The sequence below is a fragment of the Periophthalmus magnuspinnatus genome, chromosome 9 (assembly GCF_009829125.3).
Source record: "Periophthalmus magnuspinnatus isolate fPerMag1 chromosome 9, fPerMag1.2.pri, whole genome shotgun sequence".
NCBI classification, from domain to species: domain Eukaryota; kingdom Metazoa; phylum Chordata; class Actinopteri; order Gobiiformes; family Gobiidae; genus Periophthalmus; species Periophthalmus magnuspinnatus.
In genome coordinates, this window is record NC_047134.1 from 19,000,303 (window position 1) to 19,288,660 (window position 288,358).

General features: G+C 39.3%; 5 protein-coding genes across 8 annotated transcripts in view; all 5 read left to right on the forward strand.

The window, feature by feature from the left end:
* The first annotated feature begins 38,808 nt into the window (after positions 1 to 38,808).
* sema4c (sema domain, immunoglobulin domain (Ig), transmembrane domain (TM) and short cytoplasmic domain, (semaphorin) 4C) lies at positions 38,809 to 195,749 on the forward strand. Its single transcript, XM_033972330.2, has 17 exons — positions 38,809 to 39,272; positions 92,317 to 92,452; positions 119,839 to 120,035; positions 148,823 to 148,977; positions 157,426 to 157,488; positions 161,182 to 161,280; positions 161,998 to 162,094; positions 163,595 to 163,714; positions 169,111 to 169,262; positions 173,628 to 173,803; positions 177,096 to 177,240; positions 179,952 to 180,165; positions 185,990 to 186,105; positions 187,678 to 187,835; positions 188,669 to 188,760; positions 189,705 to 191,984; positions 194,490 to 195,749. The coding sequence occupies exons 3-16, from the start codon at positions 119,912 to 119,914 to the stop codon at positions 190,601 to 190,603; spliced, it is 2,610 nt and encodes an 869-aa protein (XP_033828221.1). The 5' UTR covers positions 38,809 to 39,272; positions 92,317 to 92,452; positions 119,839 to 119,911; the 3' UTR covers positions 190,604 to 191,984; positions 194,490 to 195,749.
* Positions 195,750 to 197,319: 1,570 nt separating this feature from the next.
* cdca2 (cell division cycle associated 2) lies at positions 197,320 to 209,239 on the forward strand. Of its 2 annotated transcripts, none has more exons than XM_055224154.1 (15): positions 197,320 to 197,666; positions 198,104 to 198,275; positions 198,360 to 198,496; positions 200,347 to 200,488; positions 201,293 to 201,447; positions 201,674 to 201,826; positions 202,310 to 202,439; positions 202,738 to 203,072; positions 203,153 to 203,201; positions 203,294 to 203,365; positions 203,843 to 203,997; positions 204,170 to 204,223; positions 204,456 to 204,527; positions 205,883 to 206,036; positions 206,739 to 209,239. In XM_055224154.1, the coding sequence occupies exons 2-15, from the start codon at positions 198,104 to 198,106 to the stop codon at positions 207,614 to 207,616; spliced, it is 2,658 nt and encodes an 885-aa protein (XP_055080129.1). In that variant the 5' UTR covers positions 197,320 to 197,666; the 3' UTR covers positions 207,617 to 209,239. The 2 variants fall into 2 exon arrangements, with proteins under 2 accessions (XP_055080129.1, XP_055080128.1); XM_055224153.1 differs by having other exon boundaries at positions 197,357 to 197,666; positions 202,735 to 203,072; positions 206,739 to 208,985.
* A 25,988-nt stretch (positions 209,240 to 235,227) lies between these two features.
* Positions 235,228 to 265,501, forward strand: kat6a (K(lysine) acetyltransferase 6A). 2 transcript variants are annotated; one of them, XM_033972715.2, is made up of 17 exons: positions 235,228 to 235,367; positions 236,730 to 238,075; positions 252,653 to 252,761; positions 253,198 to 253,313; positions 253,636 to 253,717; positions 253,866 to 253,974; positions 254,724 to 255,040; positions 256,079 to 256,191; positions 256,692 to 256,807; positions 257,014 to 257,155; positions 257,911 to 258,072; positions 258,229 to 258,322; positions 258,397 to 258,628; positions 258,790 to 258,982; positions 259,066 to 259,755; positions 259,839 to 260,100; positions 260,179 to 265,501. In XM_033972715.2, the coding sequence occupies exons 2-17, from the start codon at positions 237,419 to 237,421 to the stop codon at positions 263,397 to 263,399; spliced, it is 6,615 nt and encodes a 2,204-aa protein (XP_033828606.1). In that variant the 5' UTR covers positions 235,228 to 235,367; positions 236,730 to 237,418; the 3' UTR covers positions 263,400 to 265,501. The 2 variants fall into 2 exon arrangements, with proteins under 2 accessions (XP_033828606.1, XP_033828607.1); XM_033972716.2 differs by having other exon boundaries at positions 254,724 to 254,998.
* Positions 265,502 to 266,204: 703 nt separating this feature from the next.
* Positions 266,205 to 272,204, forward strand: ap3m2 (adaptor related protein complex 3 subunit mu 2). Its single transcript, XM_033972718.2, has 9 exons — positions 266,205 to 266,313; positions 267,686 to 267,969; positions 268,244 to 268,415; positions 268,659 to 268,796; positions 268,881 to 268,966; positions 269,104 to 269,237; positions 269,652 to 269,859; positions 270,087 to 270,231; positions 270,854 to 272,204. Exons 2-9 carry the CDS (start codon positions 267,697 to 267,699, stop codon positions 270,952 to 270,954), a joined length of 1,257 nt encoding a protein of 418 aa, XP_033828609.1. The 5' UTR covers positions 266,205 to 266,313; positions 267,686 to 267,696; the 3' UTR covers positions 270,955 to 272,204.
* Positions 272,205 to 275,674: 3,470 nt separating this feature from the next.
* tet3 (tet methylcytosine dioxygenase 3) overlaps positions 275,675 to 288,358 on the forward strand; it is a 43,041-nt gene continuing 30,357 nt past the window's right edge. Inside the window, exons 1-2 of one of the 2 annotated variants that reach the window (XM_055224152.1) lie at positions 275,675 to 275,851; positions 284,649 to 284,708. The gene's annotated coding sequence lies outside the window, so the exon portion shown is untranslated. Of the gene's footprint in view, positions 275,852 to 283,844; positions 284,101 to 284,648; positions 284,709 to 288,358 lie in introns of those variants that run through there. The other variant, XM_055224151.1, reaches the window with a different exon arrangement.

The window sequence follows — 288,358 nt, forward strand, 5'->3', positions numbered from 1 at the left end:
CTTGGCTTCACCGTGACTCCGGCAGGACACGAGGACAGACCGGTGTCTGCTGTGTCTGAAAATGTTGGCAGCGAACAGTATGAAGCCAAATAAGTTAAGGCGCCACCTCATTACACCTCAGTCACGCTGATAAGACGCTGGAGTTTTTTCAGGGTAAACGTGCCAGATATTGCCAACAATCATCCCGCTTTGTAAATGTCACTTAAAGCAGCAGCACTGAGCATCATATAAGCTGGCGTACCAAATTGCTAAATTACTTGTTTTAATTTGATATTTATTTAATTTTAATGTATTATTTTGATATTTATTTAATTTTAATTTATTCATTTGATGTTTATTTAATTTTTTTATTTGATATTTAATTAAATTTCATTATATCATTTCATTTATTTTATTTTTTTTGGGGGGGGGGGCGAATTTTTTTCTTCTTTTATGGGGGGGCATGATAGAAAATAATTGAGAAGCACTGGTGTATTAGAAGTGGATCTCTCCTTCACTGTGGTTCTCCTCGAGGTTTCTCTTTTTCCCACTGGGTTTTTTGAGTTTTTCCTTGCTGAAAAGGGGGGTCTAAGTACAGGGGGCGCTCTGGGACAGTTATTCATTTGCTTGTTTTCTGTTGATTAATTTCTCTGTCTGTTTCTCTTTCATTGTTGAGTTTCTAACGTTCTGTCAGTTAAATTAACTCAAATGTTCTTGTTGGGCTTTACAAAAAATAAACTGAATTGAACTGAAGGTTTACCTTGCATCTGGGGACACTGTTAGGTCACATTTATGAAATTCAAATAAAATCTAAATTGTAAATGCAGTTTCTTTAACTTTATAGGCCAAAGCAATATCCCTAAACACCAGGCTGTCCATTCATAAAATTTACAAAGTTCACTTGAGGAACGCTGCGTCTCAAACTATCACTCTCTTACTCTCTCCGTGCTGTAACGCCACATCCACAGCAGCAGCAGAACTACCAGCCTCCTCACCCTCTCCATCTCCATCCCCCTTGCTTCACTCGTGTCTCTACCAGCTAAACATTTATTTTGTATTAACATTTCCTCTCATTTGTTTTCTTGTCCTCTTTCCTCGAGTCACTTTTTCTTTGTAAAACTTGCAGCTTCATAATTACCAAAGTGCTGGCGATTTTCTTTTAAACCGTTTTATGTCACTTTGGAGACAAGAAGAGCTGCTCAGAGTTATGTAATGTAATGATGTTTTTCAGCTCTTGACAGTTAGTTCAGGACGACCTTGTTGCAACTGTATGTGTCACATTGCTTACCACGCTCCAGTCAGCAGTGTGTTCACATGCTCCGCAGTACAACAAGTCCTCTATCTATCCCGCTGCCGTCGTCTCCGGTCGGACAGGGGGGTAACGTGGGAATAGAACCTCGGGCCTGGACCAAGAAGTACTCGTGAATAGTTAAAAGCGCTGTACCTGATATTTACTTTTTTTAAATACATCAGAACTTCATTTTAAACAGTTTGCAGTGGTAGTTATTCTTCACTTTCCTAGCGCATTTAGAGACCAGAGCGGAGTTTCGATGTTACAGCTTGCGAACAACTAGCATGCTAACGATGGACCAGCATGTATTTCAATCAAGCTTGGGCGAAAATTCCGGTTTTGCAAAGATTTCTTGTAAGATACTAGTGTAATTAACCATGTGTGTGTAACCATGACTGCATACAACACAATGTTAGCCCGTTTTTACTGTTAGCATCACATTAGCAGTAGCAGCAAAACTGAAAATAAGTTGACAATATGTGAATATATATAAGCCAATATGTTTCATTATGGATTAGATCTGTGGAGAAATGGGAGGTTTGGTCAGATTAAAGATGCTTTTAAGGTATTTTTGCGTAAAAGTGAAGAGTTTTTGTGTAATCCCTCAGTCATCCAGGTCTAATCTATAGCAAAAGAATAAAAATATATATCTGTCAACTGGACAAAATGTTGTAGGATTAAAGATGTTTCAAACAAAACAATAAAACAATAGGAGAAGCCAGGATGGTGTGAAACCACTCATTAGGGGCTTGAAAGACTCTGCTAAGTAGGACTCAGGCACAGTGCACGCTTAGAGTAGCACAATAAACCTAGCCTACGAACAGAAACTGTACACAATAGGCGGTTTTGAGTTTCAGTGTAGGTCGCTCTTCCCTTCAGACAGATATAAGACAGTGTCCACCAATAATCTGACCAGAACTGAAGAAACGACTTGGATGAGCAGTGAAACGTCTTCACTCCTAAAACGTTTTGTCCTTTTGCTATAAAACTGAAGCTGAAAAACTTGAAATTAGATGCTAAGTAAAAGTCCAGTTGGTAATAAGCCAGTCCTCCTATTCTCTTTCCTAAATGTTGTTGGTCCCAATAACTGTTACCTGTGTTCTCCATAGATACTCCACTCGTGATATTGGATTTTATATGAGTTGCTTTCATTGTAATATTTGAACAGAATTTTGGACTATCTCACATATTCTGAGTATTATTTGTTTCATTTTCACATTGCTGATCCTCGTGATCCCCTTCTCCTCTCCACCTGATCCCTCCACAGTCTGCTCAGAGAATGCACGGGCTCAGAAAACCACTGTCCTTCTCAGTCTCCGCACATGTGCTTCAATACAGCGTGTGTGAGTAAACTGGGGACACGTGGAGCCGTTATGTCATAGCCCTCCTGTGTCCCATGGTGGATGATATTATGTTTTTATGTTATTATGTTATGAGCGGAAATACACTTTCACTGCTGTACTGTCGAGTCACATGTGTAGGTTTTAGTTTGAGTGTTGTCACGATACTGAAATTTCAACTTTATGAAACTTTATTTTGATACGAAGGAAAATGCTCAATGCCAATTTTGATACTACAATGATAGTAAAAACGTTTCAACACAATATAATATTAGTTTGTATAATATTACCATGTTGCATTTTACTAGTTCTGAAAATGTCCTATTTTGTCCTGTTTATGTGATTTTCTTTCAGTACTGATACTTTGACTTAGTATGTAGCTGCAGTACTACTACTGTATTATCTTTGTATTGTATGTGAGTGATGTTTGAGCAGCTTCCTCTGTTCCAAAGCAATTTCTCCTATCGGGGACTAATAAAATAAACTGACTAATATTTCAGTAGTTTTAGAGACTGGGGCAGTAAATGGGTGGTTTTAATGCCGCAGTATTTAGCCTTAATGATTAGTATTATGTGTAAAGGATATGTTTGTGTATAGAATTATTTAACTGGACAAGGTATTAGCAGCTTTTGTTTTGCTCAATTGTGTAATGTGTAATGTATATGTCAAATGCTGACTTGTTTTGCGTATGTCGTACTGGGGGAGTAGTTTGGACCAACTGCATGTGTGGACATTACAGGGCGTTCACATTTGCAGTATTGCCTAATTTTCACATCATAATTAGCACTAAACCTGAAACTTAACCTGGACTAGACCAGAACTAGAGCTAGGCCAAGGCTTGATTACATTAGATTCACTAAAGTAACCTTTTTACTACACTAAATAAGATTAACTTGACTAGATTAGTCTGTTCATGAAACAGTTGTCTCCATTGTGTTCTGTCCTGGTGAGTAGAATTATGAGGCTATAGTGTTTCAGGTGAGTGACAAGAACGCCATTTATCAGCTGAAATAGTTTATGTTTTTGTATTACAACAGATACAGGCACAACAGGCACATATATGGACCTTAGGGTGTGTTCACATTAGCACATTTTTCACATCATAATTTGCACTAAACCAGGACTAAATCTGAAACTTAACCTGGATTAGACCAGAACTAAACGAGGACTAGAACAAAGCCAACCTAAAACCACATCCAGACTAAAAATAATTGAATTTAACTTTGATGAGCAGTTCACTTTGGCTTCAACAGGCAATTTTCCACTAAAGCGACCTTTTGATGTATTTATTCTTGACAAATGAAGAGAAGCAACAAAAAAAAAAAAAAAAAAAAATGAGTATGATGACAGATTTCTATCATATTTTCGTAATTGTTTCATACTTTACCTTTTCATTTATGCCAATCTCTTCACACTAAACCCACATGCATATCTGAATTAGCAGTAATGCGATGCAAAAATATAATTTAAACAATTTCAGCCGACACAATCGATGCAACTGTTTGAACTCCAAGTGAAAAGTAACATGAACCGTCTAATCTATAATGTCAAGTCAATCTGATTTGGTGTAGTTTCCCCTCTGGCTGTTCTGTTTCAGTATCAGGCTGTGTTTAAAAACCTCAGCAGCACAAAGGAGTCATCACGTGGAGAGGGGGGGTCCGGTCACAGGATCCACCCAAGGGAGAGGCCCGCGGCAAAGGGGGGCGTGAGCTTCGTACCAGGAAGTGTGTGGATGGACCGGTTAAAGCTAAAAGACGCTCTGGTGATGCAAAATTATTAATCTTACTACGCACTACATAACTTTTCTGGTGGAGGGTCATAGAAATGCATTTGTACACGATGCTATTAAACTCTTCTACCTCCATGGAGACGAATAGCTGATAGGGTTAAGTTACAGGTCAGATCTGTGGAAAGGTGACCCTGCTCCAACTTGAATGCATGTTTTGTTTTTGTTTTTTTAATCTATTCTTTTTAGCAAACTGTTGTAATTTAAGAAGTGCAATAAGATAAGCAATAACATCTTCATTGGCGACAAGCAGGTGGCAGACCGTCACCAGGAAAGTTACATAGTGTGTCTTTAAAAAGCTGGAGCCAAAATGTGTAGATGATTAAAGATGTAATTTTGAGATCTTTTGTGAATAGGGCCTCTGTTTGACTCTCTTTGCTCTGAAATGTTTAGTCTAAATTATAATATATTTTTGGTATATATATATATTATAAAAAATACTTTATTGGATATTTTTGTTCTACTATGGAATGAAAAACTAATCACATATGTCTTTCTCCCTTAAATGCACACTCTGACTAGGGTAGAATAAAGTGTGTCAGTGTGTTCCTGCCCCCTCCCCCCTTTGACTCTGCCTCTCGCTGCCAGCCTAAACACATCTGTCCTGGGCTACTACACTACCTCCCCCGCCCCCTTACACCCACTACCCCCCCACCTCTTCCTCTCCCCACGCCTCTCCACCCCCTCCCCCCCTCCCCGACGGCCCACATCTGGAGCTGCCAGCGCTGCCACGTTCACCTCCGACTAAAACCAAGAGTCGAAAATGACAAAAATACACGTCTAAACATGATTCTAAAGATGATTTGACACTGGTGACTGCGTATAAATCTGAGTCCTGATGAAGGTTTAGTAAAGTGCATTTTAACACATTTCAACTTAGTAGGATTATTGGTTATGGTTAAAAGTGGTGTTAAATTATTATTATTATAAGTTTGTATTATGGTGGTAGTATTAGTAGTTGTAGTTGTTGTTATTGAAGTAGTAGTAGTAGTTGTTGTAGTTGTAGTTGTAGTTGTTGTAGTTGTAGTAGTAGCAGTAGTAGTTGTTGTTGTAGTTGAAATAGTAGTTGTAGTTGAAGTGGTAGTTGTAGTTGTTGAAGTAGAAGTTGTTGTAGTTTTTGTTGGAGTTGAAGTAGTAGTAGTTGTAGTTGTTGAAGTAGTAGTTGTAGTTGTTGAAGTAGAAGTTGTTGTAGTTGAAGCAGTTGTTGTTTTTGAAGTAGTAATTGTTATTGTAGTTGAAGTAGTAGTTGTTGTTGTAGTTGAAGTAGTAATTGTTGTTGTAGTTGTTGTAGTTGAAGTAGCAGTAATAGTAGTGGAAGTAGAAGTATTAGTGGTTGTGGCGTTATAGGAGTAGTAGTAATAAAAACACTACTAGTAGTAGTAGTATAGTAACAGCAGCAGCAGTACTAGTAGTAAAAGTTTTAATAGAAGGAGTAGCAGTAGTGATCGTATTGTAGAATACTTCAACACTTTGAAAAAAAACTTTGGTTTCAAATTCTAAACATATATTATTTTATTTTCTCATAAATATTTGATTTTACCTGTATTATTAAACAAAAAAAACTACAATATCAACTCAAATATAATAATCTAACGAGACACGTGAACACTCATTCAGAAACACACTTTACCAAACGTGGAGCCAATGTAAGTCTATATATTTTATGATACAATAACTTTTCTCACTGTGCTGCTTCAGATTCTCCGGTTTCCACTCCTCACCGAGCAGAGGAAGTGGACCAGTATCACATATATACTATAACGTTATATATACTCCAAAACGTATGTATATCGTGTGAAAGTTCGACACAGCGGGCTTTTATGAGTAGCAGTTCATTCTCTGCTATTGCCCCATAAAGTATACTTCCCATCGTAAATATCACAAAGTTCAGTAGACCTTTTCAAAACAACTGAGGTGGACTGAACCTGGGCCTGTCTCTAAATATAATGGAGCTCTATGAAGGATATGAATACCTGAATAGCTCATATTATTATAGCAGACCTCAGCGGGTCATTGTTGGGCAGCGGCTCTACTCCGAGCTCCTCTTTGAAACTATTACACAGAACTAAACAAGGACTTGACCCCGACTAAACCAGAACTAGAACAGGACCAAACCAAGTCTGCATCGGGACTGAACTAGGACTAAACCAGGACTAAACCAGGACTAGTGTGAGTTATGTATGTAATAGCTCGTATCCATGTTTATCTATCGCCATGGAGACGAGCAGGTGGCATAACCAAGCGTTACAGGACAAATCTATGAAGAGAAGATCTATGTGTTTACAGCATCTTTTATGTTCTACAGACATTTTTATTTTATTTTATTTTATGAAACTGAATAAATACAAAACAAATAAATGCCATACTGCGGAACATCCCAGCCAAAGCCTTAGAATATCTGTTGTTATGGACCTTTGAACAGAGGTTGTGTGGTGACTGCATCCATGTTAGTAGTATAATAAAAACGTACCATATTTTCAGGAGTGTTTGTTGCACAGGAGTATAAGTCGCACCGGAGCAAGTATAAGTCGCACAGGAGTATAAGTTGCACCTGAGTATAAATCGCACCGGAGTAAGTATAAGTTGCACTACAGTTTAAGTCGCACTGGAGTATGTAAGTCACACAGGAGTAAGTATAAATTGCACCGGAGTATAAGTCGCACCTGAGTAAAAGTGGCACCTGAGTAAAAGTCACACAGGAGTGTAAGTCGCACCTGAGTATATAAGTTGCACCGGAGTATAAGTCGCACAGAAGTGTAAATCGCGCCAGAGCATACGTCACACTGGAGTATACACCGCACCAGCCAAAAAATGCATAATAATGATGAAAAAAAAAAATATTTCACATATAAATCGCACCCCCGGCCAAACTATGAAAAAAGTGCGACATATAGTCTGGAAAATGCAGTAATATAATGTAGCATATATCGATTTACAGATGACCTCCTCTGAACCCTTTTTTCTACTTTGGAACAGTCCCGGACAAACAAGGGATTACACAGACACATAGTTTCAAGTGTGTTTCTGATTAAATCAAACCCGGCCTGAATACTACACAGAGACACAGTGATACCTGATGAGAAGTCTAAGACACACAGTCACAGTCAGTATTTACAAGGTATCCCGGTTGCCTCGTCTGACTCTGTGCCCGCATGTGGTGGATAATGAGTGGAGTCTGCTACTGCCCCTCCCCCCATGCCCCCCCCCCCCCCCCCCCCCCCCCCCCCCCCCCTCTCTCTCTTCTGGTCTTATAGTGTGCGGGTTTGTTCGGGCTGGTTCGTGTTTTCTTTGTGTGGCTGGCTGGCTCTGGACTATCACATTACTGCACACATGCTGACGCTGCAGCCCCCACCCGTCCCAAACACAGATCCCAGGTCTGCTCCGGGTGCGCCACTGTGGACTCATCACTGTGGACTCGCCACTGTGGACTCGCCACTGTGGACTCGCCACTGTGGACTCGCCACTGTGGACTCGCCACTGTGGACTCGCCACTGTGGACTCGCCACTGTGGACTCGCACTTACAAACTCCATTCAAAATAATACTACTTACAACCTGAGGTAACTTTGGCTACTGGCAGTTATTTATGTAGTTGGATGTAGTGGGAAGATCTAGTATGAAGTAGTACAGGTAGTGGTAGTAATTAGTAGACGTAGTAGCAAAGTTACTAGTTGTTGAAGTAGTTGTTGTTTAAGTAGTATCAGTAGTAGTAGTAGTAGGAAGAAGTAGGAAGTAGTAGAAGTAGGACTATAAGTAGTAGGAAGTAGTACAGGTAGTGGTATCAGTAGATGTAGTAGTAGAGTTACTAGTTGTTGAAGTATAGTAGTTGTTGTTGTTTAACTAGTAGTAGTAATAACAAAAAGAAGTAAGAAGTAATAGAGGTAGCAGTACTAGAAGTATTTGTGTTAATTAGTTGTTAGGAAGAGTAGTTACTAGTTGTAGTAGTTAGTATGCGAAAGTTGTAGTTGTTGAAGTAGTAGTGGTAATAGTAGAAGTAGGAATAGAAGTAGTAGGAAGTAGTATAGGTAGTAGTAGTAGTAGTAGTAACTAGTTGATGTAGTAGAGTTACTAGTTGTTGAAGTAGTTAGTAGAGGTTATTGTTTAAGTAGAAGTAGTTGTAGTAGTAGTAACAGTTGTAGTAGTGGTAGTAGCAGGAGAAACAAGAAGTAGGAAGTAGTAGATATTGCAGTAGTAGAAGTATTAGAATCATTTAGTATTAAGTTGTAGAAGTAGTAATAAATTGTCAGGGATAGTAGTAACTAGTTGTAATAGTTAGTATGCATTAGTTATAGTTGTTTAAGTAGTAGTGGTAGTAGTAGAAGTAGGAATTGAAGTAGTAGGAAGTAGTAGAGGTAGTAGTTAGTAGAAATGGGTAGTAGTAGTAGTAGTAACTAGTAAAAAATTTTAGTAGTAAATAGTAGAAGTGGTAACGCGTTGTGAGTAGAAGCATTTCAAAGCAGCTGCAGTACTAGTAGTATGCACTTACACTTACACTTACATTTATACATCTTCTCGTTTGTGCCTCCCAACACTGAACTAAAACACATAACCGTCTGAATTACAGTACAACGCTACGTGGTACTTTCCTTTTCCCGTCTTCCTTAAAGTTAAAGCCTAAAGTTGTAGCGGAGGAGGTAAGCCCACCCACCACCACAATCATCAGACTTGAGGATTCATTTGTGCAGAATTAGTCAGAGACGGGCCGGGTGCAGACCAGCAGCAGTAGCACGAGACGTGGTTCGCCTGGAGGACATTTTCCCTCAACTTTGATTTTTATCAGAGAGAAAGGAAATGAAGTTCTGCCCCAATCTTTGAGGATAAGTGCAGAGTAGAGCAGTGAGGTCATGCTAAAGGAGAGGGCACGCAGCAGGTAACTTAAATACAGGACTGGCATTCAAGAGGTTTCTGTTTGGCTTATTTCAAATAGATAAGCTCTATTGAGGTAAAATTGAGTTTTTCTTGTTCTGAGTGATACTGCTGAGAATAATTTTGCGGCATGTAGTACAGATGATAGTGTACTTTCTATCAAAACACAATCAGAATATGAAGGCAACAGTAGCTCAGTTAGTAGTGTCCAATGATCCGAATGTGGGTGGTTTGAATCCCGCTCTCGACATAAACATCATTGGTTGAGTGTTCAGATCCACAGTTCCAGCTCCCACAGGTGAATGCTGATGTCGTGTCCTTGGGCAAGACACTTAACCCACCTCAGATACCAGTGTGTGAATGGGTGAGTGGTTCCTTGACGTAGCTCCCACTGGGCACTGCACTTTTCTAACGCAGTGAACTTGTTGTTTTATGAATATTGTGATTTAAAATGTGCAAATTGTAACATAATGATCCACGGATGTCATATATTACAGCTGTAGACCAGACTCACGCGAGCACAGTAGGTCTACTTTAAGTACGTGTTTGATTTTATTTGAGTAATTCTTTCGTCTATGTGTAGAAATTCATGCATCCAAATATTTGAAGTAGTCCAAGTATTCCACGCCACAGCACTGGGAAAAGTTGGGGAAAGCCTAGAATATGTCTAATGTTCCTCGAGTCTGTTCTCTTACTTCAATTAATCCTTGGAAATTCTTTGATGTCATGCGGTGAAATTGTTGGAGAGGATAAAGAATGAATTTATTGAAAAGTTGTCAGAGCTTTTATGTTAATTTAATAAAAGGGGCTGATATTAAAAGCAGTGTTTCTCTGTCTGGGTGAAATGGGACTGAATTTATGACAGGCAGCTTCTCTGCAATTCAATTCTTCTCTGTGTGAAACTGCTCTGTAATGGTTTCTATATTTGACCTTTGGCTTCTAAGACCTGCGACATACTTTTTACTAAATTTATTCAGTTATAAGTCTGTATCGTTTTGGAAAATATCTTTTGAACAGTTCCTTAATGTAAACCATTGGAACTGGATCTAATTTTTAAAAGAACCAAATCTTTTTCTGTTTAATTTCTATGCATTTTTATCCCGATTAATGCAGAATCAACACAAGAATCAGAGGAGAGCAACATTAGTGAGAGTTTTATTCACAGTTTTATTCACAAAAACATCATGATTTTAAACAAATCTTAGCCTTGATCGTTTCTGTCTGTGATTAGTTTGTACATAAAATGAGTTTTCACATTGGCTTTTGTCATAAAAATAAACAGTATAAGAGCCAGTCCTTTGAACAGCTCTTTAAAATGAACATCCACAAGATTCGGATCCCATAAAAGAGCCGAAAGTCCCATCACTGGTGCTTTGTTCTTAAATAGACATTTGATGATCTTTGTGATATGTGAACCACAACTAGAACTTGACACAATAATAAGATCAGATTTTTTGTGTGTTTTAACATAAGTTTTGTCATAATACAACAGCAATAGACTCGATACTCGACACCACAATAATCAGTGGTGGAAGAAGTACTCAGTTTTGTTACTGAAGTAAAAGTACAGATACTAGAGTAAAGCAATACTCAAGTAAAAGCAAAAGTATCACATGAAAAAATTTACTTAAGTAAAAGTATTAAAGTACATGTTTCAAAAAGTCCTTAAAGAGCAAAAAGTTAAAGTATTTTGTGCTTATAAAGTTTCAAACGTGATGACTCCGATGAAGATTTGTGCTGAATTTTGTTCAGTACAAGCAACTGAATCGATTCTTTTTTCTTTTTTTCTTTTTTTTTGTAGTTGATTTTATTTATATATTTTTGTTTGCACAAACTATGAACATGTTAAAAAATAAACCCTCAGCCTTTTCAGCAGGTCTCACACAATAATGAAAAATACTTTTCAGTCCTGTTCAAAAATGTAGTGGAGTAGAAAGTACAGACAGCTGCTCTCTAGTGTAGTGAAGTAAAGGTCAAAGGTATCCACTTAAAAATGTACTCAGGTATACTACAGATACCTAAACTTTGTACTAGTTCTGATACAGCACAAGATCATTCTAAAGTTTTCAGGAAAGGTTCATTTCTGTCCTGTGAATGTGTCTTTTTTAGTATCATATCATACTGTCTCAAATGAGTGTCCGGTTTTGATACTAGTTTTAGTGTTGATTAGATTTTCGATACTTTTGATCATTAAAATCACCTCCCCTACCTGTCTGAATCCGGAGCTGGGCGGAGTTCCTACTCCTCCCGTGCGCACCTGGAGCGCATTAGCGCAATCACCACCACCAGCTGTCGAGTATATGAGGGCTCGGCAGAAGACACTTGGAGCCAGACCATCCGCGTGTAAACATTCCTGCTCCCTCGCTCGTTCCTGCTCCTGACCCTCCGCTCCAGCTCCGGTACAGTCCACCCCTCGTCTTCGCCTCCTGTCCTGTCTTGGTCTGCGGCCTGCTTCCCGTCTCCTGCCCTGGCTCTCGCTCTCTGGATTACTCCTGCTCGGCCCTCCCTGGTCTCGTCTCCGGTCCTGTCTTGCTCCGGCCCTGGCTGTCTGGGTGGTGTCTGCTCTGGACTACCCCCGCTTGGCTTCCTCTGTTCCCGTGTCCGATCCTGTCCTCGTCTGGTCCTGGTTTTCCCAGTTCCTGCTCACCACTCCGCACGCCTGGTTTACCTCCCGTGTGTTTGGTGAACTATTGACTCTTATTATTCCACAAACTGTTAATAAACACTGTAAAAATGCCCCGAGTCTGCATTCCTTGGTCCGCTCCTGTACCTCCCGTTACGACAGAGTGACTTCCACAGAGGAATAGAGGGAAGATCATCAGCCACTTTACCATAAGACTCTTTCTAGCTGTCATAAAGAATAACTGAACAACTTTGTACCAGTGAAGCAGCAGTACGTCCAACTACAAAACTACGACAAAATGTTTGGATATGAGCACATTCCCATAAGCAATGGTGTCTCGTGCCCACATGAGTTTTACACTTAAGGCAATTTGGTGATGTACCCACATTGTACTTACTATAAATATTTGGAGAAATATATACATTATGCAAAATATTGTACTGCAGTTCCTTAAACCTATTACAAATGGAGATTTTAGATGGTAAGGTCAGGATTTTGTCCCATTCATGTAAACCTATTTCACATTTAAGCAGAACTCTCCAAGATTTTCTTAACTATGCCAATTTGTCCAGACTGAGACAAATAAAACTCAGATATAAAATGTTTGTGCTCTTTATTATTAGTGAAAAATCTCCAAATGGTACAGCTCTGGTGTACACTTAAGAGATTTAGCTTCAGCTGCACATAATGCCTTCATTGTAAATATTTATAGAAATCCTTGTTTGGAAAAGAACATTGGGACTTCAGAGATTCAATTTAAAACAATTTTTGTCTTGCCATTTTTGCATAATTCCCTCATCAAAACCTGCACAGATGTGAACAACCAGAAACCAGTTTTGTGTACATGTAACATAGCCAATGGTATAATTAGATTTGAGAATTTGCAGGTACAGCCTCTTTTCAGTAGTAACTCCAAAAGTAATAGTACATGTATTGAAACTGTGGAAGTCATTATACATCATATCTGTATCAGTAATTGTAGTCATAGTATCAGTGGTAAATGACTAACTAATATCAGTGGTTTTTGAGTAAATAAAACACTAGGAGTTTTTAAAGTTTTCTGCAATAACGGCTCCAAACAGAAAGAATAAAAGAGTGTTTATTTTTCCTGCCGGCAGTGAAGGCCTCATTGATATTTTTTGGATATGTTACCCTTTTGAATTCTCCGAGACAGTTTTGACCTGGTCTTTTTCTCCTGTAATCGCTCTAGTCCTCCCCCTCTCGCCTCACTGTGGATCTGGGGTGCAGCTTGTAAAGTCAGCAGCCATAAGTTTGTGTTATAAAAATAATCCAGGCTTTTATTGGGATTGCCGTGGGTGGGAGAGAGACTTTGGGGGGAGCGCACTAGGGTTAAGTGGTTATGCAGTGACAATTCAGCTCCTTTCATTGAAAAACAGCAGAGTAGTACAGTAGAGTATTTGTCAGTTTTGGGCTTGGATTTGAAAAGTGGTTCTACAAGTGCTTTATGAACAATGGGTTTATGTCAAGGCTAATGAAGTTATAATGAATTTATAAAGCTACATGAACACATAATTAGAACTTATTTAAACAAGCTGTATTTGTTTTAGATTTGTTACCAAAAAACTTGCAGAATGCTTTAGAGTTGAAGGCTGTCCTATCGTGCAAAATTGACTTTTCAGAGCTTTTTACCATGTTATAGTTGATTCCTTCTTGTTTAGTCTCTCGAAGTTGCATACGGAGTGATTCATGCATGTTTGAGCGATCTCTAATCACTTATTTTCAAGACGCCATATTGCTGATCAATCTCTGTTTTCACCACTACCGGTATACACGCACTACTTTGTCCTTCGTTCTCCAATTTAATTTCCTTAATGAGTGATACATGCAGGATTCGGCGGCACGAATGGTACGAATGAAAAAAAAAATCTGCTACTCGCTAACATGATGTGCTGTTATCCATTGGAGCGGCCGACAGCTACACGGCTTTTTGTTGTGATGACGTTTAGGACAACGCCAGGTCCCACACGGCAGTTTTCTAACGCAAAAACCAGCGCTCTTGTTTCTTTTATTAAGTCATTTAGATCAATATTGCAATTTAAAATGTGCAAATTATAACATAACGGTCCTCGAGTGTCATAGATTGTTAGAACTATATAGCAGATTCACATTTTCATCATCAAATTCACTGTTCTACACCACACTGTAATACGATCTGTGATATGATCTAGTTTGGTATTGGTTTATGCTTTAGTCCTGAGTCTGTTTGTACAGGTTCACCCCAGATTTAGTCCTGGTTAAATTATGGTTAAATCCGTTTAGCCCTGGTTTAGTAGTTATTCTGCCTTGTCCTAGTTGCCTTAGTTTAGCCCTGGTTTATTTCTGGTTTAGTCCTGGTTTAGTCTTAAAGTAGTCCTTCTTTAACCCTGGTTTAGTCCTGGTTTAGCCCTGATTTAGCCCTGATTTAAGAAGCAGCAGTCATGGACAGAGAGAGGGGACAATTTTTCCAATAGAAAGTGAATCGGAGCCAGAGTTGAAGGGGCAGGAAGTGCGTCCATGCTCACTTCCTATTAGGGATGCGACAGTTATCGGGTTAGCTATGTCTATTTATATATATATACAGTCTATGGTCCTTCTTTGGGATCTGGATTACCTTTCGATTTAACCCCAGTGTAGTTTTTAGTTGTGATTTGCCATATACTTGTCCTATTCTGGTTTAGTCCTGGCTTTGCCCTGGTTTACCTTTATAATAAGCATCTGGCGTATATTAACAGCCTATAGACCTGCGCTGCATTTTAAACAATGCTCTTTCAGTGTGAGCCCGTGTAGGAGCAGTCTGCTAACCGTACCAGGACAGTCCATTACACAGCAGGACACGGCCTCTCTACATCCAGGAAGTACTACATCCCATAATGACCGCAGGGATTGGTTAAACAGCAAAACACCCATAAATACCCCTCTTTGTTTTATGCTTCTCTTTAGTCAAATTTAGAAACACATTTTTGGAGAAGCCTTCGGAGAAACCTGGCATGGACCAAATGTGTTTTCTGTATAAACCTGTTAGTCTGGTGTAGCATGCAGTAGTGGTATTTCACAAATATATTCCCATTAAAACTTAACGTAATAGTTTGGCCGGGGGTGCGGCTTATACTCAGATGCGATTTAAAAGTGAAATACATGTTTTTTTCTTTATTATTATGCATTTTTTGGCTACTTATACTCTGATATGACTTATACCCCAGTGCGACTTATACTCCAAAAATACAATACATTATTTATAGCTTTGATGAAGAATGAAGTAATGAACTAGTAGTTTATTAAAAATATTCAGGCTTAAGAAGTACTTAATTAAGCGCTTAAGAGTTGTTAAGTATTTCTTGCATGCTAATTAAGTTATAGTATATACTTTCCCCTTTACTATAGACCAAAGCACAACATGATTTAACTGTAACGTTTTATTTATTTTACTTTTAAGCCTGTGCGCGGATAATAATGATCGATCGCTGTCTCTTCTTTGTTGCACAGTCTGTATACTTGGAATATTTTGCAACTCTCCTCCAGTCTATGTTTAAGCACAAATGTTGATTTATATAAGCTCCAAACATAATATTTGTGCAAAGTGAGACGAGAAATTATTGTTTTTGGAAGATTTTGTGGTTTCCAGTTTATACAGCAGTACAGGTAGTGGTTATAAGATTACAAGCTCGACAGTGATTTGGAAATAAGCGTAATTCCTAAATCTGCTACTACCTTTTGATTTCTACATTATTTTCCATTTGATTGTTTACAGTTTTACGTAACGTTTTGTCTACATTTATCGGGGCTTGGGATTGTTGATGAAAACATACACAGATACTCCCAAACTGCAATGAGTACTGTGAATCATTATGTTATAATTTGCACATTTTAAATCGCAATATTCATCTAAAACTACTTAATAAAAGAAACAAGTCCTCTGCGTTAGAAAACTGCAGTGCCCAATGGGAGCTGACGTCACCGTAAACGTCGTAGCACAAAGAGTCGGCACATATTACATTAGCGAGCAGCGGGTTTTTAAAATTTGTACCAAAATGACATTGCCAAATCCTGCACGTATCACCAATTAAGAAAATAAAATTGGAAAAGTAAGTACAGAGCATTGGGCGTATGCAAGTTACGGTGAAAACGAGGATTGATTGGCGATATGGCGTCTTGAAAATAAACCATTAGCAGTGCAACAGGTGTCACAATATTGGGGTACTTTGGGCAAAGAAATGGGGAAAATATTTGGGTACACACTACCAAGAACATGCATAACGATGTGTTTTGGGCTAACCACTGATGCACACATCCCAAAAAAGGACAATTATTTAATCAAGACGTTATTGGCAGCATCAAAAAAGCCATTACACGAAAAATGGCCATTACACGAAAAATGGCCCCCCCCTACGTTGGGCAACTGGAAGGATAGTGTGGAAGACATTCGAGTTATGGAGAGACTTACACATATTCTAAGGTTACAAAAAGAAAAATATCAAGAACACTGGGAAAAATGGATATTGTATTTAAATGACAGCTGACTGATTGTTCACTGTTATATTGTTATATTTTATTGTTAAAAAAAAAGAAAATAATCCATTAAAGATTGCTCAAAAATGCACAAATCACTCCAGAAACGACTTTGGATGAGTAAATGTTGATGGAAAGTAATATGCTGTAATATACTTTAAAATGAATTCATTAAACTGAAATTGTGATAAAAAAAAATGTCACAACATAATCAAAAGTTTTGATTGAATTATTTAGAAGCAAAATTGAAATATGATAAGGTGTTGGTGTTGGTGTTGGTGCGTATAAAAAGTGTTGTATGCACCTAAATTATTTATTTCAGAACGCTGCTCACATACTGGAGGATTAATGTGTCAGAACATATTATGAATCTATCCATGACGTGACATCGCTAGTTTGGATGATAAAACTTTCAAAAATTCCAAACTGTTGAGTCCGACTCAGTAACTCCGGCTTCTGATCATATTGAAAGGTCATTGGATGTAAATGCCTCCGGCCTCCTTCTTGGAAATTCTTTGGATGGCACAGTCACATGGAGGCTCGGGCACCGCACACGCCACTCTGCGCTCCAAGGACAAAGAAACTGATAGATTAGAAAAGGCCGCGTTTGGTCATTTGTCTTTTGTTTTTCTATCAGCCGCCCTGCGCTGTTGCCACGACGCTGGGAACAACATTATAAAGCATGAGAGATTGCCTGGCTTATGGGCATTTAGAGAAAGTGTAAGTATTCTCTGTGTTTTTCACGCCTGGGTGACTTGCCCTTTCGGGGATAGCGGAGATGTGAGTGAATGGCACGAGCGGATGAGGAGGGAGAGGAACAGGAGGGGGAACGGCGGGACCTTCTTCATAGCGAGAAGGTCCCAGGTTCGATTCCCAGGTCACCCGAAGCCTTCTCCACATGTCTGGATAGGTTTCCCCTCAACCCAAAACATCCAAAATCCTCAAATTCAGGGAAGAATTTCTGGTAAAATACGTGTAGCTTAACTTTAGGAAGAGGAAGAGGCAAATGAGGAGGAGCTTGTGGGATAGGGGCAGAACAGAGCACTTAATCGAATGTCCCTCCAGAGAGAGAGAGAGTCTGTCCAATCATTGTCCAGATGATTCAAAGGGCAGTAGGGTCAGGGCCGGAAATGAGTGCAGTGGGATGAGAAGGAAGAAGTAGTCAGAGTATGGGCTCTTTTACTGCTAGGTTACCACAATATCAGCGTTCACCCAAGTTAAATATATGATAGATAGATAGATAGATAGATAGATAGATAGATAGATAGATAGATAGATAGATAGATAGATAGATAGATAGATAGATAATACTTTATTGTCAGATCAGAGATCTGAAATTTGTCACAACCTTTTTTACATTTAGTTTGTGTAAATTTCCATGGAAACAAGCTGGAAGAGGTGCTCCTGCAGGCCAAATAAGAGTAAAAGGTTTGTGGAGATGCAAGCCCGCTCACAGAAGGATGCATTTTTTCAGTGCAATAAATAGATCATCTGCTTTGGACTGATATAAAATTATTCAGACGAAAATTTGAAATATCTAAATGGGGTAAACAGCATTTTTTTGTGTAAAAAATGTACAAAATCTCTCCTATTTTTAACTATTTTGCTTTGATTGGAACATGTTTTTGTCAGACAGCCTTCACAGACTAGTGGGCAGGTGGTAACAAACTGATTAATAATCCTTGGAGCTGAAAGCCAAACCATATAAGGAAACATAATGGACATGTGTGCCAAAAATGGTGTGTTTTCCTGCTGGTCTAACCCCTCTTTTACCCTTCACAAAGCTTTCACATTGTAGAAGTTCACCCTGACTTGTTGGCTTCTCTGAAATAAATATATAAGTTGTTTGAGGTGGCTGTTTTGACGTGAGTGTTTTTGTGTTTTTACAACATGGCGGTGTGTCCTGTCACTCTGATTTACCCCGAGAGCCGGCAGTGCCACTTCTGACTATAAATAAGGTTTCGTTTCTCTGCTTTGTGTCAAGGAGACATCCAACTGAATTTAGTGCAATTAGTACAATGATTTTGAGACTCCCCATTTGGAGTTTCAGACGTGCTCAAATGCTCTGAGTATTATTGCAAGGTTTGTCTTTTTGGGTATAAATGTTTTGTGCACATATGTAACTTTACTAATATCTTTTGGTTTGACTGAAATGTTCCACAGAGCGGCACTAAACTGTCTTGCTTTTATTCAGTCATAGCTGATTTTATTGCTAAAAACTGCCATATAAAGCGAGGTATACAGACCAGGAAAGAGCCCCTTTTCATCACATTTCGGTAAATGGTCACATTTTGTATAACGCTTTTCCACTTTCATGGCACTCAAAGCACTTTACATCAAGAAACCAACCATTCAATCACACATTCATACAGCAGTGTACACAGATACCAACCTGTGGCTCAGTGGACAAACACTCTACCAACTGAGCTACTACAACCCACTGTTGTAAAAATATATTAAAAAAGCCAACTTAGGATTTCTTAAATGTATTTAGACAGTATTTCACATTGACACAACCATTCATAATTTCAGAATTGACCATTTCCTCCATTCCTGGGGCGATGAGCGAGGAGAGACATTCTGCAAACTTATAAAGGCTAGGATCGCACTCGCAACTCTGAGGCAGGCTGTAGTGGATCTGCTTATGCCCTACCGCTCTACCATTAAGCCACACATCTTGCTAATACGATTAAAACATTCAGACAGTTATTTGGTCAATTTAAAATCACTTTAAGATCCATTCCACTCGGACGTTGGCTGGACTGTAATAAATGCATGTGTCTCTGGACTATGGCTTGTTTAGCGTGTGCCGCTCTCCCCCTGTGTCTCCTAATACAATCATCCTTCAATCAGTGTTCAACGCCCCAAACCTAATCACAGGCCCAGGATCCACTCTCCATCTGCTTTAATCCAATTCTGGAGCGGTCCCTGTGCCTGTCACACTGCCGCCCCTGCCCGCAATAACAACCACACAGCCAAGAGATCATTTTACAGGACTATGCTGCTAAAAGGCAGAGGCAAGCCTGGATGGGGGAAGTTAAGTCTGATTGTTTGTGTGTTTAGTGAAGTGTTTATTATTTTTAGTTTTTTTCAAAGTACTGGGTGTCTGCATTAGTTGACAGTGACAGTGAGCAACTACTACTGTTCAAGTTATGGCTAATTTGAGTGCTTCTGTTCCTTTTTGAGTAGAATTTCTGGGTTATTGTGCATAGATTCTGGGTGAGCAGTGTTAGTAGTAGTAGTATGTAGTAGTAGTAGTAGTAGCAGTAAAAGGCAATTGGTCAACTTTTTATATAGCACTTTACAGTTGTCCCTCACTATGTCGCTTTTCACCTTTTGCAGCCTCACTTTTTCGTGGATTTTTTGTGTGCAATTTTACATGCTTTTTTTAACAGCATAGGAACGTGCATTGTGTTCTGATTGGCTAAGGACCTGTAGACCATTGTCCATCAATCTCCTCCGTGCTGTGTCTCCTGTACAGTACAAAATTTGTTCAGCCAAATTTACATAAATGTTGGATCACAGTGTGACTCTGAAGTGCTGTATGTTTGCAAGTTTTCTCCCCGACAAAACCCACAATGTCGATGAAACGTTCTGCACTGACAAAGGCACCTACGAAGGTGTGAATTTTGAGAGTGTTTAAACGAGAGAGAAATGTGAGAAAATGTTAATGCCTGTGTGAGAAAAGTGTATAAAGTGTGTGGTGAGGGGTTTTACATCTGCAAAACATATAGAATAACTGTAAAAAATAAAGCTGACTACTTCGCAGACTTTGCCTATTGCGGGTTATTTTTAGAACATAACCCCGGAGATAAACAAGGGACCACATTCATACACCACTGTACACAGACACTGGGGGCGAGGTTGGTTAAGTGTCTTGCCCAAGGACACAACGATGAGTATTAATCTGTGGGAAGTAGAAAGTAGAATCACATCTACTGACTGCTCAACCAATGATGTTTATATTGAAAGTGGGATTTTAACTGCCAAACTTTGGATCAGTGAACAAACAACTGAGGTACTGTCACCCTACTTGTAGAAATAGTAGTAACAGTAGTAGTAGTAGGTGGTAGGTGCTGTTGTGATCAAGACGTTTGGTGGTTCAATTCCTACTCCTTCCCAGATCATTTTCATCATTATGGCCATTGATATTCCTAGAAAAACTATGACTATACAATACTGCTTCAGCTGAGTACATTTAAGTTCAGTTTTAATCCACTCATTTTCAGTTTGGCTCTACTCCTGCTAATGCTATCTAAATCTCCTAGACGACAACTGGAGATTTACTGCTGCTGCTAAACTATTACCACACTTACAAGCCATATCCGAACAACTCCTTACAGAAAACCAGAACACAATTTAAACATCATTAGACCAGTTTGAGCTAAAAAAAACAAAAACAAAAAACAAATGAAAACAAAACAAAACTGCAGCTCCACAATAATAAGTACATAACATATTCCCCATGCGTTTCACTCAGGTGTTTAAAGTCCAACTGCACACTGCTCTGAATCCATCATTAGACAGTCAAATGCACAGACACACACACTCTCTCTGTTCAACATTCATATCAGGCTCTGAGAGAAGTGGAGGTAGATTTGATGTTTTTATTGCCCAGCCATGTACTAACAGGTTATACTCAAAACGCACAGGAGAGCTACTATGTGACGGCCACACTCAGCTCCAAAACGATGCATTAATGTGACTGCATGGTTTTATTTATTTATTTAGTATAGTTATTTTGTCAAACTGGATCAAAATGAGACCGCTGTGTACTGTGATGGCCTCTTAAAGGTCCCGTATTACGCAAAATTGACTCTTGTGGGGTTTAAGCTGAGATATAATGCTGTTACCTTCTCAAAAACATACCCGGAGTTGTGTTTTGTTTCATTCACACATGTTTGAATAATCCGGAATTATTAGTCTGTACATCTCCAAACCTCAAAATGCTCTGTTCCACCTTGTGATGTCATGAAGAGGTAGTTTTCAAGTTAACAGCTGTGTTTTATCTTTATTTCAGTAAAAATTTGTAGTCCAAGGGCTGAAATTATCCAAATGATTCTAGTGAAGGTGTACGGAGTTTAAAAACACAGTGGGGCACTTCTTGTATTACCACATGATGACATCACAAGGTGGAACGGAGTGTTTTCGGCTTGAGAGAAGAACTAAACAACTACTCGGTTTGTGGTGAATATTTAGGAAGCGAGAAAGTTAGGAAAGTGAGTATGAATTTTGGAGTACTGCAAGCGGTATAAGATTATTTTTCACATTTTTCGACAGTGAAAGTATGAATATTTGAAAACCCTTTGTTTAGGTCGAAAGTTTAAGATTCAAGACATACTTTTCTGCTCCTATAGGGACGTTTCTCGTGCATTTGATCTGTCCTTCTTCGCTGGCGGTGTCATTGGTCAGGAGCAGTGGGCCCATCTCCAGATCGTGAGCCAGGTTTGGTCAGGACCTCGCTGGAGGATTAGCCTATTTTGCATGTTTTAGCTATTTAGATTGAGACCGCTCTGGAACAACTACAAGAGTGGCAGTTTTAAAGATTCTTTGAGCCAGCCATCTAACAATCGCATTTAGCTAGCCAGCATAGTGGTGCAGTGTTTCAGGCGGTCGCCTCACAACAGATTGGTTTTAGGTTCGTTTCCCTGTCCAGACGAGACCAATCTGTTCCTCGTTATCGTTGTCCGCAATGTTTCCCCAATCTTTTCCCTCTACACATAAGTACAATGATTATTTTTCTTGGTCTGGATGTCAACTTCAAGGACAACATCTTAACGTGTTGCCAAAAATATTCATCTATTAATTAGTGCCAATTAATAGACAGGTTTTTTTATGCACTTTACCGATCAGTGGTCAATGTTTTCCAGCTAATGTGCTTCAGACATAGCCACTCTTTTACAAATCTATATTCATTGTTGCACTTTCGTAGCTTCTAAGAGCAACTCAACCCAAACCTAATCGTATGTCTTCTTACAAAATGTTGTATAGGTGTAATTAAGCCCAAGTTGCGAGAGCCCTTCATTTGCATCCGGGATTTATCAAGCCGACTTTGCAGCAAAAAGAAGGACGGACTCAGGGGGGACCAGTGGACTAGCTGGTGTTTATTATGGTAAGCCGGCGAGGGACCGAGGGTGCAGCCCAAGATGGAGAGGATATAGGAGATATGGGGCTCCCAGGGGCCCCAAACCCCTCCCCCCTGTGTGATTCTTTCCCTCTGAGCTGACAAGAGGCACGTTCTCTCACATGCGCTGGAAACAATAACATACTCAACTGTATTGGCTTGTACTGAACTGTAAATGTTAAACAAATTCTTTTATTACACATCAGGACATGTGTTTGTTTTGAAAAGTAAAACATGTATATGCAATACTCCTCCTACTCCTATGACTTCAAATACTATTCATTTTTAGGGTTACTACAGTGCAACTATTATAACATTATTCATGGGTTTCAGCTTCCTGTTTATAGGTGCCATTCTGAGACTTTAGCACAGTTTAAAAGAGATATACTGTGTTTGTAGGGTAAAAAAGTTGAGAAAAAAGTACAAAAATACAGGAAGTAGTACTGAGTTGTAAAAAGCTGAATACTTCTACCTATGTCATCAACATTTACAATCTCATTCAAAATAGGGGGACAATTTATGCACAACGAACACAGTTTATGAACAGAATTATTTAACTAAATATTGGTGTCATATCATATACACACAACCTTTGGCCTTTACATTGTTGTTGCTAGGTAACAGTTATAGAATTACCTCTACATATGTCACATCTGCTGCCCGTGTCCAACCAGGAAGTGAAATTATGAAACTTTACCAAATTTCCCAAACTGTGAAAAACTAGCCAAGATTTTTAGCAAAGTCTTAAATATAATAACATTTAATAAGTTTTGGTTGGGTGTCTAATCCAGAATGATATCTCTCTGTATTTTTTTAGAGATTGATATCAGTCTGGTCACTGTCTTGGTTGCATCTCAAACTCGTTCAAACGTGGTAGCGCAATCAGATTGTGTTTTTTTCAATAACACGTGAAAAGAAGGAGCTCATTGGTCACAAATGATTTACAAATAAAATGACATTTATCTCACCTCAGATTAACAGTTCTGAGTTCAGTGCTTTGTTCACTGATTCTGCAGAAATCCTCGATGTTTTCAGCCCCCTGTTATATTTTTTTCTGATATGGATGGACCTTACATGTCCCTGATTGTCCCATCTCCAGATCGTGAGCCAGGTTTGGTCAGGATCTCGCTGGAGGATTAGCCTATTTTGCATGTTTTAGCTATTTAGATTGAGACCGCTCTGGAACAACTACAAGAGTGGCAGTTTTAAAGATTCTTTGAGCCAGCCGTCTAATGTTTCCCCGATATTTTTCCCGCTACATGTAAGTACAATGAACTTGATATTTTTTCCTTGCGTGTCTCTGATTGGCTAATCCACCTGTCAATCACGTCTATTTGAAAACAGGGAGTTCGCCGATGACCAGACTCTCATCTTTGTAAAGTATTGAAGTATTGACGTGTGTATTCTTGATCCCAGGCGAAAGTTTTAGTGAAACGTGTTGTCTAACCTTTAAGTAATCCTGTATTACTGCAGGGGTTATTATTCTTTCCTTTACATCCTACACGTTGTACAGTCGCCTACGTTGCACTTGACTTTGCCTGGTATGTGTCGCATTGTAGGGAACTTAATACACATTCATCTTCATACTGTGGGAGGGTAAATTAGCATGCTGTTATCCCATCAGGAGACCCAGAAGTCCAGGGAGGCAATCCATCTACCGATCCAAATTAGCAGCACTGATTTATAGGCTCTGGGACACAGCCAAATGAAGTGAACCAAACTTGGGGCTTAACCAGGGTTTATCTCCGTCATCCAGCTGATCTATCGCACATCTCCCACAAAATGAACTTCTTTATTTGGCTGATCACGGCTACCAAAGGCCTCCCGTTCCAACAGACAATAATATTTCCACAACATCCTTGCATTCAAGTCCGATTAAAATGAAATAATGCTCCTAATGTGATAATGAAAAGCAATTCATATGCAATTATGTGTTTTGTCTCTCCTCAAAAATGCTCTCAGTTGTCATGTCTTATCTAATTTTAATGAATACACCAGCTGAATGAGATTATATCGCGCTAAATTGCTCTTTCCGACACCTAACGCAGAAAAAAAGGCGCCGAACTACTCATGGAAGGCATTAAGACGGTAGATTGATATTAAGCAGTGGGCGATCATGAAGGCTGTGAGGCGTTCAGGGTCGCTCTGTGGAGATGGAGAAAGTAGATTTCTTCACTTGGTTCCACAAATGTTTACCCATGAAATTGCAATGGGATGGAAAGTGACAGATCAGCACCGTCGAGAAAGCTGTTTCTGTCAGGGAGCTAACGTTGTGAAAAGACCTTTAGATTGATGATGACAGCTCTCAAAGAACTATCGTGGGCACTGAAATCCATCATTACAATACATTCCTCTTTATAAAACGTGATGGACTGGTGTCAGTTTTCAATTAAATGTGTAGTGTTGGGTGTATTCAAGAAGTGTCTATGCAGTTACTTCTTCAGTTCTACTTCGATTCTAGGGCTGGGTGGCTGGATTGGCTTCTGTACTTTTTAGATTGACAAATACTATAACATACTGCAGCTAAATGTAATCCTAACCCTGTAGTAGCAGTAGTAGTAGTGGTAGTAGTAGAGTCAGTACGGGCATCAGTCATAATTATTGATGACTCGCAGTGGAAACAATACATTTGCTAGTTGGGTTGTCAGTCAAATGTATCAAAAATCTGGTACTGCAACTAAAACCAGCATCAAAATAGACACTCATTTGAGCAACTATTGATACTAAAAGAGTCACATTCGCACATTAGCTTTAGAATGATCTTTAGCTGTATCATAACAAGTATAAGAGCATTATGGGACATACCTAGCTAGACGACTGAGGGATTATAAAGGCGTAGGAGCCATATGGGTGTTTTTGGTTGCTATGGCAATGCGTGAGGGGCGTGGTTCACGTGGTCAAGGTGATGTGCCGGTAGGCACAGAGTTTCCTGCTTGTTGGCAGTTGGAGAAGAGAGACGCCGGGTAGCTGTATTTTTCTTCGACCGCTTCATTTATTTATTTTTTGTGTAGGCCAACATTTTAACATCCGTGTACGTGTAACCTGTGTACCTGTGTACTTCTTACAAACGGCAGCGCGTCAGACCAAGGTACAGGACCAAGGACTCCTCTCTAAGCGACAAAGGCTCAAGGTCGCTACACATAGGTATAAAGTCATATAATGGTAATATAAAAAAGGTACTAGTATTTAATGTCGAAAAAGTCATTCTATTGTTTAAATAAAGACTGTATTTTCTTATCATTCCTTATCAGTTTGAAAGGTTAGTATCGTGACAAAACTACTGCGTGGAGTTTGCAGGTTTTGTAACAATCCAATCGCAGCTTCGAATGTGTATTACGTGTCTCTCAAATGCAGATATCTCTACCTTCTTTTACCTCTGATTTATAAAGTTTACTGCTTTGCCGAAAATCCACAGTTTCTCAGTCATCTACATTATTTTTAACTTTCTTTTTTCTCATAAGATGCCATGTTTGTTTTGAAACTGATCAGGCATTTCTTTGCGTCTGTCAATCACTCCCTGATGTATTACGACAACTAATACTTTGCACTTTTTAATTACAACAACTCAGTTTCTAACCAGAGAAAAAGACAAACATACGTGCATTTTGTTGGCTTTAATTAGCATCAAATGAATAGGTCCCTGATATCATTTATTTTTATATGCATTTCACAGGTCTAACTCCCACCTGTGACACTTCTAAAGCTGTGAATTCACCCAAGCTACGAAAAACATCGCCAAGAAACATAGATAACGTGGGGTGAATGAGGTAATCGCTTTGAAAACTTTCCTGCCATTTTCAAAATAACAAATCCCCAATAAACTAAACTCAAAAAGTGAAGCGAAAAGCGCAAAGCATCATGGGATATGGCCTGTGAACTTCCTCGTAATGAGACTTTGGTCCATTTCTCACCAGCTAAAGCACTTTATTCCACAAGTGTGTTATTTAGCACTTGTGGAATTAGCAGCAGTCTATGGGGAATTTCTTTAGTAGAATGGAATAAATGTGTGTTAAAGTGCATAGGATAGGCTGGATAGTACTTCTGGTAGTTTTTTTATCTTAGTTTTACATGAGTTAGGTGTCATTTAGTGGGAAAATGCACTTACTTTTATGTATGTCATATCTGCTGCCTGTACAACAAGGAAGCAAAATTAAACAAAAAACTTCCCAAAATATTAAAAAGTAAATCGTGAATATAATATCTGTTAATGTTTTAGTGAACTTAATAGTTTAACCTGCTTTATATGCATATCTGCTCACTCAAAGCCAGGTCATGGAGGCACTTTCCGAGCAGAGACGCCTCAACTTCCCGCTCCCTACGCACTTCCTCCAGCGTCACCGGGGGCACTGAGGCGTTCCCGGGACAAACAGAACCCTTCCAGCGTGTCCTCCCCAGGGCCTTTTCCCCGATGGGACATGCCTGGAACACCTCCTCAGGGAAAACCAGCAGAAAACATTTTGTGGGAGAGGAAAGCTACTTGAAAATAGAGATACATTTTAACATACTTGAAACTTAGGTCTTTTGGAGATTTTCATTTTATATATAACATTGTTCCTTCAAAAACAGACTAGTTGTAGCTCAGAAATCATCACCAGACGTGTCAAATTGTGTTCACGCTAAAGACATGACTCTATTAGTAAAGCGATACAAATGGAGATGTATTTTTTGAAATGTGTTTTCCAACTGCAGACACTATTTTAAGTTAGAATATGTAAAATACTATTGCCAAGGTGAAACCGCATGAATTCAGACATTCACTTTAGGCTGTGCGCTTCCATGTGGCACAAATACCACAGAAGTATTTATCACTAGACCAGATATATGTAAACCAGGACTCAAATCAAGAGGGGGTATTACATTTCTTTTGGGGTATTATCTGCTAGCACATTACATATTTCGATCACAGTGTTAACTTTTATTGTTTTGAAAATGCTATATTTGCTGAAAATGATGCAGTTTTGTTTTGGACACTTCTTCCGTTGCTCTCTTTGCTAAGTCACTCCCCTTCCGAGCGCTTTCACATGACAATCAGCTTGCTTTTTACTAATGAAAGTACAGCATATCACATCACGTCTGTAAAGTCATATTGTTTTGTATCCTGCTTTTGTATATTTATGGAAAATTGCCGCGTGGGAGCATGGGCGACGTAGACTTGTGTGAGTTTTGGACAGAATCGTACTGCTAACCATAAGGAGGGTTTGAATAAGCCCCGGGAGACATCGTAAGATTACTCAAACATGCATGAATAACATATAAAACCTCTTCAGGCATGTTTTTGACAAGGGAATAGCTAAACCACAGCTATGCAAGATAACGTGACATAATAAACATGATTTTATTTTAGGCCTAACCCAGAAATAGAATGGCGGACGGGACCCAAAATGTATTATCTGTTTAATCAATCTCTGTTAATTTTGCTAAAGTAATTCAAATATGTTAAACAAACTATAATGCAACGCTCTTTTTTTGTATTCTTCAATACTGAGATAGAGAATATTAAACTGTACACTTGATTTGAATCCAAAACAATTTAGCTTTCTAGGTTTAATTCTAGCTCGCTAATCGATATCAGTGAGATCCTCTGATCCGTGGTGGGAGGGAGCAGATGACCTGAATTGTCCGAGATAATCCCTCATCGGTTTGACTGTAGCAGAGCTGTGGAGGTAGACATCTGGGATTACACCATGTCCTGCCTCTAAACAACATGTCTGCTGCTTCAATGTACACTTCTGATCGCACTGTTGTTCAGCATGGGACACCTGCTGCAGTCTATTGGATTATTTCTGTTCTCCCTGAGCTCTTCCCAACTTCCCCGAAACAAAATGGCCTCCAGCAATATATAACTTTTCACAACCAGCTACTTTCTGGCCTGGAGTTTACATCGCATTTCAAGTTTGCTTGGTTTCTAGCTTGAATACTGATACATTTGCTGTTATGTATTGCCATGAGCAGATATTGATACCTCGAAGATGATGTCATCAACATTCCCTCGGGGGGTAAAGCTAACACGAAGCTCTGCTCTGTCTGAAGCTCTGTTACCCCGGGCTCAGGCTGCCGGCAGAGGTGCCACGGTGATCCGGATTAATTCCGTTGGGAGCCTATTTTTGTTGGATGCCAGAGCCCACTGCAAACCCTTTGCCTTAATAAATAAATAGTTATCACATGAACACGTGGTCTCATGCGTTCAGCTTCAAAGGCTGTGACCACAACAGCGCAGCAGAGCTTTGGTTCTCGTGTGAGTGTCACACCGCAACAAAACCGCTCTGACACTGGAGACGCAGCTGGACCGGGTGCAGTGCAGTCTGGTCCAACTGGTGAGCATAATTTATCTACCATTATCCAACAGTGTTTCAGTTCCTCACTCTCATTTTTATTGTTGAAGATGAAACACCTAAACAAAATCATGAACCCTCATTGATCACAGGCTTCTGAAAATGTGTTGTTTAGATACTACATGTGATTTATGTGGAGTAAATATTCGGCACAAACGTGAGTGAGTGCAGTGATATAGTTGTGATATGGCACTTTTTCATCAAACTAAAAGCAGAGTTTAGTTTTTATTATAAAGGAAATGTAGGCAATAAACATCACTATACACCTCTTAGTGAAAAGTGTTCCGTTTGGTTTACATTTTAAACTGGGTGGCTTTTCTATGACAGTCTCAACATTTTGCAACCTAAGCTTGAAACTGTTTCCAGCTCTGATCATTTGAAGGTCTTCCCCTGCACTTCACAGTGTCCACTTACCCGTCCACTGTCTATGGCTGTTTTGTTTTTCAAACCTCACAACCAATACCATAAGCCAACTTACGTTTGCACAAACTCACAAACTTTATAATCTACAACTGATCTACTGAACCCTCTCCAAAGAAAACGCAAATTTGCATCTTTTTATCTTTTCACATTAACTCCGATATAAGGTGGGAAAAAAACGTGGCAGCATAGTGTCGTAATTACTGTGCATCCTTGTTATTGTTTATCAGATGCGGTGAAAAATGTAGGGTGCACGGTGCAAGCTGCTGACTTGCTATCAGCCGCTATCTGTCTGTGCTATTAGGCTGTAATTTATGCCCTCGCACTCTCAAGGCCGTATGCTAGCTGTGTGCACTAAGTTTCTCCTTTCAGCTTGTTGACGCCTGTGCATTGACTGATAAACACCGCGCGGGCAAATGAAGTGCTCCTTCACGCCCTCCGCAGGTGGTTGAACAAAAAAAAATCATACAAGAGGAATGAGAGGGCGCTCATTGGACCAGAGGAGGTGTGAATTAAACTCAGCAGCAGCAACAGCGCAGCATGCGGCTCCAGGCTCACGACGATCCTTCACGTGATTGGTACTTGAGTTGAAACGCACTACAACTTTAAAGTGACACTAAAAGGATTAAAAGTAGCGCTGACAAGAATCAAAGTATAGGTTATGTTTGTGTGACTTCAGAACATTTTAGAATCACTATAGTTTACGACTGATAGTTCTATTTAGGCTTTTTGATTGTCAGAATGCAGATATTTACACCTGATTTATGGTTAATGTGGGACTAAACGCCTAAACCCCAACCCAAAACTAGCTTTTAAATAAAATGCTAAACTGGGCAGTACCTGGAGGACTAAATAAAAGAGTGAGACAGGAGGAGGGGGTGGGGCCTAGGTATAAGGAGCAGTGTGATTGGTCTAAAAGGTATTCGCACTTCAAACTCCCCCCTTGCAGCTTACAGAATACCTGGCTATAATCAGGGTAGAGCAGGGGTCTCAAGCTCACGGCCCTGGGACCAACTGCGGCCCGCAAGAGGATATTTTCTGGCCCGCAGGACAATATTTAGTTTAATGTTAGTGTGGCATTACCATGTTGTGTGTAGAAGGTTCTGCCAAATCAGTAAACCCCAAACACACGTGTCACTCGCGCTGTGTACTCCCGTCACAAAAGATTCAACAAATAACGATGTGTATCCATAAAATCCACAAGAATTGGCATATTTCCTCAAATATGTTGAAAACAGCGATGACGTTTGAGAAGATTTTAACAAAGCTTTTTTTGTGGAATACCTGATAAGCCTCACCGAGACTCTGCCTCCTGCGGCCCCAAGCTAATTTGAGTTTAAGACCCGTGGGGTAGAGGCACGTGTTGTTATCAAATACCTGAAATCGGCCACTGCCAGGACACGCCAATTTTGATTTTTGATGTCAAAGCTGTGAATATACCTAGTTTGAACTGAAATTGCCGAGAAAAAACAAAAAACAAAACATGATATACAGTGGTTCCTCACTATATCACTGTGCATCTTTCATGGTCTTGCTGTTTTGCTGATTTTTTTAGTGCAATTTAGCTTTTTTTTTTACCGTATATGAACGTGCATTGTGTTCAGCGTCCTGATTGGCTGAGGGACTGCTGTGTCGTGTCTCCTGTATTTATTATTACAAATTTACATAAATGTTCAATCGCAGTGTGACTCTGAAATGCTGTATGTTTGCAAGTTTTCTACCCGACAAAACCCACAATGTCGATGAAACGTTCTGCACCGACAGATTTCAGAAACGCTTTGGACTTAAGTGTTTCTCTGCACAGATACCACTGGAGCAGAGGCACGTGAACAACACATTTAAAGCGATCATCGAGGAAGAGGGATATAATATACGAAGGTTTGATCTTTGAGAGTGTTTAAACAAGAGACAAGTGTGAAAAAATATTAATTCCTGTCTGAGAAAAGTGTATAAAGTGTGTGGTGAGGGGTTTTACAGCCTTAAAACTTATAAAACTTATATCATAATTGTAAAAATAAAGCTGAGTACTTCGCGGATTTCACCTATTGCAGGTTATTTTTAGAACGTAACCTCCACGATAAATGAGGACCGCTGTACACAGGATTATTTTTGACTAATAACAGTAAAATTCAACAATAGTAAAATGCTCCATATAGTTATAAAGGCCCCTGCCCCACAATTTGAAATGACAACATCATTATCATCAAGTCAAGTTCGTTTTGTGAACGCAGCCGACTGGACTAACCAAGGTACATTAGAGCTGAACTGTTTCCTTCAGAAGCAACGTACAGTCATCAGTATGCACATCATCCGCACCCTTGCACACTCATGTCCGCACACCTGAGCACGTGTTTAGCATATCTGCATAGCGTTAATGTTTTCCTAACCAGCAAAGCAGCAATACATTAAATGAGTTAATACTGACCACTCTTTTTCACAGTGATTGGAATTTCAACCTAATTGCCTCATTATAAAGAACACAGAGGCTGCATTTGGTATTAAAACCTGCGTCGTTTGTTTGTAATGTTCTATTTAGTACTTCACATTATGTGTAATACAACTAGAGGCTATTTCTGCTTTCATTTTCAGCTATTTTCAGTCAGGCCTTACTTGCTATAGAACGCACTGGGCGAGAAGCTCATGATGACAATAACAATAAACCCATCAAGCTGATCTTTTATAAGTGTTGTTATTGTACTGTAATGTAGCTAGTTCATTACAAAAAATTTAAACTTAAACCAAACAGGTACAAATGACAAACTCACAAGAAGTTGCAAATGTTTATTAATTAATTGAAATGGTGCCTTGCAGTTAAAGTGGCCTGTAATAAAAGAAGTTTGTATTTTTCTGCCATCTTAGGTTTCCCCAGGGAGCAGACAACTGTGCGCTGAGGAGGAGGGGTGTTTAAATAGTTTAGCTTTTGGAGTCTAGTTTGTTTTCTACATTTAACACTGCTAAATTAACGTAGAGATCTATTTTTGTGATGTAATTGACTGAATAAAGTATAACACTGTTTTAGCCAAGGATAACTTTTAAAAATATATTTATACTTGCTGGTACTTTACCTGTGCTGGAGTGTGGGGGGAGTCAGTTTAGGGAGGTGCTCTATAAAAGGAGCCATCCTCAAGAGCTGTGTGTACAGACTGTTACTGCCATGCTGTTTTTACATTTGTTGGTAATAAATGCACTCGGGTCTGCACCGGACAAATCGCCTCAGCTTTGCTCTGTTCCTCGTTGAAACTGCTAACGTTGCTATCAGACTACTACAGGTGCTAAAGTTTTGCAAGCAATTTTGATACTAAGGAAAAATGTCAGTACTTGATGCAGATTTCTATACCACAATAAAATAATTTAATTAAACTAAAAGAGTTATTTAAAAATGAATTTTCAAAAATCATTTTAGTTACTTCAGTGCTACCCTGTGGTCTTATGCTGCGTTCATGTCGTATGGAGAAGTTGATCCTTTCCACTTGAGGTAATTACAACTGTGTTTTGTAGAAGTACTTTTGTGGTTGTAGTAAAATGAAACATGGGAAAACACACTTTATCTACACAATTATACATACGCATACTTAGCAACCAGGTCTAAAGTGGACATATCTAGGAAATCCTTTCACCACAAAGTTCATATAGTTTGAATCGTGCTTAGTTCAACAGTTTGTGAAGTTGTTGTAGTCAGACATGTATTTGTGTGTAATACCTTGTTCATAGGCAAGACAATTCATCTATGACATTGAGAAGACAGTGGGATAAAATGGCTGCCCTCTCTTCGTCCCTTTGCACCGGGGCCTACAGTAATAACCACTGCTATGACTCACTATCCTCGCTAGCGCCTTTGTGTGAATAGAAAAGTTCTATAAAATACTTTTCTATGTGGTTTCAACTCATGATCTGATTGGCAAGTTTATAAGAAAAATAAATGATTGCGGTGCCAGGACAGAAGCTGCTTTGTGGACAATGTGAACATTTCAACCAAAGATCTGACCCAAATCTCAATGTTTTTGCAGGGCTCGGGGCTGTGAGGCTGCTGGGGCTTATGGGAAATTGAGTAAACTTTGAGGGAACATATAAAGTTGTCCGCTTTGGTGAAACACTATTTGTGCTGAGTGGCTGGTGAATGTGCGGCACTTATAACAATAACAAACCGTGCAGAGGTCAGTGGAGTTTCACACATGAACGCCTTTGCACATCTGAAGTCTATTCTACACAACCTTGAAGCGAGTAATCCCTTTAAATTAATTTTCATCTAAGCGTTTACATTTTGAAGTGTTATCCACGTACATTTTCTGGGTAGGAAGGTCAGTACCTATTTGATTCTTATTTAACTTTGTGGAGGACTGCAGTGGTGTGGCTCTATTCATCACTGTAAATGTAGTGGTAAAAGTTGTATTTTAGCAGCTAGAATGTATGATAAAAAGTAGATTTAGTTACCTTGTCAGTACTCAAAAGTACTCCAAAGTGTTCATGTCGATGTAATGTAACGTTTGGTGCTGTCTTGTTTCCATGGAGATGTTATTGCCTTCACGGTATGGCATTAAAGAAGACATATTGTGCTTGAGTCTGCTAAATAGTTATGATCTATAACACAAGGGGTCGTTATGTTATAATTTGGACGTTTCAAATCACAATATTGATCCAAAATGACGTAATAAAATCTGCCTTCTGCGTTAGAAAACTGCGATGCCCAATGAGAGCTGACGTAGCTGTAAATGTCATCCGTGTAGCTGTCGCCGCTCCTAAGAATAGCCGCACATCACACTAGCAAGATTTTTTCAATTGTGGAAAAAAAATGCACAAATGTGTATCACTGATTGAGAAAATTAAAAAAAAAATGAAGTACAGAACGGTGTCGGTGAAAACGGGGGATTGACATGCATGAATCACACTAAATGCAACTAAACAGTCAATTTTGAACAATAGATCTGCTTTAAATATGTCTATCTCCATAGAGACAAGTAGTTGATGTCATCAGGACAAGTTACAGGTCACATCTGTGGAGAGGTGAACCCAGTCACAATAAGAATGTATAGTTTTTAGTGTTTTTTCTGTTAGTGTTATACCTGTATAGATGCAAGGTATATGTTTAATGCCATACTGTGGAACATTCCAGGCACAGTGATAACATCTATAGAGACAAGAGGTGGCGGACCCCCAACTAAAAAGTAACATAGTGCACAATTAGTTTACAATTATGACAATTTATTTAACCTTTTCCACTGTAATTGGTGGATGACTGTGATCTGGAGATGGCTGGGTATAATGCTATATTGTGGAACATTCTTGCCAAACCAGAAATTTTCCACCAGAAAAGTTACAGAGTGCAAGTTTAACCAGCAACTTTTATCAGTTTTATCACATCCCAAGCAGCGGGGAGGAGGCGGGGGGTCTCACGAGGTCAATATCTATTTGATTTTTTTTAAATTCCTGGAGCGCTACATCAGTCATACTAAAGTTGCATATCTTTAAGTGACTTTGCTGAGTTCCCTGGATGTGGCCCAGGGCTGTGCTATTTCTGAGCTCCTTATATCTCCCTGTGTAATGAGTCCAAGTGAAAATGAGTGTCCCACATCCAAACTCATTATCTCCCAAAGCAAACAGACTCACGCCCGCCGCTGTCTCTCAACCTGGTGTTCGTGTCAGATTATAATCTTATGGAGTCAACCTTGTTTATTTGATTAATCTGACTGCATGTCTTATGTGGGGATTTGGGACAAGATGCAAATTAGGGCAATGCATATAATTTAGTATGAGCGTGACCTCCGTTATGGAAATGAGAGTAAATGAGCCTGCTGTAGCATTGTACCTGCTTAACACAAGATTTTGCATTTGTTTTGTGGCATTTTGTCTGCGTAATCCCTTAGTCCTCAAGGTAAGACGCATTATAGAAGGCTGAATTCTGACAAAGTTGTTTGGAGTTTGAACTGGTCCATAGAAATATCCTGAGGTAACGGACAGGATATATTTGTTTCTATGTATTTAGCTCCAGAGAGATTTAATGCCGTCCCAAAAATGGTCACATTTAGCGATTTTCTACCTTCGAGACACTCATAGCGCTTTACATCAAGGAACCACTCACCCATTCGCACACACGTTCATACGCCAGTGTACACAGACACTGGGGACGGGGTGAGTCTCACAATATTCATCTGTGAGAGCTGGATTCACACCACCAACCTCTGACCTCTCCCTCAACAACGTTTTTATGCAACACAGCTACTGCCTTAAACTGCAGAATCGAAGAAGCAACTTGAATAAGCACTGAAATTTATTAAAAACACACAACTTTTGTCCAGTTCCTTCTTTTTGCTTTTTGTAATTTAAAAACTATTGCGCCTCAAGTATCAGTTTTGCAATTCCCATTCATATTTAGTGCATGCTGTCGTTATATGTTTGGAAAAAAGGGGAAAAAAGCATCATATCCATATCATCACTTGCCCCAGTTCTTGTGTGAGTCATTTGTCAAGATGAACTTAAATAAAAAGCAAATTAAAAAAATAGATTTTAGTAGCAGACATGTAAGACAAATTTTAATTTTAATTGAATTTTTTCCTGCTTCAACAACTTTTCAATCATTTGCCAGTTCAGATTTCGGACACGGCTCGTTTGGGCTTGAACACGGAGTTGGAAAAAAAAGAGAGTGAGTTTCTATTGCAGCGGAAAGAGAAATTGTAGATGCAGGTTCCTCCATTGGGAAAGCGCCTCTGTCATACTCAGCGCATTGATCGGTGCAAGGGTTAAAAGCCCCCCTGGTAAGCCCCGCTAGACACAAACCCACTACAACCTGCAGGACAATACAAATTATTTCAGTCCCCTGCTGCCATTGTTTTCCTGCAATCCATCTAGATTATAACTGGAATATTGACTGTCTAATCTGTGCCGTTAATCTTCGGATCATAATCCTGGGTGTATTTCATGTTTGGATCTGCAATTATTAATGCTTTGTGCACTCGACTCAATTCCCAAACCCTATTCATGTTTTTCTTTTGTTTTCAAGAAGCAACGAATCAAAACAATGACTAGAAACAAAACAGTTGGTAAAAAGATTTCTCAGAAGAGTCTCACCTCAATAGAGTTTTTTATTATTCACGCAGCCTTTTGCTTTGGAGTATCTCGGTGAGGAGTGTGAGTAATTCTATTGGTGTATAAATGTCATATTGATCTGGGAGGTAGTGTGACTCTCTTCTGTGCTCTATGCTGTACAAAACATCAAAAGACACACTTCATTTTCTATTGCGAAACGACACTGAAGGGCTCTCAGGGACACATGTAGAGGTGACATCTTAAAGGTTCTATGTTGCACAAAATTGACTCTTGTGAGGTTTTAGGTTTCTTGTGTTATAATGCTGTTATGGCCTTAAAAATGCACACGGAGTTGTCTTTTATTTCATTCACACATGTCTTTCACACAACCCGTTACTATTAGTCTGTCTATGTCTCCAAAGTTCAAAATTTGCTATTTGAGATAAGAATTCAGCCTAAAGACACGGGATTTGTGTGTTAAACATGTGAATGAAACAAAACACAACTCCAGGTCTGTTTGTGATGAGGAAACAACATTATAACATAAATCAGAAAATAATGTAATATGGGCCCTTTAACAAGATCATAAGAAAGTGATTGTCAGCTTTGTAAATGTACATCATTATAAGTGTTTGAAAGTGCACTAACTGTTATCTACTTTTCTCTGTTTTTGCTTTTGCTAGAATGTTCCACAGTATGGCATTAAACGTATCTGTCTTACAGGTGCCTCTCCACAGATCTGATATGTAACTTGACCTGGCTGCGGCGCCTCTTGTCTCCATAAAGTGCCATGTTGGCAGATTCTCCACCCGTTAAAAATGCATGAACTCCTGTTAGGTTTACATAAAGTATATAAAGTATAAACTACATAAAGTACATAAAGTACTGTGCTGGTTTTCTTACCCTGAAGAGCCATATACTTTGGCATAAACATTTTTTTTGTCAGATAAATGCAATGTAAATGGGTTATGCAAATTAAAGTACCCATTATGTGACTGTATGGATACAGAAAAAAACAGAACTCATCACTGTGACCCAGAGCCAACTCTGTATCCTGAGTACGACAGTAGCCCTCCACCTCTGTCACTGATTTTATGAACTGCAATTTAGTTGATTAAATCAGTAACCATTTGTAGAGCTGTTATTACAGTGCACATGGGCCAGTTTCTTCTGAGGGGCAAACTGACTCATCTTAAGATTTTCCTCAGGATTTGATCATGAATAAATTTTTTTTAAATAATATTTATAATTATATTAATACATTTTAAGAATTCAATATTAAATAAGTAAAACATTTTTAGGTTTAATTTGATTTTACTACTTTAAGTTGCCTAAGTGGTGCCCGCTCAAGGGTCCACCAAATGAGGAGGTGAAGGTAAAGCAGATCCCCCCTGAACAATGCTTCCTTTAAGCTGTGGGCCACCCTGCTGCACATGATGTGCTCATTTGGCTGTGCGCTCCCATAAAAGAGCTCCGGTGTACTGGGTCAGACACCAGGTTGAGAGGCACTATGCCCCAGACTTGGAGAGGGATCTGGCTGCAGACCTCCGCCAAGAGGACCCACCAGCAGACCTCCGCCAAGAGGACCCACCAGCAGACCTCCACCAGGAGGTCCCTCACATGACAGACCTCCATCCACAGGTCCCTATGAGTAAACAAACAGCAGCCACGCCAAAAGACCACCAAAGTCCACTGTTTCCTGGCTGCTGTCATCAATGTAACGTTACAAAAGTTGACACTGTTTTACTCTACAGACAAACCCAGACTCTTTTCTTAACCTTAATCATTATAGATTTGTGCCTGATCTTAACCAGACACAGAGCCTATGGCAACACATTCACAGACAAAATACCTCTAATATGCCAACGCTATTGAAGCCCTTGTATATGTCAGCCTATGTTGACAGTTTAATATCTGTTGTTTGTTTGTGACAGAATGTTTTAAACGGTTAATTAACCAACACAAGCAAAATAGAGCAGAGACAACATGAAGCGAGTTCACTTCAAACTAGAAATGAAATCTATTGGTGATGAAATGCCTTTGAAGTGCTTTGCTTTAAACAATTGGAAATGAGCTTTATCAGTTGTAATAACCTTTAATATACAATAAACTAAGGCAACAACTGACAGAATGATTAATTAAGTTGTTTCTAAAGGCAACTGTAAAATGGACACGTGGATGGAGGTGGAGGTGCATCCTGGTGGAGGTCTGTGGGGTAGTGTCCTCTGGGTGGAGGTCTGCAGCCGGACTCTTGCAAACTTCCCCAACACAATGAACGTCTCTTAATCAAGCGGTGTAATAGCTGCTAGGGGCCCCTGGACTCAGCCGGGGCCCTTGTTCTCAGAGGCTAATGGGCGGAGACCTGCTTTTTGAAATCCTCGCGGGTCCCTGCTGCGGTGCGTGCTGCAGAAGTGGGCTGGGGGCGCGCGCACGCACACATCATTTCCAGTGGAGATTGGCACAGAGACGCAGCGCCACGACCCCACTGCGATGCGAAAAGCCCCGTCTGTCCAACACTAGTGCTCAGAAACTTCCGCGCGGAGAGACATAGCGCGAGTAGACGCATGTAGCCCGTCCCACAGATAGCGGATTAAATTCACGCTTTTCTTTTCTTTTTTTCCCTTCTCCCTCCTCCTCTTCTTCGTGCTGGTTTCGTGTTACAAAGCCTTGGGAGGGAGTTGCGCGGAGAGCCAGTCCCTGTGTGTAGTAAGTGAATGACATGATCATATGGCTCGCATCGCCTCGGAGTCTGAAAATACGAAAAGGAAGACACGAGGAGGGGAAGCTTGGGACTAGTTTGTTTTGAGACGCGCTGCTGCTGACGATGTGGAATTATTTCTGAGTCTTATTTCTCAAACAAAAGCCCAGATAGCGGAGCGAGAGGAGGACGGGCAGTGGATCTTTCAACCAAAGAGAGGAACAAGGAGACGAGAAACGCGCAGGACGCATTGCCTTCAATCATCACCACCATCTGCGTGATAACAAGGTAAGTTTGTGCTCGTTATGTGTTGTACCGCTCTGTTGACCAAGGCACAGCTCACAGGGAGACAGCCTCATCCTGCGTCCGGTACGGGGTCTACCTCTCCAACTGTTGCCACGATAAAGCTCAGTATTTTACAGCTTTGCGCATCTCTTTTGGGCTCATTTACGCTCGCTTTTACGCACGTTATTCGGGTGTCGTGGCTTTTGGATCCAAAGCTGCATGTGGTGCAACTTTCGCGCAGTGTAAACACAAGCGCACTGCGGGCTGGAAGAGACTCAACTGAGACTAGTGCGTTTGAGAATCACTGCTGTTTCCTGTAATCACTGGCTGTGTACAAAGCTCCGGATTTCAACACAAAACTGCACGTTTATGGAGTCCTCTGCGATGGCACTGAATGGGTAGGAATCAGGCTTTTTTGTTGTTGTTAAACTACTCCCCAAATCTGTAGGGTTAATCTTCTGTCTAAGGTGGCAAAATACAGCCGGTTCAATCACGTGTTGGTTAAGTATTTTGACTCTAAACAATGCTGAAGTACTGGCTACTTTTTAGGATGTACTTCAGTGAGTATTTCCATTCACTGCGCGCAAAATGACAACAATGAACTTGCAGAAGTAGTGGAACTGAGTCAGGCGTCCTCTATTGTCAGTGCGTAAAAGATCAGCAACACAGGCACGTTTAAACCTCTGAAACCTACTCCTACTATAGTCCTACTGTGGTATTTTTGACTCAAATGTAGACTAATCTTCGTATATCATATTAGAAGTGTTGAAATTGGTTTAGTTTGAAGAGTTTAGTGAAAATTGTGATACAGTTTAAGAAGGATAGGCCTAAATAAACTGAAATAAGGTTAATTCAATGACCAAACAAACCTACTTTGCCACACTCCCATTGAAAACCAACACTATTGTTTAAGGACTACCTCAAACTGCTACTTTATGATACAATTTAAGAAGGATTAATCTGGTGTATGACTTATTCCTAGCCCTAAATAAACCGAAATAAGATGAATTCAATGCCCAAACAAACCTACTTTGCCACACACCCATTGAAAACCACCACTATCTCTAGGACTACCTTAAACTGCTATTTTAAAATCCGTCTTTCGCCTCTCGACTTTTTGGCCCATAATGAAGTAAGTATTAGCCTCAGTTGAGTGATTATTATAATTACTAGCTGGGAGGGGAAGTGGGTTCGCTGGACACTGAATAGAGCTTGTTTAAAAAGGTAGCTATAGCTTCAAATGACTCAAAAGCTCTGTGTGTGTGTGTTTTTTCTTGTTTCATTTTACAAGCCCAATGGTGCCAGAGCCAGTTAACAATCAGACGGTGCAGGGGGCTGTGGAAAAAACTCTAAATTGTGGCGACAGGGGTGTTAGTGGGAGAAGTTAGTGGAGTTATTGGCGTGTGGGAGGGAGGGACAGTGCAGTATTGTGCCGAAGGATGTGTTCTCCTCTGAGGGATTTGTCTCATATATAAAGTTTTTCATGAGACTGGCGAGCTGTTAGGTGCATGTCGAGGTGTGTTAGTGTCACCGGGGTGATTAATGGGAGTAATATAGACCGTAAAACCCATGGGGGAGTCTAATGAAAAGAAGTTATTTTCAATTTCTGCCATAGAGTTCTATCGTAAAGCTTTGAATTTTGAGTTATGCATTTATAAGTTATTGTTTCATCTAAATATCTTATATTAAACTTGTCTGTGTCGGCTATCCTGCAACTGTCCCGGGTTGATATTACCTTAGTCTCATAGTGCTTCAGGTAGCTACAATCCTGAAAGAGAGAAAAAAAATGCCCTAATTTATTAATAATTCGACTGTTATTTCAAGGATAACTTGAAAATGTAGCTGGTGGAACAAAGTACATGTGGGAAATCTTTTCATAATGCAAATTTTACCACAATTTAGGCTTTTGAGCATCGCCGGGACTGACCAATAGGAGCAGTGGGCGACATATCAGTGCATTAATACTGAATCACTAAATAAATACCACTCCAGATTGGTAGATTTTGCATTAATTCTCCATCAATTCTTATGTTCAATCAACTTTTTTTTTACATTTAGTCACATTTTCTGAGCTCAAATTAATGTATTATACCTCTCTTCATTTGCTGACTCAGGTTTAGACACCTTAACACCGTTTAAAAGAGTCTAAATCCCACTACATCCATGAAGACATACAGGAGTCTCACTCTGGACACTTGGTACATAGACACTAATAGACTAGAGGCCGTGTCCCAGATGTTAATGTCTTCATTCAGAGTGCCACGGGACGCCTTCCTTTTGTGCCACACACAATAGAGTCCACATCCTGACAAGCTCCGTCCGGCCCCCCCCCCCCCTCGTACAATTAAACCTACACACTGTCCCGTTACAGACAGACCAGCCCCTGTCTAATACTGGGAGGTTGCACAATCAAGGGATGAGGAGAAGTTATTGTTGAGGCAGTTTTACAAGCAGAAATGAAGTAGTGATTGTAATATCTGTGATTTATTGCTGAAAAAGTTATGTCTAAGAATGATCAGTCAACAATGGGATATTGTCTCTGTAAATAAAAACTGTGTAAAAACTGTGAGTGAGATATATTTAACTGAATTAGGACTGCTTGAGGGAAATATCTAATTGTGACAAGCATTGAGAATAGATTTGCGGTTTATGTTTCTGTTTAATGTTCATATTTTAAACAAATCCAGAACAAAAAGACAGAAATAGGAACTGACAAAGTAATACAAGAATCACATTTCAGAACATGTTACAAATCTGAACTACAGGGTTAGCAGCTTTTATACAGGATAAGGCTGGATATTTTGTTGTTTATAGAAGAAATTATGGTACATAAAAAAATTGTGTCTATTTAAATTGTGATTTTGATTCGATTCCAGTTTATCTATCACCCTAAACTGAAAACATCAATGCACTTTACATTACAAAAAATCTGCTGTAATCTGTGTGCATTAAGTTCTTCAGTGTTTCATACAGAAATAGAGATTGTGTGCGTGCTGATTCATGCAACTGTGTCGACTCTGTAAAATGTTGCTAATGTGAACCACTGTTGGAAAATCATTCATCATAAAATCATTTTTCTTTTCACACTACACACATTGCTGTAAATGAAAAAGTTCAGAAACACAAGAACCACAGTTATGACAACCTGTTAATTAAACGGTGTGGAACTTGTTTGAATGATTTGCATAGTTTACACCATAGTCAACATTTAATTTGTTAGTGCACAATATAGAATGATAATATATGTACGGTGCTGGCAAGGCTGGGTCCATGTTTTTAGCTGAAATCTATGTACACATGGCACGTTATTCACAAAAAGGGGGGACAAAGTTAAATGTTTGACCTCATCTCAGTAGCAGAGGTTTGTAGACTGTTGACTTCAATCATTTATTTTATTTTTAGGCAACATTTTAACTACACTTTTAATAGCTTTAATACAGCCTGAGCAAAATACTTCATCATGAACAAGTATTCTCTCTCTTTTTTTTTTTTTAAGAATGATTCAGGCTTTGTAACTACTTAATTAATACTCCAGCTCCCTACCTTAGACTTAGAGAGCCTGAATCTTAATAAATTTTCTAATCTGTGTTATAATGTTGTTTCCTCATCAAAGACATACGTGGAGTTGTGTTTTGTTTCACACATGTTCCGTCACAAGGTGGAACACTCTGTCATGTGGTAATACAGGAAGTGCTCCACTGTGTTTTTAAACCTTCACAAGAATAATTTGGATGATTTCAGCCTTGGAGTTGCCTATTTTTAATGAACTAAAGGTAAAATGTAGTTGTTAACTTGTAATCTACTGACATCACAAGGTGGAACAGAGCATTTTGAGCTTCGGAGATGTAGACAGACTAATAATAAAATCTTACTAAAACATGTGGAAATGAAACAAAATGCAACTCCAGGTACGTTTTTGAGGAGGTAGCAACGTTCCAACATATGTTAAAGCTCCCAAGAGTCAGGTTTACGTAATATAGGACCTTTAAGGCTAAATAAAGTGTAGTTATTATGAAGTTTCAATGGTACCGTGATGAGCAGGAGGGGCGGCATTTTGCATATGGCCACCAAAACTTCTGCAACGCCCCTGTCCATAAGCCCTATCTCCTCCCATGTTTCCCTATAACCACCTATGTGTTATAAGTGCTCGCTAACATTACATCACAGCGCTGCAGCCTCTCCAGATGTGCGCCTGTGTTTGTGTTTGTTTGTCGCTCTTGTGTCACATGCTCCACATCAATGCAACAGCTCCTCTCTCATGTTCTAAAGCCCTATCCTCGTCTAACTCCCATGATAACCAGATGATTTGCGCTTACGTAACCGCCCGCATTTCAAAACAAGGAAGCACGCGGGACCTCGAAAGGGGGGAGACTTTGGATCTGAATATATATTTAATGGTGGTATACACTGGAATTGATGTGCCAATGTCCCACCGGATTGTGCGCGCGAGGCATTTTTCAACAACAACAACAACAATAAGAGCCTTTTCATCGCAGTGAGCAACAATTTCATTCATGCTCCATCATGCTTTCTTGTTCGTTTAAAAAAAAAAAAAAATCCCATTCAGAAGCAGATTGACTTTTGTTTCTTTTTTTTGTTTGTTTTTTTGAAATGCTCTATGTGCTGCCTCGCCTCCCGCTGAGTGCCCTGACAAATTTTGCGTACGTGTGCAGACTACAGTGGCGTGTATTTTCCTATATAAAAGCTCAATATTGTAAACAAGTCTACAAGGTATTTGTAATTCAAGTACCTTAAGCTAAAACTGATATAAACGCTAAACTTGTTGTCATCGTTGTCAGTCTTTACCAGATCTAAACGAGGACGGAACCAGGTCTAGAGTGAGAACAATTGGTTTATGTGTTCAGTGCTAAAATAGGGAAACTTAACTCAGAGTAGGACAAAATGGATGTAGTTAGACCTACTATATCGAGTTATTGTTTGATGTACTGAGGCAAAACAGTAGCTCAGTTAGTAGAGTGTTTGTCCACTTATCTGAAGGTTGGTGGCTCGAATCCAGTTTACTGCTTGAGCGCTCAGAACCATTGACCCACAGGTTGGTGATGTGAGTTCAACTCCCACAGATGAATGCTGTCATTGTGTCCTTGGGTAAGACACTTAACCCACCTCGCCCCCTTTGTCTGTGTACACTGCTGTATGAATAGGTTAGTGGTTCCGTGATGTGAAGAGCTTTGAGTGGCTAGAAAGTGGAAAAGTGCTGTATATGTCGTATGGAGCAATGATGTTTTAGGATCAATGTTTATCGTGGGGTCAATAAGACTTGAGCTGTAGAGAGTTGAACAGATAACTTAATAATGATAAGGTTTTTAACCATATTATACATTTAAAAAGGTTCTTCAACAGTATATCATAGTTCCAAATGTGTTATCATGACAGGAATAGGTGTAGTGTCTTGCCCAAGGATACAACCTTACAACAAAGTACTGCCAAAAGTAATTAAGCTAGAGGTAGGAGCTATAGAGAAGAATTGATAATATATTGTTCTGGAGATATGCAAAAATAGAAGATAAAGTTTATTATTATTAAAAATTACCAGAAAAAATGTGATAAAAAATTAACATAACATAACAATATTACCCTAATAAACAAGGATATTAAGTTATATTTTTACCTCAACCAAAACATTTATCGACACATTTTAACACATTGTTAAAATATTGTTTGAAAATCCTCTTAATTTTTGTCACTAAGTCCTATCGCACATCCCTACTCGCAACTAAAACCACATCAGCACTGCCAAAGTCTATACAAAGCCTTGACCAGCAGCTGCGCGCTAACCATAGATTGAGAACCGCTGGAGTGTAGACTGGGGGTTCAGGGCAGGTCAGACGCACTGACTTTAGACTATTCACAGATGGGACAGCGTGTGTGTTTTAGGATGAATGTGTGTGTGTGTGTGTGTGTGCTGGAGGGGAACAGCAGGAGGCAGCGCTTGGATGGACCGCCCCATGTTTGGAGAGGAGAGAGGAAGAGGAGAGGGGCTTGTTTACAGAACATCAGGCTGAATGGGTCAAAGTGATATGAAACAGCTGTGCCACGGACGGGACAAAGCTGTGGACAGGGTCGTGGTAATGTGAATGGTGGTAGAAATGACACAGCAATGTCATAGGAAAGATTAATACTGAAGGTGTGCGCAGTAGATCAAGTTATTATAGTTCAGTTTAAGATGGTTTAGTCCAGGTTTAGACTGTAGACTGTTGAGTTTATATTTTTGGTAGAATTGTGTTTAAATCTACAGTATGTTTCTGAAATTGGCATGTCATCTGCATCATTCCATGGAAACACAACGTTAAAACCATAAATCACAACATTCCCCATGGAGGTAGAGACGTTTTATGCCACACTATGGAAGATTATAGTCAAAGAAACAACATTTCCATGGAAACAAGCAGGATGAGACGTTTTTCAAGCCAAGTAAGAATCAAGTTTGTGGAGATGCAACCCCACTCAGGTTTTTCAGCAGTTTTTGAGTTGAATAAACACACCCAAATAGAAAAAAACCCAAAAACATCAATTTTTCATCATCAATATTTTAGCAAAAAAGTTACATAACGTAGCTTTAAACTACTTATGATGAAATAATTTCCCTTGATTATCGTTATAGTTTGTCTACATTTTCACTTTCCTTCACACACCCCATCAAAATCTGGACGCAACTGCCTGAACTGAACCTGGACTAAACCGGGATTAAACCAGGACCAAGAAATGGATCAAATCAAGTCTACATCAGGCTTAAACCAGAATCAAATGAAAAAGAAACTGACTACATGTTATACGATATCAGTTAGACCTGCTTATTCCTTCTACAATGCCATTTCAAGTTTAGTTCTGATCTTGTCTAGATCTTGTGAGTTAAAAGTTCAGTTTCCGAATGTTTTAAACTCTACGCATCATAGTGATATCTACGACTTGGAAGTGTGTTTTAATCCAATCCAATCCAACTTTATTTATAAAGCACTTTTAAAACAACACAGTCGACCAAAGTGCTGTACACAGGTTAAAACACAAAAAACATGAGACGAAATAACATTAAAAACAGAACATGATAAATGTCAACTCTTTACACTGAGTTAAAAGCCAAGCTGAAAAAATGAGTTTTAAGAAGAGATTTAAAAACAGGAAGTGAGTCGGCCATTCTAACATTCAGCGGAAGTGCATTCCAGAGTTTAGGAACAACCACTGAAAAAGCCCGATCACCCTTAAGTTTCCTTTTTGGCTTAGGGACCACAAGGAGAACCTGACCTGCAGACCTGAGAGAGCGGGAGGGTGTGTAAGGCACCAGCAGCTCAGACAGATACTGTGCGGCCAGGCCATGCAGACAATTAAAAACAAATAAAATAATCTTAAAATCAATGCGAAACTGAACAGGTAGCCAATGGAGAGATTTCAGAATGGGAGTTATGTGGTCAAATTTCCGAGAACCAGTTAAAAGGCGAGCAGCAGCATTCTGGACTAGCTGAAGACGGGAAAGCAGGGTTTTGTTGAGACCTGAGTATAAGGCGTTGACTGCTTCAGAGGCACATAAATTTGGCAGTCATCTGCATAAAAATGGAAAGACACCTTGTATTTACGTAAGATGGACCCAAGAGGCAGCAGGTAGAGGGAAAATAACAAAGGTCCAAGGACTGACCCTTGAGGAACTCCACATGTCAATGGAGCAGGAGACGACACGGCAACCCCAACTTGAACTGAAAAACTTCGGTTGGACAAGTAAGATCTAAACCAGGACAGAGCCAAGCCCCTAATGCCCACCCAGATTTCCAAGCGTGACAGGAGAATCTGATGGTCGACTGTATCAAATGCTGCAGTAACGTCCAATAACAGCAGAGCAATGGTGTCTCCAGAGTCTGAGGCCAGAAGAATGTCATTAAAGACTCTCAGCAGGGCCGTCTCTGTACTATGGCCTTTTTTGAAACCAGACTGGAAAATTTCAGAGATTGAATTTTCACTTAAGAAAGAGCTCAGCTGCAAGTAAACAGTTTTCTCAAGTAATTTTGATATCAGAGGCAGCCTAGAAATTGGCCTGTAGTTTGAGAGCTCAGTGTAATCCAGGCCAGGTTTCTTTATCAATGGCTGAACAACTGCATGTTTAAGACTGGAAGGTGCAAGTCCATTGAGAAGGCAAGCATTAATAATATCAAGGACATAAGGGGCCAGTGTGGGGAACACTTCTTTAAAAAGCCGATGGGTAATAATATCGGTGGGCGAGCCAGTAGGTTTGACCAAACACCTTTTCTATAAATGATAAAGTAACAGGCTCAAACTCATGAAGGACAGCAGTACAGTTTACAGCTATATCAGGCTCATTTAGAGGAGGACTAATAAGGGCCCTGGTAGTCTGCACCTTATTAATAAAAAATCGTAAAAACTCCTCACACAATTTTGCTGGGTCATCAGAACTGGGTTGTGGGACAGTGAGAATTGATTTAGCAGTTTTAAAAAGCTCACGGGGGTTGTGGCTGTTAGAATCAATTATATCTGAAAAATACTTGGTCCTAGCTGATTTCACTATTTTTTGATACCGATGCCAACTGTCCCTCAACATCTGAAAGGAAACTTGAAGCTTATCCCCTTTCCACCTCCTCTCCGCCCTCCTGCACTCACGCCTGGCGGCATGCGTAACGTCAATCAACCAGGGCTCTGATTTAGGTTTAGACAACCTGGATTTTATAGGGGCAACAGAATCTAACGCAGCTTTACACGCAGAGGTAAATACATCACACAGTACATCCACAGATGGATCATTACTTGTGAAATCATTTACATTCAAAGCAAAAGAGAAATGCACAGCAGTAGATGAATTAATCACGCGGCCACTGCGCACAGGGCCACATGGTTTGCCCACAGTGCAAGACAGAGGGACCTCAAACAGACCAGGTAAATGATCAGAGAAAGATGCCTCACAAATCTCAACATTGGCAATAGTAAAACCATAGGTTAAAACAAGATCGAGAGTGTGCCCGAGCTTGTGCGTGGGGCCGGTTACACACTGAACAAAATTAAAAGAGTTGAAAAGTCTTGAAAAGTCTTTTGTCAGTGGCTTTTCAGGACAACAAATGTGAATGTTTATGTCCCCACAGTGGGCACGAGCTCCTTACACTTAAAAGTATTCTTAAAAATAATTGCCAGACCCCCTCCACGGCCTGTTATCCTAGGGGAATTAAAATACGAACAATCCGGAGGCAATAGTTCACAAATGGCACTCGACTCACCCACAGTCATCCATGTTTCTGTTATGCACAAGAAGTCCAGTCCGCGCGACTCAAATAAATCCTTAAGTATAAAAGTTTTGTTGCTAGAGTGGCAGCCCGAGCTAGCAGCCAGAGATTGTGCTGATTCACTCCGCGCAAGCTGAGCTGAGGTGAGGAGCCGGGACACGGAGGGAGCGAAGCCCATCACCGATGCCAACCAAAGGCACCAAATGGGGGCCGATCGGGTCCAAAGAATGCCACGAAAAGGAGCGGTGATAATCCGAGAATATCCCCGGAGATGTCCGTGCAGAAAGTGCCAGCCAAGCCTTCAGCTTCACCAACCTGCCACTGCGCTTTCCCCGGCGTCTGCAGGGCGCTCTGCGCGCGGGTGGAGCTGGCACACGGCGAAGGTAAACAGGTATCCCCGACAGGAGTGGAGGGCAGAATGTTCCTTGTCCATCACGCTCAAAGTCCACCAAATTAGCAAATTTGGGTCAGAGATCCAGAAGTGTTTGACGATTATACACCAGCAGAGATTTGACATTTATCACGACAATTGACAGAACCATCAAAAACACAAGCAGAGTACGCAGAGGCAAACGGCAGGCCACACACACTGGCGCCATCTCGGTGTGTCTTCTTTACATTTCTTTAAGTTGAAGACAGACAGAAATGTAAAGAAGTTTCCTAAATCTGGACCTGTCTCGTCAGCAGTGAATAACCAAACAGATCCCGGAGACAAGCGTGAGTCGCAGTGATCCATTGGTGTCAGGTTTTAGACATCACTCAACATGTGCCACTCAAACGCTGTACCCGCTGTCAAACAAGCCTGCAGCTTTTCAAACGTGTTTTTGTTTAGTCCATGAAAAATACATTGGAGGCCAGGGTAACAGTATTTTGGGAATTATAGGGGGGATTATTGGGAAGAACTGGACAAAAGTTTTAGAATAAATACGTTTTGCTGCTCATCCAAGCTTCTTCTTCTTCAGTTCCGGTCAGATTGCTGGTGGACAGTGCAAACCATCCACTGCAGCACAAATTCAGAGTTATTCGAACATTACAACACAGGGCTCAAGTGGTTTGTACAAGCACAGAGGGAAAAGGGAAAGAGGAACAACATGTGGAGAAAGCCCTCTCTGCTCTGTGGTTTTCTAAAGTTGGCCTTCGATAGATCTAAGAGAGCTTAAAAACAGGCCAACGGAGAGTCAGAACCAAGGAGAAAAGGTGTAACTGTTCCCTACACAGCTGGCGTGTCGGAAAAGGTTCAGAGGGTTTTCAGACAGCATGAAATCCCGGTCTATTTCAAACTTACTTAAAGACGGAAACTGGTTCACCCTAGGGACAAAACCTCGAGCCACAAACAAATCAATGTGTTCTACTCCATTCAGTGTAGTAAAGACTGGAGTGACCTTTACATTAGAAACTAAACAGTCACTCCATAAGAGAACAAGCACCGTCGCAAGAGCAGCTCAGGGCCCCAATCTGCTATTCATCTCCATCTCTAAACCACAAACCACTCCCTTGAGGTACAGAGGTTAGCCAAAGAAACTAAATGGTTTGAGAAGGGAGTTTAAGAAGCCATTTTTGCTAAGAAAGAAAATCCATCTTTGAACAGAAATGGGGGCCTTAGACGTCATTTATCTCCTACTTATAACTTCATCCAACTCAAAATAAAGAAAAGAATAGGGATAGCCAGTATGCTAATAGGTGTGTGAGCATTCTTTAGAGGCCTGAATGATGCAAAATATGACTCAGACACAGGTCACACTTAGCGTAATTCAATGGACCTAGCCTACAAACAGAAACTGTGAACAAACAAGTGTGTTAGTTTCAATGTAGTTAACTTCTCGCCTGGATTTAAACATTGTCAGAGTAGAGGCCTGTGTCACATCTTCAGGTCTGAAAACTGAAATGCTGATTCCCTGTTTCCAGTCTGACCCTGGGCACCAGCAGGAGGCCGGTCCCTGAAGTCCTCAGAGTGTGAGATGGTTCATATGGCACTAATATGTCAGAGATGTCCTTTGGTGTTGGTCCATGGAGAGACTTATACACAAGCAGAGCTGCTTTAAAGTCTATTCTCTGAGCCACAGGAGCCAGTGCAGAGACCTGAGCACAGGACTTATGTGCTCGTACTTCCTGGTTCTAGTCAGGACCCGGGCAGCAGTGTTCTGGATGTACTGCAGCTGTCTTGATGCACATTTGGAGAGGCCAATGAGCAGGTCGTTACAGGAGTCTAACCCACTGGAGACAAATGCATAGATAAGTCTCTCCAAGTCTGGTTTTGACAGTATACCTTTGATTTTTGCAATGTTTTTAAATGGTAAAAAGCTGCAGATGTTATGTGGAACTGAAGAAGCAGCTTGGATGAGCGGTGAAACATCTTCACTCGAAAACCTCTGTCCAGTTGACAGAATTGAATTTTTCATTTGCTATGGATCATATCCGGATGGCTGAGGGATTACAGAGATATTTTGGGAATTAGTTGCTTGACTACGCTCAAAACAACTTTAACAACAATTAATGTAGAACAATTTTTTGTTGTTTCGCAAGTTAATGATTAGACCTTTCAGCAAACTTCAACACACCGTTTAATGAAGTTCTAATGAAAATAAATAACATTTAATCAAGTCACGATTTGAAATTAATTGAAAATCTAGTTATTTAGTTAGTTGCCATTTAATTATCACGTTGCCAAAATATTAAATAAATGTTTTATTGTTTTAAATTTTGTTTTATCTTTTTCTAATAAAAAACTAGATTGGTTTCAACCAGGAGAAACTGCTTAAGAGGGAATATTAAATGAAACAATAATTAAACAAACTGTATAGTAAAATGAGAGATTAATGAATTTTCTCTGACACTGATTGTTTAGAAACTTGCGCAACCAGTAGCCGATAAGCTCTGTCTATATTTTTGAGTCGATATATAGGGCAGATGTTGATCATTTCTACCCAAATTATATGATTTGAAATGGGAACAAACTTATAAACTACCTTATTTCATTGCAAACCCATCAGAGAGTGGTGTAGTCACATTTTGAGCAGTGCCCTCTTTGAATTAAAGTGTTCAAATTAAGCTAAAGGTCAGGTCGTCCACCAAAAGAACATACCGGCCCATGTTGAAGATTTAAAGCCGATAGCCAATATGCTAAAAAGTGCAACTATCAGACCATTATACGGGCTAACCGCATTCATATTTTTTACACTATTTTTTCCATTTTTAAGGCCCACTGTCACATATCTATCTACACGAGGCTGCAATGTAAAATCCCTTTTGCCCACTTTCTATTTCACCATAAATATGCAGAGTCTCTTGACATCCAAACTGTCATTACCAGTATGAGGGTGAATGTGCTGTAGTGAGAAGGAGCGCTCCCTCTCCTCCTCGTTTCTGGGGCCTGTTGACAAGTAGCCGTCAGCCCGTGGGATATAGATCCAGTGGCTGTTGGCAGAGGCTGTGATTGCAGTTGTCCTGCGACCAAGAAGCTTTAGCTGGAGTGGAGCGCAGCCCTCCCTTTGAGCGCATCCTCACTGCTCCTCTACCTCTCTCCCTCTCTCTCCCCTGTCTGCCCTGCTCGCCCAGCTCCACTCTATTCAAGTAGCATAATGATGTCGTTTTTGCATTGGCACTTAGCACTCATATTACTCAGGTTTAATTGAACAGACAAGTGGATATTTAGTCCATTGTAAATATTTTTTTTAATTTATGAGCAAACTGTAGGGGGGGCAAATGTGTTTATTGTGACAAAATACTGTTTAATATGTTGCTTTGAAGATATATATATAAGTTTATTGCTTTGTGTACAAGATTCTAACGGGCGACACCACAACTTTCAAGTCAGATCTGAGGGTGCCTATAGCCCACTTGCAGTAATAGGGATTTCAAGTAGTTTTTTAAGGTATTTTTGAGGAATAAATACACCTGTAAACGAATAAATGTAAGATAAGTGTGTTTATTACCATACAGGGCAACATTTTAAGCAAAGGAATAACATCTCCATGGAGGCAAAACCCTACCAATGGTCTTCAAAAATAAATGAAAAGAGCAGAAACCTGTTGTGTAGTATATATGATCCAGTTTTTATTTAAAAAATGATTCAACTAATGATTAGATCAATATTGCCCACCCTTAGTATCAAGTGGGAAGTAGCGTTATCCTGTGGGAGCTTGGGATAAAAGATGCAGCCTCCTCAAAGTGCAACCTCATCCATCACTCCAGATCAATCCAGCTTAATTTAAAGTATTGGCTTTATTTTAAACATGCCAACATGCATCACGATACAGAGCAGAGCAGTAATAAATATTTGTCACACTTCACAAAAAATGCAGGCTCTGTTCTTGGGGATGGTTAGAACGAAAAATAAACCCAAGGAGAAAGAGAAGCACTTTTCCAGTAAACGTTTTCCGCCAACTGTTGGAAAATTCGATGGGGCACACGCGGCTGGTCCTGGAGCAGTTATCATGGAGCCAATATAGTTGGCCACACCAGCTCCTTCACACTCGGGGCACCATTTTGGAAGTTTAGGATTATCAAATGTTTGCAGCCTGACCTGTAATTCCCCACTGCTTCTGCAGATCAGAGCGATTTTAGAAAGTGCCAGAACACATCTAAGTCCATTTTAAAGTTTATTCATGATTTAGATAGTTTACCGGTAAGTTGTATGTTTAATCTTGGTTAAATCCTTGTTTAGGTCAATTTAATGCCATTATTTGAAGCAGGTTTTGTTCTGGTCTTTATTATATCCAGATTGGTCCTGTTGAATTACCTGCTATTGTTCCCTGTAGTCCCACTCCTGTTTTAGACTGGGCTAGCCCTGGTTTATCAAATGTTTTCATGCTGACCTGTTATTTCCTCTAGTTGCCTTTTGCTGATCAATGTGATTTTAAAAAGTGTCAGAACGAAGCAGCCAGAAGCGCCCAAGCGTAATTACTGTCGGCAGAAACAAATGAATAAACAGATGGAGACTAATCCATAGCTCTCACTGTTATATAAAGGGTTTTGAGCTTTTCTCTGCACCAAATCAGTCTGGCCATTCACTCAAAGTTACCGAGGGGCGCTGAATTGTTTTGGAGCTGTGCCTTTTGCAAAATTTATGAGTGTCCAAACTTGACCTTCTTGTTTTTTTCCCCCAAATTCTCACTATTGGCCATCTGCTACCCACTCACCCCAACTGGCCCATGTGACTAGCAATCGATGAGCTAGAGAAGTGTCCGTGGAGTTAGAAAGGTTAAATGGGTATTTTGCTAACAAGAGGTGGCGATTTATGACTTAGAATTATTAAGGCTAACGGCCACTTTATTTAATCTTGCACAGCAAGATGGATTGTTGCAATATTTGTGATTTCACAAACTCACAAGAATCTAGGCAAGCACCCGCTGTAAGGTAAATTGGGTGGGCGGACCAATCACAGAGCAGCAGTGAGTTTTGTGTGGAAGCTCCAGTGAACCAAAACAAACATGGCAGCGCTGATAGACGTACTTCAGCCGATTTTAGCCTCAATACAGACTGTTTAGTTTGTGAAAAACGTACAGAAGGTGAGCACTTTGTGCATTTGTGGACAGGGAAGATGTCTGTGCTTTTCTCTCAACTGTAACCAAAGTTTCTTTTTCAGCCTGTTCTGCTGTAACGCTTCAACCAATCAGATTCAAATAAATGTCATGATGTTCAGCGCTTTCAGCAAGAGGCATCCCAGAATGATAATGTGTAGGACTCAATTTGAGTCGTGAGTCAGGTTGGTTCTCTGCATTTGACCCATCCTTGCACTGTATGGAACCTATTAGAAACAGTGTTATATTCAATTATTTGTGGACACATTTTAAACATAGTTGTAGAAACTGTTTTAAATACTATTGTAGAGTATTTGTTTCTAGGGCCACACCATTTTGGAAAAAAGGATAAAACAGATTTAAAAAAAAATCACCTGTATTTTAGAATGTGTTTGTGGAGGTCCGAACTACGAAAATATCATGTTGTTTGCAAAGAACATTCTAATAACCAAATTATTATAGCCTTTACAATTAGATGATTGCAACAATTCAAATTGTGATTTTGGTTCTGTTGCAACAAACTCTTCAGCCTTATTTCTTTGAATATTAAGCTGTTAAGGTCTGAGGTGATATTCTGCATAAACTCGACTCTTGATCTTGCTGACATTTTGTTGAAATGGTGTACTTGAAAGTTCAGTCTCATAAATAAAACATGTGACTCATGTTGTATGTACTTTCTATACTTCTCAGTATAGAAGTATTCACTGCAGCATCCTTGATATCCCTTATGGAACTTCTTTGCTTGGAAATAATTGAAGAATGTAGCCTATAAAACGTTGCATGTTCTGGTATTTAAATCTGTGCTCTCCAGTATATTTTAGCCTAGTAATCTTCCTCCCTCTATCATCTTTCTGACTGAAAACCTAAGAGAGAAAGATGGAGAGATGTTCATTGTAGGCTATTTGATACTTATCCTGTAATTTCCGCCCTGACAAGCAGCTGGACTCATTTTTCCTTGTTCGCCAGTTTCCTGGGTCTTTGAGTATGAGCGCTGGTTGGAGCTGTATGGGGGATAGATGGTATTCTGAGCCAAAAGCCTTGACATGGAGCCAAGTGTGTTTGGGGGCCACACTGTAGGTATTTAGCATGTTGTTGGAGGCCCCTGGCTGCCTGTTAGCACTCATGTTTGTTAGCTCAGCAGATGTTTTGTGGTCCGCTCTGTGTTGTGTAGCGTGCACCTCTAAATGCTTTTGTTACTGCCGGCTTGGTGACACGTCAAAGCTGTTCGGGCCAGGTCTGCAGAGGTTTCCATTGTTTGCTGTAGCTGGCGGTGTGTGAGATGTGAAAAGCCATGCGTATTCAGCTAGTGCATATTCAGCCACAATCACTTTGGCTTGTGTGAATGTGAGAGCGATAACAGAGCAACAGTGCCCTGCTCCTGGACTCTGCGTGGGGGTACAATCCGAGCCCTTCGCCACCTCATCCGGTGCTAACCAGAGCATGCTAGTTTGTTTTTATGACAGCCTTTTTGGGCATTGTTCTGGTCCACTGGAGCTCGACCTCCCTACCGTGGGACTGGCCGTTAGCGGGCAGGAAGTGCCGGGAGTGCGCAGCTTGAACACACATATACAGTACAGCACACACCGCTCCTCCCTCCCCTCCATCAGCTCTTACTCACACAAACTTTGGGAGGACAATAAAAAAAGTTGCCCTGTGGCACATTGGTTTGCGAGGTGCAGCGGATCCAGGAAGGAGCTAAACTGGACTAATGGCCCCTGTACTGGATGGGCCAGGCTTATCGGCACTGGGGCCCCACACAGCCTGCCCTGACTGAGAGCCTGTTTGTAATGCTGCCCATTTCCTGCTGTTTGTTTTGCATTAACACAGCCGGTAAGAAAATCAAAGCTAGCTATTAGCTCCTGTTAAAGGAAAATACAGATGTTTACACAAGGTGGCACATCTAATTGGAATTGTACCTCCAGCGTACTGGTCTTTCCCACAAAATCCCAGATAAAAGATTGTATTTAGTTCTGTAATACACTATAACATAAAAATCAATGATACACTCAATCTCCCTCTTACAAATAAGTTAGTATTTAATTCAAATTTAATACCACAGGGCACTTTTGGCAACTGAGATGATTAACAAAATTAGACTCTTTGAACAACACATGCAGGATATTTCCACAAATTGACCAAATCAGCAGGATTTATACAAAATAATTTCAAAAGTTAAGAGGTGAAACCCTGTAGCTTGGCCCCATACCAAGTCAGCCGATTCCTCTGTTGTGAAGACTCCAGCGTGAGTTGACACGTTTTGTCTGCAGCCAAAGAGGAACTGCTCTAGCGCTCACAAATGCACCAGAACCTGTCAGCACTGTGCCAGGTCGCATAAAAAGATTTGTTAAACAGGGCCCTTTCTGCCTTAAATGAAAGCCAAACACAAACGGAGCCCACGTAGCTTAAACCTGCTGTTGTTGTCAGTGCCACCTCGCCTCCTACTTCTCTTGCTTTGCATATTACCCGCTGAAGATGAAATGAGCTCCCGGGGATAAGAGCAACTTGTATAATAATGAATGTAGATGAGATTTCAGACAAAAGGTGGGATACGTGTTATGTGGTGCTAGACGGCGGCTGAACGGTAGACTTACATAGGATTAAATGTGGCCTTGACCTTTATGTTGTCGTTCACTGGCTCGGCATGTGTTGTTTTATGATAAAGACAATCGTAGAGGTTTGGAGTAACCTTTAGGGTGTAAGGAGTTGTGTAAAGGAAGATTAGATTGCATTACTAAGTTTGGATCCACCTTTAGAATCCACATGCAAGTTTATTCTTAATTTTGTCTATTTGGGATAATGATCTAACCCTTTTTATTCAGGCTTGGGACTTAGCTAAATGACTAATGTGTGATATTGTGGCGCAGTGGCTGATTTACTCGTGCTCTTGCCTCCGTCAAAAGCTTTCGAGACAGTTCTGATAAAGTACTGCATACCTTACCTGTCCTTACTTTACTATTACTATATATTGCATGACCTCATTATTGGTTAAAATGATTTGTGAGTTGTTGTTTTTTTTGGGTTTTTTTTTACCAAGAAATGGGTCTCACTGGCCTGCAAAGCTTTACTTTCTGCTAGCACTCTGTATGTACTCTATGCTGCAGTGCTCTTAGACCTTCTTGTGGGTTTTTGCTGACCCAGATATGCCAGCTCCAAATTTAACTGCGCGGTTGTCTTGTTATGAAGTTAATACATCATCCACAGGTACCCCGTATAACCTCAATGCAAAACCCTTACTGTAATGCTCCATGACACGCCTATTAGCAGCTCATTGTTGATGCTAGCTGGTGGTGCTGGTGGTGTGCGGGCTCGGGACTAAATGGTTTGGCCCTTATCTGGCCCCCGTCCTGCTGCAGACTGACCTATAACCCCCAGCCCGTCTGTCCCGCCCCTCCCCCACCCCCTACCACTCTTCTCCAGCCCAGCACGCTCCGATGTTTGAACAGCCGGCCCGGACATGAAGGTGGGGGGGAGGCACGAGATGCTTCATGGGATAAGGCCAAAGCGATACCACAGAGGCCAGATGAAGGCAGGGGTAGAAGATAGATAGGAGGTTGCCAGGTTGGGAGGACAAGAAAACGAAACACAGGATGGTTGTTTATGGGATGCCAGGTTTGGTCCACACTTCACAGCGAGGGCCAGAGATAGTGGAAACGAGGGAAGACGCCAGGGTGCCCAGGCAAGAACACTGAGAAACCAAGATAAGAGCCAAAGCAGCAGTCAACAATTACACCATCAATTTTCGACGGGCCCGCTCTGCTTTTTAAAATCGTTCTCACCGCGCCGGATTGAATATAGCGAGTCTTTTGTCTGAAAACTGTATAGCTTAGTAATTGAAGTCTTACGGTTGGCTATACTTTGAATGATTTCAGGTCAAACAAGGTAAAGAAAAGCGTTCAACTATAGTACAACAATAGAAACCTGAGACTCCTTGACAAGCAAACATTCAGCGCTCAGGTTAACAGCGATGTAACTGTTTTTTTTTTTGTTCTTTCCCAGTGTAAATATAGTTTAAAAGCAGCTCAAATGGTCAAACTATGTGCTATTTGCATCTAAGTATACAACAGTATTATCATATGCAAACGCAGAAGTAAGATTAGTGCGCTGTTAGCATGCTAGTTGACAATTTGAACACTCAAATTCTGCTTTTGTCTCTGAAAGTTGTAGAACATGCTTTTATACTACATTAAATTGCGGTGAAGAATTAATATGCTACGAATGTGTTAAGAAAGTGAGGAATGAGATTGGATCATTAAGAGCGAAATTAATTAGCCTAGTCCTGTTTTTGACCTTTTTAAGACTGTAAAAATGGCAAACAGCACCTTAAATAATAAAAAAAAAACAGTGTATGTCAAGTAAATAAATAGTTTTGCCTGTTTCTTGTCCAAACTTTTCTTACAATGTCCAAATACTAAGGATTTGTTTGGTGTATAGAGTAAAAACTGAACCGCCAATTTTGCCCACGTTTGTCCTTTCAAAGTGACATTTTTCTTTCAGCTTGTTTTTTAGATGTTGCTGTGTGCCGAGCAGCAGAAGAATACACCATGTCACTGGCATTTAGGTTTTTTGATTTACCAGGACAAATACTGGCCTGTAACCCTTGGCAACACACATAGACCTGTAATGCATTGTTATAGTTACCACATATTTTTGCAGCTTTATCACCGGACCCAGCTGTTGGACATTACTTGTTTGGTTTAATGGTTTTATCTGTTTAATTAAAATGAACTAGAATGCTTCGTGAGATCCATTACGTTGAATTTAATGAGTACACTACATATCTAAATCAAAATCGTTGGTGCTATTGTGCAAAATCAACTTTTCGGAGCTCTTAATGATGTTATAGTTGTTTCCCTTCACCATTTACTCACCTGAAGTCGTATTTGGAGCAATGTGCATGTTTGAGCAATGTGTAATCGCTTATTTTCAAGATGTCATATTGTCGATCGAACCCCGTTTTCGCCGACACCGACATACACCCTCTGCTTTGTGCTTACTTCGCTCTCCAGTTTTATTTTCTTAATTATTTTCTCGGTGATACGTTTTTGGTACAACTGGGGAAAAGAATCTGCACTTCACTAGCCTGATATGGCCCAATTATAATGTAACGATCCGCGGGTGTCATAGATTATAAAAATCATAACTGTATAGCAGACACAAGCGCAGTAGGTCGTTTTTAACAAGTCATTATTAGTAAATGTATTTAATCGAAAATATCTTGGTATATTTTATTTCACGGCTAAAGCATGTGTAATCTTTGTGTACATAAATCTGAAAGGGCATCTGCCATAACACTCGACTAAATATTCAGGGACACTTAAGAGCAACTCATACACTATATATACACTTGCACCACATGGAACCATTTATCCCTGTTATTTTTTCATACCTTTTTTGGGGAAATCTGTTAAGGAACACCACTACGGCGAGAAAAGAAAGGCAAACTAAGTCTTTATTATGATTTTTTTTTGCCTGAGGTTAGAACAGCCTTGGTGCGGAATCACATGAACTCCTTATGCCTCAACGCATTAAAAATAAATCAATAAAAAACTAAAAAAACAGACTTAATGGAAATATACAGGGGGGAGACAGGAGGGTGCCAATGTTCCCCACCAAGACTATTACACAACGGGCTTTCTGTCCACACCACTGCTGAGAGAGCTTTTTCTCCTGATGTTTGGACAGATCAGCAGGACGCTCCATAGACAAATGTAAAGACTGCTAGATAGATGGAAACATTTCTTAAAGGGGCAGTACCCATTTTTTCTCGCAGTAAAGTCACTTTGCTTTGCCCTAGTAAACATATATTGTAAAAGCAACCTTGGAATAAAAACGAGACCGCGTATGTGCTGTCTGCAACTAACTATAAAATGTTTTTTCTTATCGTCCACAAAGTAGGAAGTAAAGCTAGTGCGCTGTTAGCATACTAGTTGTGGTTAGCATTACTGTGACAACAAAACTCTCTCTGTTTTAGTTATTATTTATGCTCAAAAATACATAAAAAACATTCTTACTCTGCAGAATTAGTTTGGCCTGGTTTCTTGTTTCCATGGAGATAAGTTAAATACTGTGAAGCATTCTCGGCAAAGCATTAAAATGTACCAGAAAAGTTACAAAGTGCACCTTTAACAACTGATAAGAATGAATATAGAGATAACTTTAATCGTTAATCGTGTATCATTGGAACTGACAAAAAATACGCCTGATTCGTAAAATCTGGTCACAGTATATGATCAAGGGCAAAATTGGGTCCCTTAAGTTGAGACTACTTGGTAAGATGGATTGGAGGAAGTAGAAAAACAAAGTTGTGTGTGTGGGCCGAAGTCTTAAATCAAGTTGCCTTTTTAAAATTCATTGGCGGTCGTCCACTCCCCAGTCCATCCTGGCTCTTATATCTCTCTCTAGCCCAACAGCTCTGATTTGTGTAGCAGGATTAAATTCCTCAAATTTGTCTTTCACTCCCACTGGGACACGGCCGTGCTTTTTAATTAATTGATTTTGAAATGAAGTTAGCGGCTGCGCTGGGTGTGTGAGCGGGGATCCTCGGAGGGTAGAGCAGGGGTGGGGCATTGTGTTCCTCTGTCTATTGTTCAATATCTTCAATGTGCTGATGATAAGTCTGATTCATGCTTTATTTTCATTAGGTCAGGGCCATTCGGAGATGAAAACTGAGAAAACCTGATAGATTTACAAACAAAAATTTTAAAAAATCATTTGAACATAGTCATTGCCAACTGACCCAAGTACAAAATTCACTTGGAGCGTGCACGGTACTTCAGCCAGACTTGCAAATAAGACTGAATACTTATAGAACTAATAAATATTTGGATTTTTTGTTAGTAGCAGGACTTAAATAAAAGTATACAACAACAGTTTGGCATTTGAACAATTATAAACACTCCACTCTCTCCTATAGTTGATAGAAAACCTACAATCTTAGTATTTGGATGGCAAACAATATTTTCTGCACTACTGAATTTTGAATTATTTAGCAGGACCCACCTTTTCATTGATCTTTCTCTATCCTGCAATCAAACCGACAACCTCCTCCCTGAAAAGTTCACTCTACCCACTCCTTTCTGACTGATACTTCGGTTACCATTGAGTTTTGAATTATTTTGTATGCTGTTTTCAAACTTTCTGATTGACTGGAAACAAAATCCCTATTATTTTTTTTTTTTCTTCTCAAATTTCCTGTCATCACACCTCCTCTCGCGCACCTGTTTTGTCAATTGCACTTCCTTGCTTTTTTTCACACTGGACACCTCTGAACAATCAATCTCTCTTTGTAAGCTGAATGCGCCATTGTGTTCTTTGGATGCACAATTTTCCCCTTTTCTTTTCTTTTTTATTTTTTTTTCTTTTTTCCAGGTGCACAGTCCTGTGTTTTTGTTAGTTTGGAAGAGACCCCATATTGTTAAATGCCTTATACACTGAGGCTGAACGAATTGTGAAAGTATCTAATTGCGATTTTCGATTTGATAACGATTAATTCATTGTGCACCTCGTGAAAACCGCTCCTGCATAAATCCGCATTTGCATCATGATTCACCGAGCTGCTGGTGGTAAGCTGGCACTGTTTTGTATTTAATTATTTATATATGTGGGGGCTTTTGTGCGTCATATTTTTGGTGTTGGTGGTGGGTCTGCTTGTGCGTACAGCCGGGCCCATGCTGTCTGTTGAAAATTCTTGTCTTTGTGTCTGGATAGCTGTTGCTTTGTGTCTGGGAGGGGGAGTGCTAACTTCCCTCACAGCGCTTGTGATCTCAGCGTGTTTACGAGAAGCTATTGACTGGACTAAATGCGTCTTTGGTAAATTGAATAAATATAACATTAATGTATGCGCGTTACAAGTTATACCTGAATAACAAACAACAAAACAACTTTGTACTCGCTCGCCTCTGGCCTTTTAATTAGTGCTGTAGTAAAAATATTGGTAACATTTCAGTTTTACTCTGCAGCCGACATATTTATGTACAATTCAGTACACGGAGAAGTAACAACCTGTAGTAACTTGTAACGCAAAACCTTTAACCATAACCTATAAATACAATAACGAGTTGTTTCACAGTACCTAACGACGTACTACATGATACTTATGCGTTTTATCATTTGCACAGGAAAAGAAAGTGACTGAAATATATAGTAATTGATCAAAATGATAGGATTTGCAGGAGGTTGAAGCCCATCCAGGCAATAATGGCCTCACAGTTGTCGAAGGCACAGCCATAAAAGACTCTTGTCACAGTCGTGTTTGATTGGCCAACCTCAGCTGTGAGCCCTGCCCGCTAATTACTCTGCTATGAACTTGAAATACGTTTATGTGACTATTCTTACAGATGGTGTGATATGGATTTTTTGAGGTGATGACAATAAATACAGGTCGATAACGAAGCACATTTAAGGCATAGCTCACAAATTCACTTTTCAGTTTCATAAAAATAATAGCAAAAATGTAGCTGGGGCATACGGAGCGATTTGTTGCGCGATTGTGTAAACATACGGTCATATTTTAGCCTAATTGCTTCTATTTCCATTTTCGCTCATTAGTCTGTTCGAAAAAGACAAATCTGATGAGGACCAACTGTGAATGACACATGGGGACGCAGACTGGAGCAGCTTAGAAAAAGTATTCTTCAATATTGGACCAATACAGATATTACGAAAGCGATATCACTGATACCGATATGTATCACCCATTCGTACCTATGTATTATCTGCAGTTTATTACAGCTTCATCCCAAACTGATTAGCATTTTACGAGTGCGGGCTTGAAGAGAACTCCTGCAGAATACAATTAGTCGTGTTTTCAATGTGTTTGTGAGGAGTTATTGACTTGTCTAAAAGCTTTGTGTCTGCCTTTCCTTTGTCCAATTATTAATATCTGCATCTGCGTGAATGACAGACCAGGCTCCCGATGGACTTTATTAAACCCAGTTAGCAGACGAGGATCTCTGCTCGGAGATTAAGACGTGCGGTTTAGAAAGGCATCGGTGGTTTGGGAGACACAATTATCGCGAGTGTGTGGAGAAGAATCAGTTGCGCAAAATCAACAGACAAAGAACATGTGACCTGAAGCCGTTTGACACATTCAGAAACACTTCCTCCTCACATGTCCTCTCCGCACTCATTTGTGTATGTCTAACCACTTTGTTACTACTTCTAGAGATACAATACCACTCTTTATTTGATATGAGACGATATTGAAATTTTGTGTCACTGCCAAACTGTATTGCGAGTAGCTTTTTCTGCAAGGTCTGCGATATTTTCTTCCTGAATATCTTCTTTTATCAAGGTTTTGTAGCCGTTTTTTGAGGTTTATATGCGCAAAAACCCATTCCCCCTTTCCATCGTGCTCTATGCATGGTCAAATCTTTAAACATGAATATCTCAGGAGTACCCAGAATGCACCTTATCATGCAAAGTGGAAGGATTATCTTTGTTGGTGATTATCACGATCATCAAATATGCCATGAGCGATTATTAGCATCTTCCATCTCTAGATACAACCTCCTGTTTCTTTCTTTTTCCTTATAAAATGCATCAAAGTTAATCAGCGACCTCCCAGAAAGTGATGCATTGGCGCATTGATTTAGTATGTTTTATGTTGGATGCCTTTCCCATATGTAAAATAAAAATCAATAGTCCAAATCAATGTTTCGGTCATTGAAGCGGTGTTGCTATGCATGCTAAAAGCTCCTGCGATAAATGTATGCAGATTACTATAGAAACAGTTCATATGGAGCCGTGCACTTTCATTGTTTGGCAGATGGTAAAATAGATCATTTAAATCTATGGATGCGTTTTAAAGGCGAAGTGGGTCACAGGAAAATCACACATCTACATCTGACGAGGTCAGTGTCAATCAAACTTGCCTATGTGCAGTAACCATGGAAACCTAGTGCAGCACTCAGGTTTAATGTAACATCCATCCTCAAATAGACCTAGATGAATTAAATTAAGCCAAATTAAGTTGTTCGATTGCCCTGAAATTATTGTTGAGCGAAGCTGGTTTTGCAGGTAATGAGTCTAAGATTTACTTTGGTGCATTATTGCTGAGGGAGTTGATCCACGGCGCTTTTTGTTTGCTTTTTAAAACAATTTGGCTAATTTTTATTCTTAAAAGTCACTGCGTGCTTGCGACAGAGATAGTGTTTTTTTCCAATAACATTCAATTTTAGTTTAATTAATAGCATCCATCCTGATCCCTGAAATTAAAGATGCATTATACCACTTCTCTGGTGGATCTTACGGCACTTGCATCTCAATAGCGATGTTATTAGTTTACCTGGAATGTTCCACAGTGCAACATTATGCTTATCCATCATGCTACATTCAATTACAAGTTTTATTGCTTTTAAAATACCTTGAAAAACACTCATTATTATTATTGTGAATGGGGCTGCCTGTCCAAAGATCTGATGTATTTTCCCAACTGGCGCCTGTTTGTCTCTATGGAGATAGATACGTTTAAAGCCATATTGTGGTCCATTCCAGGCAAAGCAATAACATCTCTGTGGAAACAAGCAAGCAACTTTAAATGCTGGGTAGCCTATAACATATAAAAGTCAACCAGGACCAGCCAAAATATCTAACTTTTGCCTCATAAATCTCCCATTCTGTTCCCCATAACCCGTTCCAGATCACACAGGGCATGGAAAATATTAAAACATTCACTAAAAGATTTATTTATATCTCCTCTCTGTGTTCTTACCTGGATTATAGCACCCAGCTTGACACAGCTTTCAACACCTCCGGCCCCTTAGGATCGGAGGCGCTGTTCCGACACAATGAAGACGTCTCAGAGAGCGCGTGAGAAGCCCTGCGGCGCTAGCAGCAGTTAGCGCCTGTGCTGCTACTGGGAATGCTAGGCAATCTTTAAAGTTAGAGAAGAGGCGATAGTGTGAATTTTGCTCTTGAATGCATAGTCCTTTTTTCTACACTAAACTAGTTTTACCCCTGATACTGATAACATGGCCTAGTCAGTCAATTTATTTATCAGATGTGCTCAATGGTAAATGAAAAAAGATGGTCTAACAAAGAAGGGCGGAATTTGTGAATGGGTGGAAAAGTCGGAATAGAAAACACTGTAAGTAACAATTAATAATAATGCGATTTTAGACTTTTTCTTTTAGTCTTGAGGGCAATGCCAGAGCTAAATTGTGCAGTATTAATAACCAGAACGCCACTTAAATAAAACGTAAGTATATATTGTAATTTAAGTCCATGTCCACGGTCACTGTCAGCGGATTTGCACTCTTTTTTTCATAGGGGTCACACAGCAGGTGCTTATTATTTGGCACCAAGTTCTGTAAGATTTAAACAGCAGTTTGCTGTTTGATGTACTGTGAAAAGTTACTGAAGTGTACAGTGGTAGGCTTATATTATAGTTGAAAGAGATAAATGTAGTCTTTTAAAACAGGGAGGTCTGGGGGATCACTCCCAGGAGATTTTTATTAAAATAGGCCGTATTTCTTGGATTTTGGTGCATTTTATCCGGCTGTCAACTTGACTGGCTCCTCTCTTATTATACTCCTGAAGTTTAGTTCAGATCAGCAAATGTGACTGAACCAGCACCAGCCAAATACAAAAACTTGATCCCTTTTACAGTTTATGGCCATTTTATTTTATTTTATCAACTGCTCAATTCTCTCAAAAATCAGCACTGCCCAAATTAACCAAATTTGCAGCACAGCCAGTCATAGTTATTCACAAACAAATCGGTTTATGAGCATGAGCTGGGCATGCATGGACAATCTTGCACGTGGATTCAATTCATTTCAATTCAATTCAATTTTGTACAGCCCAAAATCACAACAGCAGTCGCCTCTTAGGGCTTAACAGGATCATTGATTTAACCAACAGAAAGTTAGAAAATCCAACAGTGAAACAGCCAAGCAGATTAACCAGCATTCATAACGTAATAGATGGAGAGAAGAGGAGGTTATCAGCATCACTGAAGCTTTTATTTCATGTGGATAAGTTTCATAATCGTGGAGAAATGTACCTTTAAAGTTTACAGAGCCCTGATTCATTACAGAAAGCAGAGCCTATATGTGCACACTGACGTGATCCTTGGAGACGTGTGCAATGTTCGTGCTATTAATTAGATCAGATGTTTAACTCAGAAACACTCAGAAAAGGGCTGTTTACTTTCCACAACTTAGGTGTTATTAAGAAAGAAGCATGAGCCGTGACGGGAGAGGCAGAGGAGAGCTGATCCTGTGAGCAGAGCCACATGAGCGGAGCAGAGAACCACAGAGAAAGGGGAGGGCTGTACTGGGAGACGCCGCACACACCAGAGGATCGGGAGGAGAGAAGGAGGCGTTGGACGTTTGGAGTACTAAGAAATCATTTTAAGTGAATAAAACAGCACATCATGTGTATGAGAGAGCACTATCCTCTCATTAGTGCGCTCATTTTTAATCGATGTATGAAAAGAAAACTGGCTCTCCACTCGGTTGGATATATCAAAATGTTGAATCAAGAAAAAGCATAGTCTAAAATAATATAAAAAACTGAGAAATGAAATTGACTGGAATAGGAATAGGAAGTGTAGTATTGGCTAAAGTGCAGAGGCTGAGTTCGCAGTTGTGGTCGTCAGCACCCCTCCTCTGAGCTCCGTGACCACAGGCCTCCTCTGCACTTCATTTATTGTCAGTTTTTATTTGATTTCTTTTGGCTGCTGTCATTTCTCCCCTCCCCGCTCACCGCCTCAGACGCCCTGCCGCTTTTGTTTTTCCATTGCAGCTACAAAAATGGCCGACATCCTTCTTCCCTAACCTTGATTTTAAAGGGGCAGGGCTGTAGCTTTGTGCGTCTAAGCTTTGTGCATTAATTACATGTTTTCAAAATGTGCCTCTTTGGTCTCAGGTCGTGTTGTGCCACAATATTTAATAATGGCTGATTGAAGCGGTGTTGAATGGCATGCATTGTGTTGTATCAAAAGAGTGGAGAACTTGTTTTGGAAAAGCAGAGATCGCAGGACTGTTGACTATTGTGCTGTTTGTGTTAAATATAATTGTATCTGAATTGTGAAATGTGTTCAGTGTTGGTTCGGGTATTAATGTACTGAAAATTGACTTGACTAAAATTCGCCAGCTAGGAAGACATTTTTGTTTCTGTCTTTTAATTTATATTGTCAATATATAATAAAGTTTTAAAAAAGGTCTTGATCTGTACCTGAGCATAAGAAACTGCTATTATTTTGTCTTGAAATTTACATTGTACCAGTGGTGAAAGTACAAGTAGTAAAGTAGAATTTTTAGGTATCTGTACTTTGTTTATCTACATTTTACAGTGGGTAGTTTTTACTTTTACTTCACCATATTCGAGAGCAGGTATCTGTACTTTCTACTCCACTTCATTTTTTAACTGGACTGAAAAGTAAAAAGTACTTTTCAGATGATTTGAGGATTTATTTTTACAATTTTCGTGGTAAAATCCTGACTAAAGTTCATCAGGATGTTGTTTTTTCACCTCATTCATATGTTTTTATACCACTAACCGACTGACAATTTGAAATCTATTCTTTTCTGTCTGCATTGTCTTTCTTTAAATGGAAGCAATCACAGGAGAGAAAAATCCTAAAATAACTTTAATTGCTTATCATTTAGCTCAACAGGCAGTTAAACCGTCTTACTTAGAGGTAGTTGTCTAAAAATACTGTGAAAGGTAGAGGTAATTTACCAGTTCAGGCAATAAAATCCAATTCAAAAAAACAGCGCGAGAAATAATCTGTGATAAAGGTCAATGGGAGTCTTGCATAGATGGGTCCACTCCTGTTACTTGTCAGTTCATTTGTTTAAACATGTCATTTAGTACTTGCATGTTGCTTGGTTTTCTCTATGCTCTTGACCCTATGTTGTCTTTTTCAACCACTTTTTCAGTCGTGCATTCTCCGGCCCTGCAGCTAAATGTGCACTATGTAACTTTTCTGGTTGAGTATGAGCAGAGTATGCCACGTGCTTGTATCATAGCCCAAAATAGTCCACATTTTGACATTAAACATAACTATATTGCATTTATTCAGTTATAGATGTTTGCATTGCTCAAAAACACATGCATTCTTACTCTGAGTGTAGTCATCTCTCCATAGATCTGACCTGTAACTAGGTTTATCCTGCAGAACACTCAAGGCAAAGAAGTAACATCTCCAAGCAGATGGAGATGTTTTTCAGCCAGAATAGTTACACCGTGCACCTTTAAATTGGTTGATACTTTTTATTTATAACCCCCAATTTCTGAATGGTTGAAAAGTTGAAAAAATCTGCATATTTAGGAGGTCTATAGATGTTTATGTCTCATTTGGAATCGCATATAGCATCGGAGTTTATAGAGTGTCTCTCTGGGGTGTAATGCAGGTGAAGTAATGATGTTTTTCTCTGTAGCTTCTGGCATTTGGCCTGTAAAACTGCCCCGGAGCATCTGCTAACCAGCCTGAAAAATCAAGTTTGTATGCTCCTTATGAGAGCAAGCCCATCACATGACAGAGCAGATGACCTGACCATGCTTCTCCTTTTGTGTTTAAGATGAACACAGTTTTTGCCAATGGTATTTCTAGTCTTTTATAATGTAGTTAAGTGCATTTTTATTGTGGAAAACATGCCAACTTTGCTTATTTATTTGTATTTATCGATTTTATTAGTTTATTTGACAGGGACAATGTGCAAAAACATTAAAGATGTTTTACACCAGATTAAAGCTGAAGCTAGTTTCCATCTGTAGTCCCTGAGCAGGTGAGAAATACAATATAAAATGTAAGCAATATAATCAATACACACTCACACACTACAAATGACCAATTATTACGCAATAAAATTTTACAATAAAATCTCACTAAGCGTATATCAAACCAATTGCCATTCTTAATGCTGACACTGCTGATTCTCTAATAATAATTTTGTAACATTAAATAAAAAGTTTTTCATGTCAGACTTTGTTGCAGTTTGTTCCATTTTTTGATGCTTTGAAAGAAAAAGCTGTCTGTGTGAAGACCGAGCTCCGTTTAGGTAATCTACAGTCATTGTGACTTGTGGACCTGGAGTCCCTGGCTGTTTGTTCAGAGCAGAGCTGCACACATTTTTTCATTGGAAGAGGCGCTGTGTTATTTAAGATTTTAAAAATGAATCGCACATTTGAATAGGTAATTAAAGGCAAGGCAAGGCAAGGCAAGTTTATTTGTATAGCACAATTCGTACACAAAGTAATTCAAAGTGCTTTACAGAATAAGAAAGACATTAAAATCACACAAATCAAAACATAAATAATCACAAATAATCATAAAATTAACATTAAAAGAGAAGAGTGCAGAATAAAAACCTTTCAGTCGTATTAAAAGTCAAAGTTTAGCATGTTATGTTGTGCAAATATTGGACAATGATGATATTGCAGTGGCTTTTTGTCCAGTATCTTAACTGTTTGATTATATAAGGACTTTAAAGGTTTTGTTGTTGTCTCACATGCTTGAGACCAACAAGATGTACAATAATTAATATGTGAAATAATCATTGCATCTAGATACACTTTTGCAGCATCAGTGGTAAATTTGTTTCGAATGTTTCTAAACACAGACAGACTATATTTTAAAGTATTAGAAACTTTAGAACATGCTTTTTAAAACAAAAAAATTGGATCCAGAACAACTCCTAAATATGTGAATTCCTCTACTGTTTTGATCTGGCTCTTATTTATGTATATACATGGAAAGGAAGACTTCTATTTTTAGCAAACTACATTGCCACCGTTTTGTTTGTGTTCAAAGTGAGAGAAGCAGACTGTAGCAGATTGTAACACCAGTTAGTTTTTTTCCCACACTGTACTCCCATGTACATAAATAGCGGTATCGTCTGCATACATTTGTATGTCCATATCACCACATACTGAAGGGAGATCGTTTATATAAATTGTAAAAAGCAATGGCCCAAAGACAGAGCCTTGTGGGACACCCATATCATTGTCCTGATGTTGATAGCTTTGAGTTGATGCATACACGGTGGACATGGTTTTTAAGATATGATTCTATCCACTGCACTAGATGGTGTTTATTTTTTATCAAATGAATATGAAAACTTAGTCATGTCATAGTTTTGGTTTGCAATAGATTTGTGCTAAAAAAAACTAAAAATGTAATAAAAATATATGGTTACTTTGATAATTGTCCTAAATGTTTGTCTTATATTAGTGAATGTGGCATGCAACCAGAAATAAACAAATATTCTAGTGTTGTTGCGATGTTATCCTTTGCTATATATATTCATATTTTCTCATTTCGTACAGCTGTCAATCACAAGACTTAAGCCCCGCCCACTGCCCCCTCCTCCTTTCAGTTCTTCCTTTCGGTATGATACACTTCCAAACCAATTCCCAAAATATATGCTGTTGTCTATAAACTTGAGTACCTGCCAGTCCAGAGCTAGAAGCACCTTATTAAAATGACACCCACCCGAAAACCAATTCAGCGCAATCCAATTAGACTTCAAATCACTCATCCCAAAACGATCACTCTATCACTGCTCATAAATCACGGTATAACTGATTTACCTCCATCGAGCGGTCGAGCCGTGTAAAAGGCGTTTTAACAGGTAGCATTACTTCTTAACGCGGTCTGCGCCTGTCCATTATAGCACCATTGATTCCAGTTTCCTTCACTTTGGAGGTGGGTAAGTTGTAAGTGAGGAGGAGGAGAGGAGCTCTGAGTGGAGTGCTTAATTTCATCACCTGACAGTTTCGAGCACATCTAGACATCGTGATGCTATAATCCTCGTTAGGGATGGTGCAAACCGGCTACAGTAGAGCGAAGGATCTTTGCAAGGTCCGGTTCGAGTTTAAGTTCTATCATTTTAGCTCCACTGACACATGAAATCTCCCTGAAGGACTATTTATGTTCGGACAAAAGTTTTGAATACGCAAGAGCAGATAGTTCGGACAACGTGGCACATGCAGCTGCGAAGTCTGCCTCACTTTTACAACGCAATAAGCCCTCGTTTTACTTTCTATTCAACCACACGGTTAACATTATCGCTCCTGATGTGAAAACTCTTCTTTGTGTCTGTGTCTTGCACGTGCACTGCGGTTCTTTGCGTGGAAATACAGTGCAGATGTTTAGAGCGTGCCTGTACCTGATAAATATCCGCCGCATTAATTAAAGACTCGACTCCAAAGGGGACACATCGACGTGCTCTACATGCTTCAGTTCAAGTTTTTTTCCCAGTCAACGTCGTCGATTACGCCAACAAATCGTTACAGCTCTAGGTATCAAAAAAAGAAAAAATCCATATCAGACCATCCCTAATTCTTGGTCATGTTGTTTCTCCCACAAGTTGTTTACCGTTTGGAGAGATGTGGGTGTGTTGGGATGAATGTAAATGCTGTCTTTTTGCTTGCTACTTGAAAGGGCCCTAAGCTCTGCCGTGTTCATATTGACATTTTAAGATAGTGCACCCTTGAGATGTTCTGAGAAAAAGCACAAATGGATTTTCGGGATGTCCCAGTTGCGTCAGCGGGCTAAAAGCTACAAGGGTAAATCGCAGACTGGCAACTGGAAAGCGTGTACCACTTGTGTCTTTGCCATTTCTCCAAAGATGGGAGAAAGCATCCAAAAACGAAGAGAAGAGCAGTCAGAACGCTAGAGCCAAGTGGAAAAAGGAATCCATTATTAAAAGCAGGGCTAATTCTCCAGCTGTTGTGCATTTAGTGAGCAAGACGATCCGCTGGGGTTGGAAAGTCACATGGTTGGCTCCCCAGCGCTTATAAAGGCATAATTTAATTTCGTTTTACTGTCACACAATGAAAATTCAATACAGCGCATGTTGCAGTGTGGCAATAGCGTTTCAGTGTGGTCATGTGCGTTCTTTCACAGTGGCAGAGTGGTTAGCTGTCAAGTCTTTTAGAGAAAGTTGTGTGTTAATTCTTTATCTGTTAAACTTTTTATACTACAAAATAGGCAATAAAATACAATAAGGCAGTAGCATTTTTCAGTGATCGTTTGTGTCCTTGCGTAGTTGCAGTGGTTACGCTGGTGTTTTCGAGCGGAGGTTGAGGGTTAGATTCTCAGGCCATCTGGCTACGGTGTATGGGAGTGCGTTTCCTCCGTGTGTTATTGTGGCCTGTCTCCCTCTAGCTCCCAGCTGTTAGGTGAAGTGTTGATTTTATATTGTGAATGGTAATAGCATGTTACTATGTTATTCAGCAAATTACCTTTACAAACTTGTTCTCAGACATATGTTTTAAATTTTTTGTATAAAGTTTTATTATTATTATTATTATTATTATTATTATTATTATTATTATTATTATTATTATTATTATTATTATTATTATTATTATTATAAGTAGTATTATTAATGTATTATTATTATCATCATCATCATTGTTATCAGTAGTAGCTTTATTGACTTATTATTATCGTTGTTGTTATTATTGTCATTATTATCAGTAGTAGTATTTATTATTATTTTTATTGGTACTTATTTATTTTTATTTTTTATTTTTTATTATTATATATTTTTTTAAATCATTATTTTCATTATTTCTTAATTTTGTCCCAAACCGTGCATCCTTAGCACACACCCCACCGAGAGCCCTTAATCACTGAGATAACCTTCAACAATCCACCAGCCCTAATCATGGACTTCAAAATGGTGAAAAATTTGAACTGTTGCCATAGCGAACAACAATTTTAAAGTAAATACGACATTTGAATGAAAAAAAATAAATAAACATTGCGTATAACGAGAAGCTAAACTCATGAATAACAGGATCAAACAGCTTAGTTTATAGATTTTGGTTCTCTAAAGCGAACTTATATAGTCCTAACCTTCACAAATAGAAGTATAAATGTCATAACACAGCAGTTATTAAACATACATGGTCTTCATAAAGCTTTTATTTGTTTGGCCCGGCTGTTGCTGAAGTAAACAAGCATGATGTAAGCCTCGGAGTCTTTGGAACCAAGACATCAGAGGAAAGCTTGCGTCGTGCATTGGGCCTGGAGCGACCACAATTTGTTTGGAATAGCCAGAGGTCTGAAGCATGTTGTCGACAGCTGGAGCGGGTTTGAAAGAACACAACTTACAAGAACCAAAGTCAAATCTGTTCGTTTGAAATGAACAGAGCTGAAGCTAGACCAACAGGTTGCGTTCAAGTGATATTATATCCTATAAAGTCTATATTTTGAAATGGAGTTGGAGGTCAGGTCAGGATGGTGGAATTCGCCCTTCACTTGTCAAAATGCAGATGTTTCGACCTGATATATGGTTAATATCTCTGTAATTACCGGGCCTATCCGCATGAAACTAAAACTGGGACAAACTTCGACGTCTCTACGACTATAAATAAAGAGGTGAAAGTATTCATGTGGTATCGTAATATCCTAGAAAGTGTATATTTTGAAATGGAGTTGGAGGACAGGTCAGGATTCTATGGTGGAATTCGCCTTTCAGCTGTCAAAATGCAGATGTTTCGACCTGATTTATGGTTAATATCTCTGTAATTACTGGGCCTATCCACATGAAACAAAAACTGGCACGAAGTTTGAGGTCGTCTGTCAGTATAAATAAACAAGTGAAAATATGGTGCCATCATTCAACACCAAAGAACCGATTGTTGTCAGTTGAAATTACTTTTAGCCATAAGATTAATACTGCAAGTTTGTGGAGTCAATGCATAACTAATAATGATATGCGTCAACATTTGTGGATTGTTAGCTCGCGTATCAATAACAGTGAATCTCCCATAGAGTTATAGAGTCTCCTGCTCTCTAACTGAAATTGCGACGTCAATATGAATGCACGCTGTTAAGTTTATATACCGAAGCAGTGCATTCTAGTTAAAATGTATGGATGTAACCGTGTACTCTAGGGGGTGCATGCCTTGCGTTAATTGACCACGGGTCGGGTGCATATTTTTAGACGAAGGCTGAAGTCCACACTTAATTACGTGAAAAACAACATGCGTGTGCTGTGTATGAGCAAAGCGGCCATGCGCGCATCAGTTGCCAAGGCCTAATGATGATATTTGCATTAGCCCATGTAAATCTTATAGATGCGCCGGAAGTCACAGTGTGGGTATTTGAACATGATTTTTACTTATTTACGGTTTGAGCAAAAATATATATATACATAGTGTTTTTTCTTGAATGCATTCAGAGGAAAAATGAGGGATATCAGTCTGGTCGCCACGCCCTCCTCCGTGCCTCACCCCGGGCTCAATCCCAGCCATGCAATCAGAGTTTCTTTTTATTTTTTAGTGACGCATATGAAACGAAGGCGCTCACTCTTCATTTTGCTCATCGTTTTGAACAAAATGACTTCTAACCTCAGCTTAACACAGTTTAGCGCTTCGTTCATTGATTCCGTGAAAATCGCAGTGTTTTTCAGTCCCTCGTAAGCAGCCATACTCATTTTGATTTTGATTTGATTTGATTCGCATCAGGTTCATCTAAACTTGGGGAGATTCACCGGGGACTGGACTCTCATCTTCGTAAAGTACTGAAGAAGTGTGTATTTTTTGGATCTCTGGCAAACATTTTTCACCATAAATTTAAAGTGTCAAAGAAGAAATCCATATTTTTAGATGTGAAATGAAACACAGGGAGAACATCTTTTTTTAAGAGGACATCTGGGGAGACAGTAACTTGGTTGGTAGAGCGTTCGCCCACAAATTTGAAGGTTGGCTGCTCTCGACATAAACATCATTGGTTGAGCGGTTAGCGGTGCGATTCCAGGTCCTGTTGCTGTGTCCTTGGGCAAGACACTTAACCTGCCTCACCCAAATGTCTGCGTACATTGATTTATGAATGTGTGTGCGAATAAGTGAGTGGTTCCTTGATGTAAAGCGCTTTGAGTGCCTTCAAGTTGGAAAAGCGCTGTATAAAAATGCGACCCTTTACCGTCTTAACTTTATTGTAAAAAATAAAAATAAAAAATAGAAAAATGCCCATGGAGTAGAAGTTCGTACTTATAATCCGTTCCCATTTTTCACAGCACTTGAACCTCAGTAATAATGCCTTATTTATAGCTATTTTATGGTATTTATGTCAGTATCGTCCATGCCAATCAGGCTAAATAAATGCCACGGACGGAATAGCAATTTTGATACCAATACCACACGATGCCTCTACTTATATTTAGAATTTTCCATTTTAGTCGCAGTATCCGTTGTAGCACTAAACCCAACACAGGCTAATGCTCCCGTTATGTATAATTAATGTATTATTTGGGGGTAGAGGCCACAGGAGCAGCATGGAGCCACATTAGTGCAGTCCTGTTTGGAGTCTTCTGTTTCAGTTTCTGCTGCTGAGTGGAGTGATGGCTTCAAAGACCCCTCCTCTGCTGCACTGGAGCTGGTCTCGGGTCAGACTCATCCCCGCTGGTCCCTCAGCCAAGATCCGTCAGAACCAAGGCTGCCCTCCCACACAAAAAACATCAAACACACACACTGGATAATGCACACACAATACAACATATGAAAAAAAAAACTATTCAAGAATAATTGGGGTAGTATTTGTATCATGATGCTGAAATGACACAAAAATAAAGCAATAAAACTCACAAAAATACAGAAAATAAAGAAGGTTTTGCTTTGAACTGACAAACTACTGGTACAATTGGTGAGAAATCGCTGAGGAATCTGGATAAAGAAAGACTATTTTCAAAAGATTTCACCTCCAACAAATAAAAATCTGAAACCACGCTCACTTTTTTGCAATTAATGGCATTTTAATTGAATTTAGATCTAATCATTTCAAATCATCATTATCAGCTTGGAGATCAACAGTCACTTGGTAAAAGCATCTGATTTGGATTAGAGTTCATCAAATTAAGATTGAAAGTCATTTTTAAATAAAATTGGGAAAGTGGAGTGAAAAATACTGATACCAATTTGAATTAATAAAGGCAAGGCAAGTTTATTTTTACAGCACAATTCGTACAAGTAATTCAAAGTGTTTTAAAGAATAAGAAAAATTAAAATCACACAAATGAAAACATAAATAATCGCAAATAATCATCATAAAATCGACATTAAAACAGAAGAATGCAGAATAAAAACCTTTCAGTCGTATGCACAGCTAAACAGATTTCGATACTAAGGACTAGACTTGATACTAAATACCGATTCCGATACCACAGTGATAATAAAAACACTCTTTGTTTAGACAATAGAATGCAATTTTCAGCATTAAATAATAGTACTTTTTTATATGACCATGTGACCTCATACCGCTGTATTCCCTCAGTTGTCCAGGTAGGTTCTGTTACAGTCCGTGGTCTTTGTGGTCTTACACTTGTCCTGAAATCATTCTAAAGCTACTCAGGAAAGGTTCATTTCTGTCCTGTGAATGTGACTCTTTTAGTATCGATACCTACTCAAACAAGTATCTAGTTTTGATACAATACAAGTTTTAGTCTGAATTTCTATCTGACTTTTTGATACTTTTGACAACCCTTATACTTTTACATTTGAACTTAAACTTTTACGGGGTTTTTTTTAACATTCTCCATCCCACGCACCTGTCCTCCTTCCAGGCATACTCTGGTCCAAAACCATCCCTCTTCTCTGCTGTCAAAATGGACAAATGAAGCGCGCCATGTCTTTAGTTTGCACTTTGGTGCACGGTTAACTTCCCCATCTCTCTCTCTCGCTCTTTGTCTGTCTGCATCTGGCCATTCTTTCTCTTCTCCCCTCCTCCTCTCTGACCAACCACTCACACACCTGCTCCACAGCGTTAGCCCCCTGACAGATCACTGACACCACGCTGTCTCTAAGGCCATCCGCTGCATTTGGTCATCGGTGTGTGTGCACTCGCAGACCCAGCGCCCCCCCGCTGCCTCAGTCTGGCAGTAGTCATTTCTCAAGTCGCTAAGTAAAAATGGGATCTATGGAAGGACGGGGGAGAGCAGGAGCCTTGATGGAAGTGCGTTGGTTGTCATAGGTTATTAATAAAAATGAGCTCAGACTGACTGCTGGGCGGGGTGGCCTTTGCGAGCTTCCTGTTCACCCTCTGTGACTCTTTGACACGGCTCGGCACAGCACTGACTTGAATTAGCTGAGTGGTTTTTACCTTGAGTGTGAGCGATGGCCGGTTCATGTTCAAGTTTAGTTTCATGTGAGAATGAGTTTGAGAAAATGAAACGTGTATTCATTGGCAAAATCCTATCTAAAAAATGTATAAAATTAAAATCAATCAAGCTTTTTTAGCATGAGAATGACTTGACTTGAAATTCAGTTTTTTTTACAAGTTCAAGGTGGTGACATTTTTACTGCAGACATAAAAACAGCAAAATCATGTTTTAGATCACACGTGTCAAACTCAAGGTCCGTGGGCAAAATTTGGCCCGCTATGTCATTTTATGTGGCCCGCGAACAGGTAAATTAAAGTGTATGACTGCCTTAAAATATCAGTTTATCACGAGATACACGTCACACAGCCATTTTTTCATATCTAAACAAATCCCTATGCGATATTTTTAACTTGAATAAGTAATAAATATAGAAACGGTTAATTAACAAGATTTCAATACCAAAATCCAATTGATACATTTCAGTGACATCGCGCTGGGGTTTACTGCATGTATGTCTATGGAAGAACCAGAGTGACACAGTGTACACAGCCTGATTTTATGAGTAAGTAAAAATCAGTAGTAATAATAAATACAAAATTGATTTAAACAGCACATTTCCGGGAGCTGAAAAGGTGAGAGTGACTGAAAAACTGTAAGTCAACTCTTTCTGGTCAGACTGAGTTAAAATAAAGCTCATTTTAAAGTCTAACTTGAGTAACAGTATCAATATTTGAAAAAAATCTTGCATTCGCTGATATTTTGCCCATTGTTTTTTAAGTGTGGGTAAAGGCGAATACATTTAGCCCTAATACTCCAGCTTAAACATGATCAAATATAACATATACATTCCCACAGACTGAGATTACAATGCCTTTTGTTTGTCTGGCTGAGGCACAAGCATCATTACGTGGGCTGTGTTTGTGCGTGGGTGTGATAAGTCTAATCCTTCCTCTTGCAACTCCTTTGTGTCCAGTGTGTGTGGATTTGATGATGGGCTTATTATGGGGGGCTTAAGGAGGCAGGACATGTGGGCAGGCTGTGGTCAGGCTGTGGTCACCTGCTGTTTTAAGCACAGCAGATGCCCCGGTCCATAATACAGGAGGACGTTTATCCCTCTAAATGACTGGACATTACTATCTGTCATCGCTGTCTGCCAGTCAGCGAGTCTTGTCATCTGCTACTCGAGTCTGCTCCGGCTAAATATATTTGAAATTCTTGTCAAATTAAATAGATTGTAATAGATTTTGAAATATTTTAGACATGCACGGAGTTGTAGTGTTAGTGCAGAAGCTACTCCATAAGAAGTAATAGCAGTTAAATGTGCTCTATGTAACTTTTCTGACCTGTTTGTCTCCATGGAAATGTTATTGCCTTACCTGCTTTGTTCCACAGTACTGCATAAACCTATGAATCTATCTTGCATTTATTTCTTTCTGCACTCCAAAACACCTTAAAAAACATGCATTTTTATTGTGAGCAGGGTGGCCTCTCCACAGATCTGACCTGTTACTTATACTGTGGAACATTCTAGATAGAGCAATATTATCTTCATGCAGATTAAGCAGATTACATAGTACATCTTTAACAAAAGTACACAAAATTTGAGTGTAAATAAGTGAAACCAAATGTGTCAAAGTCAAGGCCCCTGGGCCAAATGTGGCCCTCGGCATCATTTTATGTGGCCCTCGACAGGGTAAATTAAAAGGTGATGGTCTTAAAATATCATTTTATCAGGAGATACGCAGTTACACAGCCATATTTTTACATCCAGGCAAATTTATATACAATATTTGTAACTTGAATAAGTAATACATTCAGAAACAGTTACTTAACAAGTTAAAAAAGGAATTTTATAGTAGTAGATTTATTTTACATCTGGCCGCTTGAGAGCAGTCATTTTGCTGATGTGGCCTTGGGTGAAAATGTGTTTGACACCCCTGAGTTAAACTGTTGCGCTCATAGTTTCTACTTTGCTACAACTACAAAAACTAGTACTACTCTCAAATACTTTTATTACTCCTTTTGGGCATTGCATTATAATGTCAATTTTGTATGGAATTGTTTGACTTTGTTTTCTATAAACAGCTCAAAAAACCTAAGATGAACCGACCTGTATTATTGCCATTATTCACTTCACAACATCCGCCTAATTACTATTAATTAAATGTACAAGGTATTACAAATATTACAGCATTTACTCACCACATTCTCACTGGCAATTCAAAACTTGACAACAATAAAAAGTTATTGTCACTTTCACAGCAAAATAGAAAACTGTTGAATTCACATCATTTTATTCCAAGCTTTTTTGGCAGTCGTGCTTTCCCAGAGTAACCATACTTTGCTTGTAAATTTTTGAGGTGTGATGGTTCTAGCTGTGCTGTATTTGAAGCCTCGATTTTTTTTTTCTTTTTTGCTGCTGCAGGCAAAGAACTTGTCCCTAAAAAAGTAAGTTTGTAATTTGGGCTCGCTGACCCAGTAAAATTGAATTAGGATGATCCGTACAGGGCAAGGTCGTGGTTGTAGCAGACTGGGGGCAGGGTGAGGTAACTTCCTGTAGTTGTGGGAGTAGTGATCTCATTTGTTTAGGTGTCTCGCTGCTGTCGCCTCTGTCCCTGAGGGACTGAGGCTGCAGTTTGAGTGGGACCCAAAGCTCAGAGACGTGTCCCTAGGGACCTCGTGGTTACTACGGGCCCCTGTCTGTCCTACTGAGGGGGGGGGGGGGGGGGGGGGGGCTACTGTCACCAGGGAGTACTGTAATGAGGTAATGCACGGGACTTGTGCTGTTACTGCCACCTGAATGTGCATAGTGTAAATCAGTGGTTAGTAGTAGTAGAATTTTGAATGTAGTAGTATTGTAGTTGTAGTTGTTGTTGTAGCAGTAGTAGTAGTTGTTGTAGTTGTTGTTGTTATTGCAGCAGTAGTAGTAGTAGTAGTATGTTCTTTTGTGGTCTTTCAAAGTAGATTTGCTAATGATTTGTGTAAATTAATTAATCTGACTGGAACTTAAATGTGCACAATGTAACATCACCCTTTTGTTTCCACGGAGTTGTTTCCTAAAATGTCCCAGAGTATAGTATTAAACTATATCTCCATGACGACAAACAGGCTGCACCCCCACACAAAGTTATTAGTATGATCTGTCTGGAGGTGACACTTGCTCAACATAATGAAAAAGGTTTTTTTTTTTTACCAATAAATAAACGCAACACATTTATGTTTAATGCCATACTGTGGAACATTCCCGGGAAAACCATAACATATCCGTGGAAACATGCAGGCGGCGAGCTGTCCTCCTGAAAAGTTACATGCTGTAGCTTTAAAAAAGTACAGTCAGAATGCAGTTTTGTTGTTTGTCTGTGTTCACGCCCAAACAAGGAAACGTTCAACAATAACTGACTCACAGTATCCAACATTTTACTGAATGTCTCTCCCCGCTCTTTACCCCATTTCACTTCTGTCCAATGAAACAAACAGACCGTATCAAATCTAGGCAAAAATGTGAACATGATCAGCTGAACAGTAGCTTCACCAACTGATAAATACTGACCTTTACGTAAATATATTAACATTATAACCGTGGTGTCCAGTGGAATACAGTGAATACTTTTCCCCACACGCCCATCAGTCATTCCTCCGTGTCAATACTCCACCACTCACACAGGGATTTGAACTGTGCTATTTCAGCTGGGGCCGACCTCAGCTGGCTACATATAGTCTCACAGAATGTAGCGACAGTGCAGAGGAAAGCAAATGAAACAGGATACTCCGGTTTAGGGATCGTCTACAAAAAGAAAAGGAGAAAACGACACATATTGGGTGACTGAAGGCGTCATGGAGACAGGCTGATGGTGGACATTATCAGGCACTGGAGTAGTAGTGGCTGTGGAAGGAGATGTTCTCGGGCTCCCACTGAGGGCTAAGACACGGTGTGATACCAAATAGTGCTGTACAAAAATAAAAAAGTATAGCAAAATATAGACCGAAAGTTTTGTGGTACATGCAGTACTTGACTCATCATGTGTCTTCATGGAAATGTGGCAGGTTTGTGTGCACTTTGTACTTTTATGTTATAATAATATGGTGAGAGACATTCAGTTAATTATCAAAGACGGGAATCAATCTTACTATGTTGAGGTCAGTATAGAACCCAACATACACTGAAGTAGTTTATTTAGTAGTAGTAGTAGTAGTATATGTAGTATATGTAGTAGTAGTAGTATATGTAGTAGTGGTATATATAATAGTAGTAATATATGTAGTTTATGTAGCAGTAGTAATATATGTAGTATATATAGTGGTAGTGGTAATATATGTAGTATATATAGTAGTAGTGGTAATATATGTAGTATATATATAGTAGTAGTAGTAGCAATATATGTAGTATATACAGTAGTAGTAGTAATATATGTAGTGTATATATAGTAGTAGTAATAGTAGTATATGTAGTATATATAGTAGTAGTAGTAGTATATATAGTAGTAGTACTAGTATATGCAGTTGTAGTAGTACTTGCCTTAGCTATTTTTAAAGGTTCACTGTGTCACTTTTCTCATGGTGGGTGCATACCAATCACTTGTCTCCACATATATGTTATTTGAATGTTCCTGAGTATGGCATTAAAACTCGTCTTATCTCCAGAGCAAGTTATGGGTCTAATCTGTGGAGAAGCAAGCTGCTCACTACAAGGTACAAGGTATTTTTGTGCAGTTAAAACATCACCTATTACCAAATACACACAATATACTGTATATAAGAAATATGCCAGGTAAAGCCAGAAGATCAACACAATCCGAGATAGAGTTTGATTTGAACAGATTAAAGTTAACAATGCTTTTCCATATCTGCCGTCTCCGTACATGGTCTCACTTTACTGACATTCCCTAAGGCTGTAATGCTTTTCTTGCTTACATCACTAACACAGGGATAACATGTTTACTACTGTCGCCGTGGGTGCTTTTATGGATTTCACAGTCTTCCAGGTTTTCCGCGGTCAGACTTGTCTGGTTGTTGGTTAGGATTGTGTGCAGTGTGATGAGAGCGGTCGGGTGCACTGCAGGGAGGTTGGATTTGTTTGGCTTACGTCTTTATTATGAGGCAAATATTGGGATAAATCCTCTGTCCGCTGTAAGGCTGCTGCGAGGCTGAAGGAACTCCACTACCCTCACATCCAGTTTTCTCATGTAAACAGCACATATTACACTGTGGGATTTGGGATTTCAATACAGAGTAGGTAAAGGTAGGTAAAGAAAGCATTTTTTTTGACTGCTAGCAAAATATTGGCGATTCCATGTATGTATAAGTTTGACGGAGTTGTACAGGTAGATAGTAACGTCTTGGTTCTTGGTAGTGATGTTATGTTCATGAACGCTTGGATCCGGATCTCATTTTTTCATTTTTATTTATTTTTATACTGATTAACACTGAACCAACACAAGAATCAGCACAGAAGCCGAGCGATCAACACGAGTACGAGCTTTGTGCACAAAAAACATATTTGAAATCACAATAACTGCTTGTTTTAAAATGATTATTATTATGTAGTGCAGGGGGTGCAGGGGTGCCCAAACTCTTTTCACCGAGGGCCATATCTTGAAAAATATTCGACACAGAGGGCCACACGCTAGTGGTCAACACAGTGGATAATTCAGATGTGTGCGTTTAACATACTTTAAATAAGGCTTTAAATATTAATATTAGGTCTGTATGACAATTCAGTGTGATGTTATTTGGGTTATATTGGTAGGATTACTCAAATTTGCTGTAAAAAGTACTGATTATGATCAATGGGGCAAGTAGAAATTTGTCTGAGGGCCGGATTAAGCCCCCGGGCCATAGTTTGGACACCCCTGATGTAGTGCAACGTTTTATTTAGAGTAAACACACTCCCACTCTCAGTTTGACCCATTTTAAACATATTTAAGCCTTGGTCATTTCTCACTGTGACAAATTTATTGTTAAAATCAGTTCTCACATCGGCTTTTGTCATATAATTAAATAATAAACAAGCAAGGGTTTTGAACAGCTCTTTGAAATGAACACATCCAAAAGATTCGGATCCCATAAAAGAGCCAAAACTTCCATCGCTAGTTCTTGGTCTTCATAGTTATTACTTTAATTTATTTACTTTATGAATGCTGTTTAACTTTTCATAGTATATACATTTGCTATTATAAAGTGCTACTAAAAAGAAACTACCCAAAAGTAGGGTTGTCAAAAATATTATTTATTTTAGTATACTAATCAGTACTACTATTAAAACACTGCTTTCCCCAATACTTTTAGAATGGTCTTGATTTATGTAAGATTTATAATAAGACCAGACACAATGATCTAAAAAATAAACATAAAACATAAACATTTTTAAAATGACATACCTTATTCTATAGGCATTTCGTTACATTTTACTTGGCAAGTCAAACCTACTCAAATCAGTAATATTCTCATTTCAACTAAAGTATATCTAGATTTTCCATTTTGTAGTTTTGTAGAGAAACTAAGTATATATTTAAGTACATTTACAGTTTGCACCGACCATTACGTGAAACCAAACAGACTTGGTCAACAATTCCACTTTGCAAGTTAACTTCTAGTAAATTTCCTCTGCAGAAGTAAATTTATACAGCACTAGATACACCGTACACAATGACGGATATATAGTTGACACAGCACCATCTGTTTTCCAATGACTCCAGTCTCGGTGTGTAAAAATATGAGCTGCCCTGTGCCACTGCTTCTGCCGTTCACCGTGAAGAGATATGAGATTTTAAAAAGCAGTACTGATGGGGTTTTTCAGACTATGTACTCACTACGGTGAACTTTTGACACCTCTTGAAGATGACACTTAGATGGAAAGGAGAGCTTGTTTACAATAGCCTTTGGAGAAAACTCAGCTGCCCAAATGTAGGGCTTTTGTTTGTACATTAAGGCCAGTTTAGGAGTCTGTCGGTCTGGAAGATCTAACACCAATCAATGAAAGGCAATTAGAGAAACTGCACTGTTCTTGAAAGTGATGACATCGTACTATCTGACAAAATGTTTACAATATTTATGACACTTGTGGCAATACTTCAAAGTTTGCATTATTCTCTTGACTATATCGACGTTCAGTATATGAAAGTTGGGGGTCAATATTTATTTCTTTGCACCATTGGGGAATTTTCTTTTTTTTTTTCTCTATAAGATGAGATTTAAGCAGTAAAAGGTTGAATTTTTATGCAAATGTACACAGCAATACCTAATATTATATCGACAGTTAATATGAATTTACAGCTGTATTACAAGATAACCTTTTAATCAGTTGTTATAAAATAAAGTAGCTTTAAAACTTTATAATATAAAGTTTTAAAGCTATTTTAAGTAAAGTATGCATACACATCTGTTAATTAACTCACTTTTTATCCAATCAGACTTCAAAATCAGCATATTAAAAGTTATCACAATGTCACCTGAGCATTACAGGTCTCTTAAATGTTTTGTTTTCAATTTTGAACTTGTGATGAAAATATAATGCACAATACTTCCTGTACTTCTTCCAAAGTAAACTCTGTTAAACTTAAATTTTTTTAAGTCACAGGAACATTTCTGAGACACCCATACAGTGCACTCTTTTGTTTTAAAAGTGAGCTTCTGACAGTAGTCTTTGTATTCTGTGTAATTGCTTGGTCTCTTGGGCGGGACGGGTGTGGAGCTGGGGATAACGGGAGAGGAGTGGCAGGACGAAAATAGGTCAAAATGAACTGAATCTGCCATAAAACCATAAGCAGTTGTAATTGCAAGTGAGTGCAAAAAGAAAACACAAAACTGTATTTATCTTGGGGTGCACAGTAGAGTTATAAGCAAGAATCCATGCTAACTAAACAGTACTTCTTTATATTTACTATAGTACATTTACATAAAAATGGTACTTTCCTGAGAAGTTTTCTAACACAGTATAACAGTACTTTTACTTGAATACAGGTTTTGGTTACTCTTTCCACTGTGAGTGAATATGCAAGTGACAATATAATACGATATATGATATGAACATTTTTGTTTCTGCACATAAAAATAATTTTTCATATTTGCGGTCTATACTTTGACAGGCAGTTACTCTAATAATCTAATAATAATCACTCTTACTTGAGTTGTATGTTTCCCTAAATACTGTTTTACTGTCTCTAGAGCAATTTCTTGGATGACTAGATTGTACTTCTAAATGACTAATATTGTGTTGCAAATGATCTGAAAGGTTAAGAAAACTCACGCACACTGTCTCACTCTTGGTTCACTTTTCTGTCCCTTTGACCTTCCTCAGGTATGCAGACAGCCCCTTCCCCTCCCCTTATATACATTAAGGGACCGCCCCCTTAAAAGTAATCAACCAATCACAACAGTGCAAAAATATACAATTAGCCCCCAATGTACCCAGAAAAATGTGCATAATTCACTTTGCATCAGTCTTTTGTGAGTTAAAACGCATGGACAATGACTAGAAAAATACCATAAATTTGACTTTTTTTTGCAAAATAAGTGAAGGCATATATTGTGTTGCAGCAATAGTAGTCTTATAAGTACAATTTTGAGGACTATAACCCCCTCTGCAACTAGGAACCAAGTCTATAACTGGCAAAAAGAATAAAAAAATAACTTATTTCTATCTCATGATCTGTTCCTCTTTTCTTGTTGCACTATTATTAAGAAACCACTTTCCAAACCTGCCTGATCAATGATTTAACAGACATGGGTGGCAAATGATACATAATACATTTCAACCAGTGGACCATGTAAAACCTAATCTTTTTCTGTGTTCAAAATCTGAATCTGACTATTACTTGCTGAACTTTTGCCTCTTGGCTGTCCTCTCATTCATCATGCTACCAGCACGAACCAGCGGCCCAGTGCACAGATGCTATCCGACCCTTTGGCACCGCAGCGGGTGGGGAGCGAACCAACCGCGTTCGCGCTCCGAAAATCCTTTTGTTTTTGAGCAATGGAAAAAGAATTTGTTGTGCGATAAAGCGATTGTGATTTTAGATTTCACCGCAGCGAAGTGAGGACCTTTCCACTACCATCCGCTCATTTCCTGTTTGGAGCTGCACGACTGAGGTTTGATGCTTTTGGCCGGAGATATTGGTTTGAGCCGCTGAGGTTATTAGTGCACTCACAAGATGACAATGGAAATGAAATATGGAGCAGTGCCTGGGTGAGGATTGGCCCCGAAAAGACCTTAATATACAAGAGATAAATGATCATGTTTGGTCATATATTTAGAAAAGCTTAGGATTTAACAAAAAACAACAACAAATACCTAAATGTACTATGGCCTATGCGTGCAGATACCATGGCAACGTACATACTAAACTTGCGAATGACTGCTTCGAAGTATGGCATTAAACTTATCTACTGTATATCCACGTAAACAAGCGATTATCACTACCAGGCCAAGTTACAGGTCAGATCTGAGGAGAAGATTCCATGTATTCCAAGGTATATCTTTTTTTTTCTTTTTTTTTTTTTTTTCAAATTTTTACTGATGTGTGAACAAGTATTACAAGTCATTTAAAACAACAAATGCATACACATCTTTTTAATTTTTATATAACAAGAACTAAAACTTAAAAAGTAAATAAATAATATAATAATAGTAATAATGATAATACAAAAATAAATAAATTAAATAATCACACAAATCTTGATTGTAAATAAATGAGAAGAGCATCACACAGTAAATAATAAAAAACATAATAATAATAATAATAATACATAAAAAAGTAATTACACACACACACACACACACAAAAAAGAGGTTGGCTTAGATCACATGTGTCAAACTCAAGGCCCGGGGGCCAAATGCAGCCCACCACATCATTTTATGTGGCCCTCGAGAGGGTAAATTAAAAGGTATGATGGTCTTAAAATGTCATTTTGCCAGGAGATACACAGTTACACAGCCATATTTTACATCTAGGCAAATTCACTTGCAATATTTGTAACTTGAATAAGTAATAAACACAAAAACAGTTAATTAACAAGTTAAAAAAGTAATTAGATTTATTGCCGTCTAAAATATCAATATGTAATTGACATAAAGAAATGCAATACAATATCTTACACAATGTTTATATCTCTCCATATATATATAGCAAGTACACTCCAGGAATCTCTCCAAACTGTCCCAAATGTAACTTAGTTCCGGGGACCAGATTCCATTGTTTATGGGAGTGTAAGATTATACAGTCATTTTGGGATGTCGTGTGTAGAGAGGTTGGCTCTGTTGTGGGGCGGACCCTGTCTCCCAGTCCGTTGCTTTGTCTTTTGGGGTTTATACCTGTAGACTTGATGGCTCACAAAGATGTCATACAATTCCTCCTGACGCTGGGTAGAAAAACTATAATGTCAAAATGGGTTGGTAATGATGCCCCCTCTGTCCAAATATGGAAAAATTTAATATCTGAGATGGTGTCTTTAGAACGGTTAAGATATTGCCTCAGTGGTAAGTCCAATCTGTTCAAAAATGGGAAAATCTTCTGCACTGTTTGAAAATTAAAAGGATAGAGGTGTAATACTAACAATAATTGCTGAATGTTGTTTTCATCTCGTCATAAATGCTGCATCTGATATAACTCACTTAATTATTATCTCTTTGCTGAAGTAATGTGCTATGCTGTGCTGTTGTTCCTTGTGTGCTTGGGTTTTACTTTAATCTGTATAAAGCAACATTCAATAAAAATAATATTAAAAAAAAAAAGAAAAAAAAAAGTAATTAGATTTATTTTACATCTGGCCCTTTGAGAGCAGCCATTTTGCTGATGTGGCCCTTGGTGAAAATGTGTTTGACACCCCTGGCTTAGATAGTTTCAAAAAAGTCAATGAATGGTTGCCACTTACTATAAAATGTGTTTACAATACCCTTCTTGGAATATCTAATCTTTTCCACTTTCATTCCTTCATTCCAAGGTGTATCTTTGACTGATTGAAACATTTATAATAAATGGAAGAAAGATAAGTTTAATACGGCATTAAACTTATCTTCTATCATTATGAAGTAATTGCATGGTGATTTGAGAGTTTTTTTTAGACCGGATGCCCCTGTTGTAACCAATGTCTCCGAAGTGTCTTGCCCAGTGGCACAACAACACCACAACGTAGTCTAATTTTTAACGTATCATTTCCAATTCTAAAATTCTTGCTAAATTCTACCTCTTCATCTGACACGTGCGCGGTAGATCCCTTTAGCGATCAGTATTCACTTCTTAACAATCCCCTTGTAAATCATGAAATGTGAGAAGAGGGCTCCACTTTGCAAAGGTTAAAATGTCAACGCTAGATTGTTTTTCGGACAAAGATGCTAAAGACCGACCGAATCTTTTTAACATTCCAAGTCACGAGGGTGCGTTGAACCACTGTGGGAGGAGTAGGAGGCGTGTACTTTGAGCCACTTATCGTTTCAAATGGGGCTCTGACCTTGTCCAGATGTCCAGTTTGACAAATACGTGTTAAGTGTTAGCTTGTGTGTGGCCAGTTTTTGGGAAAGTGCTTGCCGCTAATGGGGACTGGCAGGCATTTTGTTGCTCTTTATTGCCACATGCCTCTTCCAATCCTGCCGCTGATTAGAGCAAAGATTGCACGCAGTTTTGTCCAAGAAAGCAGACACTATGATCGTCAATCTGGCAACCGCTCAAAGTCTTTGCATGTCATTACGATCTCACAGGGTTGTGTATTCGTCAAAGGAAACAGGAAGTGATGGCTACATGGTCGTCTTGTCTTTCGCTGGGTTCGTGAAGAGGCTGTCAGCTCGTACAATATTTAATTTGGGGCTCGTGCAATTAAAAGGCTGAGCTGTCACAATGAGGCGTGATAGGCAGAGCTCGGAGCGCGTGAGGAGGGCAGGACGCAGCTGTGTACATAAGCATTACAGAGGTGATGAGGGAGAGATACCAGACTCAAAATTGTTACTATAACTGCTAAGTGCTATGACTACTACCACTATTACAATAACTACTACTTCCACAACTATTTCTACAGTTTTAGACTTTATGGACCGAAATGGGAATACGATCAAATACTATTTCTATAATACTAGTAGAATGAAGTTTTTAGCTGTTGTTTGATACTTATTACTACTAACCCTTCCCCTTGCATTGTACTAGCAGTATTAGTATTTTTTATGTGCATTAGTTGGGTTCATTGATGTAAAGCAGAGGTGCCCAAGCCTTTTTTATCGAGGGCCACATCTCAAATTTGCTGTTAAAAGTACTGCTTGTGATCAACTGGGCCGGTTCAGCAGGAGGTCTGAGGGCCGATAAAAACTGGGTTGCGGGCCGCATTTGGCTCCCGGGCCATAGTTTGGACACCCCTGATGTAAAGACTAGATCTTAACCTGAATAGTTTGGCCTTGTTTGGGCTTCATAATTGCACAAAATTAGTAACCAATACAGTCTTAAAGTGTTTACCGTATCTGTCTATTGCTGCTGTTAATATTCATCTACATATATTTAGTCTTTCGGTTTATTTTAGTGCCAAAATATAAACTTGACATCACAACTTAAACTTTTATTTTAGAGGAACGTTCACACATCTTTAGATATTCCCTTTTGCCCACTCCAAGTGTTGGTTTAAGCTGTTAGTCATTGCTGATTCACTTGGTACTGGCTCCCGTCCACATTACCACTTAGTATTTGCAGGTGTTCTTTTTAAATATCCCATTTCCAAACCTCTCTCTCTCTTCCCTCCGCCATCATCCTCCTTTCATGTTTGTGTTTTTTTGTATAGCCTCGCTGGGTTTTTTGGCCGTGCAGTACTCCTGGATGGATCCAATGGAAATCTGAGGTCTGGATGACTTACTTATTTAGGAAAAATCTTGCTATCCAGATATCCAGCCGAGTGCCGCGTTGTCACAATCCGCCTCCCCTCTCTTTGCCTGTCTCTCGTGCAGTAGCGGGTCTATATTTCATCTTTTCCAGCGTTTAAAGTGATTTGACTGCTGTTTTAATTTTTTGCTGGTTCAGTCCCAGGTGGAGACGTTCACTGGAGGGATAAGTGTTTTACCAGTCGCAAACTCACTCCAGCACACACACATAGATTTACACGAGCTACAATTTGCCGTGAGGTCTCATATTAAAACCCAAATTCACTTACCAGCAGATTTAATTAAACTAACTGAATTTTAAAAGTCTGTTGGTGGATATATGTTGCATTTCCTTTTACATAACAGTTCCACAATAGTGAGAAGAGGCTTTTGTTGTTCCTAGAGTATACACTTTCTTCCCTGTTGAAATGTGATAGTGGTAGTTTCTTCGCGCTGCAGCTGCCCTTGTGAACCAGCGGATTAAATTAGCTTTTTAGATGTTTTCTTCAGTTAGCAGATGAGTGTTGGCTGTGTTGTTCAGATAATGCTGTGGAAATGTTGTTTTTAATAGTACGCATTTGTAAAGTAACCAGATGCATTGAAGGATGGTAAATAATAATAGCTGTGTTAGCGGTTGTAGTAGCAATAGTAGTAGTACGTTCCAACTCATCACTTTGCTTGGTTGTTTTTCTCCTACTGGACGGTCTGCTACCTGCTTGAGGTTATTACATGACCTGGAATGTTCCGCTATATAGCATTAAACTTGTAAATCTTGTCTTTATTCCATTGCAAGTGTTTTTATTGCACATATTGACTGCTTATTGTGAGCGGGGTCACCTTTCCACAGATTTGACCTGCTCATCTGCAGATGGATTAGACCCAGTACATAGAGATTAAAGCCATACTGCGTAACATTCCAGACAAAGCATTACAAATTACTTTTCTATGAAGACAAGAAAAGTTGTATGTTTAGTTTTTAAAGAAGACGTCATGGGAAATAAAAGTTTTAAGTACTATATTGTATTGCGAGTAGATAAAATGTAAGTCTGCAATAATTTAAAATCTAAAAGTAAAAATACATTTCCACAACTACAAATAAATAATTTAGTTGCTATACCGACCAGCATGAGCTTTACATAAGAGAGTGCGTCTAAGGTGAGTTGCAGCTAATGAGATTGATTATGTCATTACCATGGCGCCATGAAGAGAGTTGGATCTGTCGGGTTGCATCTGCAGGACATTTCAGTTTATGCTAAAAGCTGAGAATGCACGTATTCATTTGTTTTGTAGCAGAGCAGACTTAAAAGCTTTTTGGCCATCACCTATAGCGCACTTCCAGACACCCCACGGAGCTCAGACTGCTCTGGTTCACTGCTACATCTGAACACCAACACGGCCATTTTGTAATTGTGCAGTTTGACACAACAACAGTTTAAAGTTCTTTTTGCTGTGGTAGGTTTTTTTTGTTTTTTTTCCTTCTTTCGGATCAATATGGCCTGTTTCACATCACAGCTTCCCATGTCAATATCTTGCGTTGCCAGATTGCACGCGGTCTATAGCTGACTTTTCCAGTGACCAGTGTATTGACCTTTTTGTATGAACTCTGGCGTTTTGTGTTTGTTGTTGTGCGGATGTAACACTAGCTGAGCGTACGTTGGTCGGGGACACGATTGGCTCGGCATGGCCCGGGGCACTCCCATTGTGATTACTGATCCATTGATGTCGACACCAGTCCTGGCCCATAAAGTCACACTCTGACACTTTGTTATATGAGCTGTAGTGTAAAGCCCTCGTGCCTACGGCTGCAGATGCATGTCACTGCGCAGGTATTTTCAGCTGGTGGGTTAGAAGTGTTTATATTTCGGTTATTCCCAAGCTTAGATATGAAAAAGGCCTGTGTCGCCAACAAATCAAATGATGAAGCAATATTGTAAAGTTTATAAGAGCAGCATGAAAGCAACAAGTGGTGCGCTGCTCAAGTTCAGTGATGCTAAAAAGTCAGCAAGAAAGCAGTGGAAAGAAATGGACTGAGGAGGGAAAGAATGGGCTAGGAGAAGGCTCTAAGGGGACCAAGGGAGAGCCAGGCATGCAAAATAGGTATATGAACAAAACGCAAATGCAACATATTAAACAAATGAACAAAAGAATATTTAAAAAAAAACGTGAAAGTAATGCTGTTGACAAGTTGAGTAATGCAAAAATTAAGACTTTGCTCCTTTGCCTCGGAAAAAAGTTCCTTGAAAAATAACTTAAATTCAGCTTATGCCCTATGACCAACAGGGATCTCCACTTTCAACCAAAACATAATTTATTATTTATCTTCTAGAGGATGTGCTCCTTTTGGATTATAATGTGAATATATTTGCTCTGTCACTCATCTGTTCTTTTTCTTGTCTCTTATAGCCCAATGTGACCTTCATCTGAGTCAAGTGTCTGCGCTCTACATCCACCATCAACATCAACAGAGGAAAAAAGGAAAATCTAAGAGAGATTAAGAAAAACTCACAGAGCGGAACGAGGGAGGAGGAAGAAAAAACAAGTAAGCAACAAAACACAGTGAAAAACATGTCTTTCAGAATACTTAGAAACAGCATGTGAATCACAGATATAAATGGACCGAGGAGGGGAAGAATGGACTATACAATGAGAAGGCTCCAAGGGGACTAAAGAAGAGCCGGGCATGCAAAATGTGTGTGTGAACAAAAGAGGAGGCCAAAAAAAGTGTAGTGAGGAGGCAGGGGTAGTTGTCATAACAGGACGTGCAAATTACCAGCATTTTCAGGTGCTCAGAAAGAAATTATTCCACTGGGAGTGAAAATAAGACAGTACAGGAATACAAAGAAAGAAAGAGAAAGTGAGAAGAAAGCCGGAGATATAGTATTGGATTTCTGTGCTTTTTGTTAAGGCGTATGATGAAGGTTATACAAGTGTGACTGTGAGAGTGTTAGCGATGCAGCTGCGTTTAGCCTCAAGCTTGAAACAACAAAAAGCAGCACAATAAAAAAATATATAGAAGAAAGCTCGGTGAATATAAATTGGTGTGACCCTATAGGATTGTTTTATTGTAACAAGAGTGGGATGAAAGGTGTAAAAAGAAACCCATGTTGTGAAAATACAGTAAAAACTAAGGATTACAGTCTTCATTTATTATAGATTATCCTCTGCAGAGCTGCAAATTGAATCGCAATCAAAGCAAAATATCTTTTTAAACGGACACATTCAAACTGTTAACCTTGTAGTTTGGATCTGCACAATGTGATTTTTCTTTTAGTTATATTTTTCTATTAGTTTGCCTGTTCATATCTCCATCCTTCTGTCAATCCTTCTGGACTCGTGTAAATGTAAACTTTGAACATAATCCTATTGTTAAAGCATTAATCTGCATGTCAGAAAAATCGCAATTAAATCCCGCCTAAGCCCTAATCCTCAGCAGATAAACGTTAGCACAGTGCCCAAAGGTGCCTGCTATGGCTAGTCTAAGATTTCCATGCTTTAATTTGGTAAACGCATGTGTTGGGCAAGGGTAAATGTCCTGTTGTTGGAAAGGTTGCTCAAAGCCCGTGGTGAGGTTTGCTGTGTCACTGATGCTAGAGGAGAGGTGACAGGCTGCAGCCTTAGCCCAAGGACACTCTGTCAAACAATGTGCCAGACAGTGCCAGAAATGTGCCACCTACTTCATTGTTTTTGGGTGATGTCCAGCAAGCCAAAGAAACTCTATGAAAACTTCAGGACAGATCAGTAGGGTATCGAGCTTCAAAAACTGCTCATAATTCGCTGCACTGTAGTGTCAGCCCGCAATCTAAATGGTAAAAAATTACTTACAGCAAAGTAATAATTCCAACTAGGGGTGTGTGATATGCCAAAAATGTACGCGACTTTTATCTTTTTCGTTTTAAAGGCAGACAATTTAGATTTTATCACAATTCATACACTCAGTATCAAAGACATCTGCTGCTTTTGAATGTTCACATTTCACTATAAAGGGTCATTCACAATTTTGTCACCGGAATGAGATTTTTTTATTTTTTTATTTCACAGTTTTTATCACCATATCAACCAGTCCCAAACCAAATTTACACATGTATTCTACTCTGCTGAATGGATCCTTTCCCATAACAGTTTGGGTAGTTGAAAAAGCCAAGCAAAAGCAAAAGGAAGTCAACTATTAACTTACATAAATTAGCTAACGATGTGATCTAAACAACAGCATGATCTGGAGAAACAGCTTTTTGACTAGTATCGACCATGAATTCTGTGTAAAACCTCGAGCCATTAATATTGTTTTCACACTTTGCAGTGGACAGGTGCAATGTCTGACACAAATATGAAAACAGCCCCGGGGCCAGTCCACTCTGATCCTGCTGTCTTTATTTCTGTAACACTATTGTACAATGTGTTCTCCATTCTCACTAATAACTCCAATTCGCTCTGTTTATCTGAAGCCCTCATACTGCAGTGTTTATCTCTGCCGAGTTTATTGAATGTCAATCATATAAACAGCTCTTCTTTCAGACTTGGTGCCATTTCCACGCACCGAAGGGAAAGGGGGGAGGAGGAGGTGGAGGTGCGAGGGAGTCGAGAGAGAAAGGTATAATATATATTTGAAGGTTATGAACACAGCAAGACAGGTTCCGTTAGATACACGTGTACACTGTTCTTCTATACGTGCATTTGTACGAGCCAATAATGTCACGTAACCTTCTTGACGAAAAATACTAGCAGTGGATTCAGGTATGGACTGAATAGATATTTTAAAATGGGGTGAAGGGGCAGGAGCAGCTTTGTTGGGTTGTTGTGTTCATAAACTAACTGAAAAGGATGACGGTTTGAGCTTTGTTATACCAACGTAGTATCTTGTTGTGTCCTTTTGCAAGACACTTCACCTACCTTACCTGGGTGACTGTGGAACTGGAAAAGATTGTTTGTGCAAAATGGAAGTAGAGAAGGTTCTCCTTGAAAATCTAAGGATGTAATTCCCAAATTGTGTCACAAATAAAGATCATAGTTTGTACTTCAGTTGTTCCTCACTATAGCACGGTTCACCTTTCGTGGCCAAATTTACATAAATGTTGGATCGCAGTGTGACTCTGAAGTGCTGTATGTTTGCAAGTTTTCTCCCCGACAAAACCCACAAAGTCGATGAAACGTTCTGCACCGGCAAAGGCGCCTACGAAGGTTTGAACTTTGAGAGTGTTTAAACAAGAGAGAAATGTGAGAAAATGTGAATGCCTCTCTGAGAAAAGTGTATAAAGTGTGTGGTGAGGGGTTTTACAGCTGCAAAACATACATAATAATAACTACTTCACGGATTTCACCTATTGTGGGTTATTTTTAGAGCGTAACCCCCGCGGAAAACGAGGGACCACTGTAGTAAATGACCAGTTTTATGAAATCAATCTTTATGAATGATAAATTCAAGGTATTGTGGCATAAACAATCACATCAAAACACTTTGCATTTGGGTTACTTTCCTGGATTTTTTGGATTGAATTGGAAATGAATTATGCTTGTTAAATTCCCATGATTATTATTTGTAGTACAACAAATAATTGTGATGATCAATTAACCAGTTCATCTTGACCTCCTTTCTCCACATGTTTTCTTAAATCGCCAAAAACTTTGCAACCGAACTTTGCAAAAGAAGGTTCACTATTCATTTCTCTATATTGCACCATTGTTCTTGCCCGGGCAAGTCTGTCTGTCTGTCAATCAGGTGTTTGGTTTGATTTCTCTAAAGCCTTTCTGATCTCCTCCTCAGTGTGCACTTTCTGCAGTACACTCTTATACTGGTTCTGACAGATCCAACGTAATATGGACAATTACTCCATCACCGAATCATTCACAGTGATTGATCTCAAAGCAGGATACAGCAGAACAGCTACATCTATTGACAACGTCTCCTCAGCACTTATGGACTATTACAGTAGATTTATGCTGACTACAACCCTGAGGCAAGCATCTGAATGAAGCATGCAACATTCTGAGAAATATCATTAGTCATATTCATTTTACTTAAACTATAATTGGTCAGTCTGGATTACAGTTTTTCCTAATGTGCCAATGGGTAATTTTTTGAGAGCTAGATACCCCCTGGCATAAACCGAAGACTAATACTTGCAAAGTAGATGGATAACAAAAATATGACAGACTATTTAACTATTTAATTATGTTGTGTATGTACTTATATTAAAAGGCCCATATTATGCTATTTTCTGATCCATGTTATAATGTTGTTTCCTCATCATAAACATACCCAGAGTTTTGTTTTGTTTCATTCACACATGTTTATCACACAAATCCTACACATTTAGGCTGAGTTTGGATGATTTCAGCGCAGGAATTGCCCATTTATACTGAACTAAAGGTAAAAGGTAAAACTTGAAAACTACCAATTCATTACATCACAAGGTGGCACAGAGGATTTTGAGCTATGGAGATGTACATTAGAGTCTATTTTTAGTTTATTTTTTAAGCCTATTTTTTAAATTCTTTAATGCTATTTATCTATTATCTTGTTTTATTTCATGTTTCATTTTCCTTCTGTTCTTTAACTGTGCAGTGCAATATTGGATCTCCACTGTGGGACTAATAAAGGCAGATCTTATCTTAATAAAGGGTTAGTCAGACATGTGTGAATGAAACAAAACAATACTCCGGGTATGTTTTTGATGAGGTAACAGCATTATAACATGGCTTAAAGCTCATAAGAGCCCATTTTGTGTCATATAGAACCTTAAACATGTAATAAACTTCGATCATCCATCTTTTTACACTTGGCATGCTTCATAATGGCTAGCCACAGCTGCCCTGGATACGCAGAGAGAGTAGTGGCAGCGATTCTGTGTCTTTCCGACCACCACCAATCACTTATTCACAGGCAAGGAGGCTGGATGACGTATTTTGCAAGGGTACAGCAAAGAGCCATTATTGGCCATGCATGATTTTTGGGCTTTTATCTTACCACCAGGAAACAAAAATCATAGTTCTTTTTGTCTCGAACTTGAATAAACGCAGATTGAGGTTGATTCTTTGTAAAAAAAAAAAAAAAAAAAAGAATAAAGTCTGGGCCAAATCAGTGCCATTTGCTTGATGCTAGTAGGTCATTGCTGTAACGTGTCCTGAAAGAAACTTATGATATGATATGCCCATTTTGTGTTACTTTAGTTTTAGCTTTAGTTTGTTGGACATTTCTGGTCATTACACCACTTCCCGCTGCCCATTGAGCTCGTAAAACAAAGAGCCCAGCTGCAGCGAGATCCTGCACCAGTCTCCCCAACACTTCCAACAAAAGTTCCACATTCAATCAAGCCTCCATTGTCCTTTCTCCGGAGGACGTGTATTTCTCTGACAACACTTTGGACACGGACCGAACATAAAGCATGATTTACTCTCCGTCTGCTTTGATGAAGTGACCCCAGTGTGAATGTGTTCTGTCTTGTCGCTACATTCCTCCGTCCTCCCCGTTCCATGCTGCAGCAGTCCTTGTCTCCGTTGGATCGATTCTTCTTATCTTCCCGTAAACCTGGACGTCCCCCCCCCCACACTACCTATAGGCCCCTCTCCATCGCCTCTCATTGTTATCGATCAGCCTGCGCGTTGAGCAAAATAGAGAGCAGCCAGTGGTTAATGTAGCCCCGCGAAAAGCCGAGATGTGCTGCTAGGTAGCTCGGCGTATCTTCTTACCTTCATAATGGCTCCAATAACGGTCTAATAGACTCGGGGTTAGAGCATCCAAAGCTTCTGACTCACCTTTCTGCCTTCAACATATATGTGTAGATTTTTAGCTGATGACTGTTGATTTTCTCTAAATGATCCCATAGCTGTCTTGGCATTTTTTATACGTTCACTCATCCGGAGAAGCTCGTGCTGAGTTTGCGTAACTGTCTTTTAAAAAAGTTCCTGCTTTGCATTTTTCTGTAATGCACATTCATTCCTGGTTGCAGCCCACTGTACTACCACGGCCAGCTAATTTATTTTTGGACATAGGGAATTACCCTCTTGCTAAAAAAGGACCTCTCTGAATCACTGAGCACAGCGAGGAGTTAAGTGCCTTGCACAAGGGCATATTAACGGTCTTATTAACTCTGTTGAGGCTATTCCCTGCATGGACTCTTTTCAAAGCTGATGAACAAAATTAATCTTATGGAATAATGAAAGACTTTGCATGTGGTTATTTTGGTTCAACTCTTCACTTCAATGACCGTCAAATAAATAAGGATAATGATAATACTGCGGAACATAAATCCACATTTCCATAGCTGAGAGGTCTAACTTTTCCCACAATAGTTAGCATGTAGCATTAGCATTTAACTCTAATTGAATGTCAGTGGAGTGATAGCACGGCGTCTCTCAGCCTTATGAGCTCTGGCAGGTGAAGTGATGCGGAATTGATTACCTGGTTACCATGGCATCAGTAGTAATGCATTAGGCGGCAGGTGAACAGTTTGTCCTTGAAGTTGATGTGATGTGTAAAATGTAGGGCAGACTGGGTGAGAGTAAGACGTTTTATCGATTTTGATAAGGTCCACATAGTGACAGCTTAATAGGTTTGTAAGTGGACTAATCAATGCAAAGGTTATGGAGAGCGAAGAACTGTTTGACGTTAAAAAACTGCACCCAAAATTATGTTACAAAATATATAAAAACTTTAAATGTGCACTTTGTAAGAGTTTTGATGAGCAGATGTCAGTGCTTTGCCTGGGATGTTGCGCAGTATGGCATTAGGTAAACATTATTGATGTTGGACTTGAACAATTAATTGTATTTATCTTGGATTTATTCATATACAGGTGTTCATATTGCCAAAAAATACCTAAAGAAAACATGGATACTTCACGGATTGACCTGTAACTTGGCCTGGTTGAGTCATTTGCTTGTCTCCATTTAATGCCATAGTGTGGAACTCTCAAGGAGACAAGCAGGTAGCAGCCCCTCCATCTGAAAAGTTCCTTACTGCACTTAGACACTCAAAATATCTGCTGTTACGGTTCCTTTTAGTCAGCGTGAATGAGCACTCAAAATACAGCCAACACCAATTCCGTTGTAAACTGGAGACAGATTGGTCAGTACTAAAATATTAATGTTACCAAAAACCTTTCCAATTCGCGTATATTTCACAGTACATGTTTACCCAGAGCTAAACTGCTGCAGATTATCCTCATACACCTGGAGCTATAAAACAGTTTGCTCATTACAAGTTTGTTTGACATCTGAGAGCAGAGCAATAAGAGTGTGAACTGTTTACAATGCAATCCACTCCCGACCGAATCACCGTGAACTCACTAGAGCTCGTGTATCTTCTTTATTTCCCAAAGTACCATCCAGGAACAATATTTGCTTCAGATTGATGGTTTGATTCCACTTATGAGATGCACAAGAAAATGTCTGGTGGTACCTTAACCGAGCGTCCCCCTTAGCTCGTAAATCTCCCTGTTCATCGACATGTGATCAACATAAAAAACATTCAAGATTCAGACACATCTAAATGCTAATACAGGAGGCCACCGGGGAGAAGGAGACACCTCGAATTGGAGATGTATGCAGATTGAAGAGGAGTAGAGGTTGTCAAAATGTGGTTCTAAAGGTGGTACGTGGATTTGTTTTGGTGGTACGAACCAGTCTCAGATTAAGTATTATTCACGTTTTGAGGTAACAATTGAGCGATTGGTGAAGTCTGTTAAAATCACAACCATGGGAAATGAAAAAGGTAAAAGCCTTACTTGAGGAAAGCACTTAAAGTTTTTAACGGTTTTGTGGGAGCAAGTTGCGCTTTAGATTTGGCTTTATTTTTTCCCAATTTTTGTCTTGTTTGGTTTTGCTGTATTTTAAGCTGTTTCACACTAGACTGAGACTATTTTTACACCTTTTTTTTAATCTATTTTTTCCTAAAAAGGCATCTAACCTTTAAATTGGCCAGTGTCCATGGACATTGATATGTTTTATTTCAAATTGTGGAACATTCAAGTAATATTTCCACACAGACAAGCAAGTGGCGGACCACCAACAGTTACACAGTGCAATTTATTTGAGTTCTTTCATTCTTTAAAAAAGTAATTCACTCCTGTCTTTGTTCTGGATTAGTCCAGTTTAAACCTGATCAATGTTTCTGTTTTTTTCCCTGGGCAGGCTCTACTGTCTTTCCAGTAGAGCCCTCTCTTCTATTGACCACTCTTTCCCACCTGCCTGAGTATATTGAAATGTGCGGGCTGTGTCTGTAAAGGTCCAGCTCGGAGTAACCTTTCCGGGTCTGTGGCATCTGCTGCGATTCAGGGCTCTCGGCGCAGCATGAACTCCTGAACTGTTGAGAGAGAAAGCATCAAACAGAATGCAGCGCGAAAGGACAGACCGAGAAGGAAAGCTACTGAACAATTACCCCCCCAGGGAGCGGAGTAGGTGGTCCCCAAGACAGTGCACTCTACATGCATAAGGTGTCAAGGAAGTATAGGCCGTCATAAGTATGTGGGTGTGTGGGTGTTTTGCATTCTTAGGCCCAGCGGTTGTTGATGAGATATGAGGTGGTAAGGTTAGTTCAGGTGTTCTTTAGTCCTCTATTTACTCATTTTTGGCCGTAAAAATGTGGGAAAATGGTTAATTTCCTCAGTTTTTAAACATACTCCTATCATTCCTAGCATATTCATGGCACTCCTCGCCTTTTTTTTTCCTCACATTGAGTTTATAAGCACGTTTTCACAACCTTCAGAGACCAGAGCAGCATCACAGTAATAGTAACAACAAATAGCATGCTAGCAACAATAAAAAAATGCTTTAGCCTATGATTAGATGCAGACACACACACAACGGTCTTGACTAAATGAGCAGCTTGTACGATATATCTTTGCTTTATTTAGGTTTATCCTTTTTAGTCATGTACTTTAGTCCAAAACTGCAGTGTGAAAAGTCAAAGTAAGGAAACTTAGCCAACAAAAGTACATTATTTTCACATTTCTCCGTTTGTGCAACACATCAATTTATGCTTATCAGATTAGATGAGGATTTCTCAAGTATTTCTGAATATATTTAAATAAAAACAATTGCCAAACTTTTAATCACGCCCACCTCTTATGTAATCTGTTACAAAACCCTCTTTGTCAAAAAATAAAAATAACCTTTTTTTTCTCAAATAATCCCTCGCCCTTCATGTAGCCTTGCGCTGTGAGCCAAAGGCATGTTGTTTTTGATGAATACAAAAGCGCCCAAACCCACGTGCTCTCCCTCTGTGCTCTAACCTCCAGCCCCATGCTAAAGCCCAAGGGGATTCTGCGATATCTCTGTGACCTGTCATCAATGCTCCTCTATGGGTATGTGTGTGTATGTGTGGTGGTCCGCGATGGCTGTCGAGGCAAAGGTCGATGAGCGCCGCCTCAGGCGATGGACTCATGAACACATGCAGTCCAGTATATCCAGCCCAGTGTATTTCTGTGCAGTATAACATGCAGCTGATGAAAACAGCGCACCACCTCCCTCTGTACACGTTCTCCAATCAAATCCATCTCCTCTGGCCGCCAGCTACAATCTCAGAAACAACAACAAAACTGGGGAGCTCAGCAGTCATTTGGAGCAACATAGAGCGAGGGTATAACGTTTAACTTGGAAATTTAATTGGGCTTATGTTATGTAGCCTATTTAATGAATTACGTGATCTACGGACTACACCAGGAAAAGAAAAAAAACAGGACCAAGAACCCACACAGCCCAACCCAGGGAGCCAACTAAATTTGTGCAGGAAAAACCTCAACAACAGTAAACCAAATAAAAACCAATCCAATATTCCATCTCTTCTATGTGACTCTTACATTATATGCCACATCAAAACTGATACTAAACTGGGACTAATCCAGGACCAAACCAAGTCTAAACCAGGGCTAAACCCCTACCAAACTAAGACGAGGGTTGTCAAAAGTAATGAAAATCACATATTAATTGATACTAAAACTAGTATTGAAACTAGATAATCGTTTAAGCATGTATTGATACTGGATAAAATTTGACTTTTCTTGAACAATTTCATCTTGAGTTGCAGCAGAACTAACATAAAACCACATGGCATAATAAACAAATACAACTTTTTTTCAATTTAGTGTTGAAAATTACAATATTGTCTAAAGAGATTTAAATCAGGGCTGTCAAACCCATTTTCACAGAGGGCCGCATAAACAAAATGGTTGCTCTCAAAGGGCCAGATGTAACTTTAAGACAGCATAAACGTAACTTAATATAACTGAATGTAATGTAAACTAAATGCAACTACTTTTTAATCTTGTTAATTAACCATTTCTGTATTTACTACTTATTCAAGTTACAAATATTGCATATGGATTTGCATAGATATGAAAAAATGGCTGTGTAACTGTGTGTCTCCTGATAAACTGATATTTTAAGACTGTCATACCTTTCAATCTGTCTTGTCGCGGGCCACATAAAATGACATGGCGGACCACGTTTGACCCTTGGGCCTTGAGTTTGACACGTGGTTTAAATGATCAGTTGGGTATCAAAATCTTAATTATTGAAATCTAGTTTGAAATTTTATAATCATGACAACACAGACTAGGACGAGTGTAACTAACGTTGTCATGACGAAAGTGTTCAGGTCAAAGGTAAAACTGTGTCCTGTTTATGTGATGTATTTTCAGTATTGACCTACTTTTAGTATCGATTAGTATCTGGGTGTCAATACTTTTGACGTTTTGATGTGAACCCAGCCTCAGTTAATAAGACTGAAGAAGAACTCAACAAGGACATGACAAAGATAGATCAAAACCAGGCGCTGAAAAATTTCCCAATAAAACAAACTTATTTTGACTGGGAGGCAGATTTTGTTCCACCAGCACTGCACAGTTTGAGAAGTACTGGTATATTACAAACCGCTTGCATATGTTCAGCCCTGCTCCTTGCACCAACTCTCTCATCACATCACTCCCGTCTTCTGCCCGCAAGCTACAATCCCACAAACAGAAAGATGACAAACTTTCCGTGCTGGTATAGCCGTGCTCATTAAAAAGTATTCACCGCCTCGTAGGATTTAGCGCCATAATCAGCTCAGAATAATAGAAATGGTCGTATTGATGCCTGCAGCCACCTGATAACATCTCATCTCCAAACAACAACTGCAGGGGTCTGTGGATCTATTGCATACACTCCCACTCACATCAGATGGATATAGGCAAGGCTGTAGCTCCGTGACACTTGTGCATGTGTTCAGTTCGGCCTTGGGGGGCGGAACAGCCTCCATCAGAATGAAGACAAGAGATTTTCACCTATATGTTTAACTCAAGCAGCACAAACAGAAGAATGTGATTTGACAATGATAAGAAACAGATTCATTTGTAAGTTTATAGAAATGGTAATATCTCAAATTACTAAAACTTCAAATTGAAAGACTTCTCCTAATTTGCTCTGATACAAAAAAACTTGAATTGTTATCTCATCCCCGTGATGACGTGCTATTTCCGTAATATCGTCATGTCACGATTCCCTATTTCTCTCTCTGATCAAACGCACTTTACGCCACTCACACCTTCTATTCGTTATCCGCTGCAAGTCTCGTAAATCAGCGGCTTTACGCACACCGAAATCGGATAATTATCTGATATCTGGACCTTCAAGATTATTTAAGTCACATGCAAACTGCAAAATCAAAATCTGACATGATTACCCGTAAAGGAAGATCAGAAAGAAATGATGATTCTGCTGTTTACATGTCGTTTTAATAGCCTTATAACTCCATAAATCTGAACCAGATTTTGAGTGTGCATGTAACTGCAGCCGCTGACGAATCACAGTGAATGGTGAACTTTCAGAAGAAGCAGATGGGTTTGTTTACCTCTTAAAGGCAATACACAAGTACTAAGAGAGCATATTGACGCTTTAGAATATCCGTACTAAACCGGTCACTTTATAATACCGGTCACCGTAATAAGTCATGTTTGCACTGTTGTTCTGATGTTGTTGTATATATCTTACCTCTAAGACTATTTTGTTCTTAAGCATATCTTTTTTAACTTATATATTATTATTTTTGAGTGTTTTATGTTGCATTTTGTCACCGAAGAAAGTTCCTAGTTTGTGAGTTGTGTTCACTGGCAATGGCAATAAAAGTCTTCTGATTCTGGCTACAAGATAATCATTATATTAATTTTATGCTATATCATCCACGGTTTAGCGGCAGTGGACGGAAAAACTATCGGAGCAAAGTTGCATCCACGTTTCTGCCAGTCTGTCTCAAAGGCAGCGATGCTAATCTTTCCAAAACATTGTCCAGTTCTGCCATGTGTTCCTGTAACTCATGTGAATAACATTAACATCAAATGAATGCAAATCACTGTTCTATGGCGCACAAAAAAGCACGTGGACTGCCCCGGAGTAGAATGGACGACGCTGCTTTGACCAGCTATAAAAGCCTGCGGGCGGCGTCTCCAAAAGGGAATAAATACATGTGATGATCCTTTATACCGACTGTGGAACCAAAATGCATGCATGTCTATGGGAGTGCATGCGCGTGTGTGATCGGGGAGGCGATGTATTGGCAGATAGCGCCGTTGTTTGTGTTTGGCTGGCACAGATCAAAGCCTGATTATCAAAGGGTTTAATCAGCTGCAGGAAAAAAAAAAAGAAGCAATGTGATCTTTTTCAAACATTCAGAGTGGCATCTTCAGAAAAACGCTTGAAAAACCTCCAACGCATCAGTATGTACATCATCACCGCATATTCATTTCCACGCACGTGAGCGCTTGATGTGCCATATTTGCATACAATTAATGCTTTGCTAACCATCGGCAAAGCAGCACTAAATGAATTGAGTTAATGACACTGACTATTACAGACAACGATTAAAATTCCAAACTAATCGTCGACAACTCAAGTGGACACTGAGGTCGCATTTGGCATCACCATAAAAACAACTAAAATGAAAATCATGCTTTGATTTTTAGCTAAAATGTTACATATTGTAGCTTTAAACCGACTTCTTTTGAGTTGCTAAAATTTGCGTAATACAAATGGGAGCTATCTTTATATTTAAAGACACAGGAGTGAAAGCTTCAGGGAGTTTTCTCACTTAAAAATTCAGGTACTCCACAAGGACAAGGCTCAACGGCGAACAAAAAGTGAAGATGATCACGCTGGAAGTAAAAAAACTTACTGCGATAAGAGTAAAAAAAAGAGGTCAAGAAATTCCAGCACTCTGTTGGAAATATGAAATAGCCCTTTATTCAATTCAAGCTTATTTATTACATTTAATACAAATTCAGCTGACCAAAGTGCTTCGGATAAAAGGTAACACGATACAAAGGAAAAGTACTATAAAACATAACGATATCCTACGTAGCTAGTATTAAATGCCAGGGCGAAAAGGTGGGTTTATAGATTACAAGGGACAAGGACGTCCCATGTACCCAATAAAGTACTTTTAAAATATTTCCAACAGAGTGCTTCAGACCTTTTCCACATTTTAACTCTTCAAGCATGATCTCGTCACCATCTCTAGATTTATGTATGTATTTGTTATTTTTAGTTAGCCCTTAGTTTGTGTAGCAGGGTGACCAGCCTTTGACGATAAATCACATTGATCTTCTGTTAGTGCTGTTATGATACCAAGATTTTAAACTTAATTTTTATATTAAGGAAAGTTTTATTACAAAAAAATATTCCCAGTTTGCCATGTGGTCTTATAATACTCCTAGATGAAGAGGATTCTCAAACTATTCTGGAAAGGTCCAACTTCTGTTTTCTATTAAAATAATTCTTGAATTATTATATTTTAAGGTTCAATATATCCCCACACAGCTTGTATTGCTCTGACTCATGGACCAGAGCTACAAGTGCTTAATCAAAGGACGAGATGCAACCTGTCTCATTATTAGCTGACCTTCCTTTCAAATCTTTTTCAAAACATTTTTAATACCCTAGGATTACACAGTCCTGCTTAAAAGCCACAGAAATACAAGTCCTGTGTGCGCTGGCAGTGGAACATCTATCGCCTCCCCCTCCGCTGTGTCCCAAAGCTCTGTACTCTTTCAAGTCGGCCCCCTGAGACTGCATACAGGCCTTCACATCTCCATCTTCTCTCTCCCCTTTCATCCCAATGTGGCCACCGCACTTACCCGAGCCCCATCAGCCCCTCGCTCCCCTCTCCCTCTCTCTCTCCTCGCCTCGTCGCTTGCCCATACCACGCTCTACTGGTCAGGCGTGGTGCGGACTCTCAAATCTTTGATCGCGCTCTGATCTCCTCCATCATAGCGGGGAGCTCCAGCTGATTACAGATGAAATGGGATCTGATTTGGGACTTTGTCTGCGGGCCAAACACCTGGTCCGACCCCATAAGGAGGAGCCATAGAACAGGCTGGAAAGAGCAGAGCGAGACCATCTGTACTCTGTGGCTGCGCTGTGGGCACGTGCAGTGTGAATATATGTGGGATCATATTACATGGGTGACAGGCTATGGAGATAACTTATATTGTTAAAGTTCATGTAAAGGCATTGACAGGAGAGATAGGGTTAGTTCTGGTGCAAAAATATATGCAATCCTGCTGTTATTTTTATGGCAAATAACAATTTATGTTGGCTTTTAGAACACATGGAAAACTGGGAACGTTTCCTCCCGCACCTGCTTTGAATCCAGGCGACCATCATTTTTAGTCACTACTAGTACGACTCATATGGCTGTAGTGTTTTTTAGAGCTGAACCGGTTAATCAGAATAAATAAATCAAAGTAATTGTCAACTAATCTATAGATCTATTTAGTCTATACACAGACGCCAAAATATGCCATGTGCTTAGAGAAAAGGTTATTTTTTGCATATATCTGCGCTTCATCTGGGTTAAATTCAAGTGTCATTCTCAGACCTTAACCCTATAGAGGCGGATGCGTTCGTCGCCGATAGAGCGTGGTTGCGGACTTTCCATTACCGTAATTCCGCAACCAATTGTGCTCTCGTGTAAATTCAAATGGCATCTCAAAGCGGAGGCATGAAGCTCTTTAAATATGTTACTGTCATTACGGTAATGTGCCTCCGTTGTCCCTCAAAGATGATGAACCAGAACGCAGGTCCATCCATCCATTTTCTTCACTTCTTTGCTTATCCGTTGCTGGGTTGTGGGGGGGAGCAGTCTAAACAGGGACTCCCAGACTTCCCTCACCCCGGACACCTCCTTCAGCTCCTCCGGTGGGACCCCAAGGCGTTCCCAGGCCGGCCGTGAGAGCGCAGGTGCTGTGGGGATTTTCCCAGTCACTTATTCAAAGCGTTGAGAACAAATATGGATGGATATGTAAAATAGAGGTAGTTGTGTGAAAAAATGCAGTAAATTGTGATGCTTCCTTTAACATGGCTAAAAAATAATAAAAGTCTAGACGGGCCATACTGGTCTATAGTGTGCTCAGTCCTTAAAGGGTTAAGTAGGCTAAACAACTAATTGATTACTTGAAAGAATACTAGCTAGATTAGCAGCAAAACAATCGTTAATAGCAGTCACAGTCTTTTTCAAAGTTGGACAATTACGGTAACTTTGCCAACTAAGGTGTAACGATCTGGCGTATAACTTGTAATAAATATACACATCTGGGGTATAAAGTTAAAATCGATTCTGTCTAGACTGGAAAAACACCAGCATTTGGCGAGTTGGAGATCAAACCCTGGTTACCATGGAAAAACAGAAACCTCATACCAAAATCTAAAAATTGTAGGACTTAACTTGAATTTGAATCAGATATCTAACTTTTAATTCAAAAGTTCACTCCATTTGTAAAAGTGGAGCTCTTTTTCATGAGTGACCATAATTAGCTGTGCACTTTGAGCTTCATATTTGAGTAGGGTTTAAAGGTAAAAGCTGCTAATCAGTGAAATGTGCCGTTCAGGTCAGACACTGTGCTGGAAAGGTGGAATTAGAAACTTCATATCCTTCAAGCCAATTATATTATATCTGGTGTTAGCGTTTGTTGCGTAAAATGCTACACTTAGTTCTCACTGCAGAGTATGTCCTTATGGAAAATTTGTGTGGAGATGGGCAGAATATAGTGGGTAAGATTAGATCATGTCGGAATTATTGTTTATTTTAAAGCAAATTTAGAATATTGTCACAAGGGAGTGTTTAAATTTTACAATCCACTGACTTTTTGTGCACCTCAACAAAGATTTTCCAGGCTGTTTTGCAGATTCCTGATGGACAGAACTGAATTATCTGTAGAGTTAAAACTACTGACACTCTCATGAAGGCTGGCAGTTCAATTCGATCTCCTTTTCATTGCAGACATTTTTATTTTTGAGCAAAATAGAAAGACTAAACTTCATTCTGTCTTAGTAAAGCTTTGACTCTATGTATGTGCTCTATGGAACTTTTCTGACCTGGTTATTTTCACAAAGATGCATTTCCTGAAGTTTGCCACAGTATATTAATTATCTAACTCCACTTCATCAAGCACGACACCACCAGACTAATTTACAAGTCAGATCTGTGAAGAGGTGACCCCCTAACAGTAAGAATATATTATTTTTCTAGGTATTTTGTGGTAATAAAACAACTGTAACTGAAAAAATGTAAGATAAGTTTAAGGCAGAACAATAACATGGTTTCATAGTACACCCTTAAAGAAGATCTACTGAGTTTGTGCCTGCTATATAATTATAATTTGCGCATTTTAAATTGAGAAATTGAGAAAACGGGGATTGATTGTCAGCATGGTGTCTTGAAAATAAGTGATTAAAGATTGCTTAAATACAACTTTGAGAGCGTAAATGAGAAGGAGACAAATGTAAAATATGTTTATACTTTATCCTGATGAAGCACTTGCCCATGTGTTAGTTATTAATACTTTGAGTCATATGTTTCAGCGGATCAGTAGTTAGTTAAGCCTATGTATTATTCAGTGTAGTCAGCATACACGGAGAGCGATAGGATATCACTTATTTATCTCGTTTCCAACACTGGAAGTATTGGATCAAGTAATTTCCCTCTTTACTGCATAGAAAAACAGTGTATCGGTGATGTATGCATGGCTCCACAGCTCCGCATGAATAAGTGAGGAGAAATACGCAGCGTTGAAGTCCACATTGGCTGCTTTCACTGCACATACCGCAAGTCATCAATCTTGCATGGACCTGTGTAACATGATACCACTTGCCCAGATTTCATAGGACCGTTTTGCTCTGGATTTGAACCCGCAACCTTGAAATCTCTGCTTTGCAGGATCAATACACAGGAAGTGTTGTGAAGTTCTGTATTTCACACACGTAGCATATCTGTCTACTGTACAAGCTAAAACATGAGGCATTCAGATTTTTATCTCTTCTTATTTCTTTCATTTTTCCCTTTACTAAATGGATAATCTACCCGGCCTAATTATCATGTAAAACCTTCCCAAGAAGCTCTGGTGATTTTGATAACTTTTTTGAACCTTTCTGATCAGATTAGAAGAAAATAAAAAAGATGGAAAGAGAAATGGGGTGAACCAAGGGCAGAAATGATCTTCCGGCAATGAATCTTTCAAAAGGGAAATTGAAGTTTTAAACATAGTGTTCTTTGAAAGGACCTTTGGCAAAGTAACGTTCAAAAACAGAACCACACAACCAATAAATGTGAAAAGAGCGTAATTTAAAGGTGCACTGTGCAACTTTTCCTGTTGAGGGTCCATTATCTACTTGTCTCCATGGAGATGTTATTGCTTTACCTTCATTACAGGTGTTTGTATTGCTCAAAAATACAACCATTTCTTTTGTAAATACAAGCGCCTTTCCACAGATGTGAATTGTAATGTAGCTTAGTTCTGTAATATACATGTCTCACTTGATGTAGATGTGTTTAATCTGTACTGTGGAACATTTTAGACAAAGCAATAGCATTTCCGGGGGAGACAGGCAGGTGGCGGACTCTCTACTATCACTGTCCCTTGTTTCAATCATTTCTATATGTATTCTGCAGCTTCTGTACTATGTGTGTGTTATAAAGGTTTCTAGGTTCAAATTTGTCATATATTCGTGTTCATCTCATTCACACATGGGCGTAGTAGTGCGTTGAGTGTATTGCCCATCGACACAAGGACAATATTTACTACTGTAACAGGAATCAAACTAATAAGTTGTCTATTATCTATAACAACTGATAAACTCCTTCCCAACTAATCATATTTACAGAAAACATTTAAAGAACTTGTAAATTTCCATGACAGTTTTTCTTTTTCTTTTTTTCCTCTATTTTTAAAGACACAGTATTGGGTATTTTTTTCAGCATTAGTTTAATTTCCAACAATTTGCAGTGTTCCACAGTTATTCCTCACACCCCTAACGCATTCATAGCATCCTAATTATTCACTGTGATGAGTTTATAAGCACCTTAGAGTCCAGAGCGGAGGTTTAAGAACAACTAGCATGCTAACAACATCACTTCCAGGATAAAAGAGTGTTATAATTAGACCCTAATTTTGACCCTAAGAACTACTTTTGTAATGTATCTGTATTGGGGCAGAACAGATTTGACTTTATTACATGAAAAAAAAATTGGGTACAGACGTTTTAAGTCACATACCCAGACTAACAAATGTCTTTTTGCTCGTTTGGGGCTAAGACAAAAAGCTCAACCAGCTTGTCTCCAAAATGAACTAATATGTAACGAATATTGAGTGAAACTTCATAATCAAAATTCTATCTCAGCTTTCAAAATGTCCCCTTCGTTGGCAGAGTATTAAACTGTCTATTTGTGGACTTATTGCCTCATCTCCACACTGTGATGACTTCAAAGTGAGCTATGTATCATTCTCCCTTTTCGGCATGAAATCGTCTGATCTTATCCTTGCCCCCATTTAGGTGAGGTGCCTTTGTGAGCCGGGGTCGCATGGGTTTTCCAAATGTCACAGATGCCATAAAAACAAAGGTGGATGTAACAAGATACTTACCCGGGAGGAGTGGCGCTTTTAATGACTCATTTTACTTGTGAATGCGTTTTGTAATAGACAGTTGTACATTTAGGTGAAAAACTTTTTAGAATTGCACTATGCGTTGGTTAATGGTTTTAAAAGTGCTTATAATCTTGATTCACCACATCATAGCAATAGAAGTAACATCGATAAACCTGTCACGATAATACAGTTTGAAGCACGATGTATCGCTATGGAGAAAAAACGATAAACGATTATATTTAAACTATTTTTGCCACTGATACAAAAACAATAATGCGACATAATCCCAGTTAACCATTTTTAAAAAGACTGTCTAATGAAAAGGCCAGAGCTGCAACAAATAAATAACAGAATGATGTCGTAATTAGCCATAGAAGTCACAAATCTTATCGTATTACAACTAAAATAACAAAAATCTTACCACTTTTGCAAAGAAATTGACACACAACACACATATAGTCCCAAAAAATATTGTTTCAGGTTTTATATATTGAACAATGAGTCACTATAGTAATGATTCTAACAGGCCTAACCATTGACTGTATTTGTAGAAGTTGTGGTAGAAAAAGTAGCTGTTCAGAGTCATAATACACATAAATAACCATTGGAAATTATAGTGGTTAAACAATGTTGCAATAGCATCCAGTTGGCACAGTTAAACAAACTTCAAAATGTAAAAAAACAGATAACTTAGATCTCAACAGACATATCCTGAAATCACGTCTTTCTTGTATTAGGTTACAATAAATATCACATCCAAATCTAATTGCACGCTTTTCTTAAACTGTATCACCATATGGAACTGTAAAACTGTGGGTGAGACACGTAATTTCAACTATTCACCGAAGTAACTGAGCAAATGTTGAGCACTTTTGATTTCCAGCTCACAATAATACTCAGAAATAGCTTTAGTTTACAGCAGTTTGACTTAACAGTTGCAGTTTTCATTTTAAGAAAAAGCAGTGCTGGGTAGTGGCACGGTCAGAGGAAGGAAGTGAGCAAGTGGTACTATCTGTGTTTATTCTACATCAAGAGCAGCTGGAGGGCGGGGCCATCCATCAGTCTGTATTTGTACAAAAGATTGTGGGTACGTGTGTGTGTGTGTTTGTGCGTGTGTTTGTGCATGTGTGGGGTTTGGGTCAGGTTAAGGGCTATTAAGTTTGTCCCGCTGTGAATGAAGGCTGCAGAGAGAGATGCGCCCTTGTCTCGCTGTAACTCACAATATGGGCCAAAGGTCAAAGGTCAAAAGTCAAACAATGCCTGGAAGGAGTAGCAATCAGCTGGGACGCAGCTAGAGGTCAGTGCAGCGGTGCATCATGGGAGGAAGGAAGGAAGAGGAGAACAGGAAGCAAGTAAAGATTGAAGGCCGGACGAAGAACAACAAAGTGATGAGTCTTGGAAAAATAATGAGCTTTTTACGCCCACGAGAAGCTTCCTGAAGTCAGTGTGCATATTAAGTGTCATATTAAAATGTTGCGCTCTTTATTTTTTGGATCTTTAGTGCCTACAGTATTTTATAAACCAAATAATGTGGTAAATGTCAGGTATTTTGAAAACTATGATTATGATGGTACAAAAATATATATATTTTTTATCACAGAACAAACTGAAGATAATTAAACCTGTTATTACTGCTCTAACAATATGTGAAATATGTTAAATATTCTCAAACTATAGTAAGTAATATGATGATTTAAAAAAAATATATATATTTAGTATTACAATCTTAAAGTTGCTGTACCTGATTATTACTGTCTTAAAAATGTGAAAAACAGAATGAGTTTATTCTAAATGGTTGCAGTGGTCCATACTATTCCTCACTTTATGCATTCTGAGCTTCCTAATTATCGCCACGATGCATTTATAAGCGCTTCTCCCATCTGACCAGAGACCAGTGCTGAGTTTTGCTGTGATAGTAAAGCTAACAATAATTTGCATGCTAATGTGCACTTCCTGATTATCAGACAGCAGGCAGCGGACTTATTTAGACCTCAAGAGCTGCTTATACAATATATCTGTACTGAGGAAAGACAAATTTAGCTCAATGTTTGCCAATTAAAAATGCGTGTAATACTTTGGAAACGATTCAATTTCTACTTTTTAAAGATATTTCAAATTTTACAGACACTTTTATATGTTATATTATGATCAAATTTTTATTTAATCAAAGGATTTTAATTTATTTTTTATTATATTCATTTAGGCGGCTCTAATCCATCTACACAACCAATGCCATATCCTTCCATTCTTCAAACTACCTAATCTTCTAGAAATACCAACTCATTACTGTGTCCCATTTTTATATACTCTAATGATGTCTCCATTGTGTAGTCCTGACTGATACTAGGCTATACTGGGTCTTTGCTCATTAGTTAAAAAACATGCTATGCAACTACCACCAGCAACAACAACAAACAAGTATAGCAGCAGGCTGTACCAGACTTCAGATGGTTTGATAGTCCCCGCGGAGCTGTGTTGGACCATTAGGGGGCGCCGCAGCAGGCCTGAGCTGGACTCTTATGACACCATGGGAGATTAAAGCAGTCTGTTTGATACAAAGAAACAGAAAAATACATCAGAGAGACATAAGCTAACCCCTCCGCTTCACAAGGAGGTCCCTGCTCCAGTGGCAATCAGTACTGCGGTATCAGCTGAGGACAACTAGTGGTACTTTGACTACGTGTAGCGTTGCACACAGTGGGAACAGTATACATTTTAATCAAAAGTTGGCCTATTGTTATCTCAAACAAAATATTATATAAGTAGGAATGACAGTGGTGTCTGAAAACTACACAGAGAAGTAAATGTATTAAAGTAAGTCAGTTCTACTTTTGTTTAAAATAGTACTACTAACAACACTACTGCAGCTGCAACTATTGATACCTAGAAACACATGTATTCTTAACAGTGAGCGGTCATCTTCCCCACAGATCTCACCTGTAAACTGGCCTGGTGCTTGTCTCCATAGAGATAAATACATTTCATGCAGTTTCTTCCATATGTGCATTGAACTGAACACAACTGCAATAGTGTCACTACTGCTGACGCTACTTCATAAATTCTGGTTTCTTTTCGCCTGCAGAATATGTAGATGCCTAAAAAAATCATTTATTGATCTGAAATCGACGAGGCAGTGCCACTTGTGAATTAAACATCGTTGTCATGCTGCAAAGTGGGTTAATAATTGATGACGCTCCTTTCTCCTCACTTGAATGGTGGTTCGTGACAGCCCCACAGTACTGCAGACAGCGCAGTGCCACCAACCTGCACTAGACTAATGTGGGAGTCTATGTGTCACAGCTGTGATTAATGGCTCCATTTACATAAATATTAGTGATCCTTGGATGGATTTCTTTATTGAAGTCAGAGGGAGAGGCAGTAACATAAGAATTGGCAATAATAGGACGCTTTATGTTGGCCTTCTTTGAACCGAGCTTTTCTGATGATTTGACTAATACAGGCAAGAGTATTATGTGAGAATAATGAGACGGCTGGAGCGTATGAACAAACTTATTTAGTCGATTGGTTTAGTTTATAAATAGCGGTGATGGTTGTAAGGATTATAGTGTATGGGTATTTGCATTATTCTTTTCACAAGTCGGAAATCTTGTATGGTTCAGTTAGTTCCTAAAATGGACAGAAAATATCAAGGTTACTGTGGCTCAGGTGGCTGTACACGAGCTACAAGGTTGTGTTCTTGAAGTACTTGGGCTTGGCTGCCTCTTGTCCATCAGGCTGACCCAGGGCAGTTGTGACTACAAGGATAGTTCAGTGTTACTTTTTGTAAAGCAGTTTGGATTCCTTGAAAATCATCATAAACATTTGGAATTTATTTTTTGGTCTTGTTTTGGTTTTGGTACTTTTTGAGCACCAACAGATCTAAACCAGACCAATAGCAGCACTATTCCAGGTCTAAAATGAAAGTCTTCTATTGCTACAGTAGTTCAAAACAAGCAGTAACACAAAGTAGGACAAAAATGTTGATACAATTTAACTAGAACTGAAAAGGAATGCCCGTACCACATTTACAAACACATTGCAGCCATACATGCTTGTCAGCGCCGATCTTATCCGATCTCGTATGGTAAGCAAGGCTGGGTTTGGTTAGTGCGTGGATGGGAAACTGCTGGGAATACCGAGACCAAGGGGCACAGTAGGGCAGTGGTGACGCTATTGGAAACTGTTTTTGTGTCCATATGCAAGATACTTCACTCGCCTAGTATGAATGTGGGTGAGTGTTGGTGGTGTTGGTGGTTAGAGGGGTGCAAATTGGCAGCCTCGCTTCTGTCAGTCTACCCCAGGCCACATTCGCTAGTGTAGAGTAAATAAATAATGCAATGGAAAGCGCTTTGGGTGTCTTGAAAGGTGCTATAGTAAATCCAATGCTGTTATTTATTATTAACACTATGTAACACCTAGCAACAACCTTGACAACACAACTCTTAATTAAGTCGACTTGACAAAAGATGGTTTCGAAATTCCATGCACTACTTAAGGTGCCAAGGGAGCTAGCCATGGCATCGGAAAAACTTGATTCCCTATTATCGGGCAGAACCTCATCTCCATTTTGTTTTGTGTTTAAACTTCCCTCTTCAGCTAATTCGGCCTTGAGGATGCACACTTCACTTCTGCCTCTCAGACTTGGACCAAAACCTCTTGTGGAGACTCTAGGCATGCTTTCTCTCTCTCTCTCCATCTTTTATACCCCTTCACCGGCATCTCTCCTGTGCGTACCCGCATGTGCACGGTCCACCGAGGCCGGCAACATCGATCCAATAAAGCCGCTCTTCGTCATTTGGAGAGGTTTTGGAGAGGTCCTCACCCAAACGCACTCTTTAAGCTAGCTCATTTACCGTCACATCGCCACGGACATGCTAGAGAGTGGATTTTTTCTTCTTTTTTTTTTTTCTAATGCATTGCCTTCTTATTTTCTTCTCAAAAGTGTGATCGATAGCAGCCACACACACAAATACGCAGCTCCAAATCTCAATTACCTCCCCTGCCAATCTGCCAAATGGACCAAATGTTTGTTTTGCCATCGCAGACTGTTCGCATGGGACCAGGCACCACTCGAGAAACTCCAATAAGATCTGCAGTATTTATAGAGGTAATTTACTGTGTTGGGCAGTAGCATTGTTGTTTCAAATGTTACCAAATTAATCCAAGAAAATGTCAGGAAGCCATGAGTCAGTCACCTATCAACCATTGTTCCAAAAAGACAAATTATGCAACTTTTCGGCTGGAGCGTCTGTCACCTGCTGGTCTTCATAGAGATGTTAATGCTTTGTCTGGAGTGTATGGCATATAGTATCATTTTTTTGTTCTTAAATGCCTTGAAAAACATACATTCTACCGCCTACTCACCTACTCGTCTCCATGGAGATAGATAATTTTAATGCCATAGCGTGGGACATTAGAAACAAAGCAACAACACTTGGAGATAAGCAATCGATGGACCCAAAACCAGACCCAAAACCATTTTTCATAGTGATCTTTTACCAAAACAAAGCAACTTGTCAGCAAAAATCTTCTTGTTTAGGGGTAACGCCAACCAACCCTTACCGCTGTTGTGCTCTTGGGCAAAACACTTCACCTGCCCGAGTGATTGATGATGGTCTGGAGGGGCTGATGGTGCAGATTGGCAGCCCGGCTTCCATCCGTACAGTAAGCTACAGGAGTAATTTACAGCAACGTAGTGCTGTGAATGAATACTGCCCCAAACTGTAAAGCAAATCCTAGTCTGAATAGGGCTGTACGAAAATAAAAATACAAAATATCTTTGAAAGATCGAAATACACAACAAATTAAATTTTTTTCCTGCATTGTTCGCACTGACCTTTTCTGAGATTTTCACAACAAAGGTAAATATAAAATATGGTCTTTATTAAAGCGAGGAATTTTTCACACCTCTCTAAAACTCCGGTGCATTCGGTATATTCTGCGGGAGCTCGTAGTAAATATGCGTTGACATTTTGAGCCTATTTAAAAGTCAATGGGTTTTCTTGTATCATCAAAGGCAGCATTTCAGTGCAGTGGAGAGAGCAGAGGGACTGTGGACAGATGGTGGATTTATCATTGAAAACATCCCTTAGTTCCAGAGACATGTCTACGCGAACATCTATGCACGATACATAAGAGGAATGCCAACAGTTCATTTTTACGATATCCATCTTTTAGTCGCAGTGCTATTCAACTCACATTTTAAGCTCAATCATTGTGAACAAATAGCTGGGATAATCGAATGAACAAAACTACAGACAGTAAAATGGTTTGCAGCTTTCTTTGTTGATTATCTTCAAAAGCAGCAAACAAAGTGGTTGAGTGAAAATGTTTTGGGGGTTTTGAAGAATGGGTTCAAAAAAAGTAATTAAATCTACAGATTCAAAGTGTGTTTTTATATCCTCATAGAGCCAATATGTTTTTTGTTTTTTTTTGTTTTAATTATTATCATGTTACAAATACAATGGCAGTACCACTTAAAGCCACAGTATGCTACAAAAATAAAGCAAAATACAAGCTTGTTTTTTCATGTTTGCTTTACTGAGGAACTGTGAGCAGGCTTGCATCAACACAAACCTAACTCATATTCAGGCCCTCTCTTTCTTGTTTATTTGGTTTTCCTTTGACTAAACTTATCAGTGTACATGGAGAATATTCCAAAGTATTTAATTTCCTTCTTCCATGGAATCATGCAGGTGATCTGGCAAATTTGATGACAAAACATTTACTATGAAACTTGTGGTCTTGTCATTTACATATTGAGTTGGCTTTGAGTTGACACTTTACCCAGATGCCCTTCCTGATAACAACACTTGAAAGTAGCACATTGATAAGGATACGGCATCAGAATTTGGTTAAATAATTAGAAATGTGTGATATGAAATAATCCAGTTGCGTTATATGAGATTGTTGTGCTCTCTTTAGCATGGACTCAACAATTAAGAATGTTTTAGCTGTTTTTTGCAAACCACTTTAGGGCTCGCAATGCATCTTAGCTTTTACTGCAACATTAACAACAGCAGAGAACCACAATCAACCAGTAAAGTAGTCTGATTGAGGAACACATTTTATGGCCCTGTTTGGTAATTCTCCTTTGGCCCTTTTGTTTTCCCAATTTGACAAACTTTATGGTCTATTGATTGACCATTCCAAGTTGATTAAAAAGAAATGTAATTATCTTTTACTACATCATCAGGACCTATGTGTACCCTGTAAAAGCCGCACTGTGTAACTTTTCCGATTGCTTGCTCTGATGAAGACCACAAAAGTCCAAAACCCAAACGTGTTGGTATGTCCTTCACATAAAAAATGATTTTTAACTGTACATCTGAGTGTCTCGGATCAATTATCTTCATATTAACTTTTTTGGTGCTGGGTTCGCCACCTGTTTGTCTTCATGGAGCTGATATTGCTTTGAATTTCCCACAGTATAGCATTAAACGTATCTATAGCAGTTATTTCATTAGGGGTGTTTTTACTGCAAAAAACCCCAAACCCATGCATTTTGATGTGAGCAGGGTCACTTCTCCACAGATCTGCCCTGTTTTTTGCTCTTTATTACTAAACTGTATTGTGTGAGCTAGGATTGTAGACAAATTTAATGCCATACTGTGGAATATCCCAAGCAAAACTACAGTATAACACCACCATGGAGACAAGCAGATGCACTTTTAAAGCAAACCTATTATACAAAATTGACTTTTCAGAGCTTTTAACCATATCATAGTTCGTTTCTTCTCATTTACACTCTCTATGTTGTATTCAAAGTGATTTGTGCATGTTTGATGAATCTTAAATTACTTATTTTCAAGACACCATATTGCAGATCAATCCCTTTTTCACCACCACCGGCATACGCCCACTGCTCTGTACTTTGTTCTCCAGTTTTATTTTCTTAATCGATGATACGCGTGGGATTCAGCAGCGTTGAGTAGTCATTTTGGTACAAATGAAAAAAACAAAACAATTCCGCTACTTGCTAGGGAAGCTTCTATAGAACAAAACAAAAAACTTCTACTATTTATTTCACCTGTGTTACTTCTCTGTGAGTCCTTGTTATGATTGTATTGTAGTGCTATTCCATTGGCGCAAACTGGACATGTTCATTAACTATAGAGCAATTCATTTACAGCAGTGCGGTTGGATTGTCCTTGCCGCGACATTCGTAACACATTGACGTTTGATGCGCTGCCAGCACCAATTAACTTTGATAACTCTAGTGCCTGGTTTAATGTAGTGCTGCTGAATTGGCTTGACAAGAGGCCTACAGATAAGAGTTAGTGAGGTTTTTGAGTGGCAATAGTTGGGTTATGGTCACAGGGGTATAGCTGCATGCATGGTGGAGATGTCAAAATTTTGCATGGATTGAGATAACAGTAGTTTAGAAAGATATTGTGACCTAGCGAAAGTGTAATTTAGTTTTTATAGGTCTACATGAGATCAAAACAAGGAATTCATATTGATTAAACAAGGTCAAAACATAGCTTACCTTATTTTGTTTGGGCAAATTTTCTCAGTCTTATTTCATATTTATACAAACTTTCTGAATATACATTAATCTGTTTTATTTATTAATTATTTTTTTATTTTATTATTTTTAGTTTTATTTATTTATTTATTATTTATTGTTTATTATTTATGTATGCATTTATTATTATTTATGTATTTATTTATTTATTTATTTTGTATTTTTTATTTTATTTTTATTTTTTGACATTTTTAAATCTATCTATCTAGTCTATCTGTCTATCTGTAACGTTTGCAGTACCTAATTAATATTTTAGCCATTCTCCAGACCATGTGCATAACTATTTTCTCTTGGTTCTTAATCTTCTATTTAATGAAACATGTTCTCAAAATAGAGCGTTATATCTTTCTATAGCAGATGTTTGGTGACTACTACAGTGACTGCTTTGAAAAATGTCCCAGTCTTACTCTCCCCGACAACATAGCTTCAGATAAACAAGAAAGCCAATAAAAGAAAGTGATTTTTTTTTTCCCCTTCCCTTCAAATTTATGTGTTGGGGTTCTTTCTTTACAGGCTACGAGGAGCGGCAGCCAGTGAGATCATCTGATTGGTCTCCCTGTCCATCAATCAAGGTCTCTTCCAGCCAATGGGAGGCGACATGGGGGCAGTGGGCGGGACTAAGGTCTTGTTCCTGGTCGTACTGATGGGATGGGAGAAGTCGTGCAGTCTGAACTGGAACCCGATCCCTCGAAAGACTGTGAGATACCAGGGTGAGTCACTACTTGAATTAGGATTCCACGATTGCTGTAAATTGAGAAAATGCAAAAATTCAAGAACATATCAAAAATTTTGACCAAAAAAAGAGTAAATTTCCTCCTGGTATTATCTGACAACTATATAAAAATATCACCACTACTAAAACTACAACCTAAATTACTTCTACTACTGTGCACCTTCTTATTTCTGAACTAGTCGGAACTAATCTAAATTTAAAGAAGCACTATGCAACTTTTCTGGTGGAGGGAATTTGGAATGTTTCTGAGTATGGCTTTAAAATCTAGTTATCATGCATTCAATTACAAGTGTTTATATGGCTTAAAACTAATAAAAGTGCATTGTTACCAAGCAGGCTCACCTCTCCACAGAGTTGACCTCTAACATCGTCTGTGGCTTGTTTCCATGGAGACAACAGCGAGTGGACCCTCTACTAGAAAAGTTACATAACATACCGTACTTTAAATTACAACACTATCGCAAGAGGTTACAAGTTGGTCTACTTTTTTTTTTTACCCAACACCCAAACCTGTATAAATGAACTATATAGGATCCATAGAAAGGGCATCTGACGTAAAATCCCAGATGATTGTCCAAACTGATTCTATTTAAGAGCGTTTGCTTATGGTGAGTTGGAGTTTTAGCTGGAAAATTGATCCTCCTTAAGACTGTGTGATACCAGTGTAACGTTAGCTGTTAAATGAGAAGGACCTAAGGGCAAAATGGAGAGTTTCGAGTGAAAGGCCGACGCTGTTTACAGGCATCCGCAGCACAGATGACATCACTCCAAGCTTTTTCTTTGTGAGACGCGAGAAAGTTAATGAAAGACGCTCTTCACACGTCCTGATTATGTAACTGTCTCACATAAAGACGTTTTTGGAAATCTTTTCTTGGGATAAAAGCTATGTTTTTGTGCAATGTCTGAATTTTTCTAAATAGGGACAAGCAATTAAAAATGTTTCAACATACTTCCTCGATTTATCAAATAACTGTAGAACCTATGGGGCGGTAATATTGACCAAAATTAATTTATCTCTCTCTTTCTCAGCAATTTATACCCACATTGCACGTTTGTTCCTGTTTGCAGCATTTCTTGGTAAACGGTCACATTTATATACAATGTTTTCCATGTTCAAGACACTCAAATCGCTTTACATTGATGAACCAATCACCCATTCATACGCCGATGTACGCAGACAGTGGGGGCGCAATAAGTGTCTTGTCCAAGGACACTTAACCCATCTTAATATAAATGATGTACTCGTTTTTTCCTCATTTTCAAAATAACATTCGCAGTGTTTTGATGACCTGCCCATCTCTTATTGAACCAGGAAAGAAACAATAGCAGTGGTAACAATAGTGGAATGTCATTTTATCATAGTTACGTTTAGGACTTTTGTTTTGTACTTGAACAAGAATAATTAATACTACTCTTCTTCTAGCTGTAATCTAATTGTAATATAGTGCATTTCAATAAACTTCAGCTACCCAAAGTGCTTCACAACAACAAAAATCACACGATACATAGGAAAAGTACAATAATACACCAAGATATCTTGTCTTGCTAGTATTAAATGCCAGGGAGGAGAGTTGGGTTTTCAGTCTAGTCTTAAACTCCATTAAAAACTGAGAGGGTCTGATCTGACAGGCAGAGAGAGGCTTTTTCATTGTCTGGTTGCTGCCACATAAAAACCTCTATCATCTCCATTTGTAACTTAAAATGCGTTTCATTTTTTGTAAATCCTCATCTTGACCTCAAAAAATGTGATATCATTTATTGTATTGTCACCCAGAATAAAATATAACTTGAAGATCGCAACTTGAATAGCTAAATATCTTTAATATAACAATTTTGGATGCATTATTTCATTGATTAAAAGCATAAACCTGTACTACTCGAACAGTCCTTACGTTGCCAGAGTTTAAAACATTTAACACATCAAATCACAGTTGGACAGCAAAACAAATCTCTCAAAAATCTAAACAGTAAAAGTGGAAAATTGCTTTACGCTTTTGCCTTGACCTTTTCCTTCAATAAACGTTACAGATCGTACTCTGCCAAAGTTAATCCATTCAGACTGCTTCCTGCTCTGACCTGACTGCTGTGTGCCAATTCAATACATCACACACAGTACTTCTCTGCTACTGCGTTTCCCATTTTTCAGAAGTAACTCCAATACGCCCGTGCTACTGATACTTGCCTATACCAGCACATCAGCTTCCTCTTCAACGTTTATTTTTCAGAAATCTAACACCAAACCAATAACTGTGAAATGCAGGAGGATTTATCGGCTACGCAGCATTGACCCAAAACTGGAGGAGGAGGAGGAAGTAGTTGTCCATATCTGTTATCAAGTATTTCTGAAAATAGAATTATCCAAACAAACATTCAAATACCATGTTTCGTTTTTTTTTTACTGTGAAAATGTACTGTACTTATTACTGATACATATTTCTGTTTTTATCTTATTACTACTTCGATAACATGTAGGTCGGCTCCAGTACAGCAAATTGGCCGACAGTAGCTCAGTTTGTAGAGTGTTTGTCCACTGATCTGAAGGTTGGCGGTGCGATTCCAGGTCCCACAGATGAATGCTGTCGTTGTGTTCTTGGGAAAAACACTTAACCCACCTCGTCCCCAGTGTCTGCGTACACTGTGAACAGGTGAGTGGTTCCTTGATGTAAACAGCTTTGAAGGTGGAAAAGCGCTATACACTTGTCTCTCGCGTTAATGTGTTTCACCTTTCGCAGTCTCGCTGTTTCCTGGATTTTTTTAGTGCAATTTTTTACAGCGCACGAATGTGCATTGTGTTCTGCGTCCTGATTGGCTAAGGGACTGTAGACCAATGTCAATCAGTCTCCTTCGTGCCGTGCTTTCTTTACAGTACAGAATGCATTCAGCCAAATTTACATAAATGTTTGATCAAAACTAGAGCGGAGCGGCGCCAGAACGGTGCGGCACGGTCAGAGGAACTGTGAAATACGCTTGAATCACTATTAATTAATTAAACAAGAGAAAAATGTGAGAAAATGTTAATGCCTGTCTGCAAAAAGTGCATAAAGTGTGTGGTGAGGGGTTTTACAGCTGCAAAACATAGAGAATAATTGTTAAAAATAAAGCTGACTACTTCGCGGATTTCACCTATTGTTGGTTATTTTAGAACATAACCCCCCGCGATAAACGAGGGACCAATGTATAAAAGAACATACCAAACTACTTAAACAAATTCTTATTATGAGTGCGGTTGCCTCTCCACAGTCCTGAACTTGGTTTCGCTCGTTTTCATAGAGTTTAATGCTGTAATGTGAAAAGCTACACATTTTTAAAGTCACCAGTGTCATAAAATCATTAATGTAAAAGAAGTGCACCATAGACCAGCGTACTCGTTCTTGCAGAGTTTCAAATGACGTCACAATATTCGATCGGCCAATGATGTTTAATAAAGATGAGGGCAGCTAAAATGAATTTAGTTAAAATGTTGGGTTTTCGCTCTAACATAGTGAGTTCTTTTGTCGAATCAGTCATATAATGAGGTCCTACGTTTGTGCATTTACGTTTTGGATATTTCATGACAAAGCACAATATAATCAATAGGGAAAACTCTCTTGCCTTTTGTCCCCCATCTGCGAGTATGACATCACCAGGAAGGGCATCCAACATAAAACCTTAATTACCATGCACATTAAATCGCTATGTCATTATAGGGGCAAACTCAGGACAACGCACTCAAAAAAGTCTATTTAGTAAAAAGTATATCTTATTATATTAAAAGTATCCATTTATTTTCTATTTCCACCTAAAACAAAACACGCCACCAGTTTAATCCATGCACTCAAGTGTATTTGCCCCCTTTATCGCTGTCCTGACCATACTTACAGTCCCACACTCACGAAAACCGTTTCAAATCCCTCAAAGCTGAAGTCTGCCTCTCTCCTGGGGATTAGGCAAATAGCATAAAGACTGATAGAAAGGTGTATTTTTCTCACCTCTCTGTGGCACCTATCCCTCGCTTTTACACTATCTCTCCACACACAGATCTTTTCTTTTTTCCTCCACCCCCCCTCCCCTCTTCGCTTTGTGCATCATACACAAAAATGGGTAGGTTTTCACAAAGAGGCTCGGGTTTCAGTGCACTCACGGGGGATATTTCTAAAACCTTCTTCTCATGAAACTATCACGGAATACACCCACCGTCCCCCCCTTTCTCCACCTCTACGGCGACTACACTCCCCCCAAGGCGCCATAACCTCATCTTTCTATTGCTACGGGCCAGGCTGCGGGGTTCAGACGTGAGGGTAGATAGAAAGTGTAAAGGGAAAAAAAAAATGATAGATGTGTGTGTCAGTGGTTTGTGGGGTGAGAAAGACAAGATGTGTGCTGGTACTACGGCGGAACGAATTGGATAAAATATATATTTGTGATATTTTGGAGAAGCGTTGAAGCGTTTGCGAATTATGTTTTAATAATTCAGCATTATTCAAAGTTAATGGTTGAGAAGAACTGGCAAAAAGACTGAAATATGATCTGAAAAAGTAATATAAGAATCACATTTCAGAACATGTTTGTACAGATCTACAAGTATTAGAGTACTATATTTAAGTACACGTTTCACATATCAGTACTTTACTTAAGTCAGTTTACTTCACTACATTTGAGAGCCTGTATCTGTATCTCTCTAAACATTTTTGAACAGGATTGAAAAGTGTTTTTTTTATTTGTTTGAGACCTGCTGAAAAAGACTCAAGGGTTTATTATTAAGACTTTCGCAGAAAAAACATAGAAATAAAAACAGCTAATGTTTCTTTTGAACAAAATTCAGCACAAATCTTTATAAAAAATCAACACATTTGAAACCTTAGAAGACCTCAAAATTTGCACAGGATACTTTCACTTTTTACTCTTTAAGTACATTTTTAAACAGGTACTTTAATACTTTTATGTAACTAGGTTTTTCCATGTGATACTTTTACTTTTACTTGACTATTTTTGTACAAAATTGAGTACTTCTTTCACCACTGCTTAAAATACAGGACTTTTTTTTCCTTAAATCCAGAATAACACAGAATATTTTGTTGTTTGTGTAGGAAAAAATGACACTTCGAAAATTACACCATGTGCGATTTGCTAATTTCGCCCGTTCAAACTGCGATTTCGATTTGATTGCTGTTAATCTTACAGGTCTAGCTGGTACAAAGAGAGCGGGAGAGAGTTTTCAGACTTTTGTGCTTATAAACTAGTGATTAAGATGTGGAAAGAGGGCACACGAGGACGGCTGTGCACGCATGAGCTTATAAGGAAACAGCGAGGGAAATGATCTGCCAAAAAGTGACTCTAGAATCAGTCCCAGTAGAGACGGAATACCAAATCAGCTACTAACAACGGCCTTTAGGTCCACGGGCACGGTTAGCTGCGAAAAGACATGAAAATAGCATGAAGTGAGAGAGAGAAGCGAAACAACGTGAAACAGAACTTATTCCCAGCTCAGTTTCAGTCAAGTTTGGGTTTTTAAGGGCTTCAAAAGTATCAATACCCCGATACTAATTGATGATAAAGCTAATATCGAAACAATTTGAGCAAGTATTAGTACAGTTGTCCCTCAGTCAATCTCTTCCATGTCACTATTAATAATTTTTTATGTGTCCAGCCTCATAGGTTGATCATTAAAATTAAATTTGTTGTATTTCTAAAAACACTTTTACCATTTTTTGACTACCAATTTATAACAGATGTGACAAACAAAGCCAAAGAGCGGTGGGACAGCAAATGTAAAGTTCCTGCTGTTGTTTTCGCTCCTCGCTGGACTGGACAAAGGGGCGCTCGACTCGGTTTGGATCGGTTTGGTTCGGCTGGTAGGAGTAATCATGTGGAAATGGACCGATACGGATACTTCTTATTTATAGTATAGGAAAATGTTTATATTTTAATTTCTCAAAAAAGGTTTGAGCCTGAAAACAAGTCTTGATCTTTGATTTCTTTCTATAAAACTGTACTTATTTTTTTGAATCTACGGAGGTTTGAACTTTGAGAGCGTTTAAACATGAGAGAAATGTGAGAAAAGGTTAATGCCTGTGTAAGAAAAGTGTATACAGTGTGAGGTGAGGGGTTTTACAGCCTTAAAACATAAAATAACTGTACAAAATAAAGCTTTCTACTTTGCGTATTTCGCCTATTGCGGATTATTTTTGAACGTAACACCTGCAATAAACGAAGGACCACTGTACTCTAAAAAAAAAAAAAAAAAAAGCAGGCATACAAGGACAAATCTTTCCTGAATAGTTCTGGGCTTGATCAGAACTGGTATTTCATTTTTAAAAAACTATTATTTTGTTCTGAAAATTCCATTCTTTTGTCAAAATAAGTGTTTTTTTTTTGTTTTTTTTTTGTCAGTGTGACACCAGGACTAGCATCAAATATCAAGCCTTTTCATTCGAATCAAAATCAACTTGAAAATTTTTGTATTGTATTGTAAGAACACAGAAATATTACGGAAGCATCGAGTTTCCAAATTGGGACTGACATAATGAAGAATGTGGTTTGCCAAAGCTTTCCATCACTGAAGTCTACATATCTATGACTCTTCCATGGTGAAAATGAACGAAAAATGCAAATACCCACCACACCAAATGACTTCCTGTGAAAGGCGATCAAAGAAAATCAATGCCACATATTCCTTGCTCACACTGAGTATAATTTAAGGCTAGAAATCTTAATTATGTACATCTTGGTGCTAAAAATGCAAGCACAAATTGGTATTCTGACACTTCTGCTTCTCGAAACGGTACGCTGTCCTCACATTGCACCGCTCTCCCAAACATCTCCGGCATGAAATCCCGCCAGATCATGTTTTTTTCGTATGACACTTGAGCACAAATTGATTAGCATTGGAAACAAGTGCAGCCTGCAGGATCCCGTACACGTTTGTCGAGGGAAAAAACATGGGATTTCGAGGCTCACTCCGCGGTTAAATGACTTATATGGATGGGTTGTTGAGAAGATGGGAAAACAAAGCTGCTGAAAAGACCAAATAGGAAAGATGGAGAGAGAGAGAGGGATGGAGAAAGATGGAGAGAGGTAGAGAGAGGTGGAGAGAGAAATGGAGAGAGGTGGACAGAGATATAGAAATGTGAAGAGATGGAGAGAGGTGGAAAGAGATGGAGAGAGATGAGAGAGAAATGTAGAGAGGTAGAGAGAGGTGCAGAGATGGAGAGAGTTGTAGAGAGATGAAGAGATGGAGAAAGGTATAGAGAGGTGGACAGAGATGGAGAGAGTTGGACAGAGATGGAGTGATGGAGATAGATGGAGAGCGGTAGAGAGAAGTGGAAAGAGATGGAGAGGTAGAGAGAGATGGTGAGAAATAGAGAGACATGAAGCGAGGTGGAGAGATGGGCAGAGGTGGAGAGAGATGAAAGAGATGGAGGGAGGTGGACAGAGATGGAGCGATGGAGATAGATGTACAAAGATGGAGAGAGGTGAAAAGAGGTGGAGGGAGGTGGAGAGAGGTGTAGAGAAATGCAGAGAGTTGGACAAAGATGGAGCGATGGAGGGAGATGTACAGAGGTGGAAAGAGGTGGAGAGAGATGAAGAGATAGAGAGAGGTGGAGAGAGATGGAGATAGATGAAGAGATAGAGAGAGGTGGAGCGAGATGAGGAGAGTTGGAGAGAAATGAAGAGATAGAGAGAGGTGGGGAGAGATGAAGAGATAGAGATCTGGAGAGAGGTGGAGAGAGATGAAGAGATATAGAGGTGTATGGAGATGGAGAGAGATGAAGAAATAGAGAGAGGTGTATGGAGATGGAGAGAGATGAAGAAATAGCGAGAGGTGTAGAGAGGTAGAGAGAGATGACGAGATAGAGAGAGGTGGGGAGAGATGAAGAGAAAGATCTGGAGAGAGGTGGAGAGAGATGAAGAGATAGAGAGAAGTGTATGGAGATGGAGAGAGATGAAGAAATAGAGAGAGGTGTAGAGAGGTAGAGAAAGATAAAGAGATAGAGATTTGGAGAGAGGTGAAGAGATAGGTTGATCTAGGTGGAGAGAGATGAGGAGAGTTGGAGAGAGATGAAGAGATAGAGAGAGGTGGGGAGAGATGAAGAGATATAGATCTGGAGAGAGGTGGAGAGATAGGTTGATCGAGGTGGAGAGAGATGAGGAGAGTTGGAGAGAGATGAAGAGATAGAGAGAGGTGAGGAGAGATGAAGAGATAGAGATCTGGAGAGAGATGAAGAGATAGAGAGAAGTGTATGGAGATGGAGAGAGATGAAGAAATAGAGAGAGGTGTATGGAGATGGAGAGAGATGAAGAGATAGAGATCTGGAGAGAGGTGGAGAGAGATGAAGAGATAGAGATTTGGAGAGAGATGAAGAGATAGGTTGATCAAAGTGGAGAGAGATGGAGAGGGATGGGGAGAGGTGGAGAGAGGCAGAGAGTTGGAGAGAGATGAAGAGATAGAGAGAGGTGTAGAGAGGTGGGAGAGATGAGGAGATAGAGATTTGGAGAGAGATGAAGAGAGGTGGAGAGAGATGAAGAGATGGTTGATCGAGGTGGAGAGGGATGGGGAGAGGTGGAGAGAGGCAGAGAGTTGGAGAGAGATGAAGAGATAGAGAGAGGTATAGAGAGGTGGGAGAGATGAAGAGATAGAGATTTGGAGAGAGATGAAGAGATAGGTTGATCAAAGTGGAGAGAGATGGAGAGGGATGGGGAGAGGTGGGGAGAGGTGGAGAGAGGCAGAGAGTTGGAGAGAGATGAAGAGATAGAGAGAGGTGTAGAGAGGTGGGGAGAGATGAAGAGATAGAGATTTGGAGAGAGATGAAGAGAGGTGGAGAGAGATGAAGAGATGGGTTGATCGAGGTGGAGAGAGATGGAGAGGGATGGGGAGAGGTGGAGAGAGGCAGAGAGTTGGAGAGAGATGAAGAGATTGAGAGAGGTGGAGAGAGGCAGAGAGTTGGAGAGAGATGAAGAAAGGTGGAGAGAGGTGGCTGGAGGAGAGATGTATAATGGAAAAAAAGGTTTGGAGTGTGCACTGCCTTAAAAGGGCACAGGGCCATGGTACAAAGATCCAGCACATGCATTTTGGACCAGTGCGACTGTCTCATAGTAAGTCATTATAAAGAACACTGCATACTGTGCAGAATGACTCTATGTGAGCAAAAGAAAGAAAAAGAAATAAGTATTAGGCAAATCTAAATATTTGTATATATCCCCAGGTGATTTAAAAGTGCAAGGTATAAAAATACACCAACATTATTATTGTAAATGAATGGGATAACTTTATTTACAGACTGAAAATTGTATCATAAGCCTGTACTTGCCATTTAAAGGTGCATTGTGTAACTTTTCTAATAGGGGTCTGTCACCTGCTTGTCTCCATGGAGATGTTATTCAATTACAGTTGTTTTTATTGCTCAGAAATACCTTGAACAACAGGCATTTCTTCTGTACGCTGGGTTGCCTCTCCGCAGACCTGGCCTGTGACTTTGCCTGGTGGCGTCACGTGCTTGTCTCTATGGAGGTAGATAGGTTTTAATGCCCTGCTGTGGAATATTCCAGGCTGTAATAGTAAGTAATAACATCTGAAACAAGCAGGTGTAAATGTTATGTAGTACTCATTTAAAAAGTTAAAAAAACTGCATAATGGAGATGGCATTGTAGTAAACTTAGTCCTAGTGTATACTTCCATTATTCCTCTGAGCAAGACCATTTCAGTCACAGTGAATGTTGCTTAGGCCAGACTTTGTTCACAGAGATACAGAAAGAGCCATTCAAGCTCCATTAAAACACTTCTAGGTCAACAAAATCATTGATAAAGAAAATAATCAGATATTTGACTAAAATTACCAAAACAAAAATGCATTTATTGTATTTTACATTTCAGTTTCCCCACATGTCCCGCACCTTGCTAACCCATCACGCCGTCTTGTAGATGTGTGCTCATGCAGAAGACAGCGGTGATAGACGGGCGCTGCAAAACAACAGAAAATGCCAGGGCACGTACGGGGCAGAGAGAGCGTGAGGCTGTTGGTTTAATCCCCCTTTGTTTGTAGTGTGTGTAATGCTTAGGCAGGCAGTCTGAGGGATTTGGAGGGGGTGTATGGGGAGAGAGGAGAGAAAGAGAGAGAGAGGTGGAGAGATAGACGGAGAGATAAAGTTATGGCTGCCCCGCCCTACAATTACACGAGGCGCACATGTCCGTGAAGAAGAAACATCCTTTTCCTGGATTTTGTGTCTGTCTGTTTATCTGTGGCTAAAGGAGGTCAACATGGCAGACGTTTGTTGTTTTTACAAGAAAGTTACTGACTGGTGTGCGCCATATTGCATTGTGACAGGGGATATTTTGTTTAGTTTCAAGTGAATGTGTATTTGCATAGAAACTGCTGTAGGTTTTCTGTATCAGATCAAATTTTGAGGGCAATGCAAACGATACAATACCATATTCATTTGGAGACTAACTGTTTAGGCCGTGACTTTGACATTGATCCTCCTTCTTATGTATTTTCATGTTTTATGGCCTAAACAATAAGAATTTAGTCTGACAATGTTTTATTGCAATACCACATATGGCCACAAGAGAATAAAAACACCAAACATATGTGTTTTTAAACTGTATACATTACTACAATAAGGATGCATGATTTTTGAAAAAAAATCTTGCATTAGATTTGTAAAACCGGTTCCATTTGCAATATTTGTTTAAAAAATATGTATCTACTCAGAGCACATCTGTATCTGTTTAAGCAACTCCACAAGCCTTAACATTAATTTGAGAGAAGACTGAAATATGAACTCATAAACACAACAATCTCATCGGTTTCAGACCTTGTTTGTAGAGGTCCACACTACCGATACTACAAGATTTTTCTATAAAAAGACGGGGTATTTTGGTCTTTGCAGAGCACATCCTATCTAAATTAAATCTGAAGTATTGCAGCCTTTGCAATTTGATAATTATGGCAACTCAAATTGTTATTTTGATTTGAAGGTGATATATTGTGCAGCGCTAATGTATTTCAAACCTGCATTTTTTGTTTATTGCAACTTATAATTCTGTATTTTTGTTGTAGCTCAAATGCGATGACATGTTTTGACACTTTTCAGGTTGTAATTCCAATTTAACTCAGTTTAGCAGTGTAAAGTTTCTTAGTTAAGTCTATTACAACTATTAGCTTATACTATGCATCTAAATTAGCAAAGGAGCTGTGGAATGAAATAATACAAAGCCAATCACTTTATATGTATGCAATGTGTTTAGTTTTATGTTTTCTGATCAAACTATTGGATTAAAACATATCTTATTTTTTGTGCTGCTGCATTGACGATGTTGCACTTTATCAAAGCTATTACTAGGCAGCTTTGGTATCCTCCTAACATACAAATTGATACACCCTAATAACTTCAGTTTCACATTAACCCACTAAACTATTTACATTAGTTTAATGGTTTACAAATCTGTTATTCATTTCCCTATAAAAGATTAACGTATCATTTTCGTTAACGCCAAACACTGCGTTACATTTTAGTACATTTTATCTTTGGCTTTATGGTCTATTTTACCTTCAGATTTCACTGTGTGCTTTTAAGGCCTGGTTGTATCTTCTTATGTGAACCATTACTTTGACTTTGTGAGTTTGAATTTTAAGATTAATATAATTTTCCAAGCTATCACAGAGGCGTTTATCACAGAGAAAAGTAACCAACATAAAAGACCTATTACTTTTATATGGATCTTGTGAACAGCATGAATTATTTATGACTGTCTGACTACAATGGGAAACGGTAAGTCTTTGTAAAGTGCAGTATACATGACTGCAAGGCCTAAGCACAGAATGGATGCTAGTTTAGTGACTGTGAAAAGATAATATTTTTCTTTATGGTGCCAAATAGAGGCTGCGTTACACAATAAGTTGCTTTTGCCCTAGTCAGTCACATCTATTCGCTTTTATTGATACCTCTTGCCAATGTATAATAATTATATTCATCCGTTGACAATGTGGCACACTTTATCAAAGCTGTTTTGCTAGACAGCTTTGTGATCCTGCTACGGCTGTGCCAAAAATCCAGAGATCGATAAATGGCAATCTAAACTTTGGTCGATCTCAATGATAAGACAAGCGCGTTTTAATGGACAGGCCTACAGACGATCCCGTGGCAGTACGAGCGTTTGGTGCTGAAGAGGAGTTACAGCTGTCTTGTGTAGGTTGAAAGCTCGGAGTCAGAGCCACAGCACGTCTCTGTATGTTTCCTCACAGGTCCTCACAGGTGCAAAACGTCCACTGTCTCCATCGCCCTGCCTCTGTGTGTACGGTGCCATCTGCCCCCCCGTTCCCCCTCCTTCGCTCTGATCCAGTGGCAGCTCCTCACCTTTTCTCCTCTCTTTTCTCTCCTCTGGTGCTTCTCATCATTATAATTCACGCTACAGAAAGTAAACAACTGCTTTCTCACTATTTATGAGTGAAACTTAAGACCTAATTTAGTGCACAAACATCCACATGTGTTTCGTAAATATGTTTCTGCGGTTACAGTAACACAGGTATTCTTTTATGCTTAATATACTGTATCGTACAAACTCATTCCAAACTTTAAATGTGCATTTCTCATTAATCATTGCTCCTGTCAACACTAAATAAAACTATTGTGATCCTGACACTAGCAGGGGTTTTTGATGCATGAAGTCCACCTGTCGCTCAGCCCTAGACCCGACTAATAATCAAACTGAAATACTGACACTATTTCAGTTTCACTTTGCAAGGATTGAGTATTAATTGAACTATTTATAGCTTACTCACTTACAAATCAGGTATTAATTTCTCTAGTTCAGCTCTCATCACCTGCGTGCCTCCATGGAAATATTACTGCTTTGCTTGGAGTTATTGTTCATTTATTTGAATGCAGATGTTTTTATTGCAAAAAATTGACAATAATTAATTAATTCTTACTCGGAGTGGGTTCGCCTGTCAACAGATCTGACCTGTAACGTGGTCTGAAGATGTCATCTGCTTGACTTAATGTAGAAACCCCATGCTATACTGTGAATCTTTTAAGGCAATGACATCTTCATGGGGGAAAAAAAAAAGTTTCATGCTAAAATTGTTGTTCGTATTTGTAGTAAATGTTAGTTAATGAAAAAAGGAGATTGCTTAAATTGGTAAGAGAAGAATAGTTCTGAGAAACAGGAGCTTTTTGACTACTGAGAAACCTTTGTGCCCCTGTTGTCGTCCAAAACTGGGAGCTATATCCTTCAAATTGCAAGGGACAAATGCTACTATGTCTAGACTGTATCACACATACCAGGTTGAATGTCTCTCTGCTCCTTACCCCTATTTCACGCTTACGTTTTTCTGTCCAATAAAACCTTCGAGCCAAAAAACACTAAAAACTATATACAAATTGTAATACCAGCTGGCTTCATATGCTTTTGCCATGTGTCTCCACTCTCCAGATGTTGAATGAGTTGGGGTCAGCTGCAGCATCGCCCAAGCACAACCTCCTCCAACTCCCCTCAAAGAGCAGGCAAACCGGGCAGCAGTAGGATCAGAGGGGAGGGCACCATGTTGTTCCACAGCTAGCCAAAAAACTCCCCCCCAAAAAAAAGCAACTCTCAGATTCGGACTTTGAGATGTGATCCAGCAGCCTCCCTCTGTCTGCCTGCTAAAAATACACATGCAACCTCTGCTTATAGCTCCTAACCGCCATGCCACTACCACCAAACTATGATTAAAGGCCTATTTTAAGTGCGCTTTGAAGCAGGGAGGGACTGAAAACGCGCTCCCACACGGATCTCGCAGACGATGATGTGTGCTTGTGCATAAGAAGGCCTCGTCTGAGCAGGTACGGCCTCTTTGAAGAGAATGCACTCCCACTATAGCGCCCTGGCTTTGTTTGTGTCGGAATCAAGACGCATTCAGGTGCACGACAGAATGGGAGCAGCAGCCACCCTCAGATCTGAACACAACGATGCCTTCACTCGCTGAATTTGCAAAAGATTTTTCCTATGTATTAAAAATCACAGGTATTGAGAGAGGTTTTTTTTTTTTTTATGTGGAAGTTATGAATGAATGGTTATGTTTTGTTACATTTACTGCACAGATGATTAACTATTAACTATTTTTGGAAATTGGTTAGATATAGTCAAATAAAACATAGTATGCAAATGTAATGCAATGGATTAATACAGTTTTACATTGTATTCACTCCACACTCGGTGGTTGTAAGCTACTGTTGTACCCACAATTGACGGAAGTGATCTGCACCATCCCCTCTGACCACTGACAACACTCACGCACACACCTTTTTCATGCTAGACTATGTGGGTGAAGTGCCTTGCCAATCGCAGGAGTTAAACAAGTCGATATGGCCATATACCGGCTATATGTAATTTTACTTTTTATTCACTTTTAACTACTTTATAATGGTTTGTATTAGCTAAACCAGAGCTGAGAAGAAGTACAATGTGCTTTTGTCTGCTATAAAATTATAATCTATGACACCTGTGGATCTTTATGTTAGAATTTGGACATCGTAAATTGCAATATTGATCTAAAACGACTTAATTAAACAAACAAGTCCAGTGACTCTCGCACCTCTGATGGATAGTAGAGTAGTGGATTGTACCAAAGTTATTATGCAGCACTTAATACTAAATCCTGTACATATCACTGCCACAAAGTGTCAGTACTGTGTTGAGCATTTACCCCTAAACTAAACCACTTTTGGTTTAGTCCTACTTCCACTTTTCACTTCCTCAAAGTCACTGACAGAAAGATCTAAAGTGAACACACTTTGATGCGTTCCTCTACTTTGTCTGCAAAAATTTACCCCATGTGCAATAAATCAAAGCCCTATTATTATAGATTATGTGTCCTTGCGATTTCAGGATTATTTTATTAATTTACAGTCCACTATAAATTCGTACCATTATGGGATTATTGATACAATGAAACGAGGAATCCATTTGGTTAAATTGCTTGTGACTGAATCGATACACCCTATAAAAAATCACAGTCACCACGGCGATAAATGTATAAAGTACAAGTCTTAAGCAAATTATTTCTCATCTCATGTCATGCCACTAAAGCATAAGCAACTCTTTAATGGTTACAGTTAGCTGGGTTTTTGGCCTGCTACTTTATCATTAGAAGGTCAAGGATATTGAGCGAAGAGTGTAGTCAAAACCACAGCAGCCTAGAGGAACTCAGGGCCAAGGCCAGAGCGTATAGGACTATGCCTTTTTATGGACTGAGAATGAAAGCGTAAACTAAAAAACTTCTAAAGAAACTGTAACACTCTTGAGGATATCTTTTTAAAGAAGAGCAGTTATCAAGACAAGAAGTATGTGGGGTTAGACCTTGATAAAAGTCATCTTCCTTCTTTTTACTGACCCCTTGTGGTAAATATCGGTAACGTACTTGAAAGTGTTCATATTTGCAGACTTGGAGAAAACAGTCCGCGTGGTCTGCAATATCCATCTGTGGTTCACTAGTGCGGCAGAGGATTAGTGGTTAGAATCCCACCACAGTTGTGTCCTTGGGCAAGACACGTCCCACACCTTGTCCAAGTATATCTGCGGTGTATGACTTGAGTTGTTGGTGGATTGGCAGCCTCGTTTCCATTTGCTGAGCAGCCTTGGTTACAGTTACTTAATATAAATCATAGACCAAGCTAACAATTTAAAACATGTCTTTAAATATATTAGTTGAGGAATTGCAGAGATATCACTTTTTACTTTTTTTTGTAACATAAACAATATACTTGATTTTCAATTTTTGCGTATTTTCAAAACAACATTCAGAAGATTATCCATATTTAGATAATCTGACCAACTCTTTATATTATTATGAGAAATAGAGAGTTATAGAGACTACTATGACTCCATGAGGATGTGGTTAACTGGATTAGAACTACTGCCTACCATGGGGAACCGGGAAATCTTATGGGGGGATGAAAGGACTCTGGGATAGTGCAGTCTCTAGGAGGTCAGCATTACAATCCACAACAAGCAGAACTAATCAGCGGTTTCTCAATACCACGAGCCCTTTCCTCCGAAGCGCTGTGGCCACTCCTGCTTCACATATGCGCCACATGGGAAAAATAACCTCTTCTTTCTCACAATGAATCAATGATGACACATAGAAAGAGATAGGGGACGCCTGTGTAGCTCCATAGAGGAAGAGCAGCGGTGCAGAGGGATCAGGATGTGACTAACTGCTCTATCTGAATGCCAGAGATGAAAGTATTCAGTGGTTTACAGAAAAACGCTCTTGTACAAAGTCAAAAAGATGCTTGACTCACTGCTGACTGGACGGTAGGGGTGGGGCAAGTGCCTCAAATTACTACACGATGAAAACACTCAAGTACAAGTACTCAAAAATGTATTTACTGTTCATCGGTAGTACTATCACTATATTTACCCTTGTTCTGGTTAATACTACAACAAGGAGTACTTTTCCTCCAATATTTCGCAGATGTTTGCTAATTGTGTGGGGAAATGTACTATTCTAATCTGTGTAAAGAAGTAAGAAAGTGTGACGTTACCCTTAGCGTTCAGCTCCAGTCAAACGAAGCTCATCGAGACTAGCAGTTATAGAGGCAAATTTGGAGTCGACCTCCATATTTGGAGTCCAACAGCAAGTATCATAGCAACCAAAGAGCCAATCGGGAGCGAGGCTGTTGAAGGTAACGCCGATTCACGCCTGCGCTGCTGGTTTAGCACGGAGCGAAGAAAGTGAATTTGTGGATGAGCCAGAAATGCACCCATGCTCACTCAATACATATCTGAAAATAATTTTAAGGAGCATAAATATCAATTGACAGAAGTTTATTAGCAAGCAAAGGGACGATCTACAACAAATCCATACATGCTCCGAGTGCAAAGTGGCAAAATGGTTAGGATGAATTAACACAAGTCCAAGAGGAAGTGGTTGACTGGATTAGAAAAAACGCCTTCCCAAAACTCTTTCCCTGCACTACCAAACACTGAGTTGAAAACCTACAGGAACCAGGCTATACTGTGAACAGAGGATAATAGTATACAATTAGACGGAGTGTCACATGTAACATTACGGTACTTATAATCATTACTGCGTCTTCCATAAGCACATGTTCAAACATAACCAGGATAAGACTGGGAGTGAGCAGCTAACTTCCAAAGCCTGTGATTATAAAGTACTGCCCTCGGTGTAGGCCAGCAGGAGGTCAACCAACACACAATACTTCAGCAGATCTCTTAAAAATGAGCCCATTATGTACTTCAATAAAAAGTACCAATGTTCTCGTGAAATACGTGTTTTAAAGGTTGCCATTGTTAACGCAGCGCCTTGTTATACGTACGTCATTACACTCCAGCTGAATAACTTTGTATCATTATAAATCCCTCGCAGTAGATGATTCCAGTAGCTTGTGCGGTAACAGAGAACAAAGGAAGTATTGATGAAAAGGGGCAAATGTAGTCATCATAAATTTGAAAGTTCAGGGAAGCGCTTTCAACTGCAAAATCAAACGTTACGCTGTTCTTCAGTAGAGTCAATATAGTTACAAACCAATACCATATGGACATTTGTAAAATTTTGTAGTACCTGGAATAAAGTTTTTTAGTCAGAACAAAAAAACTCCTAGTCCAATCCTTGGGAAAAGGTCACTGATAATATATTAAAACTTTTTTTTTTCATTGTCACATTCCAATTAACAGTTAGTCTCCCATTTTATAAATAATATCTGCTTATTAGTGCTCTTTCCAGTGTAACATTTAGTTTAATTGCTTCTCATTAGTCAAACCAGTAACTAATCAGATACTTGCAGTGCTCTCAAGCAGGTGCATGCTTCCTGTAGTGCGTTGGAGAGCGCTAGCATTAGCATAGAATTTCCATTTGAATTGTCATTATCGCTAATGTTGCTAACACTGTAACTTCTATGACAGTTTCAATGCAGGGGCGGGTATTATAATTTTTTCCTAATAAGTATATCGAGAATCATAGTTTATCTATTATGTATGACTTTTGCCCTAGAACTGGAGGTACAAAATGTGATTAGCCAAACTTGAACTTGTTACATAAAGAAGTGATATTTTTACTTTATACAGTAAGTTTCTTATGTAGCACCACGATGACAGCAGTGACAGTTTGTCCCGCCCCCTGTAATCTACACTGACCTATCAGAGCAGAGGCTACACAGTGACTGACAGCTCCAGCACATGCCCCCCTGCCTCCCACATAACCACTCATTACTGTAATTGGAGGTTTTATGCAGGATGCAAGGCAAAGAGAAAGGCAGTAGGAGAGAGAGAGTTGATGAGGTTGTGGAGGTCACTGGCCCGGCCCATTCTCCCTATCTTTCTAAATCAGTAGGCAGACATTTTCTTTGGCGTATCTTAAGAGATTCAGAGCTCATTTGCTGCATCAAAGCCAGTTGGTTTTTCAAACAAAGTATCCAGTTACTAAGGCTGTGCTTTTTGCTTAGTGAAAGGCTTGTGGGAGGGATTCTCAAGTGGTGGGGCGAGGACCTCAAACTAGGTTGCATTGCAGGTTGTTATGAGTTCAGCTAATTTACTTTTAAAATGTTTTACTTTTTATGCCTTAAAGGTGCACTACGGAACTTTTCTGGTGATCTCATATCGCCTTGCCTCCGTGAAAATGTTGTTTTGCTTACAATGTTCCACAGTGTGACATTAAATCTGTCTTGCATTCATTAAATCACAGTTGTTTTTATCGCTCAAAACTGCCTTGAAATACATGCAGTCCTGGTTGTATTCACGGAAATCACAGACTGGATATATAAATAGACCTAACTAACCTGCTAGCCGCCGCGTTCAAAATAGGACTTGAGCATGGACGCACTTCCAGCTCCATCGACTCTGGCTCCAATTCACTTTCTATTGAAAAACTGTCTCCCCTCTCTACATAACTGCTGCTGTCAGGCTCGTCGTTTTGGTCTTAAAACGTTCATATTAACCCACACTATATGATCCTGGTGTTTTTATTTCACTATTGCGTCCATAAATCAAGATATGAACATTAATAACAGACAAATTAGGTGCCTTCTTTCCCCAAGGTCCCTCCCGCCAGCGTTTGATTGACATCGTTGAGCAGCGCCTGTTCCCTACTAAATCAGCTGTCCGGGGAGGAAGGGGCTTTACCTTCCAGCCTCACTCCGGATTGGTTCTTTGGTTGCTATGATACTTGTGGTCAGAATTCCAAATATGGAAATCAGCTCCAAATTCACCCCTATAACCGTTAGCCTCGAAGAGCTTCATTTGACTGGACCCGAGCTCTAAGGGTGGCATCACAGTCCTGCAGTTCACTTCTTTATACAGTCTATGGGGGAAATACATACTTTTAATTCCATACTGACAAACATTCTAGGCAACGTAACAACACCCTCCTACAGAAAAGTTACATAGCGCACCATTAATGTCTAAAATAATAGCATTGTCAGCTGCAACAGTTCTAATGCATAAGAGTCTTCCTAAACATCCTTAGCCTTACCTCTAATCTTCTATGTGTTTCTAAGCTCATTGTGCCCATAATGTAGTGGTACAGTGACAATACTTTGCATCAGTGGGTCACAGGTCATGTTTTCGTGGTCCATTCGCTGCATCAAAGACTGCTTCTTTTTCAAACAACGTATTGAATTACTTACTGAGCCCTTTTCCACCTTTTCTCCGTTCTTTGTTGGTCTGCAGCTGTTGTGCTTTGTCATGGTTTCTGGTTACTGGCCTGTGTGTCCGTTTATGTGACAAAAGAAAGAGAGAGATTTTTTTCTGATTGGTGGATGAATCTGAACTTGGATAATACATTAAAATCATAAAAATTTGTGATATAATAACAGTTTTGGCACATATACTCTGAACTTTATATAGAATTTGGTCGTGTCCTTCATTTAGCCATTCATAACGTTGTAGAAATAGTGTCAATCCCTTGATGTCCATATAAACCTATTTCCACAGAAAAGGGGCTTGTTTGTTTGGTTCAGACTATGCATTTTTAATGGCCTGGACAGTGAAGGCTCAGAACAGAAAAGCCACAATAAACACTGACTAGTTTTGATTTAGCAAACCAGGGCATGGTTAGATCTTAAAATTATGATCCATCTTTAATCTTTATTCATTATGACATTTTCTTGTTTTATGGTGTATCAAAAATGTAACTGTTAATAATCTGACTGACAGTAGTGTGTTTTTATTGGGATCAGTGTGTATTTTCCTTGCATTTATTATCATTGTAAGTGTTGTTTTAGCGCTATAAAAAGTATTCATCAAATTATAAACTCTACCCAATTCTTTAGCATATCTGCAATCATCCAGGTTTGGAACTAGCACAAATATATATTGTTTACTGTCCCCTTGTGGCTACTCCCACTTGTGTTTTGACCCTTGCTATTGTCCTCTTTTACAGCCCCTTTATCAGAGCGCAGCACTCGTCTTTGCACAACATTGCAGGTCATTGGGTTGCACTGATCATCCGTGTTTTCCACTGCCCCTGGGTCAGGCCCTCCGAGCTCCATATGTTTTTTATTCTTCCTTTCTGCTCCTGTTTGCTATTTTTTGCACATTTGTTTGTACGACTTGCCTTACTACGCCTTCTGTATTTTTTCTCGGGTGCACAAACTGTTGTTCCTCTGAATCAAAGCCTTTGTAATTTAACCTGAAGTGCCCCGTTCTCATCCAACTCCCCAGGTCCTTCAAAAACACAGGTTGGGTGCAGATATTTGAATTGCAGAGGACCAGGGGAGAGCAGCACTGTTTGTTCTGCATGGCCATTATTACAAAGCGCTCTCTGAACAACGTTGGCTTTACAAGACTCTTAGAAGTGTATCTCTCCATTGTTTCTAATACTCAGATGAGATGAAAGCCTGCACCCTCTTTGTTTGCCTTATATTTCATTCCAGCTGGAAAAACATCTTGAAAAATTCTATGGTTTTAGCTGGATATTTGAGCATACACATGAACGCTAATGTAACCCAGGTATGGATAGGTCGTTATCTGCAAAATCTCATAGGGGTGTGAGAAAGTAGGAGGTTCACAGGTATAAAATATGGTGTTAACTTTCTGGAGGTGGAGAAAATCTGGCAAAAAGAAAAAAAGTTACTTAAAATAACAATTGGTTTGGATTAGTATCACACAAGGCAAATCCAACCTAATACTATATAGTTTTTTTAAATGCCCTGTGCTCAATATTTGAGCTCAATATTTGAGCAAAATATGCCTTGCTCCACGACAGATAAGCTGCTCTTGAGGCCAAAATAAGTCCCGTCTGTCTGATAATCAGGAGCAGTTACCTTTACCGTCATGGCAAAACTCTGCACTAGTCTCTGAAAGTTTTGAAAAGCTTGCAAACTCATCACGGTGAATAATTAGAATATTCAGATGCATAAAGTAAAAGAGGAATAACTGTGGATCACTGCAAACTGTTTAAAATGAAGTAATGAACTGTTTTTCACGTTTTTAAGACAGTAAAAATCAGGTACAGTGTCTTTAAGTTGCCAGATATTTTGATTTACAGTTCAGGCTCCACCCACAAACCACTGGTGATAGTAGCTCAGTTGGATGAGTTTTCGTTTTCTGATGCGAAGGTTGGCGGTGCAATTTCAGCTCTCACAGATGAATGTTGTCGTTGTGTCCATAGGCAAGACACAACCAGCCTCGCACCCAGGGTCTGTGTACACTGGTGTATGAACGGGTGAGCAGTTGATGTAAATCACAAAGGTGGAAAAGTGCAAATCTATAATGTGCCTATTTAACAATGAACAGTAGAGAGGAAGCTATAGCTCATAGAAAACATGCAGTATCCAGACACTAAAAAGGAAACATAAAGGTCAAAGCCATGTACCATGTGGATACAAAGGGTAGTGTCACATTATATACAACTGGATATGGCATACTTTATAACCCTATTCTACCTTGCTATAAAAGGGAATATAATTATACATTGTACACAGTGGCTTTCCATGGGTTTTACAGTGATGAAGAATTAACACCGTTGCCATAGGAAATAGCAATCCAGAAACACAGTCCTCAAAATGGCACCAACAACTGGAACCTGAAACCCATAGCTTTAATAACTTTAATTTAATAACTAAGCGAAAGGATAGTAGTACTTTATGGCTATATATAATAATACAAGTTGTTACGACCAAGTCTCCTCAGTGCTGCCCCCATGTTGGACACAATCACTATTTTCACTTTTGCAGTATAGTAAGCTGTAGTTGTAAGTAAGGCTAAATAAGACTGGTGTATGAATGGGTGTGCACAAAACTGTTATTATAGCCATAGTGTAATTATTTGTGTGTGTGATTTTTTTTTTTTTTCCGCCTGGCTGTGTAAGGTAGCAGATGTGCTCAGATCTCCCCAGAGGTGGTCCCCTGCCTCTCCTGTGCTCTCTCTCCCTCTCAGCTCACAGTCCCACAATCCCTTCACTGTTTACACTCCTGGTCCTCAGATACTCTGCTTAGCTCATTACTTATTCTAGCTCTCTCTTGCTTGTTCACTGTGTCCTCATGCGGTGTTACAATGTTTCATTATTTTCTGAGAAGTTCTTTCAGAGTGTGTTTTAGACATGTGCATATGGATTATTCAGTCTATACGGCATTGAGTCAAATATGTCCGTCACTGAAGATAATTATGATTGAAGCAAGAGAAATACAGTGATACAATCCACTGATTATAAATTGTTGCTGTATGGACCACATTTATGTTAACATACAGCAATAAAAATAGCAATTATTTATCAGTGGTACACACAAACATCTACTTAAAGCCACAGTATGCCACCTTTTGCCAAAAAAAAAAAAAAAAAAAAAAAGAAACAGATTACATAAAAGCTTTTATATTTTTTGTTTTGGTTGTGTTTATTGCACTGGAAATATAGATGTGTCCTTACTGTCAGCAGGCTTGCATCTCCACAAACCTGACGTTTATTTGATCTGTAGATTTATTTTCATGGATAAAAATGTTCTTTTACTGTAATATTCCCCAGAATGGCAGGGGGTGGAATCATGCATATATATTTAAAAATCATTTACTATGATTATCCTGTTTTAGTTTCAGTGTTATCATTTATCGGAGTATTTCTCTTGAGCAATATATCATTCTTCAAAATTTGTTATCGTGACATGCCTATTATGATTTGTCTTGATTATCCTAATGCTAACCGGCTAAGAATTTTTCTTAGTTACACTTAAACCACCCTCTCTTCTCACAGATCCACGTAAACTCTGTACATGAGTCGTCCCAACTAGGCCATTGCATCACATGACCAGTTAGTCTCACCATAAATCACTTCTTCCCTCTATAGATTTCAGCTGCTATTTTCAGAGCGAGAAAAATACGCTAGAAATTTTCATACAGAAAAAATATAGTCATTCAATTTGTGGGATTGCGTGTGGAGCTTGGGTATTCTTTTGTTCGATTTTGCACATCTTCCATCAGCCGAGATAGAAAGAGAGAGAGGGAATGAGAACAAGGTGACACTAGAAGTAACAGGCGTGCAGATAATGAAAACTAAACAACATCTATTTTTCCGCTGTGCTTTGTCTTCGATGTAACATTTTTTCTGCGCTCGTCGGGGGAGTTGGGAAGTTATTGTAGCATCTTAGACATCGAATCGACACGAAAAAACAGCAGGTGGAAGCGTCTAATTTTGATAAAAGAGGCTTTTTTTTTTTTTATAAATCTCCCAGACAGGATATTTTTAATCCCTTTGAGATTAAACTGTAATAAAGACAAAATATGTGCAGAGAGCAGATGTCTTCAAAGTGTGGTTGATGGGCCAATCAGGGTCTACAACTGTTAGCATAAAATGTGCAGATAGAATCATCAATAATTCTGCTATGTTTTTGGAGACTATAATTTTTATTTCCTTTTTTATTGTATTTTAATAGTTTCTTTTTTCATACCTGACAGTATCGAATGCTCACTAGGTGTAGTTCGTCAGAGTGGTCACGTGATGTCGCTGTAACGTGTCCGGTCAGCTGATTTAAACAGGTTTTGGCGCTGTTTTCCTATCGGTGGAGGCGGGACGACAGCGCCATCTACAGAAGACGTTGGACTCCACCAGTAAGAAACCTGTTTAAATCAGCTGACCAGACAGCAACATCACGTTATTGCTGTATGTCACGTTATACAGCAACATCATGTGACCAGAAAATCGCTAGTGAGCAGACGAAAGTGTCAGATATGAAAATAAAGTAAACGTTGGTCTGGAAATAGGTCTATTAAAATAAACTGACAGGAGACTAGAACCTCATGGGACTAGTAAACTATTCAAGTCGTAAGCAAAATATTGTCAGTTCTCAATTTGGAAATCAAAATTGTAACATTTGAACTTTTATTTTGTTCAAATTGTGAAAAAATGTAATTGTAGAAACCTCATAATGATGACAAAAACCAGGTCCCAGACTACTTGACTGTAACACTTGACGTTTAACAAAACATTATTATCTCATGATTTTTACAGTACAAATAACAAGGTCAGTATTTAGTTAATAACAATACATCATTGCAAATTCATAAAAAGTGGTACTCTCTGCCATAAATTGACCAACACAAATGTTTTAAAATCTCTGCATTGTCTTTCTAAAGGCATTTAATTTCAATATGTATTAATCAAGCACCTAAAACTGTGATAATCCATGTGTTGTACTGTATAAGTATGAAATTTAGACACATCTGCGCAGGTCATTGAAAAGTAATAACATTTATCGAAGTATTGACTTGAATTGATCTCGCATTAGCTCAGTCACGACCTTAGAAATCCCATTGACTTCACCATCCCGTAGCTAATGTTGGTTAATGCCCTGGTAACGCAGTATAAGACCTGGTTTATGCCTGGATAAAAATGCCATTTGTGCCATAAATGTGCAGCTCAAATAACAGACTAATCACTGATTCACGCCTGTTTATACTGCGTGTTATGGGCTTTCACACGCTACATAGTCACCGCGCATGTGTCTGGGATCTGGTTTCTCCATTTGCAATAATAATAATAATAAGATGGGTAAGTGGATAGAGAGTTATTCAAGCTTGATTCACAATAAATCAACATTGCATTAGGTAGATATGTTGCTGGTATTTACTCTTTAGATTATCGTGTGAAAGAAATGATTGATTTTCAACTTTAAATCATAGTACTTTGTTTATATTACCATGTGGTTTTATATCCAGGTATGTTCCATAGTGGTCCTTGTGTGTATACTAGTCTATGTGGTCTGATAATTTTTCTGATACAGCTCAAGATCATTCTAAAGTTATTCAGGAAATGTTCATTTCTGTCCTGTAAATGTGACTTTTTCAGTATTGATACCTGCTCAAGTGAGTCTCTAGTTTTGATAATAGAGTAAATATCGATTAGTATCAGATTTTTTTATATTTTTGTCAACCCTGAAAGTAATTTTTTCTTAGTTCTCAGGATGATATTGTGACATAAATATTCAAAATTATCAACGAAATAACCTTGATGAGCAAAATGAGACTTGATCATTATAATAAAAATAGTTATACAACAAAGGTATAAGGTTATTTTTTTTTTTTTTTTTTTTTTTTTTGCTATTTTGTGTTTGATTTTACCATCCATTCATTCTGTGCAAACCTGAAAGTGAAACAAAATTTTTGCAGCCACATTTTAGCAAATTTCTGATACATTGTAAAAAAAAAAAAATATCATCATATTATCACCCTAATCTACAGAACAGTTACACAACGTTGATTTCTCTTATTTGACTTCATGATCAGCTCTGTTGACTGTTCTCTCTGTTCTTTTTCAACAGAAACTGCAACTAAATACTTGTTTGGATTTTGCAATATTAAAAAGTGTTGTGATAATTCAACCAGTTTTTCAAGTTTCATTTCACAATATTATGCTAATGCTCATGTGTTTACTTAATTTCACAATATCAGCCTTGACGATCTGTCGTAAATTATTTTTGAGCCAAACAGAGATCTTCCCAAAGCCTTTTATTTACTTTAGGAAGGGCTAAAGCAGGAGCCAAGCCATGTCTGATAAGGTCCAGATTGGAGCATCGTACAGGAGATAAGGCGTTAGCGTATTTAAACTGTGCAAATAAACACAAGGTAATGGCACTTGGACCTGCCCTTGTTGTGATAAAGACAACACTGGTGATGCCCTTCCATAAAAGTTTAGTGTTGAAATGAATTGCTGTTTTGGGATTTTGATGGTGTTAATGTGAGATTATTTATGGAACTGAATTACGTTTTTGACAAATCTTAACCTAATATTAAAGACCTGCACAATACACATTTGAACTTGTCTTAAAATGCATTGTTTTGTTGAGAACTATAGACCATAAAATAGTTTAATAGTTCTGATTATTGTATTTTCTGGAGTATAAGTCACATTTTTTGGGGAAAAGTCTAAGCAGGGACTCGCAGATCTCCCTCTCCCCAGACACGTCCTTCAGCTCCTCCGGTGGTATCCCAAGGCGTTCCCAGGCCAGCCGAGACACATAGTCCCTCCAGCGTCTTCCTGAATATAAGTCTGAGTATAAGTGGCACCCCTGACCAAAAAAGTGTTACTTATTGTCTGGAAAATACAATACTCTTAACAAAAACATTACAATTGTAAAGGTGCACTTGGTAACTTTTCTGGTGGGGAGTCTGCTACCCGCTTGTCTTCATGGAGATGTTAATTCTTTTTCGGAAATGTTCCTCAGAATGGCATGAAACTTACTTATTTTACTACGAGTGTTTCTATAGCTCAAAAATACCTTGAAACACATGCACTCTTACCTTGACAGTGATCGCCGCTCTACAGATCTGACCTGTAACTTGACCTGGTATCCTCACCTTCTTGTCTACGTGGAGATGAATACATTTAGAGGCAAAGTAATAACATCTCCATAGAAATAAGCAAGTGGTGGCAAGTTTCATAGCATACTTTTAATCTTCAAATATGACACTAATTTATATTTGAAATAAAACATTAATAAAACATTTCTACAGTCAAATCAAGAGCCTGACCAAAATATGGCCATAACTAGACTACTGTAGGGAAACTATACACTGAATATTGACAATGCCCCTGTGTCGTTAGCTTTGGCAGTCTGGAGGTGCACATGGCTCCAAATGGCTCTTATGGCCGTGAAATGAGAAAGCATTTGTTCCACTAGCTTCTTCAAACTAAAAAACACTAAAAGTTAAGGGCCCTTTTACAAGCAAACTCAGAATGCTAAACGCTAATGCTAATGTAACTGCAAATCTACACAGGCCCCATGGGAACTGTAGTCATTAATTCTCCAGAGGTCCGTCTCCAAATGACCTCTTTAAAATGCAGCCATTCGTCATGTTATTTCTAAATGTTCCTTAATATTGATTTTTTTGAGGCGCGGCAGGCTTGTAAGTTGCTTATAGAAGTCAATACATGGATTAGCTTTAACATTATTGGATATTTTTACAACAAAGAGAAGGGAAGCTATGGAAAATTGGGCTTATATGAGTCCAAGCTATTAATAAACGCTTTTCGTTCTGGTCGAAAGTCTCCAAAGGGCTATAAACTGTTATTTTAAAGGGATATTTTTATTTGTCATAAAGTAAAATGTGTTTTGCCCCAGTACATATAGGGCTATATTACAAAAGCAGCTGTTCAAAAATGTAAAAAACTCAAATCATAGACCATTTTATCCTCCTCAAACCAGGAAGTGTGCTCTTATTAGCCTTACTGTTATTAGCCTTACTCTGACTGCAAAACTCCTTCAATTCAATTCAATTTTATTTATATAGCACATTTTAAAGCAACTGCCCAAAAAAAGTATATAAAAAGTACATAAAAAGCCCCAAAAAACAAGAAAAAAAGAAAAAGAAATATGCAGATAATACAAAATCAGTGGTGAAAAGTAACAAAGTAAAAGTAGTAAAATGTATTGTACTTAAGTAGAATTTTTAGGCATCTGTACTTTACTTAAGCAACCTTTACAGTGGATACTTTTTACTTTTACTTCACTACATTTGAGAACATATATCTGTACATTCTACTCCGTTGCATTTTGAACTGAAAAGTATAAAGTTGTTTTTATATGATTGAAGAGGTTACTTTTACCATCTTACCAGTAATACACCGTCTAACATTTTCGAGTTTAAGCTTCGACTTTGCCAAACAAAAATAAAACACAAAATTCATAAGAAAAATGAAGAAATGTATTCATATTGTTACTTTTGACCAAAATATGTATTATTTTTTATCAATATCACAACAAATTAACATCACGTGTTTAAAATATCTAACTGTACTTTTACTTAAGTAGCAAAATTGAGTACTTCTTCCACCACTTTACAAAACACTGGGAAAGAACCATAAAACACCAAGGTATCCTTTCTAGGTAGTTAAAGACTAGACTGAGAGGATCTGACAGGTAGAAAGAGGCTGTTCCATAGTCTGGGCACTGCTACAGAAAATTGTACTTATAAACTCGGCGTTGTGAATACTTGGAGTGCATTAGGCAAAGTGAGGGATACTTTTAGAGTGCTGCAAACTGTTTCAAATGATAGAGTTCTGTTTTTATTGACGGTACTCAATGGTTACATGCAAATCATTCACATTTCTGCTGAACACGTGGGATGGATATGCGAACTGGAGCATATCCCTGTTAGTGTATGGGTACATGACTTCACTGCATAGGCTACTACAAAATTGTGCTTTCAGATTTGGACAATACGCATTAAGTTTATCTGGAAGTACCTTTTACCTTACCGTTATACAAGCAGTTTGGAAGAAGATGCGTTTATAGAACTATGACTAAGAGCTTAACTGTCCTCATTAGTAACACGAGGTTTCTTTTGTGTCCCGTTTGCAGATGTGTTGGACAGCATGGCGCGTTTCACTGTCCCGGGAGTGTTCAACTACAGCATGCTCACCCTGTCCGAACACGAGAGGGTGCTGTACGTGGGGGCGAGAGAGACCCTGTTTGCCCTGGACCCCAATGACATCAGCAGACAGCTACGACCACAGGTAAAGTCAACTCTAAATACATGTGCAGAAGAGTTACTGTTTCGTTTGTGGTATTCCGAATGCAGTTATTTTCCTAAATTCAAAAGGACACACTGCAATACTTGATCATGCCATTTAGGCTTCAAACTGCACATAATTAGTAAGAAAAATAGAAAACACTGCTCTTTTGGTGAGTTAATGTTCATTGTTCCTTCTCCAAAAGTAATAAATATATGCAGAACAAGCAGTGAAACAAACATAAATCTGTTTTGAATCATGAATTAAAAAATGCAACAAGTATTTTAAGCATTCAGAATAAAGTACTCTGGGTAGACCATATACATACACACACCTAAATATGTGTACTGATTTGGATCGATATTCCGGTACAGTTTTTCTTTTATTTGATGGTATTACACAGCGGCAGAAAGAAAAACAGAACGTACTAACAGACATGACAGGTGGTACAACAAATGTGAAGTTGTTTTAACCTTATGCTGTATATGAAGCTTTTCTTTTTAATACTTTAGTTTTATAAGTATTTTAAAACAAAGAATAACAGCACACACAAAGCGATTAACGTATATACATAATGAAACACCTTTTTTTTAAAATATCACAAACCTATTTCTCCCGATATCTTTTATATTTTTCAGTAGAAAGTCTCAATTAAAGCTCAGTCTCTCTGTGTCGTAATAGAATGAAAATATTCCAAGTATTCAAAAAACAGTACCGGTACACTGATTGGACCATGTATCAGAATATGTTACAAAATACTGTTATAATGTGTTTAATTTGGTATTTTGTGCCTGGAAACACTGAGTATTCTGTCACAGTTTGAGTATTGTGACACTGATATGTTGTTCCAGTCCCGTCCTTTTAGAGATGTGTGGTGGTGGTTGACAACAAAAAAGAAAAGTTGGTGTTTATTTTCTTCTGGGAACAATTTTCTCTTGTCTGAGATTTTTCAGCTTTTGAACACAACCAATTTTCTGAATGGTGAGAATACTTTTATTTGAAATAGACTTGGTCGATTTTCACAGTCAATAGTTCAGAAATCAATAGCACCAGACCATCCGAAATGAATTATACCCAGTGCGCGGCTACATTAGCTTAATGAAATTAGCTTTATACTTAAAAGCTTATAGAGACTTAGCTTTGACACGGCATAATCTCCGTCTCGGTCGCTCCGTTAACTCACAAGATGACCTTAATTTATTATTTTTCATTTTGGCTTCAAGGACGGCACGTAGCAACTCTGGCCGGGACATCATTGGAGAGCTTAAGTGCCATAATAAATGCTATAGTGTTAATGTTGGCTCTTTTATTGGGCTACATGATACGTCTTTATGAAATGTTCTATCTCCGCTCCTGCTAAAATGATCAAGACGTGGGGCAATTAGGAGTCTACTTCAGATGTGTCCTTCGCGTAGGGTCAAAACTGTCGTAAAGATATAATTGGTGTAGTGAGCAGAACGTTTAGTTAGAGTGCGTGTCTCTGCAAAAACAACCAACCTTTTTTTTTTTATCTCAAAGACAATATTTTTCTTTAAAGGCTAGTCTCCGGTTGCCAAATCATAAACAGCGAAAGCTAAAAAAGGACATTTACAAGTCTTTTCCACTGCAATACAACGTTAATTCAATAGCATTAAGTACAGATAAAGTGAAGTTTTAGTGTTTCGCTTTGTTGTTCTGATATTTAACCAGCTTCAGTAATTGTCAAGTATTTTAAAATGAGATATAAAGATAGGAAAGACAAGTTGAAATGCCGTTTTCTTATATGGTGTTAAATAAAAGTGCTAAATAGGCTATTGTGATTTTAATTGTGTAATATAAAACTGCATTAATTATAAAGCTGTCTCGGAAATTATTGCTTGGCTATTTCTCAACAAGTACAAAAGGAAAAGTTTTGGAGTATATCTCAAATTTGAAAAAAACAAAACAAAACAACAACACAATTACGCTTGCACAAGGCTTCATTTCAACTTTAATAATTTTTGGTCAGGCTTTGTGCGTTTTGAGACATGTTGCCAAGTTATTAGTTGATTCAAATGTTATTTATGTTATCTGTAGCTTAAAGCCCTCAAGAGTTATGTTGCGAGCGCTGGACTGCCAAGTTTTGTGATTGTAGTAAGTGCCCACATTGGCTGGTGTGAGCACAAATCTATATCTGCTGCAGTCTTGGCGTGGGAGGACACACTCACACACTTGTTTTGCCTCCTAAAGTTTACGACATACTTATTCAGTTTTTTTTATTGTCCATGTTTTAATTTGCAAATCTGTTTTTTTTTTCTGCTGCAGGCCGAAGCTGTATATAAGTGCCCTTGACTAGAAGTGTGGTATAGTCAAAAAAGTGTAGTTTACTTACTTTACTTTATTTGAAGTAGAAATTATTGTATACAAAGTACTTTTAAGCATATTCAAAGCCACTGTATGTAACGTTTAGCCAAAAAAAATACACAAAAATAAAATAAAAGCATTGAAAAGCATTGAAAAACTGTGCGTCCGTACCATAGACTGTATAAAGAAGTGAACTAAGTGTGACATAAGAGTGTGACGTCACCCATAGCATTCAGCTCCAGTCAAACGAATTCAAATGACTCTGAGCGGACTTGCATCACCACAAACCTGACTGACCTCCTTCTTGTTTCCATGGAAATGTTGCTCCTTTGGCTATAGTCGTCCAAAGTTTGGCATAAAATGTATCTTTCTCCATAGCGAATGTTCCAAATTATGGTTATAACTTTCCATTTCCATAGAATCCTGCAGGTAACTTAACGCCTCCAGAAAGTTACGCAATTTTAAATATCACCGTGATCATATACACAGAGCAAAATTTACTTCCCAGTAATAAAAATGTAGGAAGCAAATTGCATCTTTACCAGCTACTATATATAGCCTCTATCACTATATGAACCTTTTGGAAAGCAGATGACAGATACAAGCTGGGACCACAGTAGTCGACTATTCAAAATCTGCCTCTTGATTAAATTGATGCTAAAACTATATACAGTACAACTTATTCAGAAAGTTTGACAGGTAAATGTACTAATATAAATGCATCTTACTACCCTGCTCTGACCATTATTTCTGCATTTCTTCACAATTATGGAGATTGGAAACCCTCTAAGGCCCAATCCAGTGTTGCCTTGCTCTCAATAATTACAATCAATACAATTACAAGGTCTAATGGAGGTGTGTAGCAAGTGGCCCGCAGTGGTTTGGGGATTGCTATCTGATTTACCCCGCTAATCTCATTATAATGGTCACACATACCGGAAGAGTGAGACGAAACTATAGGAGGACGAAACCAAATCAGGACCAAATAGCAGTAACTCACAGTTTAGCCACATATCTGGATTTAAAACAGGACTAAACCAGGACTAGTGTTGTCATTTTTTTTTTTTTTTTTTACAACAATCTAGTTTACTTGTTCTAAGATTAAACAAAATCCATAGTCAGATATTTCAAACTTTCCATGTATCAGAAGTTTCAAAGACGTGCGTCCCAGCAGCTGTCTGCCCCGGTCCTCGGTGATGTGAGCGCACCTGTTGTCCTCCCTGATGTGTCTTGTGCGTTGGATATATGGTGACAGTGCACAGACCTGGGAGATGTTTCACAGCCTACCACCATCTGGGCACTGCTCGATGATGGCTTCTCTCTTTCGTAATCCCTCTGTCTCCCCATGTAACTCTCTCTCTTTCTGTCTCCCTCCTTCCAGTTGACTTTGTCTTTCTCTCTCTGTGTATGTCACTCCCTCACCCTCCCTTTGTCTTTCTCTGTCCGTCTTTCTCCTGTCACTCTTCATCTCTTTCTCTTTGTCTTTCTTTCTTTCTGCCTTTATCTCCATCTCTCGCTCCCTCCATCTCTCACTTTCTCTCGCTCTCTCCCTTTGCCAGATCTCTTTCGGTCTCTCTTCCTTTTTCATTCCGTCACCCTTCCTTTCTTACTCTCTGTCAATCTCTCCCTGTGTCTTTCTTTCTCTCTATCTCTCTTTCTCTGTTGCTTTCTCCCTCCATCTCAATCTTTCGCTCTCGCTCAATCTCTCTCTCTCTGTCTCTCTGCATTTTTCTCTCTGTCTCTCATTTCCCTCATTCTCTCTCCCCGTCTCCCTCTGTGTCCATCTTTCTCTCTGTCTCTCTTAATTTCTCTCTATCTCCATTTTATCTCCATTTTTCTCTCTGTATCTCCCGTCTCTCTCTGTCTCTCTCCCTCATCTCCCTCTCTCTCTCCCTCTCTCATTCTTCCCCTCACTTTCTCTCTGTCTCTGTCAATCTTCATCTCTTTCTTCTTCTGTCTGTCTATCTCTCTCTCTCCCATGTCTCTTTCTCTCTCTATAACCCTGCCTCTCTATCTCCATCTCTCTGTCTCTCGCTCCTTTCTTCTTTCACTTTCTCTGTCTCTCTCCCTCCGCCATCTCTCCTTCTATCTCTCTTCTTTTCTCATTCCGTCACCCTCCTTTTCTCTCCCTCTGTCCATCTCTCTGTGTGTCTTTCTTTCAATCTATCACTCTTTCTCCCTCCATCTCCATCTTTTTATCTGTCTTTCTTTTTCTCAGTTTCTCTCCCCGTCTCTCTCTGTCTCCACCTTTCTCTCTATCTCTCTAGCTGCATCTTTCTGTCTGTCCCTTTCTTTCCCTCAATTTCTCTCCCTTTCTCTCTCTGTCTCCACCTTCCTCTCTATCTCCCTGTCTCTCTATCTGCATCTTTCTCTCTGTCTCCACCTTTCTCTCTGTCTCTCTATCTCCATTTTTCTCTCTGGATCTTCATCTCTCTCGCTGTCTCTCCCTCATCTTACTTTCTCTCTCTATCCTCCGCCCACTTTCTTTCTGACGCTCTCTATCCTCCCCTCTCTCTGTCTCTCGCTCTCCCTCTTGTCTCTGTCTCCCTCTCTTGTTCCGTACCTCTTTTCTCTCGTCTTTTCCTCGTTCTTCATCCGTCGTGTTGTGTACAGATCAGGCGTGGGAATAGCAGCAGCTGTGCACACACTGACGGATGTATCATCGTAACATTGTCGACATTAGCAGAGCGCTATAACATCTGCAAATAAAAAAATATATTTAATTACTCCTATTACTTTAGAAAACAGGGACCAATCAACAAGTCTCCTGTTGTAAAATGGAAAACCTTCAAATTCTATTCAAAATACTACGTCAAGTCAGCTCACTCCTGCCCCCTGCTGGTTGCCAAGTGGTACTGTCAGACGCGATAAACTAATTAAAAATATAACTTTGTGTTTATTTAAGTTGAACATTTGCAGTTACTATATATTCAGACATTCTATACAGTGTGTCAAGAAATCCTTCAGTTTTGTACGTCTAATTAAATAAATGTAAGCAAGAGAAACTATTAGAGACCGTGACCTTCGCTCTGCGTTTAATTCAATGTATTCCTGTGGTCGTTGTCATGGTAACGGTTGAAAAACAACTAATTAAATCATGAGGAAACATCAGTGTGGGTATTAACATGGTCTTATAGGAGGTCAGTCACAGTAGTTTTTGTAACAGGAGTATTTATATTCCCTTTGTCTGCATTAAAAGTTGAAATAGTATGTCTAGTACTTGTAGTAAAGGTAGTAACAGTACAGCTGGTTCAGAGATACTACAGTTTTACTAAGTGACATAACATAAAAAAATTTAAAAAGTAAAAAAGTAACTTAGCTCAATTTTATTTTTGAGAAGGTCTGTATGCCTCAGAAAACCCACTGATTGTAAAAGTTTTTTTTTTTTACTTATTTGTGGAAGTAATTACATGGACACTTGGTTTGTGCATTTGGAGAGTCTAATTGCTGGAGTTTGATGTTGAGATGCATCAGCATAAACGCTGCACTTTGACCTTTAATGAAAAAACAGAACAAAACACAAGACCATTAAAGGAGGGAAATGAGCCGAGAGAATGTTGTTTTGCTTTTTATATAAAACTTTCTCACTACCACTGCTATTATTATTTTTTGAAAGAAAAGCAGATATAATTGTAATAATTCAAAACTTGAAATTCATAAAACAAGGTGGATTCAAATCTTGAAATTGGGACTGATGGTTGATAAATCCAAATTTTAAAGGACATATATTGTGCAAAATTGACCTTTTTGAGCTTATAACCCTGTTGTAACAGTGGTGCCTCATGAAACACATGAAAAACACCTGGATATGTATTTAATTTCATTCACACTTGTTTAATTAGTCCTTTTTAATAAGTCCACTCCCTTTGAGAATTCAGTCTTGATTTTTCCCAGCATTATTAGGTCACAGGTGAATGTTTGGAGGTCTCCTGTGCTATTTTTAAACCCATACATCATTGTCGTAGCGTCGTAGTGTTGGAAGAAAGTTTCTAACCATAGACTGTATACATAAATAAACATAGCTAACCTGCTAGCCGCCACGTTCCAAATGACAAGTGAACATAGGCATGCTTACGGCTCCATCAGCTCTGACTCCAATTTATTTTGTATTGAAAAACTGTCGCTCCTCTCTCTCTTTCTTGTAATTTTGGTTATAAAATGTTCGTATTCTGTAAATCAAGATATGAGTATTAATAACAGACAAATCAGGTGCCTTCTTTCCCCGAGGTTGCTCCCACTAGTGTTTGATTGACAGCGTTGCTAAGTGCCCGCTCCCTGCTAAACCAGCGGGACGGGGCGTTGCCTTCAACAGCCTCGTTCTAGATTGGCTTCATATTCGTCCCTATACCTTCTAGCCTCAATGAGTTTCATTTGACTGAAGCTGAGTGCTATGGTTGACGTCACACTCTTGTAATCCACTTCTTTATACATATGTTTCTAGTCTTAGCTTAAATTTCTTCAATAGAAAATCCCTCTGCTGCAGTACCTTGTGTAGGGAGTGCATCTGTGTCTGTATTGTCTGTACATAGCAATTATTTAAGTTAAAACATGAGATACCAAAGCAGTCCTACTCAAGAGCATGTTTAAAGACCAATAACAACACAAATAATGCATTGTACTTTCTTTTAATATATCAAATAGAAATCTGTTTGTACCATGCTTGTGTTTATTAAAGGTCTTATATTACACAAAGTTGACTCCTGTGAGTTTTAAGCCATGTTATAGTTCTGTTACCTCATCAAAAACATACCCAGAGCTGTGTTTTGGGGTTTTTTTTTGTTGGTTTGTTTTGTTTCATTCACATGTTTGAGTAATTGTTAGTCTGTCTACATCTCCAAAGCTCAAAATGATCTGTTCTACTTTGTGATGTCATGAATTTTTCAAGTTAACAGGTGCCTTTTACCTTTTGTTCAGTGGAGATAGACACTTCCAAGGCTGAAACTGTCCAAATGATTCTAGTGAAGGTGTATGGAGTTTAAAAACACTAAAAAAACACTTTCTGAAACAGAGAACTCAGCCTAAATGTGCAGGGTTTGTGTGTTAAACATGTGAATGAAACAAAACACAACTCTGACTTTGTTATTGATGAGGAAACAACATTATAACAGATCAGAAAATAGCGTAATATGGGTCCTTTAAAACTTGTACTTTTATAAATTTGACAAACACAAGACTGAACTGTTCGCAGAAGACGACAGGGTAAAATATGATGTATGTTTAGTCGTATTGGTTTCCACACCATTTGAACTAACAGTGGTCATTACAGGTCAAGCACTGCTGTAAATCCAGGACCTCTCTGGATTGGAGTCAGACCAATAGCAATCAAACAAAGGATTATGGCTGGACAGTGGAGACCCACAGCCTATAAAGACACTATATTACACCGACTTTTATGGAGCGCAGTAACAATGAGTTTTAATAATGTTAGATACTAGAAGTGATGCATCTGGTGATACCCATTTGAACTGTGGGTTGGAAGATCATAATGACACTGTATAGAGAGAGGTGCTCGAGCTATGGCTACTCAATTATGGGAAAAAACATCAACATTTTGGAAGGTCATAAATTGTTAGATAAGATATGGATTTTTTTTTTTTATTAGTTTTTTTTTATTACATGTGCAGTCAAATCTCCAGCATAGTGCACTCTTTTACCCACAACTTTTCAGAAACGTTTTATAGCCTATATTACAAAAAAACATCTTTTTGTTTCAGGCACCTGGATGGAAATGGATTATATTACCGTCTTTGTTGACTTGTTTATTGAAGCACTTTACAAAATACCTTTGTGGTTGCTATGGTAACTGCTTCAAATTGTAGAAAGTGAGTTTTTTATTAAACCCAAAAACATGTGTGTTATAAAATATTACCCCTTAGAAAGTATTCAGAAACATTGTAAGCTACTAGTACTGCTATGAGAACATCTTCACGTGGTACAACTTCTTTTATTGTTACTACATGTACTTGTGCTGTTATTGCTATTCCTGCTACTCCTCAAAATCGACTACCGTTGCTGGTTTACTTCTCCATTCTTTGCCAATAATACTATGTATAAATAAAATGCACATATAAAATAAATCATTGTATATGTGCACTTCATCTAATCTATACCGTTCTATCTTTTGTTCAGATCGACTGGCCAGCCCCACAAGATAAGAAGAGGGAGTGCGTGGCCAAGGGAAAGAACAACCAGGTAACGCACTTAAGCGCTGTTATATTCCTCTCTGATCAATTACATTTTGTCAAGTCAGGCTCACGTTTCAGGCCTGGAGAGCTTCCAGTCATTACATTAGCGAACTTCCCCCTCAATAGCAACATCACATCGCAGCCATCAGCAGCTTTAGCTTTAGCTTCTGATCAGCAGCGTTACAAATAGACCTGCGTCCTGTTTACGAGACGCTAACAGGAAGTCAAAACAATAACATCAGGAGGCTCATATCGGTAAATGTCGTTATGAGTGATGGAGGATGAGAGTTTTAAGAAGAATGAAAAGCCCTAGATACTGTGTTTATTGATCGGAACGGTGCGGTCAAAATAAACATCTCAAAAGTCACTCAATGCTGGGATGACTTGCCAAATGAGTTATGAGTTATTATTACTTAAAAACTCTTAATTACACTATTATTGTATTATATGTTGTCATGGTAATGTATTTGTATATGCCAAACGTTTAATTGGGACTCCAGGAAGATTAGCAGTCAACAGGCGAAGCTAACGGGTGTCCAATGTTAAATAAAGAAATAATAATACGTAATAAGATAAGATAAGATAAATAATTATTAATCTCACACGGGTATAAAACAAGAGGTGAACCAAAATTAACCCAAACCTTTCTCTCCATGCCTGTGTCTGAATGTCCACTCAAGTCCCTAACCCCACATTCTGCATAGCCCCACACTCTTTATCAGACTCTATTTTTTTTTTTTATTGTTTGAGATGTGGAAATTATAGCTCTTTTAACACCTTAAGCAACTTTACACAGCAATGGTTTATTTAATAGTGAATTATTTATAATCAGCGATCAACAGTGCAACAAACCAGCGCGTCTGTCTGCTTTCATTCAGTCGTGTTGTGTCCAGTTAAAGACCTGCTGCTGTCCATTGTTGTTTTTCCGAATCTCACAGTGCATTGTGGTCTATATTGCCCGGTCTAGTGAACACCAATGCCCAATACTTTTCACAGTGCATTGTGAGAAATTTTGAGTGCACTACTTTTTCACTGCTTGGTCGTTTGGACACCGCTAAAAATGGCGTGACCCCTAAATCGTGCCGTTAGTAAGGAATAATGTGGATATTTGGACAAAGGACATATTTTAGTAGGATTTTTTATGGTTTTGAAGTAGTGGCAGTTCAGGCTTAATGGGCTTTAATATTCTGTAACTCTTATACTTATAGTAGTAAGTACAGTGATCAATTATTTGGGTTAATTACTCTGTCTTTGAACTTTCTTTGATTTTCTAACATGGAGACAAAAATATAAGTCATGTTTAGTGCCAGTCCCAAGTTCAAATAAATGTATTTTTATTTATTTATATTTTTATTTATTTATTTTTAATAGCTGCAAATATAATTCAATTAATCAAAATCAAACAGTTAATCTTAAGTCACTGGTTGATAACAGAGAAGCAGATTAACCAACAACCAATTCATAAACAAGCCATTTTATTTATACCATGTTTATTAATGTTTCTTTATTTCCTTTAATTCATTCGTCAATCAAGCCAAATGCATTTACTTCTCTAAGCAATATCATCTGGGTCTGTCTTTAAGCCTCTGTCCATTTCTGCACATTATAAATTGTCGTGTCTAATGTTTGTTTTTTTGTTGAGAATCCCTGGACCAGCGGGACAAGATTAACAAAAACATTATATTGTCGACGCTTTTTAGTTTACATTTAAGGAAAAGTGGCGGCCTTAGCTTTATACCCCTCTGACTACAACACCCCGTCGTCCAAACGAGCTTTAAACTCCATACTCAAATGAATTTCTCTTCTGAACCTCTTAGAACATTTGTTTAAAAAGCGGTCTGTGGTCTAGTCCCTGTTTCACTCTCCCTTTTCTGCATAATGTCCTCTTCATTTGGTTAATTTTTTATGAAAGCGCACACAGGTTTTTGGGAAGACAAGATGAGAATTTTACCTTTTGCAGCACAGTTATTTTGACATATTTTAGTACAGAATGTGAAGGGACAATGCAAATGGTCTCAAAATGACTAGATACACAGCATACATACATTTTAGTCTTAAAAAACTCATAAATTGAAAATATTTAGTTACTTATACTTAAAGTCTGACTCAATTGTGTCCCATTGTGTCCTAGGCAAGACACTTTTCACCTTGTTAAGCGCGGTGTGGGTGATTCGTCACCATCAGAGAGGTCATCAGTGCAAATCGGCAGCCGCAAACAGCCAATACTAACTATTCGCTATGCTAATTAATCTTTGAATTACTCTAATCATTCATCACGTAACTATACAGTACAATATCTGCCACGAAACATTCCTCATTATCCCTTTAAGCAGCTACAATTTAACAGAGGCCAAAGCTAATCCCTACTACATATGGCGATACATAAAATCTTACAATGCAGAAATCCCATATGGCGTTTACAGTGTCCAGTGTTAGATTAGCAATTAGCTGTTTATGTCAAGCTGCCAGACAGATCTCATTGTAATTATCCGCAGTGATTGCAGAGGCTGTAAAAGTAAATTATAAAAAAATGCAAATTGTGATAATACGAGCAGTAAAATATGCATATTGTTTTTTGTTTTTTTTTCCAAACGTAATGGCCACATCATCGGAATGGAGTGAATTATTCATAGCACTAATTCCTATTCCAGCATCTGTTCCCAATTGCATTCCGAGAGTTGTATTGTTTGTCAGAGCCCGAGCATTAAAGGGCATTTCTCATAAAACACTGCATATATTACAGCTCTAATCACTTGCATATTGTTTAGATGAAGACAAGCTGCCGGTTCTTGTCGCTTTCAAAGGTTGGGGAGATAATTGTGCATGTTAACTCAGTGTTTAGATCTGGCCTTGAGTAAATATTTGCAAAGGAAATGATCTCATAAACAAAGCAAATTGTGGGACCGATCGAAGAGACAAGAAAAGGTAATGGGCTCTAGATGGAAAACTCTAGACTGGGTAATAAATAATGAACAAGATTGGCATTTGAAATGTAAGTTGGACTTGTAGATGTAAGATGGGCTGCGTCAGTGAAACAATTTGAGGGAAAAAGTGTATGTAATTGCATGTCGACAGAAGACCTTTCAAATGAGTTTTAGTTACACATTATTCATTTTTTGTATGAATTTACCTTATTTTTACTGTCTTAAAAGTCAGAAAAACAAGAAGTGTTTTGCAGTGGTAAAGATAAAAAACAACTAGCATGCTAAGAGGGCACACTTCCTGATTCTGAGTCTCATTTTGACCTGCTTTAGAAATAAGAGTCCTGGATACACAATATTAATACACAATATACATTTTTTGTATGAATTTACCTTATTTTTACTGTCTTAAAAGTCAACTAGCATGCTGACACAGCACACTTCCTGATTCTGAATCTTATTTTGACCTGCTTTAGAATATATTTGTGCAGATTTTCCTCAAATACATGGCAAAAAATCAGGTTCAGTGATTTTAATTGGGTACAGCTATTTAATTCTGGTTTCCATTTACTCATTCAGGTCCAAAATTAGGACTGTTTGTTTTTTATGACAGTATTAAATAGATAGAAACACTTGCTATGACATAATTATTTAACCACAGTTTACAAAGATAAATTGGGTGAATGTAGGTCCCAATTGGCAATCAGCCCATACAGTGATAGTATCGAATTTTCACATAAAAAAATATCCTAACCATGTCTCTCCTCTCTTTGTTTCAGACCGAGTGCTTCAACTACATACGCTTTCTACAGAGCTACAACCACACGCACCTGTACACCTGCGGCACCTACGCCTTCCAGCCCAAGTGCACCTACGTGGTGAGTGCTACCTGACAGGTGTCAAACCCACACACACACCTGTCTCACCTCGGGGCCAGCACCGGGCGACAAATTCAAAACAAGTGCAAGGGAAAAGACTTTCTCAAACTGGGACACACTTGTGCACTTTAATATATTTAAGTTACTCAAATCAACTCGGGTGCCAACAGCTCCAGTGTTTTTGTTATTACTCTAACGTAAATTCATATGGAAAATTGGACACACATTTCCAGTGTTCCCAAATGTTAATCCCTAATTAATCTATAAGAACATTTTAGTAACTATGTATACCAGTTGCATAAAATAATGTTGTTTATTATATTTGTGAAACTCAACTTACTTATATGGGATCAATTCTACATCTCCTTTTATGACTGGATTTTTCCTAATGTTCTTTGTGACATATAGTGATCTAAACTAACAGAATATTACATACAATAGGGAACACGAAGTGAGTATTGGAATTTTATTATTTTATTTTGAATTCATCAGAAAGATATATAAACGTGTTCCTTTTGTACATTGCATTACTCGGTTTTGCAGTGCATGTGCGCCTTTCTGATGGTGATGTGTTAGGACATCATAGAGACGTCTGCGCACTTGGACAGGCAGAGTGCAGTAGTGTTATGTGGGCAATAATGAGAAGTGACCAGCAGCCACCTGTGCCTCCCCTATCATCTCATATGTGTGTGTGTGTTTGCGTGTGTGTGTGTGCAGAACGCCGACTACTTCACCATCAACACTGGCGCTCTGGAGGACGGGAAGGGCAAGTGTCCATATGACCCCGCTAAAGGACACACTGGACTCATAGTGGGTGAGTATGAGAAGTCCATTGCATTGGATTACACTACTACTACTACTACTACTACTTCTACTACTGCAATCCCTATAGTACTACTATTGCAATTACTATAGTAGTTAATAGTGTAGTAGCAGATGTTTGAGCCTATTATATATATATGAAATACCAATAAAAAACTGAATTCTTGATCATGAAAATGTTTTGCTATTACAATGTGTGAATAAAATTATGCTTATATTTTATCATTAATGAACCGTATGCTTATATTGTGTGTACGAGACTGAAATTGACTAGAGAAACAGGAAACAACGGTGTGGGTGAAAGGTCAAAAGCTGTGTAACCTGAACTGAAATATAAGAAAAGTCATGTCTGTGTGGAGAGGGTAATAGCGTGTTGTTCTACTGATAAACAGGATGGGAAAACTGCTGAGTTGAGTCAAGATGTTAATAAAAGGGGAGCGTCGGAGAAGGTACAGAGAAGACCTCGTGGAAGCAGTCTGCGTAGCTTCTTCTCTGTGCTCACTCCCCTCTGATCAGAGTAGAAGAAAAGTCTAACACTTGTTTTGAGTCTTTTTGAGTAAACACCACGTCGAGAACCGAGTTTTCTTGACGCAGTGTAAATTATATCAACTACTATTACAAGTGCTTCCATTACAAATATTACACTACAGCTATTGCTTTTTGAGTACTTCTACTACCGATACTTTATGCTTTACTACTATGTTTCTGCAATACTACTTCTATTTTGCAATCAATAACTTACTTTAACACAAAAAAATATTGAAATAACTCAACTAAACATGAAAAACATACGGTCTGCTTTGTCAAAAACTCTACAGATGTTCAAAATATTGTCCGCAGACCTGTCTAAAGTTGGAGTACACTTATACCCCTATAGAAATCACTATAGCCATACTATTTGTAGAAAGTTGTCTGCAGTCTATTGACATTCATATCAAACCGCAGATGCACAGGGCCAGTGCCTGATGCTCCCTCCCAGCAGGCTTGTTTTGACCGCTCCAACACAAGCATAAAAGGCCCATCAAATCTCTGCCAGTATTTCCCATTAGTTTTGTCATAGGCATACAGCAGCAGCCGGAGTCCAGTGACCCAATTTAACACTGTGGTAAACAGCCTTTCCAAGTGGACAACGGCTCCTATCAAATCTTATACAAGTGGAGTTTTACATTGCGTCTTATCTAGTGCAGAGTTGAGAGTTTTTAGTTTGTCAGCAGCATTGAAAAAGTATGTAAGTGTAAGTATGTGTAAGTAAAGGTGCTTTTCTGGACATCATATAATATTTCAGGCTTAACACTTGCATCGAATTTCCATAGAAACAAGCGAGCAGGTAGTAGACTCCCCCCTCCGCACACAGCTCTACACTAATCAGGCAAAATGTTATTACTTTCTATAATCTCCAGCGCCAACAGTTATTTCACATCTATTTAAATTATGTATATATAAAAGTAATCATGTTGAAACAATAAATAAACCAACCCTTGCATTTTTACAGATAAGGAGCTATACTCTGCAACCCTCAATAACTTCCTTGGAACAGAGCCAGTCATTCTGAGAAATCTTGGCCAGCAGCACTACAGCATGAAGAGTGAATACCTGCCCGCTTGGCTAAACGGTAAGTCCAAAAAAATACACTAAAACCCTGTCTAAAATAACTGTGGTAAGTATGTCAAGGGAAAGGTGAACCAAAACGGACTTCATGATAACACAGTTGGCCCAGAGCTGGGGTCATAGGGGTTCATTTTAAAACGGGCCAGTAGAGAGGGAGAGTAGCTGTAGTGGGTTAGGGACATCCCCAGGCAAGAACGAAATGGGTAGCTACACAGATTGTATGGCAACAAGACAGGGCCAAATGACTGCCGATGGGAAAGAGAGTTTGGGTTTTTGTACCGCTCTGGACAAATAGAGCCATAGCGAGCAGATTTAGAATTGCAACAGGAAGTCAGTGATGGGTTTATTTTTATGTAAATGTGGTACTGTTTTGGAAAGCTAATGTATTCCCCACAGCGGTAAGCATACTGTTCAATTGGAGAGCGGAGAAACTGACAGTGATCAGAAATGTTTTGCGTAGACGTACAGCTAATATGTTTTAAAACGGCTCTAAATTTGTAACAGCTGAACGTTTGTAGGTAGCTGGAGTAGCCTAAAATTATACTCAAGTGTAATATTACTCAAGTATAAGGGGAAAGTAAGTAACTCCTAGAAGCTAAAACCATACTTGGGGAAACTACCATTCAAGGAGTAGTAATTGTTACGGACGGGTTGTAAAATTAAAATTATAATTTGAAGTCATTGTAGTATGAAGGACAAAACATCGAAGAGCCTGAAAATATTTAAAAAGTATGAATGTGGTGTGTGAGTGCGTGTTGGTGGTGGTCGGAGGGGCCGATGGCACAGATTGGCAGCCTCACCTCTGTCAGTCTGCCCCACCAAGTGTAGAGTGAATGAATAATGTACTTAAATGCCTTTGGTGTCTTTAAATGCACCATATAAATCAAATTTTATCTGTTTTACAAAACCTAAACCTGACTATCACTATATATTCTGCCTTAATTGTATCTACTATAGTTGATATGGTAAAGCCAAAAGAATTAAATAGTCATCACTTCTATTTTCACATTAATTTGTATTGGGACTGCCTAGTAAGCTCAGACATTCAAACTATGTATTATGCAATGTTTTCCAGCTACTTGTAGAATCTATTCTCAGACTTATCATGTGTTTAGCCAAATTAGCAAAGCTAAATAAGTCCCAAAGCGTTGCCACATGGGTTGTAGCTTGGACGCTGTGGCCTGACTGTCTGTAGCCTTCTGTTGCTCCATATCCCAGAGTGCATTAGTATTCACTGTTACACATGTTAGCTATGCCCCATGTTAATACAGGTCAGAACTAACAGCAATACAAATTTGAACTTTGCCATTTGCACATTTTTCAGGATATCAGAATAATTGAGTTAATTTAGTGTTTTCCCTGCTTTGTGGTTGCCGATATGCAAAAAGCCATTGTCTGAAAAGGTGCATTTTGTTGCCCATAGTGTAAAACTGTTCAAGTAGTTCTTTTTGACCTGTTGCAAATTAATAGCCAGACCTTGACAGTTCACAACATGCTTTTATACAGGGAAATTCACCATAATTGACTGCCCAGAAATCATTAATTTGAGTTTCAATTTTCACCTCGACAGACATGCCACAGAGTAAGATTAAATATGTTTTCAAATAATAGAAATCACATTAGGGGTGATAACAGCGCTGGCTTCTTTTTAAAGCAATTTCATTAAAATGTAAAAATGAGAAACATGCACAGACATAAGAGCAGAACTGAAACACGGGAAATGAATTGTGGTGCACGGGTAAAACGAAGGATCATTATCTTTTTGGATGGAGAGAGACAGAGAGAGGAATGGGGGATTTGGGGAGAAGCGAAGGGAGAACGAGGCTTGTTTTAATTAACAAAGAAAGAGTTATCAAAGTACAGAAATACAAACGTTAAAAAAAAAACAATGAACATTTGTTTTACTGGAAATACTGGGTGTGCTGCCAAGGCTCTGGTTAACGTCTTATAAGTTGGAGGTTAATGCTTCTTTCATTGAGCTTAGTATCTCAAAACGGTAGGCAATCCCATGGAAAAATTAAAATCAAGTACCGGTAATATTGGTACCATCACCATGCCTTGTATTCTCGAAAGACAATTAGTGTTAAGGTGCACCATGAAGCTGTTTCACACCACCTGCTTGGCTTGGAATGAGCTGATGTGTAACTTGGCCTGCATGAGATAGATTGGATAGATAAAAACACCCCTTGAATGCTATTAATGAGTTTAATACCATACTGTGAACCAGCAGGGGCGTACCCTCCACCCAAAAAGTCACATAAAGTTACATATAAATGCCTTATTATTATATTTATTAAATAACTTTTTTGGAAAATGTTTCCAGACAGCACTAAAACTGAAATGGCGATAGGGAAATAATTGGGAAATTGAGGTGAACTGAGAAAACAGAGATACACAGCATAAACTGAGCGATAAGGCAAATTATTATTCATAGCAGTACAAAACTGGTATGAAAAAATAGACCCAAAAGAAGCGCCTACTCACCTCATACGGGGGCAAAATGAAGTGTAGGCAGGTTTCATACAAAATTGGGGTTAAATAATGCTTTCTAGGCAGGGCCTGGTGTTGTCCAGTCAGCAGCATGGGTGCCCCAGACTGTCTGGTGTGCAGCACTGTGCAAACTGATTCACTTTTACCCAAGAAGGACAAAAGGAGAGCCACCAAATTTAACACAGTGAGGATATGAGCTGTGTTATAGGTTGGGTTCAATTCAATTCATTTTATTTTTGTAATGCCCAAAATCACAACAACAGTTGTCTTGAAGGGCGTTCATGTTTTGGTTGATGGGGGAAACCGGAGTACCCGGAGGAAACCCTTCCAGACACGGGGAGAAACATGCAAAACTCCACACAGAAAGGCCTGGGCGACCCGGGGATCGAACCAAACCTTCTTGCTGTGAGGCATGAGTGGTTCACATGACATCACAACATTCAGAGTCCCCAGAGTTTAACACTGAGCTGCAGGACAGAATTATATGGTGGAATTTGCTGTTTAATTGTCAGATTATAGATTTGTTGACTGGTTTATTTATAGGAATATTCACATTAAACAAAACCTGGCACAAAGTTCAACGTCTTTTCTGTCAGTACAAATAAACAAAAGAGAAAGAATCGTTTAAGGGCATAAGATTCATATGGCAAGTAAATCACCAGTTGAGTTGCATAGGCCCTTGTCCACCATCCGAGATTATGACTTCATCAAATTCTGGGTCATGAATGCAACCTATTCCATTCAAACCAGGTTATTTTAATTATTAATTTGACAGCTTATTATGAGTTTGAAAGATATGTGTGTGTTCAGTTGCAAATACATGTGTGCGCTTGACCCTAGCTGAACTAATCTTATAAATCTCACTTTCTCTGTAGATAAGACAGTATTTATCAAACTGTGGTACGTGTACAAGCGATGGTGTGCAAGCTGCCTCTAGTGGCACGGAGAGCCACGTGCAGTCTGAGTATTTGTTCCCATTTAGAGACACATCTATTAATATTTTTGTCCTGTTTGGGGTTTATCATTATTTAAAACTACCTCATCCATGCCTCGTTTCATTTTAGACCTAGTTTTGTCCAAATTTAGGCTTAAAAAAGTCTGTGTTAAGATCTCATAGTACTCAAAAAGCCAAACAATATCTTAGGTGGAACTGAGTGTGAAAAGTTTGAGAACCTTGATTTTTACATTTTTACAAACTTGAAAAACTGTTTAAATTACAGTATTTGCAGTTGTCCAAAGTTATTCCTCATATGTGCATCCTAATTAGTCACCATGATTAGTTTACAACTGCTTTTCACAAGTCTCGTAGACCAGAGCTGTCACGAAAAAATAAACAACTACAACAACTATCATGCTAACCTCATACTTGATTTTCGTACGAGTAAACGCACAAATTAGATGTGGACAGCACGCAGCAGACATATTTTGACCTCAAGAGCGGCTTATACAATATATCTGTACTGGGGCAAGACTAATTTTGCTAAAATACATGTGTTAACAGTAGTGCTCATACTTCTAGTTATCAGTAAAATGAACGCTAACACATACAGCCACAGTGAATCAGTTAATTCAGTTTTCTAGTTGAAGTTATACTTTATAAAGATGATGTTGAAAGACATTTTTATCTCTAAAAGTACAGCCTGTCCATGAAATCATATATCCTCCAAAAATCCTCCAAATCCATTAAAATCCGTCCTGAAAACGGCATATTTTTTTCTAAATCTAACACTTTGGCTTAATGAGAACTCAGGATTGAGAAAGACGAGAGGAGGATGAAGAAGGTGTGGATCTCAAATGGACCATTATTATTAGGCAGTCCCAGTGAGACAGATCAAGGCTGGGGTAATATGAGGAGAGATAGAGGAGGAAATATGGAAGAGGTGAGAAGTGACTGTTAGTTTGTATCTGCAGAGACAGTGTGAAAGAGCTGCAGGCCAGTGCTGTGTTTTATTCAGCGCGATGTATGCCTGACCCTGAACATATCAACTTTTGTGGATAATATAGTATAAAGTATTGAGGTGGGTCACTAGCCTGTAACTAAGTAAGCAATGATGGTTTTATATTTATAATAAGTAATAATATATTTCTATTTTTACTATCATTACTATAACATCTAGTACAGTGCTATCATATGTAAATTCTAAATAGCTGCATGTATGTGGTTAAAAGATGTAAACCATGCACTATTATGAGCATTCTGACTTTAAAACAGTATTATCTTATTGTAATGGTTTATTTTATGCATTTCCTTTTTTTTTTTTACTTGGCAAATGTCATGTATATTTGTTATTGTAATAAGTAAAAATTATAGAGCCTAAGGAAATACATATATATCTTCCCTTTAGATACATATATCAATTCAGTTAAAGTGGAACTAAACACTAAATCTACTTTTTCTTGCTACTAAACTCTGTAACATTATTGTCTATACTGTTCTCTGTCCTTTTTGTCAATTTCAGTGCAATCTATCAGTAAAGGCTGCACTAGCACTAATGATTGGAGGTGCTGGGGTTTAGGTAGTGAGGATTCAGATCAGCGAGGGTATTTTTAGGTTTAATTCAATTGGATTTCACCATTGAAACTGGCAACTTAAATGAGAGACTCTTGCGGTTTCTGCTTTCATCATCTTAAGAACCAAAACACCTTTAACATAAATAACTTGACCAATGTTTTTCTAAGAATTATTCAGAGTAAAAGCTATATTTGATTTGAACATATTCACCTAATATTGGGGGACACGGATAGGTCAAGTTGAAGAAATGTTAAATCTAAATATCACACACATTTCTTACTTATAGTTGGTATATTTTTTCTTGTAAGAACCACTACATTTCTTCAAATACAACCATATTGATTCGAAGGCGTATGTAGCACAGAAGCCATAACTTGTGTGTATGTGTTCTTTTACAGAGCCAGACTTTGTGGGCTCGGCGCTGGTCAGAGAAGGCCTGGGCAGTAAAGACGGAGACGACGATAAGATTTACTTCTTCTTCAGTGAACGTGCGCTGGAGCTGGACTGTGACACGGAGCTCACAGTGGCCCGGGTGGCTCGGGTCTGCAAGGTGATATATGAGGCTCATTCTGATCTCTGCTCACTACAAGTGCACTTACAAACTTTTAACTGTGTAATACTGTGAATGAAACACATGCCGCAGTATTTGACTTGAACGGACATCATACAGTAACACAATAAGGAATATATGAAGCATTAAAAGTACTGGTAATAGTGTGTCAAACGGAAAAATACTGCAACTCTGTAATAGCTACTGATAGCTGATAAACAAAAAAGTGCTGTAATTGCACCAGTGAAATCAAAGGTGCTGCCCACTTCCATTTATCTAGTTCAAAGCAGTATTTGTTCCTTTTTATTGGCTGCACTGAAACAAGGACGTTCAAGATGCACTATGTAACTTTTCTGGTGAGATTTCGACACCTGTTCATTATTATTGCTTCACCTAGAATACAATGGGGCATTTAAAATGAATAAATGTTCTAAGGTCTAGTCACTAATAGAAATCATCAGGTTTGTGAAATTACTTTTTGGATATTTAATGGAAAATACAGTGTAATCAATAGGAAAAACTGTCTCTTGCCCCTTATCTGGAAGTACACGGTGGCCCAAAAGTCACTGATACTTTTAAATCTTCAATAGCTTGTATAATTCTTAAGTTATACTCACCAAATTTTAGCAGTAGTTAAATTGAACCTCCCGAGATTTTTGGCAATATATACAGTTGTAATTGTTCACTTACACTTGAACTTATCACTACTTAAACTTGGGGAAGTAAAAATGACCTAATTTTCGCATTGAAGCCCGATCCAACACACACTTTCCATAACATTTGAAAGCATTTCCGGATTTCCGGCTCTTATTTGATCCTTGATATTACATTTAAATTTGTTTATTGTCTGAGGTTTATTCACAAACACCTTTTCTTTAAGATCGTCCCACAGGAAGAAATCGGGACTAGTCAGGTCTGTGGAGATCACATACTGCCCCCTGTCTTTGAAAACAACTTATTATTCCTTTAATGTCATTTACACTCTGGGCGTCTCTGGTTTTAAAATGTCAACTGTAACACCGCTGGGTTTGTGAGTTTGACCCGTGTGACTCAAAGTACCACTGTACAATGAGGGTTCATTCCTCCGTGCTGCATTTGCTCATATTAATGTCGGAAGGGTAGTTCTAAACGCTCTGAAAAAATAAAAGAAAAATATTTAGATATAAAAGAGTTATGAAGTGACTTTTGAAAACTATCAATTAAACTTTTGTGTCTTGCATTAACTCAATTTCAGGCTTTATATTGCTAAAAAGAATTTCAGTCTTGAGAATGTCACCGGCTTCTCTCCATGGAGTGAGAGTAGTTTAATATCCTACTGTGGCAAATCTATGAAGACAGGAAGGTGGCAGACCCCCACTAGAAAAGCTACTTAGTGCACCTTTAAAGCATTATTTAAGATGTATACCAGCATTAAGGGCACAACACAAAGCGTAAAGTGTATCTCAATACAGTAGCTTTTGTTCAGACCAGTCAAACTCATATGCATTTTGGCACATTGAATCTAAAATCACAAAGTCCTAGTGTTGGCTGGTCCTCATCTGTTATTCCTCTCTCCAGCTGTTTTGGCATCTGTCTCGTATTGTGCTTCAACATTTCCCTTCGTACAGCCATATAAGGATCACACTGGTACTGCGCACTGTTACATATTTAACACAAGAAATCTATCGAACAAGAGCCAAAAGGAGAAAAACATAATGAATTTTAATGCCGCATTATTACAGGTCAGATTTAACCGGCTTTTCTCAGATCTAACTTTGATTTTGTTTCTGTTTACGTAGAACAAATTGAAGATAGGCATTACCCGGCAAAACGTAGCAATGCCTTTGATTTTCTATAAACCACTGAAATAATGAAATGCATTGGAGAGAGTGTGCAAATTCAGCAAATACCAGTGTTTCTTTGTTTTGTTTTTTCAAAAGTTTGCAGAAACTTTAAAGTGAATACGCATCCTTGGTAAAAGAAGGTAATGATTCTGGATGGTAATTTTATCTGTGGTTTGAATCTCGCTCTCGACGTCATTGGTTGAGCGATGAAATCCACTGACCTACAGGTTGGCGGTGCGATTCCAGCTCTCACAGATGCATATTGTTGTGTCCTTGAGCAAGACACCTAACCCACCTCGTGTCTGTTGGTGTGAATGGTTGAACAGTTCCATGATGTAAAGTGCTTTGAGTGCCTTGAAGCTGGAAAAACATGAAAACGTGAGTGGAGTTGTCCGATTATCACAATGAAACAGCAAAATCTGATTTCTTTCTGATCACGGTCCCTCAGATTACCCACATTTTAATAATCAGACAATCCCAGAAATCTGATAATAATCTTTTGTGTACATGTAAACATTGCTACTGACAGAGAATCGCACAGTTTAGCGAATCTGGCAAGTATTATGAAGTCAGCAATCTGTTATCTATTAGTGTTCTTAGCTAGCAGGTTCAGTCGTGTTTAAAACTCCTCATATCTGTTCTTCATGTGTACCCATGTCGTGTCAGTAACCTTTAAAACCAGAGATGGGCTGCAAGCATTTCTGATGAGACACGTTTAATGAGTTTACAGGAAGTGCCATTTATGGCCGTGACTCGTGACTGTGATCAACAATAAAGACTGTGAATGAAATGAGGACCAGATGCTCAAACATGATCTGCACCAGACGCATGAATTATTCAGTGCACCCTGTAGACAGCCCCACTCCTGAGGCCATTCCCACTCGTTTAATATGTTTCTATGTGATCACTGAGGCCAATAAGATGTACAAGTCAAATTTATTACACTGTATAAAAGCTATTTATTATTACTTGAGGTAACGGGCCGTATGTATAATTCAAAATAGTATTGCTTGGGAAAATATCCTTAAAAATATGAAATTTAAGGCATAAATCATCACAGTTTTGGTGTTTCAGTTTTGCAGTTTCATCCCCAAAACTAGTTCAGAGGATTAGCTTTGGAAACTGTTTTACTGCTACTACTACTACCACTACTATGTTGTTCTACTGATAGTACTTCTACTACTACATGTACATATGTCAATCAGTGCTGATGTCATTTCTAGTATTTCTACTATTATCAACCAATGCTGTTACCACTACTATGTATAATTTTACTACTACTACTACTAATACTATGGCCACTCTTGCTATTACTACTACTTCTGTTACCACTTGAACAGCTAGTACTACAATTCTCTTATTATACTCCCACTAATAGTTGATTAATTATCATTCCTGTTTTTTGCCTCACGTTTAAGCTCTTATGCTACATCGCTTAAGCTCGAAAAAATTAAACGGATTTTATTTTTAAGATCCATAAATACAAAGAAATCTGAATACAGTGCTGATCATTCCTGCCTTAAATATATGTATTATAATCATTATCCCAGATTTGAGCATTAGCGTTAAACGTATTATGTGTAAATGATCCTTAAAAGGCTTTGCAGAGACAGGAGTGCAGTGCCAGCTCTGAACCAGCACAGCACATGTTATCTTCACAGGCACACAATCCAGCGCTAATATACCATAGAGCAGTAATAGCAGCTAAGCCTATGAGAATGTAATATTTAACACACCGTGCGCCAGAGGTAATACGAGGGCAATGCACAGGAAATATATGGAGTGGAAATATACAGTATCAATAGCCTAAGTTCAGTATTCTATATATGTTTATGCTTATAGTGTTGATGAATAGGAATTATCGATTTTGGTGTTTTGCGTTTTTCACTATATTCACTTACATTACAAAATTAAAGTTGTACTCTGTAACTTTTCTACTGGAGCGTTCACTGTACCTGCATTGCTTTGCCTGGAATGAAACTCATCTACCTTGCATTTTCAGCTTTTATTTTATTGCTCAAAAACACTAAAAAACATGTGTTCTTACTGTGAGCGGGGTTGCCTCTCCACAGATCTGACTTATAACTTTGTCTGGTAACACCACCTGCCTGTATTTCCACAGAGGTAGATTATGCTAGCCTGTGGAACATTTCAGACGAGGCGATAACATCCACGACGATAGACAAATGGCGGACCGTACACCAGAAAAGTTACTCAATACAACATTAAACACGCTGATTTTTTATCTACTTTTTTGTTATGAGAAATGCATCAACATCATTAAATGTAGCGTCCTCAAAAAATCATTTTAAAATACCGTTTTACAGCACTTCCTCTCCCAACATGTGCAGATTAATCATAAACAACCTCATTACAAACCATACATTTTGTGAAGTGTTATGTCTAAGTGAGCCGCTCCACACTGAGTTGCCCTTAAGAGCTTTAATTTTGATTAGACCCTCTCGATGCTCTACTATATCTCGTATAATTGCATATTTTCCACACATTTCGTTTTTTAAGATCGTCTCCTCTGTGTTTTTAGGGTGACTTGGGTGGGACCAGGACTCTGCAGAAGAAGTGGACCACGTTTCAGAAAGCCCGTCTGGAGTGCTCTCTCCCTGAACGCCACGTGTCCTTCAACAACCTCCGTGCGGTGTTCACTTTACCGGGACAGGACTGGAGATGGACCACCTTCTACGGCATCTTCCACGCACAATGGTCAGTGAGTGCGTGGTTCAGTGCCTGCTCAATACTGATGTCGTGTCATTGGGCAAGACACTTCAGACACTCCAGTGTCGTACATTGATATAGCTAAGAACCAAATACTGCTAAACCCCAAGAAGACCTCAACAGTATTTTTATTTGAGTAGAATTCCTAAACCCATTTGTATTTTCTACTACTACCATTACTGCTACAGCTATTATTTCTACTACCACCTCTACTGGTGGTACTATTTATTCTACTACTACTACTACTACTACTACTACTACTACTACTACTACTACAGCCCAATATAATATTTAATAACTGAATACTGAACACTTCCAAAATAGACCTCAACATTTTTATTTGAGCAGATTTACTAAACTTGAATCTATGCAGTACTACTACTCTTTATTACCACTAGTACTACTGTTTCTTCTACTACTACTACTACTACTACTACTACTACTACTATTACTACTACTACTACTACTACTGCCAGGGTGTGATCATATATAAATGGTTAAATATGATCATCAACCTTTCTGCTTTTTGGACGAATCACACCTTGACCACTACTACTTCTTCTTCTACTACGACTACTACTACTACTACTATTACTACTACTACTGCTACTACTACTACTACTACTACTACTACTACTACTACTACTACTACTACTACAGCCCAATATAGTATTTAATAACTGAATATTACTAAAACACTTCCTAAATAGACCTCAACATTTTTATTTGAACAGATTTACTAAACTTGCATCTATGCACTACTATGTACTACTAGTATTTATGACCTCTAGTACTACTGTTTCTACTCTTACTACTACTACTACTACTACTACTACTACTACTGCCAGGGCATGATCATATACAAATAGTTAAATATGAAGAAAAAAGATTATCAACCTTTCTGCTTTTTGGACAAATCACACCTTGACCACTACTTCTACTTCTTCTACTACTACTACTATCTTAACTTTAACTTCTTTTGTAGGCCTATTACATGTACTTCTACCTCAACTATCTTCCTGCTCCTCCTACTATCACTACAACTATTACCACGACTTAAAGAATCTATTTTGTCACATATCCATACATTATTCTGCTGACTAAAACGCAGTTAGATAATACGACAGCTCAAATTACTGCGACAGACTGTCTACATAAGGTCTTGGAAATATTGCAACCTTGTACTCATTTAAATGTAGCACTTAGCGCTGGGAACTTTCTAAAGGACACCCGGATGAATGCTAGCCAAATAGACTGGCCTTAGCACCTTAATTACGGAAATACCTTTTTGAACTGAGAGCATTAGATTTCCAATGAGTTATATTATTCTTCCTACAGCATAAAAAGTAAGTATAAATATTCGGGTTGTGCGTATAATCAGATGGTATTCAGTGGCATTCAGTCATTTCTAATTGTCAGTATGTTTGGGTTTTAAAAGTATAGGATGTTGATAATATGAGATGCACATTAACACATGTTTTTTTTGATGGAGTAAGTATGAAATATGCACAACTAAACGGCAACGTACCATATATACACGTATTACTTTGGTCCGACACGGCTTATTGTCACCATGTTAGTGTACCTTTGCTTTGGTGTTAAGTTTGGAGAGGTTTTTGGTTTTAAAAGTTCAGTGTCTAGAGGCGATGCCCTTTGATGTGAGTCCATTGTGCTCCTCTCTCAGATATCACATCGCTAAAGTCAAGCCTCTTTGAACCTGTTTCTCTAGTCACAGTTCCCATAGTCTTTCTTTAAAACCCTTTCTTTTCTCCCCATGACTCACCAGGGACTCCTTAAAACCTCCAGGCTTTGATAGAGATCGCATTAAGATAATTGGACATTATGTAAATGATGGTGGCAGTTGAAGCAATAATCCCGCTGAATAGAGTGACTTTAAACCTGGAATCGCGCTGTCCCTACCCCCTTTGACGAGCGCCTTATGAAACGGCTAAGCTCGGTAATGTTTTCAGTAAAGTGCCTTCAACGAATGGAAGATGTGCTGTATAAATGAATATGCTCGACCTTTTCTGTGTGCGCTTACTGCTCGGAGGCAAGTTGACATTTTATCGCATCAAGGAGTGAATTTAAAGCGTCAACACGAGTAAACAAAGTACTGTAATTTCATTAGTTTTATAATATAGTTGTTATTAAATATTTATACATTTCACGATTTATTTATTTTTTTATCAGATTTTACTCATAAAATTTGTGTTAAGGTATTTTATTAAAGCTTTGACTTTGACCCAATTGACCGGGAGTTGGCTCGCCTCTCCGCAGATTCCATCCGTAACATCACACGCTTGTTCCCATAGAGCTGTTTGGTTTAATTTTTAATACCGTGGAGATAAACAGGTGGCAAACTCACCAGAGAAGGTACATAGTGCAGCTTTAAATTAAACATAAAAGCACTTCCTGTATTACCAGATGACATCACAAGGTGGAAACAGAGTGTTTTGAGAGAATAACTATGCCTAAATATGGCTTGTGTGTTAAACAATGAAATAAAACACAACTCCAGGTGTATTTTTGATGAGGAAACAGCATTATAACATCAGAAAATAACAGAAAATTGGAAAATATATAAGATGATACCTAAGGAACTGAAGAAGTGTCTTGGATGAGCAGCGAAACGTCTTCACTCCAACAATGTTTTGTCCAGTTGACAGATTTAACTTTGACCATGGATCAGACGTGGACGACCGAGGGATTACACAGGCGTCTTCATAAAAAATTAAAAGCAAAAACTTGAGTAGCGTCATTCGTGTCATGTTATTTCGCAATACTTCGAAATTATAAAAAATAACATTTAAACCACCAGTTAATGTAAATATATAGTTAATATTCATTCAAAACCCGAGGTCCAATGTCATTTCTCAAGCCATTTAGTGTTTACTTAGTCTGTAATTAAAAAATAACATGTCATTCCTCGGAGCAAGTTTTTATTGAATTTATTCTGCTGCTAAAAGCTAAAAAGTATGTGGCTTAATCACGCCTTTGAGTCACACATCAATACTTAATTTCACTCCTACTTGAAAAAACCTCTCCAGCTCCCAAAGTAGCCATTAAATCAAAGTGAATTTCCTGATTTGTGGCTATAATAGATTTGTATCAGCAGCATCCTGCAAGAGCCCATGTCATCAGGGAGGATAAGTGAACAGCCCCGAGCCTTTGAGAATTGACATGGGTAATGGGTTATTTAGCATGTGTACCATATGCGTGCATGTACAGTGACATTATATAACCATTCAAATGACTAATACGGCTTATTTTCTTGCCGCAGGGGTGATGTGGATGTGTCAGCGGTGTGCCAGTACCAGATTAATGATGTGAAGAAGGTTTTTGAAGGGTCCTATAAGGAGTACAGGGAGGCATCGCAGAGGTGGGGACGCTACACTGGGGCGGTGCCCAACCCACGGCCTGGATCGGTGAGATACTAAAACCTTACTTATTAAAACCTTACTTTTGTTCATAAATCAAGACGTGAACATTAATAACAAACAAAGCAGGTGTCTTCTTTCCCTGAGGTTGCTCCCGCTGGTGTTGGCAACAAGTTTGATTGACAGCGTTGCTAAGCGCCTGCTCCTTGCTAAACCATTGCTCCAGATTGGCTTTTTGGTTGCTATGATACTTATGGTTGGAATTTCAAATATGGAACAAATTCACCTCTATAAACGCTAGTCTTGATGAGCTTAATTTGACTGGAACAAAACGTTCTTTATACAATCTATGGCAAAGACTGAATTAATAAGGAAAAAATACTTTGTTAAGAATGATTCAGGCTGAGTAATTACTTAATTTATACTTTAACCATAACTTTGAACACTCGCTGGAACAATTCTTAATAAACTCATGAAGAATTAAGTATGGTTTATTAAAGGCCACTTTCTTGTCTCTATGGAGATGACTGAGGTACCTGGAATGTTCTACAGTGTGGCATTAAACTTATCTAACTCCATGAAGACAAACAGGTGACTTTATTAGGTCAAGATCTGTGGAGAGGCGACCCATCTCACTGTAAGAAAGTATGATTTACAAGGATTTTTGAGCAATATAGACACCGATAATTGACTAAATGCTAGATAAATATTGTATAATGCCACAGTGTGAAATATTCCATGCAAAGCAATAACACCCATGGAGACAAGTAGGTAGGTTTAAGGCTAATTAATGTGCTGTTATTATAAATGGTACCTTATCTTCTTATTCTTTCCCTTCTTTTTATATACTTGACTAATTTTCTCTGCTGATATAATTTGCTTATTATGAGATAAATCATTTGTAATGTGTTTTTCATTGAATATTTTTTGCATGCATTTTTAAAAATAGTTACCTCAGAGATTATGTAATTTGTTGTGAATGCGCATTTATCATGTTTTTATTGCCTTATTTTAGTTTCAACAAGTTGCCAACCCCAGTGCGTAGTGATTGAGACATTGTTTTATCATAGGAATTACCAGATGCCCTCCCTGAACAACCCATTTCCCTTTGCACACTGAAACTCCCCTTGGCCTAGTTTTCCTTTTACCCAGCACTTCAGAGTCTCTCCTATAGCTGCAAATTATGTCCATTATATGTTCCATGTACAGTACTGTAAAAGTAGGACATGAACCATGAACCGTGTCTTAATTCCTTTTCTGTTTCATTCTGTACTGATTATTTTGTGTTATGATTTCCAAGCCAAGTCACAAAACACTCCAAAGTAAAGTTGCGTTTTCTAAAATTCACAGCGTAATCTGCCTCTCGACTGAATGAGGACAAAATGAGAATGCTTTCTAATTGTGCAAGATTACCATTTTAGATTTCCATGCACCTGCGCTGCTGTGCATCAGGAGGCAGCATTTGGCAAAGAGAACCGGCAATGGGTGGCACGGGGAAGTGTTAGAGGTGGAGAACAATTGAAGTTGGCACTAAACGAAAAAGCCTGGATCCAAAATCCAAAGAAAAAAGTGAAATGAGAGAAGGGGGATAGAGAGAGAGAGACAGGTAGAAGTGGTGAGAGAAATCAAACCGAGTCAGTGATCTCAGCCAGAGCACAGCTGCCTCCTGGCTCCTTTATATTTTAACAGTTTTAACATGTCTTAGTCAATGCCATCCAAGAATTGAAATGAGTCATAGAATATGGTGCTGTTAGGTGCACTATCTAACTTTTCTTGTAAAGGGTCAGCTCCCTGCTTGTCTCTATGGAGATTGTTAGTTTTATCTATAACATTCCTCAGTGGCATTATTTATTTTTCTTTTTTTTTTTTATCTTTATTTATACAGGGAGAGCCCAATGAGAGCACTGAGACTCTCGTTTTCATGGGCGCCCTGTTCAAATACAGAAAAATACAAACAAAAACAAACAAATAAGTACATCAGTTCATTTAAAATATAGTAAGAGTATAAATGTTTGGCACCAATGTATCCAGCTATGTCCTTGAAATATATTCCATTTTTGGGAAGCAAAATAAATTCTGGTGTGGTCAATTTTTTGTCTTATACAATCATGAGATCTTATATTAAAAGCAAGTAAGATTACAGGCAGTCTATCAATAAATAAATGGTATATAGTGGTGTTCTTGAATATATCTATCTCCATGGAGACAAAAAAGTGACACCATCACACCAAGTTAAAGTTCAGATGTAGCTATACCTATAATTTATGTGTGGATAACTCTTGTGAGTTTAATGTCTCTGTACATTGTCCCCTCAAATAAAGACTAAACTAGATCAGATGTCTTGTTGTTTTGCGATAGAACATCACCTGTAAATGAATAAATGCAATATTGATTAGTTGCCATACTGTGGAATATTCCAGGCTAAACTGTAACATTTCTATGACGACAAGCAGGTGGCGGACACAGTTCAATCATTTCAAAAAGTTGCAATTCCCAGGCTGCATCCAAGCTTTCCAGACTCTTTTCTTTCCTGTCTTCTATATTCATTCATTTTTAACTACCATGCCATTCATTGTTGAGAAGAAAATACAAGGCTTAAACAACCAAAGTTAGAGTGAGTGGTGAAAAATCAGGTAGAGGCGATGAGGGGAACCAATCCAGACGCCAATGATCTTTGCCAATGCCCAAACTGCTCCTACAATCTACCTCCATTCATTCATTTTTAACAGCCTTGCCACTCTCCTGCTTTGTGTTTATAGTGTATCACAAACTCGGACAGGGAGAATGGCTTCAACAGTTCATTGCAGCTGCCAGACGCTACACTCAACTTTGCCAAGAAGCACCCGCTCATGGAGGACAAGGCTCTAGCACGCCCCCTATTGCTCACAAAGGGCGTCAACTTCACCAAACTGGCAGTGGATCGTGTCCAAGCTCTTGACCAACGAGCGTACAACATGCTCTTTATCGGAACAGGTACTACTCTTTATCCAATGTTAGATATGTTTAGATTACTTTTCCCATAACATTTAGATCTCATCACTAAAATGTAAGCAACTGTAAGGCCATACTGCATAATTTTAGCAAAACTACTTGTTATTTTTATTTTTATTTGTATTGTATTGTGATTATATTTGCGATTAATGTTTTAATTTAGGATTCAGTCTGTACTCAACCATTAATTCAGATCTGTTATGCAAAAGTTGACATTTCAGAGCTTTTAACCATGTTATAGTAGTTTCCCTTCGCATTTACCCTCATGCAGTTGTTTTTGGAGTGATTCATGCATGTTTGAGCAATCTTAAATCACTTATTTTCAAGACGCCATATTGCTGATCAATCCACGTTCTCAGCCCCACTGACATACACACACTGCTCTGTACTAACTTTGTTCAATCAATGATACGCACAGGATTTGTCATTTTGGTACAAATGAAAAAAAATCTGCTACTCGCTAGTGTGATGTGCAGCTATCCATAGGAGCGGCTGACAGTTAGCATTTAGCATTTACAGTGGTGTCACCTCCCATTGGGCACCCTAGTTTTCTATTTATTTAGTCGTTTTAGGTGAATATTGTGATTTAAAGTGTTCAAATTATAACATAATGACCCACGTTAAACATGAAGAGCTAAACTAATACAGTAACCCCATGCATTTCAGAACAGAACAGAACTATGGGATTAGCACATTTTATGCATAATAAGACATGATATTTAAGTGTTTGCAGATGAAATTGCGACGTAATTGCTGTGATTGTGATTTTCCAATTGTGAGCATCCAAATCGCGTCTTCAGTTCAGTTGATTTTAATCTTGTGAATGATTTGGTTACATACAGTGATATCATTTTTAGCCCTTTGGCACTAACTAATTTTGAAAGCTTAAACCTAAAATAGCAACTTTCCCAAAATAATACCATCACTTCAAAATAAATTACTTTTTACAAGAACAAAAATAACCCTGCACAAGAGTTTATTCTGGCAGGAACATCTCGTCTCCTCTGTATACCACTATATGATCTGTCCCCTTTTCCTCCCACCTCTGTACTACGCTGTACTCTTGACATTGCAGCGAGGAGTATATTCAAGGATAGTGCTTGTTGTTCCACATTTCTCTATTCCCCCGCCGCGTGTGTGTCCGTGTGTAGTTGTGTGTGGCTGCGTACGCTGGGGAGTTGTTGTGTAGGACTTCCTGGAGAGCTGAGTGCTTTTGGGGCACGGCAGCAGACTGAGACAGGTAGCTACATTAGCCAAGGTGGCACAGAGCAACACGCCAGCTGGCCGGGCTAGAGCGTCTATTCAATTACAGACTTGATTTGCATGCTGATATCCATCTCCATGCATCAAACGAAACACCTACATATGCACAGTTTAATTAATATGTCTGCTCGCTCTCCGTTGGCTGCAGGTGGCACATTTTGGCACAGAAAAGTGGAAAAGCGTACAGACATTTGTAGATTTATGTTTAGTTTTGTCATTTGGTATTAGTTAGACACATTAGTTACCAATTGAATATTTTGTTCAAGTTGAGTTTGATTATAATGGCTATAATGGCATTAGACTGATTGAACTCCTTTGCATTTAAAAAGCATTTTGTTGGACGAGAACCATATGGAAACAACTGCCAGGACCAATCAATTTCGTCCAGACAGATGTTGGATGAGGACCATGTGGAAATAACTCTTTATGACTACCCCAGACTTGTTCTTCTGTTATTGTTCAACATCAGATTGAAAGAAAGGATTAAGTGGGCAGTGCTAAATGAAAGTTATTTAGGGAAATCTGCCATCTGTCCAGACAGAATTATTAGCCAAAACAAAGCCAAAGCACAAAACAGCCATGGGACAACATTAAATACTGTGTCACTACTGATAAATACATGTACGCTAACCAGAATTTTGTGCGTTAAAAATCTCCATTGGTTTACCATAAGGGGTTTGACATTATCACACAGGTGGGCATATTCCTGTGGCTCATCGGAACATTTTTAACATCCGATTAATCTGTATTCACCATCTACCTGCTAGCTTGTAGATCCCTGCCCACCATTTGATAACCCCCTATTTTACATGCTAATATCCGTCTTCAGGCATCAAAGGCGAAATCTCCATATGCTTAATTAATATCTCTGCTGCTTGGTGGCCACTGGCTTCCGCAGGTGTCCTATTTGGGCACAGATCTGCAGTCCGTGTGTGCCGGCTTGTCCCTAATCCCGAATAACAGCGAGTGACAGTGGATTCCAGCGAATTTAAATGCAGCCTGCCTCATGAATAGCGAGACTTGAACTACTTACAATTCAGATCACCGCGCTCTCACACACCAATTCCGTGGCAACTGACAGCACGACAACTGCAAGAATGGGGGTCTTCTCTCTCTAGCTAGCCAGACACACACGCACGTACACACACGAGTAGGCAATACAACCTCCTAGTGTTAACACAACCCCACGCACACGCCAAGAACATGCACGTACAAATTGATATGCACACACGCGAGCCCAGCCAAGCGCAGTCATCCCCGGCTTGGTCGCACTTCACGGCCCAAACTCAACAGGGGCCCTTATTGGCAGACGGGAGCGCGTAGTGCCAATTGGGCTCCAGGCTTGATTAGCTATTAGCTGTGGCGTGCTGACAGCTGATGTGAGAGAGGAGAGAGAAGGGTGGGAGTGCCTGTCGAGGCTGGTTTTGTTACTATAAAGGGTTGAGGGATTAGCTGCCATTGGTGTTTGACTTGAGGAGTGGTGGTCATGTTGGTCATTCAAAGTGGTGCTAAATAATCACAATCAATCTGTTCATTTAGCTGGAGTAACTTTGTTAATTTGTTGGGGTTAGCGTGTGTGGCAGAGTGGTTAACAATAAGGCTGGGTATTGTTAAATGGTAACTCTGTGGCACTGAGTGAAAATAAGACAGATAATAGGAGAATTAAAGCTGTAAAATGTAGAATTCAACAGTTCTGGTTGGGTTTAAGTTCCTCAGACAGCTCACAAGTTACATGTAGCTGCTGGAATATTAAATTAATATATACTGTATTTTACTGTATTCAATGTGTGGTGGGATTTCGACTGCAAAACCTAAACCTAGCATCACTCTATTATGCACGTGAGTCTCTTAATGGAGATGCACCCATAAGAATTCAAGGGATTCATTATTTCGTAGATACACACTTTGAAACCCACATGAAGGTGACCCCAGCAGCTGTGCCTGGAACCGCTCTGGAGCCAAACTAGTTCACTGTGCCCTACATGAAAGCGCTGCCGATGTGTCCTCCTGCTACTACCAGCGCCGTGTGCAAAGAACAATGATGTCTGCAACAGCTTCCTGGGTTCGAAACGGCAAAGAAAATAGTTTACCTGGGGTCATGACGCTTTTGTGGTAACTTGTCGATAGCGTGCAATACCCAAAAATATAATGAGAATTGGCAAAAAGTAGAGTCTGAATATAGTTGGTGTTGAGGAAATAGCTGCTAAGATGGATAGTGGGTGGGTGGTAATTTGAGCCCAATGGTTTGAACACAACTTGCGAAGGTAAATGAACTCTAAAAACACAAAGGAGCTAATGAAAAGGTGACTTAAAAGGTGCACTATGTAACTTTTCTGGTGGAGAATTTGACACCTGCTAGTCTCTATGAAGATGTTGTTGCTTTGACTGCAATTCAGAGTTTAAGTTTAATGCCATGCTCTGGAACATTCTAGGCAAAGCAATAAAATCTCCATGGAGACAAGCAGGTGACCACAATAATAATACCGTAATATATGGAGGTACTAAAAAGCACAACTCCGGACTTGTTTTTGCTTAGCCTGTAAACTGATATGGTTAAAAGTCTTATATTATATTAAGTCATGTTAGAATGTGTTACCTCATTAAAAACATACATCTCCAAAACTCAAAATGCTCTTTTCCACCTTGTGATGTCATGTAGTGGCAGTTTTCATGTTAACAGCTACCTTTTACCTCTAGTTCAGTAGAGCTTGTCAATTCCAGGGCTGAAATCATCCAAATGATTCTAATAAAGGTGCATGGCTTTTAAAAACACAGTGGAGCACTTCCTGTATTAACATATGACATCACAAGGTGGAACAGAGTGAACTCAAACATCAACATTATAAAATAGATCAGAAAATAGTGTAATATAGGCCCTTTAAATCCTCAAAAAGTCGGTTTAGTCTGTATCGATCAGACAGAGAACTTAAGAAATTACCATAAACTTCCTGTTATAACTTTTCTAACTGTTCATCACTTCTGGCCTGAAACGATAATTGTTCCAAGCTGTGATGTTGTGTTAAGTTTTTGTTGCATTTTTCAAAGCCCCAACCGAACAACAGTGACAACAGTGACAACAGTTATCCCACTGTTTTAGTGCGGCAGATGTTTTTGTACAATAACAGAGGAAGCACAGGTGTGATGAATGGCTTTAATTAACCCTTTATTCCATTTCCGAGTCGCTAGCATCACTTATTTCAGCAGCTAACAAACATCATTACAGGTCTTATTGCTCTCACCTGCTGTAACCGGCACAAAACGCGAACACGGACGGTGCTTTTTAGTTCACCGGTAGTTCTCCGGCTGAACATGCGTAGCCCACAGCTTGATAGCATGTCATATTAATTAGCTAAAGACTCAACTTTGGTCTGATATTTTGCACAATTAGGCTGGTTTAGGATGGTGAGCCAAAGGAAATCAGTGTGCAGAGGCGGCATGAAAGGCGTAATATGTGTGTGTGTGTGTTGTAATAGCATTATGAATAATTGAAGGGGCTTTTTGTGGTCGCAGGTGTGTGTTTGTGAATATGGGAGTGCGCAATTAATTTTGAAACGAAAATGCTGTTCAGTCTATGTTATTTGTTTACAAAGTATAAATATTTTAAGCAAGTGGTGAGCAGGGACATAGCAAAATGGTTAATAGATCCTTTAAAGTCTGAGATTTTGTAAAGAATTTGTCCAGACCTGATTCAACCGCAACTGAAATTAGTGCTATTAGTTTTGGGTACAGGTTCAGGGCAAAAAACAGCAGATAAAAACTCAAAAGATAATGGATTTAGATTACAGAAAATAATTATATGTTGCAGTCAAATTATCTTCTTTGCAAGCAACTAAGCAACTAGCAAGACCTAATGCCCATGTACTTGTCTATGAGTATCTATGTGTTTCAGAATGGTAAAAAAGTAGGACTGTTGCCATAACCATTAACAATTTCAAGTCCTCAAAATGTCTTCTATAACAGGAAGCTGAAACTCATGAATAAAACCTATTCTTTAAAGCAGCTCTGCTTGTGTACACGTCTTTCCAAACTAAATCCCCCACATGTTAGTGCCATATGAACCATCTTTCACTCTTCAGGACTTCAGGGACCCGCCTCCTGTTGGTGCCTAGAGTCAGGACTAAACATGGGGGATCAGCGTTTCAGTTTCATGCAGCTAAAATCTGAAGATGTGAGACAGACCTCTACTTTGACAATGTTTAAATCCAGGCTCAAAATGGTTCTGTTTAGCTGTGCATGTGTCTGAAAGCGTTTTATTCTACACTCGTCTCTTTTAATGTTAATTTCATGATGATTATTAATGTTTCTATTTGTTTGTTTTGGGATTTTAATCGATTTCTTATTCTGCAAAGCACTTACTCCACGTACAAATTGTGCTAAATACATTTACGAGCTTACCAAACCACCAGATGACAACGTATTGGCTAGTACAAAGTTAGGTTGGCACTCTATCCGTATTTGCACTAAAATCAAGTACATCCTGTGTTTATTTGTTCTGCCTTAATCAAGATGGAAATGCTCTAAAATGAATGTTTTTGTCCTACAGCGGAGGGTTGGCTACAACGTGTCGTCATCTTAAACTCAGAGGCCCATGTCATTGAGGAGATCCAACTTTTTGACACCCCTCAGCCAGTGGACACGCTCACCATCTCCCATTCAAAGGTAGGAAAAACGTAGATTTACAACCATCTTCTCTGCCTCATAAACCTTCCAGCTTTTTAATGCATGCATGTTTGATTTCCAGCTCCTTCAATTTTTCTCATTTCTTTTATTATTGCAAGTCCTTGAACATTTGTACCATTTTTGCATGCCTGTTGAGTTTGAAAAGAGTCTTACCTCAGTGCAGATGTCACTATTAACCTTGTCTATTGCTTTTGTATTACAAGCACATTTAATTATAAAGACGAAGCATTCCCTTTTATGTGTCATTAGGATTTTTAAGAACCAATGCAAGATTTATCACATTTGCCATCAACTCAACCATGCAATTTTCAAGCAATTATCACTTTTGTGAACCCCATTCTTTTTTGTAAGCACAGAGAATCACTAATACAGATTACATCCTTGGAAAGCTCCTTCATAATCTTGCCTTGAGGTTGCATCACTGGTTCATTGGTATTTAGAGATATAACGGTCAACCTTTGGCTTAATACCCTTTTTGTCATGCAGACTCAGAACGCTATCGTAACTTTTCAAATAAAATTGTACTTCTAAAAGAGAGTTCATTGCGACGTACTTTGTGCTTCTGTCCGTCATTCATCTTTCAGCCACAAGGGGTCAGAAGTGAGCAGATAAATCATTCCTTTTAGATGAACAAATATATGATTTTTTAAAAAGGTAGAAGAGAAGAGTAAATTGTAAACTAATTTGGTTCAACGCCCAGCTATTATGCCGACACATAATATACTTTTGTGGTAGTATTTGAATAATAAAGACACATTTAGTCAGGCAGGGCATCTATTATAAACAAGTGCAGTCATTATAACACGCTATAGGCCAATAATGTTTAAAACAGATGGGGGCAGATACAATTTATATTATTAAAACAGAGATTTTTGTTGTGTTCTTGATATTTATCATGAGAAAACCATGTAATCAATATGGCAATCAAACTCCTCCTCCTCACTGGTGGTATGACCATCACATTCTGCAATCGAAAAACCACTAATTGCTGGGTTTCAGATGACATTATAGCATTTTATAGGCCAATAATATTTAATACAGATTGCGGGCATCTTAAATGAATATTAATAAAATGCATTTTGTGAGTTGTTGGTCTATTCACTAATAGAAATGATCAGGCTCAACATTTGTGCATTTACCTTTTGGATACTTCATGGCAAAGATTTCTGTGAAATCCCTCAGTCATCCCGGTTTGATCCATAGAGTTAGAACTATAAGTGAACTGATTTGTGCTGTTAAACAAGTCCCTCTCAAATAGCATTACAATCACAGCATAGCTAGTATTAACCTCAGTTTGTCATTCTCACCTTTTTGTTGAAAATCAAACACCTAAAAAGGCCCTGCACCCTGTATTGATCTCACACTCCTATTTTTTGGTATTTTTTCTTGAGTTTTCAGACCATTTACAAAACTTTTTTGTCAGTGTTTGCTAATGTATACAATGTGTCACCATTGTAACTGCTAAGCATCCTGCCACTGAAACACACGCAGAACACCCCCAGCATGATTTCACTGCAAAGTTTCAATATTTGCTTTTTTTCCTGATTGTAGAAGTATTTGTACATCGGATCGCGTTCAGAGGTGCTCCAGCTGCCATTGGCTAACTGCAGTCGTTATCAGTCTCAACCCGACTGCCTGCTGGCCCGGGACCCCTACTGCGCATGGGACAGTGAGGGACGCGCCTGTGTCCGCATCGACCTCCACAGAGGGTGAGCTCCAGAGCATATGCTATAATGTTCACTGATAGTAATTTTATGGGGTGGAACGTATTGATAATGATGCTACAATATGACTTATGTTCAAATTATCATATCTAATTGAAACAGCCCAGTTTGCAATCCTGAAGGAACTTTGGAAATCCACAGTGCTACCATGTTACATCACGATTTTGTTTATTTTCCATTCCAAAACAAAAGTATATGTTTTCATGACAGCCAGCAACTGTAGATGCCAAAAAGTAACAATAAGAAATGCTCGCAGCCAAACTCCAAAATAGAATATATCATAACTTTGTTGGACTTGCTTTTGTTTTCTTACTAAAGTCACTGTACTGTATCACTACTGTGTTGATATAAGCTTATATATGTTTAGCTGTTTAGAATAGGGTTGTCAAAAGTATTGGAAATCAGACAATAATCAATACTAAAACTAGCACTGGAATTAGATACTGATTTAAGCAAGTATCAATACCAAAAAAACCCAAAACGATAACACATAAACAGGACAAAATTTGATCTTTTGTGAACAGTTTTAGAATTATCTTTAACCTTATGAGAACTACTATAAAACCACATGGTAACATAAAGAAAATACTATTATTTAGTCTTGAAAATGCCACTCAAATGGCATTCATCACTGCAGTATCGAAATTGGTATCAAGCCTATTCCTTAGTATTTGCCAGATTTGCTGTCAAAACAGAAACAGTCTGAAGCACTGTTATCATCCACTTGTCCAACCAAAGATGCTGTTGTGCTACCCTGAATACACTAGTGGTAAAGTTTAGAAACTGCATTTCTGAAATCCTTTGTGTTCCTCCTTTAGATCCACCTCTTCGCTGTCCCAGGACCTCATGCTGGAGAGGTTTAGCCGAGGGAAAGCCAAGTTCGATAAGCCCGTGTCTATCCCCAGTCCTGGTGAGTATTAGGCAGCCACATCAGTGCTCTGGCTCCCTGTGAGAATTGCAAAAACCACTTCACTGCAAAGGCAAAAAGAGTGTTGAGTGAATACATTTAGATTGAGCTGAATAAATTGAATTAAGTGGGGAGAAAGCTGGCTGCCGCAAAGTACAAATCAGAATTCAACCCGGAGAGACTTGGACAGACAAAAACAAATTGATAAAGAAAGATGGAGAGTTTATTGAATTGACAAACTTTAGATCTTGACAGTTAGACCCTGTTAGATATGTCAGAGATGCAACAAAGGGGGAGATAGATTGATTTTTTGGAAAGATATAACTATAACTATGGAGAGGAGATGGAGAGGATGAGGTAGCTGGTAGTTCTGCTGCAACGGGGGATATGGGGCGGAGTTAATTTGTAGGGGACATAAAGGGAGAGAGTGTATTTATGAATGAGTGTGGGAAGTGGGAAAGATATCTGACAGTATCGAGCTTTCGGATTGCATTTTAAAGAGGTGGTTTTAATGCTATATTGATTTTTTTCAGCTTTCTACCATATTATAATCATCAAAAACATGCCTGAAGAGGTTTTATATGTCATCCATGCACGATCCTTTTCAAAGCTCAGACGACAAGCCTAACCCATGCTCCCACACCGCAATTTTCCATAAATATACAAAAACATGATGGAAAACAATTCACTGCAACTTCACAAACGTAATGGGATGTGCAGTAGTTTTATTAACAAAATGCACACCGATTGTGTTGTGATAGCGCTCTGAAGGGGAGGGACAAAGGAAACATGTTAATACATTGTTTTCTGGAAATATTGCCATTTCAAAACAATAAAAGTTAACATGGTGATCTAAATATGTTATATGTTAGCAATTAATACCCCATAGAAGTGTAATATCCTCTTATATCAGATCATTGACTCACCATATGTCTTCCTGTTTTCAGAGCACTCTCGTCTCCGAAACGTGACTGTGGTGGTGGGCTCAGACATGGTCCTGCCCTGTCAGCTGGTGTCTAATCTGGCTCAGCCCTGTTGGCTCTTCAATGACCGTGAGCTGTTGCTGGGCTCTCCGGAGGTCGCTGGGACGCGCTTCGACCGCACCCTAAAGGCCCTGGTGATCCCTGACGCAGGACAGGCTCAGGCGGGACGATACGTGTGCTACTCCGAGGAGCAAGGAGTGAAGTTTCAGACGGAGAGGTACCAGGTGGCAGTAGTGGCCAGTGCCCCTGTGTTCATGGAGGCACGTGCTCCCGACAGCAGCATGGGGCTCTTCTGGGTCTTGGTCATCACCCTGGGAGCAGCCTGTTTGCTTCTGTTAGTAGCGGCTCTGTACCTGCGCAGGAGGCTAAAGCTAGCACTAGGAAAAGGAGCAGACATGAAACCTTTAGAGAGCACTCTGGTATATCCTATCACTCTCCCCAAAGAACCGCCCACTTTTGTGCCCAGTAAGATGCCCAGTGACGAGGACCGCTTTTGGGAGACAGGCGCTAACTACTACTACTCTGATGGCTCTTTGAAGATCGTCCCCGGTCATGCCCTTGGGCCCAGCAGTGTGAGCAGCACAGCGCCCCCCAGTGCCATCCCCGGGCAGCCCATCCACTCCCCCAGCCGGCTCAGCCTCACCAACATCAGGGGCTCCGGCAGCAACGGCTACATCCGGCTGAACCTGAGCACGGCGGGGGAGGAGCGGGCTAGCGGGCCTGGCGCTGGGGGTGGCGGGCTGGCGGGCCTAGGGGGTATGACCGGGAATGACTACTCGAGCCCCTTTAAAGAGGAGCTGAGGCGCACACTGCAGCAGAGGAGTGTGCTGCCAGACGCTAACCCAGAGGAGTCGTCCGTGTAGGCCTGTCCTCCTCCGGCTTCAGTGTTTGTGTAGAAAGAAAAACAACCAAACTACCTCCCTCTGCTCTGAGGACGCCTGCTCTCTCTCTCCTCAGTCATGCTCACTTTCACTCTGCCAATGCCTGTTGGACTCCTATAGCACACAGCATGTTTCCTATAGACTCATACATTGTGTTTGCAAACATGCACTAGAATTATTGTGTTACTGGGAACCATGCAGACTGCTGCTTCCACTGTGTACATTTGTATTTAAACTGAACGAGAGGAGAACACCTCAAGCATGGAAATCAAATGAAGGCGTCACTTGTTTTTGAAGGGCACATGACTTTTGGACCAACAGAAACTTTTCATGCTGAAGACAAACAGCAGAAATATGCAGCTGATTGGCTGTCCTTGTGTTGGTTGGGGACTTTTACGGCTTACTGCACTTAAAACTGGAAGCGCATTTTTCCTGTTTTGAATTTGCGAGTCAAGAGTGAGAGCGGAATAAAAAGGACTAATTAAACTCGAAGCAAGACGACAATCATGTCCCTGTAGCTCCGTGCAGGACAGAGAGGAGGCAAAGGGAGACAAAGAGAGAGGAAATTGAATGGAAAATGAAGTGAATAGACGTAAAAGACACAAGAGACCAGTGAATGAAGGACAATCTCTCAAGACTTTCTGCTCAATTTGTAATTTGTTCTCACGATGTTGTACGTACCCCAGAGAAAGCTCGCCGTCTCTTCAACTTTTTCCTTTGTTGCGATGGCCGCTTTGAATTAAGACATTTCTGGTTGTTATTTTTCTATGTCTCACGGACTACACCAGTGTTCAAACCCTCATTATTACAGACTGATGGCTCTCCTCTGTGAATGACAATGAACTCGGGCCCACAGAGCGACTTTTACTTGCACCTTGTTGTCCGATACAAATGCACTCCAAACTCCAGTGGTTTGATCGAGTGCATCATGGATACGCGCTTTTAGCTGAGCCCTTTTGGACGTTCTTGTTTGAAATGATATTTTTTTTGCATTCAGCAGGTCATTAAACTGCTAACTTAAATCCAAATTACATGAAACATTGTGGGTATGGAGAATGTAGTTCCGACTGCTGTGGATGTCTCAATAAGTGCTTTTAAGACTTGTACATTTGTAAGTGAAGATGGGAACATGCACTGCCAAGATGGAGACTAGGATGTTCACACACAAACGTGGCCCTATGAATGATAACTATTCTGGATTATATTGCTTGGACCGAGGCCCATAGGCAGACCTGGATACTGTGGACAAATACAGAGGATGAGCACTGTAAAAGTACGGAAAATTGGCTAGATTGATCCCTGCTGTAATAATGGAATGATGGACTGATGGCTTCAGAAGGAGACAGAGAAAACAGAAGTGAAGGTATATACTTAATTTTGTTTTTCAAGGCTCTGAATGTAAATGAAACATAATATTAGAATCGCTGACGTGAAATGAATGAAAGAGTTTCTGTTCATCTCTAGTGTTCTAATCTTTATCTTCTGAATTTATGATATTGTAAATCTACAACTTCACTAAAATTGTGTTTGGAGTTGTATATACTGACATCTAGTGGACATAAAGTGCAAGTAACTTTTGAGATTTCAATATTGTCATGTTACCTGTTACGCAAAACACACAGACATAATGCGTTGTAGAAGAAATTATTGGAGATAGACCAGATATAGCGATTGGCTGATAAATCGGTTGGTCAGTATTTTCACTTTTTAGCGCATTGGCCTTAAATCTTCAGCAGAGGCCGATATCTTGTTTTGGCGGACTGCTGCCTAAAGAATACACATAAAGCCAAATTTGAGCACTAGAACTAGTACACTAGTGCACAAAAGATGACTACACTTCAAAGGTTTGTGGTAAAAAGGACTATAGATGAGTTTGAGTTTGAGTTAAATTACATAATTTAGGGAAAATGATCAAAATCTGCATTACATATTAGCCCAAAAAATAATCCCAGCTGCTCTGAATTCTAAACAATCACCATGAAAACACACATATCGGTTGATCTCTAAAAACAATTTTTTAACAAAACTTCTCTAATGAATGTGTTAATGAGTTATGCCTATTCCATATTCATGGACATTTGCTAATATTCATGGATTTCCTCAAAAACAAATGGTTCTTGTTTGAAAGTGAAGGTTTTGAATTTGATTAAAAAAAAAACAAAACAAAAAAAAAAAAAAAACAGAAAACAAAAAAACAAAAAAAAACAACATAACAATTCCCTTCTACCATAATATTGCTTTTGATTTAAACTTCAAATTAATAACTGTTGGCAAAATTTGGATAGGAAAATTCATTTGACATTCATATTGGTTTTTCTTTCCAAAAACTTGAGCCAAGAAAAATGTAATTTCCATCACAACCAAACGCAGAGGCAAGTACTTTCATCTGGTGTTTTGAAGAAATGACAAAAAAATAAAAGAATAAAAACAACTTCGGGAATAAAAGCCATTCTATTGTCTGCGCCGGCCACCAGCCAGACTAAATTGCACTGTGGTTACAGAAAAAGGGAGATCGTTGTTGAATAAAACGAAAGGTCTTTGTACCAAATACAATTTTGTCTTGTAGATAGCTATCTTTTTGTATAGTACATATTCAGCAGAGTTTAAATGTTGGTTGTGGCCTTGACACATTTGTATTGATGAAAACAGAGACAGGTTATGTATACAAAAAGACGTTCAAATTGATAGACCATAAATTCACCACATCCAGATAAAGTATGTGTTCACAATCAGAGGCCAATACTTGTTTGTGGAATAATTGCAGTCGTCGTAATAATAGACATTTCAGTATTATTTTATTGAAAGTGCCAGTTATAGTTGTATATTGAAGTAATTTACTAAAGGTCCTAATGTTGTGACATCAAGCTGTGACAGGATTGCCACCTGGAGGGCATCTGACATAAAACCTGCATATCTAGTTAAAATGCATTCCATTTAAACTTACTAACTATTTTGGGGGCATTTGATGATCTCATGAGCTGTGCAAATTGTGAATAAAACCCCTTACAAGGCTCACACAAAAGTTTTTGTCCAAAAAAATACAATGAAATTCAAGGACCTGGTAGATTATAAAACCACACAATTTATGTATAAAATTAAGACTTAACAATTACCATTTCATATTCAAGATCTGTTTAAAAATCGAGATAGTGCTTTAATCTTCAAGGGCATGAGGTCTGTAAAAAAAAACAAGGAATAGAACAAATGTAAAACAGCACTGTATTTCAGCTGTTGCAGTAAATGTGTGGAATAGGTTAGATGAAGATATCAAAGATTGTAGAACTTTGAACTGTTTCAAAAAAGTTTATAATTATAATTAGTATAAGTATATATATATATATATATATATATATATATATATATATCACTTATACTAATACTAAGTATTAGTATAATAAGTGATATTGAATATTGAATTATGTTTTCTTTTCTTTACTGTGAACATTGTGAATGCAGCAGCTCTTTATGTTTAGTATAAAAGGGGTAGGCGCCATAAGCTTCTGCCTATTCCTTTTTCAGACTTTTGTTTATTTAGATTTGTTTCTTTGACTTAAGATAGAAATTTATGGAAAGAAAAATGAATTAAGTCATAAAGTCATGATACACAGATCCTCTTATAAGTTAATATAGACTATGCCAACATGTGCCTCTATTGTATTTCTAATTATAACTTTATTTTTGCCAACTTTTTGAGCTGCAACACCTGCCTAAGTCATGTAACAAATGTCCTACAAAGTAACCTACATTTTGACTTAGTTTAACTTTGAAAACTTTTGAACACTGTCTGCATGCTGTCTCATTATGTTGAACTGTTTTTTGTGCTAACTTTCCTGTCTTTTTTTGTCCTCTGTTGTTTTCTGTCAATCAGGGGTTTGGCTTTTTGGGACCAGCGGAAGAAATGGAGAGGACACAATTCCCTCCCCATGTGTACAGAGCACCACCGGGATGTAGAAAGTGAGGATAATGAAGGTTGAATGAAGAGGCATTTGGCCAACGGCGGCGCCACCTAGTGTTGCATGATCCTCTGCAAGTTCATCTTTGATATGATCACCTTTGTAGACATTGTGCATCATTTTGACCCATCATTTTTGGACTTTTACAAGCGCTAAAATGGTGAAATGTAAGGCTCTCTTCAATGACAAAAAACTATTGAAATTTTGATTCAAAAGTTGTACAGGATTTCACAGCAGCATTTCAACTTGTTTACTTTTTCTGTGCCTCTTCACCTTTTGGATAAGCCAAAGTAGACTGCAGTTGCTTTTCATATTGTTATACAACTTAAGATATTTAGTTTGATTCAAGATTAATATTTGAGTCTTAAGTCCGTCCTTTTGTACCATTAATCAGGCAAAACTTTGTGACCACTTGACCACTTCCCAAATACTGAGAATAAAAAAGTTACCACTGTTTTGAATGTGCCCAAACCCTGTTATCTCGCTATCACAAGTTGCCAAACTGCACTCTTATTTACAATACAAAATCTTAGCTTGTTTCTTAATTTATTTCTGTTTTGTGAATAGATAATATGTCAGTCAGTGGTCAAGATGATGTGTCTGATTGATGTAAGCAGTTTCTCTTTTTTTTTTCTTTTTTTTTTTTTGCTAAAATTGGTCTCATAGAAAATGTTAATGAGACTGTCTGACTAATGCTTCCTGTTTACTTTTACTAAATGATTTATTTATACAAAGATGCAAATTTTTTTCTCCAAAACCATAACATTTTAGATTAGGAGTCCCACCAAACCAGGCTATTAGCTCCGAGGTGTAAAGCAGCTCTATAGAATGTGCCCTCTCCTCTTTTCTCTCTCCTCAAGGTAGTTTTAGCCACAACTTTTATTTACACTGGTACTGTTCTTTTTAGAGATAGAAGATTCCTTTCATTTAAAAATATGTTGCAAAAAATTAAAAAGACAACAGGTGACATGCTTGAAGAAATGCATTTGTGATGTAAAACACTTCATTCCTTTGCATCTTACAAACTATTTGCTCACACTGTAACTTAGCTTTTCATTTTCTTAATTCATGAGTAGTATTATTTTATCCTTGTTTTATGTTGCCTGAGTTTTGCTTGTTATTGATATTTTGTTTTAAAGTAACTTATTTCACTTGTACAAACATGTTGATATTTATTACCATTGTACATATGTCCTTATTTTTTATATGTGTATATATACACAAATAAAAATAGAGATATACTCCTGCGTGTTCAATGTCCTTTTCAAGTCATCGACATGATTATATTTTTTCCCATACACACTTATGAAGATTAATGTGTCTTAACATGCTTGAGTGAACATGTTTGTGCAGTTATAATGCCGCACATAGAGATAATGGCCAAAGGTATTCATGGGTTTCAAGATATGGTAATGGTTTTCTGTTATTACAATTATACAGTTTCAATCAAAATAGTGTTGAAACATTTCTTCAAATCAGGAAATAATCATATCATTTGCTTGAAACCCATGTTGGCCTGAATACACTCCACTTCTGTGACTATGGTTTTCATGGTTATAAAGGTTTACAAGCAACAATTTATGTGCCTTTCCCAATCCCAAGCAATGTTCAAAGCCAAAGGTTTGGGAACTCCAGACATAAATGAGAAATGTTTGAACTCAGTCTTGGAAAAATTTTAATTACAATTACAACTAAATTCATGTTACCATTATTCATTCTTCATGGCAACAGAGCCTACATGACAAATTAAAATGAACAATCATAGAATCGTATTAACTGAATATGACTCAGACACATACAGTATTCTTGTGTATGTAACTTGTGATACTTTCAGAAACATCTCATTTTTGACAGGTATTCCCACAGACACAGGAGGGATCAGTTGTGTGTGTCTAGGGCCCTGCATCTTCTCTGTGCTTCTTCTCGGCTGCACAACAGTCAAACTTGTGTAGTTACTTTGAGTGCTGCCTTGAAGAGGGAGCCCTGTGCCTGATGCAGAGACAGCCTCACTGCACACACAGCCTTCTCAAAGTTACATCTGATGCCAGTGTACTCAGCTTCACTGCACACTCACTCGCCAACAACTGACTCCAGGTTTTTGTAGGAGAATAGATGTAACATGACTTATTGCACAGTCAAATCTCACAGTATTGAAAGGTAATACTGGGGTGCTAGGTAGACCTAATTGCTGTGTGGGTAGGATGCTAGAAATTATTTTGGAAAAAATTAATTAAATAATGAAACAGGATTATAATAAAGTATGTTAACATGTCAGGATAAGCCTACTATTTTTAGATCTACAAAAAGGTATACAAATGCAGCTAAATTGTTTTAATATGTCTAAAGTATGGTTACCTACCAATGAAAATTCATCATGAGAATTGGGCCTGTTATATTCCCTTAGCAAATACAGCCTTTCTTGTTTAAGAAAGGTCGGTTGCTTATTTTTAGGGCATTAGGTCAAATACAACCAAGAGAACTCCAGAAAAGTTGCACTTAACTGCACTTAACTGTATCAATTTCCAGTCAACAAAATAACATAACACATAAACAGTACAGTATACATACAATCTACGTTATAAGTTTTCCTTTACAATAATAATAATAATAATAATAATAATAATAATAATAATAATAATAATAATAATAATAATAAGTTTAGTTCCTAGTTACTGTTGTGCGCGCGCTTGACGCAAGCACGTGATTTGTATCCTGCTTCTCTATTGGACAATTCATATTAAACTAGGTCCGGTCTACGGGAAATAGCACCCAACAGCACAACTTTTAATTTACTTATATTTAGGTTTTAGGTCATAGTAATTTTGTAATCTTTTTACCACATGAGTAGAGCCATGGTCATGCATTTTATATCTTCAAATGCTGTAATTAAGAGTTTGTTGACAATGCAGTCGCGGAGTGATATCAGTTGCGCAGCTGGGCTCTCGTGTAGTGGGGATTTTGAACCTTCTGTATGCTGTTGTTGACTCTTTTTTTTTACAGTTGGTTTTATGGCATGTTTGCAATATATTTATATAAGTTTTTAATCAACAAGTAGTCAAATTGCCCGGGTGTCGTCAAGGTAACTTTGCAAAGTAAGTATTTCTACATGGTCTCGATGAATGCTACTGAAGCTTTGCCTTATAACGTTAGCCATTCATTAATGTGCTAATAACACGAGCCTGTGTTTTACATTATTATTAGTTAGTTCTTGTTTGTTACCATTACTGAGCTGTAATAGATTCAAATATATCAATAAATGTCTGCCAGACTGTAACATATACACATGCAACCGATGTGGTCGCCCTGTTTCTGTCAGGAAATGTTAGCTTGTGAAACGACACCAGGTTGCAAGAAAAAATGCTCCAACCTGCTAAATTAACAAAAATTATGTCCTCTTTTACCCCTGAAAGTATTTACAAGGCTTAATATACTGTGTGCATTCATAATTTGTAAGATGAGGTGTAGTAGTAAGGCAGCAGTAGCTTTGCCAATTCTCTCCAGTTAAAAATGGCCATGATTTGTTTTACAGATGTCAACAATCGAGATGAACTCCACTGCCCCTGAGGAGGAACAGCAGGGCTGCTCAGCTGTTTTAACAGATATTTCTACTCCCATAAGCTTTGCCGAGACCACTGCAGCTGACTTTGGTATTTCTGTACAAAGCTTTATTCCAACATCACTACCCTCTCCAAACCGCAAAGGTATTGCTGTAACTCATGAAGCTCTGAAGGGAATTTAAATTTGACATGTCTTATAACTTGTTTGTTCATTCTTTGTTGTTACAGAAAAGTCACGTCTAGCTCAATTAAAAGCAAGACGAAGGTCTAATATCGGTGTTCGCGGCTCACCTGAAACCAATTCTCTCATTCGATTCATAGCACAGCAAAGAATGAAGACGCCACCGGCTCAACCCACTCCAGAGGTGATTGTTAGTCATTATGTACATGTAAAATTTGCAGGAAGTGGGCAGAGGTGAATAAAGTAGTCAAAAGTTGTACTTAAGTAAGAGTAACATTACTTCAGAATAATATTACTCAAGTAAAAGTACAAAATAGCAGTCCAAGAGGTATTTTGGAAAACCACTTCTCAAGTAAGAGTAATTGAAACCATAAATGTCAGGATGTCACATCTGATAATTGATAAAAATCTGGTAATTTGAAAGGATGGAGATGAGCATGTGGAAAAATGAAATCACATCTGAAGGAACGGTGCAAGAAACACAAATGTTTAAATCATTTCATAATGTTAGCATAAAGCTTTTGTCACCTGTAGACGTACTCACAGTAGGAAGAGTAAATGACTTAACTTACTCAAGTAAGAGTACGGTTGCTTCAATAAAGATATTACTCAAGTATAAGTAAATGTATCTTGCTAGAAAAATACTCTGAAAAGTGCCATTACTCAAGTAAATATAACAGTACTTCCCCCCTCTGAAAGTGGGGTGAGCTAGTTCAAGCGATGCTGGGTTTCTGCATAAATGTAAACAAGGAGTGTTTAAGTTGCTATAAATTAATATTCCTATTATAAGCCATATTTTCTGTTTTTCATCACCTAATTTAAAACCTACATGGATCAGGCAGCTCACAAGTTTGCTCCTAGTTCATTCTCTGCTATCAATATTTAAATGTTTACCATATGGCACATTGGGCTTTCCTCTTCCCCGTTACGACTGCCAATGACCACGTACAGACTTAGCTGCATTTATAGACTTGCTGCTTATGTATATTCAAAACACACAGTAATTCTGCACTATTTATCACTTCACGCTGAGATGAAAAGTGATACCATAATATTTGTGGACAGGCACACAAAACATGGACTGAATAGAATTGAGATTTTTGTCGACATTTGTGAGAACGGGAAATGTTACAACGGGATCTGTCAAAACCCAATTATCCTCACAGATTTTACAGCTTTTAATTAATAAGACGTCTCTCTAAAAGTCAAGGCAGAAATAAAAGCCTCAACCCGAATTGAGATGCAACCATTTTGTTCCAGATTTGCCTTGATTTCCATGTATTTTCCATTGCTTTTATAGTAACGCATTAAAGTATCAAAAGGGCATTATTGTCGATTGTGTTAGGCCAAGGTCATTATATCTGAGTAGGTGTTACGTTTAATATGAAGCATTATCACATTAGAAATCTCTTTTAATTGTAGTTATGGAAGGTATAATGGTCTTTTTTTATACTTTTAATTTAAAATTTTTAATCTCAAAGAGTAGTCATAAGTGCACATCATATGATGATCCCTCTGTTGCAAATGCACATTAAATGACATAAAAAAGTTTTAATTTTCTCTTGATAAAACCTCAAGCAACCCAGAATATAATTGTCTGTATTTTGTGCATCTTTTGTTCCAATGAGCCACAGGCAGTAAGAGCACCTTCAAAATCATCTCTCCTCTGTTTACTAAACAGCAATCCTCTTTGTTCACAGCTCCCTTATTACCATAGTAACTAAACATTTTATATTATACTATCGGCGAGGGGTGCAGTTTCAGTCTAAATTACTTGGAAGTAGCTACTGCTCATTTTGTTGTTGTATATTTGAAATCACAATAGACTCAAGGAACAGCACTCCTGTGCAATTTAGCTCTACATGCCCGAAATCTAGCATTTTGTGGAGTATGTGATAAAATTGCTGCCTTTGGATGATAGCACTTCTGAAGTTTGAAAAGTCTGCTGCCTGTCAAGCAGCGTCACTGAGAAGATTTGTGCCTTTTATTTATTTATTTATTTATTTATTTTTGTGTAACTTTTAACTTTTCCAGCTTGTCAGACAGAGCCCATTCCTGCCACGGGTAGCCTCCACGCTGAGGCAGAAGATGGCGTGCTTCCAGAGCCTGATGGGAGTGGAGGAGAGCAAGGACAGCAGCACAGGGGGATGCATCACCACAAGAGATGATCTGTGTGGTGAGAGCGCCGCACACTGCCACTGGATTAATATGGCCATTACTCAAAGGGGGCCAAGTCAGAGCGACTGCTTTATGAACTCTGAGGCTACTGGTGCCCCAGGCTTAGGCAAGGAAAAACACAACTGGATCATGACAAAGAATCACTCACTATGTTTAGATGCAGAGTTCCCAGCGTATGCTTGTTGCTAAATAATGCTAATAAAATCATCTAGTTATGCAAATTAATAACTTACAAGTACTTTAAACTATTGCATTTTCATAGTTAGAAAATGTGTTTATTGTTTCTCTTGCAGCTCAACTGAAGACATAGAAGCTCTGCTAGTCTTACTTTTATTTTAACAGTCATGTATCAAAAAAAAAAAAAAAATCACTAGTAGTAGTGATAGACTAGTAGTCAACCAGTGATTGTTTTCTTTACTTGTATCGAAACCTGCTTTCTGTACCAGCAATTTTCAACTTTTGAAGTAGCTTGTAATTTTACTAAATATAAATATCCATGGATTTCAAAATGATTGATGTCATTGCAATTAAGAATTTAAAATAAAATGCAACATATTGAGGACTTTTTCCCATTCAAAATATGCATTCAACAGGAAGCTGAAACCTATGTGACATGTAAGTAGGTTTGGATGTGGCAGTTAGTCTTCTCAAAATGTCATTTTCAGTTACTTTTCAAACACAAACACTAAAGATTTTGAAAAGCATTGGAAGCTCATGCAGGACTTTGACATTTTTGCACCATCAGATTCAAGTAATACAAATGCGTTATGGATTTTCCTGCTATATTATTAATTTCTTTCAGATGACAAAAACCTTGAAGCTGGTAAAGAAAACCACCCTCCCTACATGGCACTCCCACCCAACAAGAAGAGGCGCCTGGGCCTCTATCAAGGCTGTGAGGATGAGATTACAGAGGACAGCCACCCTCCCCTGCACTTGAGCCTCAAACAGCTGGAGGTACTGGCACTGAATCTACTTCACTAGTGCAAACTATATAGCTGCTCATCGCTCAGAAAAAGCCATACCTAAAGAATACCTAATTTACTTTTGCAGTAAATGATTTTCACTTTTTCGTGTTTCATTCTTTCATAGCTAGGACACTAACTATCACTATTGAATATGTATCACTCTTTTCAATCGTCTGGATACAAGAACTTAAGCCATTTTAAATCTGTGTTCTCAGGAAGAAGACACATCTGTGAAACACAAACCACTCCAGTTCGGTAAATCAGAGGCGGAATCTGCTCAAGTGCTGATCATTTCACCTCTGTTCACTGAAGGAGAGCAGCCAGTGTCTCCACACACACAGCTCTGGCCCCCCGTGGAGAACCAACAGGTCAGAGACTTTCTGTTTTACTGTTGTAAGTCATTACAGAAAAGGCAGTGATTTAAATATGTTTGTAAACCTGACCAGACAGATTGGGCTGATCAGTCAGGAGCTGTACAACATGGATTCTTGTGAGTTTGAAAACTCACAAATGAATTAAAGCAAAAGTCTCCAGTCGGGAATATAAAACTGTTAAACTAATACAACTTGAAATAGAAGGTTTTATAAAATGTCTTGAAGTTTGTACAGTTGTCATATTCAAGTGTTGATTTCTACGGTTGCACCAGGAAGCGCTTCTTGCATTAAAAATACTTACCAATATGAATGCTCTGCCAGGACTATTACAAGTTACAATGAGAGCTGGAGAGATGAAAAGTATTACTGTAGCTTGGGCTGCCTTTAAGTTTATATCCTTATATCCATGTAGAATAAATCTGAGCTTTTGTCTCCACAACATTCAGTAGCACAGGGGTCTCTGTGTTCTCTCAATAGGAGGTTGTTTTTGAACTCGAGAGAATTCACCAGCCCAGACCTGATGACCCCTCAGCAGTGTCTGCAGTGCTGCCTGTCTCCCACTTCCCCAGCCCCTCCATCTCCTCTCTGCTGGAGATGAAGCCCTCAGGTAACTCTGAACTAACTCTGCGGACAATAATGCTATGATTTTATCCCTCATTCATCCAGGAATGTTCCAAAGAAAGCATTTATACAGTCCATATTACTATTTGTGGCACATGCACACCAACACGGGTTTAAGCTTAAGTCATTCATAGCACAGTTGTGTTTCAGGAGATGATCTTTTCAGCTATATCTCATTGTAAATCTAATTAAATGATTATGCCAAAGTATGTAGATAATTATAATACTTAGTATAACAGTTTTTGTGTTATCCTTAAGTAATAGTCTTGGTCCCTGTGCAGCAGACTCCCTCAGCAGCCCCACATTAAGGAAAAAGAAGCAGGTGCGTTTTGGAGAGGCGCTGCCACCGGAGCTGTTCGATAAGACCCTTCCCCCCAGCACCCCTCTGCAAAAGGGGGGCACTCCTGCTCGTGTGCCGACACCTGGGGGTGCCCTGAAGCTGCGCTCTCTGCTCAAGACTCCTCAAAAAGTCGACTCTCCCTCCACACAGTCCCAGCCCGAGCTCGGCAGCCCTTCTGTGTTCGCCTCTCCTACTCTGTCCGCCTCTCCTACTCTGTCCCTGCCCCGCAGCCGCAGAAGAGCCACTTCAGAGGAGGACAGGGAGGAGATGAGCGGAAAGGTGCTTCTGACTTTGGAAATAACTGTATACAACATGAAATGATTAATATGCATTTAGTTTGACATTTATCTTTTTTGCAGATTCCTTTCCCCATGGATGAGATTGAAAATGAAGCCACCATTGCTGAAGGTTTGGAAGTTAAATCTGTTGCTGATGTTTTTCTTTACAGTATACAGGTTACCTACAGTACTTTGTGTTCTAATAGTTATTACCTTTTACAGAGTGTTTAGATGCCCAACCACTGAAATTTGACACTGCTTTTAATGAGGATTCTCTGTCTCATAGTGAAACAGGTAAACCTTTATTCAATGATATCTAGCTATTCTACTGTAGTCTTCCCAGTGGGACTTCTGTAATAGTCCATAAGAATAAACTCATTTGAGCTAAATTATTATTAGTGGTGCATCTAAATATGTATGAAGGAATACTGTGCCAAATTTGTAGTTTTTGAAAATGTATGTATTTTATTGGAAAACATAAATCCAGAAGCAGCCAAATTACAGATCTCTGCCATGACATTATTTTGGCAGTAATAAATCTTAACATTTTTTCAACAACGTACTTATCTTAAAGTGATAACAAAACTATAGAAAGGAAACTATTCCATAAGTATGTCGTCCGAACTCAGAACCGTATTACATCAACTGGATTTAACTCTTTTCCATATCTGTGAAACTTTTCCCACAATATTGTACTATATATTTATGTACAGCCTCTATGTGAGTGCATCATACTTGCTGAATTTCTAACTTTTTTTTTTTTTTTGACAGAATGTGAAACTAAAGCAGTCGAAAGCGTCTCTCCGATGGACAGCCTGCCTCATGAGCCCTTACAGGAGGAGGAGGAGCCTCAAACAGACAGTGTAGCTCCGGCCTATGGCACCACCAGCAGCAACAACAGCAGCAGTAGAAGAAGAGGGGGAAAGGTCTGATTATTTCCCCTTTGAGAAATCCTCCACATGTCTATTCTGTTTTTACCATGCACTGTTATCTGTTTCGACATTTCCACGCTGCGTACAACGGAAAACTCTCATTATCAGAGCCAAAACACCGTATTCATTTCTGCAACAAAAGCCATTAAATCTCTCCTTTTTCCAGGCGACACATGACATGACAGAGGCTGCTGCTCACTCCGGTGGTCGTAAGAGAAAGGTTTGCCATCTCCACAAATTACTCTCATCTTGGCTCTTGCTTGCTTCTATTTCACCAGAACCAGAATGTCTTTTTTAATAAGTCCCGGGTTAAAACATGTTCCGTCTAATGTGCTGTTTAATTCGTTCAGATCTGAGCTTTATCACCTCGATGATTTGCACTTTGTGTGAAACGGAGAAGCAGAGAGTATTTTGGTTCTAATATAGACTCCTTATTCTTTGTGTTGGCGCAGCTGCCAGAGGAGAGTGAACCAGTGAAGAGGTCGTCACGCTCCGCTGCCAAGACGGCCTCTGGGAAGATGAAGGTGAGCCGCTGATCCCGCGTTTTCATTTCTTTTTGCACCACTTCATATGGAGCTGCGGTAGACTGCTACTGCTACTTACTGGTAGGTGCTCACAGGGCCAACGGCTGCTCCGAATACATCTCCGTTTGCCCTGCCAAGAGTCTGATAGAGTTATAGCCACACTCATATTGGCTGATAAATGTGGAAGATTGTATTAAGGCAACTCCATGTTACGGTTCTGTATAAGGACTTTTATACCTACAGTGCTACAGACTGATGTCAAAGTTTTGGATTTAATGAAAGTCTGAAAGTATAGAAGCATTTCTGTTTTTACAGGAGAGCTTATGGCAAAAGAAACACAATATTCTTTTTTTTCCTTTTAAACTTCTTGTGAAAATACCCGAGACAGATTTGTAATCAGGGCCATTTACACACACTGTTTTTGATTAAATGAAAGTATGAAAGTATTTTACATGTGTTTCGATTCATATCAAATAATAAACATGACAAACTTTTTAATCAGTGTTTTAAATCTCCCATTTTAAAAAAAAACGTCATTGATGATTATTGACAATTTAGCACTGCTGGATTTCAAATTGATTAAAATTTGATACAACTCCACTTGTAGCACATTCACTAAACAGAGTTAATGTGCTATTTACCTCTGATAATTGGATTGTCACGGTCACTCTAGATCCCTTCTCAAAGCCACTCTTAGTATGAGAGTTTGGTTATGATAGATTACTTACTTAAATTGTAATTATTATCAAATGCTGAATTTTAGAAAACTTGTTCACTCTGCTCTCCTCCCCTGATCTCCTGTTACCACACCACTGTCTTTCATTAAAAAATGTTGGTGTTATTTTTATCTTAGTGGATGTGTCTGAGTGCAGCTAGAAAAGGTTCATCGCTTCCAGTAGGTTTTTCATCAGGAGTGGTGCCGGCTATCAGTCTTTTTTAAGGCTTCAATAAATGCGTTTTCTCTCCCATCAAAAGATAAATCAATAATTCTGAAGCCACACTGCACAACCTTCCTGCATTTGCACAAACGTAAGACAAGTGTGTCTGTACATTATACTTGTGATAGCAGCCCTGGAGCTTTGGGTCTATATACAAACTTTTCTTACTGTCTCAGTTGGGTCACATCATTACATCCCCTTAAGTTACTACAGTATGTTGTCACTATGTCACGATAATTACTCTAAAATTTGACAATCATAATGCAAAATTTTGTCACGCTATTACTCAACATATAATATATACTTTACTTGCCTGTATTGTGGGAAAATCTATCTAAAATCTAAAATTCAGAAATCCTTGATTCAACCTTCAGTCTAATTGAGCAGCGTTGTCTCATGTTGTTTTTGTTTTGACAGGCGAGCACAGCAACACGCCGATGGAACAAGAAAGTGGACCGCAGTCTGTACGGCTCTCGAGAGTATGCTTCCAAAAACCCCTCCCTCAGCCCCATCACGGAGCGCCTGTCTTTAGGGCTGTCCTTCAGTGCAGAGGATCCTGGAGCCAACATGGGTAAAAGTTTCATTTGCTGTAGAGTTTCTGTGAAGTAAGAATTCCAGTGGGAAAGCAGGTACTCTGAAGTGTTCTTAATTGGATAATCCATCTTTGTCAATCAACTTGCAGTATAAAGCAGCAACAAATGGACGATTTTTGACTCAAATCTATGTTTGTCCATGTGTTTGCTAAAAATAAATATCACTGTAGAACATTTCTCTGTAAATTAATCATTTTGGTGGTAGTTTTGTTTGCATAATGAAAAAAAAAATAAAGGGGCACAATGTAGCTTTTGGTTACCTGCTTGTCTCCATTGAGAGTTATTATTTTTCTGGATTGTTGCACAGTATGGCTTAGTTTATTCATCTTATTGCTACTAAAAATGCCTTCTTATTGTGAGCAGGGTCCCCGCTCCACAGATCTGACCTAGAATTTGGTCTGGTGTCAATGACTTGTCCCCATGGAGATAAGTTTAACAAGAATGTTCCATCTGTCATTAAAGTGTAAATGGACAAGCAGGTAGCTGGCCCTCCACCAGAAAAAATACATGATACTCCTTTTAAAGGCTGATCAGGTCACTATATTAGCATTGTATTAGACTGAAACTTTAACCTCTTTTAGCATATAGTGACTGCCTTTTTCATCTTGGCTGTGAAAATATTTTTCTGGTCTATCGGCCCTCCGTTTGCCCTGACCATGTTTGTCTCCTTTTCTGAATAGCCTCAAGCCAGGAGCCTCACCCCGACCTCAGCTGTAATGGAAAATCAGTCAGCGGTGACCCAGCGTCAGCCGCGGTGCCACAGACAGGTGACACGACAGCCCTAAACACTTCTACAACTCCCCAAGTCTCGCTCTCGCTTCCTGTGGCCGACAAAAAGAATGCCGCGCAATGGACCAGGAGGCGGTCAGGGTCAAAGGGCGTAGGGAGAGCACTGAAGGGAAGAAAGGTTAGTGTTAATGATGACCAAGCAGAAGCGAGGGTGCATGACAGGAGCGAGGAGAACTTTGTGAAACAACAGGAGATGGATGAAGCAAAAGAAACTGAAACTGTAGTTAAAAGTACTGCAGACCCAGGAACTGAAATTAGTGCTACAAACTTGTTAGACGCTCCTACAGCTATGAATGAGGAGTCAGAATCTCCCACCATTTTGGAAGCAGCCACAAGCTTTTCTGCAGGTGAAGAATTCAAACATGCATTAGGAGAAGTTGAGCCACGTCAGGAAAATGAACCAGACGACAAAATGAACCATGAAGTTGAGAGAGGACGGGAAGACCGAGCACTAAGCCAGCGAGAAACTACCCGGTCAAGGTCTGATGAGCATGAAGAGGAGGAGACCGCAGCATCAGCACTAAGCCTCCCTCCCTGGCAGGACGACTTCAACTTCGAGGACGTGTTCAAGCCGGTCCCCACCAGAGGGCAGCGCTCTGTTCGACGCAGCCTGAGGAACCAGACCAATGCAGATCACAGCAGTAGTGGAGGACTGGCATGGCTTCCCCGCATCTCCCCAGAATCCATCAAGGAGTCCCGAAGGAAGACGAGGGGGCGGCGACTCAGTGCTGCTCTGTCCACACTAGCCCTTGAAGTGACCCAGCCATAATAATTATTTAAAAGGCCCATATTATACCGTTACAATACTGTTTCCTCATCAAAAACATACCAGGGATTGTGTTTTGTTTAATTTACATGTTTAACACACATACACTGCTTATTTAGGCTGAGTTCTCTCAAACAGAAAACGCTCTGTTCCACCTTGTGATGTCATGTGGCAATACAGGAAGTGCTCCACCGTGTTTTTAAACTCCATACATCTTCACTACAATAATTTGGATAATTTTAGTCCTAGCATTGACAGTCTTTTACTGAACAAAAGGTAAAAGGTATCTTAAAATGTAGCTGTTAACTTGGAAAATTACCGCTTCTTGACATCACAAGGTAGAACAGAGCATTTTGAACTTTGGAAATGTAGACAGACTAATATTAAAGGGTTATGCAAACATGTGAGATGTTGTTGCTTCTTCAAAAACATACCTGGAGTTTTCATTTCAGGAGTCAATTTTGTGTAATACAGGACCTTTAAACTAACCTCACAGAATGGATCTTTTGATTGACAGACTCGAAACAGAGATGACTATTTGTGTAGCCTTTATAATAAAATGCGTTTCCAAAGAACATTACAGAAAATATCGGAGCTTTTGTTCCCTGTGAATTATTTTAAGCTACGCCGTAATTTGTAGCCAATTTCTCTCTCCGGTAGTAACCAAGTGGGTCAATACAGTCCAATCATCTCTGCTGACCACCTCCAAATCAATAGGCCTCCGCTCAGTCTGGTAATCACAGTGCATCTTCAGCCCCTCACTCTCTCTCCCCAAGTCACTCCATCGAGCACTTCAAGAGTCAATATTTTCACTTTATGCAGAGATGAAAATGCTATTGGACATTTTGCAGCTGTCCGGGCACTCTGGATGTCACTGGACTTTAATGGAAAAATAATTAAGGAAGATATCAAATTATAGGCTTGAGTCATCCGGTTGATTTGTGGTCACTTTTTCTCCTAACGGTAACTAGGGTGTTCAAACTGGAATACTGGGTAAAAGGGGAATCATTTGAGTAGTTTGATTTAAACTTGGGTTTGATTTGAAAATTGTGACTTGGATGCAAAATGGTGAACTAAAACCTTTTTAATACAGTAAATTGTCTATCTCCTGTGATTTTAATATAGATTTTCTACCAGATGCCTTTCGTTCCTACAAAATTATGCTACCTAATCTGCCAGTGTAATCTACACTGAAGCTTACTACGTTATGAGTCTCTATTTTTGAATCCACCTACTAACATAATTTAATTAATCGTTTCTATACCATTTGAATTATTTGTAAATATTTCTGGACAATATCTAAATGATGACCACTGTTCACACAAATCTGATGCCATTTTCTGTGATTTTAATAAACACTTTTATTTTGTAGAAAACAGTTTTTTCAGTGACCTTTTTTGAAAGTTGCTATGATACACTGAGAATGCCTTTGCAAGACTCCTTGATAGTGGTAGCTTTTGTTGCTGTTATAGACCTATCATTCAATGAAATGACATTTGTTTTAAGTCATGATTTATATTCATTTGCCTGGCTTCAATCCAAGTAATAAAACACAGCCACTGCTCGCAAATGCATTGTCCCACTGGTGTGAAAAGTCCATTGAGAACAGTAGCTTTCCTCTCACTTCCTCTCCACCACTTTGTCATAACCATAAGCATGATGGCATATTATTGTGATACGTTCCCAAGTAAATTGACCTTTGACCTTGCATTAAACCAATTGTGCGCACACCTAAATGCGCTTGTCTTTACTGCCTCAATCTATCTCAATGTGGCGGTGACAAATTAAGTTTTAGATTTTGCTCACATTGAAAACTGTGCCTCTCTAGACTGATGCTCAGCTGTAATCTATTCATCATTGGTGTAATTGACTGAGCGCTTTTAGATCAACTCTGGCACTTGGATGAAGGACGCGGGAGAGGTTTCCGACTTCAATGCATGTGCCAAGGTCCTGTAGATGGTCTAATGTGGTTCTGGTTCAGACAGTGGAGCAGCTGTGCCATCTGGTGGAGGGGAGAGGTTACTGTTGTAGTTTGACTTTTGGTCATCAGTTCTAGGGAAATAAAGATGAAAGAAGTTGAGGGAGTTGATCTTATCTTAAAGGAAGGAAAGCATTTGTTTGTTTTTATAATGGGTGAAGCTAGTCATAACCTGGACAAATAATCTTAAACTCTATGATCTGTTGACTTGCTCTTCTTTAAAACAATACTTTACTGCAAAGGTTTTTCAATGTGTTTTTAATGCCAAACAAAACCAGCACATATTGTACCAATTTAAAAGTTGCAATGACATGATATGTATACACTGTTTGAAGTAGAAATGTAGTATAGCATAAGCAAATCTGTCAGGTCTATCTGTTTTGTTTCTGTTTATTGTTGATATTGCCAGGAAACGAGTTTGTAAATATGTCCACTATCAATGCAAATTATCAAAGTGAACATGAATACAATCAAGATGTATTGCTCTTCATTAGGTCCAAAGCTCAGGTTTTTATGGGTGCAAAAACTTCTTGCACTACAACAAACAGTTTTGTTGTAATTGTATTATATCTGTCTGACAATAAAACAGAAGCCCGTTTAAATCCCTTTGTAATCTAAACCATGACCAGCTGCCACACTTTACAGTAGCCAGCAACATTTTCCACACCCCATAAAATCTGAATTTTTCCCACTGAAGTCTATTAGTGTGTAATTGATTTACTTTATAACCAAAGGGTAATTGGTACAATAATGAAAACCCACACAAACTTAAAGGTGCACTATATAACATTCCTGAAGAAGTGTCCGTCATGGAGATGTTTATTCATTTGTCTGGAACGTTCCACAAATGTAAAAAAAACAAAACACCAGTAATAGGCTAAATGTGACATAAAAAAGTTCATTGCCATGCTGTGGAACATTCCGGGCAGAGCAATGACATCACCCTGGAGACAAATAGGTGACAGCTCTTTACTAGAAAAGTTTAATTGAATGATATTTTATGTGTACTTTTTGACTAGTATTATTTTGACCTAACAGCACTAGTTCTACTTGAGTGCATATTCTGATCCCTCCTTCCACCTCTGCTCTTTTTAACCAGAGGGGAGTCTTTTGAATTGGCGTTTTCATTGTGTGCATGTCCAACTCTCCTGCACCTCTCCTCCCAAAAAAGTGTGTTTGTGTGTGTGTGTGTGTGTATGTGTATATGGGGACCGGGGTGTCGAATTCGAAAAGGTCCTCTCCCCTCTCCTCTCTCTCCTCTCCCTCAGCAGACGGGGTGCTCTGAAGACGGCTTAACACCAGAACAATGGGCTCTTTTGACCACGAGCGACGCCCCTGAGACATGAGGCCTCCTGTCACTGTGGCAACCCCCCACGGGACAAACGACAGCTGCTGTGGAGCAAGAACCAAGTACAAAAAAACACACGGCCACAAGTCCATTTCTTTCCACTATATCTTGGTGTATATGTTTCACCCACTCTATTCAGGAAGTAGGTTACATCTCATTTAGAAGTAGAGGAGTGTAAAGCAGCCAAGTGAGTGTTCTAAGTAATGAGTACTCGATAGAAGTAAAAAGAAGTATTCACAAAGTATTTTTTTATCAGTAAAACTATTTAAGTGATTCTTACTGAACACCTTCATAAATATATTACTTGTGTTACTCTAAAAAGAAGAAGTTTGGATAGAATGTTTTGCATATGCCAGGTAAAAAATAATATATAAAATGCAATAAATACATGAATAGCATTTAGGATGAAAAGTGTGAACATTTAAACCACAGTATGTACCTTTTAGACAAAAAATTGCCTATAATAAAAGGTTTTTTTTACCATTTTATTTGGTTATTGCACTGAAAAACAAATTAAAAAAAGCATCCTTAGTGTTGAGCTTGCATCTACACAAGCCTGACTTTTATTTGGCCTGGAGGAGGGCTGCTTCTCCTCCTTGTTTTCATAGTGATGTTGTTCCTTTGGCTATTATCTTCCACAGTATGGCATAAAAGTATCTCCATGGAGAACGTTCTGATGTATGACGTGCCACCTCCAGAATATTACATACTTTACCTTTTAAAATGACTGAAATACGAGCAGAAACCATGTTCATTTTTGCTCTTAGAAGTTATTCAAAACATTACTCAAGTAAATATACCACAATAAATATAACGTACTACTACTTTCCTCAGTTTATAGCAGCATGTGATTGACCTGATGGGGCCCTGGCTCACAACCTAAACCTCTTAAATCCCGCCCCAGACATAAAAGACACCGCTATAAATCCAGTCTTTATGGGCGCTGGGTCGCCGTGGTAATAGGAGTGCATTGATCCCATTGACAAATATAGGCCTCAGCCACACTCACTGTACACCTGATTTTACGCCTCATTTTAACACACAGGGTATAATCAGCTCCATGGACGTCTAGATTTACAGAGTTCTTTTTCTTTTTCAATTAGTTAATTAGAGGCTGAATGGTATTAAGATATCCTGCTGCCTGAGGCTTCAGTGTGAGCCCTATGTTACTGATGCTGTTTAAGCCCCTCTATAGCGTTCCTATGGGGCCAAAGACAGCAGGAGGACGGCCGCAAAACAAAGATTAAATAAACAAGCTTGAGACAAAATGTTTAAGAATGTGCTCTTAAATACGATATGCAATGGTCAGAAATTGTGGCAAATCAATAAAATATAGAACACAGCTGTCATAATTTTTTTAAACAAGCACGATATTGATAATCTCCAAGTAGCAAACCGAACACTGGCTGAATGAATGGTGATTTTACAGTACGTAATACATTTTTGACACATTTCCTCCTTTCCCTGTTTTCTATTTTAGTGTATAGCAGCTCTGTTCAGTTGTGGGTCCGAGGGCAAATAAGGTCCATCTTCCCATACTTTTCCTGTGAACACAAAAATGTTAATACAAACACATCTCATAATAACTGAACCCAAAGCTCAAAGTTTTATACCTCACTACAACTCTCTATAAATAGTATACAGCAGCCCTTTTCAATTTGTGGTCTAGGGGCCTGATTCGGACCATCTTTCCATACATTTTCTTGATTTTTTAACCCAAAGCTAGATTAGTCCTGTTTCGTACTGATCAACTATTTGAACCAGATGTATGAAATCTTGAACAAAAGTTGCTACCTTCAAATTCAACATGAGATATCACCATTTATCATGAAATCGTTTAACTCGATCTCCAATGTTTTCACCCTGTGCTGTTTAGTGTCTTGGCTTATTTTTCCTCTCTGCAGTGTTTACATTTTCCTGCTGAAAAGTGTCAGAGCTAAACTGTTGTAGCACCGTGCAGAGGACCCCTGGCTGTAGTTGCAGTTTGTCATTTGTGATTTCAAAGAAAGCCGCGTGCCTGTAGTCTGTGTTTTCCATTTATCTGTGAACACATGGAGAGCAGCAGCGGAAAGGGACACAGCTGACTTCCTGTTTGTGTCACGAGCAATAGGATTTATGCTTGAAAACATTTTCTCTTATTTTTGATTTAGGTTTGGGCTGCAGAGCGTGCAGTGCATCTTGTGTCTCAATTATACATTCCTACCACTGTTTACCCCTGTAGGAATTATTTCAGCTGGCTTAGCGATGTCACAATGCTAAAATTTCAAACTCTAGAATAACTAAAGAATACACTCAATACTTAATACTGATTTTGATACGTAAATGATCATTTTAATATTGTAATTTTCAACACAAAATAATAGTATTTTTTATTATACCACGTGGTCCTACACTAGTTCTGATAAAACAAAATATAAAACTGTTCAGGAAAGGTCAAATTGTATCCAGTTATGTGTGTTATTTAGTTAAATTTTGATTTTTTTTCCTAATAGCGATACTTGCTTTAATGAATATCTAGTTTTGACACTAGTTTTAGTATCAATTAGTGTGATTTTCGATACTTTTGACAACCCTACCAGAGTTATAAGTGAGTGTCTAATTGTCGTTAAAGCTTCAACCTCAACAGCAAGATCGCTGAGTGGCCTCACAGCAAGAAGGTTCCTGGGTGGTTTCCTCCAAGCACTTCAGTCTCTCCGATCAACCCAAAATATGCACAGTAGGTAAAATCTTCCAGCTGTACTGTGGTGCTCACTGCTCCTCACAGTTTGCCCAAGCTCCAATGAAGGATGGGTCAAATGCAGAGAACAAATTTCACTACAAATCTACCTTTCTCGCTCAAATGTACAACTCCAGTAAGTATAAAAAGCAACCTGAACTCATAAGTGCCCAAACTCCAGTGTGAAAGCTAAAACAGAAATACTTTGAAATACACTGAAAAAACATATACACTTTTGGCTCATACAAGGACAAAGCAGTACACACTGAATATTTATACGTACTTTATATGGATATTCCAACCTTGGAGTTTTGCAGAGGATGGTTAGACTATTCTGGCAATTTTATTTGCACAACTTTTATATTTATAGAAAAGTGTTTATGTGGCTCTCATATCTGGAAAAAAATGAAGCAGTAGAGGACAAATGTTAACAGGGACTTTTTGTGGTCATGGGCGGATGCAGTTCCCCGTGGAATGTATCAAGATTGCATAGAATTTGGTCTATTTTTTATTTTATTTTGCACAGACAATGACATTTCGAGACATTGAATATGCTATGCTTTTGTTATACTTAAAGGCGCTGCTCCGGACTTTTAACTGTCTTAAAACTGTGACGTTTGCAGTGGCCCAAAGTTTTTCTTCACTTATCTTGTGCATTTCGAGCATTTCTATTATTATTCATTACAAGCACTTTTCACAACTTTCAGAGACCAAAGTAGAATTTTGTTGTTACGGAAAAGCTAACAACAACAACTAGCACGCTAACACACACTTCCTGATCGTCAGCTGATAATAAATGCTTTATAATAAGATACAGTCAGTACACAGCAGACATATTTTGACCTTGAAAGCTGCTTATACAATATACGTTGAGGAATGTTCCACCTCCTGCATAGTCTTGGCAAGGACACCTCCATTTCATTGTTGACATTTCTCTGTGGTTAGCTATGGCGTCATTCAGTTGGTAGAGTTTGTCCTTCTTTAACATCAGTTTCCTTGGTCAACTTGTCTCACAGAAGTGGTCCGCTATGCACTTCTCATTTTATCTCAGCCAGCTCGTCTCCAGGCTGTCCTCCTTGGTTCCTTTTCAAACTTGCTAGTGTGGAAGCATGTACAGTTTAGATATATTTACTGAGTCTGGGTCCTGGACTGATGATAAATAAACTTCTCCTGCTTCTCTTTACAACTCCAGGACTTGTTAGGACAACGCTTATTTTCCCGAACATATACCTGTACTGAGGTAAGACAAATTTTGCTCAAATACATGGAACAAAATGGGTACAGGGTCTTTAATTTTAATTAACACAGCACAAAGCAAACATTTCTGCCAGTGCGAAGTAGGTGAAATGAGTAGCGGACACTTCAAAAACATACCTCCTCCATGAATCCCCAAATGTCTGGGCTTGTCTGAACTTGAGCTGCTTTGACTAATACATTGTGGAAAACCGCGTCAAAAGATGAGATGAAGTGTGTCTTTTCATATTATCTGTGTAGCCGTGCATTTACTGCGTCACCGATACCACTTGTATAAATCAAACTGTCATCTGTCTCTGCCTGTAACATAACCCACACATCTACAAAATGCTAATGTAATGATGCATGTAATGGGGTAACTGTGGAAGTACATGCAGTCAGATTAGCGTTTGTCTGTCATAAATCCTTTTGTCGTGGTTGATTTTGTTGAGATTTTTAACCACAAGGGGTCAGTAAAGTAACAAATGATTTATTTAAAACATTTTTAGAAGATCATTTTAAGTCAGTCATAAAAGAATTGGCTCAAACTAAAGAGGCAGATCATGAAATTAGATTAAGAATGTAATATTTTCAAGATTGCATGCTTTAATTTTATCTTGCATAATCCTTTTATTAGCTTGTTAGTCTGTGACCAAGATAACTAAAATAGATCTTAATTATATTTTTCAGGAAAACTCACTAGTATTCATGTTTATCAGTCGGCGTTTGGGATATTGTAATGCTGCATTGTACAACATTTTTCTGGTGGAGGTTCTGCCACATGTTTGTTGTCATGGAGATGTCATTTCTTCACCTGGAATGTCCCGCAGTATGGCATTGACGTTATCTGTCTCATGGAAAAAGCAGGTGATGCAACCAGGCCAAGTAACAGGTCAGACCTGTGGAATGACAACAGTCACAGTTCAAATGCAGTTTAGTTTAATGCAAGATAGATATGTTTAATGCCATACTGTGGGACATTCCAGGTAAAGAAATAACATCTAACATCTCCTTGGAGACAAGTACGAACCAGTTATAGTGCATCTTTAACTTCTGACTCAGAGTATTTACCCCTGAATCTGGATACCTACAATTTGGACAGCCATATTTATCATTGCAACATGGGCACAATGCCTTGGTGGAGGTCTGAGCTTTCTATGTTTTTCTTCTATTTATAATTGGGTAAGAAGATGACATACACTGTAATTTCACCCCACTTTAATCTCACTATAATCATCATACTATTATAGGATTTGGGAAAAGTTTTAACAAACAGAAAAAATGATTTATTGTCCATGTGTTTTCTGTGTTAATCCTACTTTGTAATTATGCGGTATTTCTCCATCTCTAGGCCACTGCACTGAAAGACACCCTCCCTTACTCCCCAAAATGTAAACCCGACAAGCACTCAAACATAAGGTAACTCTTGCCCACCATCTGAGAACAAACTGTTTCCATGCAACCTTATCTAAAATTCAGTGTTAAAAAAAAATCGACTTGAGCCTAGTGTTGGTAGTGAAGTCAACACATCCAACATCTCCATATCCCCACAGACAGACCTATGAGCCCGGCTTGGAAAGATGTAGTAAAAGTATTGCAGTATTTCTTAAGGAAGTCCCCAATGAGCTGCTCCGTCTTCAGCTCCTGTCTTCATCCGAGTGAGCACGAGGGCACTGAAGGCAGCTAGCTAGTATGCGCACTACAGCAAAGGGGCCTATGGGGGCTCGTGTTAAGAAGGGCAAGATAACACAAAGAACTGCCAGTGAGAGAGAGGGATACTGAAGTCAAGGCTGTGCATGAAAGATTGTAGGGATTAAAAGAATGGAAATACATGTTTGAGTAAGCGTAATTATGCGTAATGTATGCACAAATGAGGGTCAGGATTTTAATAAGGATTTGCGGTATAATAATGTAGTTTCAAACATATTACGGATAAATGAAGTCCAATTAAAATGAAATGTTCTAAATATATGATAATTATGAACTAGTTTCCTAAGCAAATACACTAATTGGCTCTGTACTTATTTAAAAAAGTATTCTTGTTCATCTTTGTGGTACAGTATAGTGAAAAGTTGTGGTATTAAGCCTTGTTTCCATAGGGGCGGCACGGGGTGTAATGGTCTGGACCCAAAGCGATTCATAACACACAGTTTTAGTGGTCTAAAGATATTCCTCACTTACAGTGTGCATTCAGAATATCCTAATCACTCACGGCAATGAATTTTAAACGTTCCACAACTTTCAGAGGCGAAGTGACTGTAATGCTAACAACAGCTAACATTTGGCCTCAAAACCTGCTTAAACAATATATCTGTACTGGCTCAAGACAAATTTTCGTCAAATACATGTAAAAAATTGTACTGTACATACATAACTTTTTACTTTAGTAACCATGATTTATTATTTAATATATTGTGTATTTTTACTTTTACTTTTGAGTATTTATTTGGGTCAATTAGTCTTATTTAATAACATTTTTACTGTAAAGATACTGTTATTCAGGACTCATCACTTGGCGATACCGGTATTTAGTTGTTGGAAAGATACTAATATTTGGTTTCACTTGGCTACAATATGTCAGTTTTGGTAATTAAAGGTCTTCATGTCTTCATTTATTACAGGCTTTAGTCATTTTCTATTGCCGTACGGTGGACAAAAGCGTGTTTATTTCCACTTTAGGGACCTCCCACACAGACGGTACTTGCGGGTTGAATCTTAAAAGCCACTCATTGTACACTTCTATGACCCTGTTACCGTTGGCACTTAACTGTGTGTGTTTTTGTGAATCAATCCGGCTCACTCCACCCCCTTCAGAGCCGGAGGTGACCTGAGCGCGCCCGACATGTGTCCACTGTGATAAATGGGCAGGTGTTTGGGTCTGTGTTAAGTAAATGGAGCCATTATGGATGACCTCAGCGCTCCCTGCGTGTTGCCAGATATCAGTGAAGACTTCCAGCCCACTGTAGTCAAAAGGGGATGTTGTGATAGTGTTGGGACAGACTCCAGCAGACAGGGGGGGGGGGAGGGGGGGTGAGGGGTGATGGTGTCTGGCAGGACGGGTGAGTCTAGAGTTACTGGGATAGTGACCTCTGAATGGGACGTTGAGTGACACAGGGGCAAAGAGGGGTCCCCCTGTCTGGGACACCGCTGCTTCTGTTTGGGGTCACAGCTCAAAGTGACACTGAGAACTTTGGAAAACTTTTTACTCTGTCCGAAAGGCTGTGTGTCCATAGAACTGCAAAATGTTCCACAATAGAGCATTTTACAGGGCAAGTACCTGATTTCGTTCCATGTATTTGAGCAAAGTTTGCAGAAAGCAACTCTTGAGGTTAAACTAAATCAGCTGTGTACGGCCTGCATCTAATTATAAAGCTTTTCATTGTCCGATAATCAGGTGCACGGTTAGCATGCTAGTTTTTGTTAGCATTACCGTGGCGGCTTACGGGATCACAAACTCATCGCTGTGAATAATTAGGATGCTCGGATTAGGATGCATAAAGTAAAAGACAGTAAAATCAGATACAGTGTCGTTAATGCTACACTGCGGAATGTTCCAGGTAATATTTCCATGGAGACAAGCAGATAGTGTGCACAACATTTAGTAGGCTTGTATGATTAAAAGTAGACCGCAAGAAATTTGATATCTGCAGGACAACAAATATAACAACAAAGAATATAGAAGTTAATCAATAATGAGAAAAAAACAATATAACAGAAAATATTACAAAAACATTTTAACAGAAGAAGCGCAGTATTTGAACATTTTTTACGGTTTTAGTTTTATACTGTACATTTCTATTAGTAACGCAGTGTAATATAAAGGTGTCTATTTGCACAAGCTGTAATGTTAAGGGAATGTGTGCCTAACGTTTCACACAAAGGCAAACTGAAGCTTTTATAACAATACAGTGAAAAATGTAATTGTGTTGATGACAGCGTCGGACTCACACAGACAAAGCGTGTGTAGACGAGATTACATGGTTATCCTCCCATTACAATATTATAGCGTGGAGCAAGACCTAGATTAAGAAACATGCTGCATTCAACACAGGATCACTGAAAACCATCGCTGTTTGTGCGTTTAAGTGTGGACAGATCTTCAGTCTTCATTTTTCTCTGGGCTAATATTAACAGAACAGTAGTTGTAGTTAAGACCATTATTCAGATATGTGTCCAGTAAGGCTGAATAATATATTGCAAAAGTATTGATATGGTACTATTGGCTCATGGTATAATCGGTATCGCAAAAAAATAAAAATATTGCAATCACACCAAGGTTCTCTAACCAAAGTAGCTGTTTTATTTATTTATTAATTTTTTATTTATTTTATTTTTTATGATAATATGTGTCTTTAAATTAAAAGGATACATTTTTATTGTGTTTTTTCCATGTTAAAAGTCCAATATGTAACTTCTGTTGGAGGGTCACTACCTCCATGCATGACATTAAGCTTATCTATCTCCACAGAGACAAGCCAGTGATATCCACAGGTTAAGGTCTTTGTCAGATCTGTGGAGAGGCGACCCCACTCACAGTAAGAATGCATGTCATTTTTGAGCAATAAACACACTTCAATCAGATAAATGCTACGTAGATCAATTTAATGCAGTGTAGTGAAACATTTCAGGCAAAGTGAAAACAGATCCTCCACTAGAAATGTTACATAAGTGTACATAAGTTTTTATTTTGTCTGAAGCAATATTGTTATAGCACAATCTATTCCAGTACTGTGTAGCTCGATACAATCACACCAGAAAACAGCATTTTAACCACAAATAGCTCTATGGTCATTTTAAATCAACCAAAATAAGTATGCCTCAATACTACTTCTACTACTATTATTATTATTACTATTACTACTACTACTACTAACCGATTGGCCCACAGTCATTCAGGGTAGCCACTTACACAACCTGTTGCTAGGCAGGAAATCCATCACGCTGACCATTCTTTTTCTGTTTTCTTTCTCCATATGAAATCCTCAGTGCGTTCTGTCATATCACTGCTATACTACCCCAGTCCTCTCCAGTGCGTTTACTGTATCTCATTCACTTCAAAACTAATCACATTGTTAGACATGATCCGGACTAATCAGTGGATTTCATTTACATCCATAAGATTACATAACACGCTCCATCTGCTGTCTTCTTAACATGGACAAGAACATCTCATTATTCTATTAGGGGCCATATTGGATGAATAACTGATTTGGCACAGTTTACATAATGCTGCATGTCATTACTGTCACGGGAATGCAATTTGTGACGGCTGCACAGTACTCGTGATTTCACAACAGACTAAACCGATCCGTGTTCACTCTGAGATTGAAATGAGGATGGATATGGTTGAAAATGAATCAAATTAAAATGTATGAGCAGAAGTGCACATGGTCTGTCAACAGAACTGTCCTCAAATTAGTCCTTTAAAATGGTCAAATAAACTAACTAGTTGGAAAGAGTGGTTCTATATTTTTAAAGTAGTAGTGGTAGTCATAGTAGTAGTAGTTGTAGTAGTAGTAGCATCCACATAGTAGTGGTAGCAGCCATGTAGTAATAATAGCTGCGTCACAGTAGTAGTAGTAGCAGTAGCAGTAGCAGTAGTAGCAGTAGCCGTGTAGTAATAATAGCTGTGTCGCTGTAGTAGTAGTAGTAGTAGTCATAGTAGCAGCAGCCCCGTAGTAGTAGTAGCCATGTCTCAGTAGTAGTAGCAGTAACAGTAGCAGCACTAGTAGTAGTAGTAATAGTAGCCACCTAGTTATAGTAGTAGTAGTAGTATTAGCCGCCTAGTAGTAGTATTTACAATGCAAAAAAACCCAACTAAATCTAGTTACTGTGTAGTGTAGAGAACTAATTAGTAATAAGTATTATTAGTAGAGATAGTAGTGGTAGTTATAGGCAGCCTTAGTATAGCTCTCGTAGGTAGTAGTAGTAGTAGGTAATAAGTAGTGGTTATTAGTTGTACTAGTAATAAGTAGTTTCTATTATTGTAGTAGTAATTAACTAGTAGTTGTAGTTTAACCTTGAAAGCTGTACTGATAAAAGCAAGGATTTGGTACCAATTTGCAGTAGCAGTTTTTACTATTGTCACTGTGAAAAAGTATATTGGAAGTACAACTACAATTTTCTCAAGCCATACTGTAGTTTGCTTGATTAACGATGTAAGTAGGCCAAGTTCTTCCACCTCTCCAATCAATGCTTCCATTCACTTTGTGCCTTGAGAAAAGTGCGTTACATAAAGGAGCGGGTAGTATTCTGTGGTTGGAGGGTGCGAGGGAGCGAGGAGGCCAAGCGGGGAGGGGCTGAGGGCGGGGGCAGACAAAGGCGACTGAACGGCAGAGGTTAAGTCCCCCAGACCCACAAGGACCACAGGAATGTCACTGCTGTAGTCTGCTCTGTAGTCTTCTTTGGGGGGATCCTGGTCCTCTGCAGAGGGGCTGGGCCTGGGACCAGTGGTGTGGGAGGTCTGGCTTGAGAACAGACAGGACATAAATGTGATGTATTTCCCTGTTTGTTTTGTTCAGAGGGAAGAGAGTCTGTAATGCTGTTATAATCACTGCCAGATCACGTCCAGGAAACGTCCTAATAGTGTTGTTCATAAAGATTTACATTCAAAGCTGTAATAAATCAAAGGTAGTATGGGTTGCATTGGGACATGTGTACATTATATAACGAGACCCTGTAGATATGATTTATACATCTGCACAATAGTTATTTTCTTTGGTGTGTGTTTCCTTTTTCCTGGTTGTTCAGCTCAGTAACTTTTTAGCCTTTGGTGGGATACAAGTCGAAGTGTTATTTGCTCTTCATTTACTATTAGCAATTTAAAATGACTAATCCTTACAAGAAGAAGCTTGTCTTTGGATGGTATCCAAATAAACATGGATGTTACTGTAACTTATTTTAGAGGCTCTTCCTAACCAAATTTGAGAAGCCATAAGCTCATAAGTGGCTAGAATCTGTCTTATGCAATCATCCAAGCATTAGTAACAGTGAACAACTTTTACTTCTAAATACTGTGACAACTACTGCACTTACTTATACTGCTACGACTAGAAATAGACTGCAGCTACTAGAAATAGACAATATACTGTTTAGTCTGCAAGATAATACTGATAATACGGTCATTAAACAGCTAAAAAAAAGAAAACCTGTGTATTCTACCAGACAAGGATGTATGGTGATCATTTTGCACATTGGACACATTTTGCAGAAAGATCTAACAATTTAAATTTAAAAATAAGATATAGCCTAATTTATTGGCAATATGCACCACACTTAACTGTTACTATAAACCATAAATTTCCTCTGTAAATTGCTTGAGTAAAACTAATGCTATGTTCTGTTCCATTTGTTTATTTGTGCACTTGCAGAAACTATTGGGGATGCTTAAATACATAGAATATTCTTCCTGAGCTCCATAAAATAAAAGCGTTACACATTGACTGTACATTAACAGTGAGGTACACTCACAGTCAATACATAACAGCAAGTTCTATCATCAGGGAAAGAGGCAGAAAACACATAAACACATGTTAATCACAATGCTGGGTTAGCATGAACCATGTAGCATTTTTTCATTTGCAACCATCAATTTGAGATATTTTTTGTGATTGTGTATTAGCATCATTTCTTGAGGCAGCTTACTCCAGTTAAAATGTCTCTGTATACGCAAGTTGTTTTCAGTGTGTTAGTTTCTTATTTCTTGGTCTTGGCAGAGTAAAAGCTGCATATGAGGCTTGTTTTGTGTTATACTCATGTCTGTTCCAGGTGGGCTGTACCAGTGTCAGCTAAACTTTATGCAAGGACAGAACCAAACTATATCAGTCTGTCTTTCACTTTCTTCCATGACAGTCCCTGATGCACAGCATTAACATAGTTCTAAAAGGGCAGATGAGAGCTGCTGATAACCCGATTCTGAGCTATCAGGAGTATCAAGAGCACTAGACCACACAATGGAACTATAGATCAGATAAACTCTGTGTGTGTGAGTGTATTACAAGTTTTCTCACTTCAGTTGGCATAAAATAGCCATTTATTCCAATTATTGAAATATCCTACTGAGCTGTTCCAATAATTGATTATTGATAGAAATGTTTAACTTTAGGGTTTCTCTGGCAAAATGCACTTTGTTTTTATTATATTCAGTTTTAATCTGATCTCTTTCTCCCAATTATAAGGAGACATTATCTCCGTAGCATGCCATTACTCTGATAAAAGCTAGAAGAAGACACATATATAGTTGTATCATCTGCTTATACAGTCATCCAGGCCTGTGTTAGTGCATATGGCATATCAGTTACAAAGATACTGTAAATCAGAGGGCCGAGTGTGTTAGTGTTTGAAAGAGAACCATTAAAGGCAACACATTGTTTTCTGTTAAACAAATAACTGCTCAAGTCTAAAGCTGCACTTTTACAAATGAAACTGTTTGCATATGATTTTAAAAGTTCATGATCAATAAAATCAAAGGTTCGCTGAAATCTAGAAACACTACCTACCTATTGTTATTATTGATCTGACATAACTATTCATCAGTACAAGCTGTGAGTGTTGAGTAACCCTCCTTATGCATGTTGGACATCAGAGAAAATACAGTTTACAGCTAAATAATTCTGAATCTTTTTCCACATCACTCCTTCCATCGGTTCACTCAGGACAGGTGAGCTGCTTATGGGTCTACTATTTTGCCCAGTCAGTGAGAACAAGTCTGGGTACACACATTCATCAAAACATAATTTGAAAATGTGACATAAAGGCTTAGCAATTAATTTAGCTGCGATCTTTAGCCGTCTTCCATCCGTATCATCAATTCTACCAGGTTTATTACAGTTTAAATTCTCAAGCAGCTTTAACATTTCTCCATTTTCAAGATGTTTGAACTCAAAATCATTTTTTCCATTCATAATTCTTGTTCTTGACATCTCACCACTCACTGGGGGCATCTCTTTTGTGATTGCACTCACTTTGTCCTGGTAGTAGTTGTTGAAATAATTGTCCATTTAATGAAGGTCCCATTTTTTACTCTGACCCATAAGTTAATTTACTGTTTTCCATACTCGTTCACTGTTTTGATGATATTGTTTTCTCTTTTACGTGTTCATTATTGACTTTATTCCTAAGTGATCTATAGGATTGCCAGTCTGCTGGATTACCTGACGTTACCACAGCATCTTTCAACTGATTTCTCGCCTTCATATTTTGCTCAGTATCCAACCAAGGGCACCTGGCAGATGTCAGAGAGTTTCTTTACTGGGGCATGTTTATCACAAACTGGTGTAAATAAACGACATATGGTGGTAAGTTTCTGCTCACTATTCAGGCTCTGCACACAGCATCACATTGTATATTTTTCTCATCACGAGTAAAACAGAAAAAAAAAAAAAAAAAACGTATACATTTTCTCATGAATAACTTTTGGTCCTGCTTTGGGAACCTTTGTTTTAAATCTAAATTAATTATACTGTAACCACTGAAGCCAACTGGTGCTAGAATTACATCTGAACACTTTTCAACACACATGAAAGTAATACAAGTAGATGTATCGGTAGTATGTCCATCTTTGTTGATCCTATTCCTAGTAGGTATACAGTATGTATTACCTAAACTAGATTGCAAACACACTAAGGGTATTACACGTTTTTTCATAGCACAATTATTAAAGAGCCAGTCAAAGTTCATATCTGCAAGAATAAACACTTCACGGTTACTATCAGCGGCTTTATGGATCATTGTGCACACATTATTCAAGTATTCTGTGTTTGAGCTTGGTGGTCGATAACAACATGTCGGTGGGTGTGGGTTTATGATGTGGACGATGCACTTGAAGTCCTTCTATACCAAACATCCCAAGGTCCTTTGTTATTTTGACCGGATTTCAGTCTGTAAAGTCTGAATGTATTGTATCCTTCTATTGTCAATGCAGTATCTTCTACAGTTTCATCTAAATGTATTTGTGTCACAACCTGTATTCTCTATTTTAAACCACGAATGTTCAAATGAGCAAGTATGTTTCCTTTGTTTTATTTGTGAAACACCATTATATGAAAACAGTGAAAGATTTAAGACGAAATTATGCACTAAACTACTGTAGTGAGTGGAGCACTTTTAATACAAACCACCTTTTCCTCCTCTGGTTATAATAATCATAATAATCTCCATTTCAGATTACAGTAAAAATGGTACTAGCGAATGCCACGGCTACTCTGCCATGAATAAAAGGTGAAGTTCATTTGTGGACAGCTTTAAACTGCTACAACAGTCCAAACTCCCACCTACTTTAAGCCCTGAAGTGCTCCAGAGAGGCTCAGAGTACACTTGTGGGCTCATACATAACCAACAGCAGGAGACTAAGGGCCTGCTCTGCTGGACCAGTCAATTGTCCAGTCTTGTTTAAAGTACACAAGAGCGTTTGTACTGGCCATTAAGCTGCCGTAATGATGCTGACTTTAACACATTTGTAGACACAGCCCTCGGTTCTTATTACAGTAATACATTCTGTCCGCATTATTATGAAATCACATTCAGATTGGGGTGAGAGGCTGCCAAATATCAGAGGATTGTTCAACAGTTTTTATACTCACACTGGAGAGGTAGAATACAAGAACATAAAGTGTTAAAGACCATGGGAACGCGTCAACATCTAGACCAGGGTGTCAAACACATTTTTGTCAAGGGCCACATCAGCAAAATGGCTGCTCCCAAAGGGCCAGATGTAAAATAAATCTAACTAATTTTATAACTTGTTAATTAACTGTTTCTGTATTTATTCCTTATTCAAGTTACAAATATTGCATATGCATTTGCCTGGATGTAAAAATATGGCTGTGTAACTGTGTATCTCCTGATAAAATGAAATTTTAAGACCATCATACCTTTTAATTTACCCTGTCGAGGGCCACATAAAATGATCTGGAGGGCCACATTTGGCACACGGGCCTTGAGTTTGACACGTGTGATCTCGACTACTGATTTTAATGAATGATGACAAATAGTAGACAATTATAATAGACACACTCACAGATTTAAGTATTTTTTAGAAGGAACACCGCTTTTATATTTCTTATGATTTATATAACTGCATATTATAGCGGTCTTTATTTATCAACAACAGGCTGTTAATTAAACACTCATCAATATTCTGTAGTCGTTGTTGTGGCAGTAGAAGGACAGTAGTAGCTCTAATTAGTAAACGCTGTCCCATAAATCCAGGTTCAATCCCCGCTGCTAATGTCGTGTCATTGGGCAAGTCACTTCACACATTTTACCTATGAATGTGTTGATGTAACTGTGAGGTAGATCTGTGCCTATATTTCTATACAAAGCAGTTATGAAAACAGTTAGTGTTGGAAAGAATTGGAAAAATACTATTAAATGGTAAATGGTCAGGCGAGGTGGGTTAAGTGTCTTGCCCAAGGACATAACAGCAGCATTCATCTATTCATCTGTGAGAGCTGTATTTGCACTGACAGCCTGTGGGCCAGTGGATCTGACCACTTGACCAATGATGGGTTTTTTTTGTTTTTTTTTCTGTTTTTTTTCTGTTTGAACCACCAGCCTTTGGATCAGTCAGCGAAAACTCTACCAACTGACCTACTGTTGCCCAGAGTGTATTTAATTATCAGTCAGATTACTGTATACTGTATATATGTAATACTTTCACATTTAGTTACATAAATTATACTGTAGTGTAAAATGTGACATCAGATAAAAACAGTTTTATTGCACTGTTTATTATGCCTTTCTTTATTACTGGAAATTGCCCAAGCTTACACCACAAGAGCGAGTTACTTCCCAACACTGAACATGGTCCACAGCAATAATAGGAGTGTAGTAGTGGCAGGAGGAAGGGAGTAGTAGTTATTGCAAGTAATTTGACAAGTATTTGTTAAACTTTCCTTAACTTTTTTCATCCTCTTGTTCCTGAAGCCAAAGAACTGTTCTCGGACTTTCTCTTTTTCTACACTTGAAATAACAGTGTCCTTAGGCAGAGCTGTCCACAAATGCACTTCACCTCCCAGCTGCTCCCCCGTCCCGTTGGATCAGGGCGGGACAGGAGCAAGGGGGCCATGGGGAGGAGGGGAGAAAAGCGGGGGGAGGGATCTGGGTGGGACTGCTGGTGGTTTTGTGGGGCGGGTGGGGGCACGCTCTTGAGCAGGACAGGGCTCTCTGGAAATTTCCGTTGTATGTTTGAGGGTTTTTTTTGTCAGGATGGGAGGGGCGTTTGAGTTGCAGAGTTTAAGTTGGGCTGGGGGGGGGGGGACGGAGGAGAGGAGGGAGAGAGGGGGGCAGAGGGAGCAGGTTGGGGTTAGAACTTGGACTAGAGCCAGGCGCAGCAGGAAGCTTGGCTGTTTCACACGGACTAAAAAAGCAAATCCTAGACAGTGGCGAGCTATCTGGAAGCTCTGCTCACAGTCTGTGCCCGAAAACAGGAACTCACAAATATGGTGTGTGTGTGTGTGTGTGTGTGTGTGGGGGGGGGTGTGTGTGTGGGTGTGTGGGGGTGTGTGTGTGTGTGTGTGTTTGTGAGTATGTGTGTGACTGGCATGTACATGGGCTGCTGTCTAATCATACTTCAAAATCATTTTTTTTCACTCACTGTTGTCATGAATTCTATTTGTTTACCATATACTTCCAATTAACAGTTATTAGTATTTATTATCAGTAACTAGCTGAAAACTCTCCTTTTTCCATTAAGTATAGTGCATTTTCTCTGATAGTTTTTTAAGCTGGATGCCCTTCCAGTAGAAACCACCTGCTTATTGTTTTGAATGTTCCAGAGTATGGCATTAGACCTATCTATATTGCAATAACTGTCTGTATTATTCAATAAGAGACATTTTTATTGCTGAAAAACACCTTTAAAAACATGCATTCATACAGTGAGCGGGATCGCCTCTTCACAGATCTGACCAGTAACTTGAGCTTTTGCCATGACCTGCTTTCCTTCACGGAGATTGATATGTTTGCTGTGGAACATTCCAGGCAAAGTAACACTATCTCCATAGAGACAGGACAGTGGCAGCTGCTTCACCTGAAAAAGTTATATACTGTATTGCATCTTTAAATAAATAATACTTTGGTTTTCCTCCGCCTCACTGCAGTACAAAATGAAACGCACCCTGTACAAATATAAAACAAAGATTGATAAAGACCAAATCCAGGAATAAACCAGATCTAAACCAGGTCTGTATTGTTCTAAATACCCTCAGGAAACCTCTCTAGGACAAGTACTCCTTAACGCGCCTGTGTTTGAGTACCTCTGCTGACAACTCGGATTCACAGTTCGTTAACGTTACATTTGCCGTGACCCAAATCACCTCGTTTACACAAAGCTCGTCCTATTTAAACTCCCAACCTGAGCACGATATGTAAACATCCCGAATTACTCAACACAGAAGGACACGTTTGAAAAGAGAGCGGGACTCAATAACAGTACTTTTAAATCACAAAACATGGTAGTAGTTGTACTAGTAGTAGTAATTCAGACAGGTGATACACAGTGATGTTGTAATATATGTTGTTAGTAGTAGTTGTACTAAGTAGTTGTAGTTAGTAGTAGCTGTAGTTAGTAATAATATTAGTAGTAGTAGTGGATGTAGTAAGTAGATATAGTTAGTAGATTTAGTTAGTAGTAGTAGTAGTTGTAGTAAGTAGTTGTAGTTAGTAGTAGTAGTAGTTTGTAGTTGTAGTAAGTAGTTGTAGTTAGTAGTAGTAGTTTGTAGTTGTAGTGAGTAGTAGTTAGTAGTAGATGTTATTAGTAGTTGCAGTTAGTAGTAGCTGTGGTTAGTAGTTGTAGTTAGTAGTAATAGTAGTTTGTAGTTGTAGTTAGTAGTAGATGTTGTTAGTAGTTGTAGTTAGTAATAATATTAGTAGTAGTAGTGGATGTAGTAAGTAGATGTAGTTAGTAGATTTAGTTAGTAGTAGTAGTTGTAGTAAGTAGTTGTAGTTAGTAGTAGTAGTAGTTTACAGTTGTAGTAAGTAGTTGTAGTTAGTAGTAGTTTGTAGTTGTAGTGAGTAGTAGTTAGTAGTAGATGTTGTTAGTAGTTGCAGTTAGTAGTAGCTGTGGTTAGTAGTTGTAGTTAGTAGTAATAGTAGTTTGTAGTTGTGGTTAGTAGTAGATGTTGTTAGTAGTTGTAGTTAGTAATAGTGGTAGTAGTTTGTAGTTGTAGATAGTAATAGATGTTGTTAGTAGTTGTAGTTAGTAATAGTAGTAGTAGTTTGTAGTTGTAGTTAGTAGTAGATGTTGTTAATAGTTGTAGTTAGTAATAGTAGTAGTAGTTTGTAGTTGTAGTTAGTAGTAGATGTTGTTAATAGTTGTAGTTAGTAATAGTAGTAGTAGTTTGTAGTTGTAGTTAGTAGTAGATGTTGTTAATAGTTGTAGTTAATAATAGTAGTAGTAGTTTGTAGTTGTAGTTAGTAGTAGATGTTGTTAATAGTTGTAGTTAGTAATAGTAGTAGTAGTTTGTAGTTGTAGTTAGTAGTAGATGTTGTTAGTAGATGTAGTTAGTAGTAGTAGTAATACTAGTAGTAGCAGTTACTAGAAGCTAGTTAAAAAAAATAGAAAAATACATTTGAAAAACGTGATTAACAATATTTGAAAACCTGCTGCAAAAATATAAACCTTATAATAGTGAACATAAGTTTTTATTCTCTTAACTGGAAACAAAACGATTCTCGTGTATTGTCGTAGTCTGACATAGACTTAGTACACACCTTTGGCCACAGTTACAGTATAAACCGTGTTCACATACCCACCCTACAGCTCTACACTTGCAGTCACGTATTGTCCGTTCTGATCCTATAATAGTATCTTGACAATGGGCTGTTTGGACTTGTAACCCTGGTCCGCCTCGTGCCAACTGATCATCTCCTCTGCCTCTACAGTAGCTCAGAATGTGCGTTAATACCACACAGAGCCGCGCTGCCAGTGTGTTTGACTTGGAGCGGGGCCAGGAAGTGGAAGAAACAGAGTCAGGGCATGTACTCCCAACATCCAGACAGGGGACAAGTGGAACACATGCTCGCAAAATGTAATGCAGTTATAGCAGGGAACACAAACAAATTTAAAATACCTTTCATACCTTTTTCTGGCAGAGTGTTCCTCGTGTTTGTAGATGTTATTACTTTGCCTGAAGTGTTTCACAGTATGGCATTTAATTTGTCTTTCTCCATGGAGGTCAGACCTGTGGAGATGCAAGCATACTCACATCAATGCATTTTTATTTTAGCGCATTGTAATAAAAAACAAACATAATTGTAGAAATGCACGATAGGCACGGTTTAAGCCATACCTTGGGACATTACAGGCAAAACAACAGGATCTCCGTGGAGACGAGCAGGTGGTAGACACCCCACCAGACACGCTACAGGTGGTGTCTGAATTGGATATTTGCAATCAGTGTGTTCCAATAAGAAAACTACATAATAATGCTTATTTTGTGTTACTTTTCGTCAAGTAAATCATTTTGTCAGTAGCAGAAGCAGTTTTCTCGCAGTAGCAGTAGCAAATGGTTGGAAATAGCAGTAGTCGGTGCTACGGAGTAAACGAATAGTAGAATAATAGTGGTAAAGTTTGTGTTTGTTTGTATTGGACAGAGCGAAAGAAGGGCTCGGGGGTGGCTTGGGGCAGGTGGACACTGGTGTAGCTTATTCGGGGTAATGGGCCCCTAGCAGGTGGAAGCACCCAATAGAAATGACAAAAAGAAGGGATTAGAGGGATGAAAGGAAGCCAAGGATTACTGCTTTTCTTCATCACTGATACAATACCAGCTCTCAGTCCTGTCCACCAAAACATGAGCCAGTGTCTAGGGCCAAATCAGAGGTGGCACATTCAAACATGGATCATAGGAGATTTTTGTGTGTCATTAATGCTTTAAATAGGCTTAGCGTTGCCTGTAGGTGTAAGCAATTTGTTAGAGGGTCAGATAATGTCCAAAACAGCAAAACTTGCACTGTAGTAAACGTATAAAAGCAAGTAAACTTAGTCAAACTACACAAATTCAAGTCATTTTAAGAGATAGTATATAAATAAATATAAAAAACTATGCACTAATTATGTATAAATGTGTCAGAAAAGTGCATCTTTGGAAACAGTGAGGCTGCGTTTAGTGGCTAATGTTATGTCTGATTTTGTTTAACAGACCCCCAGAAACATTTCTCCATAAATCAAATGATGCTTTTCTGTGTAATTGCATTGTCTACATTAGGGTATGACTTAAGCACATTATTGACTGAGATAAATTGATGTTTTCACTATAAATCAATGACCATTATACCTTCAAAGTAAATCGATGGGACAACAGTGACTAACAGAACCACAATGCCTGTCAACTGTATCACCATATATAAAAATACACAACGGATATTAAATCAAAAGTCATATTTCATAACTATTTTTGCATTAAAATGACCCCTGATCGCTGCTCCTCTCGGTGATGTCATCCCGTCGTGCTCTCTCTCTGTTTCTCTGTCCTTTTTTCTCTCAACAGGCTGTAATCGTTTCCCTGTATTCTGCAATTCAATGAGCATTGATTTAAGTAAAAAGGAGAGACAAATCACTGGGAGGAGATCATACTGTAACTTAATGATTTACTGTTAAGAAAATACAATTCATAATTAAGAAAAATGATTTATGGCATATTTCAACAAGGCTACAAGAAAATACATAGAATAGAATGTTTCAAATATCTTGCATTTAGTCAAGGGGTTTTATTCTCTGTTTTTCCACAGATCTAACCCGTAAGTTGACCTAGTGTAGGGGTGTCAAACACATTTTCACCGAGGGCCACATCAGCAAAATGGCTGCTCTCAAAGGGCCAGATGTAAAATAAATGTAACTACTTTTTTAACTTGTTAATTCACTGTTCTGTATTTATTACTTATTCAAGTTACAAATATTGCATATGAATTTTCCTAGATGTAAAAAAAATATGGCTGTGTAACTGTGTAGCTCCTGGTAAAATGACATTTTAAGACCTTTTAATTTACCCTGTCGAGGGCCACATAAAATGATGTGGAGGGCCATATTTGGCTCGTGGGCCTTGAGTTTGACACATGTGACCTAGTGGCATCACCTGCTTATACTTGGAGATACAATGCCAACTTTCCAGACAAAGCAATCACAAGTAGGTGCCCTCCTCTGGAAATGTTACATAGTGCACCTTTAAAACTGGGGCTCAAAAGTTGTAATGTAATTGAAATTTGAGGTCATAGTTCAAATATATGAATATGACAAGTAACAATCCTGAAAAACAAACATCACGTTACACAATATCTGCAGTGTATTGTGCTGTATAATGAGAATCCTTCAACATCCATCCATATAATCTAATAAAAACTATGTCAATTACTCTTGTTTTTTTTTTTTTTACAGTGATCAGAACTGATTAGGAACAAGTGAAAGTGAAGCTGTCCCTTTGCCACAAAATCAATACTTTCTCCTCAAAATTACACTTAAACGACTTCCTAATCCTGGGCTCACACACGCTCCCTGAAGCACTTTGTCTCTATTGTTGCCTATTGTGAACATGTCCTTTGCTGTGGATCATAGTGCACTGTATCATTTATTTATGGCCCTGAACACTAGCTGTAGTTTGAGCTCCTCTTGAGTATTGTCCATCTGTTAGCCGCCCCGCTGTAAGCACTTATGTAGCGGCAAGTCCTTTAGGAGCTAGTGCTAATAGCCATTCATGTGTTAATGCTTCACACTATTTGTCTATGTAATAACACACTTAATTTGAGTTAGTAGCTTGGTGATTTATTTGTCAATGCAGAAGCAAAAAGGTCTAAGAAGTACTAGTATGCTGCTACTACTATAACAGCTATTACATCAATATTAGATTACAATAAAAGGTACAACGACAAATATGTTTCTATAATTATTACCATTGACAGTAATGTGTCCCAACCAGTAAGTTCAGTTCATAGACACAAATATTTCCAAAATGTGCTTGTGGTATTCTTCAGCAACTGCAATTTCCTAGAAGTAAAATGATTTAATGGCACCTTTGCCCTCCACTATAATTGCTTTAGATCCAATCATGACTGTGGAGTTGACTAGTGTTTATCCTCTCATCTGACAACAACTGTAACATGGGAAAAGCCCCCATCTAATTGCTCCCTATAAGACACCACCAGATCTGTCTCCAAGGACCTGCTGCATACACTTCATTTTACACAAAGCAGCACATAATTTAATTTCCACCCTGGGAGCTCTCAGTATTATCGTGTAATAGAAATGGGATTTCAAAGTATAGGCTATCACAGTGTGCATAAAATCGCAACAGCAGAATTCCATTGATTTTGAGTGTGGGAGCGAGTGACGGCTCTTTTAAACTGAGTTCTGAGAATGGGAATCAAAACAAGTAATTCTCAACAATGGCGTTCGAGCACAAAGTGGATAATGGGGAAAATAAATAATATACAAATGTGTAGGAGATTTTGACGTATAGCTTATCATTTCCCTAAAGGCATAACACTTGGTCAAATAACATTTCTTGACACATTAGAAAATCTTTAACTGTATTTCTTTGCTAGTTTATTTTATTCCATGTATAATAGTCTCCAAATTGTGTATTATTTCAAGACTTTAAACTAGATGCCCTTCTGAATACATGTCTCCATTAGTCACCAAAAGGAATAGGCTTTTTACAACCTCTGACAATACATAGGTTATATTTTAGTCACATACTAATATCCTATTGCATGTGCACAGTCTGAAGTACAAAGTGATATACAAACACCAGACTTGCATTTGCCAGGAGATGGTGCTGTAATTTATAGCTGCACCTCTTCTCTGATCATAAATTACAAAGAAAAAGGGTGTTAGACCATGGTGTCATATAATCACTTTTGTAACACTGTGCTGCCTGCAAGCACCTCCACAATTATACCCTGGAAACACGCGCTCATGCATCTCTATGGTATAAACGGAGCAATGCATTACTGTAGTGGACTATTTTGCATATTTATGGCTATAATAAGATGGGTTATTAACTGGTGGTACAGTCCAAAATAGCTCAACACTGCAATATCTTGTTATCTCAGGGGAGTTGCTTCATGTGGCACACCTCCCATCTTCGGCTTAAAAACACACAGCTGCCTGCTACAATGGACTGCAGTGTGGTGGAGGGTGTCTCGCTTTGATCTTTAAATACCCTCTAACGTTAAGGCATGCTCATTGGCTTTGATTTTTTTTTTTCCTTCTACAGCTGCAGGGAAGATGTTGACGCTCCCTTGAACCCTCCTCCTCCTCCTCCTCCTCCTCCTCCTTCTCCTCCTCATGTAGCCGCAGCTCAGTGGAGAATGCGAGAACACCTATCTCTTTTTTCCTTCCTCCAACGCTACCGCCATCTGTCCCTTTCTTCCATTTCATGCGCTCAGCCAACATCCACACCCCTCTCATAGCAACAGTACACGGTGTTGTGCCTGAGGATGCGCCCATGCCAAGATGCACCATTAAGCATCCACCAGGCTATGCGTTTATGATAACCCTGTCAAGGCAATATTTTTGTTATGCCAGTACAGCCAAAGACATGATCTGATTTCAACTAAACACTGAAGTTAGAACAGTGAACATCAGCATTAGTATTTATGTTCAGTAAGGGTCTTTTTTTAGTCTATTTATTTTAATTTAATGACAATTTTGTGTAATTTATGTGCAATTGTCCCAACATTGCCAGTACAGCCAAAGACATGATCTGATTTCAACTAAACACTGAAGTTAGAACAGTGAACATCAGCTTTAGTATTTATGTTCAGTAAGGGTCTTTTTTTAGTCTATTTTTTAATTTAATGATAATTTTGTGTAATTTATGTGCAATTGTCCCAACATTGCATTGAACATAGATAGCCTAGTACTATGAGTTATTTGTGTTACTTTTACTCATCATCAGCATATCTTTTTAATTACATGCAGTTTTGTTGAAACATTTTCATCAGTATTGATTACATAGTCCAGCCTTAATTTACAGTTGTCTCAGTTGAATTAGGCAGCTTTAATTGCGTTTAATTAATTTCCCTAATTATGAATTAATTAATTGAGTTTTATAAGACTATGCAGGCTGAATAAGTATGCATTTTAAGCGTAAAATACTTTATGCCCACCCTCCCCCTCTTTTTTATCATAACAGCAAGGAAATCTGACCCAGTGGTTACAGTGTGGTGATTGGTTGTGCAACTTTAGGGGGCGCAAATCTGAGCAGGAAACCGATTTGAGTAGAACACGCCGCCGCCCGCTCCCTCTCGCGCCTTGCAGTGGAGATTTCTTCATGAAGATCTTCGCCTTGCACTTTACAAACGGTCCCTTAGCCCTGCCTGGCTGTTCAGTGTCCCCCCTCCCCCACCAGCACAGCTCCTGTTTCACTCAAAGATGGCGTCGGCTCTAGAGCCCCTAGTCTCTGGCTGCATTTTTCGGCTTGTTGTTGTCTCCGCTGCGCACGGGTTTGGCACCTTCTCCGCGGCAACTCGACACCAAATTCCGGTGAGTAACAGCGGATATAACCCTGGATAGATTTTTACACGGCCGCCCTTTCTTCGGACTTCCCTCGCAAACCAGAACCGGACCAACGCTGGCTTTCTGGGGGGACCGTGGAGAGGGAGAGGGGAGCGAGGGGTACGAACGGTGGGATGATTATCGCCGTGGTGGGTGGGGGGTACAGAGGGGGAGCCGAGGCCTAGCTGCTCCGCTTCAGCTATGGGCCTCGTCTTCAACCGCAGGCTGTGGACTTACGTGGGTGGTGAAGGGAGGAAGTCTATGCGAGGTAAGAGACCGCTGGTAAAGACGCGTCTGAGCGGGCAGCAGATCTTTGCGCACACCGAAGGCTGCAAACGAGGCCTTGGAGCGAGTATCACTGCAGGCTATGATGTCTTAATTTTTGCACTTGCAGACTAGCCTTAATGGCGAGTTGCATTGTGCTTTTTACAGGGCCGCGGGTTTACGTTTCTATCTAAATGCCATTCACAGGAGCACATTTGGCCATGGCTGCTGCACTGTGATGCTTTGTGTTGTCTGAACCATGTCGGTGAGCGCACAGCCTTATCGTTCACTCTTGCTTTCGATTTGTGCTGTTTACATTGTAACATTGTCGTAACATTAGCTCACTGGTTAGCACTTCACATTAGCCTGCTAAACAACAGCAGTAGTTAGCGGGAAGCCCTGTTGTCAGATACTTGGCTGCCAATATCATATCAGTGAGAGTAAACACACCACGGGAAACACTTTGGCAACGAGAACACAGACTGAGCTTTGATTTTTAGCTAGCCTCCGTGCTAATGTTTGCTAACACTCTATGTTTTGACTGCATCATGTTTACGTTAGCTACCCCCAGCTAGCCTTTGGGCAGTGGAGTGTACTTTTGGGTTTATGTGCTGTGGTTTATTCAGTTCTTACCATGATCTTGGGTACAAGTTAGACTTTAAATGCAGAATGAATTTGATTACATTACTTATTTTAGTTACGAGTTGCTATGTTAGAGAGGTTGAGGTACTAATTTAAAGAAAGTGACATGTATCTGTATTTATCTATTTCAATCTACATTTATTTTATGCAAGAAACTTTGTGCTTCTTTGGACTATGCTATATTACTATTATATCACCACTATTGTGTTATATCATTATGGAATATTGTCTGGGCCCATATCTTGTTGCAGATCTAGAATATTAAGAGTTGAAATCTTTCTTTTCTTCTGTTTGACCTTTTTCTATACACCCTTTTCATTTGGGTTAATTAGGGTTACCCAAATTGAATACAGTTATTATTCTGTTTATTGACCAATTTTATTTGCATAAAAGGCTATGGTTTGGCAGATTGAACTAACATGTGTGTCCTCTGTTTCTCTGCAGGTTTTATCAGCTCTTCAGGTGCAATAGGCATGAAGGAGATCGCACTGACTGCTCCCTGGGGTGAGATATCTGTTCCGTCCTAGAGCTGAGAAGTCCAGAGTGCGGCAGGTGTACACCATCAAGACACAGGAATTGATCTACAAGAAACTGCAAGTTGGATAAAAGACGAACAAATATTTTAATCACCAGAAACTGTACCCATTCTAACTTTCATTTCTGAAAGTTTATCCTGTGGACACTTGTATTTTATGTTCATACAGAGTTCATCAATCAGCCTTCTGTGAGTTTTTATTATTGTGGTTCTGTACCTTTTTTTTTTTTTACCTCTTTTTTTTGGACATATACTGTATTTTGTGATCTTTGGACTGTCATTTTACAGTTTACAGCTTTGCTCTCTGCCAGGCAGCCTTGCCTGGCTGGAAGAAAGGAGGCTCTTTTTTTTTTTACCAGGTGGAGGGTTGGCTCGGGGAGTTTGTGCTATGGTCAGCTGCTCTTTACCGTGCTGTTCATTCTCAGCTTCTGAGGGAATATCCGTGCGACCCCAGGACAAAGGATAGTGCGCAGGTAGAGGGTTCAAAGGAGAGAGGAGCGGCGGCGCTCCGGCGCAGGCCAAGACATCCCTTGGCTTTTAGTTCTTTGTGGTCGTAGCGGTAGAGCGCTGAGCCCTTCCACCTCAACTGACCGCAGCCATGGTGAAACTAGCCAACCCGCTGTACACACAATGGATCCTAGAGGCCATCCGGAAGGTAAAGAAGCAAAAGCAGCGGCCATCCGAAGAGCGCATCAGCAATGCGGTCAACATGTCCCATGGTCTGGATCGCAAAACTGTATTAGAACAGTTAGAACTCAGCGTGAAGGATGGGACTATTCTCAAGGTCACCAACAAGGGCCTCAACTCCTACAAGGATCCGGACAACCCTGGGAGAATTATTGTGCCCAAAACCAAAACTGGCAGCTCTGGAGGAGGAGGCAGCTCGAGTGGTGGGTCACACTTTCATTCAGGAAAGAAACCAGGGCTGGACTGGAACAAGCTTATCAAACGGGCACTTGAGGGTCTCCACGAGCCTGGGGGTTCCAGTTTAAAAGACATTGAGCGTTTTCTGAAGTGTCAGGCAGATGTGGCGTCTTATCTGTCCAGCAGTGGCTCCATGGGCACTGGCATCTTCCACCAGCAGCTGAGAGTGGCTCTGAAGCGTGCCGTAGCCCACGGTCGAGTGGTCAAACAGGGTCCTCTTTTTGAGCTGGTGAGCCGCAGCAGCTCACACCATCACCAGGACGACGGGACCGGAACCGTGTCTCTGGACTCACTGCCACCTGTACGACTGCTCCCCCACGAAAAGGACAAGGTAAAGAATCTACTCATATACATACACACATGCAAGCAGCAAAACAAAAGTACTAACATAAGTTCTCCAGGTCACTTCTTTTAGTCCAGCGAGCTTCTTGAATAATGAATGAGAGAGTGTAACTGTTTTCTGTGAGCATTGCTTTATGTAAAGTTCCTTTTTGCTACAGCTATTTCTTTGAACTTGACGTAGCTTTATTTGCTAAGTTGGTGCTGCAAACAGGTGTGCTGCTATTAGGTAGGTCACGATTATTACTACAGTATATAGTTCAGTATAAGAAAGCTGGGACAATATACTTTTTTTGCTCAGTATTTATCGTGTGTACATTTGCGGTATTTTTGTTGTAATACAATTACATTTGAGATGTAAAAGGTTGAATAAGTGACTTCTATGGCCAGTTTTTGGCAAATAATGGTAATAATTTTTTATTTAGATGTTGCGGCTCAGGCCTTATTAATGATACTATCTGTTTTAAAATGGTTTACTAGGATTATCCTGCTTTATTGTTATTGTGTCAAGAGGCATAAAGTAGTTTCAGTATTATCATTTATTGCAGTATTTCTCTATAGCAATGTATTTTGCTTCAAAAATGTATTAGCATGACAGGCCTAACTGTTATAAGTTGCTGTGTTTCAATTTAAGATGTCAAGCCTAGAATTGGATTTTTGTAACCTCGATCCAGCTTTTGCAGTTGTTATACTTATAGCCATACTCCACAAAAAAGACTTTCTGTTTTTAAAGGTATAATCAGGTTATTAGTTTGTTAAATAAAAAATTGGGAAATGGAGCCCTTTTTAAGAACTGCTTTCTGTTAGGTTAAATGTTTTTGTGACTGTTTGTTTACTAGTGTCTTCTCAGAGTCAGTCCAAACTGCAGGAGTTGGCTTTCAAGCAGGATTCTTTTGGTCCAGGTGTGCAGGTCGACTTTGGTGGAGAGTCGATGGGTTTGTCAATGTTGATGGGTGGGCGTCTGCGGGGCAAGTTTTTAAGGAGGAGGTCAATGCAGAGTGTCACATAGCTCCCAGCCTCCTGCAGTGAATGTAGACCAGCTGCGGGCTGGTCCCAGTCAGGAGCTGTCTGGAGAGAGGGAGGAAAAAGGAAAGAGAAGAGAGGTGGTGTTTTGGTGGAAGAGGCCTGCATGACGTAAACTACAGGCCTCCATAACCAGAGTGTTACAGAGAGACACAATGAGTTGGAGAGAGAGAGGGAAAAGCAGACATCCAGGCGACAGAGGAGCAAAGGAACACACCCACTTTTGTAACCTGATCAGAGGCAGCAGTCGGCAGCTAAACTGCTCTTCTTCTAAAGGGCCAGAGACATGTACAAGTCCTCATGTTTACAGAGCACTCAGGGAAATCACATTACGGCTTTCAACCAAAACTGGACTGGCAACTAGACTTGAAAATGCATGTCAAACAGGAGTATCTAGGTTGTCGGCTGGCCAACAACATTGAAGTAAAAACGATAGTGCAGCTTTTAACTAGACTTGGAATGGCAACTATATCCGCATATTACTTCTAGTCACTATGTAACTTTTCCTACCAAATGCTTAGCTCCATGGTGAAGTTACAGGTCAGATCAGCCAGAGTGGCTGACCATACTCAGGCTGAATGCATAGGTATTTCTGGGCAATAAAAAAATCGGGACTTCAATAAGTGGTTGATGGATATATTTAATGCTACTGTGGAACATTGTAGGAAAAACAATAACATTTATGGAGCGAGGCAGATTGCTCAGCCCCCCTCCCCCCCTCCAGAAAAGTTATGTTGTCCACCTTTGAATACATTTGGCTATTGTATTTGTTGATATGCTACTGTATCCGAAACATGGCTTCTTGTCAAATTAAACCAGCCGTGTTGAGCTGTAGTTGTACAACCAATTAGAGGTGCATGCTAGCACTGCGCATAGACTACAACATGACACCGGCTGAGGTCTTGCACATAAGAAAACTTCAGAGCATGGCCTTGACCATGTATGCAAATAAATCAAGTGGAGCTTCACACTTCTGCAAACATAGTAGCTTGTCAGTGGGTCGTATGTCACAGGGTTATCACCACTGCTGCCATGGCCGTCTTTGCTGCTATTTCTGTCCTATATCTGGGTGTGTACATGCCAGTGCTGCCTAGAGATGGCCAGTGCCTCCATTCACACACAGGAGGATTAACCTAGAGAGCAGGAGGCAGTCACATGGGGGCAGCTAACACACTGACCCGCTTGGCTACAGACACTTGGGCTTACCTCTTACGATGACCGCGACAAGCTCCTTCAGCTCTGATAGTACTATGCTACGCTCCCCCATTCAAGTCGTAGATGTTATGTAACACAGTGTATTGGGAATGGCTGGTTTCAATAGTCTTTCATTTTGCTCAAGCTATATGGGGATTTAGTGGAATAAGAGGTGGCAGTGCAAGATGGTGAGAGTGATTGATATGAGTAAGAATGTGCACATCAGTGGGACAGCTCATGTTAAATGTTTCAGTGATGAAGTCAGAGAGACCAGATGGAGATTGTTTGGACCAGGGATGCCGCAATTTCAAACTATTGTGAGAAGAAACATTGCAGTTTAATATTTCTTCACAATTATTGACATCTTTACCAAACCACAGAATACTTTTCATACATTTGTTTTTCTTTTACCATCTTTATGAAATCCAACTTTCTGAATGATCAAAATAAAGTTAATAACATAGAACATTTTGAAATCACTTGCTTCTGCATCATACGTTGTCATGATTATTTTGATGATAATATTGTGACCTGAATAATCATAATTATCAATAAACCAGATAATCTTCTAGTTTAGGTCATGCAGAGAAGAATATATGTATGCCAAGGTTACATGGGGAGACCGAACAGCAGATCTATGGATGCGACTTCAGCTGGTGAAAGCGGAGAGTGGTTAAAATGACTAAATACAGAGGAATGTAGATATGAGGTTTTGTTGCATTAAGTGGCTCCCTGTGGCTCTCCTCGTCAGAGTTGTACTAAACACAGCCAGTGCAGTGGCCTTGATTCTCCCTCTGAGGCCATTTTCCCCTGTCATCAGTGCCTCTGCTTCCTGTTAAGCTACAATGCTCTTGTCCGGCTTAGCACCTTTGAGAAGTCAGTAAATAATACTGCACATCTGATTGACGGAGACAGGATACCAAAAGGTGGATTGTCTGCTAGTATCAGGAAGACCACATTGTCAGATATACTTTGAGGAGAAAATATATGTGCATAGAAAAAACACAACTATAATGTATAATGTATAAGTTGGTGGTGGCAGAGTCGTAAGTATTCATTCCTCTCAGAAGGTAGTTGTGGGTTTGATGGGCGAAACAGTGCAAATTTTAACAGGAAAAACAATAGTGTCAACTCTGTGAGCAGAAGCTAAAGCCCAGTTTGTTGGCATTGACTCCAGAAATGAACCTTTCCTGAATTTTTAGAATGATTTTTGAACCGTATCAGAACAAGTAAGACTACATAGACTAGTATATGCCCATGGACCACTACTGAGCTAACCTGGACGACTGAGGGATTACAGATATATACATGTTAATATCACAGCAAGTACTTTGATTTAATGTTGAAAATCACGTTCTTGTCTAAACAAAGAGTGTTTTAATTATCATTGTGTTATCAGAAATGGTATCGAGTATCAAGTTTATTCCTTAGTATCTAAATTGAGTTTGAAATGTTAGTATCGTGACGACACTGTGTAAAGATGAGCAGACTTAAATGTAAAAGAAGTCCTTATGTATTTTCTAGTTTAGCATATCTTCCCAGTCAATTGTGCTGGATTCATTATAATGCCCCTCATGATGAATATGTGAATGTGCCAGTGGCAGTATCTGTAATCATGAGACAAGTGTTGCATGGCCGCTTTTCTCCATGCTGCTGTCTTTCCCGGATCACCATATCACTGCCATATTGCCATGCATGATCGCTAGCAGTTATGATTTCAAATGGAAGAGGGGAGTGCAAAAGTGTGTGTGTGTGTGAGTACAAGCAGGGAGGAGAAAATCTAAACAAATTGGCTAAGCACCAGCGTTGACCCCATTTGCCAGGAGATTTGTGTACTCACTACGCAGCTAGTACTCCATTCAAAACTGGGATCATGGACCTTATTCCTGTGTCCCCCCCTCTCGCCCCTAATAGGGTGCCATTGCCAGGTCAGTACGGGGGAGATGCACGGGGGAGAGAAGTCATCCAGAGGTCACGGATATATAGATGGCAAACCTCATTGCCTCCCCGAACGCCCGTTAGCTGTATGAAGCGACGGCCATTAGGTGGGATGGGCCTGACGCTAGCCTTTGTGTGTATATCCACGTGGGTATTGGCAGTGAGTGCGTTATGTGTGCTTGTGATGTTCATGCTGTCATAATGGACAAGAGCGATCTTCCTGCCCCACGATTGCCCTCTTAACAGCTGGATAAGGGTTCAACCAGAGTTCTCCATGACGATAGCAGTGTCACGGTAAGGACGTGTGAAAAAACTCCAACAGACAACAACAGTGAAGCTATCACTGTGATTTGGTAGTTTCCCTCCAAAAAATGTTCCACTGACTAGTGCTGTCCCATTAAAATTTCAAACTATTTCGATACTGATGAATACAATCTATACTCAGTACCCATTGCAATCATAGTAAAAATCTTAGTACCATCTTATATGTGTAATTCTTTAGGCATGGGACGATATTGAAATTTTGTGTGACGATTATCATGGCCAAAATAACCATCATCGTGATATATTTGTCAATCACAGTTAAAGTTGTTATGGATATGAATAATTATAACTTTATCAGACAATCTTACGGATAAGCAGGGCTGTCAACTGAAATTTGGAGGCCCAGGGCAATAAGCCTCACGTTTCCCCCCGTAATACAAATTAATAGCCCCTAAGACTCTGGGCCCCGGACAACAGACCACTTTCTCCCATCTTTGACATCCCCGTGAATGCTTTTTTTTTCTTCTGCACATTCAGGACATATAATGGCGATTATCTTTGTAGGCGATTATCACGATTATATAAAATGTTCTACAGATGATTATTGTCAACCCTTTTTATCATGATAAATGACATTATTGTTTATTGTCCCATCCCTAGGTTCCACAGTGGGCCATGGGTGTATAATAGTCTATGTGGTCTTATATTAGTTCTGATAGAGCTCAGGATCATTCGAAAGCTATTCAGCTATTCAAAAGGTTAATTTCTGTCCTGTAAATGTGACTTTTTTAGTATCAATACATGCTCAAAGGGGTATCTAGTTTCAGTACTAATTTTTGACAAACCTACTATTGACTGACATCTGCTTTGGCTAATGCTAGACACTCCCTAGTGCTTTAATGCTATATAGATCGTGCATCAATCGGCCCTTATTAGAAGCCATCGTAGAGCTATTTACCAGCAGCACGTATTAGATCAACCCCAAACTGCCATGCGTAACCTGACATAGATTACCCTTGCCTGTATTTGCTCAAGGTGAAGACATCCCTGCTTGTCTCATTCAGAGAACGGGCCGTACAAAATGCCCCATAGACATTGATTATATGCCTCCAGTGCATCCTCCATCTCTTCTGTCCTCTCCTCCGATCCCTACCCTTGCACTGGTATCTACAGCTCTTGTTGTTGTTATGTGGTGGTTATGTTTGCCCGGTGCATGGAAAGTTTTCCTGTGGCTTTCTCCACCACATGCCTACACATCATCTGCTGCAAAACAACAACATATTTGCCAGTAAGAGTCACTTTTTGGTTCCCTTATTTAGTATTAAACTATAACATTATGTGATCATTCATTTATGTTTTGTTCACAATATTGATCTAGCATTTTCATTTGTTTGCATTATTGAAAAAATGACTACATGAACTTTTTGAACCTGACATGAAATAAGTAAGTACAGAGAAGTGTGTAGAGGTAGGGAATAGGTGAAAACTAAAATTTTGTGAGTGTTCGAGCCTCTAATACAAGATGTATGTTGTGCAAGCTTGCACAGATCAATTGAAATACAACACTGAGTAAACACATGGCCAGGAAAAACGATTCTAACATGGTGAAGTGCTCATTTCATTTCACATACTGTCTCCTGAAAGCCACACCATGTAATGTTGATTAATGTGCATTGTCCCCCTTTTTAAAATAAATAAATAAATTACGTTTAGCCAAAAAACAGACATTTTGGATGTTTTTATTGCATTCAGAAACAGAAAAACATACGTTCTTACTGTGACCGGGCTTGCATCTCCACAAACCTGATTATTTGGTCTGGAGAAGGTCCTCCTCCTTCCATAGAAATGGTGTCCCTTTGGCTATAATCTTCCACAGCTTGGCATGTAACTTGTTCTCCATTGAGAATATTCAAAAATATGTTCTTGCTGTTTCCATGAAATCATGCTGGTCACGTGCCACCTCCAGAAAGTCAAACTTATGTCAAATTTTAACCAACTTTCACTTTGCTTTTGTTTTGAGCAATAAAACAATATCTCCTGCCAACCCGAGCACAAGCAGCCTTCACCATTGCATTGTTATATGACTTTATTAGCACTGACTGGGCACGTACCTCCACCTCACTGCTCCCTGTGATGTGAATGGCACTTGGCGTGAGAAGTGTAGTGGAGAGGCCGTGCGTATGGCTAACCCCGGCACCCTGCAAATGGAGCCAATGTGTTTAGCAGCTGTGGAGGTGACGGCTGGAGCACTGCCAGCAGCCTCCGTTTGATGTAGTGATTTAGCTCCGCGCTCCGACGCTAACCTCCCATTTAATGCGAGTCGGAGTTTGGCCGCCTCACAAGCACTTTGGCACAGAACAGGTCGGAGCTACAGGTGGGAAATGTCACTGGAAAGACCAAACCAGGGACTTGTCATGGGAATTAGGCTATAGAGACTTTTGGATAGCTGCTACTTTATAAATCAGACATGTTGACCTTTTTGCATTTTAATAAGTTTTACGCTCGAAGCATCATAAAATTTAGCTCTTCAATGCAGCCAAGGTCATAGCTGAGTGTAAGGCATTACAAAATTTTAAATGTACTGGCAAAGCACTCAAAATAAAGTTCTATATTGAACTTTTGAGAAATTGTACTTGTTTTCTCCCTCATTTTTCCATTGCTTTGGTAGCGGTGCAAAATTGGACAACTGTGTATGAACAAAATCAAACAAACTCTAAACAAAATCAAGTTGGTAGTATATTAATTGTATGAAACAGTATCGGAGAATAACTTGATTGGTGATCAAAGGCCTGGTTTGTTCAGCAACCTACATACAAGCATAGACAAGAGACCAGTTGCTCTTTAGGGGGCAATGCGTGGGGCTTTCTCTCCGTTATAGTTTGAGTCTTTCTTCCTCCTTTTTGTCCCATTGTACTGTACTTCCTGTCTCTCTTTTCTGGCCACTGTCTTTGCATAACAACCAGCAATAAGCATACAGAGGAAAAGCAGGTCAGTCCTATTTGTTTGCAGGTTTTAAAGGGGTGAAAATAACAAACAGTATGTGGCCTGGAGGATTCATTCAGAAAAAAATTGCTTGTGTAGTATCTGGAGTTGTTTACCTATACTGTACTGAAGTAAGAGTGAAAAATAAGTACAGCATTGATTATGAATGCAGTTTCCTTGCCTTTTTAAAACTACTTTTTTCTCTATTAAATATTTGAAAGATGAACACTGAGTTAAGTCCTTTTTCATATTGCTTGATGCCAAGCTTTCAAAGGTTGATTTTTCATTTCATTTAAAAGGAAAAAAACTCCCATGAAGATGAGACAGAAATTCTACCACAAAATGATTAATGGATTGATTAACTTTGAAAAATGTTGAATATTCTAAAATAATCTACATAAAGAAGACATATTATGCAAAATTGACTTATATGAGCTTTTCACCATGTTATAATGGTATCGTCTCATAATTAGTTTACTTGGAGTTTTATTTTGATATTTAGTTGATGCATGTTAGGATAATCTGTACTGTCATGCATTTGAGCCTTGAACAATGTAGCTCATAGTCCAGTAATTGTGATTATTAAAAATGTTAACACACACTGGGTTCCCAAATATTGTGTTGCCATTTTACAAAAACTTCTACTTGTTCACTGAAATGCCACTATGCCTCTTCATACCAGCAGCTAAGAATCTGATCTTTGATTTTGAACAGGAAGCCAATGGACCAGTTTATATTATCAAGATCAGTGTTGCGGTTTAGAGTGACAAAATGTAAAGAAGGTATAGTTTGTTGTTTTTAAACATGCTGATTCCAGAAAATTCTACCAGGTGAGCTGTGTCTGTGGACATGAAGGTGGCATTTCAAGTCCTCCCAGTCACTGCAGAGAGTTACTAACCGTCACTATGAGGCGTGTCCCATTTGGCTCAAAGCCACATTATTCCTGAATCCTAACAACACTCAGGCTGAAAACATTTTCAACATTAAATTTTAGTACTTAATTTTATATTAGTCGTCCAGGCAGAGCTTACACTTGTTCTGATACAGTTCGAAAGTTATTTAGAAAAGGTTTGTTTCTGTCCTGTGAATGTGACATTTTTAGTATCACTGCTCAAATGACTATCTAGTTCAATACTAGTTTTAATATTGATTAGTATCTGACTTTCAATACATTTAGCAACCCTTTTACTACCCTAGTAATATAAGTTTGTGTCAAAAGTAAACCACTGGGTTGGCAGGTGTTAAGATGCAATAGGGACCGAATTAGGAAATAGTCGCTCATGGTTACCTGCTATTTTGTATTATCTTCCATGTCTAAACTATACTGTGCTAAAAATAAGTACTTAAAAAGATTATATAGAGGTGGTTACTACTAGTACCACTATGGCTCTGTCTTGTCGAGGGAAATTTCTGGAGCGACAGTGCAGCCCACGCCGAATGAGCCAAAAGTCTAAAACGGAGAGGAAAATAACTCTCAGGAGGAGTACGAGCAACGTGTTTCTTTCTCTCCTCCAATATCCCCGTCATGAAGGATTAGCTTTTCATTTTTAGTATCTGCTGGGGATTAATTTACAGTGGCAGCAGTAACCAAAGCTTCTCTCTAACACACATCTCTATAGCGTTGTTTACTCAAGCAGGGCAGCAGCGGTTGACCCCGTCTGGCACTCGCAGGGTTAAGAGACAGGAATGATTGAGGTGTTGGTCACACGCAGCTCACTTGGAGCTTCTCAGCCGCTGCACATTTCTCTTTTCTTTCACTTAACAGTATGCTTCCTTCTGCTAGCCCTCTGCTCTGCGTCCTTGTTCTGTCTCCTTAAGAAATGGCTATTCATCTTTTCTAGCACATTCGGTATCGACTGGTGCTTAGGCTAGTTACAAGTGCTTCCCGTAGCCATGCTCATATTTAAATTGCTCGCTTAGTGATGCATGATAATGGAATTTTCTACCGATACGATAACCGATAATTTGAAGATGCATGCCATCGATAGCCGATAAAGTAAAATTGATAAGCCATTTTAAATAACTGTAGTTTCAGGCCTTAAAGTGGTCTAAAGTAGGACATATAATCCATATAAAGGCTTAAAAAAATGACATTTACACACACACACACGCATACATACATAAACACACATACATACACATATACATGAATGGGTTGTAGCTCAGTATAAATTATAGACTTCCTATGTCCTGGTAGTGTTTCATACAGGCCTACATTAATTCTTCTTGCCTTAAAACAGAAAAATACACAATGTGGCATTGTTTGATTTTGTTATTTTATCTGAAGCATATTGTTATCTATTAGTTTCATGCATGCTTTGTGCAACACAAAGGGGCGGGGTCCGCAGCACCGTGACTGCTCCTTAAACCTTGTATTGTGTGTATAGACAGTGAATAAAAAGTTAGCAGAGAGGCAGACACAGGCAGTCCTGTACAGTCGGTCTGTATTGGGCTGTTAAGCTAAACGTGTCTGCATGACATGCGTATTTTCTCATCTGCATGTGGAGCACATGGTCACACACTTTAACAGGTAAACTCCTATCGCTGCAACACCCTTGTTTCATTGAGAACAAATATACAACTAGTTCCTTGCATAGTCCAAGCCCGTCGGCCTGATAGCATCTATGTCAAGCGACAGTGCTAATACATGGACTGTTGCAGTTTCAGCTGCCCATTGGGGATGCCTCGTGTTTTCACTTAGCGTTGTGGTGAAAACTTTCAGATAACTTGTTAGCTCTAATGTGAGACGCCTGTATCCCCTCTCCTGTGTCGTGGGGCTGGTACAATGTGGTTTTGCTGACGTATCTTTCCTCCAAACATTAAAGAAGTCCCTATATGTAAACATGTGTCCTCTGCTCTTTGCCTCTGACCTGGAGCTGTTGTGTGCACAGCTGGAGCAGGAGGTGGAGCCAGACCTCAGTTCTATCAGAAAAGCGACTGAATCAGCGTATTTTGGGCTTCTAATTATCGGATTCAATTATTGCCGATCATTTTCCTTAACTGAATTATCAGTGTGACATCATATTTGCCATTATCAGTGACAATATACTTACTTAGTACGTATCCTACATAGTATATATTGCAAAGGATAAAAACTGCACTCACGTAGACTACAACTGCCATTTATACAGAGCCATCCATGTTAATCAAGCCATTCCTAGAGATTTAGAACAAACCATAATATGTCCAAGAAACCTTTTAGCCCAGGGGTGTCCAGTCTTTTTTTTCATTGAGGGTCACATCTTGAAAGATACTTGAAGCGGAGGGCCACAGACTGGTGGTCAGTACAGTGCATCATTCTGATGGGTGCATTTTACATAGTTTTCAGAGCCTCCAGAGCTTTAGGCGTATAACATAAATTTTAGCTCTGTATCACAATGCTATGTGATGCCATTGATGTTATAGTGGTAAAATTACTTATTATTACTAATTTGCTGTAAAAATTGCTTCCTGTGATCAGTTGGGGCAGTTCAGGAGAGAGTCTGAGGGCCAATAAAAATTGGACTGAGAGGCACATTTGGCCCCCAGGCCATATTTGGACACCGCTGTTTTAGCCATTTTTACTATTTTTAACTTGCAGTTTGTGGGTTTCTTCCATGTGATTTACCAATGGGAAGTGAGCTTATTGTTTCTGCAAAACTGATATATAAACAAGAGCATTCAGCCCGTACAGAAGTTTGCGTGCCTCTGCTCCTGTGGGCCGTTGAATTGTTGAAGTATTGTGCATATTCACGTTTGCCTCTACTTCATATCTTTGCGTAGCGTTCAAATTAAGGAGCATCTGACAGGTAATCGTGAAAACATTGAACAGCAAGTTTACCAGCACTATCCATTTCGCCTGTGGGAGTTGGGGCCAAAGTGTCGCAGGTAAAGAGTTTATAGTTTTTACTGCTGCTTTTAAAACAACATATTGTCTTAGCTGTCCTTGTGAGTCATTTTAAAGCATTTAAAATTAATATCAAATGCACAAATTGCTGCAGCACCCGTCTTTCTAACGTACTATATTATCACACAGTTTTTGCTGTCATAATTGTAATAAATCTGGCAGCAGCCACTAAACAACTTCATTTTCATTTCCTCTGCGTCAGATTTTGCTCACATTGGCAAAAAAATGCCCCGTTTTGCATATTCATTCTCTCACAGGAGCAAAACTGCGCTGCGTCTTCTTTAGCGTCTCTGAGTAATTGCATTGAGTTTTTGCTCCACTTTCAGTGTGTTTAGCTGTTTAGCACACAAGCAAAGGCTTGATCAATGAAGCCCAAAAGCTCTCAATTTAGCATTGTTTTGATCATGCTTTTTAGTTTAAACTTTGAATAAAGAGTCTCTATGAGATTTCAGCTTACTTTGTATAACATTAAAATATAGATAAAATTGTCAGTTATAATTGTTTTTCAAAAAGAATAAAAAAAAGGATACTAATCAATACTACAGTTACATTCACAGGACAGAAATTAACCTTTCCTGAATAGCCTAAGAAAGATCTTGAGCTATATCAGAACTAATATAAGACCACGGAGATAAGTATGGAGCACTATGGAACATACCTGGACAAGTGAGAGATTACATGGATACACTGCCTGGTCAAAAAAAGGCCCCACCAAAAAAAAGGTCACACACTGTAATATTTTGTTGTTCCGCATTTTGCTTTGATTACGGCATGCATTCACTGTGACATTGTTTCGATAAGCTTCTGCAATGTCACAAGATTTATTTCCATCCAGTGTTGCAGCCTTCTCCATCACATCCCAAAGATTCTCAATGAGGTTAAGGTCTGGACTCTGTGGTGGACAATCCATGTGTGAAAATGATGTCTCAGGGAAGAAAAAATCCATTGATGGAATAACCTGGTCATTCAGTATATTCAGGTGTCAGCTGACCTCATTCTTTGAGCACAGACTGTTGCTGAACCTAGACCTGACCAACTGCAGCAACCCCAACCTATTTGGTTAGTTAAATCCAGGTGGTGACTTTTTTTTGGCCAGGCAGTGTATAAGGCCACATGGTAATTTAAAAGAAAGTACTACAATTTAATGGATTTAATTAGTACTGAGTATCAAGCTTATTCCTTAGTATCGAAATCGAGTATGAAATTTTAGTATTGTGACCAGTTATCATTGTAGTATTCTGTTTATCTCAGTCTCATATCACACAGCCCTTCCACAGACTGTCTTAACATGTTTACTAAGAATGTACGTGTGTAATCTGAACATTTGCATTTCTTTACTACTCTCTCCCTTTCCCTCCGTGCCATAGTGTGCTGGTGGTTGGTTGCTTGTTGGAGGGGGGGGCTAAGAGGGGAGGTGGAGGGATTGCAAGCAGCCTGAGTCAGAAGGAAATGAACCCAATAAATCAAACGCGTGTCCCTGTCTCCTCCACTGCCAGGACCCACTGCCTCTCTCGCCTCAGCACAGCTCTGCAGCTCTATGCGTGCTAACACTGACACTGGCCCCAGCTCCTGTCGGCCTCTTGTTGTTTTCATGCATCTAAATAAATCAGGAGCTAGTCTCTCTGCTGCACTGGATAGTGTGTAATGACCTTGGGTAAAATGCACTTTTCAGGTTGAGGTTTTGGAGTGGGAAAGGCTAAAATGCAATGATTTGGTGAATTTGTCAAGTGGTTTTGACTAATGAACTACATTTCAATATTTTGCAATACAATAGACTATGTTTGCAAGGATGGGGTAGCTGTTTAGCTTGACCCACTGCTGTAACTAAAGTTCAATTTGATTAGTTGACTAAAAAGGGGGTGTTGCAGAAGCTCTCAAAACTATTACGTATCTCTATGAATCTGACCTAAACTGCACTCACAAGACTACACCTGCACGGGCATTTATGCAAGGGCAACCATTCATGTAGAGTGCTCGGAAACAATTTATATAAAGGCACATTAAACTTGTTCATTTGCCTCTTTACATAAATACCAAAGTAATAAAAAAAAAAAAAAGTTTACTTGCTCACCGACTAACTGCTGCTGTTCTTTATAAATCTAAATAAAATAATTGGCCAGCTCATACACATTTTTTCTTGGTCGACTAATACTCCATCAACTGATGCCCTATAGAAAATGTGTATATTATTATTATTGATAACAATCTGATTGTTTATTCTTTTTTGACAATTAAATACAATGTCATTGTCTTTGTTATATTATGGCATGTGTTTTAGCCTCTGAATGGACCAGATAACACTAACGATCAAAATAAGATTACGATTATTGTAATAGTTGTCAACATTATTTCAAATTAATTGTTTCATCCCTATTGTAAAATAAACAATGCAATATTGGTTGTTTGAATATTTAGTTTGTGTTTTTACACATACCCTGTTGCACACATTGAAATCAGCAATTAAAGCCACAGTGGCACAGTTTTCCACAGTTGCATTGCTTTGTTTGGATGTGTATCTTGGTGAAACATCGCATGGTGCGTTACTGTAAAAACAAACAACCCCGATGCCTAGTTTGGCAGTGGCAGTCCCCTAGCTGTTTCATAAAGCTTACAATATTCAATACTCTCGTGTGTAACATTGTATGCACTGTGTCCTATCCCCAAACTACACCTGCTCCCCAGACAATAGCAGCAGTCCCATTGTGCGCCATGTCTTATGAATACTTTCCACCTGTTGTTTGAATGACATCCCCAAATAAACACGAGATTTGTTTTGTTGCTCTGTCAGATTGAATAACAGTGGTTGGCCGTTATACATGCAGGTGTTTTTAGGAGCAGAGCAGCACCTTGTTTTTTTGTTTTTTTTCATGGCGCAGCATAACTCAGACATTTGTAACTAGGCAGATCTTTTTTCCTTGCCATTTGATGTCTAATAGTAAGAATATGAAAGCTCACAACAATACTTGTCAGCAATTAGGATCTTGGTGTGTCAGAAAGTGTAATCTACCTTTGTACTAACAGAAAGGTAGAGGCACTTGCACACTAAGCAGCTGATAGCGTTATAATGATAGGTTGACTCATCACAGCAACTCCTCGATCTTTAAACAGTCAAAGGCACTTGTCTAACAGCAATTTTTATTTGAATCCTTGATGGCTGATTACACACGACTCCAGTCATACAGTTGAGAGGCACGCAAAATTTTCCTCTTGTGCTTCTCACGTGTTCACTATCAACATTAACGAAATGTCCTCTTACGTCCTCTCTCCTGTGTCCTTCTCTAGCCGGTGGCAGAGCCCATCCCCATCTGCAGCTTCTGTTTGGGCACCAAGGAGCAAAACCGTGATAAGAAGCCCGAGGAACTCATCTCCTGTGCAGACTGTGGCAACAGTGGTGAGTGATGCATTCCGATTCGTGTGCATTAATGCAGTCTTTCACAATGAACAGAGATTGTTGCTCAGTTACATCTGTTATACATCAGTTTAGTGCTTTGTAAATGCAATTGTTACATTTAGTCAATGAAGATATTGTGGTAGAAGGTCCACATTCAGTTTGGTGTAAAAGAGGTTGTTTTCCCTCTTTTCTCTGACTTTGCGCTCGATATAAAGCTGTCTCTTCAAAGTGTGGAAAAGCACGGCTCTGGCAGATTGTCATTTATGTTTGAACACTGTTTGCAGCCAGGTTGGATCCTGGAGGAGATCTCTCTTCCAAAAGAACATTTTTTGCTTCTCTCTGTAGTGATGCAAGTGGGTCATGGCTGTCAGTCAGACTGACAGAAAAATAAGCTGTGATGTTGATGCACTTAAATATGCATGTGTTCTACCTGCAGGCCACCCGTCCTGTCTCAAGTTTTCCCCAGAGCTCACAGCACGAGTCAAGGCACTATGGTGGCAGTGCATTGAATGCAAGACTTGCAGCAGCTGTCAGGATCAAGGGAAGAATGCGGTGAGTGGATGAGCGAATATGGCGGACTGGCAGCAAACGGTGTCTGTGAGCACTCTGTGCTTAAGAGCCGGATAGAGACGCTGACAGATAGATCTGTAGTCCTGGGAGCCAGCTATTTTAATCCAGCCCATTTCAGTCTCTGCTTTTAATGTCATGTCAGAAGTCTTTGTCTTTGAAATGGTCATAAAAAGGAAAGGGAAACTCATGACATGCATTTGGAATAAAAAGAAAAAGATGCTTAACCAGTCTCGTGATCTGTTTAAATACAGCACATTATATTCAACAATGAGCTCATTTGAAATGTGTTGTGCCTTGTTTGTAGGACAACATGCTGTTTTGTGACTCCTGTGACCGGGGCTTCCACATGGAGTGCTGTGACCCTCCGCTCCAGCGGATGCCAAAGGGTAAACACAGAATCCTCTTCTCAATTTGATTGACACTAATATGTCTTCATTGTCTCCTAACATCAACATACAAGCAATAATTACTAGGATTTTCTGCTGTCATGTCTAATCCTCTTCAGTGTGTAAACCTGTGCATTTCTCTTTCCAGGCATGTGGATTTGTCAAATCTGTCAGCCGAGGAAAAAGGGAAAGCTTTTACATGACAAGGCAGCACAAATCAAACGCTACAGCGGACCACTGGGGCGGCCTAAGAACAGGTAGAGAGACACTTTCAACTAATGGCATCATCTGTTCTTTCAGTGTTGAGCTGTTCTAACAAGATACGCACAATCTCTAGGAAATAGCTTTTATTTTATACACTGATCAGAAATATCATGACCAGTGACGATTTGACTGGACTGAGTCGGTATTTTTGCACAACATTGCACCAGATACAAGCTTAGACATAAGATGGATACAGAAAAAGGGCAATGGTGGTGGCAAGGGCAAAAGTGAGGGCTAAATAAGAGCATCCCCAAAGGTCTTGTAGGGGTTCCCAGTCTTTTGTAGTAAAGACAAAACATCAATGAAGGATAAGTGGCCAACTGCCGCTTACATTGGGATTGGGAATGTATTATTAAAATAGTTTGATAATTTGATAGTTGGTACAGTATACAGTTATTTATGATAATTTGAGAATATTATGTAGATTTCACAAAACAAAGTTTTTCGCATCACAATCATTTTTTGCTAATCTGAAGTAAACTTGTTATAAAGTAATACTTTTTATAAATGTATTGATAAATTAGTAAAATATTTTGGATTACCATGTGCATTATACTGTCACAGTATCACTCTATTAGACTGTGTATCCTGGTAAGGCCTATCATCATCGTTTACATTTTGATCTCCATATTTAGCCGATGGTCGTAATGTTATGCCGAATCATTGCCTCGGTAAAATTTTCAGTGTTTTTTTAGCTCAGGTTTTGTAACTTAATTCACTCTCTCACCAACACCATCTCCAGACCAGGAAGGCCATTCAAGAAGCTTGGCGGCCGCGGTCGAAGGAAGCGCTCTGCGTCGGCCAACTCTTCATCCAGTTCATCCTGCGATGGTTACCCCGGCGATGACCGGCTGCTCTTCTCGATGCGCGAGGACGACGACCTGACCCAAAGCAGCCTGCGTTTCAACAACAAGACCAAGGGTTTGATCGACGCCCTCACCAAGTTCTTCACGCCATCACCGGAAGGGCGTAAGGCGCGACAGGAAGTGGTGGACTACTCCCAGCAATGCCGCATCCGTAAGAAAGCCAGCCGCAAGGGAGATGGAGATGACAGGGCGGGTAAGGGGAAGGGGTGTTTTCTGCTGTTTGCAATAGCTCTCTGTAGCTAAAAGCAGTAATTTAATACAGCACTAACCCCAAGAGCTTTTTTTTACAAACTAATTGGCTTGAAGCATACTAACAAACATATGCTGCACAGTTTATTCATGCAATGCCTTTACCAAACCTAATTACACTGCTCTACCCACTCGGCTCTGCCATCTTGATCTATAAACTGTGTGTTTAACTAATGATATTCAGTCTCGTACTGTATCTGGAAATTGCAGAGCAGTGCTAAAAAGGCTAGCATTGATTTATTATATTTCTTTTGCTTGAGAAAATGTTTGCTCATGCATTTAAAACACTCCAATTTTAGAGGACACCTGCAGTTGTGCTTCTACTAGATCCCAGCGCACACTGAGAGATCAGAAGTATTGACAAGGCGATTAGCTCTGTTTAGGCCAATGGTCTCTTACTGACAATAGTTGGATCCACAAGTTCTTAAGTCTATTAGTGTTTGACACCCCTCCCTCAGATGTCTATCACTCGTCCCCTGGTGGCTTTATTAGTTAATTAAATCAATGTTTCTCAAACTGTGGTACAGGTATCACTAGTGGTACATGGGCTTTCTCTTAAGCGGTGAAATTTGAAATTTTGTTCTGGGTTTTGTCTCGAATTCAGACCTTCAGACTTGGTCTAGACATAATTTTGTGATGCTTTTACTGGCTTGTTTGCTACTACGCCAGAACTATCTATCTAGTCTCTTATTTTTAATTAAAAGTCTAGCCTCAAGTCCATTTGCAATCTGGTACTTAAAAAGCCCAACATGTTCTATAGTGGTACTTGGTATGGGAAAGTCTGAGAATCACTGAGCTCAATAACCTTCTATGTGAACCATGATGTTTTCTGTGGCAGTGCATGTGTCTGTCTGCACACTGTGGCTGTAACATCACTGTAAAAAAAGAAGAAAAAAAATCAATCGTCAGACATCTTGGCTCCCTGTCTAGAGAGCCTCTCACAAGACTCTTGCTAATGGTGACTGTGTTTTCCAATCCCCAGACAATCAGGAAGGCAGCGACTGGCGTGACGAGGATGATAAACTGCCTGGTCACGAAAATCTGACAGAAAAAGACATTGAGTTATTCAGACACATCCAGGAACTGGCGCTACAGGTGCACTAAAACGCTTCTTATTGTAACTTCTCACATACAGCTAATATAGCATTGTATATCTACTTGAGGTCACATGATTGCAAAGTTTGAAATGTGTGTTCTATGTGAATGTTTTTAACAGTTTTTAAAAAGGGTTGTACTTTTTCCAGCCCAACACATGTGTTAAAAAAAATTTGTATGCAGATGTACCGATGGTGGTAATTATTGATTTCCAATAGGATACCCATTTCTATATAGTGCAATGTTGTATTTTTTGTTGGATGTATGGAAGTTGTACTAAAGCACTAGTACCCAGCATTGATTTTTGCAAAGTAGCAGTACTTAATGCCCACTAAAATGGGTGTAATGAGATTATCACACTACAGTTAGTGCATCATTATTTAAATGGCAGGAGTAAAGTGTGTTGCAACAATGAAATGTCCCCTTAACTGTTAAGTGCTAAATTTGGATTGGTTTAGTTTCTGATTTTTTTTTTTATTCCTTGCACATTGCAAATACAGAAAGTCGGAGTGACTGGACCACCGGATCCCCAGATGCGCTGTCCCTCAGTCATAGAGTTTGGGAAGTTTGAGATCCAGACATGGTATTCATCTCCATATCCACAGGAATACAGCAGGTAATAAGATTGAACTCATTATTTATACTTATTACCAATACTAATTGAACAGTAAATGTTTGTTTATACACTTTTCATCTACAAAAGCTATAGCAATTATGTTTGAAATGTATGCTTTAAATCAAGTCTATTTACTATAGACTTGTAATGGTGTATTTAGAAGAAATATAAGGATACTAAGTAGACTTCTCTTCCTTGCTGATCAGGCTTCCAAAGCTGTACCTGTGTGAGTTTTGCCTCCGCTACATGAAAAGCCGCAGCATCCTTTACCAGCACATGAAGAAATGCCAGTGGTATCACCCTCCTGCCAATGAGATCTATAGGAAGGATGATGTCTCTGTATTTGAGGTAAGATTTGTCACCAACAGACTTTATAATGGCGGTGTATTGGTGAAGTGCTTAGCCCTCAGAAGTTGTGAGTCATCTTGCCGAGCATGTTATCCCTATGTCTTGACATCTTTTGAAAGGTTGACATGTATCATGGTTTTATACAAACTGCAAGGCGAGTCCGGTGCGAACTTTGAATGGGTTACTTGCAGATTGCAGACCAACTACCTCAACTGCGGTGCGGCTGTGGCTATAACATATATGACCTAAAAACCACACGAGACCACTGTGGTGTTCGCGAAAAATAGACTTCTTGCGGATTCTTTCTGCAGACCCGCACCTCACCCGGACCACCACTCACACTCTGATGAGTTCAATGTGGCAGTGTGCATTGATTTCAATGACTTTCTAAGTCTTGTTGCATGAGTCCCATATTGCATTGCACTGCACTTGCAGTCAGTGTACACCCTGCATTGAGATTTGTGATTTTCCCCATGTGTTTGGTGTCTCCTATGTTGGATCAGTTAGTGTCTTGTTTGCATGGTTGCTGCAGCTCTTGTTTCTTGGCTCTGCAGTCCATCCTCGACTCGGAGAGGTGGCAAGCTGCCAGACTGATGCCTCCCTTTTTTCTCTTTTGTCTCTTTCTCCTCCTCCTTTCCAATAGCCCCAGTCTCTCGAGATGCAGCTTACAGTCGGGATCATTGCCCAACACTTACTTTTACACTGGTTTGCTGTGGAGTGCGTCTGCTAATCTGACTGCCTCATTCTCTCAACAGGTTGATGGAAATGTGAGCACAATCTATTGTCAGAACTTGTGTCTGCTGGCCAAGCTGTTCCTGGACCATAAGACCTTGTACTACGATGTGGAGCCTTTCCTTTTCTACGTCCTCACACAAAATGACAGCAAGGGGTGTCACCTCGTTGGATACTTTTCTAAGGTGGGACTCAATTTCTGCCACGTTTCCTGTAGTTGTCTATATAGTATGGGCTTTGAAACACACATGTCTGAATTGTATCTGTTGAGGGTTCAGACTTGATCTGCCAAACATCTAAATTTGATCATTTGTAACATTGTGTTTTCTTTTTCTCTCTAGGAAAAGCACTGTCAACAAAAATACAATGTGTCATGTATCATGATTCTTCCACAATACCAGCGCCAGGGCTATGGACGATTTCTCATTGACTTCAGTAAGTTTATTTGTTAATTTTGTTTGCCACCATTTTCCCTATACGTTTGCAACAATAGTTATGTCTTGTTACAGGCTATCTGTTGTCAAAGCGGGAAGGCCAGCCAGGATCGCCAGAAAAGCCTCTGTCTGACCTTGGCCGATTGTCTTATATGGCCTATTGGAAGAGTGTTGTGCTGGAGTGTCTACATGAACTGCGCGATCGACAAATCACCATACGCCATCTAAGCAAACTAACTGGCATCTGCCCACAAGACATCACTTCCACCCTGCACAGCCTCAACATGCTGGAGCAGAGAGGAGACAGGTAACAGACTCGTCAGGATTCACATGTAGGAGGTTCTTAGTATACATTTAAGGGCAGATGGCAAAGAACTAAACTGGGAATGCAGTCAAAATCTCCTTGGAGACAAGCAAGTGACAGTCCTATCATAAAGATCAGACTGTGAGACAAGGTTGTTTTTGCAGAATGGTGCTGGTACGACGGGAAAAGCTGGTTTCAGACCATATGGCTCGCCTCAAAGCCCGACCACGGCAGCTGGAGGTGGACCCCGAGTGTCTGCGATGGACTCCAGTCATTGTGACCAACACAGTGGTTTCTGATGCAGAGGGAGAGGATGATGACGATGATGATGAATCTGACAAAAATAAACGCAAAGAGGTAACATTAGTTACATGTAGTGGGAATGAATAGTTTTTTGTTTATTTTTGTTATTAATAAACAATTATTATTTACCATTATAGATCAAGCCAAATCCAAAAGGCACATCAATGTCTTGGCACATGCGTCAAGCCAAGAAAAGGGAGGATGAGGAAGAAGATGATGAAGAGGAGGATGAGGAGGAAGAGAGAAAAGGTTTTCTGGGTTTTCCCATCGGCCAAAGTTCCCCAAACTCTGCTCCAGTCCGCACCACCCCAGTCTCTGAACCTCAGCGTCCTGTCGCTCCCACCAATGGAGAGCGGCGACCCCGTGGACGTCCGCCCAAAAACTGGCCATGGGGCAAAGCGCGAGATGCTCATCCGGGACGCCCTCCTAAGATCCGGTCCGTAGATGATGAAGATGAAGAGACTGAACAGGACAAGACCCTCGGCTCTGCCAGCAGCCCCCCATCACTTTTCTCTCTGGACAGACAGACAGACACTGTACCTTTTCACAAACTGGGAATGAGCAGTCACTCCATAACCCCCTCCAGGAGAGGCCGCCCCCCCAGAAAAAAGAGAGGTCCCAAACCCAGACTGAGTGAGGGGCCTGGGGACAGTCTGGGCCAGCTGTCTGGAGTCCCCAGGCTGGGTGACACTTCTCCCATGAGGAAAAGCTGCTTTAGTGAGAGCAGTGATGAAGAGGAGGAAGATGATGAAGATGAGGATGATGAAGACACGAGGGCATGCTCTCCTCCGATGCTCACAAAGCCAGCCATGGGGCTCAAGTGCAAGGTTGGTCACAAAACAAATTGAATACAAAAGTTAACTTCTTTGTTGAATTTGTGACATTGATTTGTATCTATTGTTTTTCATAGAAGCCCCTAAGAAAGCGGCGTTTTCGCCAACGTAGTCACCCCCACAGCAGTGTGGTGACGGAGACCATCTCTGAGACCACCGAGGTCCTGGATGAACCCTTTGTAGATTCAGATTCTGAGAGGCCTATGCCCAGACTAGAGGAGGAAACACCATTTGGACATCCACTAAGGCGATATCCTCCAGCCCGCTCTGCTCTACGCTTATCTGACCCAGGACCCAAACGCCCCCGCCTCAGTCACTTCACTGACTCTGAAGATGATGGTACTCATTGTCAAGTTATAAATCTATATCTTTCCTGGAACAGTCTTTGTCTAATACCTTTCTTGTTTTCTTTTTCAGAGCTTACCCCAGTCCTGAAGCCTGTCTCTATCCTCTCTGCGTCCCCCACTGACCCTTCTAACCCTGACGCACCAGTCAAAAAGAAAAAAGGCTGGCCCAAAGGAAAGAGCCGAAAACCTCTGCACTGGAAGAAAAGAGGGCCAGGCAGACCTCCAGGCAGTGGGGCCAACCAGCGGGCCGCTGCTGAAAACCAGAGTGGGGATCCCCCACCACCTAAAATAAAGATGAAGCCCGGCCGCAAACCCAGAGGCTGGTACCTGCAGAGAGCCCAGGAGGAAGCAGAGAGGCAGGAGCAGGAGAAGGAGAGGCGGAGGCTTATGGACCAAATGGACAAGGGCTCCTCTCTGGAGGAGCGCAGCGCCAATCGAGCGTGTCGGGACAACAAACAGAGAGACTCGGATGAAGAGGACGATTATCTCCCTAAACCGGTTGAACAGAAAGTCCCCAAGAGGAGAGGCAGGCCACCCAAAAACCCTGCCCTCCGGCAACCTCCCCAGCCTACCCCAAAGCCAGCCCCCACCTCAGAGCCTGAGGAAGAGGAAGAAGATGAAGAGGACGATGAACAGGAAGAGGACAAGCCAAGCCGCCCCCCGTCCCGCCCTCTTCTGTCTCCATCCTCTTCCTCGTCCACGCCGGGACCCAGAGCTCCCCCTTCTAGACCTCAGGACACTGAGGGGGACCGTGAGGAAGATGAGTATGATGAAGAGCGGGAGGAGGAGTGTAGCAGCATGGGCCGCAGAGCAGCGGTCACACCGGGCTCAGGCAGCAGGCGCAGTGATGACCACGATGCCGACGATGAAGGGGATGGGCACGTCGATGACAAGAGCAACAACAAGAAACGTAAAGGCCCAGAATCTGATGAAGAGGAGGAGGAAGAAGAGGAAGAAGAGGAGCCGGCCTCTCGCGCCAGCTCCCCTCCAGTTAAAGAAGAACCTCAAGGAGAAGCTTTTTTAGACATGGAGAACAGCGTGGCCAGAGAATACGTCAGCAAGCAGGAGGAGGAAGAGGAGGAGGAGGCTGAGGAAGAGCAGGCTCCAAAGAGCGGCCCATCCTCTGTCGACCCACAGCAAGATGAAAGGAGGCGCAGAGAGCAGGAGGAGTCTGCTGCAGCCGCTGCAGCTGTGGAGACTGTTAAGGCCATGTCTGTTCCATCAGAGCCTATGGACCTCCCGCCTCTGCACGAAGACAAGAGCGTCACGCTGTTGATGGAGCCTCAGCACCCCCACCCAAACCCCCCAGACCACCACCCCCACCACCACTCCAATGAGCTAGACCTGGAGACCGTTCAAGCGGTCCAGTCCCTGACACAGGGGGAAGCCCAGGAGGAAGAGGCTGAACCCCACCCACACCACGGGGCGTACCAGGACTGCGAGGAGACCCTAGCTGCCTGCCGGACACTGCAGAGTTACAGCCACACAGGGGAGGGGGAAGAAGAGGCTCTGGCTTTGGTGGAGGATTGTGGGCCATCACAACACAGCAGCCCTATGCCCAATCCCCCCATGCCACCTCTGCCCAGTCAGTCAGTACGCTCAGTTACCAGTCCTGGGCTGCCTTCTGCCATGATGGACACAGCACCCACTGGGCAAAGGGGGAGCACCCCTGGTCCAAATGGAGCAGGGGGGAATAACGGCAGCACTGGAGGAGGGTACACTCAAATCACCCCAGAGCACCCCAGCTCTCTGTCTGCCCCCTCCCAGCAGAACATGGAAACGTCACCAATGATGGATGTCCCGTCAGTGTCAGACCACTCGCAACAGGTGGTGGACAGTGGCTTCAGTGATTTGGGCAGCATAGAGAGCACAACAGAGAACTACGATAACCCCAGCAGCTATGACTCCACTATGGGTGGAGGGGGCAACGGGACAGGTAATGGGGGAAGTGGAGGTGGCATTTCGGCCACTGTGGCTGGAGCCCCCACTGCCTCTTCATCTGCCCCATCGTCCTCCAGCTCTGCACCACCCTCATCGTCCCAGTCCAATAGCTGCTCCTTTGCTCCAGCCCCCACCCTCAACTCCTCCACCGGGGCAGGAGGGCAGCTCACCATGGGCAGCTGTAGCCACATCCAGCAGACGGGTCAAGGACCTAACAGTGGTCCCAGTGCCAATAATGTTGCAGTACCGCAGCCCCCACCACCTCCTCCTCCGTCCAACACTCCCGGCTGTGGCATAAAGTCTCCTCAAAGTTGTGGTGTTCTAGAGAGACCACCCAGCACCAACCAGCAGCAGCAGCCACAGCCCCAAAAGAAGGTTTCACAGCAGCCTCCTCAGCAGGCCCCCAACTCCCAACCTGCAGCCTCAGCCCCACCACCTCCTCCACAGCAACAGCAGCCCCTTTCCCAGTGCAGTATGGGTAATGGCTTTGCCTCTACACCAATGATCATGGAGATCCCAGAAAGTGGTGGAGGAGGGGGCAGAACACTCTATGAACGCATGGGTCAGGACTTTGGCACAGGGGGATACCCCCAGCCCTCTGCTACCTTTAGCCTGGCCAAACTGCAGCAGCTCACAAACACCATCATGGACCCTCATGGCATGCCATATTCCCACTCTGCATCTGTCACTTCCTATGCCACCAGTGTCTCCCTGTCCAACCCGGGGCTGGCCCCATCTCCCCACACTCCTCTGCCCCAGGGCCAGCCCACGATGACCCCACCTCCCAACCTCAGCTCTGGCTCCATGAACCTGGGCTCCCTTCAGCTGCAGTGCAACATGCCCACCACAAACATTGGTCTGGCCCCCCCACCGCACACTCAGCGGCTACAGGGGCAAATGGCCACTGTCAAAGGCCACATTTCTATCCGCTCCAAAGCCACCCAGCAGCTGGCCCCAGCCCCACACCAGCAGCAGCTCTACGGGCGCAGCTCAGGGGCTGTGGCCATGCAGGGCACCCCACGCACTTTGGCCGTGCAGCGAGGTATGATGCCCAACCTCATGCCAACACCGGCCCCATACAACTCCATGAACATGGCCCCCCTTAATGCTATGTCAGCAGCAGGGTACAGAATGCCCCAGCCTATGATGAACAGCAGCTATCATGGCAACCCTCCTTACATGAACCAGCCTGCTCAATACCCTATGCAGATGCAGATGGGGATGATGGGAGGACAGGGTTACCCACAGCAGCCTATGCAGCCCAATCACCACAGCAACATGATGTACACTGCTCCTTCACATCACAGTTACGCTGGTGTCCCAAAGCAGCCACCGTACATGAGCAGATGAGCAAAGGACTCGTGGTGGAATCGGAGTCAGAGCGGGTTACTCGTGTACTCAAACGTCATTACTCCTGATCCCTCTGCACTGCCAATGCAGGCACGATAAAGAGGAGAGCAAAGGAGATTAAGATGGTCCTAGGGTTTCCTGTTTTTCTATGTTGTCATTTATGTCCTTTTTATTTTGGGAAGATCTCCCCTCTCCCTCCAGCTGTGGGAGCAGTTGTCAGGTTAGGGACTGGCATGTGAACATGGACCTCAGTAGGGTGCTGTTGCACCAGGCCAAACCTGCAGCTCTCTGTAAAAGGGTTTCGCTTGTGCTTCCCTTATCCAGCACTATGGAGGAGCAAGGCTGGACAGACAAAGGGGAAACTAGGAAAAAGACAATACAGGAATACCTTACTTTGTCAGACTGCTTATGAAAAAGTTAAATGACTATATTCAACCATGCACACAATCTTTTAATTGATATAGGAAGCCTTATCTTAAAAAAGACAATGAAACATTGTAGACAAACATGTTTTGTTCAATTTATTGTTGACTTATTTTTGTTGTTTTTGTTCATCTTAAATATTAGTGTGCAGTCCAGCCTCTTAAATGCTTTGGTCTTTATATATGTTGCATTCTGAAATGGCTCTTGCTCACAAATATCTGAATATCTCTGGTGGCTTTTCGCCTTGATTCCTAAAATCTTGTGCGCAGCGCCTCAGTGTCCGAGGTGAGGCTGAGTCTTCCGGGATGGACCGTGTTCTACCAAAACACACAAACATGGAGGAGTTACTGTTTATTATATGTCCACGAGTAAAACAAGTAGCATTATTTTCCACTTTGTCAACACAGCATTTAGATGTAAATATTCTGGTACTTCCCAATATAATATTCAGTCATACATACACTCTTTGACTAGCCTGAACCAATCGGGGGCATGTTCAGAATATCACACTCCACTGACAGTGTACAATGTCAACCTTTATAAGTTATGAGGATGCTGATCAAAATTTCATGTGACGGCTTTTATGGATAGTTATATTTGATTATAACTGACCACCATTCTACAGTATACATTCAAGTGTTACTGGCCCAAAGAGGTTGAGGACTTTTTGAAAAGTGTTTTGTTTCTAAGCTGTTTTTTTTTCTATATGGCAAATTCTGCACTCCTATTGACTAGAGAAACAGCAATGGCAGATATCCTTTTCATAGATATCTAAATGCTGGATCTAGTGCACGGACCGGCCCCCAAAGGCACTGGTCAGAAGCAGGGTCAGGGGCAGATTTGGAGGTCCTGTTGGGTTGAGGGGTTCAGAAACGTGAAGCAGTCAGCCTTGACAAGTATTCAAAGTTGAGAGGCGATTTCATTTTCTGACCCACCATTGCATATTTTGTGTGTAGGCTTTGGTTATTTTTGTTTTGTTTCTTTCTGAATTTTATCAGACGGGGCAGCTTTCTTTTATGACACAAGCTGACTCTTTTTGACTTTAGAAACCAATTGTAGAGAAAATGTTTTTCTATAATATAAAAGGAAATTCTGACATGATATTGGTACTGTCATTTTTTTTTCACTTCTGTTTCAGGAAAAAAATTACATATTTTTTAGCTCGACTCTTGGGTAATAATTACTAAGAAATTCAAAATCTAAAAAAAAAAAAAATACCACTCACTATTAGTGACTTTCAGATGCCTTTAACCTCTCCATTCCATCTCATCTCTAGAGTTTTTCTATCTTTGTGTAGTATATTAATGCTATTTTAAACAAAAGGACTACAAATATCTAAAGGTCACTTGGCATTCTTTTTTTTTACTTGTGTGTGTATAGGCTGACTTCCTTACAATTACAAGGCATGTAAAAATGAGCTCAGTATATTTCTGTCTGTTTATATCGCTTCCCTTTTTGTATCCTTTGTAATTGTACATGTTGCGTTGTATGCTAAGAGAGGGCGCAAAATAATGAGGAGGTATAAGCCGGGCACACAGTGAAAGTTGATCTGTGCTTGGCAGCCTCAACTCTACTCTGTTCATGTATGTATTCCATCTATTTGTTTTTCTTTCTTAGCAAGTACTTTCAAAGAAGTCTGTACATTTTAACATAAAATGAAAATAAATTATGTTGAGCCATTTATGTTTCAATACAGTATCTTTTTTAATATAATAAACTATAGGCCAATTCCTAATTATGTATTTTCCATTCATAAAACGTGTTGAAGCTGTTCAGAGGAACGCATGTTGACTTGACCTAATCAATTGCGATATTACACAATCCAGCAGTTTCTCTAGAAATGGTTCTTTCACTTTGTGTCCACTAGATGCCGCTACTAAATCAAACACAGCTTATATTGTCAAAGAAAAAAACACAAAAAGTTATAATGCGCATTTAATAACTACAAGGGAGCCTAATGTAACTCTTAGTCACCTTATTCCCCTTTACACAGGCCTATGCATTACAAATGTGAAAGTGGGAAAGCTAAACCATGGAATGAGCTAAACGGGCATGGCTTGATTAGGTTCTCTCCAAATTGGGTTCTTACTACATTTTTACTATACTATATGTACTATATTTATAAAGCGTCAAATGGAGTATTATTGTAGAACAAATATAAAAGTAAACCACATAAACTGAAAACTGGCATTGCAACAAAATGTCAGACGAGCAACATTTTCTAGCCAATCATTTCTGGTGTTTACTGTAGCTATCACGCAGCTGGCCAATCAGAATGGATCGAATTACAACAGCTTCCGGATAAGAAACCAATCGCTGCACTGAAGGGGCGTGGCACTGTGAGAATGGTGGCTTCTGATTGGTTGAGCTTCAGACTCTTCCAGCCTCACATCACGATCTGTACCACCTAACGGGAAGCAACGACGGCGGCTTAATCTTTAATTGGAAAAAAAAGGTGAAAGGCGAGGCAAAACTGTGAGAATTGCCCTCGGTAAGTGCATAGCAAAATATAAATATGTATAGCGAGGAGTAATAGATGCATATCCTGCGTAGTTACGTTGATTTGGGGCATTTTTATCCACGTACGGTGAGAATGGGCTTTTCCTCTTGTCATGGGACTAAAGGAGGTGGAGGCAATGATGGAGCATCTTTCTCCGTATAACCCACAAAGGCCTTCAGTTTATTCTCAAATCTAGGAAACTGTTCTCAGTATTCATTAGGATCATGTCTATTTTACTTGGTTTTGTTCACCTGTAATAGTAATTCGATATCTTGCATTTTTAATGACTGTTCCGGTGTCGTCTGTCATGGAGCTATTTGTGGACTAACAAAAGTAGCTGAATCGTGTAACTATTTTCAGGAAAATACAAATTTGATCGTGTAACTAAACTGGTAAAGATATATCACAAAGCATGCCAAATATTATAACCTGCATTACCACTGGTTAATAAACTGTAGTTTATAACACATTATAAGCTGATAAACTAGTTTACAAAGAAAGGTATTGGTTGTACCTAATGAACCTAATACATTTTTTTTTTTTTTTTTTTTTTTTACATTTTTCAGTTGTAGGCATTTTGGTATACAATTGAACTGTTTCTTTATTCTGTGAAAATAATCACATAAACAGTACAAAATTTGACTTATCCTGAATAGTTTTAAAAGATTTAGATTTTATCAGAACTAATATAAGACCACATTGTAACAAAGTGCTGAAAATGTGAAAATTAAAGAATTTCTATTAGATTAGATTTAGAAAAATGAAAAATAATACAAGTCAAAATTTTATATCCTTACTAAGGCTGGGTTCATTCATTTCATTTTCTTAAAAAAATAAGTTTTTCATTACACTAAAAATGTTTTGTAAACTATAGAAAAGTGTCAAAACTAAAAAGATTGTATTCAGAAATGATCATATTTAACGCACTGGCCATTGGGAAAATCTTTCATGGGTGAGATAAAACAAACTATTGGATTAAACAAGCAGCCCTGACATTTAATTTGACGTTAGTTACTGATTTCAAAGCAGTCAGTGCTGCATGGCCCTGTAATACACTTTGGTGCCTGTGAACTGTGACTGCAATGAGCAGCTTTTCTTGCATATTCAATGCAATTTCCAATGAAAGAAAAAGAATATAAAAATCTATTTTCTTCCAAACAAATTGACTTGAACTTCAGATTTGATGAGTTGATTTAATTGATTTTTTTGCCTAGTCCTGATCCTTAATATCTAAATTTAATTTGAAATGTTAGTATTATGACAGTAAGTAACACTGCCTTAAAATCTCAAGACATTTAAAATGAAATGTGCTAAAATGTCTATATTTGTTTAGTCTAATCCTGTGATTTTTTGTCACCCCCAGCCACAGCCACGATGATTCACAGCCTGTTCCTCATCAACGCCTCGGGGGACATTTTCTTGGAGAAGCACTGGAAGAGCGTGGTCAGCCGCTCTGTTTGTGACTACTTCTTTGAGGCCCAGGAGAGAGCCTCGGAGCCAGAGAATGTCCCTCCTGTGATCCCCACCCCTCACCACTATCTCATCTCTGTGCTCCGCCATCGCATTTACTTTGTAGCAGTCATACAGAGTGAGGTGCCACCACTGTTCGTCATCGAGTTTTTGCACAGAGTTGTTGACACATTTCAGGTATTTCACACGACATCACAACATTCTATAGGCCTTGCGTTGAAATGGGGCAGGCAAAATGTGTATCGTTATCTTCTGTCTCCTACGTGACCTGATCATCATTTACCTGCTTGCTTCCATAGAGATGTTTTTTTTTTTCCTCGAATGTCCTGCAGTATACCGATACCAATGACCCCTAATAAAAATGATCCCATATCTTATGAATCTTTTTTTTTCTTTGCAACTATTCTGATGCAGCAAAAGGAAGTGCTCATTTCACATTTGTTTTTTCCAGGACTATTTTGGGGTCTGCACAGAGGCTGCTATCAAAGACAATGTGGTCGTAGTCTATGAACTTCTTGAGGAAATGTTGGACAACGGCTTCCCACTGGCCACAGAATCCAACATCCTCAAAGAACTCATCAAGCCTCCCACCATACTCCGGACCATGGTCAACACTATTACAGGTATACACTCAACGTGTCTGTCCATTATTGTTCAAAGTATCAATTTAAATAGGAATTTTAAATATGAAGTTGTACAATGAATTACCAATTAGGTTTTATTCTTCTAAAAACATAATTAGCATGCAAATTTTCTCACTTTTGGTAGTTAACAAACATAATAACTATGGGCCTGTATTACATCTCTTGTTTCTTCATGATTTTTTATCGTTGTTAACTTGTTGTTCTTTATTGTCAAATGTACAGGCAGTACAAACGTGGGTGAACAGCTTCCCACTGGTCAGCTGTCAGTGGTGCCATGGCGACGCACTGGGGTCAAATACACCAACAATGAGGCTTATTTTGATGTGGTTGAGGAGATCGATGCCATCATTGACAAATCAGGTAATGTATGAAAATAAATTTGAATTAAGTTGATCTTTTATTACTAATGAATTGGTGTAATTCTGATAATCATTTATCTAACAGGATCAACCATTACAGCTGAAATTCAGGGAGTCATTGATGCCTGTGTTAAACTCACCGGCATGCCTGACCTCACACTCTCATTTATGGTGTGTGCTCAAACTTATATCTTGGCTATTTCCACCTTTGTAAAACTTTAAAGTTCCCTGTAAATGGTTGAAGAATACATGCTCCTTTACATACAGAATAAGGATATTACTGTTATTCTGTCGGTGATTGATTGCAGAATCCTCGGCTGCTTGATGATGTGAGCTTCCATCCCTGTGTGCGGTTCAAACGCTGGGAGGCCGAGCGCATCCTCTCCTTTATTCCTCCAGATGGAAACTTCCGATTACTTTCCTACCACGTCAGCTCTCAGAAGTGAGTGCCATTATCAAAAAGCATCATGTTCAAAATTTAGACACGTTTTAAGTAGAAATGGGAGTTCTTCTAAAGAAAAACAATGATCAAAAACATGTTTTACATTGTACCAGATGCGGTTATTTGTTTACATCTGCTGTCTTAGCTATAATGAATATTAACTACAATTGTTAAAAATCTTATAATCATACAGACTGCATTCTATGTACATTTTAAATCCTTCTGTACTCAAGCTTAAGTTCTTCCTACAGCAAACTAGGAACCTTTTTCTTGTAGCCATATCATATACATTTTCATAACATTTTTTTCATAGTAGGATAATGTTTTTTTCAAATGACTTGCTTGTTCATTGTTAATGTTCATTGTCCTGCTTTTATGCCATTGATTCCTGATGGTTTCTGCTTCTCCCTCCAGCCTGGTGGCCATCCCAGTGTATGTCAAACACAACATCACGTTTCGCGAGGGCAGTTCTCAGGGCCGTTTTGACTTGACTCTGGGCCCCAAACAGACGATGGGGAAAGCAGTGGAGGCTGTTCTCGTCAGCAGCCAGCTCCCGCGCGGCGTGCTCAACGTCAACCTCAACCCCTCCCAAGGAACATATACATTTGATCCAGTCACTAAGGTACTGATACAATAGAACCGCAGCGGTATGTTTGCACAAGGGGTGGAGAGATTAAAAAGTGAGCTGAAGCCAACCTAGTGGTGGCAGGATATTTAGAGTTTATGTAGTGAACAGAAGAAATGTTACAAGGACAATTGAAAATGTGCAAAAATGAAATAATGTATGTATACATTAAGATCAAGAACATCAATAGATCTGGCAACTAAAATATTGCATTCTTTGTGTAGTTGCTGTCCTGGGATGTGGGGAAGATCAACCCTCAAAAACTCCCCAGCCTGAAGGGCAGCATGAGTTTACAGGCTGGAGCTTCCAAACCAGACGAGAACCCCACCTTCAACATCCAGTTAAAAATCCAACAGATGGCCATCTCAGGTACTACTAGTTTTATTTAACTCATTGAAATGGTATTATTATAGAAGTACTTGTAAGATACTTATAAAGGTAAAGGTCGATGGCAGCAGTGCATGAGATCTACAAATGGTTAAATACATTTTCATTGGTCAGTTTTGGTCATGCTGTTCTTGTAACCACACTGCACATTTTATAGTGATTAAGATTCTTTTCTGGTTATTTGTGCTGCAAATGCTAACATGTTTCCACATTGTAGTTATATTATCAACTATCAAGACTTTATATCTTTTACATACAGGGCATTCAATTGCAGTTTGACATAATGGCTTTAAGAAACAGCATTTTTCTCCCATCATAGTGTTTTCATTTTCTATTTCTCTCAGCTGATGATCACCTGACAGTCATAGTCTATATGCCTTGTTATATTCTACCACCAGATGGCAGCAAACACATGAGCATTCATGATGATGATCACATGATTTCACACTTGATAATAGATTTCAGTCCTGGATCAAATATATTACTGTAAATGTATATTACTTATTTCAATCGGCTCAACATTGCAATTACAAGCAAAAGATCTTAAAAACTTTGCTAGTAAGTTGACATGCAATCTCACTTATTCTTTATTGATTTCAATCAGGGCTGAAAGTGAACCGCCTGGATATGTATGGGGAGAAGTACAAACCCTTCAAAGGTATCAAATACATGACGAAGGCGGGCAAGTTTCAGGTCCGGACGTAAAGACTGCTGCCACTGGGCCAAACCAGCCGAGGACAGAGGCTTGTGAGGGGAAAGTGGAGTTCCTGTGGTTTATGCATTTGTCTATTTACACTGGACGCTCCATGTAGCAGAGTGGACCATTTCACACCGTGAATGTAAAAACAGCAGGCCAATATTAATTCAATACTGTAAGTAGTATTTTGTTTCACATTACGTCCACTAAACCAGCTTATTGGTAAATGTTTGTTGCTTTATCAGTTAAAACCAAAACATTCCCATTCTCCAAAAAGGTGGTATGAGGTTGTCTGTCTATTATGGTCTACCAGCATTTCCAAGTCTGCTGTATGTTTGATTTATAGGTGTGTCTTCAAATGCTTTATTCTTTTTTTGTTTTTGATGTGAATATGAATGCATGGTCTCCTCAGTGAACAAACCCAACTGGTCCGTCCTCTTTTTATGTTCTCTAAAATTTGTTTGTTCTTGCTACTCTGTTGCTGCACCATCGTGGCACTTTTCCATTTGATACAGAGGGATTCTGATGGCCAGACTACTGACTGCAGTTTGTGTTGTTCTCATTGTATCTCTAAGAATCAATCCAATGGTTTTCCATAATTATAATGATAATGTGGCTGATGACAGTACTTCTTCCTTTATAGTGAGACCCTGTAGGAAAACATTTCAAATTATTGATCTTGTCGCAACACTGGATTCAGCACATACAAGAATGTGACAACAAAGGCATCTTTTTGGGGAACTTTTTCCATGTGCTGTGAGGAATCTATATATAATGTAATGTTTCTATTTATATTTCTTGGTATAAGTAGTTTGATCCAAATGCTGTTTTAACACTTCTTTTAAAGTGCAAATTCTAAACTACACAATGACTATTTATTAATTCATTCCTTAATTGTACTATTTTAATTGGCATAATTATATACAAATCAAACTCTTTCATCCTATGTTTGTTATATTTTGCAACGTAGTTTTTCTTTATACTACTGGAACTCATTTAGTTGATATCACCATGGCAGATGAGTTTTTATTTATTTTTTATTTTTTTCAGAAGACAGGACATAATTTTGTTTACATATTATTGTTGAAACATGTCCACCAACGCATTTGTACTATTTGGAAATAACTACTGATAAAACATTTATGAAGTGGACAATTACCCAGAATCTGCAGGAGAAATAGAGAATTGTGTTTTATTTGTGTCTAACGGCCTCCAATGGAGAGTGATACAGATAAATAAAGATTTGATGTGTTAAATCAGAGTTGGCATTATTTTTGTCCTGTACACTGGAGTGTTTTTAGCCTCCTGATGGGGGCGTTGTTGCATCGCCACGAATATATTGAAGACGACCAATTTAAATAGACTACCAGAGGACGCAAATCCACAACATCTGGTTTAAATCCCATTAATATCTATTCAGAAAGGAATCAATCTCCATGCGTGCTTTAAAGTACAATTACGCACACTTTTACGCACGGCACAACGGGGCCTTAGTGTAGTTCTTGGTTCTATCAGAGAGCGCCAGAGTTGTCCTATAGATCCATGGAGTGGTCTCAAATGTCCAAGGGCCATTCCTGACCACTACTGCCGCGTCAGGTCACGTGGTTTTGCGTGGCCATAGCTGGACGAACTCCACTCCATAATTTACTAATGACTTAGACCCCTCCAAAAACATACTACCTTTTCCTCACCCTGGGCCCCCTCCCTCTCGTGCACACCCCATCAGCCTAGGCCACACAGCAGCTTCAAATCACTCTTGAAGACTTTTCCTTCAACTTCCCTCTCCTGGACGGGTTTAAAAGTTCCGCATTTGCGTTTTGTTTTTTTGGCGATTTAAAAGAAACCAAGCAGTGCGTCTAAACGATCAGAGACTTTTGAAGACTTTCAAGCCTCAAGGGGCCGTATTGGGGAGAAAAAAAAGCCTGGGGCCAACGTGTCATCGCTGTGGTAAGTTGTTACGATCAGTGCAATAACTGTTGTTTTAAATGAGAATATTTCCACTGTTTTAATCCATGTGCAAAGTGCATGATAATTTTATATCCATTGGTTATGGCGTAGCTTTATGAATTTTGTAAATGGAAAGTAACCCGTGCCACATAAGTCGTTAATTAACAAGGCTTCACGTTCTTGAAGTTGGTGTGTGCATTAGCGCGTAATTACCACATTTCAATCAAGAAGTGTGGATTCACGCGCGAGAACGTGCCGTTTGTGTCACTCAGCAGCAGCAATAACATGTCCACGCGCACAGTGGCTCCTAATGGATGTGTGTTGTGTTGAAAGATAACAATCCTCCTGTAAATGTGTCTGTTTTATCTGATGTGAACTAGCTCCCGCTGTGAGCTTTGAGTCGCGGGTTTGGGGCATCCCTGTCACCAGCCAAAGCTGGCGCTTGCTCACTTGTTGAAGCGCAGCCATGAGGGAAACGTGGCTTCAATCTGATTGGTGCCTGTATTTGGAAGTACTGGTAACACTGCAGTACCTTTAACACGTGTTATTTGTAGCTGCTTCATGTTGGCTTCGAAGCAGCAGAAGCTGACCGTGTGTTGAAAGTTGGCTTCTAATATTTGTTTGTTGTTTTATGTCGACATAGAAGGTCTAATTTAGCTATTAAAACCAATGCCCTCTGGAAATAACTAAAAAGGGCATATTTTGGGCAAAGCCCAGGTACTTAAGTCCGGAATTCAACTGTTGAACACGCGCCTTTATTGCCATATTTGCAGCACTTGGTTCCCTCTCTTCAATTCAACCACACTTTCTCGATCTTTTTTAAATTTTGCAATTTTGCAGTGGGGTCACGCATGACTCATCGCCTCTTAAGACTGAAACCCAACCTACACGTTTGCTGTACGTGCATTACGTGCACGTCAATTGTGGAATAATATTGTATTTAATGATCTAAGCTATGCTATTTCTTCATTATTCTTTTCAAATAAGCAAGAAACCTACTGAATGCCAATTTATTTATCACTTAAGCAAATTCAACTATGCTTCATCTAGATTATTTGGATTTCTGTCGGTGTCTATGTTGGCATCTATTTATACAAACAAGTGTATATTTGTGTTTTTTTTAAATACAATTTTAGTCTCAAATAAAAGGGAATAATACAGATACCCAAATTAAAATATGTAAGCATTATTAATTTGCCTGATGTTAGATTAGCTGTATGTTTCCAGGTTGGCTGGATTGAGTTTATTGTCCACATATTACTATCAGAATCCTTTCCACAAAATCATAGTTTTTCCATTTGTATCTTTTTTTCCTTGTTGCCCAAAACCTCTCCAGCCATGTGCGATAATTCCAGGCTGTGGCAGAGATCCGGCTGGTTTGCTTTTCTTTGCACAATTCACTTTATTGACGGTTGACTGGAGCGTGTGACCACAAAACAAAGAGGAGCTGTCGCTGGCATCAACTTTTCTCCCCCCTCTCTTGTGCTGAGGGAGACCCAAGCCCTCCTCCCATGCGCCCATGTGGGGTCTGCCATTAGAAATCACAGTATCTTTTTCTCAAGTGGCTCACGTCAGGCTGCCAGGGCACAGCGCCAATGGGACGGTGCGGGCTGACAGCTGTGTTTGAGAACCAGACAGTATCCAGACACACACTGGGACTGTTTGGGTGGACTAAACCTGAGCACATGACATGAATGTAATTATAGGAATCAGTAGTAAACAAAAGCCAGTGGGAACATGTAGAAAGATAAAATGTGATGAAACTATTTTGAATGCAACCAATTTGAAACCCCTGCTTTCATTGTTTTGGATTTTTTGGGGTTTGGCTAAGTATATTTTATTGCATTGATGTGTGCTGTCATTTCCATAAAATTTGGCATACCTTTTAGTCCTGGGCACTGTTCTTTACACAATATTCTCCTCCATTAGGGCTTGGAACTGACACAAAGAGCATACTGGTTGAACATAATTTTCAATGATTCCTGTGTGTTTGAAATTTTAGAGGGAACAATGTGATTAGTAACCATTAAATGTAGTAATATTTAATTCAATGTCCATTCAATTACTATTTAAAGTCAATATAGAAAAAATAAGTTACTAAACCAAGAACAAAACTGGGACAAAAATGTGTAGGACTTTTTTTGTCAAAGGAAAGTCAAAACGCAACACCTAAAGACTGATTCGCTCACATAACACTTCAGTTCATTGTACTAACTTGATTTTAAATGTCAATTGTGCCGTAGAACTCACTAAAGCTTTCTCTCAACAGATTTTGTCTTTTTTGTTTACAGATATCTTTGACGTTGGGCACACATTGCCTTGAGTTCCCAGGCCCTGTCGACACTAGGGTGGACCTGCAGCCATCCGTCAGAGGAGCAGTGAAAAATGGACTTTTGGGTGAATGTTACCTCCCCAGCTCTCCCGGGCCGCCCATTTGACCAAGAGCACAAAATACATTTACATTTTAGGAAAGTTAGTGACTGCCAGTAAGTTGCACAAGACGCAATTTGTCTTTTTTACTGATACATCGTGACACGTGAATGAAAAGTTGGCATTTTTAACCTTTTTGTAAACAGTTGACTCAATCAAACAATAAAAGCAACAATGCCCAAACCAAGAACTGGTCCAGGGCCACCTCAAAAAGACATTTATGAAGTCTCCCTTGATTCAGAGTCTGTGCACATGCGAATACCTTCCATAGACAAGACCTCTCCTCTCAGCAAGTTTATCGAGAGTGAACACCAACAAGCTGGCCTGTACTCTCTGCCTTTATTCGATTCTTCTTTGGATATATCTGATGGCCAAAAGAAAAGAAGGAGGAAATGTGGCGTTTGTGGACCCTGTCTGCTCAAAGCTAACTGTGGGACTTGTGCAAACTGCCTCAACAGAAAGACAGGAAAACAGATCTGCAAACTGCGCAAGTGTGACAAGCTCAAGAAGAAACGCAGTGACTGGGAGGTGAGTTTAAGTTTATTTGTGTTTTGACGTCTTAAAAAGTGCACTGTGTTACTTTTCTGATGGGTCTGCCACCTGCTTGTCTCATTGGAGATGACATTGTGTTGCTTGGAATATTTCACAGTATAGCATTCCTCATACATACCTTGAAAATTATGCATGTTTACTGTGACCAGGGTAGTCTATCCACAGATCTGACCAGTAACTTGGCCTGGTGGCATAACTTGCTTGTCTCAGGTAGATAGATGTTTAATGCCTTACCATAGAGCATTGTCTCCATGGAAACAAGCTGGTGGCGGACACTCCACCAAACAATAAACTAGTTACATAGTGCACCTTTAAGATTGACTCCATAGAAAATGTGTTTGTTGTAGGATTGTTAGTTAGGTTAGGTAGTTATAGGATTTACTAAGTAGTCTAGACTGTAAAGTATTACCAAACAGTAAGCCAGTACTTCCAGTAGACAAACTTATAACAAAGCTTAATTTTAATTGATCTTCATAATTATTATGGCGCATGCAAAACCACTAACAGCAAAGATGAATAAATTACAAAATGAGCTCTTAAAGTTTAGGAAAACTGTATATTTGCCATTTATGACAAATCCCCCCAAAAAGTTGATTTCTCCACATACTTTACCAATAATGCTATCACTTATTTGCCATTTTATCATAATTCATGTTTTTGACATTGCTGTGTGCTCACTCAAACATCCTGCTTTTGGGGTCCAGAGCAGCTACAAACTTAAAGGCACTACTTCCTCTCCTCAGATTCCTTGTATATCATGTTTGGACTTGCTTGTCCTCTAGCTCAGTTTAGTGGGAAGGGTCGTAATATGTTTAGTGTACAATAATCCTGTGACACTTTGTAGTTGCTGCGCTCTGTAGGGACATAAAACACAAAGGCATTGATAGGTACAGTTAAATGCTAACAAGATGCTACCATTTGCAGTTTTCCCTGAAATAAATCCATCTATTGTATAGTTTTGTTGTTCATAATTTGCGTAATATCCGTCATCAATTGACACTTGTAAGTTTGATATCCTCCTCGTATTATAATAGCCTGACTTATAGTAGAATGTAGAGCTTCAAATAAGAGTCCCTCTTGATGTGATATGATACACATGCAATACATGGCTCATAATACAAGAAGGTAATTGATACAGCAGTGCACAGTATCATTACTGTATCACTGATGTATTTATATTTAAATATTTTAGCACACCCCTAGTAGAATGGTCATAGATAATACAGCTGTGTATTCAGAATGGAATCAAATGCCACTTGTATATGTGCCAGGGCAGATTCAAATGTTGGAAATCTGTTACCACAGTAACACTTGAAATTTATTGAAGTAGAGAGTTGGATACAAAAGTGGACTGCAACAAAGTATATAAAAAGTCAAACCTTTCAGCTCTTGTACAAGAGCGTTGTATGTTTGTTGATTGCAATACCATTTTGTGCAACAAATTTGGACCCCACAACTTCAGATACCCTTATGGTGTATTTATTGTTTTCTATAGACTTACAACATTCCAATACCGCATTTGTTACTAGGCTATACTAACATATTTTGAAGTTTGATATATTGCTGAAGTGAATATAGACAATAAATGATTATACTTAAACTAGTTTATGCCACTGACCCAAGAGCAGATTCAAACCACAAAAACTATTTTAACTGTACAATATTGTTAAAAATTCATGAGCTGCAATAAGAAAATAGCAGAATTAAACTCTTTAGTACTTAGTTTGCATCTGTAATGAGTCATAGAAGCTATAAATTGAAATTTGCAGCTTAAATCTTAACATATAACCAAAAAGTAATAAACATTGACTTGTGACAGGCCTATTTGTTACCAAAAACATCTAAATCTAAACATAAATATTTGTAGTTTTCTTCTGTGCTAAAACTATTTCATGAATGGCTCTTTTCTTGAACCTAACCTGTCTTAAAAGACATAAGTTTGTGAGAGAGCTGAGTACATACTGGTCAGTCTGGTTGCAGGTGTCACTAGGATGTTCTGTGGCCACTTTATATTGTTTTAAAGCATGGGTCCTGAGTGGACGGTGTATTTGTAAGGCTGGGAGCACCACTAAACGGCAGCAGTAAAGAATTCTTCTAGTTGCCTGTGCTATGACCTCTGACCTCCCCAGCTTTGATTGAGGAGTGGGGGTTGACCCTAGGCTATTTTGTGTGTGTGAGGTTACAGGGGAGTGGGCATGTTGGAGGAGAAAAGGCGAAGAGAGAGAGGCATGTTTTTAGACCCCTGTGTGCGTCGAGGGTAGCGCACATGCATCAGGGCAGAGGGTTTAAAGGCTGGGGGAGGGTCGGAGGAGGTGCACAGAAAAGATGCAGCAGTGGTGTAGTCACTAGGCTGTGTACAGGCCAGGAACCGGAAATGGATAAAGAGTGGACACTAGCTAATCCTTCATGTCAGACAGCAAAACAATACTAACAATACTGCATTATGTATCATTGAGATGAAGCTGGGGGACGCCATGGAGATGTAGCGAAATTGTGCAAACAATAGCCTATATAATAGCTAGATTATAACAAGTTCCACGAGGTTCAGAATTCTTAATTTCATGCATGGAAGCAAGATATTTGCTAGTTCTTACATATCATTGCTTTTTTATACCTAATGTAATCCAAACCTACACTCATCTACTATTTACTATACTCATCACACGTGTGTGTGATGAGAGAGGGCAAGTGTTTTTTAATTTATATATATATATATATATATATATATATGCACGCACACACACACACACACACACACATATATATATATATATATATATATATATATATATATATATATATATGTATATATATATATATGTATGTATATATATATATATATATGTATGTATATATATATATATATATATATATATATATATATATATATATATACACATGCACGCACACACACACACACATATATATATATATATATATATATATACACACGCACACACACACACACACACACACATATATATATATATACATACATACATGCATACATGCATACATGCATACATACATACATACATACATACATACATACATACATACACATACGTGTGTATAAAAAAGTTTTGGTTCCAGCCACCAGGGGTCAGTAAAGAACACAAGTTTCTGTCGTAGCTACACTAGTATACACTTGCTCATTTGATAGAGCTGTGATTCAATATTTAATGTAATACAGTTTTAAAATATCTGGTAATATTGATAAATTACATTACTTATTTCTATTTTAATGTTTATACAGCAGCTATTAGAAATAAATCATATACCCACGGATTGTTTTTTTATTTTTTTTATTTTTTTAGATTTGTACTTTAAGCAGTATCAATCTCAGTACTTACAATTTGTTTTGTGGAGGGGTTTGTTTAACTACAAACACTGAAAGAGGACAGTAAGGCCCTAACACACAATTATTTATCCTATGTTTTGGTGCACCGCTATTAAGTCCAATATCAGTCAAACCTGTACAGTGGACTGAAGGGGGTGCAGATGTAGTTGATGTCTCTTTTTTGGTCCATTCATCCATCTTCTTGCGCTTATGTGGGGCCGGGTCACGGGGCAGTAGTCTAAGCAGGTACTCCCAGACTTTCCTCACCCCAACCACTTGACAACATTGATAACAGTGAATAACAATAACATTTTAGACCATAAGGCCTAACATTTTAGACCATAAGACCTTCCCAGGCTAGCCAAGAAACATAGTCCCTCCAGCATGTTCTGGGTCACCTCCCCATGGAGGTGTTCAGGGTGCATTGGAGCAGATGCACCCTGAACCACACCACCTCACCACCTCAGCTGGCTCCTCTCAACGTGGAGGAGCAGCGACTTCGCTCCGAGCTCTTCCCGTATGATTGAGCTTCTCACTCTATCTCTAAGTGAGCACCCAGCCACCCTGCGGAGGAAACTCATTTCGACCTCTTGTATCCATGATCTTGTTTTTTCAGTCATTACCCAAAGCTCATCACTATAGGTGAGATTAGGAATGTAGATTGACCGGTAAATCGAGAGTTTTGCCTTTCGACTCAGCTCCTTCTCCACCACAACAGTCCGATACAGTGGCCGTGTCACTGCAGACGCTGTACTGATCCTGACTGTGAGATACTTGAATTTGAGGCAGGGAGTCTCCACCCACTTGAAGAGGGAAAACTTCTTTTTCCGGTCAAGAACCATGGCCTTGAATTTGGAGGAGCTAATCTTCATCCCAGCCACTGCACACTCAGCTGCAAACCCCGCCAGCACATGAGACCATGAAGACAACATGATCTGCAAATAGAAGAGATGAGATCCTGTTTCCCCAAACTGGACCCTCCTCCTGCCTCTGACTGCACCTAGAATTTCAGTCCATAAATACAATGAACAGAACCAGTGATAAAGGGATGTCCAGTTGCAGGCTAACATGCACTGGGAACAGGTCTGACTTACTGCCGACAATGCAACACAGCTCCTGCTCCGGTCATACAGGGGACCAAACCGCCCTTAGCAAAGTGCCCTGGACCCCACGATCCCAGAGCACCCCCCAAAGGACACCACGAGGGACACAGTCGAATGCCTTCTCCAGATCCACAAAGCACATGTGGACTGGTTGGGCAAACTTCCATAAACACTGGAGGACCCGATAGTGGGTATAGAGCTGGTCTAGTTTCCCGCTTCCAAGAAACAAACCATAATGCTCCTGAATCTGAAGTTTGGTCGGGATTCTCCTCTTCAGTATCCTGGAATAGACCTTACCGGGGAGGCTCAGTAATATAGTTGAAACACACCCTCTGACCACCACAGAGGGACCACCACCCCAGTCTGCTAGTCCAGATGTAATGTCCCTGACCGACATGTAATGTTGCAAAGTCGTGTCAGCTAAGACTCAGTGTGGAGCTCATCCACACCTGGCACTTTACCACCGAGGAGCTTGCCAACCACCTCAGTGACTTCAGTCCGAGTGATGAACGGGTCCACCAGCCTTTGTTTTCTTCTCAGAAGACATGATGGTGGGATTGAGGAGATCTTCAAAGGACAACTTCTTACGGCTTCCACCACCAGGTTTGAGGATTGCCATTTTTCTATAAATAGCAGAAATTATTATTTTATGTATGGTTTTTTTTTGTTTGTTTGTTTGTTTGTTTTTTTTAACAAAAAATGGTGCCATTATTCAACCCCAAAATTGTGATTGTCACTAGGCTTTAATCCATAAGATTTATATTTGCAAGATTGTGGAACCAATCTCTAACCAGTAATGATAAGGTTCAACATGTGGATCTTAAATTTGGATGTTTTCTAGCAGTGAATTTCCCATAGCGCACTTGGCCACTACCCTCCATCTGGGGCAAGCTATTGTGGAAAATGCCCTAATGATAAATATAAATTGCATTCTTTTTGTAATTTCTGTGTGTTTTCTAAAAAGCTTTCAATGCAATGTTTACTTAACTCAGTTAATTTTTATTTCACAAGCCCATACAAAAGCACATAACTAGCTAATTATTATGCATAATTATGTTGTCAAAGAAGTCACTGTTCTTCTCAGTTTTGCAAACACCGGACTGTCGCAATGAAAATGGTTGTAGATTAGTCCAAATCAGTAGACCTGGTACAGTATGTGCAGCTTTTAACAAAGTCACAGTCAATCAATAATCCCCTTCCCCTAACACACACTTACCTCCTACACTGTGACCTCATGTGTCTGCTGCTGCTCAGGGCTTTACTGCCTGGAGACCACATCCTGTATCTCACACTGTTGCCGTGGATACAAGGAAACATTTGTGCCATGTTACAAAATGATTATGCAAATAATTGCATTAATGTGAGTCTTGCAAAGCTTTAAGTGTCTAACTTAAAGCCAGATAGGTTTATGATAAGATACGTGTATGATAGTGTAAGATGATGCTAACAAGAATTAAAATTATTTTGAAGAAAGCTACAAAAGTAGGCCTATGTTAGGAGGTATAGTGTTTGCGGCTTCTAAATCAAAATGAACTTTTGCCTCTTTTTTAAATCAATTATTTAATATTACTTTAATTAGACATTAAGTATAAATAACAGTTTTGTAATTTTCAAAATCTTCAATAATCATGTGACAAAAACACCTCGTGCTGCCATAGCGAATCTCAGTTGCTCAGTTTAACAAAAGCTAAAATGCAAAAAAGAAAACATTTATTAATTTCTACAAAATACCAAAATGTGAAAATCATGATTTTAAGCAAGTTCTATAGAAACCTAAATAATAGTGCGGTTTTGAGTGTACAGAGCTTAGATTATTAACCATCTCTGCTTGTTACATCCAGTATAACTATGACTGCTCTTTGTGTCATAACCGATTGGACATCCCTCACCTACATAATCTATTTTTACTTCAACCTGAAATGATAATATTACAGCAGAAATAAAATCATATCATATTTAGTTCAGTGAATTCAATTTGAGTGTCATAATCTGTTTGTTACACGGCATTATGGCTTCCCTTTTCCAAACCTACCAAAGTTGACCTGAGATGACTCTAGATCCCTCCTTATTTTTTGCCTTTTGCATCTCTGTGCCTTTAAAACGTCAGCCACATCCATGGCAGCGCTGTTGCGTACAATTTCTTCTCTCCTATCTCTCTTACGACTTCGTGTGTCATTTTTGACTTACTTCTCCTATGCACCTGTAGCTTAGCGGGCACATAGTACACCCCTTAGCGGGACTGGTTTGCCCAAGCACCCAAGTCGCCTCTGCTGGCCAGGACATAAACATACCCCGGCGCACGTGTCCTCATGACGTCAGAACTGGGGATTTCCTTTAGCGTACGACACCACAAAACGCTGTGTCACTGCTTTTCCCACACACACACACACACACACACACACGCACGCACACTTATTTGAGCCAGTCTATTTTCGATTTCCTCTTTCTTCCACAGTCTTGTCTCGTTTTCGAACACAGCCTTCTCCATAGCTCTGTGAACTTTCGCTCACTTTCTCAACGGGCTGGCGATAATGGTGGTTTCCAATTTAGCAGTTCCTTTTTTCGCTCCTCCGATACACAGATTTCTCATTAAAAGGACAAGGCGGAGGTTGCAAAGTGGATTTTTGGTTTGGAAATTGGTGTTGGCGATGCTTTTCACATGCACTGGGGAAATGACATGTAATTTGGAACCAAACATTGGCAGTTTTTTTGTATATTTTCTTTATTGTACTTTATCAGTCACTTTTACATGTTAATCTTCTGTTTTCAAATAACTAATCAAATAATTTATTGCTCTATAATTCTGCACAGTCAACATCTACTTTTTACCCTTGCCTAGCTTTGACTCAGCACGTGTTTCTCAGTGCTGTGTAACCCTCCTTTTCGGCTTGTCATTTGTCCCCTTTCACCAACTCCCTCTATTTGCGTTGGTGTGTGCGTGCTTTTTAGACCTGTGCAGTCCAGTCCAGTTTTTGCAGAGAGCCGTGCACAGATGGTGCACAGTGATACCACATACCAGAGGCATTGTTTAGGGAAGGCTAGTTCGAGGAGATAATTGACAGCCATAGTGACCACCCATCCCCCACCAAGCAAACAGCCTCTTGTCCAACCTCGTCGCTGTGTACGCACAAACTCACACGCACAAAAATCCATTCTGTCAATAAGGCTATCCCTTCATCCAGGGCTTTTTAAGAACTTGTATACACCTATATTTTCTACGTCCTCAATCGCTCTCCTTGAAATTCACCCTAGCAGCAGAGCCCAGCGAGCTCCCTGATTGGTTCGCACGCCGCCTTTGTAGCGTGACGTCTCTTCTCGTGAGTGTGTATGTAGCACATGTATGTTTAAAGAGCCAGTGGGGGGAGGGGTAGCGCTGGCGTCTCTCTCTCTCTCTTACACACACACATATGCAAAACAAAATACACAGAAGAGGAAGAGAGAGAGAAAGCTAGTCTAGGTTGAATGTGTGTGGTAGACAAGCTCAAGTGAGGAGCAGAAGGGCGAGCAAGGGAGATTGACACAGAAAGAGGGAGAGGTAGGGAGAGAGAGAGAGGGGGGGTACGTGCGTACTAGTACTCTTGTAAAACCCGATTAAAAACACAAGATGGCTTCCTGAATGGGCTGCCGCTGGAGCACAGACAAGAGGAGGACTGGCTACTACTGAGAGATACGTTTTGAAGGAATAGCGGAGAGGATACAGGGGAGAGAGCCGGCACTATTCTGATGGGGATTTGGCCAACGTTGACTGAACTACAAACCAAGACAGCCCACAAGAACACGGGGTAAATATTTCAAGACTGTTTTAGGAAGGATGGGGTGAGATGAGGTTGGTGGGACACAGTGATAAGAATAAAAAGGGGAGGAGGGGAGGGGGGCAATAAGACAAAACACATTTAACACTGAGGCAGCCAATGATGGAGATGAGGGTGCATTGTGTTCCGATTTTAAATGCTTTGAATATTCATATACCCAATGTCACCGCAGAAACCAGGTCAGGAGAATCATATTACATAATTTATCATAGTGTAAGTGAATCTTTACACTTTTAAATTGAACTAATTCTCCCTCCTATCAGCAGAGGGAAGTACCGGCTTACTAAACAAAATGCTTGTTTCAGTTTCTGGCCATCAAACCTGTTTAATTTACAATGTATTCATAATGTCACTCACAGATTTGACTTTGAGTTCTCCTGTCATAGCCAGTAGTGCTTTCTGAATAGGCTCTTGTCGCATTATTTTCATTGATTGTTATTCTCCCTCGCTCCCTCCCTTCTCTCTCTCCTCTTACATTATGTCCTGCTCACCTCCTCCTCCATTGAACTGCTGCAAAGGTGGACTATCCTGAAGACGCCGGTGCAGTCGGCTGGGGGGATTCTCATCTGACAGCAGAGGTAAGAGTCAGTCATATGTCTAACTAGAGTGTATGTTTTATTACCTGCAAATTTTAGTGCATTTACTCAGGACTTACTTGGATTTTCTTGATTTAAATGTGTTATTTTAGCTGCAGTGTAATCTATGATTTAGTAGCTTAATTTTTATTGCTGTAAGTAGCATTACTAATAAACTGGGGATAACGCCTATAATATATCCTTTGGTGTTCAGAAATCCTGTCTTAGTAATGCATTTTATATAGTCCGTACGGTACTTGTTGCTTTGATGATATGTGTTGGTACTGTTTAATAACTTGGTAATATACTACAAATGTACTACTATTAAGTTCTATGGGGATTGCCTTTTGTTACACCATCCTTTCACTGTGAATACTCACTAGTCAATACTTGTTTCTGTCTGTCGTGTCTGTTGTAGTGGTACGAATTTCAGTTTTCGTAATGCCCCTTTATTACAGTGCTAGTTTTGTTGTTTGTGTTAAACAGATTGACCACTGTGCCAATGAGTTATCAATTTTGCTGCACCTGTTGTTTGCATCGTTATAACTTTCTATGTTGTCTTCTCTTGGTAAAAATTGCTATATATATGTTATTTCATTTGGTCATTACTCTTAAAACAATGACACATGCAGTTGTTGTAAGCTTTTCAATTGTTTTTGTCCCAATATCCTGTCACGACGACGCCCCTATTTGAAAGGTGATGAACCGGTTGCATGTCTTTAATAACATTTCAGTATTTTCTCACCCGCGAGCGCTGAAGCCTCTTATGTAAACGTGATATCTCCGCTCAAACTGTAAGCTAAATCATTCTCCACAAATCCAGCACTTCTAGTCGGACTGCTTTAAAACACACATTCGAGCTGTTTCCTTTCCTCCGCTGACACACAAGTTGCAGTGACTTGGTGATGTGGTTGTTTAAATCGCCCCACGCTCTCTGCTGATTGGTGCTATAGAGCTAACCATGTGCGGATACAAGTGCCTGGCGAGGGGAGGAGGAGCGCGGGGCAGTCCCTGATCCGCTTGGTTCACATGAGGTAAAGGGAGTAAAAGTTAGTGGGTCACGCATGCGTACATCTCTGTCTGATTGTAGGCGGCGCTGTAGTAGTAGTAGTAGTAGTAGTAGTAGTAGTAGCTGTAGTAATAGTGGTAGTTATAGTAATCTGTAGCTAGTGTCAATCTCTCAATCTGTCACATCTTGCCGGGTCGGGGCTCGTGCTTGTGTTTATGCAAAAGGAGCAATAAGGTAGTGACGCAAATGTCCGATTGTAGTAGTACTAGTAGAAGTAACAGCAGCAGCAGTAGAAGTCGTAGTAACCGCTTGTTCAAGTCAGTCAGTCCTTGCCGGATTCAGCACGTGCAAAAGGTATGCAAAGGCAGCAGTAATTTAGTGGGTGATGCATATGTCTGATTGTTGTGGTAGTAGTAATAATCATAGTAGTAGCAGTAGTAGTAGTAGTGTCTAGCTCACGTCAATCTGAGTTGCTCCTTTCACAGCTTTCCGAGTCGGGCCACGTGCTTGTGTTTATGTGGAAAGGAAGTCGGCGTGGCAAGGTTTTTAGTGAGCAAATAAGCTGTTTTGACACTGAAATGATATACTGGCTTAGAGTCCAACTAAATTGAAGAGCTTTCCTTGACTTTATTCTGCGCTGGAAAAATTGAATAACTATTTGTGATAAAATAACATCCATAACCATTTACCTTGAGTAGAGTAGTTTTTACTAGAAACTAGATACTCTTATCGTATCCTATCTCATAAATTTTAACTTTTAAGTCTTACATCAAAATTCATATTTGGATTTCAAGTTGTTGTAATAGATGGATTGCAGTGTGTACAAGTGACCATTGTTCAGTGCTGGTCTGATACCTGTCTATATGTGGGTTGTGCTTTCTGTAAAAGGTTTAACAAACACCATCTGTTTGTCAGGGACAGAGGAGCCTGGAGTGTATGTAAAAACTAACTATTGTCTGTTGTTTGCCGTAGGAGGCTGTTGATGCTCTGTTTAGCTTTTAAGTATCAAAGAAGGTTAAAGAATTATGGTTTAGTGCAGGGGTCGGCAACCTGTGGCTCTGGAGCTGCATGTGGCTCTTTCATCCTTATACTGCAGCTCTGCAAGGCTTGGGAAAATAATAAGTATTTAATTTAAGTTTGTTTTATTTGTGTTAGTTCTTCTTTAAATTGTAGTTTAAATTGGAAGATTATTGGGATCTTGAAATATTAAAATAAAATTGTATTATTTTTCGTCTATCAAAATATCAAAATCTATCAAAACTTGCGGAAGCCTTTATATCTGCCAAAATAAAACAAACAGCTCTCATGCCTCACAGACGGCAGCTCCCAGTCCTGCGTAAAGATGAAAATGACTTTGTACAGTCCCGATCTGTGCAGAGGTTCAGGAGCAAAAGTCTCTGTAGCACTTCATGGATTTCATAAGCAACACACTGTAGTTGTTACAAACAAGTGTAAAGGTAAAAAAAACAAATAATATATACAGTGTTATCTTCATTTTAGATGTCAAAAAGTATTTGCAGCTCTCAGTGTTTTGTTTTTTCGCCCTGGAAACTGGGTCCAAATGGCTCTTTGGGTGTTAAAGGTTGCCAACCCCTGGTTTAGTGAAAATGAAAGAGTGGTGCCTTTATAGGGACATGTCTATAATGTTTAATTGGATGAAGATATGCAGATATGCAGATATGCATGAAGATATGCATTACCATAGTGTTTGGATGAATATAGCAAGTATCTAAACCCAGTTGTCACTAAATATGTGAATCTTTGGATCTCATATCACATACCATGTAAAATGTTAATACAGGAATCTATGAATGTCCTAAATATAAATAGCAAACAGTAGGCTACAGAATAATAATAACTGTAAAAGTATACCAGATTAGCTTGAAAAAACATGTTATTTAAGTATCGAAAGAGTGAACTTTTGTCATGGCATTTATCACGTCTTTTCAAGGTTCAGGAAGTAAAGTTACCACAGCTCACAAGACAGACACCACATAAGCGTGATAGTTTCTCCTTCTTTAGGCTACAGGATTTCCTTTCAAAACATCTCTTTATCTTTCACAGAATTGAGCAGTAGGTGTGTGTAGGTTCAGAAAAACAGATTGAACATTTGAAGATGCAAAACATGTGTGATTGCAAATGGACTCATTGTTAATAATATATTTAGCTTAAGGTGGAATCCCCGACTGTGAACGCAAAGGGTTAACACTGACCTAGTTTCCGTGGCAACATTGAGTTTCTGATGACATCATGGTTTAATTTTAGCCCAATTCCGACATCTGAGGCTAACGCAGAGGGCTGCATATAGACATGCAGACCACACTTTAAAGCATACAGTAATTGTTGTGTTATTTTGGAAATGTCCAAGAAATTTGTACAATTTTTGTAATAAGTTCTACATTTTCCAACTACAAACCTAAATGAATGAGTCAGTTCTATCCTTGTGTTTAGCATGATTACACAAAAGGTAGTATAATGTTATTCAATTATTTCATATTACAGATTGGAAGTTTATTCAGACATTTTTTCTACATATATGGAAAAATTTAATAAAATAAAACTTTAACAATTAGTAGAACTAGTACTTTTCTACTGGAAAACAAGTCTCATTCCCATTCCAGGTTTAAGGATATTAATCTATTCT

Coding starts and splice junctions, on each gene's coding strand:
- sema4c (XM_033972330.2), top strand. CDS start 119,912: ATGGGAGGCGACATGGGGGCAGTGGGCGGGACTAAGGTCTTGTTCCTG. Junction 120,036..148,822: donor AAAGACTGTGAGATACCAGG/GTGAGTCACTAC, acceptor TCCCGTTTGCAG/ATGTGTTGGACAGCATGGCG. Junction 188,761..189,704: donor CGTGTCTATCCCCAGTCCTG/GTGAGTATTAGG, acceptor TCCTGTTTTCAG/AGCACTCTCGTCTCCGAAAC.
- cdca2 (XM_055224153.1), top strand. CDS start 198,104: ATGTCAACAATCGAGATGAACTCCACTGCCCCTGAGGAGGAACAGCAG. Junction 200,489..201,292: donor CACAAGAGATGATCTGTGTG/GTGAGAGCGCCG, acceptor AATTTCTTTCAG/ATGACAAAAACCTTGAAGCT. Junction 203,073..203,152: donor GGGAGGAGATGAGCGGAAAG/GTGCTTCTGACT, acceptor TCTTTTTTGCAG/ATTCCTTTCCCCATGGATGA.
- kat6a (XM_033972715.2), top strand. CDS start 237,419: ATGGTGAAACTAGCCAACCCGCTGTACACACAATGGATCCTAGAGGCC. Junction 256,808..257,013: donor TATCCACAGGAATACAGCAG/GTAATAAGATTG, acceptor CTTGCTGATCAG/GCTTCCAAAGCTGTACCTGT. Junction 259,756..259,838: donor CCATGGGGCTCAAGTGCAAG/GTTGGTCACAAA, acceptor TGTTTTTCATAG/AAGCCCCTAAGAAAGCGGCG.
- ap3m2 (XM_033972718.2), top strand. CDS start 267,697: ATGATTCACAGCCTGTTCCTCATCAACGCCTCGGGGGACATTTTCTTG. Junction 268,967..269,103: donor ACCTCACACTCTCATTTATG/GTGTGTGCTCAA, acceptor GATTGATTGCAG/AATCCTCGGCTGCTTGATGA. Junction 270,232..270,853: donor CCAACAGATGGCCATCTCAG/GTACTACTAGTT, acceptor GATTTCAATCAG/GGCTGAAAGTGAACCGCCTG.